This window comes from Calonectris borealis, chromosome Z (genome assembly GCF_964195595.1).
Source record: "Calonectris borealis chromosome Z, bCalBor7.hap1.2, whole genome shotgun sequence".
NCBI classification, from domain to species: domain Eukaryota; kingdom Metazoa; phylum Chordata; class Aves; order Procellariiformes; family Procellariidae; genus Calonectris; species Calonectris borealis.
Window position 1 is genome coordinate 1,088,034 of NC_134352.1, and position 215,764 is coordinate 1,303,797.

Genomic DNA, 215,764 nt, shown 5'->3' on the forward strand with positions numbered 1-215,764 from the left:
TGAGCCATTGTTGCCCCTCTGTTCTACATCAATTTAAGTTCAATAAAATGTTAACTTTGCAGTCCTGAGACTTCAGTCTTTCCTTGTCTGGGGTCAGGGAGGTCCTCCTGCGTCTCCGCAGTGGAGCAGCGCAGCCAGCGCTGCCCTGGGGACTGCTGCTTTACCGTGGGAGCGCGGGCTGAATGCTGCCGGTGCACGGGGCCCGTGGGCGGTCCGTCACCTCGCCGTAACGTCCTGCTGCCAATTCTCGAAGCGTGCAAGAGCGCTGCTGTCAATGTAGATAGGGACATGAGAAAGACGCGCATTGAACGATTGCCAGCGGACAGGAGGCGATTTGTTCCGGCCCGTGTGAGCGCGCGTGCTGCTTCAGGTCGAGCTGAAAGCAAACGTGTGTAGGTATCTTCCCGGCAGGTTGGCCTCTGTTTCTAACTACTCTCCCTCTTTTTGCCTCAAGTTCAATATCCCGCCTCTGTCGCTTCCCTTTCCTATGCTGGCAGGTGACCCATGTTCCTTGCCGTCTGGTGCTGGGGCCAATTTCTAACCTAAAAGAGCAAAACGTTCACGTGCTAAATTGCATTTCTTGTTTTCCAAGTTCTGGACTCCTGTCTGTGCTTCTTTATTACAAAGCAGAGGGCATAGTCCTGGCAAAACACTTCGATACCCAGCAAACGTAAGCGTCCGGGAGACTGTCGCAGGCCGGAGGGATTTCCCCTGCCGACAGGCGCGGCGGCGCGCAGGGAGGGGGGCAGCAGCCCGTGCGGGTCTGGCTCTTGGCTGAATCGCCAGGGCTTTCTCTCCAACCGAAGTGGCTGATCTGTGCTCACTAACGGTTGGTGCAACGTGGTTGCATCACTCTCAACAGTTAATTTTTGATTATGAATATGAAACCGATGGATGGATAAAGGTTTTCACCAGCAGATACCCTTATTCTGGTTCATATTTTGCTATGCCCATAAACTGTTTTAGGATGTGTGATTTCCACATACTTAACAGGCCCATGCATTTCTGGTTGTCATTTCGATCCAGATCCCTAAAAGCCAAATCAAAAACAAAACAACACCTCTCCAAACAAGAAAAAAAACCCCACCACTCTTTTTAAAACCCTGAAAAGTTACCAATCCAGTAAGTCATAGCTGCCTGAAAGGTGGAAAGCTGCTGTACATCCCTGTTAAAAACCAGTTTTTAAGTACTAAGCTATTGGCTTCCATTAGGAAATACATTCTACACCTGAGGGTTAGCCTGCCTTTGCACAGCAGGTCAGTGCCGAGAGCTGTAGCCATCAGTAGGCTCTGCACAGCTGGGATCTAACTCTCCTAGCTCCTGAGCTCCAAGTGCTCCTCTAGCGAGTATATTTCTATACAGTTTTCTATTTCGGCCCCAGTCCTGAAGCAAGCTTACATTTTCCTGAAAGCTATATGCAAAATCTTAAAGTTTGATGTTGAACAGCTATAGAAATAGGCGTACTTTTCATTTAGACAAAGCCTTATGCAGAAGGATTAGCGGCGCAGCAGAAAGCGGAGGGCTGGGAGCAGTGCGAGGGTCGTACCTTGGCCATGCCCGGCTGCCCCGCTCGGTGCTGGTCACGCATCCCGGAGCTGAGGTCCCTGCTCCTGGTTCTTCACTGACTTGATGGCCAGCTGGGTGTTTCCACTGAGATGTCCAGGTGGGCTTGCATCATCTCCTAAGGTGCCAAAGGCAGCTTCCATTAGAACTTCCTTTATAGCCTGGTTGAAAATGCAATGTTAGGAAAATGTGAAATTATTCTCTGGGAATCACACTGCAAGATACAACTGTGATCGACAGCTTAGTGGTTTTTGTAATGATTACACTTTTCAAACTTTCAGACTCTGCTGATGCATGGTAGTAGCTGGGGAACAAAGCAGGAACATCCCTGAAGGCCAGGAGGCAGCTTGAGACCCTTGGGACCAGGGCAGGGCACAGTGTCCCCGGGGGAAGGAGGTGGGGGGGGTTGGCAGCCTGACTGTCCTGGCGTCACCAGGAGGCTGTCACCGCTCCTCTGTCCCCCACCAGCCCACAGCTGGGGTCACCTGCCATGCAAAACAGAATTGAGCATCGAGCTTGCAGGGCTGGTGGTGATGCTGCTCCTAGGAACGGGTTGGTCCCTACCTGCTGCTGCGGGGGCCCGGCAGCCTCGCAGCTGACCATTGCTTTAATAATTCCGTTCGCCCTGCCGGAGAGGTGGGACTGATGATGGTTGTCGCAACAGGCCAGCAAGGAGAAGCACTCTGGAGTTCCTCAAATAACACACTGGTGTGTTACTTGTTCCAGGCTGGTTCTGGAGCCATAGGCAAGTTGCAGGACCCTCCTCGGCTTTGCCCTGGGAGAGCTGTCAGGTCGTGTGTGTTGTGCACACAGCTGGCAGTAAAACAGTGGATTTTGTCAGGTTGATAAACACAGCCTCTGCCAGCTCTGGTTCTGCTCTGACTGCCTCAGCCCACTGCTCGAAAAATAATTGCCACATCACAGAAACAGCTAGATGGTAAGACACCAACAAGATTTTCGGTGTAGGAAAAAGCAGACAGCAGCATGTACGTAAATAAAAAGATACCATGGTCTTTAGAAATTCTCATGTATGAACTTGAGCTTCTCGGTCCTTCACAGAGAATGGGGCTGTCGTGGTCCGGACTCATGCAGCTATTTTTTCATGTTAACAGAGCGTGGCTGGGCATTTAAAAGAACAGATGTAGTTGTTGATTATGCACTTACTGCCTGTAGCCAGCCCCCGAGTCTTCATCCTGAGCAAAGAATAGTAAGAACTTCATGTGTTCATCTTCACTTTTAAGCTCCCAGGTAAGTTTCCAGATCACATGGAAAATCTTTCAGGTTAAGAAACACCCAGCCTTCTCCCCCCCCAGCCACAAAAGTCGAAATCAGGGTTTTCTCCAGCCGAGTCTACCTCCCTGGGCCACAGGGGACTCGGCAGCAGCCAGCACAAGAAGAAGAAGGTTGCAGCGATGTCGTTAGGCTCAGCTGTCGCTTCTAGTTCCACCAGCCGTGGGCAGCAGACCACAGCTCTACTGCTCCCCCTCCCTGTTGAAGGCTCTGTCCCCCTCGGACCGTCCTTGTCCGTGCACAGCTCCAACGTACTGTAAAGAAGAAAAGCACCAAAGCTCACGCACACGTTACGCGCTTCCTCAGCCTGCGCAGAGACGGAGACGTGCAATCCTGCAAGCTGTCCGCCGTGCTGCTCGTACGAAGGGGAGCCTCCTTGGATGAGCACTTCCCCGCCGTAGAAAGCCGCTCATCACGCTCGGTCCAAGCCCCTTGATGCCCTGGGTGCACCCAGTTCAGCAACATTCCAGGTGCTCAGCAGGGATGGGGTGAGACAAACCGACCCTCTGCGCTGCCCTTGGGCAGCTCTGCTTCAACGCGCAGCTGGGAGCAGAGCCGAACTGGGAAAAGGGAAGGGTCTCGGTACTGGAAGATTTTTCTTTCCCTCCATCACTAAGCCTGCACCTCCCCCTCCTTTCTGAGTATGACAGCCATGTGCAAGGCTAAGAACAGCTTCAAGACTTAATGAAATACATGCTTTTAAAATAGCCATTTTACTAGTAATAACATTGAATACTAAACCCACACAGTAGAAAACTCTACAAGGACATCTCTTCACTAGAAAGCCAAAAATACCGACCTGGAGAGGAAGAATGACTGTAAGCCTTTTCAAAATAAAGCTTTGACCAGAACTCAGTCTTCCACCCAAAATAACCCGCTATGCTTGGGTGAAGTGTCGCTGCCTTAGGGGTTTGTCTTCTCTGTCGTGCACCTGAGGCTTCTGGAGCAGACCAGGACGGGCTGGTACGTCTGCCTTCATGCTCCAACACTTTCTGCAGCGTTTTCTAAGAGCAACTGTGGTCTTCTCCTATATGAGGCTGCTAAGGACAGCAACTACTGTGTTGCTTGCTCTCCACTAGCAGAGCTTTCCCTGCTACCACTGGTGTGAAATGGGCACAAACCATCCCCGGATAACCCTTGATGGCTGAGTACCATGTCACAAGCCCAGGGGCTGTTTAGTCTGGAGAAGAGGAGGCTGAGGGGAGACCTCATCGCGCTCTACAACTACCTGAAAGGAGGTTGTAGTGAGGTGGGGGTTGGTCTCTTCTGCCAAGTAACAAGCGATAGGATGAGAGGAAATGGCCTCAAGTTGCGCCAAGGGAGGTTTAGGCTGGACATTAGGAGAAATTTCTGTACTGAAAGAGTGGTCAGGCCTTGGAACAGGCTGCCCAGGGAAGTGGTGGAGTCACCATCCCTGGAGGTATTTAAAAGACGTGGAGATGAGGCGCTTAGGGACATGGTTTAGTGGGCATGATGTGTTGGGTTGGCGGTTGGACTCGATGATCTTAGAGGTCTTTTCCAACCTCAATGATTCTATGATTCTAAACAAGATGCCAGCTGTTATCACTGTGAAGTGCAGCAAACTTAATGCCAATCCACTGCATGATTTCTAACCATCCATCCATTCATCCCTTCCCACTGTAAATCGCTTACAGTTGCACATTTTTGTCACAACATGGTCAGAATTTCACCAGACAAGCTTTTAGGAAAAAGAAGACGAGCAGGTTCTCACAGATTTACAGTAGTGGCAGCGAAGATGAGATAAAACAGTCTTAACAACGTCCTTGGCTGAAATGCCTCTTGCTTCCAGAACCACTGAAAAAGGCTGACAGACAATGAAAAATGCAGAGAGGCTGATGTTCATGAAGTTCCTCCACCCCAGCACGGTGCTAGGAGAACCAGCAGAGTGTGAGAAGGGCAGAACAGGGAACTGGAAACTCGTGACGATTTTGCAGATCAGGAGAGAAAGGACAAAGCAAGTGCTTCAAGAGAAGCAAAAGGAAGGTGGCCCTAGGATGTCTTCCAGTGCTGTAAGAAGCAAATGCAGATAATGCAGACAATTGTGGAGCAATACACACAAAGTTGTCCTTTCTAGCGTCTTTCAAGGCCCATTGACAACCAAAACAATGGTGTGATGTGTGGAAACAATGGTCGTGTTTCAGAGCAGGCTTGCTGTGTGCTTTCCCAGTGAAAGCATCTTCCTAGCTATCTGGCAGAAAAGGACCACAACTGCATCTGGAAGTGCCTTTCCTGACTCAGAAGTTTTGCTGGCATCCCAGATCAGCATCGTGGTACGGCCGGGGTGGCCTGTTGCTCATGTCTCACACTTACGAATGCCATGCCACCGCATCCAGCTAAGGAGCAGGTTACTGCAGGCACCTGCTCTCATTATACGCGACCTGTTCATTTGCTCGTACCTGTAACTTAGCTGAGGCCACAGCCACGCTCCTGTTGGAGTTACGACATTTTTTGAAGTCTGCAAAAACAGAAGGATGAAACCAAGTATCATGCACTCCCAGGTCATCCAACAGCATCCATGCCAGGCGCCAGAGCTGAAGGACCATGGGAATTTTAATGGTATGAAAGTAAGTGAAAGACATCAGCTATTGATAGAGAATCAGCAAATTGTAGAAGTTGACCTCCAAGGCACCAAGATCCTTGGGAAGGCAACACTCCACAAAGCATTCCAGAAGCATCCCTAACTCATTGCACCAGGAGGTCATGCACAGACCATGTGGTGGCTCCAGCCAAAATTGTCATGAGTAGAAGACAGCACAAACAAGAGACATTTGGACGTGGACGTCTGAGAAGGTGGTTATGGGATGCCACTGACCGCAGTCTGTTGGGCACTGCCTGTCTTCTCTCCTCAAAAAACCTGCCCTAGAGGGGAAGGAGGACGACATCATCTCATCCTCCCTTTCTTGTAAATTGTGCACAGAGCATCCAACACACTGGCAGTGACGGGGCACAAGGGTGAAAAATACTCAGGTGAAGGCACAGCAGAGCTGCTACCTGCGTGTTAGGCAGCTGGGATGACAGCAGGGAAGGAGATGGCTCAGAGCAAATCTCAGTGCGGGGCCAGAGACCAAACAGACGTGGAGAACAGACATCTTTTCATCTTTTATCTAAGTCTTTCTAAAAGGGTAGGAGTTGCATTGGAAAGCGCTGTGAGGAAGCAGACTGGTTACTAAACAGGAGATTTCGATCTTCAAAAACTATCAGTCAGCATCTTGTATAATCTATCCGAAAAGATGCATAATCATTCCACGCACTACAGTTTACCTATGAGCAGGACATCAGAAATGCCTTCCAGAAATATGGCCTTTTATCTCCAGCTTCTGCCAATTACTGTTCATAAAAAGGAGTTTTCAGTCACTGCTCACTGTATCAGTTCACATTTTAAATAACCAACTTTTCGTATGAATAACAGAATCTGCACGGCACCTCTGTTCTTCTGATGCTCTGCTCAACCACCTCTTACCTCAGTGACCCATCACCCAAAGCACACTTAAAATATGTATTTCTATTTTGAGTTTTTTAGCTGGTTAGGTGTGTTTCCCCCTTTTTTTAACTTCCATCCTAGTGCCACTGCAAATCCACGAATTATGCTAGCGACATTAAAAAAAAAAGGGAAACGTGGGCTTCTGTTGATCATTCTTTGCTGCTGCCAGCTAGAATTGTGCCTGCTCGTTGATCTCTTTGTGACCACACTAATTAAGAGAATTAGCTGAGGGCTTGAGTTAAAAGCTATTGTTATGATGAAGCACACAGAGCCATGTTCTTACCCGGTGCGTTTTGTTTGACTGACAAGACAGCATACCTCAATTCCTGAGTGTTTCTGCTACTTTGAGATAAAGCACTCGGGAAGGAAAAGCAGACCGAAACCACCAGCCCTTTTTGATCAGAGCTCTGAAACTCCTCAAGGCTTTTTGCCCTGTGGAAATGCATATGGTAAGAATTAAGGTATAGCTGGAACAAGGATGTCTCAACATAAAAATGCATGTTAGCTAAATTAGCCAATAAAAGCTAAAAGCCTGTCATCACGCGGGGCCTGTCGTGGAGGGCGCTGAGAGCTGGCCCCACCTGGGTCTGCTGCAAACACTGGACTTTGCACTGTGGTGGTCTCCTTCTCCAGACACTGATCTTTGTGCTTCTAGACTGAGAGGGTTTCTTTGGGTTTTCTGTTGTTGTTGTTGTTGTTGTTGTTGTTGTTGTTGTTATTGTACTCTCAGAGGGGCTTCAGGTTGCACCTGACACCCAGCATCTGTCACGCTGATAAGGATGTTTTTCTAAGCAAAGGCAAACATATGTCGTTTCTGCCCTCCTCATGAACTTGGCAGTTCAGGGAAGGACTTGAGCAGGTTATATTCACACCTTTTCCAACAGTGGCCGTTGCTGTGATTGCCTCCTGGTCTTGTACACGGCATTGCTGTGAGAAATAACCTCATGAACAACTGCAAGAGTCACAAGTGGTTATACACCATGGAAAGCAAAAGGGATAATGTGCGATGGTAAGAGTCAGGCCCGAGTAGGCAAGTGATTTTACGTAAATTTAATTCCCCTTAAACCCCAACTAATTATGGAAAACCTGAAATTGTTTTTTCTTTCATTAGCATTTCAGTGAAATTGCGGTGAGTGTGCTTCCTAAAAAGCACCTCTCCATACCTCTCAGGGTTTTTTCTTATAGAACTTCTTGATTAATTCCATCAATCCCCGCCACGGTGCTAAGAGCAAAGAGTTATCAATGAAGTTTTAGCCATATTAGCAGGGATCTTGTGTGAGTGCATAACCAAGGGAAGGAAGGGATTGCTCCGAAATGGCAGAAAGTGGAAGCCGTTGATAAGCAAATACTGACCACCGTGGAGGTCAATGGACGCAAAGCAAACACTGAGCGCAGCAGGAGCCGATGCCTCGGCTGGACGCAGGCTGATAATCTCACCTCGCCCTGCATCTTTGCCCCTGCGGGGTGACGTGCGAGCTGCAGCAAACCCCCTTTCCCGTCTCTGCAGGCTGTCCCGGAACGGCTCCAAGTGTCTCAGCTCCACCTGTATCCAAAGCGCATCTCTTTCATACAAACGGATGTCCACCCCCCTGAAAACGCGCCTGCAGCCTCCCCTCTGCTGCACCGTAACCATAACCTGCCTTTTGAAGCACTTGAGTGTTTTTAACACCTTTTTTTTCTTAAAATTTTAACATACTTTAACAACATTTATAGTGGTATCTCCCCTTTCTTCTGCTGTGTTTTGAAGGGGGGAGAAGGGGCCATAACCCACAGACCTTCCAAGCACCTTTGTGCATGATGCCCTTTCCAGATCTCTTTTCTTCCCCTTGTTTCCAAGCTGGTGCTTTCTCTACAAGAGCGATTGATTATTCAGGGATACCCTTCCCTGCTGAAGGCGACTGTTTCAGAAATTATTTTCTTCCTATGGATCACCAGGGACGTTCACAGAACCGCTGTCGTCTGTGCGCTGACTGCAGCAGGACGCACTCATGCCCCACTACATTTCAGAGGGAAAACATGGGGGAAAACCCCTATATAATTTCTTCTAGCCACAGGAAAAATTTTAATCAGAGCTTTCATCCTCCTTAGATGCTCCGATGATAACAGCCACAAGAGACAAATCCGTCGGAAGTCAGATTTCATTAATTCTAGTACCCACAAACCTGACTTTTTTTCAACTCAGATTACCTTGTGTGTCAGAAGTGGCTAATAACATTTTTCCTTCCCTCCCTTCTTGCCTCAGCTGTGGAAGACAAACACTAACAATTAAAAAAAAGTTATGAGGAGGTACTTCTGGTGGCACACCAGCGAGCATCCAGGCATCCCTGTACAGCACGCAGAAGGGTGCAGAGGAGACAACCTCTACCAAGGGGTCTGCCAGTGCAAGGGTCCCTTCTCCCCTGTAACACAACCCCCCTCCGCTCATTGAAGTACCACGGAGTATTCAACTAGATGTCCAGTTCACCTCTTTGCTGGATGAAGCACTTTGAGAAGCACAGAGCAAAAGACAAAAATACCAGAGGAAAAAGGAAATAAGAGCAATGAAATTAGGACGGTCACAAGAAGAGTTCGAGGAAGCTGCACAGCAATAATCCCCCCGCGCCCATAGTGACGGCAGGGTAGCTTGTCTTCCTGAGCCACACTGCCAAAAACTGGCATGCTCCCTGCTACAATCCAGCCTTTTTCCGTGTCAATCAGGGCAGCCTTGCGCAGGCTTGCATGTTTTTCCAGGGGAGGGTGGCAGACTGCCATAACAGTATTTATCATTGTTCTTCATCGGGAATTAGTTGAGCACTGACTATCAAAAGGTTCAATTTTCCCCAGGTATCCCAAAGTTCAGCCTGTTCCTACTCAAAGATCAGCTGGCAAGATTAGTCTTGTAGGAGGTTCAGGCTGCGGCTGAGCCAGGAGCGTTACAAAACCAGCTTTGATCTCCACCGGATCCCCAAAGCACCGAGGTGTGCGAGAACATCTGCAACGCAAAATTTGCCATGTTTTCCAAGTCTTAAAAAACAGCTCAGCACAGCCGAGTCAGCGTCCTCAGCCTTACCCCTGCCGTGTCTGGCACGGTAATAGCATGCACGTGTGCCTGAGAGGTGCTCGGCAGCCTGGACCTTTTTCCTGGGCAATGCTCTGTTCCTCCTGCGGGGACAGGGACTTCTGCACCCACCCTGATTGCTTTGGGCGGAGAGAGCAGGAGTCCACAGCTATTTGGTGGGGCTGGGTCTGTCTTTTTCCCACAGTTGGGGTAAAATTTCTCCAGTTCAAAACGGGGCATTGCAGCCAGAGCATTGGGATCTCAAATGTTATGTAAAAGCTGCTTAACTTTTTACCCATAGAAAGTTTCCTCTAAGATCAACGATGTTTTGAGTCAGTGACCCAGCACCTGCAAAAAAAGGACTGCCAGAGCTTTTCAAAAAGGCATAATAAAAAGAAAATAGGTCAGACTCTCTCGGAGGAGGACAGCATGTTTATTGAGTGGAGGTCAAGCTGCATCTCGCTGTATCTCCCCGCGCTGTGCGTGCTCAGATTTCAAAGCCGAGGGGCTGCCTGCACCCAGAACACACAGGTCTCCAGTTGCCCATTGACATCCAGCCTAACTGCCGCAGGGCTACATAAAAGCTCTTTACATTGAAGGTCCCGCTGTGAGTAAGTGCTGGCACTAGCAGTGCAATAGGGTGTACAGAGAATTAAATTGCTGCTTCCTCAGGAACAGCAAGTGCAACTTTCTTGCACGCAAATCTTGGGCCTTAGAAAATCGTGGGGAAAAAAATTCCAAATGAGACACAAATCACGGTGCACAACACGGGAGCAGATCAGCCCAGCCTGTGGAGGTGGCTGGAGAGGAGGGGGCACAAAAGGACCATTCTCGTGCCACTCGGCAAGGGTGCCTTTCATTAAAAATGGCTTTTCCTTGTCAACAGTTCCTAAACATGAAACTCACACTGACAAATATTTGCACGCCTTGCCCTGCCTCCGCTGCCTCATGACCTACAGCACTTCGCGAGGTGATGCAGCTCCGCCACGGACAAAAAGGAAGAGCTGAATCACCTAATTTATTAATTGCGCTTGGTTCTTCTGATCACAAAGACTCTTCCTGTTTATGCGCAGACACATCAGACAGCTACGCCATCGGTAACTCGAACACTCCGGGCTGCTGCAGCATCGCGTCCCAGCCTCACAGGGGGTGCTTCGGCCCTGACGGCGCAGTGATAACGGGATTCACACAACCACCCTCGCCCGAATGTTGTGCTCCTCCTACACTCACCGTTTGCACAGTGCTTGAGAAAAGATATCAAATGACCCAGGAGCGCTGTAAACTCCCAGGGGCAAGAGCTTTGTCTTGTTTCTTTGTGGATAACAAGCCTCACAGAAGTACAGCGCCATTAAAAACAAAACAATTTTTGCTTCTCAGCAGCCTGGCTTGGCTTGAAATAGGAAGCAAAGTTCGATGAAGAGTACATTGCCTCTCGTGGCATCCAGGGTGCAAACCTCCACAGAGCCACAGCGTTATGTAGTGTAAGAGCAGAACTTCAGAGGTTCTTCTTTCTGAGCCGCCTGCTATACTGTACCTTAAATTAATGCTGCGTTTTGGTCTACCTTCACTCCAATATAAGTTTGCCTTTACAAAATATGTAGCACTCACCCCGTAGCTTCTGCCTGCCTCACACCTCAGCCCCAATCTTGTGTGTCCAGAATCATAGAATCATAGCATCATAGAATTATTAAGGTTGGAAAAGACCTCTAAGATCATTGAGTCCAACTGTCAACCCAACACCACCATGCCCACTACACCATGTCCCTGAGCGCCACATCTACACGTCTTTTAAATACTTAAAGAAGAAATCATATTTTTACCAGGTGTATGTGGCAGAGTATAAATATGTGGGAAAAGTAATTTCAAAGATTCCTGCAGAATTTCCGTGGCAACTTTAGGCAGAAGATTATTCTGGAAATCAGAAATAAACCAAGACTGGAATTTACTGCTTTTACCTCTCGCAAAGAGCAAAGCAGGATCTCTGAGCTATGCCTCATTTTTCCAGCTTCCTAATACCCCGGAACAAAATCACAGTCTGGGGACTGACCCAGCGGGAACCGTGTCGCCTCCTGAGTCGCCGCTCCTCCACGTCCCGAGGCACCCGTGCTCGCCCAGCCGGCTGGCTGCGATGCCGAGCTCGTGCCCGGCAGGTCGCCTCGGCATGGGGGACGGCCCCGTGGCAGCGAGACGCGGAAGCGCAGAGGACTGGGAAAAGCAAGGATTCCGATGGGATGTCTGCGTCGCAGCTCCGGCGGGAGCAGTGGCTCAGCTTCCCAGCCAAAAGGAAATCTGAAATTATTGAAATCGTTTTCCCACTTCTTGCACTGCAGCTTGCTTTCTTCATAGTTGAGGCTTCCCAGCAGGGAGGCGGGGAAGTAAATGTCACACAAGCTGTGGCAATTGCGGCAGTGCCCAGCCCGGGGACGCCGGCGAGCCAGGAAGCTTCACGGGAGAGAGCGTGGGGTTTGGAAAGCCCGTCGGTAAGTGACCGCCGGGTTCCTGCGTACGGCACCTCTTGTGCAATGGCGAGTACCCTGCTGTTCGAGGATAATGACAGATGCAGTTTGACTCCTTGATCTCAGTGAGCATTTGCATAAAAATCTGCTGTTAAAACAAAGTTGAGGCCAACCTGACGCACTCCACACGGGCTGCTGGAGGGGTATCCTCTGTCGGGACAGGTCGTGGAGACATGTCATGATAGATGAGCAAAGAGAAATGTGATTAAATCCCTCCAACCTTCACCACTTACTGTGCCAAACATATTTTCTCCTGCTGATTCCAGCTAAAAGTGAAAGGTAGACACAGCCACTGATCGTACTGCCTAATTAACTCCATGTTAAAGATGTTTATCATTTGATTTTGAGTGACACACTATCTCTCTCTACAGCAATTCCAGCCTTTAAGCAACAGCACAACCTGAATTGTTTCTAATTTCTGTATGTACAAAGTGCTTATCACTTCGGTAAGGCACAACTTTCCTTTTCATTCAAAAATACTTAAAAATATGTAATTTTCTCTGTAACACTAAAATCACTGTAAAATAAAAAATAAATCTCTATAATACTAAAAAAAGAAAAAGCTGAATGAAATCATCAGTGTGAACATCATCTCTCTCTAAGAGATACAGCATGTCTTCTTCTTCCTTTTTGACGATGCTTCATCATTCTAAAATAGCCTCTGAGGACACCTTGTGCCTCAGCTCTGTGGAGGATTATTGTGCCTGGAAGGAAAGAGCGAACCCTCACCAAAAGCCTCCGTGTTGCTCGAATGTCAAAAAGCAGGATCGCATCTGACCTCAGCAGAAAACGCTTCCTAGGTGTGACCTCGGGTGGACACAGCCTCTTCTCCACAGGCGCTGCAACCCTCTGCAGGCATTTGGGAGGATTGCACGTCCACCGTGTGCTGGGGCAAAGAAACCCGGGAGGGACCACGGGGAGCGGGATGCGTTCGAGATGATGCTGGAGTCCCTTGCACTAACAGCACACCGTGGATGGACAGGGGGATGAAAGTGACCTGAAGTCTTCAGTCTTGCTTTCTTTTAGGAAATGCCACCTCTGAAGCCAGTTTGGGGAATTTTTGTGTTTGTTTCCACGGGATCAAACAAGCCGGTGGAGGCAGGGAAGGCTGGGCTCTGACTAATGAGGGCTGTGCAGCAGGAGAGGGTGGAACTCCTCGTTGCACAACGGCAGGTCACCTCTCTGTGGACAGCTTCCTCAAAAACCTGGTTTGCTTCCTTCTCCTCCCCGCTGATAATGTCTCAGGCACGGGTTACTCCTGAAACTCAGAGTAAATGTAAAATTAAAAAAAAAGGAGTCATGCTCTTTATGCAGAGAGCCTGTTGTGAGCCATACAGCAATGATGCAACGGGATTTCTCTGATGCGTCAGGCAGATTTTGCTAGTCTCAGTCATTTTCCTGATGCCCCACTGAGCTCTGCTCTTCCGTCAAGATACACAGCAGTGGAAAAGGGGGGGGAATGACCGAAAGCGGGGGACAAACATACATTCAGCAGAGCTGGGAGCCGAGCGCTGAGTCTGCGCTGATGTGGCACCTGAGGGATGCTGCACCGCAAGATGCTGGGCTCTCCTCCCCCGCCTGCACGGCAGGAGCAAGGGGAGCGACCGTCCCTGGCCGCCCATCACAATGGTCCAGGGGCAGTAACCTCAGGGCACGGCTGCGGATTTCTCACCCTAGGCAGGGAAATGCATTAAAACCCTGCCAAAGCCCCATTTTAATAAAGTTCAAACCATCTGAGGACATACTCAAGTAAATTGGCATCTACATCCACTGAGTTTTCAAGGCTGATATGCAGCCTCCTCATTTCCTTTCAGAAAGAGGAATAGTCACTTCACAGGCAAATCTCCTGTTTTACTTCCCAATGAGGCACCAGAAACACCTGGACGTGTCCCTCTGCATCACCACCTTCTGCTTGGATGCTTTAGCATCCAGGGGGGGGATCCCCTTAAATCACTCTGCTTCAATAATTAAGGACCAGCAAAAAAAAAACAACAAATGCAGTGAGGGAAATGGCTTTTCATATCCAGTTATTTGATGCTGGGTTTTTTTCCCACCCCTTTTTTCAGAAGTTCAGTCAACACGGGCCACAAAACCACGGTGGCATTATGCTGTCAACAGAGCCTGAGGCTGGAAGGTTTGCTAGCACACCCTCAGCACCGACTGGGATTTGTGGATGTACCTGACGAGAGTGGAGCCTGCCTACGGTTTCAACACGGGGCAGAAAAAAAAGCCCAACTGCTTACATACTTCAAAAGCTTTTAAAGCATTTTGCAAATTCCTTGCATATTCTGTAAGCATCTACTCATTGCTGTTCCTGCCCCAGCATCAGTGACAGCAGCATTACCAGGACTCCTGTCCGGGAAATGCACATCCCGCCGCCACCGTGCAGAGCAAACATCCGGCTCCGTCATCTAATGGGAGAGGCTGATCGGCAGCTGCGGGGCTGCTGCTCCTCACCGCTTCTGCGCCTGCCTGCACCCTCTTCTGGAGCGGGCACCGCACGGCACCGCCGCGGGTCCGGACGTGGCCAGTCCCGCGCCGCAGAAGGGGCACGACCGCAGAAAGGAGATCCTTCGGAAACGTCTGGGTGAGCCAGCGCCTGCCAAGAGGCATGCAGGGGGAGACACGATGCCTGGCGTTAGCCAGAAAGCAAGTCCTCAGGAAAACAGGGTCTGTTTTTGACAGGCTAGCAGCAATGGGATGAGACCTGGCAGCAAGCATCATTCAAAGCCCAGACAGGCAGAACTGACACATGCAAGCCTTGTTCTTTCCCATTTGTATCCACTTTTTTTTTAGTTAAAAAGATCAGCATAGATTTTGGAACATATTGACAGGACACTCCAACTTTAGACCAATTTACAAACACTGAAGGTGATCTCGCAAACACTTAAGATCTGCTTTGTGAAGATTTTACAGTCTACTCTACTGGGGTAACGCAAGCAAGAATACATTTGAAAATAAGGATTATTTTTAGCTTTGATCTCCCAGCTCCAGCTACAAACTGATTTGCAAATAGCTTTTCTATGCTCCAAAGCAAAGGAGGAGGGGACCATGTCTCCTTGTTTCTCTTCAAAACGATGCCTCTGTTAACACAGCTGTGCAACACAGCTTCTCATAACAGAAAAAAAAGCAGTCCAGCTCGATCAATTTACAAGAATTCTCAGAAATGTACAGTGCATAGTACTATTAAGTACAGATATGCTCCCCCCAGAAATACACAAATATAAAGATTTATTGGCACAGAAATCAAAAGAAATACTAGTTTGATACATGTGTTGTTTATTTTTCTTACAACACTTTCCTTCCTCTTACTCTGCTCAGTTCAATTTACCTATTACAAATCTTATGGCCCCAATTCTTCTTTTACACCCAAATAGCCTAGCTGACTTCGTGGCTCATGTGTATCAACAGGAGTGAAAGGAAAGACTGTGGATGCAAAAAGCCTGCAAGATAATGCAGCAACAGAGGCTCGCACAGATTCCCAACAGACTGCTGAGCAGCAGCATGGTCACTAGGAAATTGCTTTGACATCGCTGTAGAATTACAAAAGCAAGAGGAAATATACTGAATTCCAGCCCTCCAGCAGTCCAGCACAATAAATGACTCCAAGCACTTCTCAGCTGCAATATTATTCAATTAAACAAATACTCCATCACCCAGGGAACATTATTACACTTAAAGAAACACAAAGACAGGAAATCGACTCCACAAGACAAACGTGGACCAGGAGCAGAGGATGGGAAATCTCTAACAGAAGCCAGGCCAAGGAGGAGATGCCTGACCGAAATGATTCCCAGTGCCCCTGCACTGAAATCCGTGTAGAGGCGCAAAAGGTTAATTTGGGCTCCTGTCTTGAGCAGTGCGGCCGAATAAAAACACTGGCCTTTGCGCAATAAGCAAACATGAACAAGAAAGTTCTTTTGTAAAGAAAACATGAGGATTATTTATTCTGTTGAACAAACATGGAGCAGGCTTCGCCACAAATTTTGAAACTACCCTGCACAAAAAACCCAAAGGTTTAAGTTCACTGGAAGGAAGGCTTGAGATCTGGCGTTAGCACAGTGTCAAGAGGGTAGAATCTGGGGATCTCCAGCCGATTTCTTGTGTCATCTGTAGTAAATTCCCTTAATCTTGCTGCATCTCAGGTTGGGGTTTTCTAAAACAGAAGTAACCAAACCAATGCAAGTGCTATAAAATAAATCTACATAGCACATAAATGAGACCAATGCGCCAGGATTTCATGATCATAACTAATAGACTTAAAATTGGTGAATATATATACTATTATTTCTAGAAACACTTCATCTCTTTAAAAAGACAAATAGAAGTTTTATCCACCCTATACCAGGGTTGGTTGAATTCTTCCAGATAACAATTCTTCAAAGAGACAGGACAAAACCAGTATGTCTTTTGCCTCACATACCAGCCACGTTACTCAGCACTTAATAGCTGCTGCACAGGAGAACAAGAACAGGTTGGGCTTGTGCCCTTTTTGCTTACTTTTTTTTCAGTCTTGTTTGTTTTCACCTAGTCCTCCTGTTCCTACTTCTTATTTGACGTATCCTGCAGGAGACTCAGGGAAGAAATTGAATGGTTTTAATTATCTCAAAGTTAATACAAAAAGGGTCCAAAATAGTGCCACAGCATAAATTATGTCCTCCAAGAAACCAGACTTTGCTTGTGTGGCATCTGCAAAGACCGGCTGAGAAAACCCCGTTTTTCAGGTGGTGTGTCCTGTGCCCGTGTGAAACCTGTTCAAGTCATCCCACAAAATCACTTGACTCGAGGTGTGCCAGAGAGGGAAAATTAAAGCAGAAAAGAGTTTCCAAGGAATTTTTTTGGGGAAAAAGTACAGCACAGAGTGCAAGTTCTTAAGGCCACACACAGTGAATTATGGTGCAAACGTACTGATTAGAAAAAGGCCGACTTGCAGCCAGCTTGGCCAGGTGAGTTCACCACAAGCCGTGAGACCTGGGTAAACCTCGACCCCTGCCTGTGCCTGCTGCCCGCTGCCATGAACCGGGCTCTTTTCCCCCAAGTCTGCCTCCACAAAGACTCCAGGTTTTGCCCCTGTTTTTTAGCAGCCTAAAGAAGGGTAAAGAACCCTAACACTTTTCCGCAGTCTGGACCAAGCTGCTCTGCCCTCACACAAAACACCAACAACCTCAGTAGCTTCACCCTCCCTCTTCTGTAAAACTGTAATTTTGAAAAACGGAGCTTTCTGCTGTCAGTGAGGCTGGTGAGAAAACCAAACACGTATTTTCTGCGTATTGAAGGACACAGGACAGACACTGGTGGTGACATCCTTCCCATCCCCTGCGTCAAGACTGGGTCATTCCCCAACACCAGTGATGCGTGTTTCGGGAAACGCCGGGTTTTCCCCCTGCACCCATCCTGGACTAATCGTCCCTTTACAACCCAGAAATGGGGACCATGCATGGTACTGGCCACTGAAACCATTCGCCCCATGGCAGCAGTGGGGGGCACAGGGCGATGCGCGGGGCAATGCATGGAGCGATGCACAGGTGATGCGTGGTGTGACATGTGGGACGATGAGCGAAGCGATGTGCGGGGCGATGTGCGGGGTGACGCACAGGTTCACGTGCAGGGCGATGCGGGGGGTGAGGCGGCGGGTGAGACGGGGGGCGATGCGCGGGGCAATGCGCGGGGCGATGGGGGGGGGGGGGCGATGCGCGGGGCGATGCGCGGGGCGCTGCTGCCGCCCGGCGGAGGTTGCGCACCACGCAGCAGCGCGGGGGTGGCCGCGGCCACCCCCGCCCCACCCTTCCCCGTCCAGCCCTTCTCGGGGGGAGGGCGCGGGGTGAGGTTTTGTCCCGGGCTCAGGGGGCACAGGCAGAGAACGGGGGCTGCGGTACCAAGGTCCCCGTGTGAGCGGCAGTTACAGAGAACTAAGGTAACGAGATAGGTATATATTAAAAAAAAAAAAAAAAAAGAGTTGACACTTTGCTTTTGATTTGACGTTTCAGTGGAAGCTGGAGGCAGGAGAGGGCGCTGAAATATTCTGCTCAGCGGTTTCCTTCGCGTGCTTCTCATGCAAAAAACCGCTGAGGCTCAAAGTGCCCGACCAGGGCACTCGCCCGGGGAAGAGGCGGCTGCGGGCTCCCAGGGAGGCAGCTTGCATCCAGGCAAGAGTTTTCTGGCTCCCGTCCTCCGTCGCAATTGCGTCCCAGAGGATCCAATTTTCCACGGCTTGTGCCAGCTGATAGCCACATTCACCTCTACCAACAGCCATCCTGACCCGGTAACCGCTAATATTCACTGTGAACAGGTACAAAGAGGGACGCAAGAGGCAAGAGGCTCAATGAATGCTGTAAGAGGCACATGGCATCCCCGAGGTCCCCACATGGTCCCCCCGAGGTGCTTTTCCCTTGGTCACCCCTGCCAGAGTGGCCTGACAGTACCCCCGACCACACGAGGGGCTGGCAGAAGGCTTGCCTAATCCTGGTAGAAACACAGAATTTACTGGTTATTTCCCAAGTCTAGACAATTGTCACACTATATTTCTGGGAAAATAATTTTTTAAAAGTCTGGTTGTTATTATAGGAAGAGGGAGAGCCTGAGAACATGGCTGTGTCCATGCTGTCCATGTGTAAACTGGCAGTAATACCACATTCCCAACTGAAAGGAATGTTCTTATTGACACACGCAACTATTTACTCCTGCCATATCACTGGTATGTCCAAATAGTGTTAGTTTTCCTGCCAACTGCTTATTAAAGGAACTGGGGGGGAGGGAAGGTGCAAAGCACAGAGCCCAGTGTTCTGAATGCTTCACTTGACAAGATTTCTCAGGTGCTTGATACCAACCTACTGCCAATCACGACAACCCACATCACACTCAAAACCCTGGGAAGCACAACCTTTTATTCTGAAATTAAAATGATACAGCATAACAAGAGGAGTTGCACCTTCTCCAAAGCTTATAAACCAGTTCTAATCACTGTGCATCATCCTTAAATAATTCCTACAGAATCTCAGCCTGTCTGTCCCTGTAAGCCCGCTTTTCAACTGGGATCCCAAACGTTCTCTCCCCTATGGCGCAAAGACAACATGAAGGGAAACAATTGCAAAACTGTGGCAATATTACTGTTTTTTCGACACAATGTTCATTGAACCCTAGTCAACTGCTACAAATAGCTTTTGGCTGTGCATGTGGCTGTATCATTGGAATTCAATGAGTTTGGTGGAATTTGCAAAAAAAATTTCCTCTGGGTTACTTCTCCGCTATTTTGCCCAGCTCAGGACGGTGACTCTCCTTTTGTTGGGAAGAAAAGAAAACAAAACAATACTAACAATACTTTACTTTTATCATCAGTTCTGTGCCTCCATTGGGCAGAAAGGGCTTAGAAAGGTAAACTCTCAGTTCAGATTTTTCAAGGTATTGGAGCCTTGCTTTGCTCAGCAGTGCAAGATGGAGCCACTTGGGCCCATTTTCAGCAGAGAACTGAGATCTGGACTGGAGTCACACCAGGTGAGCACTGCAGGACCTAAATTCACAAGGCACCTCATGGACCTTGCAACCTTGCAAGTATTAGATATTCACTGGAAGAGTAACCACGCCTCCCATTTCTGTTGCTATTTCGTGGCTGTCTATGTGGAAATAAGCATGACTGTGCCTCCACTTGTACTGGGCGACTAGCACAGGTTGAGATGGTGTTTAATAAAGAACGGGCAGTGCAACGCATGCATGTTTTCCACAGTCAGCCATTACTCAAAGTTCAAGAAATCCTTGATGTATAGAAAGCATTACCAGTTAGAGTCAGCATCATCTTTAAGGAAGTCCCATGCAGAGCAAAAAGCTTTGCAAGTGCTGGTGAGGAGTTCCAGTGGTGTGGCCCATCCCATCGAAAGCCAGGCAGGCTGCAGCTCACCAGCGGCGAACAAAACCACTCCGTAACCTCCCCTCTGCGCCAGAATCGCCCCATGTCAGCCTGCACCTCAAACCTCCTTTCTGTCATCATTTTGAAAAGGGTTTGTCAGCATACGTGAAGGATTCAAGTTCCTTCATACCTTACGAGTGGTATAAATGTATTTCAAACACACCCCTGAATCACTCAACGGTTCTTCAAGAAATCTCCATTATTTCTTTTTTCTGAGCTTTTCATGCAGTGAGATGTTGGGCTTATCAAGGATGTTTTTTGAAACAGTCCTGCAGGGATGCAATGTTCACCAGGACGGGGAGATGCACATTCAGTCCTCTCTCTTAAATCTACATCCTTCTGACTTTTAGGGGAGTATTTAATCATTGTGTTATAGGCAACGTTTTGGCTGCAGAGGTGGTCCTTCTCTAAGGAATCCAATAATGTTATGCACACTTTTCAAGCTTGTATAGGATCAAAACCTGTACACATATATGCTAAATACTATTAATGTTTTTACATGCATTTTTGCACAGAGTTAGCACTACACTTCTCCTTCCCTTTTTCCTTACATTAATGACGCATTTTAACCCATTCTCATAGCAGTGGTTTTCCCCAAAGGAAGTATACCTTCCCATTTTTACAAGAGGTGTTGTGTACCCAGTAAATATCTAAAAGTAATGTCAGTAGCCCCGGTAGGATTTCACGAAAGGTTAGTTCCTTCATGGCAATAACACCCAGAAAAAGTAACTAATGTAGAATTGGGGTGTCACTGGAAAGGTGAGGGATGAGCCTTGCACAACCCATGGATTATAGACCCTTGAAATGATACAGATGAAGTCTATGCTTGTCACAGAACAAGTAGCTCCGGGACACCAGTCACCACGTAATCAAACAGCCCTGCAAGCTCAGTAGGATTGCTAATCGCCGCAGTACGGGCTGGAGCATTTTAAACCAAAAGCCACGATTTTTTCTCAGTTGCTGTATGCAGCCATCCCATGGCACACGCAGGAGAGTGCACCCTTGCAGACTCACACCACACATTTAGCATCACAACCACAACCTCATGCAGGTGGAACTCCCCTGCACCCTGATTTTCTCCACTGCGTCTGCAGGCTCTAAATGTAAATATCTGGTGAAGAGTGTCCCAAGCCCCTCTCCCTTTGACGTGTCAGGTCTCTTTTCCTTCTTGACTAACAGCCCAGTCATGTTTCTCCACCTCCACCCCTAGCTGATGCTATCTAGAAGTCATCACAGCAGGCAGATGTCTGCAGACTATTTGTTCAGGGTGTTTTTTAACCCTGATGAGGTCTGTCCTGACAGTGACCTGTCTTGTATGACCAGCTATGAGTAAAGCCTTCCCAAGGCTCTCTTCGGAGAGCGAGCTGCCAGCCTGTCATCTGGAAATACTGCAATTTGAATGCATGTGCACACCACATGCCAGGAAGAATGAACTTTTCACCACTGGATTACAATTCTTATTTTCTTGTCTTACGGCACAGCAGCATTTATACATGGATTCAAACAGAGGGTTAGAGCTCTGATTAGCTCTATGCCAAGAGCTGATGCTGCAGACCGTGATGTTTTTCTTATCGAGATTTAGTAGCATCGCTCCTGTTCACTTAGTTTTCACCAGATACTACCAAGTGTCCAGCCAGGATCCATGTCCTTTATTATGATTGAAAGTTAAGCAAACAATACAAGAAGAATAAATTCAGTATTGAACCCAGACAAGAAAAAAACAGCAAATGTAAGTGGTATGTCCGTCATCTCCTGCTCCCACCCTGCTCCTTTTTGCCCCAAAAAAGGGGTTTTGGAGATTACCTGCCAATACGCCTACACCATTTCCAACTGATGAGATCAGAAAAATTCATGGTTTGTCCTGGTAGCTCTTCTACACTCAAAGTTTCCAGGTTGGCCACTACGGTGACTGCAATGACAGCAGCGTTGTCTGAAAGGTGAGGAAATCTCTTGAAGGGCAAAATCCCAAGCTGGGTGGAGGTGGATGTCCAGCAGTGGCCTCTGGAGATGGTCTGAGCATCAGCAGGGGAGGCAGAAGGGGGCTGTGCCCCCAAAGGCAGCAGGAGCGACAGGTATCGCAAAACCTCCGGGTACCCCAGTGGGGCTTTTAGCTTTTGCTGGCTTTCCTTTTAGGATATTTTTAAAAGGTGATAAACACAGAAGCTGACTTTTCTTCTTCAGGAAGAGAAATGCTTGTACCCAAAATTGGACAAATTGCAGGAAATACTACTTCAGTGTTCTTATCACTGTGGGTAGGATTACTTAGTTAACTTCACCCACTGCGCTTTCCCCAAACCAGTCACCTTTTAAATCTGTAAATTTGATGTATGCAGACTTCAAAGGCACACGTAGGTACTGCCTAACCTTTGCTGTAGTTTCAAGTTGGGAAATCAGGTCCTTAAACCAGATCACACCTATTTTGAAGGCTAATGCACACTGGCTAAAACTGACCAGCAGAGAAAATAATCTGGGAAGAACATCTGGTCTCAGAACTCTTCTGTTTTCCTATAAATAAGAGAACAAAAAGTCATACTGAAAGTTGAAAGTGAGGAGAAGTTGCGCTGCCCAGGACTTTCTGTGGCAGGCAGCCAGTGGTGTGCTGGTGCACAAAGAGCCGCCTAAACCCAGCTGCCTAAATTTAACCTTCTGAGGACTGCAAAAGAGTGGATTGGGCTCAAAACGCATATTTTTCTGCGCACAATGGATCAAGTTTCCTTCTACAATGCTGGCACTGCAGAAAACTGAATTCGGGAAGGCCTGTTTGGGGTAGGGACAGAGCTCTTGTGCCTGCCACATGCAACGTTGATTAACTGAAAAGATAGCATGGGCCCTGGTGCTGGTTTTCCCCTTCCAGACTCATGAAAATAAGAAGCTGAATTTCTTTATTCTCCTTCTATATTAAGCCTTGTTATTTTGAATAGCTAAAATGTGAGTGGGTTGCTATTTGGCGAGTGGCCCAAGATACTTGCAAGGATTTCTCACCTGTGCAGACCAGTCCTGGGCTCCCCAGTAGGAGAGAGATGTGGACATACTGGAGTGAGGCCAGCAAAGGGCTTTGCAGATGATGAAGGGATCGGAGCATCTGTTATATGGGGGGAGGCTGAGAGAGCTGGGCCTGCTCCGCCTGGAGAAGAGGATGCTTGGGGGGGTCTTGCCCACCTGCATAAATAACTGATGGAGGAATGAAAACGATGGAGCCAGGGTCTTCCCAGTGGTGCCCACTGCCAGGACCAAAGGCAACAGGCACATACTGAAAGGAGGCTCTGTCTATCCATAAGGAAAACAGTTAGTTTGCTTTGGTTGTGGAGGCTCCATCGCTGGAGACGTTCAAGCTGTGATGGGACATGGCCCTGAGCAACTGGCTCGAGGTGACCCTGCCCTGAGCAGGGGCTTGGGCTGGGTGATGTCCAGAGGTCTCTGTCATCCTGTGCAAGTTAAACACGTGGAAAATGCTAGGGACTCCCAGGCAATACACCAATTTAGTTCATAAGAAAGTGGAGCAAAGCTGAGCAGTATAACAAAAGCTGAACTAAGTATTAGACTGAGTCTGCCCAGCAATGGTGTGATAGTTGCGTACGGTCGTTTACCACCCTGTGATAAAGCAGCTTTATGTTGGTGAGTGGATGGCATGAGGCTGCGCCCGGAGGAGGGATGCTGCGGCACTGGAGACCGCCGTGGTCCCGCTGACCTTCTCCTTGCGGGTGCAACCTCACTGCCACAGCTCGACACCCGAAGCTGGGGCGCGATTTACCCCTGCGGGGCTGGCTACCCGGCTCTACCTTGTACCGCTTTAAATCCCTGAAGGATTGCAGCCTTCAGATTTTTCCCTCTGCCAAGTTTACAAAATTGTACTTAACTGTGCCATACAGCCTGTGTGCTGAATCCTTTTGATTCCACTGCGACGTTCCCTAAATACTTTTGCAGCATGGGTCCGCTAAAGTAACATTTCTGGACTTTTTTCAATCCTGGAGCTGGTTCTTTGCAGACTTTTGGTTCTGAGGTCATGTCTGGCTAAAACACAGCCCCTGTGGGAGCTGCAGCAAGGCTGACAAGCCGTGAGGCGCTTCTGGAAACGGGAGGCGGGGAATCGCACCCACCACGGGGGGCTGGCAGTGGCAGGAGGCACTCGCGAAGCAAGCAATTTTTCTCCGGTTCCGGGAGGACGGATCTCCCTGACCTTGCCCGCAGGTTTCCTGACGTCGGTGCGGTCCCCCTCGGCGGCTTTGCATCCCGCCGCGGGCGAGGCGAGGTGAGGACGGGCACCGCCGGCCCTGCGCGAGGGAGAGGGGCGGCGGTGGGAGCTCGGCCCCGGCCGGTGCCCCAGCCGCGAGCGGCTCCTGCGAACCTCGTACCCCGGCGCCCGGCCGCGGGGCCGCCGGACAGCCGCGGGTCTGCCTGCTCCGTACAGGGGCTTCGTCCGGCGGCGGGGTTGCCTGCGAAAACCGACGGAAAGGAAAAGCGTTGCTGCTTTAAAGCACATGGTCTGGCCAGGAGGTTCCGGCCTCCTGGGGAGGAGTTTTCGGGGAGGAAGGCACTGTGCAGCGGACAAAACCCTCGGACGGAGGCTGCTGCTGCCCCCTCCGCCTGTGAACTCGCTGGCGAGGGCAGCGTTGCCGCTCGGCTGGAGCAGCATGGCTGACACCTTTGTGGAGAGCCAACTCGGGCACGGCAGGGTGACCGTGTTCGTACGGGCAGACTGCCCTTCCTCCCGGAACGCCGTGGAGATTCTCAAGCGGTACAACTTCGTGCCCGGGGGCCTGCGAGTGGTCGATGTCACTGCGCGGGAGGACGTGCAGGACTACTTGCAGCGAAGAACCGGGAGAAGACCCGTAAGTCCTCGCGCTCCTGCTTCGGGCTTTGTGATGCCTTGTCCCAGCTGCCCGCGGCCGGGCCAGCTCTTGCGGCGGCTGCAGCGAGCTCCCCTGCCCCGGTGCTCCCTCTGCCAGATCCCAGGGAGAGGCCGCACCCCTCTCCCGCCGGTAAAAGCGCTCCTTCTTTCGGTGACGCTGCTCCTCCCGCCGCCGCAGCCTCTGCAGGGATCCGTGCCGAGGCGTCAGCCTGCTCCCCGTCGCGGGACCGGCTGGGCGCAGAGCCTCGCCCGCTGCCGGCGGCTCCCGGGAGCTGCGGCACCTCCCGGGACACGTTGTGCCTCCTCCAAACCCTCTGCTCTTGTCACAGCAGAAGCACGGGAGAAGCCTGATGTCGGGGTTCGTGGCGCCGCTGGCTAGGAAGGGCTGCTGGGGAGCGGCACCTCCATGTGTCCAGGCGCCTGATCCGAAGCTCCTTCGGAGACCTTCTGACGCCGCTGCCCGAGGGCGCAAGATCGGGGGGCCGCAAGAACGGGGGGCCGCGAGCTTGCCTGGGGTTGGACCCTGGCTTTCCCTCTCAGCCGAAACAGCACTTCCAATCGCTCCAGTCTGGTTGCAGCTGGCCCTAAAGTAGGTGCTGCGCGTACCCGTTTAGCGGCCGTGTCTTTTAAAGCTTAGTGACATAGTCTGCTCTGTCTCAGGGAGCACGTTTTGTGCTTGAGTTTCAGGAGGGAAATCCCTCAGAAGCGCCGTCACCCGGGGCAGGCAGCCGCCCCTCAGTCTTACTTATGCCCCTGTGCAACGCCCTTCTCCCCCTCCCCAGCCCGCCCGATGATACCGAGGCCCCAGCGCCCCGAGAAGGGAAGCAGAAGGGAAGCGCTGGGGACCCGCTGCCGGTGCCGCCTGGGTTTCGGGGGGATTCTTCTGCGCTGGCTGCACGTCCAGGCACGTGGCTGGACTCAGCCCAGGGAAAACCCAGACCTGTACCTCCACTTTCGGGACAGCGGGACTGCCAGCTGGCCCTGACGGAAAGTCCCCGAGCCTGTCCCGCGCGGGTGACGGCCAAGCACTGGCGCTAGTGCTGCCCAACCTCCTGTAAAGCCCTCGCTCTCGCGTCACGCCTCGTTCCCGGCTTGCGCCTGGTCCTGCCTGCTCAGTTTCGGCCTTTCAAGGCGGCAGAAGGGACCCGATTTCTGGCTGACTCCCTGTCCGAACTCTGAGTTTGGGAAGGGGGCGGCAGTACGTGGGCGCCTCTGGACACCCACCCCCCGAGCAGGCAGCCCAGGAGGGAGGCCGTGCGCGCCCGGAGGGGAGGCAGCCTTGAGCCTCTGCCGGCGCCTCACGGACAGGTCCCCGGCACGGCGCTGGAGCCCAGCCTCGCCCCCCCGTTGCGGCGGGCGGATTGTGCGGGGCACGTGGGCAAGGGCGTTAAGCCCTCGCTCCCTGGGGCTGTCAGGCTGTCCGTCTGCACCTCCTGCAGGACGCTTCGCCTGGCCCCAGCCTGGCCCAGGGGTCGCGGAATCACCGGGCGGTCTGGGTGGGAAGGGGCGTTACGGCCGCCTCGTCCAAGCCCTGCGATGAGCAGGGACATCTTCCGCTGGACCGGGTTGCTCAGAGCCCCGTCCAGCCTGACGCGATGGTCCCATTGACAGCCCGGGCTGCTCCTCGCACGTCGCGCCGGCCCCTGCGAGGCGTCGTGCTCAGCTTCTCGGGGAGAGCGCGCAACGCCCGGGCGTCCGGAGCTCCGGGTGCTGCCGGAGCACGCGGTGCGCCTTTTCCGCAAGGATTCCCAACGAATAATACCCCTCACGTTTCTTCCCACAGCCCCAGCCCTCTGTAGCACTGGACCTTCTAGGAAAGCCTCGTTAACCCAACCGTGCCTTCCCCGGCCCCCTCCCGCCGTGCGAGTTCCGAGCTTTGCCGTACGCTGCCGCGTGCCGGTGGCCGTCCCTGCGGAGCTCAGGCACCCTCGCAGCCCTGCAGCTGAGCACCCGCTGGACCGCAGCAGCCGCGCTGAGCAGTGCTGGGAACGGCAAGCAGGATCCCGAAAGCAGAGGCACTTTCCTGGCAGCGGGGGAATTTGGGAGGGAGCGGGGGAGGGAGGGAGAGGATGGCCAGCTTTGTCAGTGAAGCAGCAAAGCGAAAGCAGAAACGCATTTCCCAGCAGGAGGGGGACTGATAGGATTAGCAGCGAGAGGAAGTGGAAGCCGATGTCCAGGCTGAAGAGGAATGGCGTGAGGTTCGCCAGCGGGAGAAGTCGGTTCCTGGCAGCAGAAGGGAGTTTCCCAGCAGGGGAGGGATGGGGAGAGGGATGGCCGGCATGAGCGAGGACGGAGGGCTGCTGCCGAGGAGAGGCTGACAGACGAAGCCTCGTCGTAGCTGCGCTGGGGCTTGGGGGACTTGCGGCGGTGGGACAGCTTTGCTCACCAAGCTGAGCGTGCAGGATGAAGAGCAAACTCCACTTTTGCCCTTAGCGTTTTAAGCCTGTTCCTGCCCGCGCCTCCTGCCTTGAGTCCCCGAGCTATTACCACCTCCATAATTTCACTTCTGCCTGTCTTGTCATTTCTTTTTACCTTCCCTGGCTTCAGCTGGGGTGCTTTTTCCCAGCTCGGCAATGCTTTTCACTTCCCTCTGCGGAGAGCGGCACATGTGTGCCTTGAGGAAGCCTCAGCTGCTGAGGTTCAGTAACTGCTCCCGGTCTCCAGGAGAGGGGTTTCTTCGCTCCTCCTGTCTGCTTTTTAGGTTTGGCTCTGCCCTGACGGCCGCTCGCCTTGCAGCCAGGCGAGGGGGGCGGGTGAAGGGCCCAGCCTGGGCAGGAAAGCCGCCGGCGGGCAGGGCAGGGAGGCAGGCGGAGGACAACAGGCCAGGAGCAGGGTGCGTGGAGAAGGGCTTGTGCCAGGAGCAGGGCGCGTGGAGAGGGGCTCGTGCCAGGAGCAGGGCGCGTGGAGAGGGGCTCGTGCCAGGAGCAGGGCGCGTGGAGAAGGGCTCGTGCCAGGAGCAGGGCGCGTGGAGAAGGGCTCGTGCCAGGAGCAGGGCGCGTGGAGAAGGGCTCGTGCCAGGAGCAGGGCGCGTGGAGAAGGGCTCGTGCCAGGAGCAGGGCACGTGGAGAAGGGCTCGTGCCAGGAGCAGGGCGTGTGGAGAAGGGCTCGTGCCAGGAGCAGGGCGCGTGGAGAAGGGCTCGTGCCAGGAGCAGGGTGCGTGGAGAAGGGCTCGTGCCAGGAGCAGGGCGCGTGGAAAAGGGCTCGTGCCAGGAGCAGGGCGCGTGGAGAAGGGCTCGTGCCAGGAGCAGGGCACGTGGAGAAGGGCTCGTGCCAGGAGCAGGGTGCGTGGAGAGGGGCTCGTGCCAGGAGCAGGGCACGTGGAGAAGGGCTCGTGCCAGGAGCAGGGCGTGTGGAGAAGGGCTCGTGCCAGGAGCAGGGCACGTGGAGAAGGGCTCGTGCCAGGAGCAGGGCGCGTGGAGAAGGGCTCGTGCCAGGAGCAGGGCGCGTGGAGAAGGGCTCGTGCCGGAAACGTCCGCTTGCTGCACCAGGGGACTTGGGTAGCAGCGTGGCCGTCGCGGCCGGCAACGCAGCCCACGCGGCAGCGTCACGTGCCGGGGAGCGCTCGGGGGCACGGGGGGACTCCTCGGCGCTTGGAGAGCCTGCCCCCGGCGCGCGCGCGGCCCCTACGGCCGCGGGTCTCGGCACGCCGAGCTGCTCGCCCGCTGCTCTGGGATCCCGTGTCTGAGCCTACCCAGCGCTGCCCTGGGGGGTGCCACCCGCTGCAGCCTCTCCGGAATGCAGGGTATTCCCCTTCCCCTTCTTTCTCGCAGCAGACTTGTGGACAGACGGCGGGTGGGGACAAGGAGAGGAGGGTTTTGTAAATCACGGTCTCCGTGGTGTGAAGTCTGCCTCCCAGGCAAATCCTCCCCCGCTCTTTGCCCTCAGCTCTATGACTAATCCGTGGCGTTGTCTTTCCCAGGTCCCTTGCGTCTTCTTTGGGAGACTCTACATTGGAGACTCTTCCGACCTGGAGAACATGTGCTGCAGGCTCCCGGGAATGCTGCGTCAGATCGGTGCCCTGCGGTAGCTGCAGGGTAAGTCCCGGGGAGCGCTCCCCGGCCAACAGCAATGGTTTCTGTAGCGTAGACAAATCTGAGTATTTTTAATGCTGAAGCATGACTGGATGGAGCGGTGTTGCGTGCTCTTACGCAGCAGCAAGGTGTGAATGCATCTCTGGCGTTCCCAGGTGCATCTGGTAGACGCGTTGGGACTTTCCTCCTGCATACTTGAAAGAAATGTCACCAACGTCCCTGACAAGACAGGTTGCAGTTGCCAGCCTTTGCCTAGGATCTAGACAAAATGGCTCAGCTGGCAGAGCTCGCTTTCTTTTTCTTCCCCACGTCAGAAGAAGGGGCCTGTTGCTCTAGAACAAAGTCTCTGAAGTTTCAGCCCGCCTGCCGATAGAAGACGGGCTTGTATTGTATTGTCACTGGCTTTCAAAAACGTCTGGACACTCTGTTGGGGACCCACCGTGCTTTTCTGCCAGTGGGGAGCGTGGTGACCCTCCGCAGGACTTTCTGAGGTGCTTGCACGCAGGCATGGAGAAACGCTGCAGCAGGAACCGGTCCGACACAACAGGCGGAGGCGGAGGACATTTGTGCGGGTCCCGTACGCGCGTGCTGCATCTTTTACACGGGGAAACGGCCTGCAGGAGATGAGCAGAGCCGGGAAGAGCTCTTCAACATTTAGGTAAGGGGGGTAAGGGCCCGGGGTTTGCACGTGCACCTAAAAGGGCTTCCAGGACTCAACGCTGAGGAGAGTTGGAGGAGAACCAGGCATCACAGCTGCCTCGGTCATTAAAGGCCTGTGTTGGGTGCCCATTTCCCTAAGCCCCACCTTCAGCAAAACCCGTGCAATCCGGAGCTTGAAGAAGGGAATTGGCAAATGCATTATGAAAAAAGTGCGTTGGGAAACAATTCAGACCGTTGCCCGACGGCGGGAGGTAGCCCAGACGCTGGACTGCAGACAGATCTCCGTGACGTCGGGTGCGTTAATTCCTGCCAGAGAGGGGAGGAGACCTTGCACCACCCGAACCATGCGACACCCAGAAGTCCCAGTTGCCCATCCCGGGGACGCTCCTTCGCGCGCTTGACGATCATTTCGCGACGTGATGGACTCCAAGAGTTCAATCTGAAATTTCTCCTCGCCTGGTGTTGCAAAGCCACGGGAAGGAGTTTCCCGGTCCCAAAGCAGAGGTCTGCCGCCCTTGGCTGGTGGAAGCAGGGCCAAGAGCGGCAGCCTCGGGCACGTCTTGGCACCGCCACAGCCAGCGTCGCTCCTGCAGAAGAGGCGACGCCGCGTCCTTTCTGGCTGCCCAGACGCGCCCGGCTCTGCAGACGTCGGAGTGAGGTCACGACGGAGCCTGGCCACGCGGTCTGGAACTTTCAGGCAGATTTTGCTGTTGCTGGCAACGAGGAGCAAAGACTCCGTGTAGCCCAGTCAGGAGGTGCCTGCCCCTGGGAGCCTTTGCCCTCCGGCGTGCCGGTATCGGGCTGTGGTCCATAGCTCCAGTAGTCTGCCTGATGCTGGAGAAGGGCTGTACGTGTAGGATACGTAAGGGTTATACACAAGACCAAAGCGATTACAGAACAAAGGAGGAGACTATAGGGATGAGGAGAGGCGGATCGCAGAATCCTTCAGGTCAGAGGAGACCTCCGGAGGTCTCTCGTCCAACCCTTGCTCCCGGCAGGGTCAGCCGTGGGACGAGAGCAGGTTGCCCGGGGCGCTCTCCAGCCAGGTCCTGGCAAACCTTCAAGGACAGGGTCTGCGCAACCTCTCTGGGAACGTTTCACCCTCCAGATGGGCAAGACTTGTGTCGCTGCACATCTTGCCCCCCACGCTCCACCCGGCAGGAGCTCTGCCGATCCAGCCCCTTCTTTGCTGGAGGGTCAGGGTCGGGCAGACCGCTCTCGGAGGAGGAGGCTGGAGGACAGGACAGGGCAGCCTAAACTCCGTGCCTGCGGCAGCGGGCAGAAAGGCGCAGGAGGAACGGAGCAATAACCTAAAGGAGCAGCGCAGCAGCAAGAGGAGATGAAGAGCAGGGCGAGGCAGGCGCTGCCACGGGCCGTCTCTGGTCCTCACCGCACCGAAGGGCAGGTGCAGGGGGTGGAGGCAAGGAGAGAGTCGTGTCTTTCCGGAATCTCAAAGACTTGGCTTTTTGCAGAAAAGGAGGCAGCCAGCCCCGCAGAAAGGAGGCAGATGGAGCGTCCCGCTCCAGCGAGTGGCGTAGGGACACTGGGGCGGTCGTGACGTCTGCCAGCGCTGCGCTTGGCTGGGGCACGAGTGGGCGTGGGCCGGGAGTGGGCTTTTGGGGACATGGCGAAGGCAAAGCCCCCACGCTAAGAGTGACAGCCAAGACACATGTAAACGTGTGGGCTGCGTTGTTCCCAGAGCAAGAAGAGAACACCCTGCTGCTCCTCGGCGGCGTACGGAAAAGGCAGACGCAGGCGGGGGTGCGTTGCTCTCCCTCATCGAACATCCCTTCAACTCCCCTTGTAGCACGGAGAATTCTTTTAAACTTGCATTCCACTCCTCCAGAAGCTAACACGCAGCTACCTGCACCGACGGACGCGGGTGTGCTCGTGGGCGTAGTGCGCGCAACTCAACTCCTGCGTGTGCCACGCAGTAAGGCGCTTGGAACCGAGAGCGCAGCTTGCGCCAGGCAGTCAGGTGCTCGGGAGGCTGAATGCTTGACTTCGCGGAGCCCGAGGTCCGCGTTTCCTGACCGAATCAAAGCGACTGCTTTGGTAAGACGGTTTTCAGCAAAGATGGCTGGACTCGGGCGTATTAGATACGATGCGTGTGTATACGCACAAAAATGTGTGCATATACACGGGCACACGCGTATGTCTGGCTACAAGAGAAGTGTACAGGTACGTATACGCATGTCAAAGCACTTTTTAAAAGGTCTCCAAAGAGGGTTCTGTAACGGTAGTGTATTAATCCAGGAGTGCCTAGCAGCAGCGGTCTCTACCCTTTATGTCTGCTCTTTCTGCTTTCAGGAGAAAGACGACCAGGAGCCATGACCTCCTCACTCTGACGCACACGCTTCTTGGAGCAAATTCCTTGCGACTTCCTTCTGCGGGCTCAAAGGCACCCCTCTGGCGAATGCAGCTTCTTTTGCGTGCACTGACGAGTGCTTCGATGCGTTAACATCTCTTCCTCCCTCCTGCAGCTCTGGAAAGAAGTCCAGAACGCCGTCTGATCCAGCCCAATAAAATACGCTTGCTCTAAGCGGCTGCGTCCAGCGTTGTGGTTCTTCTTCTGCAGACCCATTCCCGCACGCCTCCGAAATGCCTCTTTTCTCTCGACAAGCTTTTTCCTGCCTGTCTCTCCCAAGTGACCTTCGGGACATTCTCCGTCCGGTAAAAATGTCACTACGGTGGTCTGAGCTGGGGGTGTGCGCAGGCTACTGAAGGTCGGTATCCTGCAACGCGGTCTTGCAACAGCCGCTGCAGCCCGCGCACGCGCCCCCTGCCCCGGCCACCCCCCGCCTGCTGGCTGACGCCTCCTGGCAGGGCCACGGCCACGCGTCCGCGCAGCACGTTTTTGGTGGGAGTTTCGCTGCCACTGGGCTGCTGGCGGGGAGCTCCGGGTGCTCCCTTCTGCGCCGTCGCCCGTCCGAGGGACGAGCTGCCTGGGGCGGGCACCGCCCGGGGCCGCGCGGCCGGCGGGGGGGTGCCAGCGGCAGGACGCCCACCGCGAGAGCAGGGGCCAGACTCGGACCTGCCGCAAACAGGGCTGTGTCGGGAAAGGGGTTGACGGGCAGCGCGGCTGCTGCCAAGACAAACTGGGTGAGGAGCTGCTTTCGGCGCTTGGCACTGAAATAACACGACCTCAGAAAAAGGGCGTAAAGACTGTTTCGCCGTGATGAGGGGGCAAAATCCGCCAAGTCAAAACCCTTCTGAAGTCTTCTCACTTTTATTTCTCTCAACCTTCTTTCCCCTCCTTCTTTTTTCTAAACAAAAAAATTAAAAGCTTGTCTGTCTTTTTTTGGTTGTGAAAGTTCAGTTAAAACCCGTGCATACCAGTTGTTGTTTTGTTAAAGCCCAGAACTCGCCTGATTTTTGATGCAGAGTTCAACCTTTAGGATTTGCCCAGCAGACAGAGCCTAAGGGGAAGAACCCAGCCCCGCTTTGGGGCCACCATTAAACTGTAATCAACCTTATCAGTGCGAACTCATTACTTAACTGTAAAATTAAGTAAAGGTTGTTTGCTGAGGTTTCTTGAGGATCTGGAACAAGAGGTGTCCATACGGGTATCCGTATTTGACAATTACATTTAATGCGACTCCTGGTGCATTTGTCACACACCCAAATAAACCTCTTGTTCCACATCCCCGAGAAACCTCAGCAATCAACCTTATCAATGCAAACTCATTACTTAAGTGTAAAACTGGTGACACCCAGAACCATCTCCAAGCCGAACCCTGCGGTTCCCAGGCTGCGAACAAGCACGAGCACTGGAGGAGGTATGCACCAGCAGCGTCGTTTACTGCAAATTCAAACTGTATCACACAAACAAGAAGCATTAAGGCTTTATAGGAGGTAAAATAGCGATACTGCATGAGACTAAGAATTTTAGACCGAACGTCCGTAATTAGCTATTTCTGCTTTCCTGTCACAGTGCAGCTTGCAATACGTATGCAGCTGCATGGATAAGCTCTTTCCGTTCCTTGGGAAAGGGTCGTGTAGCAGGTGCTGTTGGAGGCCAAACCCTCCAGCTCTTCACCGAGACCCTCCAATGCCAGAGTTCTCAATTTATGGCACAGAATTTAGCTTTGGCAAAGGTCCCCCAATACAACTCTCCTCTCAATCATTAAGCAAGAAGGGAAAAAGCATGACTTTTCCAAGCACTGAAAATAGAAAATTGTGGCTGCAGGTTTAACTGTTCTTAAGCAGTTTCTCTCATCATCATCATCGGCAGCAAGAGTTACTGCCCATCCTCTGAAATTCTGTAAAACACACCCTCCAGCAGCGGTTCTGACGTACCTCCAGACGTGCACGGTGTGCCCATGCATGAGAAAATTCCTACAGCAGCGTCACCTGACATTGTTTCTGGATGGTAATATATTTAAACTTTGCTGTTGGATTTTAAACTTTTCATCCAGTGGCAAGTCTAGGTGCATGAAAGGACTGGAAGCAGCGAGTTCCGCTTGAGAACAGCTTCAAAAAAGTCTGTCATGCCATCTAGGAAACTTCTGCATTGAACTTCTGTCGTGGTTTAACCGGGCAGGCAGCCAAACCCCACGCAGCCGCTCGCTCACCCACCCCCCACCCCCACCCCACCCCCCCCCCGCAGTGGGATGGGGAGAGAATCGGAAGGGTAAGAGTGAGAAAAACTCGTGGGTTGAGATAAAGACAGTTTAATGGAACAGAAAAGGAAGGAGCAGATGGGAGGGAAATACAAAATGAGTGATGCACAATGCAGTTGCTCACCACCCGCTGAGCGATAACCCAGTAGCGATCGCTACTTCCTGGAACACACCTACCGTTCATATACTGAGCATGACGTCACATGGTATGGAATACCCCATTGGCTAGCACGGCCAGCTGTCCTGGCTATGCTCCCTCCCAGCCTCTCGTGCATTTGGGCATGGGAGCTGTCCTTGACTAGCAGGGCACTTAGCAACAACTGAAAACATCAGTGTGTTATCAACATTCTTCCCATACTAAATCCAAAACACAGCACTAGGAAGAAATTTAACTCTATCCCAGCCGAAACCAGGACAACTTCTCATATTTAAGGACTGCCCTTTGCCTGGGAGAGGGTGAAGATATGCTCAAAAAACATGAATCTGCTGTGACGGTGTGCTCCCCCTGCCCCCAACCTGACTTTTTCCCATAACCCTGCTCAGGTGATGATAACCACTGGTGGTGACAGTGATGGATGCGTCTGGTCGTGCTGGGTGCATCCAGCTCAGAGTGGATTTGGGGGAGACGGGTAACAACACAACAGGCAACGCATTCACCTAACCACAGTGCTGTCAACGCGTGACTCCAGCCAGATTTGGAAGAAACTAACCGCAGTCGGTTTGTAAATCTGACTGTGAGTCAATCGTCCTACCCCGTACACAGCGGCAGCCCAAGAGCCCGCTGAGCTCTCCTGCATGGCGGGATCTGCCCTGAGCGGGGACCTCCCAGGGTTACTCCTCGAGGTGGAGAGAGTCCTCGCCACAACAGATCCTGGGTAAGGGACGAACAGCACGCTGAGCTTGGAAGTCTTGGCTAAGGGATATAACGGATGGATTGCGCATACGTCATACTTCAGGCATAAACCGTTGACCAGGACGGGATCCAGCCGCACCCAGACTCCTCTAAGGGAAGGAGCTTGGAACGCAAGGGGGTCCTCTCTGAACCCGGTGACTCAGCGGGAGGGTCTCCCTGGCAGTTTTGTCTGACCCTGTCCTCCGTGCAGTAAATAAAGTGTACCTGGCCATGGAATCTCGTTAAACCACTGTCGCGTCTGCCATCAACTTTGTTAAATCGCTGTCTTACATCAATAAGCACACTGCTGCTGCTCTCTTACGAGCGAAGTGCATCTCTCTCTCGCTCCATCCGCGACATCTGCAGAAATCTGCACGAGTCAGCCTAAGTTACCTAGGACGGGCTGAAATGCGAGGTTGCCGTTCTGCCAGGAGGTAAAGGACTTTAAACTTGCCGAGAATGAAGCTTTTACCTTTCCTGTTCATTCGCAAGGGTGGGAGAAAGCCTGTGATTTCCCCTCTTTCGCTCCTGGCAGGTGGTGAGGGCCAGGAGGACCGGCCACCCCAGCCGGCGCCGCCGGGCAGCTCTGCGGCGGGGAGCGGCTGCACGGCTCCTTGCCGAACTGGCGGCGGGGCCGGGCTCATGCTGCCTCACCCCAGCTTTGCCCGGAGAGAGGGGCCGCGGTCTGGGGAGATGCCGAGGGGCCGCGCTGACTCGGTGGCCCCAAAGCGGGGCTGGGTTCTTCCCCTTAGGCTCTGTCTGCTGGGCAAATCCTAAAGGTTGAACTCTGCATCAAAAATCAGGCGAGTTCTGGGCTTTAACAAAACAACAACTGGTATGCACGGGTTTTAACTGAACTTTCACAACCAAAAAAAGACAGACAAGCTTTTAATTTTTTTGTTTAGAAAAAAGAAGGAGGGGAAAGAAGGTTGAGAGAAATAAAAGTGAGAAGACTTCAGAAGGGTTTTGACTTGGCGGATTTTGCCCCCTCATCACGGCGAAACAGTCTTTACGCCCTTTTTCTGAGGTCGTGTTATTTCAGTGCCAAGCGCCGAAAGCAGCTCCTCACCCAGTTTGTCTTGGCAGCAGCCGCGCTGCCCGTCAACCCCTTTCCCGACACAGCCCTGTTTGCGGCAGGTCCGAGTCTGGCCCCTGCTCTCGCGGTGGGCGTCCTGCCGCTGGCACCCCCCCGCCGGCCGCGCGGCCCCGGGCGGTGCCCGCCCCAGGCAGCTCGTCCCTCGGACGGGCGACGGCGCAGAAGGGAGCACCCGGAGCTCCCCGCCAGCAGCCCAGTGGCAGCGAAAGCCCCACCAAAAACGTGCTGCGCGGACGCGTGGCCGTGGCCCTGCCAGGAGGCGTCAGCCAGCAGGCGGGGGGTGGCCGGGGCAGGGGGCGCGTGCGCGGGCTGCAGCGGCTGTTGCAAGACCGCGTTGCAGGATACCGACCTTCAGTAGCCTGCGCACACCCCCAGCTCAGACCACCGTAGTGACATTTTTACCGGACGGAGAATGTCCCGAAGGTCACTTGGGAGAGACAGGCAGGAAAAAGCTTGTCGAGAGAAAAGAGGCATTTCGGAGGCGTGCGGGAATGGGTCTGCAGAAGAAGAACCACAACGCTGGACGCAGCCGCTCAGAGCAAGCGTATTTTATTGGGCTGGATCAGACGGTGTTCTGGACTTCTTTCCAGAGCTGCAGGAGGGAGGAAGAGATGTTAACGCATCGAAGCACTCGTCAGTGCACGCAAAAGAAGCTGCATTCGCCAGAGGGGTGCCTTTGAGCCCGCAGAAGGAAGTCGCAAGGAATTTGCTCCAAGAAGCGTGTGCGTCAGAGTGAGGAGGTCATGGCTCCTGGTCGTCTTTCTCCTGAAAGCAGAAAGAGCAGACATAAAGGGTAGAGACCGCTGCTGCTAGGCACTCCTGGATTAATACACTACCGTTACAGAACCCTCTTTGGAGACCTCTTAAAAAGTGCTTTGACATGCGTATACGTACCTGTACACTTCTCTTGTAGCCAGACATACGCGTGTGCCCGTGTATATGCACACATTTTTGTGCGTATACACACGCATCGTATCTAATACGCCCGAGTCCAGCCATCTTTGCTGAAAACCGTCTTACCAAAGCAGTCGCTTTGATTCGGTCAGGAAACGCGGACCTCGGGCTCCGCGAAGTCAAGCATTCAGCCTCCCGAGCACCTGACTGCCTGGCGCAAGCTGCGCTCTCGGTTCCAAGCGCCTTACTGCGTGGCACACGCAGGAGTTGAGTTGCGCGCACTACGCCCACGAGCACACCCGCGTCCGTCGGTGCAGGTAGCTGCGTGTTAGCTTCTGGAGGAGTGGAATACAAGTTTAAAAGAATTCTCTGTGCTACAAGGGGAGTTGAAGGGATGTTCGATGAGGGAGAGCAACGCACCCCCGCCTGCGTCTGTCTTTTCCGTACGCCGCCGAGGAGCAGCAGGGTGTTCTCTTCTTGCTCTGGGAACAACGCAGCCCACACGTTTACATGTGTCTTGGCTGTCACTCTTAGCGTGGGGGCTTTGCCTTCGCCATGTCCCCAAAAGCCCACTCCCGGCCCACGCCCACTCGTGCCCCAGCCAAGCGCAGCGCTGGCAGACGTCACGACCGCCCGAGTGTCCCTACGCCACACGCTGGAGCGGACGCTCCATCTGCCTCCTTTCTGCGGGGCTGGCTGCCTCCTTTTCTGCAAAAAGCCAAGTCTTTGAGATTCCGGAAAGACACGACTCTCTCCTTGCCTCCACCCCCTGCACCTGCCCTTCGGTGCGGTGAGGACCAGAGACGGCCCGTGGCAGCGCCTGCCTCGCCCTGCTCTTCATCTCCTCTTGCTGCTGCGCTGCTCCTTTAGGTTATTGCTCCGTTCCTCCTGCGCCTTTCTACCCGCTGCCGCAGGCACGGAGTTTAGGCTGCCCTGTCCTGTCCTCCAGCCTCCTCCTCCGAGAGCGGTCTGCCCGACCCTGACCCTCCAGCAAAGAAGGGGCTGGATCGGCAGAGCTCCTGCCGGGTGGAGCGTGGGGGGCAAGATGTGCAGCGACACAAGTCTTGCCCATCTGGAGGGTGAAACGTTCCCAGAGAGGTTGCGCAGACCCTGTCCTTGAAGGTTTGCCAAGACCTGGCTGGAGAGCGCCCCGGGCAACCTGCTCTCGTCCCACGGCTGACCCTGCCGGGAGCAAGGGTTGGACGAGAGACCTCCGGAGGTCTCCTCTGACCTGAAGGATTCTGCGATCCGCCTCTCCTCATCCCTATAGTCTCCTCCTTTGTTCTGTAATCGCTTTGGTCTTGTGTATAACCCTTACGTATCCTACACGTACAGCCCTTCTCCAGCATCAGGCAGACTACTGGAGCTATGGACCACAGCCCGATACCGGCACGCCGGAGGGCAAAGGCTCCCAGGGGCAGGCACCTCCTGACTGGGCTACGCGGAGTCTTTGCTCCTTGTTGCCAGCAACAGCAAAATCTGCCTGAAAGTTCCAGACCGCGTGGCCAGGCTCCGTCGTGACCTCACTCCGACGTCTGCAGAGCCGGGCGCGTCTGGGCAGCCAGAAAGGACGCGGCGTCGCCTCTTCTGCAGGAGCGACGCTGGCTGTGGCGGTGCCAAGACGTGCCCGAGGCTGCCGCTCTTGGCCCTGCTTCCACCAGCCAAGGGCGGCAGACCTCTGCTTTGGGACCGGGAAACTCCTTCCCGTGGCTTTGCAACACCGGGCGAGGAGAAATTTCAGATTGAACTCTTGGAGTCCATCACGTCGCGAAATGATCGTCAAGCGCGCGAAGGAGCATCCCCGGGATGGGCAACTGGGACTTCTGGGTGTCGCATGGTTCGGGTGGTGCAAGGTCTCCTCCCCTCTCTGGCAGGAATTAACGCACCCGACGTCACGGAGATCTGTCTGCAGTCCAGCGTCTGGGCTACCTCCCGCCGTCGGGCAACGGTCTGAATTGTTTCCCAACGCACTTTTTTCATAATGCATTTGCCAATTCCCTTCTTCAAGCTCCGGATTGCACGGGTTTTGCTGAAGGTGGGGCTTAGGGAAATGGGCACCCAACACAGGCCTTTAATGACCGAGGCAGCTGTGATGCCTGGTTCTCCTCCAACTCTCCTCAGCGTTGAGTCCTGGAAGCCCTTTTAGGTGCACGTGCAAACCCCGGGCCCTTACCCACCTTACCTAAATGTTGAAGAGCTCTTCCCGGCTCTGCTCATCTCCTGCAGGCCGTTTCCCCGTGTAAAAGATGCAGCACGCGCGTACGGGACCCGCACAAATGTCCTCCGCCTCCGCCTGTTGTGTCGGACCGGTTCCTGCTGCAGCGTTTCTCCATGCCTGCGTGCAAGCACCTCAGAAAGTCCTGCGGAGGGTCACCACGCTCCCCACTGGCAGAAAAGCACGGTGGGTCCCCAACAGAGTGTCCAGACGTTTTTGAAAGCCAGTGACAATACAATACAAGCCCGTCTTCTATCGGCAGGCGGGCTGAAACTTCAGAGACTTTGTTCTAGAGCAACAGGCCCCTTCTTCTGACGTGGGGAAGAAAAAGAAAGCGAGCTCTGCCAGCTGAGCCATTTTGTCTAGATCCTAGGCAAAGGCTGGCAACTGCCACCTGTCTTGTCAGGGACGTTGGTGACATTTCTTTCAAGTATGCAGGAAGAAAGTCCCAACGCGTCTACCAGATGCACCTGGGAACGCCAGAGATGCATTCACACCTTGCTGCTGCGTAAGAGCACGCAACACCGCTCCATCCAGTCATGCTTCAGCATTAAAAATACTCAGATTTGTCTACGCTACAGAAACCATTGCTGTTGGCCGGGGAGCGCTCCCCGGGACTTACCCTGCAGCTACCGCAGGGCACCGATCTGACGCAGCATTCCCGGGAGCCTGCAGCACATGTTCTCCAGGTCGGAAGAGTCTCCGATGTAGAGTCTCCCAAAGAAGACGCAAGGGACCTGGGAAAGACAACGCCACGGATTAGTCATAGAGCTGAGGGCAAAGAGCGGGGGAGGATTTGCCTGGGAGGCAGACTTCACACCACGGAGACCGTGATTTACAAAACCCTCCTCTCCTTGTCCCCACCCGTCGTCTGTCCGCAAGTCTGCTGCGAGAAAGAAGGGGAAGGGGAATACCCTGCATTCCGGAGAGGCTGCAGCGGGTGGCACCCCCCAGGGCAGCGCTGGGTAGGCTCAGACACGGGATCCCAGAGCAGCGGGCGAGCAGCTCGGCGTGCCGAGACCCGCGGCCGTAGGGGCCGCGCGCGCGCCCGGGGCAGGCTCTCCAAGCGCCGAGGAGTCCCCCCGTGCCCCCGAGCGCTCCCCGGCACGTGACGCTGCCGCGTGGGCTGCGCTGCCGGCCGCGACGGCCACGCTGCTACCCAAGTCCCCTGGTGCAGCAAGCGGACGTTTCCGGCACGAGCCCTTCTCCACGCGCCCTGCTCCTGGCACGAGCCCTTCTCCACGCGCCCTGCTCCTGGCACGAGCCCTTCTCCACGCGCCCTGCTCCTGGCACGAGCCCTTCTCCACGCGCCCTGCTCCTGGCACGAGCCCTTCTCCACGCACCCTGCTCCTGGCACGAGCCCTTCTCCACGCACCCTGCTCCTGGCCTGTTGTCCTCCGCCTGCCTCCCCGCCCTGCCCGCCGGCGGCTTTCCTGCCCAGGCTGGGCCCTTCGCCCGCCCCCCTCGCCTGGCTGCAAGGCGAGCGGCCGTCAGGGCAGAGCCAAACCTAAAAAGCAGACAGGAGGGGCGAAGAAACCCCTCTCCTGGAGACCGGGAGCAGTTACTGAACCTCAGCAGCTGAGGCTTCCTCAAGGCACACATGTGCCGCTCTCCGCAGAGGGAAGTGAAAAGCATTGCCGAGCTGGGAAAAAGCACCCCAGCTGAAGCCAGGGAAGGTAAAAAGAAATGACAAGACAGGCAGAAGTGAAATTATGGAGGTGGTAATAGCTCGGGGACTCAAGGCAGGAGGCGCGGGCAGGAACAGGCTTAAAACGCTAAGGGCAAAAGTGGAGTTTGCTCTTCATCCTGCACGCTCAGCTTGGTGAGCAAAGCTGTCCCACCGCCGCAAGTCCCCCAAGCCCCAGCGCAGCTACGACGAGGCTTCGTCTGTCAGCCTCTCCTCGGCAGCACCCCTCCGTCCTCGCTCATGCCGGCCATCCCTCTCCCCATCCCTCCCCTGCTGGGAAACTCCCTTCTGCTGCCAGGAACCGACTTCTCCCGCTGGCGAACCTCACGCCATTCCTCTTCAGCCTGGACATCGGCTTCCACTTCCTCTCGCTGCTAATCCTATCAGTCCCCCTCCTGCTGGGAAATGCGTTTCTGCTTTCGCTTTGCTGCTTCACTGACAAAGCTGGCCATCCTCTCCCTCCCTCCCCCGCTCCCTCCCAAATTCCCCCGCTGCCAGGAAAGCGCCTCTGCTTTCGGGATGCTGCTTGCCGTTCCCAGCACTGCTCAGCGCGGCTGCTGCGGTCCAGCGGGTGCTCAGCTGCAGGGCTGCGAGGGTGCCTGAGCTCCGCAGGGACGGCCACCGGCACGCGGCAGCGTACGGCAAAGCTCGGAACTCGCACGGCGGGAGGGGGCCGGGGAAGGCACGGTTGGGTTAACGAGGCTTTCCTAGAAGGTCCAGTGCTACAGAGGGCTGGGGCTGTGGGAAGAAACGTGAGGGGTATTAGTCGTTGGGAATCCTTGCGGAAAAGGCGCACCGCGTGCTCCGGCAGCACCCGGAGCTCCGGACGCCTGGGCGTTGCGCGCTCTCCCCGAGAAGCTGAGCACGACGCCTCGCAGGGGCCGGCGCGACGTGCGAGGAGCAGCCCGGGCTGTCAATGGGACCATCGCGTCAGGCTGGACGGGGCTCTGAGCAACCCGGTCCAGCGGAAGATGTCCCTGCTCATCGCAGGGCTTGGACGAGGCGGCCGTAACGCCCCTTCCCACCCAGACCGCCCGGTGATTCCGCGACCCCTGGGCCAGGCTGGGGCCAGGCGAAGCGTCCTGCAGGAGGTGCAGACGGACAGCCTGACAGCCCCAGGGAGCGAGGGCTTAACGCCCTTGCCCACGTGCCCCGCACAATCCGCCCGCCGCAACGGGGGGGCGAGGCTGGGCTCCAGCGCCGTGCCGGGGACCTGTCCGTGAGGCGCCGGCAGAGGCTCAAGGCTGCCTCCCCTCCGGGCGCGCACGGCCTCCCTCCTGGGCTGCCTGCTCGGGGGGTGGGTGTCCAGAGGCGCCCACGTACTGCCGCCCCCTTCCCAAACTCAGAGTTCGGACAGGGAGTCAGCCAGAAATCGGGTCCCTTCTGCCGCCTTGAAAGGCCGAAACTGAGCAGGCAGGACCAGGCGCAAGCCGGGAACGAGGCGTGACGCGAGAGCGAGGGCTTTACAGGAGGTTGGGCAGCACTAGCGCCAGTGCTTGGCCGTCACCCGCGCGGGACAGGCTCGGGGACTTTCCGTCAGGGCCAGCTGGCAGTCCCGCTGTCCCGAAAGTGGAGGTACAGGTCTGGGTTTTCCCTGGGCTGAGTCCAGCCACGTGCCTGGACGTGCAGCCAGCGCAGAAGAATCCCCCCAAAACCCAGGCGGCACCGGCAGCGGGTCCCCAGCGCTTCCCTTCTGCTTCCCTTCTCGGGGCGCTTGGGCCTCGGTATCATCGGGCGGGCTGGGGAGGGGGAGAAGGGCGTTGCACAGGGGCATAACTAAGACTGAGGGGCGGCTGCCTGCCCCGGGTGACGGCGCTTCTGAGGGATTTCCCTCCTGAAACTCAAGCACAAAACGTGCTCCCTGAGACAGAGCAGACTATGTCACTAAGCTTTAAAAGAAACGGCCGCTAAATGGGTACGCGCAGCACCTACTTTAGGGCCAGCTGCAACCAGACTGGAGCGATTGGAAGTGCTGTTTCGGCTGAGAGGGAAAGCCAGGGTCCAACCCCAGGCAAGCTCGCGGCCCCCCGTTCTTGCGGCCCCCCGATCTTGCGCCCTCGGGCAGCGGCGTCGGAAGGTCTCCGAAGGAGCTTCGGATCAGGCGCCTGGACACATGGAGGTGCCGCTCCCCAGCAGCCCTTCCTAGCCAGCGGCGCCACGAACCCCGACATCAGGCTTCTCCCGTGCTTCTGCTGTGACAAGAGCAGAGGGTTTGGAGGAGGCACAACGTGTCCCGGGAGGTGCCGCAGCTCCCGGGAGCCGCCGGCAGCGGGCGAGGCTCTGCGCCCAGCCGGTCCCGCGACGGGGAGCAGGCTGACGCCTCGGCACGGATCCCTGCAGAGGCTGCGGCGGCGGGAGGAGCAGCGTCACCGAAAGAAGGAGCGCTTTTACCGGCGGGAGAGGGGTGCGGCCTCTCCCTGGGATCTGGCAGAGGGAGCACCGGGGCAGGGGAGCTCGCTGCAGCCGCTGCAAGAGCTGGCCCGGCCGCGGGCAGCTGGGACAAGGCATCACAAAGCCCGAAGCAGGAGCGCGAGGACTTACGGGTCTTCTCCCGGTTCTTCGCTGCAAGTAGTCCTGCACGTCCTCCCGCGCAGTGACATCCACCACTCGCAGGCCCCCGGGCACGAAGTTGTACCGCTTGAGAATCTCCACGGCGTTCCGGGAGGAAGGGCAGTCTGCCCGTACGAACACGGTCACCCTGCCGTGCCCGAGTTGGCTCTCCACAAAGGTGTCAGCCATGCTGCTCCAGCCGAGCGGCAACGCTGCCCTCGCCAGCGAGTTCACAGGCGGAGGGGGCAGCAGCAGCCTCCGTCCGAGGGTTTTGTCCGCTGCACAGTGCCTTCCTCCCCGAAAACTCCTCCCCAGGAGGCCGGAACCTCCTGGCCAGACCATGTGCTTTAAAGCAGCAACGCTTTTCCTTTCCGTCGGTTTTCGCAGGCAACCCCGCCGCCGGACGAAGCCCCTGTACGGAGCAGGCAGACCCGCGGCTGTCCGGCGGCCCCGCGGCCGGGCGCCGGGGTACGAGGTTCGCAGGAGCCGCTCGCGGCTGGGGCACCGGCCGGGGCCGAGCTCCCACCGCCGCCCCTCTCCCTCGCGCAGGGCCGGCGGTGCCCGTCCTCACCTCGCCTCGCCCGCGGCGGGATGCAAAGCCGCCGAGGGGGACCGCACCGACGTCAGGAAACCTGCGGGCAAGGTCAGGGAGATCCGTCCTCCCGGAACCGGAGAAAAATTGCTTGCTTCGCGAGTGCCTCCTGCCACTGCCAGCCCCCCGTGGTGGGTGCGATTCCCCGCCTCCCGTTTCCAGAAGCGCCTCACGGCTTGTCAGCCTTGCTGCAGCTCCCACAGGGGCTGTGTTTTAGCCAGACATGACCTCAGAACCAAAAGTCTGCAAAGAACCAGCTCCAGGATTGAAAAAAGTCCAGAAATGTTACTTTAGCGGACCCATGCTGCAAAAGTATTTAGGGAACGTCGCAGTGGAATCAAAAGGATTCAGCACACAGGCTGTATGGCACAGTTAAGTACAATTTTGTAAACTTGGCAGAGGGAAAAATCTGAAGGCTGCAATCCTTCAGGGATTTAAAGCGGTACAAGGTAGAGCCGGGTAGCCAGCCCGGCAGGGGTAAATCGCGCCCCAGCTTCGGGTGTCGAGCTGTGGCAGTGAGGTTGCACCCGCAAGGAGAAGGTCAGCGGGACCACGGCGGTCTCCAGGGCCGCAGCATCCCTCCTCCGGGCGCAGCCTCATGCCATCCACTCACCAACATAAAGCTGCTTTATCACAGGGTGGTAAACGACCGTTCTGTGCCAGCTTGCCAGGGCACAAACACTGACAGGCACGTTCCGCCGGGAGCACGCTTCCCACAGCAGCAGTTGCGGGTAGTTGACCTTTCTTACTCAGGACTCAAACGCAGCATCACCTCGAGGTTCAGGGAGAGCGATGCAGCACGAGGCAGCGGCGCTCTCGTGACTTCCCGCAGCCGAAACCTTCAGAATCAGCCCTGCGTTTTGCACAGCTACACCCTGTGAGACCAACTGGTCATATTTTCTGGCTGCGTGGATTCTTTCTCAGGCAGAGCAGATAAATCCTGAATATTATGACTATTATATATATAATAGCGTTTGCAGACGCTATTGAGGGTTTTCTTGACCTAAAAGTCGTTCATCTGTCATGCCACTAACTTATAACTACATAGTAACATTAATGACAAAATAAACCCAACGGTTACATATGGGTGTTCATCTGAGGAGAGACACTTTTTGGTAGGTGAATTCTTACCGAGGAACTAAGCCCTTCCGTATCAGTCTTGTTGAACGTGTAATTCCGCTTTGCCAGCTGCCTTTAATTCTGGTGGGTAGTCTGAGCCTAGAAAGACAAAGAAAAGACACTGGAAAAAATTACTTAGTGTTTCCCCAATGTCCACAGCAGACCATCTCAGACGTACCTGGGAACTGCAGCTGAGAGAAGAAGATGGAACAGCAAATTGCTGGAGCTGAATCTTTTTTTTGCTTATAAGAATTGGTTTTATATTTCAATCTGGTTTTATAGTAAATGGTTCTTTTCAAATTCCATGCTAGAGTTGTAGGGATTTTTTTTTTCCCCTGGTGATATTTTGCAGAGGTTAGAGGGTATTTCCCTTCCTATTTTCGGATTAAAAAAAAAAAAAGACTTTTTGACTCAGCTGGCTGCTGCAGGCTCACAGTTCTGAGGTTAGTTTTATGTAAGAATGATAAATCATTTTTACCTTTTCATCTGGAGATCCTAAAGTTCTTTAAAGATGAGATATGCTTATCTACATCTCGCATATAAGGAGTCTGAAATATAGAGCATTACACTGCTTTTTCAAGATGACTAAAGAAAACATTGAAGAAAAGAATGAGTAGGAAAGTAATATGTATTGAAATTAAATGTGAAAAATGGACATTTCCTATCATTACAGTAGAAGTTAAAAATGTTAAGCATAAATTAACTGGATAGATAGGCAGGTGAACTCCCTCCTTGCCTTCCCCCCCTTCCCAGGTGCCTCTGTACAACAGGTATGAGGCTCTGGAAGGCCAGTCAATGGCTGATGCGGATGACGGTCCATCTACACCAGAGGTGATGCCAAGGTCAGAAAAGCCTACCCCCCGTATCAAGACCACTTCCATGAAGAAGAAAAGGCGGGTTACAGTCGTAGGCGACTCCCTTCTGAGGGGAACAGAGGGTCCAATATGCCAGGCAGACCCTCCTCTTAGGGACGTCTGCTGCCTCCCTGGGGCCCGGGTTAAGGACATCACTAGGAAACCTCCTAGCCTGGTACAGCCCTTGGGCTGTTGCCCATTACCGCTCTTCTGCGTGGGTGGCGATGAAGCCACAACGCATAGTCCAAGGGCAATCAAAAGAGACTTCAGGGCCTTGGGAGGGTTGGTGAGGGAATCTGGAGCACAGGTTATTTTTTCCCCTATCCTTCCAGTTGCGGGCAGCGACATTGGAAGAAACAGACGCACCCAATCTATTAATACATGGCTCCGTGGCTGGTGTCACCACCACAAATTCGGGTTTTTCGGCAATGGGATGGCCTACACAGCACCAGGCCTGCTGGCATCAGATGAGATTCACCTTTCTCAAAGGGGGAAGAGGGTCTTTGCTCACTGTCGTGGTTTAACCCCAGCCAGCAAAAATAAACGCCACGCAGCCGCTCGATCACACCCCCCGGTGGGATGGGGGAGAGAATCGGGAGGGCACAAGTAGGAAAGCTCCCGGGTTGAGATAAAAACAGTTTAATAATTGAAATAAAACTAAGTAGAACAGTAATAATAACAATGAGAACAACAACAATAACAGAATACACAAAGCAGGCAATGCACAACGCAACCGCTCACCGACCGCCGACCGCGTGTCACGAACGGGGGGGCGAGCCCCCCCACACCCCCGGTTTTTATAGTGAGCATGACGTCACATGGTATAGAATACCCCATTGGCCAGCTGGGTCCACCACCCCGGCTGTGCTCCCCACTCCCGGTGCAAGCACCACCCAGCAACAGCCAAAGCATCAATGGGCCATCAAGGCTCCTTTCACACCGACCCCAAAACACAGCACACCCCCCAGGCTACTGGGAAGAAAGTTAACCCTGCCCCAGCCGGAACCAGGACACTCACGAGCTAGCGGGGTCATTGACAGAGCTTTAAACTCGGCTTGAAGGTGGAGGGGGATGATGTCAGGCTTGCCCGTGACAAGCTGTGGGATGATGCCAAGGTCAGAGGGACGGGGTGCTAGCTCTGAGACTTGGTGGGTACACTGCAGTGCGCTTGAAGTCTTACAGAGATGAGCCAGGGGCTCCTGAGGTAGTAGGAGCCAGCAGGGAAACACCGGGGAAATACCTCAAAGGAATTAAGGGGTTTCCTCTAAGAAGGTGACACGGCTGACAGCCCAGCTGAAGTGCCTCTACACCAATGCACGCAGCATGGGCAACAAACAGGAGGAGTTGGAAGCCACCGTGCTGCTAAAAAGCTACGACCTAGTTGCCATTACCGAAACTTGGTGGGATGAATACCATGACCGGAGTGCGGCTATCGATGGCTACAGGCTGTTCAGAAGGGACAGGCGAGGAAGGAGGGGCAGAGGGGTTGCCCTCTAGGTCAAGAAACGGATAGAGTGTGAAGAGCTGTCTCTGAAGAATAGCCGTGAGCAGGCTGAAAGCTTATGGCTAAGAATTAGAGACCAAGGCCACAAAGACAATCTTGTGGTTGGTGTTTACTGCAGGCTGCCCAGTCAAGGGAAGCCTCTTGACGAACCCTTCTTACTCCAGGAGGCATCATGCTCGCAGGCTCTCTTCTTGCTGGGAGACTTCAACCACCCCAACATCTGCTGGGAAAGTAGCACGGCGAGCTGTAGGCAATCCAGGAGACTCCTGGAGCACATGGAGGAGAACTTCTTAAGCCAGGTATAAACAGCCCTACCAGAGGGGATGTGATACTGGGCCTGATTGTCACCAATGCAAGCGAGCTAATCGGTGACGTCAAGATTGGAGGCAGCCTGGGCTGCAGTGATCATGCACTGGTGGAGTTCACAGTCCTGAGGGATATGGGTCAGGCGAAGAGTCAAGTCAGGACCCTGAATTTTAGGAAAGCAAACTGCCAGCTGTTCAAGGAGTTAGGCAATAGGACCCCCTGGGAAACTGCCCTCAGGGACAAGGGAGCAGAACAGAGCTGGCAGATCTTTAAGGATGCTTTCCGTAGAGCGCAAGAGCTCTCGATTCCCCGGTGTAAGAAATCAGGAAAGGAAGCCAAAAGACGGGCATGGAGGAGTCGAGACCTGCTGGTCAAACTACAGGGCAAGAAGGAAATGCACGGGCAGTGGAAGCAGGGATAGGTATCCTGGGAAGAGTGTAGGGATGCTGCCTGGATGTGTAGGGATGGGGTCAAGGAAGGCCAAAGTGCAGCTGGAGCTGAACTTGGCAAGGGATGCAAAGAATAATAACAAGGGCTTCAATAGGCATGTCAGCCAGAAAAAGGTCAAAGAAAGTGTACCCCACCACCGATGAACACAACTGGCAAACTGGTAACAACGGATGAGGAGAAGCTGAGGTACTCAACAACTTTTTTGCCTCATTCTTCACTGGCAACCTCTCTTCCCACACCTCTCAAGTGAATGGACCTCAAGGCAGGGACTGGGGGAGCAAAGTCCCTCCCACTGTAAGAGAAGATCAGGTTCGTGACCACCTGAGGAACCTGAACGTACATAAGTCTATGGGACCTGACGAGATGCATCCCAGAGTCCTGAGGGAATTGGCTGATGTAGTTGCCAAGCCACTCTCCATGATATTTGAAAAGTCATGGCAGTCAGGTGAAGTCCCTGGTGACTGGAAAAAGGGAAACATTGCACCCATTTTTAAAAAGGGTAGCAAGGAGGACCCTGGAAACTACTAACCTGTCAGCCTCACCTCTCACCTCTGTGCCTGGGAAGATCATGGAACAGATCCTCCTGGAAGCTATGCTAAGGCACATGGAGGACAGGGAGGTGATTCAAGACAGGCAGCATGGCTTCACCAAGGGCAAGTCCTGCCTGACCAACCTAATGGCCTTCTATGATGAAGTGACTACATCAGTGGACAAGGGAAGAGCCATGGATGTCATCTATCTGGACCTCTGTAAGGCCTTTGACACGGTTCCCCAAAACATCCTTCTCTCTAAATTGGAGAGAGATGAATTTGATGGATGGACTATTCAGTGGGATGAGGAATTGGTTGGATGGTTGCACCCAGAGGGTAGTGGTCAACAGCTCCATGTCCAGATAGAGATCAGCCACAAGGGGCATCTCTCAGGGGTCTGTATTGGTACCAGTGCTGTTTAGCGTCTTCATCAATGACATAGACAGGGGGATCGAGTGCACCCCCACCAAGTTTGCAGATGACACCAAGCTGAGTGGTGCAGTCGACACGCCTGAGGGACAGGATGCCATCCAGAGGGACCTGGACAAGCTGGAGAAGTGGGCCCGTGTGAACCTCATGAGGTTCAACCAGGCCAAGTGCAAGGTCCTGCCCCTGGGTCGGGGCAACCCCCGGTATCAGCACAGGCTGGGGGATGAAGGGATGGAGAGCAGCCCTGCCGAGAAGGACTCGGGGGTACTGGTGGATGAAAAGCTGGACCTGAGCCGGCAATGTGCGCTGGCAGCCCAGAAGGCCAACCGTGTCCTGGGCTGCATCACCAGCAGCGTGGCCAGCAGGTCGAGGGAGGGGATTCTGCCCCTCTGCTCTGCTCCAGTGAGACCCCCCTGCAGTGCTGCGTCCAGCTCGGGGGGCCTCAGCACAGGACAGACATGGACCTGTTGGAGCGGGGCCAGAGGAGGCCACCAAAATGATCAAGGGGGTGGAACAGCTCTGCTATGAGGACAGGCTGAGAGAGCTGGGGTTGTTCAGCCTGGAGAAGAGAAGGCTCCGGGGAGACCTCACTGCAGCCTTTCAGTGCTTAAAGGGGCTTATGAGAAAGATGGGGGCAGACTTTTTAGCAGGGCCTGTTGCGACAGGACAAGGGGGAATGGTTTTAAACTAAAAGAGGGGAGATTCAGACTAGATATAAGGAACTTTTTTACGCCAAGGGTGGTGAGACACGGGCACAGGTTGCCCAAAGAGGTGGTCGATGCCCCATCCCTGGGAACGTTCCAGGTCAGGTAGGACGGGGCTCTGAGCAACCTGATCGAGTTGAAGATGTTCCTGCCCACGGCAGGGGGGTTGGACTAGATGGTTTTAAAGGTCCCTTCCAACCCAAACTATTCTATGATTCTATGATTCTAATAAGCTACAAAAAATATTTCTGGCATAACGCTCAAATCTTCTAATGCACATGGGTAAATAATCAGATGAGACTAACTAGAGAAAATGTTTTATTTTGTAACAAAATTTTACATACTCAATCTAAAAACGTGTACATTTAGTCAGGGTATATTAAAATAAAAACATACAGGAGTTTCAGCACATGCTTAATAAAATAGCTTTTCTTCCTTCTAACAGTTTTTTCCTAATCAAATACACCAAGATCTAGAAGACAGCAAAGGTTTTTTAACTATCAATCATGTGGAAAATGTTATTAGTGCAGAAAGCTTGCTTTGTTAGTCTCTATAAAACGTAGTGCTAGCATGGGACAAGCATATATATATACCTGTACAGCAAGAATTATACAGTGCAATCCATTGTTCAAAAAATTGTCTTCTAAAAGTGGGTTTTGACAGTTAGGTCTACTGAAGGACTCGGGAGTCTAAACTCCACTTAAACTTAACTCTGAAACTGTAATCCCAAACCCTTTAAGACCTGGCCGAATTTGCCACCGGCCTCCTTCTTTGACCCAATGTTGCCGATGCACTGGGAGTTCGGGAGATGCTGGGACCAGTGGAAGCCTTCCTCCTCAGGCATTTTACTTTTTTCAAAACCACTCGCTTAAATAACTTTTTTTTCAGCTGGTTCCTGATTTTTACTTTATATCAGAGTAAAAAGGTTTTTTTTTTTTTTATACCATAGCAATTTTTACTTTCTACCGTACAAAGTTATTCATAAATACCAAACTCAGTACTGCCCTAATTCCTGACTATCCATGATGGATATGGTCCTAAAGCCTCCACTAAAAAATATTACCAACAGCAACTCACCAAGCGTCATGATCTACTTTCAGTCACATTTCAGAATGCTAAAGTATCAGTTTTAAAAATAGCTTTAAGATAAATACATTTCTACAGAAAATCATCATATAGAATAAAAATAAGTATTTATAATACGAATTCTTTTAAGAATTTAAATTTATCAGATGGTCTATGTCTGCAAAGACAGCACATCTGCACCTGATACAGGCGGCATTATGGGGATACTCAGTAAAACGGAAAGCTGTTTTAACGTCTGAATAGTAGTATGCATTAATCTGTGAATAAATAATAAATATTTTTACTGGCTTCTCTGTATAAAACCTGTGGTTACCACTGACTAGAACACATAATAGCAAAATATTTCTCTTGGTTGGGTATAAAATGTTTGTATTTCCATTAAGCCTATTTTTAAATGCCTATAAAACATTTTCAGAAAGTTAAAAATAATATTTTGTTATTTGTTATCTATACTTAAATTATTGGCAGCAGACTAAGTTTTAGCAAAAAACCTGTGAAAGCTTTCAAACTATTAAAAATTCAGGACTACATGCAACGCAGACAAACATTCACACAACTCTTGTATCAGTTTTGTACAAGAAGTCAGTATGAGGCATATAACCCATACTTTGGATAATTTAGCTGGCTGCTGGCAGAAGCACGTGCTGTGACCGAGGGTGTTACCAGGTGTCCAGGCAAGCTGTAGTTCAGCTGCAGGGTCATTTTTGTTCATGACTTTATGCTTCAGAAAACTCTAAGTTTTATTCAGTTAACTTAGGCTTAAAATTTTTGATTTCTACTGTAATGATAGGAAATGACCATTTTTCACATTTAATTTCAATACATATTACTTTCCTACTCATTCTTTTCTTCAATGTTTTCTTTAGTCATCTTGAAAAAGCAGTGTAATGCTCTATATTTCAGACTCCTTATATGCGAGATGTAGATAAGCATATCTCATCTTTAAAGAACTTTAGGATCTCCAGATGAAAAGGTAAAAATAAAAATGATTTATCATTCTTACATAAAACTAACCTCAGAACTGTGAGCCTGCAGCAGCCAGCTGAGTCAAAAGCTCTTTTCTTTTTTTTAATCCGAAAATAGGAAAGGAAATACCCTCTAACCTCTGCAAAATATCCTCTAGCATGGAATTTGAAAAGAACCATTTACTATAAAACCAGATTGAAATATAAAACCAATTCTTATAAGCAAAAAAAAGATTCAGCTCCAGCAATTTGCTGTTCCATCTTCTTCTCTCAGCTGCAGTTCCCAGGTACGTCTGAGATGGTCTGCTGTGGACATTGGGGAAACACTAAGTAATTTTTTCCAGTGTCTTTTCTTTGTCTTTCTAGGCTCAGACTACCCACCAGAATTAAAGGCAGCTGGCAAAGCGGAATTACACGTTCAACAAGACTGATACGGAAGGGCTTAGTTCCTCGGTAAGAATTCACCTACCAAAAAGTGTCTCTCCTCAGATGAACACCCATATGTAACCGTTGGGTTTATTTTGTCATTAATGTTACTACGTAGTTATAAGTTAGTGGCATGACAGATGAACGACTTTTAGGTCAAGAAAACCCTCAATAGCGTCTGCAAACGCTATTATATATATAATAGTCATAATATTCAGGATTTATCTGCTCTGCCTGAGAAAGAATCCACGCGGCCAGAAAATATGACCAGTTGGTCTCACAGGGTGTAGCGTATGGGCACGTGATGATCACTGAGTTTAACCTGAGCCCCACGGGGAGGGTCGAGCTCAAAGCCCCGTCACAGCGGCCGCCCTGCCTCACAGGACCGGCGGACCCAGGGCGGCCACCTCCCTCCACAACCAGCACATCAGACACTTCTGTGCCAGCTACCAGGGACACCTAGGATTAAAGACCCACTTGTCCCAGAAAGGTCACGAGTGCCAGTGAGTTTTGTCCCACAAAACCTACGAGCGGCTGTCGACCCCCTTCCCTTTCCTGCCAGTCCCTACCAGGACCGTACGGATATGCTCTGAGCGGACTTAGCTCTTCCTGACTTCTTCCTTGGGGGGAAAAACACAGTATGACCACACTTACAAAGGTGTTCTACAGATTACTAGAACAGACTTTCTGCTGCTATTTCCTGGGAAGAAAAATTATTTCATTTTTCAGATTTTTGGGAGGCACTAGAGAATATAGTGATGCATAGACATTCCTCTGGAATTAAAATACCCACTCAAAGGACTGTAAGAGTCTCTGTAAAAGGAACTGCAGACTTGACTCAAAGCAGAAACTGAATAGTGACTAAAATGCGTATTAAGCCTACCCTTTATTTTGCAAACCAACAGATACTGCAGTGAATTTTTGCCTTCTGAAACATTTAAAGAACTTATGAGTTGGCTTCTCGGCTTCCCTGCACTGCTACTGTGCTCCTATTGTACGCAGATTTACAAAAAAATCTGTTTTCGAGAGATGTTGTTTTAGCAGCCAAAACTAACCATGAAAACCAATAAAATAACCAATAAAGAAATTAGAAGGCGGAACAGACGACAGTCATGACACTGTCCCGTATCCTGTACTATGTGTAATCCCCATGGGTGTGAAATCCTGGTGCTTGAAAGGAATCTTCACGATACATTTCTCAATGCCTTAAGGACAAAAGCAGAGTGGTTTATTATCAAAGCAAGGAACATTAGCAAGTGCACTACAGCACAGCATACAGCGTTCCAGGGGAGAGCAGTGTCTTTGCTCTTGAAATGATGTTCATACTCCGTGTAATTCCCGGTCTGAGGTTTCCCAGTCGAGATGCACTTTGCATATGTTCAGTCTTCTCTACATTACCGTGCAATGGCATTTCTGAGAGTGGACATAGTTCCTGTAATCAGCAAGCTGCTTCAGGTACAAATTGGAAGGCCATCTGTGCACCTCTACAAAATTGCGCTCCTCCACTAAACAAAGCGATAAAGGAATTAAATGTAATATCCAAACATACAGCACAAGTGCTGCAAAAAGTCTTTTAAGGTAGGCTAAAAAACATTAAGGATACAGATACAACTAGAAAAGTAAAGATGAATGCTGTCCATTTTGCCTAGATCTTACTGTACTGCAGATGTAAAAGTTACCGCATGACATTAAGTTGGCAATAAATAAGTTACTTAATAAAATAAACACAATTCTCATTAAAGAGAGCAGAGAGTTTATCCTAAAGGTGAATGTTCTTTCTCCTCAGAAGATAACCAGATGTGGTAGTCAGCTGCGAGGGTTTTTCTCTGCTGCAACACTATAAAGGTATTTCAAACCCTATGCCAATAGCTTGTCTCAAGATCACTACAAAAAGCAAGGTAAGGAGAGCAATTAAGAATTCAGCAAGATTTTTATCTTTTGTCACTGACAAAATTTTTATTTTTGTCACTGACGAAATCATGTAACAGTGTTTTTATCCATATTATTTAGATGAGTGCCCTTGGCCTTTGCAGAAATACGCATTTTCATGTACCCCAGATTTTCCCGAGCCAGCCTGCAGCAGTGGCTGCCCGGTCCTCGTAGGGGCTCAGACCAAGCCGGACAGAGACCAAGGCGCAGCAGGGAGACCTGCAGCTTGGGGAGACTGCGGTCAGGGAACTTGCAGTACGAGCGGGCAGCAGCAGCAGGCAGCGCGGTCCCGCTTGCCTTGTGCAAAACGCAGGGCTGCTTCTGAAGGTTTCGGCTGCGGGAAGTCACGAGAGCGCCGCTGCCTCGTGCTGCATCGCTCTCCCCGAACCTCGAGGTGATGCTGCGTTTGAGTCCTGAGTAAGAAAGGTCAACTACCCGCAACTGCTGCTGTGGGAAGCATGCTCCCGGCGGAACGTGCCTGTCAGTGTTTGTGCCCTGGCAAGCTGGCACAGAACGGTTTCACCCATCCACCTATATTTACTTATGTGCTTTTATTTCTTTTCTCCGGCTTGCTCACTGCAAGTTCGATGCAGCAGAGCATGTCGACCCCTCAGTTAACCACGTGGAAGGGACTCAAAGGAAGGAGAAAAGCAAAGGGCAGGCTGCCGGGTGTGCGGACACCAAATGTCAAAGGATACCCGCCCGCTGGCGTGGTACCCTTTTCCTTCAAGTCAATCCCCAGGTGCTTTCCAAAACTGCCAGCCTGGTATCAGCCACCCGCCAGAGGCTTCAGAAGTCTCACCCCACAGCCCACAGCGTTAGTACTGCTCTGCATCAGCCCGGGATGCTCCACGAGTGGTGGAAGCACGAAGGAAACTTCAGGTGATGGCACAGCAGACATTTGGCACGGTGGTATTGTACAGTTCCTCGGGCACTGTCAGAGCACGTGCTGACAAGTGCTGGTAAGTGATGCTTACTTAAGCATCATGATGCTTACAGAAGCATCACTGCATAAGTTTCATGACAGGCTCATACGCAGCCTGATATCCATCAGGATAACTGCAACACGGAGACAGAAGCGCTATTATTATTACTCTCCACAGCAGAAAAAAAAACATTTAATAAGCCATATTGATAAATTGATATCCCACTGGGGAACTGGAAAATGGGCAGGTAGATGTGCCTAGATTGAGCCCTGCGTTGGTCCTAAGCCATCGGGACTCTGTGCTCTCCTGCCTCACCAAGGGGAACCCAGAGGCAGCTCCCACCTTCACCAAATGGAGAGAACAACTCGATTCCTGCAGCTTCAGGAGAACCTCAGGGTGGTTGAGACCGAAGCCCTCTCACGAGGAAGATACCACAGAGTGTTGTCGAACACACACTGACACCTGAACCAGCAGGAAGGGAAGCAAAGCAAGTCCACTCTGGACCAAACCCACTGGTGGGTGACCCGCCAGAACGGGTGCCCTGCTCTTTCACGTTTAATCCAGATCAGGCTATACAAAATGGATGTTTCAGAAGATGTACAGATGGGCCGCTGGAAGACGAATTCCAGGTCCAAACAAAGTAGGGAGGACCTAGCCCTCCTTTCTTTGCTCATAACGATTACAAAGTCATCCATCAGCACACATACATATATGAGCTTTGCAAATGAGGAAGGAGGACCTTTAATGTATTTTGGACCAAACAGAGTTTTGGCCCACTGACAAGAAAAATCCCCTTCTGGAATACACTGGCCCCATACCAACGGTCTGAATACAAACCACAGGTCAAAGCGATGCACCCATCAAGATCACCTTCATCAGGGTGACAAAAAATCCCACAGGCAATGAACAAAACTTTCTAGAGTTACATGTCAGGAAACAAATTTCATGGGATCTGCTGGAGCATACTGTAAGATTCCTATTTTCTTCAAAGAAAACCCCAACCCTTAAAGAGCAGGTATTAGAAGTGACTCATTAGCTTGATTCAAATGTACAAACTAAACAAAATTATATACATAAGGTGAAGAGGTTGACACACAATGACCAAGCTGCCCTGGTTGACTCAGTTATGGGTGAGAAGCTGGCCATCAGCACAGGAACCAAAAGACAAGGGGATGTGGTTGCTGGCTACGCTGCTCTTCACGCATCGCATGAAGTGGTAGTGAACCATCCAGTAGGGTGGGGAACCATCCAGCTCAAACAGAGTCTGGACTGGACTAGACTGTAGAGCCTAAAGGAGTCCTAATTGTCTTCTCATGCAGAAGTAGTACTGTCCAGTAACCTCGCTTCTGATCTAAGCAGAACTGGAAAACATTTCTTGTTTTAAAAGTAATTGATAAATTACCTGAAAGATCTTGAAATTCAGGCTTTTGACTGAAGATGAGGTAGTTAGTGGCAATAAAATGAAGAAGCCACGTTGAAAGGCAATCAGAATTGTGAAACTGCGAGAAGAAAGCAAACACAAACAACACTTAATGCTATCATGTCTAAAACACAACCACGCCTCGCATGACAAAATATTTCAGATTTCCACTGTCAACATAGCCGTTTACTAAATAAAGTTTTGACTATCGGAGGTAGAAAAGGAAAAGTCATTGACAGAAATACGTAAACTGATGGAGACCCAAGAAAGAATGACAAAACTCCCTCCCCCAGGTGTGACCTAATCCCTGGTGCTCCTTCGGTCATCAGTCTTGGAAATTTTTGTCTTCTGCACAGAAGCAGAGCTTCAGAAAAAAGGTAAGGAGCGTGGCATGTCGGTTTTGTTGTCTCCTCTTTCTCCACAAAATCCTGTTCATGTAAGACAATACCCTGCCTGAGACTTGTGAACAGGTCGGTTTTTATTTCCCTCTTTTGTTTCCCAAATCTGTCTTTACTGTCTCTCTTTCTCTCTTTTTTTCAGCTCTAATCTTTTCTTTTTATGCTTTTTATGTATTTCACTCAATATTCTATCAGATTAGATGTCTTTTGCATGTACTAGAATTTTCTTTTTGACTAAAGGAGGAAGTAGTGCAGCTTCACTTGCCTAAAACATACCTTTTCTGGCAGAAGTTGCAATTAAGCTGAATTACTCCAATGTATTCTTGATGAAGGAAATTGCACAAATTATGGTATGACTGCACATTCTGCAATAAAAGGCTGAAGAAGGCCTTATTTTGGCCAACCTTGTGCCACCAGATATCCCTAACCAACAGACTGTATATCAACGTTCGTCCTTGGGAACGGAAATTATTAACCTTAACAGTTATGTTTTAAAAAACAAACAAAACCCCACTAATTAGAGTCAACATGTATATTCTTATTTGATATATACAATACATACCTTAGCTTTTTTGAGCAAGCTGACAATACTGAGGCTTGTGGACGCCAGTTCCCTGCTAGGCATGCTCTGAAGCTGCGTGATAATGTAAAGCTCACAGATATGCTGGAGTCTCATTACTTGGTACATCTCTGCACAGATCAAGAGAGACATAGCTTGGAGAATACTGGCTGAAAAACAAGAAAACAGAGGTTACAGGTGTTTTACTTTTTCAACAGGATGATCAAAGCCACTTTTCATAGTCATCTTTTAAACACCTAACAATGAACACAAAATCAAACCACTGCTGATCACCTGCTTTTATTTTTCATTATTATCATTATAAGTTTGCTATATCACTCTCTTTTTCCAGATGAACTATGTAATTAACAGGAAAAGAGTAGTTAGTACTTTTTAGAAGGCATGTGTAATAAATTATAGTCAATATCTTATATCTTGAAGATGCTGAGTCAAGTGCTGCTGGTCTATTTAAAGTAAGTGATGATTAATAAGAGGATTTAGCTTTCTAACTTCTCTTTCAAAAAAGAACCTCTATGATAAATGTACAAGAAAATATAGTGAAAAGGACAAAGAGAAAATGGAGCAACCATATGTTTTAAAAAATATGATAACGTGGTTGCATATTTAAACTGATGGACAAAGAAATGTTAGACTGAAAAGAGAAACATATGGAAAACCTAAGAATAAGGAAGAATTATATGAAAAAAAAACAAAAGCAAAAATACATATCATATCATCATTCATTCATTCCATTAAAGGAAAAATATCTGTATTTAAATCATATTTCATATTTAGTGTGTAGACTTTCTTCTCCTTAAAAAAGACAAAGGTTAAGACACAAAGAATTCTTTAGCTCAATTTTTCTTGCCAAATACTCCAGCTGACATTTTTTTTTTCTGGTTTTACATACAAGTAAGGTACCCATGTGTATAAATAAGGTACTCTTGCAATTTATCCTTGTTTACATTAAAATTAACAAAATATATGTTAAACAAAATGACAATTTTTAAATAAAACCCTGAATTAAGATTAGAAAGCAGTATTATTTTGATGTAGAAAGGAAATTCCAAATATTGTAATGGACCAGAAATTAAATTTCAGTTTTTTGAGTCTTGCTGTATAAGCACAAAACAGTGATACTTGTTCTGTCTCCAATTGATTTTACTTGAATAAGATTGATTTATTTTTTTATTGCACAATACAAACAAGTTCTCTTTCTTGAGACATTATTCATGAAAATACTGGCATTTTTCAATGAAATAAATGCTGCTACATTGCTTTTTATCAATGCCCCACTGTGGAAAAATGAGTAACAGATATAGATGTATTTTTAAATTTTCTTACCTGGGCAGCAGGAGTCGGTATAAAGATACTCTAGAAAGGAGAGGAAAGTGTCTTTGGAAACCCCATACACTGGAACCAGAATACTATTTGCTTCTAGATAATTACCATTAAACATAGCTGCCATTACCTCACAGCGAGCTACCAGAACTGCTCTGTGGGCTGGTACAGTTGCACCTGCAGGATGCAAGACAAAACACATGATTATTTTAAATACACTGTAATATCTTGATTATAAAGCTCATACTTTCTTAGAAGGCCTTCATTTCACTGAACATGATTTAAAACAATTCTAGAGTCTCTAAAATTAACAGTATCCAACTGATAAGTAATGACAAACTCACTTTATACCAGTCAAGATGTTTAAATCTGCCTAGTAGCCCCCAGCAAACAAAAAGAAATACCAAATTTATTATGACAATCTGCTCCCAGCACCAGGTGCTCCAAATAAACTTTTATCAGTCAAAACCAGGCTTTCAACTAGTGTAAAATCTGACACCATCGGAGTTTACACTAACTGAACCTCTGGCCCATTGCATAAATATGCGGTGCTGTGAATTACTACGCAAATGGGTAATTTATGTTCATCAGTAGTCCCATTGGTAATGAATGTGTGTTCCAGAAGTCAAACTTTCATATAACCACACCAAGCAGAGAAAGCAAATTACCACAGATTAAATTCCATTAAATCCATTACGTAAGTATGATCTAACCAGATTAAGTATTTTGCCTAAGTGAATTTCCGGAGGGTTGTCTTACAAAAATCATGCTGATACATTTTTCCAGAAATTTCTCCATTTTGTAATATTTGCAAGTGAATCATTTACTTTACTACAGCATTTGTAAGACCTAGTAAGGTTAACAGCCCAGCGCAGTAGAGGTTTTACAGGCTCTTAATGAAAATGGTGACAGCCTGAGCCGCCGTCCCTGACACTCAGACCTCTCCAGCGTCCAGCTGAACTCGACAGTCCTGTCGAGAAAGTGCCAAACAAGTGCCAGACAGGACAGCAACCAAGACAGAATGAGAACTTACAGTCAGATATAAATGTTTTAATCAAAATTATAATAAACAGATCAACTGACATGCAAGATAAATATTATGTAAATGTAAATACTTACATAGAAGTTACGGTCTTAATTTCCCCCTTAACCACTACCCTGCCACCTGCCTAATTCCTTGAAGACATCTGTCACTTTTTCATTTTTTTTCTATTTCTATTCACCTGTGCGTCTATTCCAAATCGTCTAAGCTGCATACAAAATTTATATATTTCTATATAGAGAGAACATATGTCAATGGTATTACATATTTACAGACATAACATGAGCAATACATGATGCAGACGTGATGTAAGATACGCATGCAGTTTTCTATGCGCATGCAATTGGGTATTCACCTACTAATTAGGAGGTTCAGTCACGTTATGAGTCTTTACGCAGACACAATGGGCTCCCATTTTCAATGGCTCCCAAGTACTTTTGTAAGCTAGAAAGCTCAAAGCAACCCCCAATATTCAAGGAATCAGTTGAAGGCTTAAAAATATATTTGCCTGATCAAGACTAAAGCCTTCAGTTTCTCTTAGTAATTATTTCATTTTAATACAATTATTGTGGCTGATGAATTAGAGGAAAAAAGCTTGGAAGATTATTATCAAGCATTAGGAAAAACAGTTCACATTTTAGTAGTGAATAAGCACAATTTATTTTGAATACTTGTCAATCCATTCGGCAGTAATTTTTTTTCTGTAAAATATGTAGTGATGGTATGGTTTCATCAACTTCCCACAAAGCCTCTCTCAGGAGTGGGACACTGAGATGAATTGTTCATGTCATTAAACTCAGCATCAGTATTTTGTTCTCGTTTTCAAAGATCTTCTTGTTTTTTCTGCATATTAAACAGAACATCTAGAAAGAATCTTCTTGTCCTCCTGTGCTTATGTTTGAGGGATTAATGCTTCATATTTGGCTCTGAGGTTTAAAGCTGAAAATAATTAAACAATTGTCTAATCCTAAAAGACCATTTCTGCACAAGGGGTGGGCGTGGACAAATCGAGAAAATAATTAGCACTTAAAAACCATCTCATTCTTACTCTCTCAAAAGCATGCAACATTCTTTTTCCCCCTGTATCTTTATTTTTAAGGGTGAATGCATTTAATTTCCAGAAAAAATCAACCACGACACTGCAGCATATTGGTGCACCCATTCTTTGCAGACAACAAGGGAACAAAGATGGTTTCACCGGCGCGGCTCCTGCCCGTGCCTTTGCCGAGGAGCACTTGGCATCTTTGTGAGCAGACCTATGTAACACCACCAACAACCTTTGTAACTTCAGGCTGCTACAGACAAGTCAGCATGGAGAGCCAGCCTCTGCTCCTCCACATCTTTTTAATCCTGGCCACAAAGGGGACTAAATAACTACATCATCTCTACAGACTTTTTTTTTTTAAAAAACCCAGTAAGTTAGATGTTTCTTTTCACGCCTGCAGGGTTAAGCAACAGGCAGGTCTAACCTAGGCGCCCGCAAGGCTGAAGGTTGCTTTCATAAGGAGTCACCTATCATACAGAAGTTGCAGAGACCTGTGACAGAAACATGAAGCTCAGTACGGGATCATCTAGAAGGGCAGTAAAACCCCGCGAGTGTTGATGGCACCTAGATTAGGAGGTCATCAAAACCCCCGCACATCTGCGTGCATTTCTAGGTATGCCCACGTTGGGGGAAGAAGGGCAGTGAACAAAGCCTAAGGAGGCACAGGAGTGGGACATAAGTCCCTGTCAGCTTCTGGAGGGTAGAGAAAGGGACGTCCACAGACAGCCCCAGCCTGAGACGGACGGAAGGTGGTCACGAGTCAATAACCAGCATCTCTGGTCTTTCCACTGAGGGCAACGAGTGTAGACGTGGCCACTGGAGTCCACGCCTCTCCGAGGTCTGATGCTGGGCAGAGCCCTTGGATACATCCCGGTGCTTGTGCAGGTGGGAACGTGAGCGAGAGAAATAACTTTTAAAATAAAATCACCATCCCCTGTGATGCAATCCCTGGTTTAGTCTTGCTACCTCGGTGCTATGCCGTTGCAGGACCCTCTCCTGCAGCACACCCTTCATTTCGCTAAGCTTCCGAGGGGTGAGTGTTAGTCAGAGAGGCACAAAGTCCACCATGGCAGGCAGAGGGCATTCGTAGAGGCTCAGCCCTGATAAACCACGTTCAGAGTGGGCACTGCTGTAAAGCATCCATAGGGACAAGCGCTAGTCCTAAGCAAAAACTGCTTTCCACAGTGATAGCAAAGCGTATACATTTTCTTAGTTTTGATGCAACAGAATATACAGTCACCTCCATTTCCCACTCTCCTGCAGAGAGGATAAATGCTGGAGGCGCAGCGGTGCCCACGTCGACAGGAGCAGAGGTACCGTACCTTGTATTTTGAAGATGACGTCAGCTAGGACAGGTGTATTAAAGAACAGCCTGAGAGAAGTATTATACAGCCGTTTTATCTGGTGAGATCTGCAGTCCTTTACAGTGCTTAGCTGCAAAATAAATTATTAATAGAACACTGTCATGTATAGTTGGCAACAGAATAAAAGATTACAAGACGTCATTTATATGGGGAAACCAAACAACAGCTTTTGCTTTCTACTTTATGTTCTTTCGCTAATGCTACTCAGCCGCGCCTCTAGCAGCGCAACCCTCTGCAACCATCTTTATCATTTATTTTCCTATTTCCCACAGTGCAGCAGCTCCAAGACGTCTCTGTCTCCTACACTCACACCCCAGCTCTCCCCTGGGTACTCTCTGACCTGTCGCAAAACTCCCCCGTCCAGCACTTCTGGGCAGGTTTGACTGCATCGCGAATTTTATGGACTCCAAACTTATTTATACCTATTTATATGCCCTATTCGGACCCAAGGCAGCAGAAACACAAGGTCTGAGGGCTCTGGGGGGAGCGCTGGTGGGACACACATCCACCCTCCGGCGCGATGCCGCGTACGGATGCGAGGCAGCCAAAGTTGTGTGTTTCTTGATATTGCCCTGATATTGCCTCCACAGCGGCGGAGGGAGCTCACAGGCTGAAGCACAGACTTCTCTTACAATAATCTGGGCATGCTAGCGTCAAGACCCTCCAGTTAGTTTTTCAGTTTTGTTTCTCTTACTTGAAAAATGGAATCTAAAGCTACCAAAAGGAACAACATCAAAATCATACCGCTAGTTTGTGATAAGTGAAATTCAGACGAGGTTGAATTTATGGTTAAAATTTTACCTAATTTCTATAATTAATAAAGAAAATCACAGTTCATGTCTAGTCCTGATGTCTTTGAAGAAAAATTTTTAAACATGAAATAAAAGTATCCCAAAGGCATAACAGAACCCCAGAAGAAACTACAACTCAGGCTCATTATCTTAAAAGTTTTCAGGACTACCTAAGTCCAACCCTATGAATGTTTTAGCTGTGGAAGCCTACAGCTGAGCGATCAGAAGCTTAAAACAGCTAAGAAACTTTTTGATCTTTATATTATGTTATCTCAAGACACTCCGAGATGATTTCCCATTTAAATTGACAGAAATACTTTGTGCAAGTTCTATAGTGTCAAGGAATGTATAAGCTCTATCAGCAAATGGCTGTTAAAACTAATTCTATATTGGAACTTTTTATTAACGTAATAATGTGACATAAATTACATTGTATATGACGTCATCTGCTGAATTAAATATATTGAGCTATAGATAGATTTCCACATCACAACACTTACAAGAGAAACCAAGTCTCCTGATCTACTGCAGAAACATAACTTTTGGCACATACTCAGAAAGCAAAGCTTTCCTGGGCAGCGTCTATTACATGAGAATTAGGAACACATAATCATATTGTTAGACAATGCGCAAAGCTGTGAATATGAGTAATCCTTTTAGGATACCTACTTGTGTGCTTTTTACCGATTACAGTAATTCTGCACATTATATCAGCATCTCTGTGTTTCTATTTTGTACATGCCTGTGAACAACCCACTGATAAAGTAATAAAAGCTGTGTAAGCCAAAGTGAGTTTAAAACAAGGGCTGACAAGGAAACCTCGTCTACAAAACGATTTCCCAAGAACTTAAGTAACTAATACTAACAGTTACCCCAAGAGAGTTAGATGTACCTTCCCTGGAGTTTTCAGGATACATTTAACTTTCTCAAGCACGTGTTCAGTTTTTTCTGGATCCTTCAACTTCTTTTTTATATCCTCTTCTAATCGTTCCCACTGGAAAGCACCTGTCACAAGACCAGGTAAAGCTGGATTATAAATCAACAAGGCACAGGCCTTAGCAGGTAGAGAAAAGATGACAACAATGCCAAACAGATCATTCAGAAACTGTATTTTTTGCACATAAATCAGCCAGATCTGCTTAGGAAGGGCAAGATGCAATTCTTGCACAATAAAACTTCCATGGTACTTTTACAAGAATGCAATCAAGTACAGGCAGATCAGGACATCTCTCTTGCTTTCCAGATAAATTTCTGGATTCCTCCCAGTTCAATCACTATATACTGCAGATGGACATTCAGGAAAAAATCCTGAATGTTTCAAGATTTATGGAAGCTCTTTAGCTTCTGCTCATATTGCTGGTTGCATGGCTTTGCAGGTGTCTGAACCAGAAAAGCTTCATGCACAGCTAAAAACAGCACAAAGTTTGCAATGGAATTTCTTTTTTTCTTGTTTTCAGAGTCAAAACCATGATATTCTCTTAGGTCTATCAACAGCTTTCTCGGAGAAAACAGAAGTGTTGACCGGCGTTAAAACAAACACAGTTTATCCCTATACACTTTGCTGGAGTAAGTCTCAAAGACACCATGGGGCTTTTTGGCAACTTTCAGCTCTGATCCCCAGGGCCACGCAGCAAGGAAGAGTCAGGGACAGGTAAAGCTCGGGGTAAAGCACAAGTCAGCACAGCCCTGAAGGCACTGCGCTGCAGAAAAGGCTGAAGGAGCACATACAGCACACCGCACCTTTGGCTCTGTCAGCTCCTACGCATACCGTATGGATGGTTAAGTGTCTATAACCTCATGAGCATAATGTCACGGTCCTGAAAGGCTGAAAACGATGACGCTGCCTCATGACCTGATCTATTCTCAGCCCGTGCCTTAAGCGCCTTTGAAAAACCTCATGATCTCTCGAAGGTGCTGAACAGTGCAATGACTTTTGGCCGCGCCCGGCAGGTTGGGAGCTGTGACTTACAGCAGAGCTTCCCCTACAACTGTACAAAGTTTCCAACCTCTTTGGTTGACATCCGCAGAAATGAAATTAATACACAGAAGGCAGCAGACGCACTTATCTTTCACCTGCTGGAATTCCAGGTTTAATCTGCTATTCATGTCCCCAGTAAATAAAAAAATCAGTCCATTCACACTGAAAAACTTCTGCATCTGTTCTTTGTTTGACACTGGTTTGGAAAGAACTGAAAGGGATGTTTTCAATGTACAAACTCTAACTGAAAGCTGAAAGAGTCTCCCTTGTGTCTTCACAAGCCAGTGTTCATGTCTCAGCTTAGTAGCAGGCAGAAATCCTTTTCATATGTCAGGCAGGTATCAGTCTACAGAGATGGACTAAGCTTCTTTCTGCAGCTTTAACAATATAATTATTTGGGGCTTTTTTTAATTACAGTTTATTACAATTAAAATCAGAATGCATCATTAAACAGTCTGCTAATTCTTTCGACAAATATAAAATAGATATTCTTATATACTGACATCTTGCAAAATATTTTATAAAGAATAAACAGGTACCAGGTACTTCCAGAAAAAAAAATTCTCTTTCACCTGAGGATTCCTAAGCAACACTTAAAAAGATAGAAAAATATCAGTGCCATTTTAACAGAGAGCTGGGATTAGGTGAGGTCACTGCCTGTACTGAATCGGTAGCAAAACGCATGCAACGTACCAGAGACCCCTGCACTCCAACCAGTTTCCAGGGCTTTCTCTTCAGCAGCACCGTGCCCAGAAGAGAAATCACTTGAGTTTTCTTAAGGAAAACTGCACTCTGTCAATGCCTTTAGAACATGCAGCCATTTTAAGTATTCTAAAAACCCGAAATCTGAAACTGTCTCAAGCTCTAGATTTTTTTGGCAAAGCTTTTAATATTACTGATATTAGCTTACAGACTTTGTTCAGTAAGATACTGCACTTAATTTACGTTCATTGGATCTGGAACGATAACTGATTTGATTTTTATTAAATCTAGGTGAAGGGCTTCTTTCATACAGACATTGTTCGTAACAATCACAAGGGATAAAACAGATGTAGCCGCCCGGCAGAACATCACCTCCCGACAGCAAAGGCATGTTCCTTGGGCTGATGCACGCGCTCCTTCATGGGACATCAGCTGCACGAGAAACGAGTCCCCGTTCCCGGGGGTACCTGAGTAGATGAAGTGGAGGATGTCCGGCAGACAGGAGCAGAAGAGGGAGTCCTTCACCACCACCCTCGCCGGTGGGACGCAGGGCGGGACGCCGCGGGGGGCGGGGGGCGAGGCGGCCCCCGCCTCCACCGCGAAGAGGCTCTGCGCCGTCCGCACGATGGAGGCGTCGCGGATGTCGGCGGGGCTCTTCACCTCGAAAAGCAGCATGAAGAGGTGGCTGACGGAGCAGAGGATGATCTTGTGAGCCTCCACCACCGTGCTGAGGTCCTCGGGGTAAAAGGCCACGTCCGCGCACTGGCAGCAGCAGAGCAGGTTGTGCAGGTCGGCGTCGTAGTGCGAGGCTTCGCCCTTTAAGATCGGCATTTTTTCTGCGAAAGATAACGAGTCGGGCTGTAGAGTTGAAGGACATGTTAACTACAGCGCAACGCTATTCCCAGAGATCTGATCAAATGAAGGACAATTTTCGAAAGAAGTATTCGATAAGAAAATTTCTTATATGCCATTTGAATATGTTTAGTAAAATACTCTAAAAATGGAAATACTTAGTATAGTAAAATAAGAAATATAAGAAGTACTTAGTTTAGTAAAAAGTGTCCATCCTTTTACAAAATCTCTTCAGGCACTTACGTTTAAAGGAAACCTTGCCTGTGAGTAAACCCAAAGGATCTGAGTAAATTTCTAGTACGTGTGAGAAGAGACAACTACGTATTTAGAGGTAATACTTGTCAGCGATTATTTCACTGAATAAATGCATCAGATGCTGAGAAATCACATGCAGGAAACCATGTGCAGGGGCATACACCTCCCTTGTTCTATTTGCAGCAAATAAAAATATTACTTGATGATATTGTAGAATAATAAAGCATGATGTAATGACTTTCTTTTATAATTTGTTTGTAAAGCTTTTATGTAAAGCTTTTATTAACTCGTGTTTGCATTTCACCAAGTGCACCAGAAAACCACTCCTATTATTTTTGTCTACAAAGTCCATTGCAATGTTACATATTGCTATAAATTCTCCCCAAATTAATTAAACCATCACTAAAAGATGATACAACTAGAGCAATATAACCAGAATAGCTGATGATAGATAGCACAGCTCCCAGTAACGATTACAAAATGCTAATTGCGCAAAGAACATGACACACGTAACGAACGATACTAGAGACCAGACATCAGCGGGCACCTGGCTGTTCAAGCTGGGGTGGCTGAACTCGATGGCACTTCTGCGCCTTTTTCCTTTTCTTCATTTTTTCAGATGACTTCTGATTCAAACTTTGGATCATAAAATATTCCAGCTAAAACACAAAATGTACTTTTTAAAAATCCTAGTTATTTAAGAACAACCTAGACCTCGAACTAAGGAGAAGGAGCGGTGCCGTATGCAGGACGGAGGCCTCTGCCACTGTGAACAGACATCCAGGTCATGAGCCCCAACGCTCCTTTGCCAGCAGAAGGTATACCAAATGTAGCTGGGATTACCACAATTTGAAAGGCTATTTATTCAAATGCTGGTGGTTAATTCTCTTGTATTTGATCTTCCCAGAAATGACAGGCACAAAGATATTCAATTTACCAACCTCCATAGATGCTAATTACAGAATTACAGAGAAGAATAAGACTTGGTGGATAACAATCAGGCCAAGTGATGGAAATAACAAAACCATATACGCGCTCTTCAGCTTGCGGGTAACCACCACCAGCACGCAACGCTGCCGTGTCCTCTGAAAAAGTCACATTACAGGGTGACCTTTGTGGGCAAGGTTTGTTTCACTGGGACAGACTACAAGCGTCATCACTGCAATAAAATTGTGCCTGAGGGAAAATGATCCCTTTTGCAGGAACAAAGAGGCACAAAGGGTGGTTCCATTCGAGTTAATGCACGTCTTAAAAGCTTTTATCACCCAAGGTGGTACTGTAACATATAGTGCCTTCCAAAAACTAGAAAAGTACTCTGACTGCACCAGTTGTTGAGTGGATTCCTCATTTTTAATTGGGAATGAATGGGTCCAATAAAAATTGGCTAACTGTTGTCCTAGATATTCCAAGTTACTATCGAATCCCATGGAAACGCACTGTACTTATACACCAGGGACAACAACAGTACAAACCGTGTGAAACTACCTTGCCGAAAGAACTACATTTTTTTGCTCAAGTCCAAGTGCCACTGGGAAAGTAACCGAAAGGTTCAAAAAAGGGCTGAGCTTAAAACACCTCTTAAAACTGAAAATGAAATGTCAGTGTGAAATAATTTTGTGGAGAAGACAAATAAATCTGAAAGACTGTATTTAGAAACTGCTCAGTGGGCTTTCCTGTCTTCAGGCGAGCGGAAGAAGAACAAGCTCATTAGAGGTGGGACATTTTAACAAGTCTCTGAGCTTCTGCCTCATTCAGCTTCACTGCATCTGACCCCAGCTCAGCTCAGGACTGCAAACTGCGTCACGACTGCGAACTGAGCGACCACAAGAATATGCTAAAAAATCAGGCAATTCGACAATCTTACCTGTCTCATTGTACAAGTACAGCAGCCGTAAGAGTTTGAGCAATTAGAATAAAAAATATCAGGATATTATGGAATAATGCAGGTTGGAAGGGACCTATGGAGGTCACCCACTTAGGGCTTCTGCTCAAAGCAGGACTCGTCTTCAAAGTGGGATGGGGTTGTTGAGTGCCTTGTCCAGCTGGGTTTCATTATCCCATCCCAGCAAGATAAAAGGACAGGAATAGGAGGGTAAAAATTATTGCAGTGGGTAGTATTTCCTAAACCTTCCTAGAAGGTAGTTAAAACCAGAAAAAGCTCAGTACTGCCACTTCAGCTAACGTCATAGAATCATAGAATGGTTTGGGTTGGAAGGGACCTTCAAACCTCATCTAGTCCAATCCCCCTGCCGTGGGCAGGAACATCTTCAACTCGATCAGGTTGCTCAGAGCCCCGTCCAACCTGACCTGGAATGTTCCCAGGGATGGGGCATCGACCACCTCTCTGGGCAACCTGTGCCCGTGTCTCACCACCCTCGGCGTAAAATATTTCTTCCTTCTATCTAGTCTGAATCTAGCACCAGTGGGAGCTCGCCCTCGGTGGGAGGGCTCGTGGTCTGCCTCTGCTCGCTCTCCGAAGCCCCGACATCGGCCGTGCACCTCCCACGTGTGCCACCCTGCTCTCAAGCCAGGGCTTCCTCACTCACCACTCCTCCGAAGCACTTCTGTATGTAGAAGTCATTCAGAGTGTGCAGTTCGAGGTAAGTAGCTCCCAGCTCCTTGGCCAGCTGCACTCCCTCGGAGGTGGTGACACAGCTCCTCCTGTCCGAAGTGCACAGGGGGCAGGTGCAAGGCACTCCTGGGGTAAAAAGTCACGCAGAAAAAGCCATTTTTGTCAAACAATCCAGAATACTTACCTTCCTAAATAATTGCAAAGATGTATTATTTAGAAAAGAACAAAAAGGGAAATGGAAACATAGTCATTTTATAGTGAGAAATCTGTAATTACTGCCAAAAAATGAACTTCTTATTAACCAGTTCAAAATATTAGCTGCTATACAAAGCTCAGCTTACATTAGCATTAGCATTATTTTACATTCAGTTTTGTCAAGGCACAGTCAAGCAGGACTTCCAGAAGTCAGGTTTGGCTTGGAGCCTCGGTATCCTTATATGCACAGGTGTTGTACTAGCCTGCAGGTGTTACCATTCATTAGTATCACCCTTAAACTTGTTTAATTGCAGGAAGCACGCACAGTAACGGAAGGGAAAAATTTCCACTGCAGTCCCAGCTGTTACGGGCATGTACGTACTGCGGAATATGATTTCATTACCCGTATTTTACATAATTTTTTTAAGCCAAAATAGGTATTTTGGAAGGTTATGCTGGTGAACTGACAAAAATCTGTTAGCCACCCTGGCTCAACTTCACTTCATGCCGGTAAGAACTTGCCGGCCATGGATATGCTTTCAAATGTGCCGAGCATGCTCTACATTAATTTCCTCTGCTCAGACCTATGGATAACATGTAATAACACAGCTTTTTAAAATTTCTTTTGGCAGTACCACTTGCTACTACAGAGGATTAAGATCTTAGTAATTTGTATGCACAAACTGCTGTGTTCACACATACCTCCTAGAAACAAAAGGGCTCTGTGTCGGCACAGCAGCCTGCTCCGGCAGGTCCCGAAGCGAAACTGCGACTGGAGAGCATGACTTCTCCCACGGTCACAGTATTTAGGGAGGAGACAGAAAAAAAAAAGTGGAAAAGAAAAATGCCAGTAGTGGAGTCACTCAGATTAGTGGTCTCGTGTGCTTAAATAAAAAGTGCACGAAAAGGTGTCGGGGAAGACAAACATTACTTCAGCGAGACCTTGCCTTTAGAATGGTGGATTTATTACCCCTGAACAAATCACAGCATAAAAATATTTGATCATTATCAGTGAATTACTGAAGGGAAGAAAATAAAGATTTAATTGTAATAGAGTTCTTTAACAGTCCTTTTTCAATCACTGAGCAAAAATGATATATAAGCGGACCATGGCAAAACTGAGCATTACATCCACAGAAGACACAGTTCATATAGCTTAGTATTTCTTTGTACGTTAAAAAATAAATGTCTACGTCTACATCCATCACGCCTCTTACTCGTAGGAGGAAGGATACTCAGAAACACTTGTTTTAGTCAAACTCATAAAGTAAAAGACAGCTCACAGGCTCAAATTTTGCATTCATTGCTTTAGGAAAAAAAAAATTAAAAATCTGGTCCCACAACTAAAAAGACCATATGAAATCAACAAAAGCACAATGCAAAACATTTGGAATACAGAATAAAGTTTGTATGTTTGTTCTATCGGTATCTGTGGTATTCTTTCAGAACTTTATTTCCCTGATGTGAACAAACAGAAGGTACCAATGTCTACCCAAACCATGAACGTGTTCTCACCAGCATTGCCCCCGTCAGCTGCAGGACACTTTGTAAGTCCACGTGGTCCTTCCACAGCCAAGCAACTTTGATTTTCATATTGATTAGACAGCAACAACAACAACTTTGTGCTGAATATTCAGTCTAAAATCGATTTGCATCGTTCTCACAGCAGACTACTGATCAGCCTGGACAGGGCATTGTGCGAACACGTAAGCTATGCCATAGCTATACCATAGCCGTACCATAGCTGCTCTGCCGTGACAGGTCAGCTCTGTTGATGTGGCAGCACGTGGCACATTGTGCTACCCAAAGGGCTGGTATGTCCGTGCATCTGACAACATCCGAGAGAATTTCGAGGCTTTTCCCACCCCCTCTCCAGTGGTTGCAAGCTGATGGACTTAGTTTTAATCTCATACTCTAGAGATATTTTATACCTGAGACATGACCAGAGAGAACTCATAACCATAGGGTTCATCTCATACGCTCAAATGCACGCTGCTTAATCCAAAGCACTAGATTTAACCCCCGTGTGTGATGGCTCCACAAGAAGAGTCGTTGCAGAGGTCAAAGCAGGACAGGATGCCTTTCATCGCCAGGGTTAATTAAGCATAATGTTCTTGCTAATACAGCAGTCTACAGAACCATAATACATGCACATATTACTGTCATCCTGACAGATTAGTTGTTTCTGTTAACAACTTGGAAAAACAATCAGCTTCTACTGAAATTACAGCATCTCCAACTTCCAAGTGAGATTTTAACTATTACTACAGGAGACTGGGTACATACCGTTTTTTCTTGCACCAATAGCAGAAATTATTACTGGAACTGAACAGTGGTTTAATGCTTTTTTTATCATTGGGACATAACTGTCCCTTAGTTCTTGAAATGAAGTCTTGTCATTGACAGAGTATTTAATCACAATAATATCAGCTCCTCCAATGAGACTGCGAGAGGTGTACCAGTCACTGTCAAATATACCCTAAACAGAAAAAACACTGATCAAGAATTTCCTGTCTATAAAGGAAAAGGGGAACTATTCAACAGTCTTAATGCAAAACCTTACAAAAGTATTTTTAACTGATAACTTAATCTCTTATTTGAAGACGTGAAACAAAGAGCAGAATTCATGCTTTGTAATTTCCTTGTTTGGAGAACAAGTTGTTCATTATAATAAACAATAAATCTCTTTTATGCATTCAGGAATTCTTCAGGAAGAAGAAAAAATAGGGTTTATCTAGGAATACACTTTGCACGAAGAAACTTTACTGGTTTAATTACTTAACTTTTAAATGTTTTATTACAGAAATAAAAGCAGCTTTAGTGGTAGAGGTTTGCAGCAATTCATACAAAACCATTACTTAGTACAATGTTTTAGGGAAAGGATTACACAGACTAGGCTATGTGCCTATGAACCTTTAAATACAAGTTTCATCAGTTAAGTGTGATTTTTATCTGCTTCACACGAGCTTCCATGTAGCTTTAACAAGTGTTAATGTCTTCGGGATAAGGACTTTAATCACATAACTAAACTTTGTTTTTTGACTTCACATTCAGTTTGTCATCGTTCTGTGCGTTGAGTGTAAGACTTACACTGTAAAATTATTTTGTATCCTGTTAATTTACAACTGTGCTGTAGCCACGTGTAATATACAGTTATTACTTGTATATTTGTCATGAGAACTATAATTTCACAATTTCTTCTTTACCTAAAGGTAGCTCATAAATACCAATGAAAGCCATGGCTTTGCACATATGCTCAATTGAAAATTCTTGACAGAAATCTGGAACTGGTCCAGAGAACTGAAAATCAACTCAAAAAACTAAAATGCTATGACCTCTTGGAACAGAGAGACCTTATTGCGGCCCTTCAGTACTTTAAGGGGGCTTGTAAGACAGATGGAGAGAGACTTTTTACCAGGGTCTGTAGTGAAAGGACAAGGGACAACGGTTCTAAACTGAAAGAGGGTAGGGTTAGATTGGATATAAGGAAGACTTTTTTTTTTTTTAATGGGAGTGGTGAGACATTGGAACAGGTTGCCCAGAGAAGTTGTGGATGCCCCATCCCTGGAAGTGTTCAAGGTCAAGCTGGACGGAGCTTTGAGCAACCTGATCTAATGAAAGATGTCCCTGCCCATGGCAGCGTGTTGGACTAGGCGGTCTTTGAAGGTCCTTTCCAACCCAAACCATTCTGTGATTCTAAACAGTCCTGTATAACACGAGCCAAAGCTAGAAGAACTTGGGATCTTGGAAAAGAATGGAAAAAAGCAATGATGAAATAAAGAAGATGTGGAAGAGAGGAGTAAGTAAGCACAGAATTGACAAAAAGGACCCAAAGTTTGGGTTGGGGACCGTCAATGTGATTTTTGAAGAACAGGTCACAGCATTACAGATGGCAACCAGAGAAATATACGAAAGATTATTAATATCAACAGGTGGTTTGCATTGTCAATATAATTATTTTTGATCACTTCAGAAAAGTCATTGTTTCAAATCTGTGGTGAAGCAGCTGCAATGCTCTGAAGTACAAGAGGTATCAAGAACTTGACAGACATGTATCAGTGGGCAAATTATTGCCTAGACTGTCAGTGCACGTCGTACCCAATTTAGGTCTTGTCTTTACACAGAAATAAGCCAGGAAATAAACTTAAAGTATAATAGGTATTCCCATTAATTTCTTTAATAGATGTTCTTGTTCTGCAATAAGAAAACCACAGAAAATTAACAAATTATCAAGAATAGCTATTCAATGATTCACTATGTTCACAAGAGCTTTAAGAGCACTGCTCTTGGTATTTGTTTTTTCAGTCAACTCAGTTAGAGACTATTATAATCCCAGGCTAAGGAACAACTCCCCCAGCATGTAACAGAATCATTTAAGCTGTGCTAAGAATATAAAGTTAACACATAAACACAAGTTTAGCACCTGTAGCAGTACGATGACCAGCTACAGCCCTTTGAAACAGCCAGCTAGATGGGCATTTGCAGAACCTGACCACATAGGCAAAAATTGAGAATTTTCAAGGGACAGCTTTAGTATGTTTTAGCTGATGAAGATCTCAACACCGAATTTTTAGTAGGGTTGTACACATTTAACACGACAAAGGCTTAAGAGAAAAAATACAATGCAAACCAAAAAATAATACAGAGTATTTAGTTGTTCTATGCTGGCAGACAGAAAGCATGCCTGTTCCTTTGCAATTTCCTTCTAGTTGCCCGCCTTCAAGCTCAGCCCTGGTTTGCACACGCCCGGTGCAAATGACCCCGAGCCATGAGCTCGGTGATAACCAGCAGTGTCACCACTGAGGTCTAAAGCACAGGTGCACACATACGCAAGAATTCTGCCACCAGTTTAAGTATTAATAATAAAAAATATTTATGGAAACTTCTTACAGAATGAAATATATATTTTTTACATGTTGTGATATGTTTGTATGTGGTTTGTAGCTCCCTCCATTTTACAACGGAGCTAAATGCCTAATGCATTATGACACAATTTCATGTTACAAAACAGAAAGATTTTGGGAAGATTTTGGTGAATGTGAACACAGCCATGCTCAAGGAAAGAACCAACTCTGACCCTCACCTTTAGCTTCAGCGTAAACCTAGTCCTGACCTACAGCAGAGGACACGGCTCCTAGATACCAAAGCGCACCAAGCTGTGGCTCCATCCCGACACCAGCCCCACCAGCAGCAGAGGACAGGACACCAGGGATCTGACACGCTCCAGACACACGCACCCTGCTCTGGCCCCAGCCCTCATCCTGGCTCTCCAAGGAGAGCACTGTCCAGTAAAACATCAGCCTGGTAGACCCTCCATGCCCTAACCCCGACCAGTGGCAGCTCTAATGCTCTTCTCGTTGATGGGAATCTCCACAGAGTACGTTGAAGTAGACTTGCCTTTGTCTGCATGTGCATATGCTCATGCATATAACACAACAGCAGCTTAAGAGGTCAGTATCATATAGCAAAAAAACAGACAGGTTTTTTTTCTAATGAAAATAATACTAATAAGAAAAGTAGTTGTATTTTGGAAAACAAAATAACAACAAAAAGAAAATATGGCCATTACCTTGCATGATTCCCCTACCCTCTTTGTACTTAGCCCAGCTTGTCAAATTTCAGTCTCTGCAGGTATGGGGAAACCTTGCAAAATCCTTACTGAAAACAGCCAGACAAGTGTGCAAATACGGCTCTTTGTTTAACTACGAGGGGAAAGAAATCCTATGGAGACGTGGTGCAGGCTCTAACAGCTTCCCAGGTGCGAGTGGCTGCAGGTTGCAGCAGGTTGTGGAGGTCTGTGCCCTGTGCCACCACTGTGTGCTTCTGCTAGTCCTATCAAGAAGGTTTTTACCAAAGTTTATGAAGTTCTGGCGGGGATGGACCCCACTTTCCCACGGCAAGAGCCAGCCAGGGGTACATCAAGAAATGAAAAACGCAGAATGCGCCAACCAACGTCTCACGACACCCAATTTCTGTTACTGTTCTGCAGCTTCCCTATGCCCTCACATACTTGATTTAACACCCCCAAAAGCCCATTCTCGAAGATGGATGTTATGCTTAAAAACACAGAAGAGAAAGACCTGTTCCCAGAGATCTTGTTGCAGTTATTTTCGTATCACATCAGCGTAGCATAGCCTGCTCTGTGCTGGGAAAATGCTCCAGAACGTCTCTGACAACGAAGGGTTATTTGCCCAAGGCATTGCTGAGACAGAGCATCCGGAGCCTTAGCTAGGTTAAGCGAGTTAAATTGATTATCACTTTCAGGGAACCTTTCATGCAAAAATGGCAGAGGGAATTTCTTCAGATGATGAACAACAGTTCAGACTCAGGAATAACCTTAATTGCAGGCTCCAACTATGAAATTTGTGTAGCAGCTATTCCTCATCATGCTTCCTGTGCTTGGCACAGTACATTTCCCAAGACAGCCATTGACAAAAGGAAAAAGTAACTGCATAGCTAAGGTTATTATAATATGACCTTATTAAATCTAATTATACTCCTGTCGCTATTCCTCTCAGGACTTATTAGAAAAAAGCTTCATTCTTTCCTTGCATGTCTCCATTATGCACATCTCATAATATATTCTTGCCATTAGTAAATCATACTTCTCAAGCATTAACGTTGAAAATTAAGCCTTCAGTGGCAATGAAGTCGCGGTTTTCCTACACAATCACATGACCCCTCCAGAGGACAATACTTGCTTTGTTAAAAATAATTTATGAATGCCTTTATAGAATGGCAGTGAAATCCACTGTGCCCATGCAATGCCCTCACTCTTCCTAGAAGCTGCTCGTAAATGTCCCGATGTCCACCCAGCCCAGCCCTTGATTTGGGGCAGCGGCAATAGCAGAAGCTCTTTGGGGGGACAAGGGAGCCTGCCCACCTAGGACCGAAACACTCTCGTATCCGCATAATATGGCTCCAAACAAAGGTGCAAAGAACAAGAGAGTTAACCTAGGCAGGGGACACTCACAGTGAGGTTTTTATACCGCCATTTCTTTTCCAGCACCATCATTAAATGAATCAAAATAAGAATTATAGCTCCTATGTTATGCTTCATTCCGAAGCTGAGGAAGATTCACTTGACAGCAGATATTAGGAATTCTGCCTGCACTTTTTCTGCAGTTTTTACTTGTACATATGCAGAAGCATAACAAAATTCAGTACAAAGTGGCTGAAGTTGCAAACTACATGCAAGCCAATAAAATGGCAACTCAGTCCCCAAGACTGTCAAATCTGATATAGTGCCAAATAAAGCAACTTTTTCCAAAGCAAATCTTAAAATTTATCTTGCAAATTGCTCCTTGTAAGTTACGATCTCCCATACTGAGGTTTACTCCCCAAGAAATTAGAAAAACTGGGACATGCTAGTTCAACATACTTCATGAGAGCAAAACTTGAGCATGCATTAGCAACTGATAAGCTATTAAAATCACAATATTCGGCATGGATGTTAGCACGCATATACATTTTCCCTAGTTCTTTATATCTCCTCTCATCCTGGGTCTGCATTTTTTATCAAAATGTTTTCCAGCCATGTGAATCACAAGGATGTCGGCCCACTTGTGTATCTGTCCCCTGCACGTGGGAGATACCAGCATCCAGCTTTGTAAATGTAGTGCGGGACACAGCAGGCCATAGTGATATACCCAGCGACTGACACATGGAAATCAACGTGGTTTTGGAAACATTTTGCCCCCAGATTTTAAAAAGTCCGCTCCACCACTATCTCTACAACCCCATGTCACAACATGCTGCCTGTCCTGGATTCAGCTGGGATACAGTTAATTTTCCTTCTGGCAGCTGGTGTGGTGCTGTGTCTTGGGTTTGGTGTGAGAGGAATGTTGATGGCACGCTGATGCTTTAGTTGTTGCTAAGTAGTGCTTACATTGGTCAAGGACTTTTCGGCTTCCCATGCTCTGCTGGGTGCACATGAGAAGCTGGGAGGGAGCATAGCCAGGACAGCTGACCCAACTGGCCAATGGGGTATTCCATACCATATGACGTCATGTTCAGTATATAAACTAGGAGGCGTTGTCCGGGAGGGGGAATTGTGGCTTGGGGATGGGCTGGGCATTGGTCGGCAGGTGGTGAGCAGTTGCATTGTGCATCGCCTGCTTTGTATGTTCTATGATTGTTGTTGTTGTTGTTATTACTACCGCTCTACTTTGTTTTATCCCAATTATTAAACTGTTTTTATCTCAACCAACGAGTTTTCCCACTTTTGCTCTCCCGATTCTCTCCCCCATCCTACCAGAGGGGAGGGGATGAGTGAGCGGCTGCGTGGGGTTTAGTTGCTGGCTGGGGTTAAACCATGACAGTCGTTTTTGGTGCCCAACATGGGGCTCGAAGGATTTGAGATACCAACAGATTAACTAGAGCATATTAAAGAATTTATGTTTGTTAACAGTTGTCAGTCTCAATATTGATTCATCTGCTCTCGATATTAGTTTAACTGATCTGCACCATGCTCTTGTTTTTGCTGTAGATGTTAAAGATTGGTGTTGGTTTTTGCAGTCTGCTGTGCTCCGCAGGGATTAGCGATGTTTTGCCTGGGGGATTTGTTATGAAAACACTGGCCTTGAGCATTATTTGGTATTTGGGTTTTGCACTGAAGCAAAACCAGGACACTGCCACTATTTTGCGTGTTGGCAAACACAAATTTATCCTTGTAATTTTGTAAGTCAAGCAGTATCAAAGAATATAGTACCCGCACAGGCGGTTGAAGTATTTATGGAGCCACTGTGTGAAAACAGCAGTCCCACAGCAGGTTGGAAGCACCGTTCTCCCATGTCTGTCTGCAATACTTGATGGACATTGCCTTGGGTAATCGTACCCAAGAAGCCTTGCTTCCTCTCCAGTTTGGCAGCCACCTTCAGTAACCATCAGCTTATAAAGTACCACGCTCTCACGGCAGCGCTGCTGCTGTGTCACCAACCGCGGTGAGCCCAGCAGGATGATGCCACCGCCGCAGCGTTCCCTGCATGGTCCAGACCTTTCATGTTTCTCCAACCCGTCAGTGCACGAGCACTTCAGCAGCTGCTGGAAAAACTTGCTGCAGCCCTTTCAAAGAGACATATAGTACATAGTACGATGCCCAATATCATCGGGAAGAGTTCAGCCGAAGACACTTGGGTTGTTGACGCCTCCTGCAGACTCAAGAGAGTTGAGCAGGGTCCTGGGCTGACAAGACACGTGCAGCAGCAGATGGAAACAGGAGCAAACACACCCTTACCACAACCTATCTCACAAAAGAACCCGCCCACGCACTGGGGAGCTCTACTGGGTAAACTTGCATCCGTGCTGCTTTTCCAGACGGATGGCTGTAGAGGACAAAGAGCAGTTTGCCGCCCTTGAGTTTGGAGAATCACAGCTATCAGCGTACTCAGTTGCCAAGTCTATGTCTAGGACTGGCTTGCCTTAATCAAATGGATTTAATCAAGATCAGATAAATCTCAGGTAAGAGGCAACTCCGCCTTTATATTATACTCAGATGATAGAGATGGAAATAATGCAAGGCCCACCATACCACCGCCTCTATGTTTCAGTGACGTGCAACAAGAATCCTCTTCCATGAAGAACATGATGTATTAACAGCAACCGTACTTGAGGCAATGTCCGTCAACGTTTCGAACTGCCATGTACCATTTCCCGAGGCTACCACAGGAACAGTCCTCAAAGGACCACCGTGACGTAGCAAACCTCAAGCATCCAGGCTATGGAAAACAGTCCTGTTCTGCCCAACCCTAGCAAGGAGACAGCTTCGCCCAAACAACCAACCTCCTGCAGAGCCCAGTCCAGCTATCTGAGGTGCCTTCTACTAAGCAAAAAAAGGCAATTGTTCTCATCATTCCCACTAATAAATCTCCTGCCTCCTTTGCCTGAGAAAGGCCTCAGAAACATAATGCTGCAGACAATAGCAAGCTCATTTTTCAAGGGCAAAAATAGTTAAGGTCTCCAGAACTGAAGAACCTTGTTTTGTAGAAGAGCAAATGCAAATAAAACAAAAACACATGAACTGCATCTCCAACCTAGGTCCTTTCTTCTGCCCTTCTCCAGCTATCCCTGCCTGCCTTCGCCCCTCCCTTACCAACCCGCAATACTCTGAAACACCCTCTGAAGTCCTACAGCCTTAATTTATGTTCAGGAGCTTTTACTCATTGCTACGCTCAAATGACTGCAGCAAACTGCACGTGCAGGTCACATGCAGCTTCAAAGACTAAAAACAGGATCCACCAGTCCATCTGAACCAGCGTCTGTTTAAGTGCAGCTGACAAAAAAGCATGAGAAATGGAGAACAGAAGGATAGCTAAACTGGATCATTTGGTTTTAAGATTACAAACTTCTGATCATGTATTTCTGGAACTATCACGATTCCTGCAGATTGCAAAAAAAAGTTTCCCTTACAGGACTGCAAAAATCAATCTAAGGACAGAATTATGGAGCTGAAACAGATTATTGTTTTAATTTCTAAAAGCTGCTAAGCTTAATTTTTTTTAAGACTAAGTGGTCATTAAATATGTTTTAATTCAGATTATCAGTATGATTTCTTACATAGTCATTGATCTGCTCATACTCATAACTAAGTTATCTCACTTACTAACAAAAGTGCTGACAACCTGCAACAGTGCCAAAATCCTTTTTATTTACCTTCAAATAAAACAAATTATGTTAAAATGTGATTATTCATTATAACAGAAGTAAAACGATTCTGTATACTGTATTTTGCAAGACATCAGATCTTATAATCTGTAATTTTTCAAAGCTGGAAAGCTGATTACCTTATCATTTTTACATTAAAAAAATAGGTTTATTGTTGATAAATATTTGGAGAGAGTGCTTATGATGCAGTGTAGCAAAAAAGGGATTCTTGTTTCCCTCGGGATTATCTTCAATAAAGTTTTCACTCAACAGCACAACTGAAAATATCACCTTCCTACAGAGGAGGTGGGCAGCGGCTCGTCAATGAGAAACTTCGAGACTTTGCAGCATTTGCCTGTTTACACTTTACATGCTTTTACTATTTGCAGTAATTAAAATACGAATAAAATCCCACAATAGTGACAACAACTTAAAATTAGGATGTATTTTCATTTGATTAAAACAACTTACAGTGTTAAGTGCAGTTAAACAGATTGGGACCGATCTCTTACCCAGACAGGACAGTCGTGTACCACCAGTCTGACATTTCCAAACACGCAGGCTTGATACTCGGTAAAAACTGGGTTTCCAGCGTGACTGGCAGACAAGCTGCTGTCGACCTGGGAAATGAGAGCACTTCTCCCGAGATAGCTCCAGATCAGGCTCGGCTGCTGACCGTCCTCAGAAAACCCATCTCTCTCATTCCCAAAGGCTACAATATTCACTGACCTAAAAAAAAAAAAAAAAAAAAGACAAAGCTGTGTTAACAAAGATGAAGGGCAGGGGTAAGAGGAAAGAAAAAAATCCCCTTAATCAAAACTAACATATTAATCCTTCCGAATCCTCTTCCCTCCCTGGATTTTAACACCCCCCGTAATCAACAGCAAAACACATACATGATCTCAAATCCAACAGCAGGATGAGAGCAAAGTGGAAAAGAAACCTGGAAACGCAGCTTGCATTACAAATCCCCAGCTGGGCTTTTTATTTGCGGGTGTCCACGTTCAGCCTGGCTGCTGCGACCTGCGGGGCTCCTGCCGCATTCCCTCGCCTGCGGCCAGGCTGGCTAACTGGGTGCCGGCTGCTCTGGGCGATGGACCGCAGCCGCACGCCGGAGCTGCAGCAGCGGCAGCAGCAGCAACAGCTGCAGCAGCAGCAGCAGCACCACCACCACCACCACCAAGCACCAGTAGCAGCAGCAGCACCAGCAGCACCAGTAGCAGCAGCACCAGCAGCACCAGTAGCAGCAGCAGCAGCAGCAGCAGCAGCAGCACCAGTAGCAGCAGCACCAGCAGCAGCAGCACCAGCACCAGTAGCAGCAGCAGCAGCACCAGTAGCAGCACCAGTAGCAGCAGCACCAGCAGCAGCGGCAGCCGCAGCAGCAGCAGCAGCCCCGGCACCGGTGGCTGCGTTACTCCGCGGCTGTCGGTGAACTCAAGGCGTGCGGCGGGCGGCCGGCCGCTCGGTCACGGCCATCGCATCCTGACGTCAGGAGCGCAGCACGCGCGCTGGGCAGAGCGAGCTGACGTTGCTGCAGAGCCAACACGGTGCCGCCGGGTCAGCAGAGGCGGGCGAAGGCGCTTGAGCAGGGCAGCGCCCGACCCTGCGTGGGGGCGGTTGCCGCCCCGCAGCAGAAGGACAACAGCAGGACGCCAGGTCGCTGCCACGCCGCCACGCACCGGAGGAGAGACCAGCACCGAGGGGCTGCCACAGCTGAAGGAGAGCCGTGGACCAAATCCTCTGTTACAGTATTTTTTTTAATGTAAATAGTATCTATTTTTTCAGTATTAGGCTGATAATTTCTTAAGTGCCATGTAGATTTTCTAGCGTTCGTGTGCTGTTTAAAGCACAGTTTTAAAAAAGGACGATCTCTAATTATAATAAACACAAATCTCTGGAACCAAATCCATTCTAAAATGGCATGTTATCTGTCAGATACCACCATAGGCATGAGAGTAAAAAAACAGAGTAAAAATATTTTAGGCACATTTAATGATAAACAAACACCCTTTATTATGTGAACACATGCTGCTGTTAATCCCACGGGCAAGAACTTGTTCAACACAGGTCTTGATACGATTATCCACAGAATAATTAACAGACCTTTGCCTGCAACAGTCCATATTCTGAGAAAGGTACTATTCCACTATGGGCAGATGTGGGAGACGACAACCAATGTCACTGCCAAAGTTTTATACCAAGTTTGTATTGATTGGCCAGGCCGTTTTTAAAAATCATAAGCATTACTAGCTGTTGTATGCTAAGGAGTCAAGTATTACTTTTTACATTTTTATTATAAATTCTGCAGGGCCTACGGAAAAGAAAACAGCAAACATAAACCAAACCAAAACAAACCATAAAACAAATTTTCCAAACCAATGGAAAATTTACCAACATTTTTGTTTCCCCATGTTTTATCACATTCCAGTTTCTTCCAACTTTTCAATCTCACTTTGCTTACAAAACTAAAAGACAAATGACATATGGAGGTCTTGGTCTTGTTCCCCCCCCCCCCCCCCGAGAAAAAGTTTGAATGCGTGTTCCTTAGGTGAGTTAAAAAAATGTAGGCAATCAAAGGAAGCCACTGTTTTTTCCCCCAGATGATTCTCAAGACTGTGATGTATCGTCTTCCACATCTAAATCCTCCAGTGTCCAAACACTGGATATATGAAGTTCATGTTGTGAGAGCCAACATACTCAGAGACATCACACTCTTTCAACTGTGTCTATTAATGTGCTTTTTAAAGGGCACTGAATATCCCCTAGAATCCTTACATTTGAACTTGTAGCGGTCAAGATGTTGAAAATGAGGAAAGCTTTAAGAGAAAAGTTTTTTATAACACTAGTGAACAAAACCTAACATAGCTAAATAATACATACATACATACACAGTTTTACACACATGCAAAAATATATATACACACACATATATATACATACATACACATACATATATATATTTACATACATATATATTACATACATTTACATATATATACACATACATACACATGCAGGCGTGCACACACATAGAGAGCTGTAACACCAGCTAAGACTGGGCTGGTAAATAAGGCAGCCCTAGTGAGAAGTGACCCAATTTACCCAGACTCCAATTAGCATAGCTTAGTCGTTGCTGCAGACCTAGCCCTGCTTCAGGGTGCGAAGGGCTGGGGTACCAAGAGACATGGAGGGTCGCAGAAAACACTTGTTTTCCTCTCACTCCTTCCTTGAACCACCTGGGAAACTAATTAGGACGGCAAGAAGCATTAATTCTGGCAAATTATGCAGATGGGGGATGTGGGATTCATCTTACCTGATGAACAGCACTTAAAGCTTACAGCACTAAAATACTGTGCTGTTTTAGTAACACTTCAGCAATCAGAAGGTTTAAAACAACATTTAAAAAGCAAGCATTACAATCGGATGAAAATGCTGCCTGTTCTTCTGTGAAAGTAGGTCCATAACCCCATTTTTGTCTGCATTGCTGAGGGACTGCGTAATACATTTCAAACAAACAAACAAAAAACAGTGAAGGCAATGAGTTCACTTTTGCAGGGTAATAAGCATCACGGACGGAGAAGTTGCTTGGCACCGCTACCTCAGATGCGTTCTGCGAGTTACGTGGGGACTGCAAGGGAAAGCCATAAAAGATTGTTTAACTGAGAGAAGAGGATTATAGAGGATTGCTTGACTGTTCCCTGTTAGGCAATCTGGATGTTGAATATCCTATGATCAGCAAACGTTTCAGCCAGCAGGCATTTGCCATTGCTGCTGACATACAAAGACAAAATTGCAGAAAAGGGAGTCTTTGGCAGGGTTCAGAGAACAATGGCATATTTGGTCTTGTGCATTTTACACTGGAACATTATTATTTTGTTTCAAATTGTTTCTGTTGAAGCTTTCCAGCAAGTATCTCAGATAAAGCAATGAAAACAAATACGCAGTCTTTGCTGACAAAAGAGTAATGATACTTTCCACGGGAAGGAGGTAACTGCAGCCAGGTCAAGCAGCAGGATTTTTTCCGCGTGGAAGCTGTAGCCTCACTTGCACTGATTCACATATGACTAACTGGCCCATATTTTCAGGACAGATCTAAGGCACTTGGATTCAAAGTTGTTGCCAAGCCCGCTTGTGAGCTGAGCCTGCACGCTGCACAGAGCTGCTCCTGATGTAACGAGCAGCTTTAGGTGCACGAGACACTACGTTGTTCTAGGAGAGGTTAAGTTCCAGGTTTTCTTTAAAGATCGAAGGTGACTCCAGATAACAGTAACGTGTTTTGGTGAATAGAGGTGTTTCCTCCTAATGTTGCAAAATATAACCTGACTTTATTGGTGCTCATCCACACTACAGAGATTGCTGCTGCAAGATCTGCCAGCCGGGACCTCCTGCACGGGCAAAGCATGGGCAAACAAAAGGAGTTTTTCTCTTGTGGTAGCCATCTGCCACATTCGAACCAACAAAAGCCGCCTGGGGGTGGGAAAGCAAGGAATGAATGGTGGGACAGAGCTAAGGACCACTAATACTTTTCAGTACAGCTATGCCAGAAAAATGGTGTAGGGTTGATCGAGCTTGGAAACACTTTTTTTTTCCCTCCCATGTGAATACTCGAGCCAATTTCAGAGATGGCACAGGCGCTCCTGGCCAGAGGTTACTGTCCCTCCAGCACAACAGATTTCACTGCTGACTGCTTTCCAGAGGTCACTGGTGAAGACATCAAGGAAAACCAGCACAAATCCCCAGGATTTTGTACCGAGTTGTGGAATCGCCATCCTTGGAGACATTCAAGGTTTCACTGGAAAAGTGCTTGCGCCATCTGAGCTCCTTAGGCATGCTTGGGGTGGAGGCTGGGGGAGGTGACCTCCAGAGGTCCCTTCTGAGCTGAACTACTCCCTGACTCCACAAATCCCCTCCCTCCCGGAGAGCAGCTGCTAAGCCCTGTCCTTCGCTTCCTCTTCTCACACCAGCTTTCAACCCAAAAAGCAACCTCCCGTCCAATCTTGTGGCAACTTACTTCCTTTACGAAGTTTAATAAGCTTTACAAAAAGCTTCTCAAAAGCTTTTTGAAAATGCAAGAGGATTATTATGCCCACACGACCCCCTTTATCGGCATACTTACCGCCCTTCCTCCAAATGCCGGTGGTGCAGGACTTCACCGGAGCCTCTCAACACCTTCCCAACAGACTGCGTTCACCTACGTGCCCCTTGATCTCATTCTCTGTCACGGACTGTGTCATCTCACCAGGAATGGCAGCCGGCCCCGTCGCTTCGGTGTTCCCCAGGCCCCGCTGAAGCAGTTTTTGAACATGCTGGCGGCCTCCGACGGCACCTCCAGTGACAGACAGACCCCAGACCCAGTTCTGTGGTTTCTTATCTGAGTTTCCGAGGAACGCTCTGGTAAATGTTGTCCATTCCTGGATACTTATTGACATCTACTTCGTCTGTTTTTTTTTCTAGTATTACTGTATCAGATCAAGTAACGTAATATCAGCCCAATACTGAATCAGAAATATGAAGGGGGTGGAAAATGATCTGATGGGAGGAGAAGGAGAAAGAAAAATTACACTTTTTCAATATAAACCAGATCCCGTTCGTAGCAGAACAGAGCTGTGAAAGCAACTACTGAGCTGTGGAAAGCTGCGAACACAGGAGGGTGAGCTGTGGATTACCAGAAGCCAGCCCTGCTGCTGCAGAAGTCCCGTGGAAGGACTGCCCGCCAGCGTGCTGCCTTCCCAAATCATGAGGAGGGGACCCATCCGCTGCCTACAGAGATGAAGGGCTGAAACAACACTACGTGCTGCAGAAGACACCCCGCTCACAGTGGGAAGAATCCCAGCTGTAGATGTACAGCTGCACCATGTAGTTCTCATGGCATTGTTTAACGAGTTATTAATTGCATTAGCACGCAAGTTAAAGGATTTAAAAGTATTTTATATGTTATTTCTGCTGTTTTAGAAACAGAAGCCATCGCCCCGAGGTGGGCACAGACCACCACGTCATGCAGAGGAGCACCATCCCCAGCCTGCCCTGGTTCTCCTGGCCGAGGCTTGTTGGCTTGGCCGGGTGCTGAGGCTGGGCTGCGGGGAGAGGGGCAGGGAGCAAGCACCAAGGGAGTGGGGAAGGGGCAGGTGCTCCCCAACGAAGAGGTGGGGAAGTTCTCTTCTGGGATGGCCCGGCCAGGGCTACGGATCAAACCGCTCCACAGGTCTCTGCTGCGGGGGTGGCCCCTTCCACAAGGTGCTTGGAGAGGCATGGGACCGCCTCGGCAGAAGATGCTGCCAAGTTTGGGGGCAGGGAAGGGATGGCCTATGATCAGCATGTTTTGAAAGTTCTGGGCTATTTTAATCCACTTTATGATCCCCTGGATAAGTGCTTAAGACCGAGTGACCCAGCAAGTGAATTCTACAGGGAGAAGTGCCTCAAAACTACTTAACATGTTCCTGCAGAAGCTCTGCCCTTTGCCCCCCCCAGTTTTGGTCAGTAATGTATAAAGTTTCTAGTTTTTCTTACTAAAAACATATTATAGGGTGCAGATAACATTCATTACATCAGGTAAATGAAAATGATCCAATAATGTCAGCTAAACATGTGAGTTAATGTACATTTTAAGAAGAGAAAATTAAAGAACAAAGATCATACCTAGATATACAAATATCTACCATATACGATATGCATAACAAAAATATCCATCTATCAAAGTTGTAAGTTCTCAATGAGTCACAAATAGAACTTCACCAGGAGTAAGCTTCCTGTTTAAGGTTACCTTCTAACTCTTTTTATACAACTGCACTTCTCCAGAATTAAAAGACAGAGCACATTGTTAATTAGCTTTCCTTATACAGACGTTAAAGATTTTCCAAGAGGTCATTGGATGGCCATGTCATATTTGAAAAATTGTTTTCGTTTCCAAAAATCCAAAGATCCAGTTCAGATCTAGGCTTTAAATTGGCTGTTTGTTTGTTTGTTTATCTTATTTCTGCTTTCTTATTTTCCCTTCCGTTATGGTTTCACAGCCATTTAATACTCCTTGTAGTTCTCACTAGTTCTCAGCCTCCTTTGCTGTCCATATACCTCTAACTACAGAAGCGTGTATCAAGGCAGCAAGAGAAAGGATGATCTGTGTGTGGAAACTGAATGTTTTCCATGGATTTGAATGTTGTCCTTACTGCCTTCACTATAATAGAAAATCACTTAATTTTAATCTCATAGCCTCTTGCATTCTTCTGCACTCTTATATTACTTTTTCCAAAACTGGAGCACACTTTCCAGAAGTATTTGGTTGCTCAGGAGCCTTTGCTGGGTGATAAACTATACATGTGATGTGAGAAATGGCACGTGATAAAAGGACATAAATGAAAATATCTTTATAAACAGATTTTTTTTAAGAGCAGAAGCCAGTAAATTACTATTTTCTTGCCTCAGATCCTGGGTATATAATGCATAGTCACAAAAGGGTTCCTGGTTTGGCTGTTGGAGTGTTATTGTGATCTCGCTACTGAACAGCCTATTTTTACAAAACTAATGGTAATTTACAATCGTCAAGTCTTTTCCACCATCATTCCACTATAGTCAAAGTTTTCTACTAAGGGCTGACAGACGGACAGGTATGGACAACATGACTCTCTAAGCGTTGTTTCCTCTGGAAATCAGGCTGGCAATCGCTCCCTCCGAGGAGGAAGGAGATGGAAATTTACAGCACTGTGTCGTTTTTTTATTTTCACAATAGCTTCTTGGATTTTTTTTTTGTTGTTGTTTCAGGGTTTTGGGGTTTTTTAATTTGAAGTCCACATCTGCTGTAAATGCCTCACCTCTGAAATCACTAAGGAGGACCAGGACATACTTGGTAAGTTTTCAAGTAAATAGGTTTCAATAAAAAGCTGGCATTTCTGAATGCCAGCTCTCCAAACTGAAACGGAAACCTTGACTTAGTTCATAAATCAGTATTGTACTTTTAGCTTTACTTTCTCTAAGTTGAGGTAACTAAAAGTAACCACAAATTACCTTGAACTTGTTGTTGGTCTAGAGTTTGCACAGATATAAACTGACTGATTAGCACTAGATGTTTTGTGGTAACTAGGTTCAGTGTTTATTGCTTTATTAATAGTATTGTAGTTGCAAGAAAAATGAGGCCAAAAGGCCAGACTGGTCAGCATGAGAGATGGTTTGCTCAGAAACAATCAAAATAGATTAGCATTAAGGGCCTAAAACTTTCATATTGCAAAAAAAAGACCAAGAAGAGGAATTTTCCTGTATTATAAAAATATACTATTCTTGATACTGCAGAAAAACTAAAAAATTGCCCAACAATTTGAAAAAGGAGCTGGCAAGCAATTGCAAAGACGGTTGAGCTGGATGAAAAGAGCACACATACATCTGGTTTGTTTTCCACTTAGTGTCTACGAAAGTCTAGCAAACATTGCAATCAGTAACTTGCCTAAGCTTCCTTTTTTACTTCTTGTATTTTCTTTTTCTTGCCAGGTGTGCTGCTTTTTGATGGCAGTAGATGCATTATAAATTTCCATCCACTTCTCTTCGGTTAAACTCATAGTAAAACATCATGCTTTGTTAATATAAAAGAATGTGATTTTTTTGAATTTCATAAACCTTTTTTCCTCCTTTCTTAATGTTAACTTTATTGAATCGTAAGACAGAACAAAATTGGTATTGTTTTCAAAAATCATGTTCATAGCCTGCTAACAATGACATTTCACTTCCCAGTTTAAAACTGAAGACATAAGCAGCATATGACAAATACTATAAATTTTAGTGTGGCAAAGGCCCTGTTTTTGCCTTACTTTCACCTCAGAGGCACTGGATAAGTCTCCAAACAATTAAGTTGCTCTGACATTCTTACAAGATAAGTATAAGCAGTGAATACTTCTAAAAGATAACATTTCAGGCACACATTTGACATGTTGTTTTCTTCTCTGAAAACATTTACGAAAAAAATCAGGCTTTTTCTGCAAGAAAAGATTTGGCAGTTCTTGGGTTAGGTTTTTTTTTTCCTTGTATTTGAATCATCAGTAATCTTCAGTTTTCTACAGTGAAGAGTCTTAAATTACTTTGTGATTTTCAGTTACGTATTTGGCAGCAGCTTAAGCCATAGTCTTGAGTGTAGATTCGTATCTCCAGAAATCTGGCCAGGGTTGCCTAACAATGCTTTTTCGCCTAACAAAAATAGGAAAGTAGGGCATGATGTTCGAAAAAGACCAAGCAGAGCAAAACATTTGGGAGCAAGGTAAAACAAAGTGGAAAACAAGCTATAAAGAACAAAATCAATTGTGTTTTGTCTTTAATAGCAACAGTGGTTTTCTATAAGCTTCTAGGTTTATAGACTTTCCCACGTATTTTACAAACAGTAATTTACTCAACATCCCTACAGACAGTTTTATTTTCTTTTTTGGTTTACTTTTGAAAAAATGTGTTCTGCTGGGACAGAATATTCTGGTTTTACACTTAGTTTCCCCCTCTGAAAGCCAATGCTCACTGTTTGCAATGATTTATGCAGCTTGTACTTATTAACAAAAGTCTTTTCAAGTGAGTTTAAAACAAAATAATATACAGCATTATGTCTAAACCAAAAATAACTCATGCTTTAAGTCTAGGAGTGGAGTTACTTAATGGCTGGACTTACCTCTTATTTCCTATTCACTACATGAAAACAGGAAAATATAAAAGAAAAAATATAAATGGAACTTATTTGAAAAGCTTCAGTCTTTTGGTCTATTCTCTATCAGTCAAAACATTTGTACTAATTTAAAATTGAGCTGTCAGCAAAGTAATGAGTTAGTATATAGAAATATTTTATGTGATACATTTCTACAGATTGCTAAATGGGATTTAATTAACTGAGTTTTAATCTTATTTTGATACATCCATGGTTTAATGCATACTTCTCTGCTAGAGAACCTGTTGTTTTAGAATCCAGTCTTATTTATTTAATTCCTGACCAAGAGAACCTTCAATAGCCAGTCCGTAAGAGCAACAAATCTGATAATATCATCCACAAAATTTTTGAACTCTCTAAAAAATAATTAGTTCAAGCCAGATATATACTACAGAAACCTCAGACGCAGTGAGAGCAGGCTCTTCAAAAATCTTATCCACCTTCTTGCGACCCCTGGAGCATATATGGTAAATGCCTATCCAGTAGATACATCACAGTATAAACATCTCCTCAGAAGCTCCAGAATTTCTAAACTAAAAAGGAATTAACTTTTTACAAGTGAGTGATCAAGACATACGCTCATGGTGAGAAATGAACATTTTATGATTTTGAAGTTTTGAATTCTCCTGACAGTATTCTGCATCCATCTGAAATTGTGGCTCACTTTTAATATATATTATACAAGACGCAGTTTGTTAACCTGAATTTGCAGTTTCATACTTGACCACTGAAGACGGGGATAGCTCAGCAACAGAAAAAACAACTTTCTGAAGGAGTTAATGAAGAAAACTTAAAAGAAAATGGATAGTGCAATATTTTGCCTGTGATTACATAGCGTTTTTTGCAAGGATGAAGAATAGCTCTTCATTGTTAGCTTCATGAAAACCGCTTCCCTCGTTTGGGATGGTAAATCTTCTGGCCTCATTATTGCAGGTGATGGCCATGCACAAGTAAACTTTGAGCACCGCTGGGGAGATGGAGGTCCAGTCCTCCGTTTTATAAATGGGTTTATAGAAACAGTACCAGGCTCCCAGCTCTCCCACTGCAAGTGGAAGGTGCCTTAGGTTAGCTCCATGCCAATGAATCTCAGAAATTTTATCAACGTCACCTAATTCTCTTGGTGTTCCAAACCCTCCCAAGATGCGGTGCAAGGGGAGGGGGGAGCAGACCTCAGCCCTTGCTGCTGCAGGTGAACGGCAGGACGTGTTTTAAAACTGGGGGTTGTGCCCTGCTGCCGCCTTACGGTCTGTACGGAAATTTTGAAATGGAATTTTATGAAGGAAGGATTTTACTGAAGAAGTATCAGAACGCCAACCCCTATTCCCTAGCAAACATTGAGAGTGTTGCTATGGTTATATATAGAATGTATACATTAACTCAACAAGCTAGGGACTTAAATCCAAAGACTTCTCATTTATATCGATCTCTAACCTGGTATCAGGCAGACTTCGAAGGCTAATGAAGAATGCCTCTCATTCCTAACTCCCAATCTTTCGATTCTTCGTCCTCTGTCTCATTTCAGTTGCCATGTACGCTCTGATGGTAAGACCACAGTTTTTGTTATCAATAAAAGAGATTCTCCCCCCTAGCCTGAAGAATCTGGACTCATTATTTAACAGTTTGAGGAAAAGACTTATACATGTGTGGTCCCATTGCGTAACCTGGACTTTCGGAACTGGATGTATAGATAAGGCACCTAAATAAACAACACGTATCTGATGTTGAACAAGTACCTGCCGATAATGATGATGTCAGCTAAAAGTCTGCCTGAAGTAAGGGATGTAAGATCACAAATGTAAGTCATCTCATTACAAGTTGTCCTGGTTCCAGCTGGGACAGGGTTAACTTTCTTCCCAGCAGCCTGGGGGGTGTGCTGTGTTTTGGGTTCGGTGTGAAAGGAGCGTTGATGGCCCATTGATGCTTTGGCTGTTGCTGGGTGATGCTTGCACCGGGAGGGGGGAGCACAGCCGGGGTGGTGGACCCAGCTGGCCAATGGGGTATTCTATACCATGTGACGTCATGCTCAGTATAAAAACCAGGGGTGTGGGGGGGCTCGCCCCCCCGTTCGTGACACGCGGTCGGCGGTCGGTGAGCGGTTGCGTTGTGCATTGCCTGCTTTGTGTATTCTGTTACTGTTGTTGTTCTCACTGTTATTATTACTGTTCTACTTAGTTTTATTTCAATTATTAAACTGTTTTTATCTCAACCCGGGAGCTTTCCTACTTGTGCCCTCCCAATTCTCTCCCCCATCCCACCGGGGGGGGGTGATCGAGCGGCTGCGTGGCGTTTATTTTTGCTGGCTGGGGTTAAACCACGACACAAGTACTAAGGATGCTCAAAATTAATAAGGTATTGTATTAATCTAGTATACTGAAAGGAAATAACAAAGTGTAAAAATACCACACCTAGCTCTTTTATCCTCAGTATTTGCTTTTAACAAGCTTAAAGAAAATCTCTGAACTATACTGCATGATAGTTACTGAAATACAAATTCTCAGACCTTCAAACAGGTTCTGCATTGTTTGTTTTTAGCGAATGGATTTGATTGCCATTTATTAGCTCTGAAACATCTTGCATTGTCCAGAGGTGAACCTATGCCCGATTTCTTTCTTGACACCATCTGCCAGAAAATAGACCATAATTATCATTTCATCTAGAAAGACTTTATAAAGTCCTACAGCTAATCTTGGTGGCTTTGGACCAGTAGTATCAGATGGAAATTGGAACTGGAAATCACGAGTCAGACAGCTGGTTAGGATGTAATGCAACCAGCTAGAGGAACGACAGGATTGTCCGAGGCGTCCTGAATATACCTTGAATGACACTCCGTATGTTTTAGAAGGAGGGCCTCTTACATCATACCACAAATGATAGCAAAACTCTTTTTTTAAACTAATGTCTGATTATTAAGCATAATGGCAAAAATGAGCATTAAGAATACAGTAATTAACATTATTATTGCAAAATGCAAGTGGAAAAGTTAATTATAAGAAAGGGGAACAGCAGAGCAATGTTAAAATGCTATCTGGCTTTTAAATAGATCTTGTGCTGTTATTTCTTGTTCATTTGTTTTCAATACTAATTTAGGCCTTACCAGATTTTCTCCAAACTTTCTCGTTCTACTAGAATCAACTAATGTACATTTGCCTGTTCTTATTGTCCTTTTTTTTTTCTTTTGGCCACACCACCCTGTACACCCACAGTTGTATATTTTCAAGTAAGTTTTTTAAAATAAAAGCTTAATTACTTGAGCACATTAAAGACACCTTGCTGACGGAATTCAATTTCTTTAGAGGCTATATGCTCCACAGTCGTTAACTGTACACTAGTTGTTCATCCTACGCCTTGATTAAGGTCTGCTGGGTTTCCAGCCAGGAGACAGCAGCTCCGGGCGCCCCGGGCAGGCGGGCTCTCCAGCAAAGCCGCGCTGCGCCTGCGACCCCCGACGTGGTCTCTCTCCCTTGCCCCCAGACCTCCAGCTGGAGTTCCATCCCTCGCTACAAGAAGGACATGGAGGTGCTGGAGCGTGTCCAGAGGAGGGCAACGAAGCTGGTGAAGGGCCTGGAGCACAAGTCTGATGGGGAGCGGCTGAGGGAACTGGGGGTGTTTAGCCTGGAGAAGAGGAGGCTGAGGGGAGACCTCATCGCGCTCTACAACTCCCTGAAAGGAGGTTGTAGCGAGGTGGGGGTCGGTCTCTTCTCCCAAGTAACAGCGACAGGACGAGAGGAAATGGCCTGAAGTTGCGCCAGGGGAGGTTTAGACTGGACATTAGGAGAAATTTCTTTACTGAAAGAGTGGTCAGGCCTTGGAACAGGCTGCCCAGGGAAGGGGTGGAGTCACCACCCCTGGAGGTGTTTAAAAGACGTGTAGATGTAGTGCTTAGGGACATGGTTTAGAGGGCATGGGGGGGTTGGGTTGGTGGTTGGACTCGATGATCTTAGAGGTCTTTTCCAACCTTAATGATTCTGTGATTCTACCCCTGTGGCACTTGCACCAGAGGAGCGCGGGGATGGCGTGATGCTGAACTCAGGTCCCAAGAAACCGCGACTGGTCCCAACAGGGCTTGGGAGATGCTCAGAGGTCAGAAGACACCTGGGACATCACTCAGTGCTGTAGCTCCCATTTAGCAACCTGGGTCTCCATGAACATTTATCTTCCACCCTCTCCTGTTTTCTGTAGTGTTTTAATTCTCTTGTTACATTCCAGATTAAGAGGAAACGAGGATGTAGAGTCTCAAATCCATTACCAAGTTTGGGATAGCAACTATGACCGTGATAGCATTAAAATGTTCTTGTCTCAAAACTTCGCAGTATGCTGTCACTTACAGCTTGAGTGAATGAGTTCATTACAGATGTGAAAAATTTCTAGTTACTCTTAAAGAATTTTTTGCTTGCTAGAATTCTTAAATAAATTTAGGCAAGTCACTTGAAACAAATTTTAATGGCCAAAGACTAACCTTACATTTCTCATTTTCCTGACACTTTATGCTATGATTCATTTAAGTACAGAGTGCTTACCTGAAATCACTGAAGAAAGCTGTTGTTTCACATAAAAGAGCTGTATGTTATCATGTACTCAGAAAAAAATCCCACAGGTTTTCAGTATCTCATTTCAGAGATATGGGACTAGACCCAAAGTTAACAAGCACTGTTTATGTTAATTTTTGCTCACTTGCCAGGAGTAATGGGGATCATTATCCTTTGATCTTGCTAGAAAATTGTGGTAAGTTTTTCAGTGAAAACTTGCATATTACAGTGGTACAGTTTGAGACATACATACACAGAGCAATTAAGGTAAAACAAAGCTCAACAGTCAGAGAATATTTAACACATAAGTAAAGAAGCGAACTAGTGGACATCAGGTCTTTCATCCTGCAAAATAGTATATGAGCCTGTGTCTTTATTCACCTAATGAATTTTGCTAAACTTGCCTTTGCATCAGTGAGCACTAATTAGGCAGCAGCAAGAGAGTCCCGTATCTTGGTATGTGAACTTTCTGTAAAAATCTCCTAGTCTTTTTATCACTCCAGAAGTTTTGCCCCTAACTTCAAGGCTGTCATGGTTTTGCATTTGGAAAAAGGTGGTGTGAGACACGACTCCTCTACTGCATCACGCCAGGAGAGGATGAACTGTGCATGTTAATGTGTTGGGATTCTAACACAGCGCCGGCTGTGCTTCACAGCCAAATGAAGGCAACATTTCAAAACATATTGCTAAGTCATGCCCTCATAAAAAAGCACTGATTTTCAGCTGCTACAATACCCCTAAATTATAAGGCTTGTATTTGTCTCTGGAACCTGGATTATTGAACTCTGAAAAGGATGAACATCTGAATGAATAAGTGGTCTCGCAGCTACCTCATTTGCCATTCACCATGTGCTATAGCTTAGCAGCTAGAGCTCTATTGCAGAGAAGGTTTGTGTAATATGCATATATATACATAACCATGTATCTTAGCTCCTCTTAATCCAAATTAAAAGAAACCTGTGACTAGGTACCATTCCCAGGTACCATGCAGCGTTGTGCCAAGACCCCACCCCAGCAGAGTAAGCATCAGGCATGCCCCACGTTCAGCAGGACAGGACACAGCGACCGTCAGTTCTCAGACGTCTACGCTGTGAAGTGCCGCTGGGTGTGCTGGGTTCGGCTGGGGTAGAGTTAATTTTCTCCACAGTAGCTAGTATGGGGCTACGTTTTGGATTTGTGCTGGAAACAGTGTTGATAACCCAGGGATGTTTTCGTTCCTGCTGAGCAGTGCGTACACAGCGCCAAGGCCTTTTCTGCTCCTCACCCCACCAGCGAGAGGCTGGGGGGGCACAAGGAGCTGGGAGGGGACACGGCTGGGACAGCTGACCCCAACTGACCAATGGGGTATCCCAGACCATATGGCGTCATGCTCAGCACATAAAGGTGGGGGAAGGTTGCTGGGGGGGCTGCTGCTCGGGGTCTGGCTGGGCATCGGTCAGTTAGTGGCGAGCAATTGTTTTCATTTGCATCACTTGCTTTTCTTGGGTCTTTTTTCTCTCCCTTTGTTATTTTCCTTTTCATTACAATTTATTATTATTATCATCATCATCATAATTGTCATTATTTTTATTTTATTTCAATTATTATACTGTTTTTATCTCAACCCATGAGTTTTCTGACTTTTACCCTTCCAATTCTCTCCCCCATCCCACTGTGGGGGGACTGAGCAAGTGGCTGTGTGGGGCTTAGTTACTGGCTGGGGTTAAACCCTGACACGGGGTTAAAAAAGATCTTGCAAAGAGTGAGGGCTGCTTGTTTTGGAAACTCAGTTCCTCCCCTTTGAAATAAGCACCTGAAGCTTGCTGGCTGTCGGGCACTTTGCCCTCCATTGTTCCATTTCCCTGGCTGCAAGGAAGCTTGGAGATGGGTGATATGTGAAAGACCTTGACAGCGATTTCGTTAGTGTTATTCATTCTTTTCTAATCTTTGCTCCTGAGGTATAGAGACGACGTTGCAGAAGCCTAAACACCAGGAGTTTGTCAGGGTCCCACGGTGAAGTTGCACTTTTTATTTCACCTGGAACAACTCTGGCCAAACGAACTGATATTCTCACTGTCACTCCTCCCACCCGCAGCTCCTTTATAAAGGGTCTTGGAGGGTCCTGCGGGAAGCCCGTCCTCCTCTGTAGTCGACCTGGTGACCGATGCCCAGCTGCCCCGCGGCAGGTCCACAGGCAGCACCGCCGCAGGACCCCGCCTCCACGCAGCCGTCAACGGCTGAGCGAAGTCATCCGCGAACGGGCACAGACCATCCAGGTGCATTTCCAGATTTTGCTGGCAACCCCCGAAGCATTGCAGCTATAGCCGGCACCATTTCTCACGGGTGTATGGATGTCGTTGGTAGGAACGAACCTGTCCGTGCAGGGAGACACTGTCCCCTCGGGTCCTGACCGCGGCTCGGGGGTGAGCTCTGCAGAGCCAGGGAGGGCTCGGGAGCTTTCTGGCAAGCAGCCTTGTACATGTAAGCAGGGGCTAAATATGTCATTGCTTAAGTAATGGAAAAGCTAGTCGTCACTGTTAAAGAGCATAACTGCTGCCCTTTGCAAGGGGCAGCAACTACAAGCTGTGTTGATTATGAAATCTCAGGAAGGGGATTTAGAACAGCTCTGGGTTTGTCTCTTTTGAAGTTAAAAAGACAAGACATCAGGTTTATTATGTTTGGCCCAAAGGAACTTCTGGATTCCTTCTTGTTTCCATCTTGCAATGGAGAGATATGGGGCGAGTGTTTGGGTAAATGCCAAAAACATGTTTTGTATTATTTTTGTTTCATTTTCATACTTACACTTTTTTTTCTAGAGAAATACTCATCTATACCAAAACTAAGTAACATTTCAAATGTTAATTTCTGCTTCAGTTTCACAGCTATGAAGAACGGATAATATTATTCACCAAGGAACTGACTGATAACATTTGAAAATGCAGGCTATATGAGGCAATATTATTCACTTACTGTATTTTACTGCTATGAATGTTTTTGGAAAGGATTCTTCCATTCTGCACAGCAAAGAAAAAATTTGTAAAAGATGTCCATAGAAATGAACAGATAATTACCATTAAAGCTTGTGTTGTCCAAATTATGGAAGCAAAGCCCATTGGGGTAAGAGATCAACACAGAAGTAGCACACATTTTTAAAGGCCAGTATGATTTCTCCACATAGTTATATATATATAAAACTGATATATATATATAGTTATCAGTTATTAAAAAAGCAATGGAAAAAATAACCAGGAGTACAACATTACATAAAATCATACAATCATAGAACAGTTTGGGTTGGAAGGGACCTTTAATGTCACCTAGTCCACCCCCCCCTGCAGTGGGCAGGGACACCTTCAACTCGATCAGGTTGCTCAGAGCCCCGTCCGACCTGACCTGGAATGTTCCCAGGGATGGGGCATCGACCACCTCTCTGGGCAACCTGGGCCAGGGTTTCACCACCCCCATTGTAAAACATTTCTTCCTTCTACCTAGTCTAAATCTCCCCTCTTTTAGTTTAAAACCATTAAAACCAGTACCCCCGAGTCCTTCTCGGCAGGGCTGCTCTCCATCCCTTCATCCCCCAGCCTGTGCTGATACCGGGGGTTGCCCCGACCCAGGGGCAGGACCCTGCACTTGCCCTGGCACATGAATTTAGTTAACATCAAGCCTCCTTTCTGCTTAGCATATGCTAGAGTAGCCAAACTGATAATGACAATTCACGTGAACACCTGCATCTCCAAACTGATGTCAAGCTTCAGGTTTTCTTTCGGTGGTGAGCCTCATGAAAAATACCATGAGCACTGCAAGGTGACACAGCCTCCCGGGCACTGCTATTCATCCTGAACAGCAATTGCTTTTCAAATTCAGATGATGGTGCTGGTTCCTTGGGTGCTGAGCCAGTATGGTGCCAGGAACACTGCAAGTCCATATAACCCCTATAGGGGAAGGCCACCACTGCTGCTCTTCTGTGCTTTCCTGGGCCAAACTGCAGCTACAGAAGTATGTAATTTTCCTTGGAGCTATCTGTGCCAAATAAGCATGCAATTTTTTCAGGATAAAAAGGATAATACTTTTTACTTGAAGGAGGATATAGCTATCTGTCTTGGATGTTAATTGAAATCAAGGCAGGACATTTGCAAGCAGAGGTAATATCTCCTATTAAACAACTCATATATAAACATAAATAAATCAGAAAAGCCTTCAGGCACTACAGCCCTACTTCAGTGTGCCTAAAAGCTTTAGTCCTTTTTCCAGTTACAGTGGCTGGCTTAATAAAAAGATACTACCCTTATCTGTAATATCTGTGTTGTCTGGGTCCTAAGTTAATCACAGCCCCAGCAAAATACCAAGAGCACATGGAAAGCCACAAAGGAAATAATTTAATTTGTCCATCAACTCATAATCTGAGGAATTAAATTAATTATAACTCTTTTTTTTAAATGAGATAACATACATTTTACCGTAAGTTTCATATAGGATAATTATTTCTGGAGTAGTCTTTCCTTCACAAGCCTTGGATTCCTAACTACTACAGTTTGCAACAACAAAGCATACTTCTCAAACACCTCTTTTAGCAAAACAATCCTGCTGTTCAAGCACCACAGTGCTTGTCAGGGCTCTCTCTTCGTCTCACAGAAGAGTCATTAATGGGCTAATCAGGATATCTGCATCAATTTCTCAGTTTGTGTACCTAGAAGCAAAGCTGGCATTTTCACTTTTAGCCTAGTTCAGTAATTTATAGATGTCAGATGTTGAGAACTGTGCTTACTCTTCATTCAAGTAAAAAATTCCACTTAAAATCAGTAGGTTTGCATGAATAAATTCCACAAAAAAAACGTTTGCTGGACAGAGTTCAAGGAACTGACCCAACCCAGCACACCCCCTTAAGCCTCACCTCCTCCCGCACCCCCGCCCCTCAGCACGGTGCCGGGCTAGCCGCTTGCGGAGGTGGCTGGACTTGCTGGCCCGGCAGAAAACCACTGGCCCCGGCTGCCTCAGATGCGGCGGGGGGGACCCGCGGCGGGACCGGCTCTCCCACCGCAGGGCAGCGAGGGGCAGTCTCCCCGCACACGGCCAGGGGCTGAAGGACCCCTCCAGCGGTATTATTTCCATTCCCCACCCCTGCGTCCCCCAGCAACTTCGGAAGCAGCTGCCAAGCCAGGCGGGCAGAGGGACGGGGCGCTGGGGAATGGGCGAGCGCTGGCTCCCGCAGCCCGTCTTTGTACGATCAGCAGGGAAGAACGTGAATTACTTCTCCTGATCATATCGGAAAGAGCAGGTGCAAACCTCAGACCTGATTTCATTCCAAAATTAAGCATGAAATTAGGAACCGTACAGTGCTATTGAAACGGGCTTCAACTGTGAAAGGTTGGTTTTAAAATTGTTTTCCTACAGACTAGACATTTTTCCCTGCCTGGTGTGATCTCCTGTCCTGCAAAGACTGCTTTTTATGGGGTACATTCATGAGCTTCCCAATCCTGACTTTATAACACGTTTTACATTGAAGCTGTCCTTTTTTTCACGTGCAGCACAAAGTGAAGTCAAAGGGACATTGCAGAACAAGGCACTACATGCAGAAGGAAAACATACAGCATCCAGCCTTACAGTTAATATTGTCTAATTAAGGCTTATGTTGCACCTACACCAGGTCAAGGCTCAAGCTGCAGTTCAAACTACTACAGCCATAGTTTTCACTTGTCTTTCTTGAAAAGATGCCTCCATGATAGGATAAATATAACTTGTTTATTCTGTTCAAGCTGCTTGTGAAAGCAGCTTACAGAGCCTGAATGTCTCACAGAGTCATCATGAAAATTTTCAAGCCAAAGCACAAAATATATTTCTCTGTTCTTTGCCTGGCTGATTAATGATGGGAAAACAGATGGTGTTTGCTCATTTGTCAAATTAAACTAAACCCCCAAAACTATCACCAACAAAACACTCCTCCTGATGATTTGGAGGGTGGATCTTAACATTGCTCTCATTAACACATCTCTCCAGGAAGCTCTAATTATCCAGCCGGTGACTTTTTGGTCTCTTGCCCGCAACTACTCATTCCTTCTGTCTCTTCACGGCCCCTTAAATGCCATCTCAGCCCCACTGCCTTAACTTAACCACTCCTCGTCTCCCTCCTTACCCTGCTATTAGTCTCTAATTGCAAACAGCCACATCCCAGCCGTCCTCCACCCCCACCAGCAGTTCCCTGGATGGCTCCTGGTCCCCCACCCTGCTTCAGCCCCCTTGCCCCCCAAAGTGCCTTTTGCTGCCTTTGCCAGTCTTTCCCACTGGAGTGTCCTTCCCCCATGCGAACCCACCCGTCCTAACACTCCTCACTCCTCACCCAGCTCCGGCGCCTGCCGTCCCCGCTCCCCCATCACATCCAAGACCCCCTGTGTTCCCCCTCCATCCCAACGTGCCAATCTCCTGACGGGCTGCTTTTCAGGATAACCCCCGCATCTTCCATGTCTTCACACGAAATGCCATATAACTAGAGACCTAGAAAGCCCTGGCAGGACAGAAGAGTCAGAAATGTCCAACTCTGGAACATTAAATGGTTACAGTATTTTCAGATCAGGTGCATATTCTAGCACTTCAAATCTCAGACAAATAAAACAGAATAGTGCAATATATTTTTTTACAGCTAGCAACTTTAACATGCCATAAGTTTTGTTCTTCGCTGTCAAAAAATCAAAACCCAAGAAAAAAAGGAAAGGGAAAATCTATGAGGCAGCCAACTCTCCCTTCTTCGTTTACAGCCACAAGAGTTCTGTGATCAACAAGAAAATCGAGAGGAAAGCAAACTAACTGACAAACTTTAGACATTAAATTAATGCGATCTCCCTGAGAATAAGAACATGTTTAAAGTAAAAGCAAGAACAACTTAAAAGCTTGCAGATAGTTACTATGCTTGAGAAGTACTGAAGAAAAGAGACTTATCTAAGCCTGATTTCATATGATTAACAGTAAACATATGATTAAACACTTTGCTGGATTTAAGCCAGAAAATTCAATTCTGCAAAAGCCTGAGCACTCTTCCACTAATATTAACATGTTCATGAAACTTTCAAGTAAAACTTCCTATTGCTAACATTCTACTAAATGTCATACAGGCAACAGCATATTACTCATAATTGGTACGTTCTTATACTGAACTCCATTAATTTAAATTGACAATTTCTGTTAATGCAGTACTTTAAAAAAAAGGCAATAAAAATACTATCCAAGCAATCACATGAGTGGCTGCAGGTATATCTGAATACTTCTCTTTCCTACGATCCAGGAAGGACAAGACATCAATGCTTAAGTTTGATCGCAGGTGCAGGTAGTTGGGTGAGGAGGGAGGGGGGAGCAACTCTCCATCCCCCTCTGCGCCACCCGAAGGGACGTGAGCTCCAGGCCCCTTGGAGTATCAGCTGTGTCACCTCCCCAGCTGCCTTGCCTTCCTGCCATATACCCTGTGGCTGCAAGCGGAGTGAGAAAGAGAAGGTTATACGTTGCTTTACCAACCAACCAACAAACCAACCAAAAAAACCCACAGAACTGGTCAGTAAATAACAGCATGTTCTAGCAGATGATCAAGATGTGACTCATCCGACAGAAGGCAGGCTTTTGCATCTGATCTCGTTGGCACTGGCTGGACAGAGGTCAGCGAGAGGAGGAGGAGAAGAGCATTTCTGTGCTGTAGTTCTTCTAAAATACAAAACTGAAACAGCTCAGCTCAACAGCACCTTGAAAGTACCACTTCTCCCTATCAACCACAAAAACAAGGTAAGGAGGCATGATCAGAGGTGGACATCTAAATTTAAATGCGGTGAAATAAATTGATTGTGTGCTTTGCTTTTTTCATTGTTATCACTCGAGCAGAGATGTTTTCCTCTGATACTTCCCTATGCCTCACTACTTTTAAATACATTTATGTGAACAATGGTGTTGACACAGACCTACTTATCCTTGCTTATATTAAAAGCAAGACAACCCACTGCATGCACGAGAGAAACTTACAGACCAGGCCACTTCAAACTGAACCCGGTTACGACCGAACGTTGCAAACAGCCAACAAATCACCCAAAATGCACCCCAAATTGCTGCAGCCATGCAGTTGCAGCCATGCAAGAGGATGCCAAGCATTCGCACAGTACCTCTGTACTGCGGACCCGCGGGCTGGGCAGGAGAACCCTCCGTGTCGCAGAGCCCAGCCCGCCCCGCAGGCAGCACAGCGGGGAGGGAGACTTTCTCAGAGGGGTTATCGGGGCAAAGCTGGTACTATGCAGTGAACGCACAAAGACAAACCCAACTTTTGGCTCTAAACTGAAAGCACATTTTTTCAAAGGAATGTATTAAAATGTATTTACAATAAATAAAAACAAACAAACAAGAGCCACTACATTATGGATCGGGGTTTTATACCCAACAGGATCAGGAAGAACAAGCTATACATGACAAATGCTTGTCCCATTATTTGATGAACTACTAAAAGGAGTTCAATGAGAAGGAAAATAAATACTTCTATGCAATCACGGTAGTAATATACACAAATAGGCATAAAGAAGGTCACTAAAATATGCTCAAGTTTTGTAGTTCTCTTTGTGGCACTTAATAAACATCCAGAGATTGCTCACATATCTAAAAAGTTAAAAACTTCCATGTCATTTATACCGAAGGCATTATAAGTATAAACAGTTAAGTATATAAACATAACCTTTACACCTAACTATTTACCTTAAACTACGTAATGTGTTTTATAAGTAGTAATATACTACATACCCTCCTAAAAATTAAAACAGTTCTAGCAAAATGAGGTTTCTAAAATATCAAATATTATGAAGCACTCTGCTGTAAGTAAGTCTTTTTGAAATACAAGTGCAAAAAAAACCATAGGCACAAGATCAGTCACATTCCTGACAATGCAGAGCTTCTTATCTTACTAAATTCTACATTTCAATGCTTTAACATAACATCATTAACACTAGAATTTAATCTGGAGACAATCTTTATGGCCACAGTACATTTTTATTTCACGACAATGGTTCTTCGTTGGTGCATTCACCAGGATTCTGCTTTCTGGCCACAACTTACTCTGCTGCTGGTGAGTTGCTTTGTTTTTCCATAGCTAAATCACCCCTATTTTTGTACTTATCAGCAAAATAATCGGAGTCAAAGCTTACAGACAAATCTGGAGGACTCACATAAACGTTTCCATTGTCAATTGTGACTTTATGAATCCTTTGTTTGACTCCTTTTGATTGCCACTGTGGTGTTGGTGATGGCTCCAAAGGGTTTATTCCTTCATATAATCCTTCTCCTGTTTCCAAAGTAATTTTATACTTGTGCCAAGGACAAATAATACATGCTTGACCATTGATATCCTGCAAAGAAGAAGAAGAAAAAATAGCAACTCATTGGCTTCTGATTCTTCTCCTGGAAGAATCTCTAGGCCAAAAGACATGCCTGCTGATTTGGCTGTATAGCTGTAAGCTATTTTACATATATATCCATTTCTTTCTATATTATGTGCGGATAAAAGTATTCAAAAAAATGCGTTAGAGATTTTAAATGACTCTATGCCCCTACAGTATTTTTATTTTGCTTACATACCTCTATTTCTCCAAGACATAAAGGGCCTCCTTCATCTGAAACATGGTAGAAGAGAGTATTAATTTATGCAGCAGATTTTATGCTTAATTGTTGCAACATTGAGATCATATGTGCAAATATCTTACGGTAGCAGCGAGAGTCCATAGCATGAAATTTCCCTTCATGGTAGAAAACAACAACTTCTCTGCCATTGACTTTGGCTGTTAATCTTTGGGACCTCTTTATGTCGTCTTCTTTGCCAATTAATATAAGACCATCTGGCTCCGTTTCAACTGTTCCTGTGCTTGAGCTGCACAAATCCACATCCTTAAAACACAAAAAAATTAAAAAAGCCACCTTATGAAACAGTTTTTGTTTGAATTTCCACATGCAGAATGGGTGTCTCGGTCCCGGAGAAAACCCCCACCCATTTAACACGTGAAGTGAAAGGAGCAGAAGTTTTAGTAAAAGACTATCAACACGCACACGAAGCAAAGCACATGGCTTTGGTGATAATGTTTGGCCAACGTGTTCACTAACAGAACGAGGGACTACGAAAACCAGCTGTTGCAAACCTGATACCTGAGGCTAAGGCAAGATAAATTCTAAATCACTATTCATTTACTCTGCACTTCAATCACCATATCCCTGGGAAAGCAACATGCAAAAAAATACAAGGATGCTACATGTAAAATACTATACTCTTTAGCTATGCAATGGGTAAACAGCAGCATTTACATGTTAATCCAATACTCTTTAAATAATATGCTGGCTAGAAACACAAACTGATGTAAGTTGATAAAAAAATGAAAATATCATCTACAAAAGGGAAAAAAATTCTTTATTCAGAAGCTGTATTCAACCTGGGCTTTTTAGCAAATGTGTCTGCCTTTCCCTTCTTCCTCTTACATATTTTAAACATCCAATAGCCTCTCCCTCTTGCAGCAGAGGACATAAGTAGTTTTATCACAAAACCTGCCTTCCTATTACATTTGCCACTGTGTTCCAGTTCCCTCCGAATACCCAGTGCAACCATACAGCCCTCGCTTCCTCTAAAAAGTCAGGCTAAAAACCAGTCTTTGTACGTGCCAAGGCCAAAGGGCAGCTGCGGGCGGGGGCATCCCGCTGCAGAGGGGTGCAGGGCCACGAAGAGCAGCGCGGCAGCAAGCCACACCATACCTTAGGTCCACGCCAGATCGCAACGGAGATGAGAAAGCAGATGAAGAAATGGAGGCTCAGAATAATGAGGTCCAGCATTGCCTCTCTTCGCTCTGCCTGTCGCAACTGTCCTGCCTTGTTCACATACGTAACGGCGTGTGTCGCAGCCCCTCTTTACGTGCAGCGGGGCCGGCCCCTATAGCACCAGAGGCGGGATGTATGGAGGCTCAGCACGGCAGGAGCCAGCTCTGCCAGGACTGATAAGGAGCGGGGACGCGCTGGGGCTGGCCTGATAACAGAAGAAGAGACCTCAGGGTTCCTCCTGCCGCCTTCCTCCCCGTCAGCCCGTGCCAACACCGCCTCCTCCAAGCGGGACGTGCCGAACCAAAACCCTGCGCGGAGTCACGCGTTACGTTACGTGTTTATTCAGGATCACCAACTGCGTGTTTCCTAACAAACCGTTACACGGGGAAGACTGGTGTAAATAATAGTGTGGCGCTTTCAAGGCCAGTTGTTGTCTGATTTGCACACGATCAACCATAAGGACCGACTCTCTGCTTTCCAGTTTACAGGAACGTCCACCCAGTCTTACCTGGAAGGTGAAACTGTCAGACTCACAGGACCATCCAATAAGGCATTCACGCCTATTTTCTTTAGAAAAGAAGCATAGTGTTTAGCAAACTAACCACAAGAACTGGAGTAGGAAATTCCCAATTTTTTGCTATCACCTTTTGGCCAACTCTGTGTATAAACTTCCCAAATCGGCCAAAATCTTAAAATGCCTGTAGTTAGAAACACTCTTATAAAGACACCTCTAAAAAATTGTATATCTATATACATACACATACAGAGATACAGACGCACACACACACACACACACACATATATATATGTATGTGCAGACCAGTATTAAGATAACACTTGGCACCAAGTTCATTTAATGATGACATTTCTACAGTCAGCCTGGGTTTTGTATGCATAAATTATCCAGGCACCCCAGCCTGAAACCTGGCTTCGCCTGTCAGCACGTTGTGGACCCTACATGGCCCAGCTGGCATAGGCAATCAATAGCCAACAGTTTCATTTTACCATCAAGACTTCCACGCTTATCTACAACTAACTGCAGATTAAGAACTGCCTTGGCACGTCTGGTCCGCCAGAAGAAAGCCCTCGAGGCAACGTATAGTTGTTAATACGCTAATGGGTTTGTTAAACGTATGGTGGCAAAAGACTTTGTTCCCTTAGAAAATGAGCACAGCTAAGGACTCCTCATCATGAAAGACCTGTAACTAGACCCTCTTACTGCAGGCCTACTGTTGGCCACTTTCTCATCCGTGAAGTGGACATGTACCTGCAAAGTACGAAGAGAAAATGAGAGATTTCAAGCTAGAGCAGTCCAGGAGGCACTGAAAGCCCCAAAGGAGGCAGCAGTTTCTTGCCCAGAGGAGTTCCCTGAATTTGGGACAGGACCCAGCATAAGGGAAGGGCAACAGACCTCCAAGGGGGTTTTCACCGAACATGACCTTCTCCTCTTCCACCTCACCCCCAGCTTCCTGCCACCTGGACAGTGCGAATGAAGACCTGCTTTCTCCTCCCTTTTTTTAAACAGCACAGCCACAGGCGTTAAGCCTGGATCAGGGGATAGCTGAGCTGGTGAGAGTCACCTGCCTATCAAAAGCATGTTAAAATGGCAATTTGTCTGCCTGCCCTCTCACAGTGCCTTGGGAAAGGCACTCTCCATCTCACTCTACCTAAGGTGAAATAATTACCCGTTTTGCTTGCTCCTGTTTTTTCCAGGCTGATGACTGTATTAAAACCACCCATTAAAACTAGACACGGAGTACAATGGCCCACACAACCCCCCCGGGTGCCACGACAGAATCCTGAGCTACTAGCCAGCTACCAGAGCAGCACCTACCAACGGAAGTAAAAACATTGCAATCAAAAAGAAAAAGGTTATTCACATGCGTACACGCTTTAGGTTGATTTTCTACTAGATTTTTCCTAATGTTTTCTTAAGAGTTTGGCTGCTTTGACGTTTTCTGAGTCACTGCGCACTGTGCTGGATAGAGGCGTCCCTGCACTCAAGTGCCGACTGGTGGGAACGACAGTCCAAGAGGTTTGGGAGCAGCGAAAGGATTCATTTTCCAGCTAGAAATACAGCTGGGTTTATCAGTCGCAGTAATTCATTGCCCTACCTTGCTCCAACTCCTTTTCCTCCTTTGGGGAAAGGGAAAACACCCCCCGCTGTGCGGGACGCGGGCCCGCCGTGCCCGGGAGACACGAGTGTCGGGGCAGGCAGCCGTCAGGGGCTGCCCCGGGTCCCAACAGCTCCCGTGTGGGGACCAGAACGAGGGGCGACGCGACCCCCAGCTCCGCCCGCTCGTCGGCCGCTGGCCCCGGCTCTCCTCTGGGGGATGCTCCGATGTGGCCGGGCAGCAGCGGGGCCGCTCGGAGGGGGACCACTCCGCCGGGGCCGTCCTGCCAGGATCGAGCAGGAGGGGATCACCGAGCCGTCGGGGGAAGATGCCCGCCGGCGCCGGCCGCGTTGGAGATGAGGACGGCCGAGGCAAGATGCCCGCCGCTGCTGGGCTGTATGGGGGTTAAGAAAAGTCAGGGGAAGATGCTCGCAGGTGCCCGGGGAGCGGACCGCCGGGGGAGGATGCTCGCCAATGCCGGGCGGTGTAGAGGGTGAAGATGCCCGCCGGCCCCGGGGCGGTGTAGGGGATGAGGACCGCCGGGGGAAGATGCCCGCCGGTCCCGGGCGGTGTAGGGGATGAGGACCGCCGGGGGAAGATGCCCGCCGGTCCCGGGCGGTGTAGGGGATGAGGACCGCCGGGGGAAGATGCCCGCCGGCCCCGGAGCGGTGTAGGGGATGAGGACCGCCGGGGGAAGATGCCCGCCGGCCCCGGAGCGGTGTAGGGGATGAGGACCGCCGGGGGAAGATGCCCGCCGGTCCCGGGCGGTGTAGGGGATGAGGACCGCCGGGGGAAGATGCCCGCCGGTCCCGGGCGGTGTAGGGGATGAGGACCGCCGGGGGAAGATGCCCGCCGGTCCCGGGCGGTGTAGGGGATGAGGACCGCCGGGGGAAGATGCCCGCCGGTCCCGGGCGGTGTAGGGGATGAGGACCGCCGGGGGAAGATGCCCGCCGGTCCCGGGCGGTGTAGGGGATGAGGACCGCCGGGGGAAGATGCCCGCCGGCGCCGGGGGCGGGGGGCGTGCGATCCGCTGTGCGCGCAGCCCACCCCCCGGTGCCGGATGACGGCGAGCCCCTATATATGCCTCCGGGGAGCGCCGCGCCGCCGCCGCCGGCGAAGCTGAGGGGCCCGAGCCGGGACGGCCGCGATGGCGGAGGACCCCTTCCCCGCCGGCCTCAACCTCTCCGCCCCCGGCGCCCCCCCGCCCCTGCCCGGCCCGCGGGCCGCCTGGGCGGGCGCCGTCCTGCTGCTGGCGCTGGTGGGCAACGGGCTGGTGCTGCGGCGGGTGTGCGGCGGGCGGCCGCGCCGGCGGCGGGACCTGCTGGTGGGGCACCTGGCGCTGGCCGACCTGGCGGGCTGCGGGCTGGCGCTGCTGCCGCGGCTGGCGGCCGAGCTCCGCGGCGCCGGCGGGGCCCCGGGCGCCGCCGCCTGCCGCCTGCTGCCGCTGCTGCAGCGCTGCGGGCCGCTGGCCTCGGCCCACGGGCTGGTGCTGCTGGCGCTGGAGCGGCGCCGCCCGGCGCTGCCCGCCCGCGGCCTGGCCGCCCTGGGCTGGCTGCTGGCGCCGCTGCTCGCCCTGCCCCAGGCCTTCGCCTTCCGCCCGGCCCCGCGCCCCGGCGGGCCCCGCTGCCGCAGCGTCTTCGAGGAGCTGCCGCGCTGGCACGGCCTGGCCTTCGCCGCCTACGGGGCGGCCACCGGCTTCCTGGCGCCCGCCGGGCTCCTCTGCTGGGCCTGCGCCCGCAGCCTGCCCGCCCTCGGGGCCGCCCGACGGCGGCGGGCGGCGGGCGGCGGGCGGCGCCGCGGGGCGCTGCCCGGCGCGGGGGGCGGCGGGGGCGGCCTGCCCCGCGGGCGGGCGCGGGCGCTGCGGCTGCCGCTGGTGCTGGCGGCTCTCTTCGCGCTCTGCCGCCTGCCGTGCTGCGCGCTGGAGCTCGGCCTGGCCTCGGCGCCCGGCGGGCGGCGGGAGGCGCTGGCGGCGCTGGGCATCGTGGCGGCGGCCAGCAGCGCGCTCAACCCCTACGCCTGCCTGCTCCTGCACAGCCGCCGGCCCGGGGGGCGCCGCCCCCGCCGGGGCCTCTGCGGGACCGGGGCCGGGACGGCGCCCGCCGCCGCCGCCTGCTGCTGCCCCGGCTTCGACGGCCGGGGGCGACGCGGGGCCACGCTCCGCCGCCCGCTCCGCCGCCGCGCCGGCACCCCGGGCAGCCCCGGCGCCCCCGGCTCCGCCGGCACCCCCGACAGCCCCGGCGCCCCCGACTCCGCCGGCACCCCGGGCAGCCCCGGCGCCCCCGGCAGCTCCGGCGCCCGCGGCAGCCCCGTCCCCGGCGCCCCGCCGCCCGCGGCAGCAGCCCCCGGCCCGGCCCCACCGGCGGCGCGGTGTTAGCGCGGTGTTTGCGCCGTGTTCGCTCGCGCGGGGGCCGGGGCACGCGCGGGTGGGCGCCGCGGCGGAGACTCGTCTCGGAAAAGCTCTGCTCCCGAGGAGGGGCCGGGACTGTGCGTGGGGAAGCGCTCGGGCTGCCGCCCCGCCGTGCCCGTCGTCTTTTACCTCAGCCTTGGCTGAGCTTGGGGGATATATTGGTTGTTTTTTACTTCTTTTGGATGTGTTTTCGTGTTTATGGAAGAGGGCAAAATCAGCAGGATGGCTGTTGCTATGCAAGGTGCCCGCACGTTGTTCCCATTCAGAGCCTGACTGACTTGTCATCCTTACAAAGCCTCATGAGTATTTTGGTCGTACTTTGTGGATTTCGTGATACCTCATACAGAAATAAAACCGGTCAGTCCAAGAACTTACTCTTTTTTTGTTGTTGCCATTGTTGTTTAAATCCACTAGAAATTCAGGCGGGCTAGTGTAATTCTTGCACTAGTTAACTAATTAGCTGTACAGACTGAGCAGGGGGCTGTAACAGGCATGCTGCAACGGGATGTGCGTGTGTAAAACGTGGCAAAAGTCTTCTAAAACGTTGTATTTATTCCTGCCTAGCATGTTTTAAGGCAGAGCAATGAAGGAATACTGCACTGAGACCGTATCTTTCTCATTTAGCTCCAGTTTTATTCGTAAGATTGCCATTACACCCGCTTCACCAGCTGAATGTTTTGTGTCATGCTGACACTACAAATTAAGCCGAACCTACGTTTTTCTGAGCTACGAGAGCTTTATTTCTGTAGGACGGGGCACGAATGATGTGCAATGTTTATAGCTGGTAGCATATGCATATCAATGCCCTCAATGTGCTCATGATAGCTGACATGTATGAAAATGACTGACAAACCAGAGCAGGTAACAGCGAGAGCTCTGTACCTGCAGGCGGGAGCTGTGTTCAATCCTGTCACCAGACCTGCGAGGGACCTCACTGGTACCTGACGGGCCAGGAGGTACACCTGCGTCCCCACAGCTGGCTGCCGCAGCGGATTCCCAGGCCGACTGATGCCCTTGGAGTCCAAGACGCTGAACACGAACTGAAATACGCTTGTGCTGTGGACACGTGAAGCTGTTTCTCTGCCAAAGCCCCTGGCTGTAGTTTCTGTGCAGGTACTACCAGCGTGGCCGTCTGTGTAGGTTTCAGCAGCTGCTTAGCGTTTTTAATGGCAATGTCTGTTTCTGTAGGAAGCTGTCCAGTGGGGCTTTTTAGTTCGTGCAGTCTGCAGCGGCATGCGTGCCTTTAGGCTCTCACTAACGCTACTCATGCGGGGAATGAGGAAGGACGATTCAGGGCAAGGGTCCTACTTGTCCAGGGTCTCACTGGCTCTTCAGCAGGGCTTTTTCTTGCTTATTCTGGGTGAAAAATCAGCACTGGTTCAGTGACGCAAGACTTGAGGCTCATTATGTCTGTGCTCTCTATCTGTCCCTCACCAGCCTAGCCAGTAATCTCTTCTCTACCCCTCACTTTTTTCTATGGGTATCACGTCTTGCATCAAAACTGTCTTGTGGTGGGTGCTCCTGTACTGGAGTTACTTGTAAAGGTACCAGATGCTGTCGGGCAGGGAGCTGTAGCATCTCAATCTCAGGTAGCTTCCTCCGAGGAAGTGAGACTTAAGGTAACGTTTCTTAGAAGACAACATCACTCTAAAAACAGTGACCTCGTGATGTTTTAACAGAACCTCATTACAATAATTCGTGTCTACATGCTGCTGATAAAGGGTTATTATAAAGGTGGGTGAAGTTGAAACTGTGCTGTGTAAATGGGACCAAGCTTTGTTCAGTAAGAAACAAGGAGTGGTGAAGCCTAAATCCCCACCCAGCACGCAGAAGGGGGCTGTAAAGAGCATCCTAGGGCATTTGTTCCGGCTCCCTGATCTACTGCAGGATCACACATACCTCGGCCATTCTTGGCAAATATTTTCAACTTATTTTTAATAAATTCCAGTGACAGAGTTTAGATAGCTTGCCAGGCTGTTTTAATGTTTAACCACTTACAGTTCTTTCCCTTTTTTCTCCAAATAGCTCATCAGAACAGCCCCCCCTGAAAAACAAAGACATTTCTTTTTCTGCTCTCAGTGGCAGCATTTGCCGAGCTCTTACATGAGCCTTATTCATAGCTGAGGACTTGTCAAGGCTTCTCTCATGACTGAAACAAACCTAATATGATTCACAAGTCACTTACATTATTTTCCTCCAAATCCTCTCGTCTGTTTATGTCCTTCTAAAAACACAAAAGCAACAAAGTGGAGACAATACCCTCAGGATTCACTAGTGTTAAGAAGAATAAAATGATTGCCTCTTCTGTCTTGCATACAACACTCCTTTAAATCACCCTAGAATGTCACTTGTTTCTTTCGTCACCACATCGTGTTGTTGATTCATACTCTGCTTCTGATTCTCTAAAACTTCCAGGCGTGTGGGGCTTTTTCTTCTGCAAAACTGCAGCCTAGACACTTCATTGTTCACCATTTTAGTATTTTTCCCTTCCCCTTTTATTTTGACCTTTAACTAATCCATGATGAATTTTACCCAATTGATTTCAGATCATTTTTCCAAGTAATCAAGAGTACTTTGAATTTTAGCCTATCCTCAGACATGCTGGTAACTCTCCCAGAGTGCATTTTCTCGTGTTTACTAAGAAAAATATGCCTACTCCTGCATTCAAATTACTAAAAAAGTACCAAACAGTATGACATCAGATTCTTGCAGACTTTATTTGATTAGCCTTCTCACTTTTTAATTTTTGGTATCTACTACTTTGATTTTAGCCAGTTGTGAACTTAACTTACAGTGATTTTATCTAGACTCTATTTCCGTAGCTTGCTTAAAATAAGATCAGAGAGGCCATTCCCCAAGTGCATTCAAAGCCTGGATTTCCCCACTGATTTTTTCCTTGCCGACTAGGCTAGTTATCCTGACCAAGGCAGCAGATGGTTATTTTCATGTGATTTGTTGGCAAATTCACAGTGGCAGTCTTGCCTCTCCAGTGACCACTAGGACCTTGTATTTACAAAAATAATTCCCATTTTTGTTCATCAAGACAGTGATACCTCTCCTGCCTTTGTGAACACTTGAAGATGAAAGAAAGGTTCAGAAGCTGATCAGGCCAATGCCCTTGGTAGTCTCGGGTAAATCCCATGAGGCTGCGTTGACCTGACTACTTCTAATACGCTTGACCCTGCTGGCATTCCAGCCTTCCTTCTCTCTTTCACTCCCCAACATCTTCAATGTTAATACCGCATAACTCATTCAGCGCAATCGAAAACCAGATTTGTTTCCTTTGTTAGCTGGCCAACCTTGCATGTTGCAAACTTCATTTGATTTGTGTTACAATAAGACAGAGTAACTGAATATGACCACATTGTTAAATATATCTGTTTTGGTATTAAATTAGCTCAATTCTGTACCAACACAGTAGATTGTTTATGGCAACCTGAGGCAGGAAGGCATTAGGAGGCTGTTGCCTTCTTTCTAACTCTTCAGAACACGGGTTGACTCACACACAAATAATAAATAACTTGCAAAAGTCTAAGTTTTGCTTTTAACAAACAAGTCAATGTTTTCTTTTTAAATGAGCATTTTAAGAAGACAGACACAAAAAGAAGTACTAGACTAGACATACTGACTTCAGATCTGATCACAGTCTGCTACCGGTTGGCTCGCACGCCCCATCATCGCCTTGCGAGGGAGCACCCCTACCTGCTGACATCCTACCTCCGCTTTGCGAGCTGGCACATTCCTGGGGTTTCCTGCCCCTGTGCACTGGGCTTCTTGGGAGAGTCAGCAATACAAGAAGTTGTTGCAAGGAATTACGGTAAGAAGTTTGTTTTTCCAATTTGTTTCTTCATTTCACGAAGTATCACAAACTGCACCTTTCTAAGCCTAACAGTTATGAGCAAGTACGTCTTAAAAGCGCGTCTTTAAAGAAAGCACTGTCCACAGAACTGACAAAATACAATTTTCTCTAGTAATTTCTTTAAACATTCAGTCATTAAAAAAAGCACACACACAAAACACATCCAGTTCACCATACTTTTATTTTGCTATATTCTGTACAATGTACTGCATTCTGTCCAGACCTTTGGAAAGTGATCAATTTATTTATTCTTTTCCCTGCTAAATGAGCCTTCATATGGATATATTAATTTTCTCTTCTTATGCAGCCATTTTACATTACACTGCTAAGACGTGGTTTTTGTTGAAATTATTTCATCACTACCTGAACTCACTTTAGCAAGAATTATGACATGTGCCACAGTGTTTATTTTAAATATTAATTTGTTCCTTGCCCACCAAAAAAAAAAAAAAAAGGAAAAAATGCTATTGTAGCAGTAAAGTAGTATAAGGTTAGCCTTAATGTCCTATGAACACAAAAATATAAAACAGCTACAATATTCATAAATATGTACCTAATTCTGGTGTTGTAAGTAGTTTACGAAATGCATGTAGAGTGCTTAGCCATCAGAAAAGACATGTATTTTTCATGTTCATTTTTACTAGCTTACTGCCACTGCTGAGTATTTCATTACAGATTCCAGAAAACGTTAGGTATGAAGTATAATGTCATCCTGAATTGTTACTATAGCAGCAACAACTGTGATCAAGAATAAGCAAAGTGCTGCTACAATTACATTTTTCCTTAAGCAGAAGAGTTACTAGCTAAATCTTACCTTCTTCCAAAACAGCTTTGTTTTTTTATCATATCCCTGGAAAAATGTAAAATAGTAGTTCTATGTTACCTTTTTCTGCAAGCTTCAATTGCATTTCCTCTGTGTACATTGCAGGTTCCAGTTCTCTACTCACTGATGCACATTAAAACATTTACCTGCAGAATCTAACTGCGTAATGGAGATTTATTTCAGCAGTTTTCATCTTACACTATGCAAATCAGACTATCACTTTTCAGAGAACTGCTCTACTCACAGGTTTGGTCAGAGGGGTTTGTTTTGTTTTTTTTTTAATTTCCAACAGTGACCAGAGACCAGATTCCTCTTCACTTGCACACATGTTCAATTAGTAGCCTATGCATATTTTAAAATTTTAAACAGCAAGGAGTGGTAAGTGCCAGATCCAAAAGCAAGAGATTAAAAGGCAAATCTTGAAAAGATGGAGAGTCAACCAGGTATAAACCAGGAATGCTGACATAGTAAGTACTTGAATAAACTGCATCTACGTTCAGACCAATGCTGGTTGTTAACTTTTTGATTATATTTTAACCATTATAGCTTCTCTAAAGTGGATGAATGTGTATTCATTGTGGACTTAAAATCCGTCTCGATGGAAAGTTGGGTCCAGCACATTCCACTTTAACTGGTATCCCACTACACTAAATTTTATAATCGTTGCTTTAGTCTGTCCTTAGAAATGGAAATTCCTGTCGAGTTCTAATGCTTAATACGCTGCATTTTTGCAACCAGCTAAATATTCCATACATGCAATTAGTACTTAATGTACTATCCTTCCTATATATACTTAAGTGTGGCAGAATTATAACATGTAAAAATCTAGATTTGTTGTGCTGGCTAGTTATATAAAATGCTTTTGGCTTTCTAACACAAAGCGGTAATTGTTCGGGCATCTTTGCTTTCAATAGCTTATATAAGACAATAATTCTAACATTTGAAATAGCATAATATTACAAATGCAGAATGTTTTCATATCCTCAGTCATATTAAATCTAGGTTGTTTTTATTTACTTACTTTGACTAAGCCACTTGTCAATTGCATTCTCGTATTTTTTTGGTTCCTTTAACCAGTCTTGATGCCACCTAAGGTTGGCAATAACATTTGAGTAATTCTGACCCAAACTTTGTTTCCAACTGATAAACTGTCTTTTGTTATACTCCTGAACAGAAGAAGAAACCTTTGGATAGTTTACTATAGAGCGGAGTATTTTGTCCAAGGAATGTACAATTACTGGGAATTTTATGGCAACGTTTGTTAGCTCATCTGGGTCGGCAGTAAGGTCTGGAACAAACAAAAAGTCAGTTAATAGCCAATTTGCATTTAAGTAAATTAATGAGTCGGTCAGGACACAAGAGTTGTAACATACCAAACAGCTGTGGAAGTACCGAATGGCCATCTGAGTACGCGATGTATTTCCATTTGCTAGTTCGAAGCATGTACGTGGAAGAATTCACGTTGCATCCATGGAACTCGCTCAACACCCAGGAGGGCCGAGGCCCTCTGGGTGACACTTCGTTTTCAGCCTTTCCATGTAGCAGTGGTATAAGAGAATATCCACTGAGGTTCTGTGGGACAGGAATTCTTGCTATATCTAAGCAAAGATACACAAAGACAAAACGCAGTCACCGTGATTAAGAAAGCCTAACGTACTGCTACAGGAGTCTGAACATAAATTCTATTTTAGTAATAAAACGTGCATTCCTAATTATTCTCCTTGAAGAACACAGGAACCCCAAAACACACAAACAATGAAAAAACCTTAAGGAATTTTCCAAGGTCAGCTACCCATCATCTTGATCAGAAGCAGTATCAGCTATGTCTAGGTCAATCTTTAACAAATGCTTGTTAAAGCCAATCACGATAGCCTCCAGTGATGGGTGGTGCTTTTTTATTTTTTTTAATCATGTTTTTGACTCTAAAAGCTCTGTACCCAACATGGTCTAACCATTCATTTCTTTGACAATAATGGTGCTAAGCTCCTATCTAGCATACTTCATCAGTGAATTACAAAACACTTTACAAAAGGTGGCCGTTATGGTTATCACCTATAACGGGTGGGGAAACTGAGGAACAGGGCCACTTGCTTCTCTGGTAGGGATGGAGATAAAGATGGTATCTGAGGTGGTATCAATACAGTACACATATGGAAAACACTGGATGACTCTATAGCCTACTAGATGACTCCTAGAAGATGCTGTAACTTGAACAAACTCCTCAGTATCAACTTACATCACAAGTGTCTTTAGCTCCCAAAGTTCAGGTCATTATTAAAAGGCTACAAAGATCTCTCAGAGACATTCTGAAAAACACAGTTGAGAATCCCAAGGATGTCACCTAAACTTCCTGGTCCTGGTCCTAAAACCAGGGTATGACAGTACTGCTATTTTTAATGACCCTACTGAACATAGCATATAGTCATTCAAAATTCAACACTTTCCATTTCACAGAGCACTGTGGTAGTATTTTATCTTTTGTTCTATGCCGAGTGGTGATATTCAGAGCATGCAGATTGCCCTTAGGTGAATTTTTCCTTCATCAGCATGTATCTTCCTTTTTCTCCTCTGTTTCTACAGCATATATAACTGTCATTAATCTGTAGTTCTTCCTCTAGTAAAGAAAAAGGCCAGCATTTGACTAAGCACCGGGAAGACCTGTAACATGTAAACCCAGTAGCTTCCAGTGTGTGGGCTAAAGACTTGAACAGATACATACCACATTAGAACAAATGAAAAAGGGATATAGGCCTTACTCTTCTGTCATCCTAAACCAGCAATGCTATTAACTGCAGTAACTGCATTCTCCACATGCAAAGAATGCTCCAAGCTGGCACCTTCAGCAGCTCCTGCTTTTCCAACAGAGATCCAAAGGTACTTCCATCCAGACCAACAAAGCCAGTGCTGTCTGGAGGAAAGCTTATCCTGTTAAAAAACGGAAGAGCTGTTGCACTCCTGACTGAATTATCCATATCACACAGATTCTGCTGGAATCAAAACATCTGCACCACACTCGCTATAGGGTACACCTAATCTCAAAGTCAGTAAAGGAGGAAGTATTGAGCAAAGCATTTGGATGGCGTCTTAAGAGAGATTATTGTCCTGAGACAAGGCAAAGCAAAGGGATTACATTTATCATGAAAAAAACCTTGAAATCTGTTTCCTCACTAATCAGCAGTACCATGCAGCCTGAAGAGATAATAGATGACAGAGATGATTCTTCATGTTTTCACATTCATCTTGACGTATGTGCCTTTTTTGACATTCAGATTACAGGAAAGGGGAACTGCCAGAACAGAAGGAAAGGACTTAAAAATACAAAGTTCTGGGAAGAAAAAAAGGGAGGAAAAGAACAAGGAGGAAGGATGTTAAACCGCCTGACCAATTATGTTACTTGGGGAAAAGGCACAAAGAAGAAAAAAGGAGATTTTTAACTCTTTACATGTGATACCACAACTTACACAGGAACCATATCTCATACAGATTACTTATATAAAGATTTGATATCAGAATTTGCAAGAGAAAGCTACTCAGATTATATCCTATTTTCAACTGGATAACTGGTTCAAAAGATTTGAGAAGAGACAGGCAGGTAAGTATCTTTTGTTTGTTTTTAGAAAGTCAACTTAAAACAATATAGAAAAGGATTTTTCACTGGCTTTTACTGATAGAAGTACAGTTTCATCTACTGCCCCGTGTTCTCTCAGGCGACTGCAGCGTACACGTGAGACTTCTTAAAGAATGCCCTTTGCAGACTGCCTTGAAAAGAACATTTTTCTGATCAGTAGCCTAAAAGATCCCAGATAAAGCCCCGAACGGCAACTTCACCTAATGTTTGGTTCCAATGACATTCATCTCTTGCATGCTTTATCACAGGTTAACTGTTGAAAAATTCACTCTTAAAAGCAATTTCCATCTCTAAGTAATTTGATGTCAGTCCTTTTTATTTGATTCTCTGCCCCATAATGAGTATTTCCATACCGAAGAAGGTAAGAATGGATATCCATTATCATATCTTGCTATGCTTGCCCAGATCAATTGTACATTTCCTACACAAAGTCTTTATTACGTTTCTTCCACGTGACCCTTCATAAAGGACATTCCTTTGGCAGCTTCCTTCCAATGAAGCTGCCATCCTTTCAGGTTTAATCTGATCTCTGGATGCACTTACACTGTAATCTCTACAGTAAACTGTTAAGTATGAAGGCTAGCAAGGATTATTGATATCTAATCCCATCTGATTGTTTTTATCACCTTTTTTTTTAATAACAAATTATCCTATATATAATCATTCACTGTAATTGTGTTGATGACAGTAACAGTAATAAGGAACTTCATCAGCTCCTTTATTTAATTTTTAGATCCATTTTTTGCATTTTGTATTAAGTTCGTATGCATGCTCCACAGATAAGTTGCTATCTCCTGTTGTGTTACTACATTGCCTCACAAAGTGGAGATGTAATTCTGACTATAATAAAAATGCATAATAATAATAGTAATTGGGAAAAAAAATGCATTTGAAATTACTTAACTCACCAAGCATAGTAGGATATACATCCACAAGAGAGACCACATTTGGTACTTGCTGCTGTTCTTTTATGCCAGGCCCCATAACTAAAAGAGGAACATGGGAACTTCCTTCATACATGCTCATTTTATAGAACTGCTGGTGGTCCATAGCAAGTTCTCCATGATCTGCAGTGAATATAACGATTGTTTTTTTAAGAAGCCCAGTATCTCTCAGAGCTGAAATAATCTCACCTGCAACAAGAAAAAGATACTGAAAAGGATACCTTCAAAATATTCCTTCCAACTCCTGTACCTGCAAAGCAGCGTGCAAACCCCGAAGAATCCTAGATGGAGGGTTGAAACTCCTCTCTCTGCCACAGAAGGCAGAGCCCAAAGCATTCAGCCCAGAATAACATATAGTTGTCAATGAGTTGCAGGGGTCTGGCTCCCAGTGAAGTGTGGAGGGCACTGGACAACAACCACAAAAATATCAAAAGGAAAGGATGCACCACAGGACAAGCTGCATTTTTGCTATCATCACTTTTGTTTAATTTCTAGCGTAACTAATAGTTATTTCAGCAGCAGTAAAATAGGTCAGCAGAAGCCCTGGCACTACGTTTAGGGTGAGGGACTCTTGACAGTATCCACCTTACACATTATCAGTGGAAGTCCCTCCTTCCTGTGCCTGTATCCCCACAGGAGCCCCTTGTACATACATGTGTTCAACGAAGACAGGGCCAAGATCAATGAAGCGAATTTGCTGGTAACGAAGCAAAGCACTTACACATCTTTAATGTTAAAACACTAAGATGATTCTTGCTTAAACAGACTAGTTTAAAAACTTAAAATTGTTACCAAATTAAACTCCAGTGCAGATACTTTGCAATACCTTAATTCCCTAGAACTGTCAGGCTCCTTTGATGTTTTTTCTTTCAAAAATGTGGAAGAGTAATTCTGTGTCTTTTAAATTACTTTACCATTCTAACCATTGCCAAAAAGATGAGCTTATTTATTCATGAATTTCATCTTAGAATGCAAGGAAATTCTTGCTCCTTCATGGTCACTTTTCAAATTAAGAAATAAAATACTGTAAATGAAGACCAATTTGCATTATGATTTTTATGTATGTAGACCTTACTGCAAACTAGGAAGAATTCTGAATGCCTAATTTTTTTTTTTCTTTTTCTTAACTTTCAATAATATGCTGCTAAGGGAGACTTCAAAGGTAACCTTACTGTTTAGTCTGTGCGTAATAGCTGTTACCTGGTCTATCCATTTGAAATCAAGCTCCAAGGAAATTGCTTATGCCCTGAAATTTATCTTTCCTTCCAGCTTTGCTTTGCCGGTCTGTCCCCTTCAAAATTGTTTCCATTATTTTGGTTAGCACTTAATCAAAGAGAATTTAGTTCCTCTTGTACATGGATCAAGCAACATTTTGCTGCAGTTACTGGGCTTTCACAGGGTCTCTGACTGGTGGTTGTGATTACTTTTCAGAGTGCTCTGAATTCACCTTGCAATAGCCTTAAAAGCTATCCAGTTATGTATCATATAGACTGATTAAGCAACATCCATGTGACTTACTCCCAGATATGAATTGTGTTTGGTTGTTTTTTCTGGAAGACCAGCCCTAGCAGCATTTTGTTAAAAGAATCAGAACAAGAAAACCCATTGTATAATGAAACATTACCTACCCAGCATGGCATCTGTCTCCGCACACATAGCATAATAAAATGCTCTAATATTTCTCACTTCTTGCTTTGTAAACTCTCCTGTGCAATTCTTGGTATAAGATGAGTAATAGTCTACTGGATGCATCTCTGAAAGAGAAGACCACTTGGGTATCTTAATAGCTTCATAATTTACCTAAAAATAAGAGGAAATTAACATTACTTTAGCAACTGAATTAAACATTTTTTTAAAAAACAGATTTAATTTAAAACCTTTTAGCATAAATTCACAGTTCTCAATTTGTGGTCCAGGAAACACAAGCTGCTTATCTTGTCACATGGTGCTGCTACCTCCTCCATACTTCCCCCCTGCTTCCACAGGTATCAAGTCATTTTAAAACAGAGCTATGAAAATCAGCTAGAAACTAAGGCTAGAAGCCAGAAATATTCTCTTTACCAGCTGATATCTTTTTTTAAGAGAGATGCTGCAGAACAATCTTCTAGAACTGTATTCTAGAGTAAATATAGAAGTATTGGCATAGTGTCTCATCAACTACAGGATAACTATAAACCGTATGTGTCAAAAAGATCAGTGTTATGTGAGCCTACAGAACAACACAGAAATTTACTTAGTCTGGTAAGGTCTCCAGGATAGTAGATGACAAGTCTTGACATCTTGACAAAAAAAATTCACTACATTAGTCCAATTTTCTAATACTTTTCTATTTGTTTCTACAGATTTCAATCCATTTAGTTATAAAGAAGTATAAGATCAGTTTGAAACTAAAAAGCAGGAGCCAATCAATTACAAATAATGTTGGATTTGTATATTCAAACTGGCACGCTCACAGATATTGCGTGCTGCAGCACTAGCTTTAGAGCCTTGAAGTTCAACATACACATTTAGCCTAGGCAGTCACACTTGTAAGCATTCCCACTAAGTGCGTGCTGCATTTAACACTTAATTACTTCTGTATTGTAGACTTTACCAGAAGCAGAAATTACCACAAAGCAGAGAAGATGTAATCTCAGTATGGAAAACTTAAGTTTATTAAATAAAACCACACCTGTTGCTCTCATTTACCTCTGAAAATGTTCTCTAACAAACAGAGCTGAGGCCTTGATTATGCCACAGCAACTCCAGTGCCTGTGCAGCACATTCCCAGGGCTGCAGCCGCAGCTCCACTCCTGGGCTCGCCCCAAACATGGGCAGCACTGGTTCCTGATAAAATAACTGAGACACTGTCCAAGGGCCTCCATGCAGCCCAAAAGCAATCAGATCAAAGTTGTTCCTAGACGCATTACATCCCTATTTATTTGTGTAGCAATTTAAGTTTCAATCCCTGCTGAACCCAATTTGGTTTTGCCCCAAGGTGTGGCATGGATAACTAAGAGCTGTCTGGGGAGCTACTGGCATAGTGTCTGCCTCTCGAGCACATCTTTGACCACCAGTGCTGTTACAGCCATGTGTTCCAATACCCACAAAGTTCCACCTCCTACAGCAGTCAATATTGTCTCTTGAGTTATCTTGCAGATGTATTAAGTCATCTAAACAGTTGGTAAGACAGCAAGAGTTCAAGTGCCCATACGGATAAAACCCAGCTTTGTAACAGTCAAACAGACATACCAAAACCTAAGTTTCCTTAAGCCCTATAGAAAATAGGCTGCAAGAAGAAATAATAGAAGATAAAATAATAGCAGACAACTACTTCAGTCATCTTCCTGATGGTCCTTGGCTGAAGGTCCTTGGCTACATGAAGTCACATTTTAGGTTCCTCAAATGGTATTTATTAGTTGCTTAAGATACAATGCGAGCAAGAAGTATCCCTCTCCATCCACGATTCAGTCAGAAGACTGAACCCTTTTCTACATGGCTACAACCTAGTGTTAAGGATTCGCAAAGTCATAATCCCTTTGTCTGTCTGTCGTAATTGATAGCTAGGAAAGAAGCCACATGCCCTGAACTGCCAGCTCATGCAAAACACAGGGAACCATCTGCTTAGCAATACAGGGTTTCATAAACATACCGTGTTCATACTCCATTTTGTATTAGCTCCCCAGTAAACATATAATTTAATTTAAGTTCTTCATCTATGCACTCAAACTTCTTAATGAGATTTTGATCTCTGTCATTGTCAAAGACTGCTTCTTCCATGGCCAAAACACAGATATATTCCAGAAGAATCAGCCAATGGTCAGTAAATGGTAATACGTCGTTCACATGAGTATGCGTATATAGTGGTGGAAAGGACCTCAGCAAACTATGGAGTTTAAGTACTCTAACTGGATTACGGACGACAAAAATTTGTCAGAGATGTTATAAGTCTGTCCGTGACTTGAAAAAACGTATCCCCACTTCCCAAGACATGTCTAGCCTAGCAATTAGCACCTAGAAAGTTTTCCTTAATATCCAAGCTAGATCTTGCTTTTTGCAAATTAAAGCTTTTTCCCCATGCTCTTCCTCCCTCCATAAACATCTCACCATTCCTAGAAGAACGCACAACCCTCAATATTACAAAGAAATTCACATCTCTCAGCCTTCATTTGTATATCCTTTTTTCTAAGTCTCTGTATTTTTGTTGCACCTAGAAAAAGAGATTTTGCAGTTCCCCAGTAGAAAAGGCCAAATGAGTTATAGAAGTTGCATATGTTTTTTTCTGAAGTAAGCATAAAGTCTTTTCAAACCTAATTCTCAGTTCTTCAGCTGCAGAGAATCTTTATGCCTTTATGCAGTGAAAGCTGTTGTAACCCATTTATATTTTTATGACAGGTAACGGCACCTAGAAACTACAGAAGACAGAGAAAAAAAATTTACTTCTTCTTTGGAATGGAGTGCTATCTGTTAGCTTTCCACATACAGACATAATGGGACTTATATGTACTCTAAAAACATTGAAAAGGTACAGTAGCATGGAAAGAAGCTAACAGAAAAGAGAGACTTCTGCTGTGTCTTACTACTTCATGTTCTAGGTTCATCTGGTAGGAAAAGTCACTCTCTCACTATAAAACTCAAACAACGATTACATATAGCATCATTTGTAACAAGCACAATACAGAATGTTATAAACAATGACCTTCAGACCATTACTGAAAAAAAATTACAGCTACGTATAGCAACGATTTCATTCTCCGTTTAATGTATTTCTAGCCATTGAACTCCAAATATCTTTATTGATTCAGTAACTACTAACAAACCTTTTCCTACAAGAGAAATTCTTCACTTCTATTTGCTTAACCTTAAATCAGAAATCTAACATCTTATCCAAGTACTTTCTTACTGTGTACTGAAATATCAGAACTGGGCCCAACTTAAAAAATCATGTGATGAATAAAATACTGTTCATAATAAGTACAGTTATAAATAAATTTATATTTAAATCTCATCTTCACGTACCTTTTCAAGCCAATAGGGAGATGTTAAAAACGTAGAGGATCCAAAATTTTCTCCCGCATAGGGTGATGGATATGGGTGTGGTAAATTTAGTCCCAAGTAAAGAACAAACGGCTGAGTAAGGTTAACAGCTTCTTCCTTTATCCAATTTACTGCTTTATCAGTATTCTGCCAATCTGCTTCCATCACTCTCACATGTTTCCTATCACCAGTAAGATTTACCATGGGTCTCCCTTCTTGCCGGAGCAGGAAGTCAACATCCCTAGTCCAGGCTTCCACACGGTTACTGAAAATATATACACAAGACACATACTCATTGGAAAATGTTTTCTTCACTTTTCCTCTAAGACAAGAGAGTTAAGAATTGCTGAAGAACTTCCCCTACACTTGTAGCTGCAATCTATTTGTAATTTCTACATAAAGAAGAATTCTTATTCAATTGATCAATAGCTATCGTGCATCTGTTTTATACTGAAAGCTTTAGCCATTTTTTTCTGCTTCTGAATCTTCTTTCTTATTTATTTATTTATGACAACTTCATGTCAGAATGGTTCTTCTCACATCTACAAAATAATATTTAGAAATAGCATCTCCATCTTGTTGACCCTGCTCCCCATTCTGGCATGGATTCACATACTATTTATCTGGTAAAGTGGGCCTTAGATTTTTGTTATTTGAAAAAGTCCTGTGGGAAATAACTTGTGTGGAGAGGCTGCCTTTAGAAGCAACGTTCTGGTTTTGGATTGTACTAGTACAACATTTTTAAACTCTATCACTTACGACAAAAATCTGTAAGTGATTTATCTTGTACAATTGCTTTTGATATAGTTGATAAATGCTATCTAGAAAAGGGAGTAACAGAGGAGAAGGGTGTAGAGAAAGCAAGAAGGGGGAAAAAAAGGCAACACTTTAATGACAAAATATTTTTGGAACAGATTTTCTAATATCATGACAGTTGTTGCTTCCCTAAAACACTGAGAAATCTGAGCTGCAGATGTCCGTGTTTCTTTGCCAGAGTGAATGACACCACAACTGCCACAAACATGGGAGGAAACAGCCCATTTAAGACCTTGACTAATCTTCATTTTGTTCATGGCAATTTCAATATAACTGAAGAAATTATAAAAGAAAATATGAAACTGCTCAAGGTTTGATCATATACTTTCACCAAAACACAGCATTATTATTGTTTAAAGAGCATCTAACCAGTTTTGTCTCCATAGGAATTTTACTAGTGGACTTCTAACCTCCAGAAAAACTATTCAGAATTATCTGTAACAACAATTTTTTTTATTGTTTTAACTCCTTGTTTAGGCTCACGCTTTCAAGGTAAACAAATTACTTGGAACAAATTAAGGTAGCTAGATGGCCTATCAAGAAAGCACGTTTTATAAACATTAAAATGAAATGATGGTAAAGGGGTGGGTGGGGGTGTCAAATTCATCTAATGTCATAATAGTGACTTACACAGAAAAAAATATTATGTAGGCCATAAGCCAGTCTGACTATCCAATCAGATTGAGGTTAGGATCAAATTAAAAAAAACAAAAACAAACCCCTCAAAACTAAAAGAAAATAGTAACAAAATCCCACTTCAACTTCAGACCCTTTCCACATTCTGGAGCAACGAAGGAGATGTTTTGACACATCTAAGAGGAAAACTAATCCTCAGGCAGAAGAGGATAGAAAATGATAGGCCACAGTAAGAATCTTCAAAAAGCCAGGTGGAGAGTTGAAAAAGGGGGCAATACTAGATTCAAATCTCATTAATTCACAGCTATGAATAATTATCTTATGAGTAAGTCACACTCAAATGGATGCTTAGTATATTTCACTATGTATTTGTATTTTTAAGATACCTAAACTTCCATTACTTACAGAAATGATTTGTTTTAGTAATGCACTATTTGCAATAAGTTAAGACAAAGCAGAATGAATTTATGTCACACAACTTAAATGTTGCAGCAGAAAAGTTAACAATTCTTTTTTTATTAGATAAGCATGGGATCAGGGAGCAGTGGTGGTCTTGCTGTTTAAAGAAACAACATATGTGCTTAAGAAAAGTTTCTAAAGAGATAATACTGCCTGCTGAATCTTGCGCTAGCTGAACTGTTCTATATCCCTTCGCTAGACTCCTTTTTAACAAGAAATTAAAACAGCAGGACATTTTAATTCTTCCACAATTAACAGGAACTGTTGTTATAACTCTTCTACACAATTTATAGATTACTTAATTGGCTACTTAGGGTTTTTAAATGTCTACACAGATGCCATGCTAGGAACGAGATGTACATTTTTCTCTGACTGAGGAATTGTATATGCAGTTTTCATTTTTTGAATTAAAGACTGTGTAAACTGCCATTTTCAAATTCCTCTTGTGCAGGCATAGAAAAGCTGACTAACCATGTGTTTATTCTCAACCCCTACCCATACTTACTCAAATAACAGTGAGGGCTTGATCCTGTTAAGTACAGATCTCAAACTCTCACTGAAGGGAAAGTTAGAAAAAAATGTATCAAAAATTTGCACCAGGTGAAAATGTAGGATAAAGGCCTAGGACAAAAGATAACTAAAAACTGCAACACCATAGACTTTACAGTATTTTTCTGTTATCTTTGAAGTGCCTAAGGATTCAGCCTCATGGAACCAAGAGCTATGCAAACATGATGTGATTATATGGTTACATCATAATTTCTGTTTGTGAGAGTCGAACCCTATCACTAAAGTAGATGAGTCTATATATGGCAGAATGAGAAAAATCAGAGTACATGATTGTAACTCCACTGATACTGGTGCTGCTACAATTTTGCAAAACCCTGAATTGTGTTAGTTTATTTCTCATCTGTGGAGACTTGTAACAAAAATATTTAGAATGGTATCAACAGAACCATTCAAATGTGAGAGCCCCAGAGAAAATAAGGATGAGAGCAAGGTTAAAGCAATGGCATGCATCGATAGCCATGAACATGAATGACATCAGCAAAACAGGTCAGTACTGAAAAAAGGGCTGTGTGCGAAGATCACCGCACAGGTGACTTGTCAGCAGCATCCTGATAGCAGGATGGCAACCAGGTCATTATGCACTGTCTGCCATTCCTCTTCCTGTAATTCCAACAGAAAAACAGAATACAATAAGATAGCCACAATAAGGAAACAAAAAGGCTATTTGCCCAATGTTCCTGAAGACTGAAGTAAGCAAGATTCCAAGGCAAAGTATCACACCATGGCAACTTTTCACACCTAAAGAGTGTAAAATAGCTACACAAAATGCCATTTCATCATTGCCAATCAAGAGAAAAATAGGCAAGACCTCATCAGATGACATCCCTTGCCCGAACACATGCCAGCAATCCTGTTCAGACTATTTGAATATGTATCCTAGTATTTATGAGTATGTTTGTGGGTTTGAGATTGTGAGTTGGCAGAGTTTACCAGCTTAGAAAGTTAAGCAACATAACCCCACATTAAGGTTTTCTTTGCACTAACTCCTATACAACAAAATTTATTTGAGAACTAAGGACTATCTGTTTGTTCAGCTTTGCACTCCCCATGTGAAGGCCTTTGTACTGAAGCCAGAATTCACTTACGGTCTTCAGCTCAGGCAAATGAAAGCAAGACTTCCGGAATCCAGACATTTATATGCAACCAACCTTTTTTTTCAGTGTCACCTTTGTGTTCCAGTTATCATATGAACAGCCAGGAACTTCTGGAATTACTTAGAGCTGCTCTTCTTTAAACCTGGAGTGACTTTAGATTAGAGATAAAGAGATTTCAATGTTATAAAACATTTCTTCTATCTCAGTGAGGGGCAGGGTGAGGATATACTATATACTATTTAGACAACACAGAATTTTCTCTGCACAAAAGTGATTGAGAAGAAGAGTGTAAGGGTCTGTATAATACTGCAGATAATTTCCATTTTTCAGGTTATTTTTAATTTACTAAAAATCTGTTCTAGAAATGCTTAAGAATGATGCACCCACAGAATCATTTCTGTCTTGCTTCATTACATAGAACAAAATCTGACCCTTTATTTTCTCACAGAATGGTCAGTTACTGGCACTTTACAGTATGCAGTTAAGACTACACTGTTTTGAAAAGCATGAACGCCTGAGGCAGTCACAACAAACCATCTCTACACTACAATAATATAAACATCTGTAAGCATTCATCCTAATGTTCAGTTGTTTCTTGCCAGAGAGGAAATTTTCCCAACAGTCATATAAGCAAGCACAAAGAATCAGAATAATACTACAGCAGGTGACCTTTTAGGACAAGTAATTGTTTCTTACTGGAAAAAAACATAAAAGTTTTAAGAATAATGCAGAATAATGCAGTCTTCAGGAAAAAAAATTCAAAGCAAAAGACGAGAGGTTGAACACCCATCTGCCATAGTTAGATGCTAAGTTACTAAGAACAGCTGCAGACAGAAACAAGAGAGGAGCATCAGTAGTACACAAATACGTACACTGTCTGGTAAAGTAAGTAAACATGAAGTTTTTGCTGTAAGTCTATATCTGAATAATCTTTTACTTCCAGTGTAGAACTGGTATGTGGAGAAAGGGATAAAAGCTTTCTTTTCTTTTTTGACAGTCTTAAACTGGAGAGGAAATTATTACTTTGGCCAGATTCTGAAGTGAATACTATTTATAAAGTATTTTGTAGATAAAAAGCACTGTGTACGTGCAACATATTAACTACTAATGTGACCTTTCAACTTCCGATTGCTCATTTTAGTGAAGGAAGTGAGGAAATTTAAATAATTCTAACCCATTTAATATCAAAGAAGAAGCTACTGTCTACTATTATTTCAACAACGGACATCAATATTAATCAGGGACATAGTGCATCTTCATAAAAACTACACAGAAGGAAGACGCCATATTTTGTCCCAACCGTCCAGACACATTATGCTTATTGTTTTTTGAACATAATGCAGTCAGTCTCTAAACATTTAAATATTTTTCATAAATTGCTGTCATTCTAGTCACACTTTTTTTGAAAGAGAGCTTTACAGCATAGGAAGTACAGCACAAGTCTGTGAAAACATATGGCCCTCAAAAAAAACCCAACCCCTCATGTTTTGTGATGGTAGATTTAATACTAAAGTGTTATCAAGTATGTTTCTTTGTTCTGCTTTTCCTAACTGCTAGTACAATCAAGCCAAGAAGTCTCAAGGCAAGGCAAAAACAGTTTATGAATTTCACTTAGGGAGCAATACGAATGATCAAAAATAACCTTCATTCATGTTGGGCAAAACCACAGCCTTGATATTCACCTTCCAGCTACAGGTAAAAGCCAAAAAAGCATCTGCATGGGATATGCTTGCTTCTGCATAAAGTTGCAGGACAGACCCCTCCTAGGTTCCTAACATAATTTATTTTAAATTAAAGCTACTACCATTTCAATCAGAGACAGAAACCACTTGCCAGATCATTAAATGATTTATTGACTCCTGTCCATTTCATAGCAGGAGAATCTATCCGATTACCTTACTGAATGATGTCCAGAAGTATAGTCTAATTTCCCATACTTCTGTGTGTGGTAGCCATGCCTTTCCATGAGATCCATCCACGTTACATAATCTGGATCTAGACCTTTGAAGTTATTCCAAGATTCTGTTAAATGAGTGAAAAGACCACTCCACATAGCTGGGAAAAAAAAAAAGAGATACAGTTTTAGACAAGTAAGTGGTACCTCCTATTTAAATGTAAATTGAGTATACTTGAGAAGGGATCAATCTTCTCATTATTTTAGAGGTAAAATATCCACATTGTGATCCAATAGAGCAGGGAATTCAAAGCATTACTCTTCCAAATCTTATTTTCATCATCAATACGAATAACAACATTTATTAAAATAATCCCCAGAATTGCAGAAGGTGGTCCCATCTTTCCAGGCACCATGCAATCATTAAATCAAGGTTTTCTGTAGATCAGGCAATATTCTTATTGATTGCAGAAAGAAAATGCCATGGTAATACAGATCCTGATGAAACAGTCATGTATTTACATGTGTTCCAGAGTATTATCTCCCCTTACTTCAATTAGATTTTAATGTGAATTTAAAGTTAAGTATGTTTGTGGAGGGAATTAGAGTATATTATTTCTATTAATACTATATTGTCCTCCGTTTTATCCTTTTTAGGTAATCTACTTCATTACCCGCTATAGAAGCAAAGCGAGATTATTAAAGAAGAGGCCAAGAAGAAATAAAACCAAGTGAAGAGTTGCAAAGGAACTACAAGGAAAGTTTTCATTAGTGAATTCCTGTGTTTCTTTGCAGCTTGTGGAGAATCATTCACTCTCCCCAATGCTAATTTAGAGTCAAAGGGAGTCCTAAACCGAAACTAAGCTTTCTATAAGCAATGGAAATATCCTGTAAGCACAGTGTGTCAACCCCAACCCCATACCATGGCAATACTCCTACTTTCCCCACCCCAAAGTCCTCCTTCCCACCACCTCTTCTACTGTCATCGCTGACACCTCCACGATATATATACCCTCAGTTCCTTGCAGGTCTCCAAGCTACTGGCTAAACAAGAGATGTCCCGCTGGTTCAGAGGTACACTTGGGATGACTGACCAGTGGTCATGATGAGGTTGATGGACCACCTAAAATGCTAAACAGAATTGATGAACTGTTGAATTCATCATGCAGCCTCTTCCTCACTGGGAGCAGTAGCTGCTATTTTCACAAAACTTCTTAAAACTAAATAATCTAACACAAGGTTATTGTTCTCACCAACAAAGACTGGCTGAAAAACTCAAAAATCAAGAAAAAGAAAACTAGACTGAAGGCATGTTCATGTAATCTCACTCACTTAAAATGTGACCTTGAGAAACAGAAAAGGGGACTAGGTTATCAATAAATGGAATACTAAACATTAACACTAAATTTGACAGCTTGTGCCTGCTGCAGTCAGGACAGGTTGCTTCTTCCAATGTATACCTGAGAGAAAAGGGAATCTCCCTTTCAGCTATAAATGAAATTTCATTTACATCACCTCTGGAGGGTCTTTGCAACAATTGAAAGGGCTAGAAATATTTTAAGATGTAACCTTTGATTCAACAATATAGCTTTCTTCTAACTTCCCAGCAAATTCTGCAAGTGTGAAATTGAACACACGACAATGATTGCAGCAAGTAAAGAAAAATACTGAAGTATTCAATTAAGGCTACTGAAGGATACATTATGTATTTAACAGAGTGATTGGAATAAATGTCATTGGAAGGCAGTGCTAACAGCCATCTATTTATCCAGCAGTTATTACTTAATACTTTTTCCTGAAAACAGGAAAGAGATTTATTAACTTTGTATCAGGAAGGGAGAGTAGTTCTGAATGCAGCTTCAGCACTGCAGCAGACAAACTGATGATCTCTCTACAAATCTTTAAGATTTTTAAAAAACACTGTAGCTTCTGTGGAGTTTGCAGAAAGACTTGGGAGCTCATACATAGCTGGAAGAAGGAGAACAAAAAAAAAAAAAAAAGAAAGGAAGAAGCATGAGAAACAGAAAAGAGAAAGAGAAACCGATCAAACATGAGAATACTGTATAAATTCAGACAGAAACTAAAAAATTGGGTGTTACTGAAAAACAAAACAAATCCCGCAAAATTAAATCCTTTGAAATTTCCCACCATTACCACATATTTAAATTGACATGTACAAGTATTTATCTGATGTTTTGCTTGGTCCTACCTGCACGGGAAGGGCAACAAATTGGAGAATTGGTATAGGCATTGAGAAAGACAGTGCCATATCTTTTCATAAAATTTATGAAAGGCAAATCCACAGTCTGATTTCCTGGATAAAATGTCAAGCGTCCATCCTGGAATCAAACAGAGAAAAATATTATATATATTAACCCAAACTGTTGGCTGCATTAATTCATAGATTTGTTACCTTGAACTTGTATTACTCAAATGTTGTTACCAATTCTACTCAGGTATGGAAAATAAATATTGAGAACCTTTAATTAGATCAATATAAAATGGATTACTTATGAAAAAGATAACTGGGCTTCTTCATAGTAAAATTACTTCCTTTCTATCGCTATACATATTCTTAGCTCCACTTTTTGCAGGAGTAGGGTCCTACCATGACGCATTCGATGGGGATAGGTATAGTGAAAGGTGAAAAGGAGTCAGTCTGAATCCTGATGCAGATGTGTGCACTGCTACATGTGAAACCAGAAGTAATCCCTCATCTGAATCCCGATGCAGATGTGTGCACTGCTACATGTGAAACCAGAAGTAATCCCTCATCCTTTTCCTCTTTTTAAAGGTTTATCCACACCACATCTCTGTGAACTTATTTTAAACTATGGACCGGAAAAGTGATCAGCAAGCTGAAGGACGGCTATTCTCCCACGCCAATGCTGTCTGCAATGGTTCCCTTTTAACACTTCACTGATCCTTCATTTTACCTATTTCTTTAGCTAGAGTTTTGAACCAGTAACTTTAAAAAGACCCAAAATTTTCAATCGGTACTTTTACTGTACCAATTATGATGATGTGAAACCAGTTTCATGTAGACTGCCCTGTTTCAGGTCACTGTCTTTTCCTGCCACTTGTATGTCCTTCCCTGGTTCAGTAAGATGTCTCAACTCAGCCCGAGCCTTACTGGTTGGCTCTTTGATGAAGAGACTGCTGACAGTGAATCTGCACAGTTTTGATAGATCTCCCAGTCAGAGACATTACTCAGATGTAGGCATCCAAGTAACTCTCCTCTAGATTTGCATGGGTAGCCTAGCAGTTGTGTTTTGCACAGCATTTAGTTTGCAAGAGCACGTAAGCAGGCAGACAAGAAGGCCAGGAGAGTGCACGAAGCTCCAGTTACAAATCCACCAGCTACTAGCTCGTTTGTTCCAAAGACAATGTACAAATCGCCACATCAGCCTCTGCATAATAAATGCCAGCATACAAATTCTTACCTCTAAACCATATATGGGCAAATGGACCATTTACTTTAAATTATTTTTATTAAGTGAGAACAGTTCCTATATGAGAAACCACAGCAAAACAGCTGGTATGTGAGTGCTTGTAACCCTGCAGTAACTTCTCTGTATCCACATGCAGCCTACCAGCATCAGCAGCCCACAAAATGCTTTCCACGCCATACACTGAGCAAACGTTGTTTAGCACAAGGGGTTATCGGTGTCTGCTGAAGCTAACAGTCATCATTACATGACATTAAGTACAAAATTGCACTGTGGCTTTTACTATAATTTTTTTGTCAGGTGAGAAATCTTTAAAATTATTATTTAGTGAGATATTATCTCTTCAACAGAAAATATTCAACTGAATGACCACTTTGCTCCTGCTGAATCATAACCAAAAATCAGCAGATATGACCAACAGTGAATCATGGGAGTTACATTCTCTTAATACTGAATAGGTAGTTTTATTCAACTAATAAAAACTCCATGACTGCTTCAGATGGAGACCTTTGATCATCTACTTCAAAACGTAAAGAACATGTACAGTCTCAAGGGATGCAGGACCAAGGCCTTACCTTCTGTGAAATTTCACCTTTAAATAATGGTACATTTGAAACAGGTACAAACACTTCTCAGGCATCTGAGTCACAGTGAACTCCAAAAGATAACAGAAAATGCTATTATCTTAGAACAAAACAGGTAGATGGATGCACGGGTTCTGAGAACTGCTAGCCTCTACAGTTTTTAATTAAGAAAAAGCTTTTTGTTTTTTGAATGACTGTATTTGTTTTGAAAATAACTGTTTGCCACAAACATTGTATTTAACATAATATTCTCCTACATGAAACATTAGGCAAGCTTACATGGAAAGAACAATAGTTTCTTTCTGTCTTCAGCATTTAAGAATACAGATCAGACAATGTAAGACTCCGTATCAGTTCTGTACTATGCTGTTTCTGCACATTAGCAGATGTGAATTTCTGAATTTTCACTTCAGTTTTATTAGCTTAATTTTCTGGAATGATTTGTGAAAGGACAAAAAAAAACCACCACCAAAGGTAAGTGAGAGCAAACCTGAAGAATTTACAGTTTGTGTTACTACTGCTTCCATCACCCACAATTCCCCAGCGGTAGGCACTAATCATCCAAGTGAAAATTTACAAGGAGTGCTGCACATAATCAGAGTTTGCAACATTTCAGAAAGAACACACAAAACAGACTTAAGCACAGCATAACTCCACAGTAGGAAATAATTCTTACACATAACTGAAATATTTTAAGATTAGAATTATTCTGACATTGTGTAAAATATTTTAACCTTACAGTGTGAGCACTTCATTACCTCACTAGCTACCCAGCCATTGCTCATATACTAAGTCCACAGTCAGAGACTAAGGTAATTTTCTTCACTCTTTAGAGTTCAACACAAGGACTGCATGCAGAAGAAAACAATTCCCTCCATTTGTATTCTGGCAGAAAATGCTATTGGATAACATGGCATTGTAGAGAGAATCACTTCATTTGGCACCAGGAGAGCGAACTGTGGCATTCCAGCACCACATTGCAGTGGACGACTACACAGTAAGCCACGCCACTGGAGATCAGAATATAATAAAAGACTGATCACCTAATTTTGTACACTACTACAAATAGCAACTAGAACAATCATTCAGTAAGACAAACTGGAAATAAAGATGTAATCTGCAATACAAACTTGAAAGGAACTTCGGGCTGAAAGTGCTCTTTAGAAAGTACACAACTGATGCATCATCCTGTCAACAACATGCTCACAAGTTTCTCCAACAAAGGTATTGTTTGTTTGAATAGCTAGAGATAACAGTTCATTCTTTCCATACCGGACAGACAGGCAACACGTTCATTCAGTGAAAGAAGTAAGCTTCTTTAACAGGCTGAGAAGGTGAAAGCTCTACAGCTATTTCTTTGAATCCACCCTCCAAGAACTGTGCAGGACTTGCAGGTTTTGAAATACCTGAGGCAATACAATTATTCTGAGTAACACAAGCAAGCACATTTCATCCAGGAACTTGAGGGGTGAGCTGCATTACAAGCAAAGCCTGTCATCACTCAGTTAACCTCAAGTAGCAGTTTAGGAGCTGAATTGCCTACTAGCACATTCCACCAGCAAGCCCTGTGAGAAGCACAGCACTTGATGTGACACAACCGCAGAACTGTGGCTGTTCAAGCAAGAGGTCACTGTTCTGGGGGCCAAGCACAGTTCACCATCACTGAGAAGAAAATTTTTGTCGCACTTGACAAAACAGGTGTGAGTTTTTCGTAGGCAGCATCACCCACGACAAAGGCAGGCATTTTCCAAATGAAAGCCCATACCTTTTGACAACCTGCAGGACTTAAGCTTTTTTTTCCCAGAAAAACTGTTAGTTTCAACAGTACCCAACTCTCCGTGACCCTTATGAGCAATGTAATCAAAATGGTTGATCTATTTCTGCCTTCAAATTCATCTCATAAAAAACTTACGCAACACAACAATTCTTTTAACACATTCTTCTTCGTATGCTCTACGCAAATACTATTCTCTTCAGAAACAGCACCTTGTCCTTAATTGTTTTTGTAAAGAACATCACACACATCTGGGATTTTGTCTTTCATCTTTGTAAGGGTTACCTCACTAATCCCCATAAGATAGTCATGAAAATCTTCCTGTTTACAGGACGACATACAAAAGCCTCACTAAGATTTGTCTGCAGCTTCTGCTAGCATCTGAAGACAAACTGGCCACTGACAAACTCCCAGAACCTAAACTATTACAAATTTGGCATTTTATTGGTAAATAATAGTTTTAGTAAAAGTAAATAATAGTTTTAGTAAAAAAAATTCTCATCTACAAAGCCCACACATTACTTTGGAATGTTGAGAGAGATGATATTCTCAAAATAAAATAAAAATAAACAGAGATTACAGCCAGAGGAAGGAAAGTAAATAAGGGGCTATTGCTTTATCTTTGAAATCACAGCAAATATTTTTTTTAAGAAAGAGTTTGAAGAAGGATAATACATGTTTACCAAATACTTAGGAAGAATTCATCCCAGGAATGACAGGCAGCAGGCAAGAAGTCAAGTGCTCTTACCTGTGCAGTCAAGGATGGCATTCGGAGATGAGTGGGCGCCAAGTGTTGATTTCTCAACAGTGAATGAGAAGTGATGACACGTGATAGTCCTTAGACATAATACCAGGGAGCTTATGTTTGATTTAATGGAAAGGAGAGCTCAGATGAGGCAGAGAAACTAAGGCTTTCCCTTTCCTCAAAGTAAAACCTTAGTAGAAGCATTTCCAGCACGCTGAGTGGGCAGACAGAAGCATGGCAAGAAAAGGGTGAAAAATGTGCTGTCTTTAGCTGTAAGCAAGGAAATATACTTAGTATTTGTGAAAAGAAAAATCTTTTCTACCTGTCTGGGTGTTAAAGCAAATGTATCAATAAATCACTGTAATAAAGCCACTAGAAATTTATAAAAACATACCTACTGGTTCCTTTATCCTTTTAGCTGCAGATACTCATCTGACAAGTTTATTGTAATATTTGTTATACCTAATAAAAGTCTGAGTAAGTCAATATATGATGCCCAACAGCTTAACTCAGTCATTTAATCTGTGATTGCAGAAATTCTCCATTTCATCTGTTGTGCAGACCTCACGTTCTTAGATTTTACAATGGCAAGAATAACAGGGTTTAGTGACCTTCCTTTCCTTTTTGGTTTTCAAGACAAAAGAAAAGCATTCATTTTACACACCAGGTCTGTTCCATTAATTGCTGTCCTGCCCCACAGTGCTGCTGATATACCCCATCTACCATAAGTTGTGGTGACAAGCTGTAAGTGCCACAACTGACTGTGGGAACCACCTAAGCAGAAGCTTCTGATTATTGTAATGTACCTGATGGGAACATGTAGCACACTCCTGGGAAGAATGACAAGTTTGGTTTAAATAACAGGAGTTACCTAGTGTCTCAGCGACACGGGAGGCCTGCCCTCACCGTCCCAACAAGCCCTCCACCCCCGTGGAGGTGGTGGAGAATAAAAACCTGCCCTATTTTCGCAGGCCTGTGGTTGTAGCCCGGGCAAAGCCACGGAAAGCCCTCGCTGCCACATCCTGGAGGTCCCAGTCAGGCGAAACGCCACCGCGAGGCAGCCCCCGCCGCTCTCCCGCCCCCCCTCAGCCGTGCAGCGGCCCGGCCCCGCGCCCCCGGCTGCCATCCCGCCTCGTACACTCACCAAGGAGTCGCAAGCCACCAGCACCACGCTGGGCCGGGGCTGGCCCTCGGGGGCGGCGGGCCGCGGCCTCGCCCTCGCCCAGGGCGCGGCGGCCATGAGGAGCAGCGCCAGCCCGGCCCGCCCCAGCGGCCCGCCGCCCCGCATCGCCCCGGCGCTGTGACCCCCCTCTCCCGGAGAGGGGGGAAGCGGCACCCCCGAAAGCCGATCCGGCCGCCAGCAAAGCCGCCCGGCCGGGCCCCGCCGCAGCAGAGGACTCGCAGCTGCGGAGCCGCCCGCTGCCCTCAGCACCGCAGACTGCAACTCCCAGCGTGCCTCGGGGCGGCGGGAGGCGGGAACTACATCTCCCACCCCAAGCAAAATGGCGGCTGAGCGGGGAGAGTCGCTACGCTGACGTGTGCGGGGAGTGCGCATGCGCGCGGGCGGCGGCGGCGGCGGGTGGCGGTGCGGTGGAGGGGCTGGCGGGTGGAGGTGAGGCGGCGGGCCCGGCGGCGGGTGGCAGCCCTGGCCTCCGTATCTTCTCCCGCCGCGAAGGCTGGCGGCCCGGCCTGCGGCGGGGCGAGCGGCCGCGCTCGGAGGGCCTGCCGGCGCGGAGCCGCTTCCCCACGCGGGCCGCGGGCCCCGGGCCCCGTCGGCGGCCCGGCCTGGGCGCCCCTCGCTCCGGCGCAGGGCTGCGGAGCCGACCTCCTCCGGGGAGCCCGGTTGGGCTGACGTGGTGTCTCTTTTCTCTGCAGGTGAAAATGGAGCTCAGGCTCGGGAAGGTCAGCGGGGGCGTGTGTTTGTGATGGTCGAGGAGTCTGTGCCCTGTTAGGAAGCAAATATATCTCCAGGAGCTGTTGAGCAATGTAAGTTTGACAGATTAATTTATTTTTTTTTAGGCTCCGAGGGAATATTTGAAATCCGCCCTCCTCATTTGTCCTTTCGTTACTAATTTCTCTGAAGACCCTTCGTCCACTCTTTATCTTTCGCTCTTCAGCTGCTAGAAGTTTTTTTTTTCTTTAGCTTGTGACTTTTTCAGTCTCTTTCAGTGCCTGCACCAGCAGTGTTGTTTCTCAGCCTCATCCCATTAGGCAGTTTTGACTGTGGTGTTTCTAAAGTTGATTTGAGGCAAAATGTTTACCACACACATCAGAATAGGGCATGATTATGTCAGACTTCAAAAGCGTGAATGCCTCTTTGATGTGTCCTTAAATGCTTATTCTTTTTCGCTACACAGCAGTAGTCGGAAGCAGGGCCTGCCTAAGCGGGTGTGAAGGGAGGGCGTTGTGGCCCACCTTGAACATAAGTGACAGGCTGGCCATGGTACTGCTGTCAATAGCACGCAAGAAAACCTCTGGTCTTTGGGAACCCTTGAGCACTCGTCCAGTGCAATATGCCTCTTAAGCACAGCTCACTGCTTAGTAATTCCACTTTTAAAAGAAACTATGTGCAGGGTGTCTTTCTAGGAGTCTAACTATGGTGACTGTCATGTAACACCTCTCCTCCTATTTAAATTTCGTTCTGGGGTAGCTGCTTTGTATCGTTTAACTGTTTGGAATATTGAGTTAATCCTGCGTTGGAGCTAAGCATAAGTAACTAATTTAACCATTAATATTTAACCGTTATAGTATTAACCATATTATTTGTTTCAGCAATTTTTAGTGCTGTATGCATTTTGGCATATTGCACTATATTTCTGTGTTTAAAATGCTCTCTGTGCAATTACAGTAGGATATAAACAATGTTTTGAGGTCAGTATATCTTTTTATAAGAACTGACTGTATGTCCTTTTTACTCAGCAGCCACAATGTCAAATAAGGAGGTGAAGGCAGCATTAAAGAGTGCTAGGGATGCAATACGAAATAAAGAATATAAGGAAGCCTTGAAACATTGCAAGGTAATTAATTTTTTACTTGGAAGTTAATATTTTTTTGCATGTTTTGTTTGCTGCTCCCATGCCTCTACAGCTGTATAGTAATGCAGAATGTGGAGTATCTTATTGACGTAATAGCTGAGATTGATTTTCAGATTTAACTTCATTGGTGTTCGTGTTAGTTGCCCCCAGGTAAACCTGTATTCCCCTTCCCTTTTGCATATGCTTATGTGTGGCAATAAGAATACTAAGTCTAGAACGATAGTGATAAAATCGATTTCTAATCCAGACCTCGCCAGGAGTGCTTTAATTGCTGAGCTAGAGATATGGTTACTGGCAGAACAGTTCAGATATAAAGTATTCTCTGGCATAAAAAGCTGAAGTTATTAATCTTAGCCTTTTCCTAAATAGGAGTTAACTTCTAATATTACCATACAGAATAATTCACCAATGATAAACTCATGGATCTATAAAATGCATTTCATTCATCAGTTTCACTTAAAATTGTGTATTTCTAGGCAGTCTTGAAGCAAGAAAAAAATAACTACAATGCTTGGGTATTTATTGGCCTGGCAGCTGCTGAGTTAGAGCAGCCTGATCAGGCCAAAGGAGCATATAAGAAGGCTATTGAACTTGAACCAAACCAGTTACTGGCATGGCAGGTACGTGACTGTCCAGATTCGCTTTTTCTTTCTCTGAAAAGTGTCACTATGGAGTTAAATATGGGAGCAAAGCAGAGTTGAGACTTGCATCATGTTTTCTTGAGGCCCTTATTTTTACTGAAGCTTCGGAGTAGCTGAGGTTCGTATTATTTGTGTGTCCAAAGTAAAGCGTTGGGTGGTTGCCTGTGTATAACACAGGGAACTTTAGTTCCAGTATATTTAAGTTTGTACTTGTGTAGGCTAGAGAGCAGTGAAACATGCAAGGGAGAACAGGAATTGAAACAGATACAGTAAATTTGTCCAATTTCCATGCTTGTAGCTCAAGAAACATTTGACAATGCTGCTGTCATAGGAGAGGAAATGTTTTATTTAGTAGTTTATTTTTCCAGCTTCCAGCATCAAGTGGATTGTTACTGAATTTTTTTTGTTACTTGAAAACAATAGTATACATTTAAAATACCTATGTGCTGGGTGGTGTGTGCAACACAATCTATAACAATATATAGTTAAAACATACAGTTGTGTTATTTGGAGACCTGTGAAGCATAAGGTTGCATATTAGGTCTGTCCCTCAGATACCAACAATCGATGTTTTTCTAAGCTAGTAAGGTTATGAGTATTTTCATATATAAATAGCTTTTTAAAGTATCACTGTGCCTGATTTCAAATTACATTGTTATTTCCTCAGTTTTGCAATCAGATTCTGACTTTCTGTTATTATACAAGACAGTATGATACTTGGATATAGATTTTTTTATCATATCACGTAATGTGCAGACAAGATTATGTAATATATACAGGTTTCAAGTAGTTGTTGGTATTGGTTAAGTGTCGTGGTTTAACCCCAGCTGGCAGCTCAGCCCCACCCAGCCGCTCGCTCACTGCCCCTCGTGGAATGGGGGAGAGAATCAGAAGAGTAAAAGTGAGAAAACTCGTGGGTTGAGATAAAGACACTTTAACAGGGAAAGCAAAAGCTGCGCACGCAAGCAAAGCAAAACAAGGGATTCATTCACCACTTCCCATTGGCAGGCAGGTGTTCAGCCATCCCCAGGAAAGCAGGGCTCCATCACGCCTAATGGTGACTTGGGAAGACAAACGCCATCACTCCGAACGTCCCCCCCTTCCTTCTTCTTCCCCCAGCTTTATGTGCTGAGCATGGCGCCATACGGTCTGGGATACCCCTTTGGTCAGTTGGGGTCAGCTGTCCCAGCCGTGTCCCCTCCCAGCTCCTTGTGCCCCCCCAGCCTCTCGCTGGTGGGGTGGGGTGAGGAGCAGAAAAGGCCTTGACGCTGTGTACGCACTGCTCAGCAGGAATGAAACATCCCTGGGTTATCAACACTGTTTCCAGCACAAATCCAAAACGTAGCCCCATACCATGAAGAAAATTAACTCTATTCCAGCCAAAACCAGCACATTAAGAAAGTGAGAAAACCTTTTAATTTAGAAAAGTAGATTCATAAGGCTGTACAGAAGTACCAACATAGATTCTGCTCAGAGATTAATACATTACTAAACACTTGACCCCACTGAAGGCAATGAAATAATTTTTGTAGGCAGTACTTGCAGTATTCTCCTAACACATCACTGTTGACATCAAATGTTACTTATTTTTTATCTTTTTTTTTTTAAAGGGATTAGCAAATTTATATGAGAAATCCAACCAAACAGATGTCAAAGGAGACTTAGCAGATGTGTACCAAAAGCTCTTGGAACTCTATGAAAGGTAAAGAATATTGAATACCATAATTCAGTCTAACATTTCCGGTTCAGTGAATGCCATTGCTCATACATAGGGTAGTCTGCAAGTTTATTTTTTTTAAACCCTTGTCACATCAGTGGGGTTAAGCACTTGTTACTAAGGTTTTCTGTACCTGTATAAGGATTCTTGATCCTGTCCCTTTTGATAGGGCAAAAACTCTTGGAGTAATTGTACTTGAGGTTAGTAGTTTAGAGAATTCTAACGTTACCCTGTGTCCTCTGTCTAAACTCACTGCCTTGAAGCATTTGGCTTTGATAGTTCATTGTCTGCATTAATAAGTAAGCTTATTTTTCTCTGCTTCTAAGATCACAGAATATATGTCATCTGATTCATATAGGTGCAGTTCTAAACAAATCTAAGTCTCAGCTGTCACTGTAGGTGACTGGAGTGTTTGATTTGTTCCTTAATTTGAAAGTTGTTCAAAAAGAAAAGCACAATCCCTTAAAGTAATTTTTTTTAACTCAGTTACAGCAGCAATGAGTAAAACTTTTAGGGCAATCTGTAGTATTTATTCTAAATATTTGTTTGGCAGCTGAACCTACTAAAAAATTATTTGTCAGAATTAGAAAAATGTTACACTATTTTATGGAAAACTTAACTTGTTTGTGTGGGATTTTCTTCGTCCTTTGTAGTGGTGACAAGCAGAAATGGTGTGATGTATGTAACAAGCTTGTGGAACTATATCATCAAGAAAAGAAATATTTAGAGGTGGGTTGACTACTTTACTTTCCGTCTTCTGATCAAATGGGAATCTCTTGTTAGAGCTAGCTACTTTTCATCAAGGAATCCCCAATTTTTTGGGCCACAGACCACTTAAATTCTCGTTGTGGACCACTACCAGGAGGAACTGATTTTAACTATATTCCTGTCTTTTCCACTGTGTAAGACTTGGATGCCATCCGTTAAACTGACAAAACTTGACAAACAGTATTAGTATACAGGCTGAAAGGGTGCAACTTCATTTTTTTGCTTTATTTGTAGGAGTCAAGCATGATCCCAAACGCACATTTATATGCAGTATGTGCGAGTCAGGTGTCCTTTGCCTAGCTTGGCCCGTTATAGGTATCTGATTAGCCTTTCACTGGTGTGGTGATCCTGGACTGTCCCTGATATTTCATGCCAGAGGGTAAGGTGGAATTTGTATGCAGCCCGAACACGATTGCCTGTGGCTTACGTACCGCATTCCATATGTAATGATAAGGACATGCAAAGCTGCTCCAGGGCAACCGCAAGCTTCAGCCCTCCCAAAGTCTGTGTCAGCATGACCATTGCAGAAATAGTCATGGCTCTGGTCAGCTCACCACGAGGTGGAGCTGTTAAATGCCTTAATGGTTCAACAGTAACATTGCCTATAGTCTCTGTAGTAATGTTAGAGGATACATATTTTTGCTGTTATGTGTTCTCTTTAAAAAGGTTGCTTTCTTACAAGGTGGTGCATGGTCTTACTCCATGTCATCTTCTCTCCTTTCCTCCAACAATGGAAGATGAAAAATTTTACATATCACTTAGCATCAGGCTCAAGACTATTAATTAGTTCCAAAGCCTCTTTGTATACCAGTTTCTGAAACTAAATTCAATGTTAATAGTTTAGCATATGAAGGCAGACTTGCTCTGTGTGCAACAGGAAACCACAAATGAGGCTTCAGGGTCCTATTTTCTCTTTTCCATTTCTGTTGATTTTTCCACACTGGAATTTCAACATGTACTGCTGCTGTTCTTCTGTTTCTGTTCGTAGTGCTGTAGATCCAACAAGGCTTCCATTTTTTCTTCAGAGTTTATCGGAGGACTGTTTAGGTCTATTTTTACTGTTGATTTCCTCCAGGAGCCAGAGTCAGAATTCATACTCTTGATGTTACCTCCCTTATTTACTGTACCTTGGAAGGTGGAGAGGTCCCACACAATGCTTTGGGACTTGTTATTGCTTTGATCAGAAAGTAGGTAAATCTGGATCATTACTTCAAACGTTACTCTGTTGTCTACCTTAGTGTGGTAGAGTTGACCGTAGTTGGAAAGCTTGTCTCAGACCTCCGGTTCTTTAAGGAGTGACAGCACGGCTCATTTGTTTCCTCTTGACAGGTGGCTGAAACATGGCAGAAACTGATACAAAGGAAACAGGAGGAAGGTGCAGAAAAGGCAGAGCTGCATCAACTTTGGAAGAAGATGATCCAGTTACTGAAAGACAGTGCACAAAACCAGGATAATAAGACTGAGCAGTCGGTAATGTTTCTCACTCCTACTCTTCTAGATACATATATGCGCAGTGCAGCTAGACTTCAAATGAAGCCTTAAAAACCATACAAATCTTGTGACTGCTTGTCTCATTAATGTGCAGTAGTACTAAACTTCTCAGGAAAAGGTGGGTGATTTTACCTTCTGACAGAAACTGAGGGTGCAGCAGCCTGTGATGGGCCTTAGGTGGAATAAGGCACCTAAATCCAAGTAGTCGTCCTGGAACTCCTTCATTAACTGCCTCCTAAGTTCTGCAGGAGTCCAAGTTTGCACTGTAACACAGTGATGCATTGTTCTACCTCTGCATGTTATGAGAAGTATCACTCATAAGCATTGTTCAAAAGCTTTGACAGTCTAGAATGTAGATGTTCTTCAAAACAGGAAACTCCCTCCCGCTTTCTCCCCAGGGTGAAAGGTAGCTTTGCACTGTTTCTCCTTTTCTTTGTACATGGTGCTTATCCTAGATAGCAATGTTTGGCTTCAAATTTTCCTTTCTCCTGTAGAAGCTCTCACTTCTTAGGAGAATGTCAAAGGTAATTGGAGCAAGCGGAATGATCATGAATTATACTGATCCTGTGTTCTCTATGGCCAAAGTTAATTTTGTTTTATCTGATTTATCTGTTCTTGCAAGATGAACCTCATTCAACAGGAAGGGTGGAAATTTCCCATCACCAGTCTGCTTGATAGCAGTGCTCCAGAAGGCTGGAAAATACAAATTGAAATAATTTGAGACAGGAGAAAATTGAATCTGGATCTCTACTTCTTGAGAAGGCAAATGCTCTAACTTATGAGCTATGATAGAAAAGAGGTGGTGCAGGCAGCCGGGCTTTCTTTTTTGGGGACAAGGAGTTTAAAAAGGAAGAATATTGCATAAATATCAGGAATGGGTTTCACATGCAGATCTACAGTTTACTTCACTGCGTTTCTGAGTAAAGTATCTGAACCTGGAAGGCTGTGGCATTGAAGGCAGCATCCTGTTCAGTATTTTACTTGTGACAAACTGTGGGCAACGTTTTGTTTAGCATGCTTTATTGGTAGCCTGCACTCTGTGGTGCCTGTGTTCTCCCATGGATAAGTCTAGTCTAGATTTCTAGACTAGAGCAGGGGGGAGGGCTGACAGCTAACTGTAAAGGATAGTAACCTAGGTTTGTGGTACCAAGTCCTTCTTTGGACTGGGATTAGGTATGAAGAAGAATCTCTGTTCTTACAAATTTTGCCTTCCTTGTACCCCTCTTACGTGATGAAACAGTACATAGCTGCTTCCTCTTGTATTAGACAGTTAACATGGTTTGGATCCTGTTTGAGTACTACTTCATGGTAAGGAACTTGCTCTGTGACTTGCTCTGTTCACAGTACTAGTGTGAACTTAATGAGTAGGATCCAGATAATAACATATAACTGTCCACTTAGCTATGGAAGGGCTGGAAGGCATGTCCTATGAGGAGCAGCTAAGGACTTTGGGCTTGTCTAGTTTGGAGAAAAGGAGGCTGAGGAGCGACCTCAGTGGTCTCTGCATCTTCCTGAGGAGGGGACGTGGAGAGGGAGGTGCTGAGCTCTTCTCCCTGGGATCCAGGGACAGGAGCATGGGAATGGTTCACAGCTGCATCATGGGAGGGTCAGACTTGACATTAGGAAGCATTTCTTTACCGAGAGGATGGTCAAACCCTGGAACAGGCCTCCCAGAGAGGTGGTCGATGCCCCAAGCTGTCGGTGTTCAAGAGGCATTTGGTCAATGCCCTTAATAACATGCTTTAACTTTTGGTCAACCCTGAAGTGGTCAGGCAGGTGGACTAGATGATTGTTGTAGGTCTCTTCCAACTGAACTATTCAGTGAAGATAACATTTTCCTAGAGTCTGTGTTGCACACTCCTAATTATTTCTTATTTCAGCTTTTGACTGCGTTTGAACATGCCATGAACTCTGCTGACACTGTACCTGGTGAAGACCACCAAAATCTTTACAAGGACTTTATTCAGTGCTTGTCAAAAGTAAGATTATGTTAATCTATCTTCATCAGTGAATAGATGTATTATTCCACCTCTGATAATTCACACAAATAACTACTTATTTTTTTCTTTTCAAGTGTCCTCATGAAACAGCTAGGTTGGAGAAGGCCTGTAATGATATGATGGCTTTGTATCCTACTGTGAGTTATCCTTTAGAAGTACTTTGCTTGCACTTTATTCAATTAGGTGAGTAGGATGGGTTTAGACATTTTTGGGGCTTAAAAGATCTCTTTTATAGTTAGTTTTGTGGCAATCTTTTTACAAGTTTTTACCCTTCATGACCCAATACAAGTGCACTATTTACTTTTATGTTATAGTTCTGCCTGTCTGGAAATGGAAAATGTTTGGTCCTATGCTTTGCTATTTCCTAGTTCTGTAACTGAGTGGTGACTGTAAATTGGCAAAAAACTTCTGTGAGTTAAGTCCAACTCTGGCAACATAAAAAGTCCCAAAGAACAAATGCCTTACAAAACTCGAAAGCAGCTTCTCCAGATAAATGAAGATTAGCTTCTTAAGCTTAGAAGAGGGAGTGGAGAACATTAACCAGTGGTCTAAGACTGAGATGGGCTCCACTTAGGTTATTCTTGATACAGAAGATCTCTCTTGGTGAAAAAAACAAACAAATATTTGTGAAACTTTCTTCAAAAGAATGCCTGGTGAATAGGGAGTAAACAGATCTGTTTAGATATTTGTTCTAAGTGGAAAAGGAGAATCTCTGAGGGGAACAAACCAAATGCTGTGTGTTCAATAGTGCAGGGATCTGAAAACATACAACTGCTATTTTCAGTGGTTCACATTGCAGTAGTGTTGGACACTTTCTCAGCATTTTCAAAGATAACTACTAAATTTTGGTTTTTCATTTTATTGTTCAAGGCATCAGAAGTTGATTTTACTTCTTTTTAAAACAAGGAAAGAAGATCAGGAAAAAAAACCCTCTGGTTTTTATAAAGAGAAATAACTTTCAGCTTAGGTAGAAGAATGCCTTTTCCAGTTTTGAAGGTAGGCTTCGTGGAGTGCCATAGCAACATAAAACAAGAGAGAATTTTTCACTTTGATTTGAAAGGATGAAGACAAATGAGGCCCAGACTCTCATTTCCACATGAGAATGCTTTACAGTTCGGAGAAACATGCAGAAACTAATTTCCAAAGGAAAAGGAGCATCTGGTTGGCGCAGTTCTTATATGCCAGTGCTGTCACCATCCCACAGCCATCTTGGGGTGAGGAAGATGGTGTTTAGGTTTTAGTAAGGCTGTTTGTGTATATCTGAGTCATTCCAACCATGTCATAGTCTTTCACGCCCCAATCTTGCGGGCTTTTAACTTGGATGCGTTATTAGTCACCTTTACCAAATGCAAATCAAAGGCAACCTTTATGTCAAACGAGTCCATAATTTTTTAAAGAAAACAATACTTCAAAGGCTGTTGCCGCAAGTCACAACAGTTGCTTTAAGCAAGGACTGCCAAGTCTACAATCACAGCTAAACATAGGTGTAAAACGTTAGTGGCATCAGTTAAAATTAAGCCAAGACATTAAATTACGTGGTTTCACAGCAAGACTGTTCCAGCAAACTCATCACAGCAAATTTGTAGGTACACAAGGCCTGCTTTGGAAGGAAATGATTGTGAATTATTTGAGGCAGATTTTGACATGTGGGCATTCAGCTGGGCTTACATGAAAGGCATATGAAGGAATTAGTTTTTATTAATAAAGGAAGTATACCTGCAGTAATTTAACATGAGTGGTTAAAAATTCAAGTTTCAAACTGACAGTTTATTTTGTTTGGTGGTACTGGGTGTTTAGATTCCTGCTTGGTTTTTGGGTTTGGTTTGGGGGTGGAGGGTGATAAGTATGTAGTACCTTTGGAAAAAAATTTAGTTAATAAATTCATTACTTTGAGGATAAGGGTCATATTTATGTAAATAAGGTATGCTGTTGTATATTTTTTTTTAAATCTAAAACTCTATAAAATATTTCTTTTTCTGAAACTAGGTACTTTGTCGGAAGAGGCCCTGCACTGTTTTTCTAGGCTTTTGGAGATGGATGCAAGTAGTGGTCCAGGCATCATTGGATTTGGTATAAAATGCCTGCAAGAAAAGAAATACAAGGAGGCTGTTAAGAGTCTTACTGAAGGTAAATGTGTAATATGAGCTATACGTGCTCTATAACTTGAACACCAGCTAGTTTATGCTGGATATTTTGGGAATGTTATACTTGTGTAGTACTTTGCCAGTTCTAAGACCAGCTAGATTTTAAAAGAATACTCAACACTTTCTCTGACTGGGGATTGAATTTTTTTTAAATATACCTTTAAATATAACATCTCTGAAGTCTATCCTTGCTGTTATAGTCAGCTCTGTAGTATTTTAGTGTGATCAACTTTAAACTTCTATTTAATCTGACTGTTATTGGGGAAATACCTAGATGAAGTAGTAAATACAGCAATAGCAATTAATGAAGGAATGTGGAATTTATAAGGTAAAATATAATGCAGCTCCTCTAATCTAATCACCGCATTTCTATACCTGAACAAAAATGACTTCCATTTAAAGTTATATCATTTTAAGACCACTTTAACACTTACATTAGGTAAACACTTATACTGGGTATCTAAAGAGAAATATCGGAGGATTTTTTTTTTTGCAGTAGCCAGAATTGCTGAAGAGTTGACTTTTACTAGTCTGTGATTATCTTGCTTGTATTGAAATGGCAAAGTTCTTCAAAAATTATTCATAAATATATTAGTGGAAAATTAAGACTCTCCACTCTCACTGTGCTGGGCACGGATAATAAAAAATTTCTTATTGAGAAAGCTGGGTAAATAAACATTTGGGATCTAAGCAATCAGGAGTCAGTCAGGCTATGCTGTGCTATCCTGCATCCTTTCACCCAGAAAGATTGTTTAGAAAAAGACTGTTTCTGAAATTGGATTTCGGAATATTTTACAATATTCTACAGTAGCTTGCCCACAATGAAATAACATGTCTTGCCTAAAATCTGAAATAAAAATTTCAGGTTCTTAAGAGGAAAAAGTCTTCCATGGAATGCAAATTCGTCTGGCTTAAATGGCCATTGGATGTTTTGACAAAACACACATTCTGGTTTTGACAAAAGATACATCTCCCAGATAGTTTTATTTATTTATTTTTACTTTTACGTGAAATGCTCTGCCTGTGAAGGGGAGAATGCAAAGGGCAAGGCTCTTGGTATCAGCAGAAATGTATAAAGCTTGGAAATCATGTCTTTCCCAGTAAGCCAAGTGTTTGCATTTTAGGCATTGAAGCTTCAAGGCATTATTTAGTAGCAATCTCTCTTTCTCTCTCTCTCTCCCCCCCCCCCGCCCCCAAATTCAGTTTTATTGCTGAAGCTTTTAAGGCAAGTTTATCAGGAAGTTTCAGTGAAACACTCTTGCTGTCTTGAAGTTCTATAGGCCTTTTCTGGCTTCTAGGAAAAACTTTATAAAGCAATCTACAGGCTGCTGCTGTAAATGTCTGATCAAAGTAAAGGACTCTTTTCGAAACAAAAGTGCACCTCAAGCCAGTGTTGTGTATTTCCTCACTTTTTCCCCTTTTTCTTTAATGTTACATGCAAAATTAAGCCTAATAAAAGCTTACATGCTTCTTAGTCTTTGCCTTACTGCATGGAGGCCTGTATGCATAAAACAGTTTAAATAAGACTCAAAGAATAAATTAACTGCAAGTCTTATTATCTGATTCATAACATGTTTTTGATGCTATTATATGGCAATACAGCATCTGCCAGCTACAGTGTCTTTGCAGCCCTAAGCAACTTTTTTTAGTGCCTTTTTTAACTCTTCTCTTATTAGGTTTGCAGAAGACTAGCCAATGTCCAGCAGCATGGCATTATTTGGCAGAGGCACAGATGAAGATTCACAAACACAGGGACGCTGTCCTGTCCTGCAATCAAGGTAACTGCCTGTTAATTGAAAGAGCAACTGAAGGGGTATGCCACTTTATGTACTCCAGCCAATGTTGTGTTTGCATGGTAGGTCTGAGTTAGCAGCAAAGTCCTTTGCTTTTTGCAGTCTCATGGCTTGTGCTGGTGTCCCCTGCTTCTCTGGGTTTGTGACAGCTGAAAAGCACCTTGTGCTGCTTAGTCTCAGGAAAAGAGAAAATAATTAGCTAATCAGATCCAGAAAGCTGTCAGATGGTTAATATTTAGAAGGTTTGCACGTTCTGATGTTTTTCTTCAGCTGGTGGTTGACCAGCTACACCAAACAGCAGATAATTACCTGAAACCACAAGCGTAGGTATCACAAATTTTTAGTCTGGTAGACTTCATATTTAGACTTAAAAGATAAAATTTTAATCAAGTTAGTGTAAAATGCAGAAATGTTGCGTAGTACAACTGACTGCATCTTAAGAAACCTCACTGAGTGTAAATCTTCATCTGTGCTAGCTGGGAATGAGGGCAGTTATTACGATCTAGTGATGCATATCTAATCTGAACAGAGCCATTATCTGATGATTATAAATGAAGGGGCAGCCAAAGTAGACTCTTTTCCTGACAGGGACAAATGCAATGAAAAACTTCTCAAGAAACACTTGGAGAGGTAAAAGTATGCAGACCTGGCTAAACAGTCATGGGCAATTATTAAAAGCAAGGGGAAGTACTTGCCAGCAAGGGAGATTCAAGAGGCCTATAAATTTGGGTGGAGGAAATATGAAAATAGAACAAAATAGGTAAAAAGAAATTCATTGCAGAAAGCATGAAAATGAGGTGATTCTTTTCCCATCTGTGTTCAGTGTGGAAGAGCTCAGGGTGACTTCTACACCATGACACTTCTTTTCAGGGGATTCATCAAACAACTTGTCTGTGATGATAGCATTAACAGAAAAATTAGCATTAAGAAACTATGAGATATCGACCTAGGAATTGACCAAGGAACATAAAGATGAAATTGCTGAAGTACTAAGGGTTTTATGTAATTGCTTGCTTAAACTGTCTTCGCACCCAAATGCTTGGAGTAGATAGCGTGACCCTAACTTTTTAAAAAGGGTTCTAGGAAAGATCAGAGAAACCACCAAGTCTGATATTTTTAGTGGTTGAATTAGTTAAAACTGAAGAACAGAGTTAGGGAATTTATGTAGAAAAATTATTCTGGGGGATAGACAGCATGGCTTTTGTAAAGTAAAGTCGCTTTTTTAGAACTCCTTGAAGGAGTTTACGAGCACATAGATAAGGGAGGTGTGATGTAGTCTTCTCTGATTTCCAGGTGGTAGTTGATAACATATCTTACAAGACTGCTAAGGAAACTAGGCAGCCTTGGGTTAAGAAGTAGAGTTGTAGCATCGAGTGTTTTTTGTCAGTTTTAAATAAGTGAAAACCTAGAGCACAGTATAGCAATAATGTTAGTTTTCAGGCTGGAAGGAGGTGTCCCTGACATTTTCACCAATACCTGTGTTGTTCATCCTCTTTTCTAGTCCTTTATGAATGTTGAGTAATAAGGTTATAAAGTTTGCTGCTATTCAAAGCAGACTGCAAAACTCTGAAAAGAGATTACCAGGGTGAATAACTAGGTGTTAAAATAATGAATAAAATTCCATAGTCTCAAATGCAAAGTCATGAGTTGTGGGAAGAAATGCTCCCACAAAGCTATCCTACAGTCTTGTTGAGGTAGAGAGAAGAATGGTCCTCATTTTGTATGAAAAAATAGGACTGTTTCTTTCCCTTTCTATGCTTTACATGCAAGTCAAATATTAGGAATAACAGAGAAGGGAATGGTTAATGAAACAGAGCACCAACAAGCAGTTGCTTTAAGGACTTTGCATGGTGAAAGTGTGTGCAGTTCTGGTACCCATCCACCCCTTCTCAAAAAGAAAATAATAGTACAAATTAATAGACTAGTACTAAGGTTGATCAAATGTATGGAAAATGCAGCATATGAGAACAAATAAATAGCCTGTAAAGTCCTTTTCCAGCCTGGAGCAGAGATTATTTTGAAATCTGTGAAGTTGCAAGTGATATGGAAGATAAGTAACGATCAAGTGTTTTGTTTACCTATGCGAGGTCTAGTTAGTACCAAATGAAACTAAAAGCTAGTAAGCTTAGAATAAACAAAATACATTTTGTTTCTCAGTGCAAGGTGTAAGCTAAGCTATTGTGCCTTGCTAAAAGATGCTGTTGATGCAGAAAGTTTCCTTGAGACCAAAGAATGTGTGGAAAATGGGAGAGAATTGTGGGGAAGCATTGCTTTATGTTTGGGCTGTATTACTGGCTGTCTCAAGTCAGACAAAAGTTCATCATATGTGAAAATAAATACAGTTAATTAAATTATTCAGAAAATTCTTACCTTTGGAGAACGCTGAAGCTCAGCAGAAATGCCATCATTCTTTGAGGTGAGATTATACTATGTATTGGAGAAGTAATCAATACTGTGTAGAAAGGTACAAAGTTACCTTTGAACAGGCGCAGAGTTAAATCCCTGGTTTCACTAATATTTTTTTCTTTACACACTGAAGTGTAAAAGAACTTGTTTATTGAAAAGTCATTGTTTCCTCAGAACATAGATTGGAAAAGCATTCCATTTATAAGGCCAGCAGCTAGAAAGTAATCAGTCTCTCCACAGGTCCTCCACAGAGAGGACTTCTCTAAAATTGATTTAACTTTTAAACTTGAATGGATAGAAATCTTACAGAACAATTTCTTCAACATGGGGGAGAGCAGTCAAAAAAATTGTTCTATTAAGCAGTGGTCTATTAGACTGAAAAATTGTAATTAAAGATTTTTAAAATATTGGGAACAGTGCTGCTCTTTGTAGTTCATTTTTCTATTTTTACTTTATGAAACTTATCAACAGCTCTTGAGACTCTTGGAACTCCTGAGGGTCCTAGTCTTCGGTGGAAGAACCTTATCCTTCAGTTGAAAGCAGAGGCTTTGATTAAAATAGCTGATGCTGATGCTGCAGAAGAAGCCATTAAAGCACTTGAGCAGGTATTTTCATTGACTAAAATGTATGTATTTTTTTAATTTTAAAAAGTGCTCTCATCTTTCTGTACTAAAAACTCAAGCTGTGTATTTCTCCCCTTGCCTCCTTTTTACATTCTGTGTGGTTTAGACAACTCCTACCAATTATGGTGTAATCCAAACACTCCTTCCTTCTCTGTTTTTTAGACTTTGCTACAACTCTTTCACTCGCAATTCTAATTTTAGAAGTTGTCACTTTTGACCTTGTCTGGTCTTGCTCAATGCTGCCAGGTTCTTGCTATTCTGTGGCTGTTGTTCATCTTAATTTGAATTTCTGTTATAATCCTACTCCCTATGTCCTTCATTCACTTGTCATTAGTCATAAACAAGAGCATATTACTTGAAGATCGAATGGTTAAGCTTTAAGCAGAAGTTGCTTTCTCTCTTTTTTGCCTCGCAGTTTCATGTGCACTTCTTCTTCGCTGTTTAGACTTCTATAGCTTTGTCCTTGCTCTCTACAACCTTCTACCTGTTCTCCATCTCAATTATTGTCTAAGGCTTCTCAAGAGTATTCTACCTAAATGTTTTCTTGACTTTATCTTCATGCAGTCTGCCTGCTTTTGACACCTTTGATTTCTTAATCTGGGAAGAGAATAATTTGGTTGTGTCTATTACTTGGTTTTCTAGATTGTGGATGCAAGCAGTGATCCAGTGGTTTTAGCTATCAGAGGTCAGGCTTATCTAAACAAAGGTTTAATGGATCAAGCTTCAAAGGTTAGTGCTGTATTGTCATTCCTGTAAGCTAAGTAGAATTCTTGGTTTCATAGCAGAAATAACAAGGGAAGAATGACATCCTTTTGCAGATTTCACAAGAGCTTCTGTTGTCCCACCCTGAATTGGCTGAGTCCCATGCTCTAGAGGGTTTCATCCACTATTCCCAAAAGAACTATGAACAGGCAGAAAGAAGGTAGATTTATTTTTTTCTTTCCTCTAACAGGGAAATGGTGGGGGGGCGGAAATAGAATATAGTGTTTTGCAGCTTTTGAGAATTTGCCTGATGTGACCTCTGTTCCTTTTATTTAGTTTTCTAAATGCTATTGAAAGAAAGGCCGAAACTGCAGAGTATCATCAGTACCTGGGGCTCACATACTGGTTCATGAGTGATGAAACAAAAAAAGACAAAGGAAAAACACTCACTCAGTTCTTGAAGGTAAAGACTGCTTTAACTATTCATGTAGAATTAGTGTTTTCCTATATCAGAAACCAAATATGGAAAATACACTGACTGGAATGACAGACTTGAATATTCTGCTTGTTACCATTTACAAGCCTCCAAAGCCTGTAAACCTTCAGCTGTGCAGAAAGGCTTTGTAGGGGGCTATGCAGTTACCTGGACTCTCCCTGCTTTTGTTTTCTTCTTTTCACCTAATTCTTGAGGCCTTTGATTTAGCCAAACGTAGTGGTGATTCTCTCAATCGTCTGTCCTTGAGGGCTGTAAAGTCAAGGCCTCTAGATGACCAGCATAGATCTTTGAAGACGTTTTGAAATGGGGAGGGCAAAATTCAAATTGGAAAAAAAGTGAGGAAGGAAAAGAGATAAGAATGGTGTTAGAGTTTCAGTGTCTGTCCAAGGAAGTGAGTCTGCAAAACCCCATAATTTATATACTTTTCCTGATCTTTGGGTTTTTGGTGGTTGTGGCTTTTTCTCTGAACATAGGTAAGAATGTGAATCCAAAAGATTTACTCTGACATCTTTATGGGGAACATGGAAGTAAACAAAATAAGACTTTACACATTGTAAACTCACCATATAACTTTGTGATAGGTGTTGACAACTCAAATCACTGCCTAGTGTTTGCACTTCAATAACAGCAGAGTATACTGGAGAATGTAGTTGAAGTGAACGATACTTTTGGTTCTAAACCATTTTATGTGAGGGGGTTTTTTTATTATTGTCAAAGCTGTTTTCTGCTGCTTGGGGCCTGTGGGTTTCTTAACACTCGGCAGATTTGTTTATACTTATCTAAAAAGGAACTTAAACTTTAGAAAAGGCTGGAGTTAATTGTGATATAATATGGTAGGAGTATGAGCAAAATGACTAAAACCGAGTAGAATATGAAAATGATGGGATGTAGTAAGGAATTGTTTTTTCCTAGCACAAGGAGCTTGTTAGTACTTCATGTACAAAATGCTTTGTGTCATGAGGTTCGTAGCAGATTCTGCTAATATTTAAAGCTCAAGTAATCTCTGAAATCTTAAAATAAAGTTTGACTACTCAGATGAATCACAGAAGGAGCTTAAATAAGTTGATGAGCAGAGACTGAACAAGTAGTTATCATTGGACCTGTCCATCAGTATAGTCCTTCAAAATGCTGTCTCATTGTGTTCATATTTCCTTATAGGCTGCAAAATTGGACAGCTACTTGGGAAGTGTCTTTCGTTATCTAGGTAACTACTACAGAGACATTGCTGGAGACAAAAGTAGAGCTCGTGGTTGCTATAAAAAGGCTTTTGAACTGGATGGAACGGACGAAGAGTCTGGAACAGCAGCTGTAGACTTAAGCGTGGAACTTGGAGACGTGGTATTGTACATTCAGGGGTTTGGATTACTGCTGTTTTGTTTTTCTGTTAATCCTGCTCTTTGAGGAATCACTTCAGGTTTCCTCTGTATTTGAGAATAAGATCTGAAAACAGATGTTCTGCCATTGCTTAGCAGTTTTCATAGTTGGACCTGCTTCAATTTTATGCTCCAATTCCAAATTAAATCTGTCTGGGGAGAAGGGTAGGGGAACCAAACATAGCATTTTATGTAGTCATCACATGTGTGATTTAGATGAAGGATTTTTTCGGTAGGGAACATGAAGAGAAAGTTAGCTTTCTTTTGCATTGGAACATCTGGGAAGTCAGTCTAAGTATCTGACTTGCTGCAAATACTTTTATCCTGCTCTAGTTTAAAAAAAAAATAGTCTCTACAAAACTGCAGGAAGCTACTGTCTATTTGCAAAGACAGGTACATAAGAAATAATCACCTCTTTAGATGTGATAATTTCCTCCTCTAATCTGCCACTCAGCCTGCCAGCTTTAAAAAGGCCCTGTAACATCTCTTCATTACAGTAATTAACAAATTAGACAGTTTAATGGTTTTCTGGATTAGGAGTATTCTTCTTTAAGAAGAACTTTGTTCTTTACGCGTATATGTTTGCTAACCTGGCATTTTTGGTGCTTTGTTAGGACACTGCTCTGTCAATCCTGAATGAGGTAACTGAGAAAGCGAGTACTGGTACAGCAAAATGGGCCTGGCTTCATCGTGGACTTTACTACCTGAGAACTGGTCAGCCGTCACAAGCAGTGGCTGAGTAAGAGAAGCTAGTGGTTGGTTTAAGCCATTTTCTATAAATCCCAATAAAATAGTCTTTGGTCTTAGCAAGTTTTGAAAATAAGTTAGCTGATTATAGGATGGCTTGTACTAAACAATGGGAAGTGGGTCTGAGCAAGCTGTGTCTATCTTCAGTTCCAGAATTAGCACAATGTAGTCTTTTCAGCATAGCAGTGTTCTGTACTAACAAGCCTGGTGACAGGCTTGTCACAGACAAGCATGGTATAGCACTGAATAATGAGCCAAGATTAGGTACAATGTCTGAACTTGTATAATGTGCTCTGAAGATGAAAACACTACTATGCTGTGTTTAAAAGTTCTGTATAATTGTGCGTTTGTGTCCTGAGAATATATAATACAAGGAAATAATTTGTTTATGTTATCTTATATCACCTTTTATTTAAATAAATTCATATCTTGATATCTTCAGTTTACAGGCAGCTCTCAGGGCTGATCCAAAGGATTCCAACTGCTGGGAATCTCTAGGGGAGGCTTACTTGAGCAGAGGTAGCTATTCAACAGCTCTAAAATCCTTCAGGAAAGCAAGTGAGCTGAACCCAGGGCTCGTGTACAGCATTTACAGAGCTGCAGCAGTTGAGCAGATTCTAGGCAAATATGAAAATGCTATAGCTACCTATCAGCAAATCTTAAAGGAGACAGAAGACTATGTGCCTGCACTGAAAGGTAATATCTCTGAATTTGAAAGTGTTAACTCTTTCTCCCTCTACACACTATAGTGCTTCAGTCTTGTGGAGCGGTTCTTGGTGCATTGAGGTTTTCCTGCGTGGAAGGATAGGGTTGGATTTTGGGTATGTAGAGCACTGAGATCCCCTGCATGAAAGCTAGTGTGTAGTAGCCTGCAAATATCTGAAGAGCACTTAAATTATGATGCATGGGAGTGATTATTTCTCTTTCAAGTAAGTATGAAAGGTAATTATTCCAGTGTAGCTACCAGGCCAAATGGGTAGGAGAATTAAAGATAGATAGAGGAAGCCAGCTAACAGTGCTGCAGTTTCACCTGAGCAGTCAAACACTGGCTCAATAGGCAATGGAGTCAGGCTGCTGTTTCAAAGAGGTGGGCTATATTAATTTCCTGCTGTTCTGACCATGCGTTCCTCACTTTTTGTGTTAGCTCTGGTGATTCAGACCCCTCTGAGCTTCTTCAAGTGATGAAAAATGAAAGTAAAGTATCCCGAGAGGTCTCACAAGTGTTAGAGGTGGCGATAGGGAGGGGTCTTCAATATATAGCTGGGAGCAGAGAGAAATGGGGGAATTGGAACCCCTTTCTGGTGATAGAACTGTGAATCTCAAGATACATAGTGTTGGGAGCGTGTAACATTTTGATAGCCGATGGATAACTGTTCAGTTCACATTCTCCCCGCCACTTAGTCTTCAGTCATTCTCACCCCATACATCCATCTGAAATAGATGCTGTTTGTTGCTTGGTACTAGTGTGAATTTTTAAGTTATAGAGTGGTCTTTTGTTGTGTGTAAGGCTTTTTGATTTTTGGGTGAATGTAAGCTGATTCTTGTAAGACTAAGTCAGAAGTGTTGAGTTACTATTGCAACAGTACGTTTTTCATCTGAAAGGGTGACAGAGTGGTTGTCCCTCTACCTCCTCCTGTATAATTTTGTCGCTTGGAGTCTGCCAGACTCAAGTGTCATGGCAAAAGCTCCATGATGGAGTTGGAGAGTATTGCGAATAGGCAGTTTTACTAGTTGTCAGGCAAGAAGGCAACAGCTGACTGCAGCAGCAGTTTGCAAAGGTGTTGTATAGAAGTGTGCATGTGTATATGGCTTTTTTAGTGTCTGTAGGTGACAATTGACAGCATTACCTGGAATAAAATGCTTAGAGAGGACATAAGCACACAGTATCAAGATTTCCCCCCTCCTTGGTTGCCTCTATACTTACTCTTTTCTTAAATCTCCTAAGTCTTCTCTCATAATCCGCCTCATCCTAATCTCTTGATTTGTTAGCTCCAGTTCCTACTTTGAGTGCCGAAACAGTCTTCACCTTCTTAGAGACTGTTTAATGTTTAGTCTGGTTTGCTATCGTTTGTGAGCCTTCTTAAAACTCTCTGAAACATACATCACTGTACTTTTGCCACTGTTCTGATCAGTTTAGACAGTTTCTGAATTGAGTTGTTGGAAGCATAGTCTCCTAGTAGATGAGAGAAAACTAAACTGATTTTACTTGAATACATCTTTTTGATGTATTTTATTTTTGTGTTATTAAATGGTGTGGTTATTCTGCCTCTGCTTCAGCATATCTTTTAATGTATAACTTTGAGGAGTAAAATCAGTTTTGTTTTTACATTACAGAGCTTCTTGACATTTGAGAAGCTCATGATCTTGGGACTTTTGTGTGGTCAAGACAAATACCTAGTGGGGGCAAGATAAAGATGCTTACAAAACATGACTACTGTGATTAGTAGTTTGGTATAGGTACAGTGTATGATAGCATGAGGAAGGTAGCTTCAGAACTGTGAAAGTAATACTGAGGATGAATGGTTCTCATAGCCCGTGACTTACTGCCAGACAGAATTACTGCTGGTGCCAGCAAGAGTATAAACCAAGCAGTTATCTTATTGGTTCCAAAATCCTAGAAATTGTGGCATTAGATCCTTTTTAACAGTTGGATTTATTTCCATATGAAATAAATTCCATTTATATTCCATATGAAATAAATTCTTACATAACTAGGATTAAACAATGTTGATTTCAAGTCTTCTTCAAAGAAGACTTCCCCTTTTGCCTACTTTGACATTCTTTCTTCTTTTTGTGTTTTGGCAATGATTTTTGACTGGTGTGAACTGAAAGTTGGTGTATTTGTCAAAGACTTACCAATGCAGAGCAGATTTCTCATCAGGACTTTAGTTAATATTTGAGGACAAACCCAAAGATTAAATGCTATGGATTTTATAATTAATTAGGTTTATTTTAATATTCAAATTATTCTACAGTTCACACTTGGCAGGATAGGTTAAAAGCAAAGTCTCTGTTGTGAGCACCGTAGGTCTTTTGAGTTTGGCATAGCATGTGCAGGGTATAAATCTTTATATCGAGCAGAACACTGAGCAGGCTTCCACCCTTCCACCCCACCTCCTTTATCAAGTGTATCATAAAAGCATCTCTTTTCATACAGAATATTTTCTCTTACTTTCAGGACTTGGTGAGTGCTATCTCATGCTGGCAAGATCAGCCCTTGATAACTATCTTGATAGGAAGGCTGTGGATTACATAGAGCAGGCTCTTGAATTTTTTACAAGGTTAGTACTAAATATTCAGTTATTTAATCTCCACTGGGATTGTGGGTTGACAGGCAGAAGAATAAGAGTTTATTGTTTGAGGATTTTCTGTTAAAATAAATCAAATGGACCAGGCTTCTAATCGAGAAGTAAGAATGTGCTTATTGAAAATGGTTTGAATAATGCATTCTGGACTTCGGCTGCTTAAATGGATGGTAATTATAGAGTTTTGTTTTTTCTGTTTAAAGATAGAGAGTCATTTGATTATAACACAAGTGAAATGACACACAGTTCTCTCCAGCTGTCTTCCTGTATATATGGGGCTGGGAGGAGGGGATTCCTACCAAAAATGGTGGATGAGAGGAAATTGTTCTCTCCCTCCCTCAATTCTTTTGTTTTGCATTTCATACCAAATGCTTTAGCGTCCTAAATTAAACCTTGTGATAGCTGCTCTTACAGGGGAAGGTCCATCAGGTTTCTGCAGATGAGTCATGTTTTGTAATGTAACATGATAGTGCTCTGAAATGCAAGAGTGGGTGTAGTCAGCTGACATGTTGATAGATAATGGATAATTTTCAGAACTGACTCTTAGTCCCAACAAAGTTGGGATACATTGGTATTTTGTAGTTTCTCTTTTTTTGTTATATTTGTCCTTTTAGACCTATAGCGTGAATAGGAAGAAAACGGAATTAAAAAAATCTAACAGCTCATTATTAATTACATTTGAGTTTGTGCCACTCTTCAAAGTGGTGAACTTTCTTTCAGAAAAGGATATGGAACTGTCTGAATGGGTGTTGTGCGGTTTTCTATATCATTAATTACAGGGCAACAAAGCACCGTCCTGATGTGTCTTGCCTCTGGAAACTGCTCGGAGATACCTGTACTAGCGTGCATGTTATTTCACCAACCAAAGTAAATGTTCAAGTTCTTGGATCCCTTCTGGGTAAAAATGCAGGCAAACAGACGCTGAAGAAAAGTGAGCTGCTCGGACTGGGAGGAAGGTAATAATTTTTATTATCAAGAGCTTCTATGCAGCTAGAGACTCTATAGAGTTTAAAGTATTCTAGACTATTTCATTTCTAGAAAATGAAAGACATGCTGATCTGTCAACACCTGCATATTGATCGAAGTTTAATGAGGTGGTAAATAGGGTCTCATGCCTCTTCCAAATTACACTGCTCATTTCAGAATATGTTTGCTGGATTGCCATAGAGGCTGTCAGCACTTCGTCTAGCACCTGCTCTTCTCCTTGATTCTGTCTCCAGAGCATGGCTACGTCCTGCCTGTCATTCAACAAACTGTGCCTCTTTAAATTGAGTGGTTGCAGTAGTTGCTAACTAATTCTCCCAGGACTACTAAAGTCCAAGATCATACTTTAAGCTTTCTGTCTGTACTACTTTCTTATAAAAATGTCATCAATTCTTGCCCTAGGTATAGGGTCTAGAGTACCTTGGAAGAGGGAATTCCTTGTTTCTGGCCCTGGAAGCTCATGATGGTAGAAAATATTTGTAGTATTTCTGTAGCCTCTTCTGTGGCTCCCTCTGAGCTTTGTGCAGTTGGATATGTAAGGCAGGAAATGCAGCTGCTTAGTAAATCTCAACCAAAATACGTAAAGTCACATATTTCCTAGGGGAAGTCTGATTAACTGTAAAAATGACTGATGTTTGTTTTAAGTAAAAGCATGCCTGTTGCAACTCACACAGCTTTGATTTAATGCACATCTATGGCGTCACAAGTGGTGGGCACTCCAGACTGCCTTTAGACCAGGATAGATTCTGTGAAGATAATTGTCTGAGTGAAAATCGGTTAGTTGTTGTTTGCTTTCCATTCTTGTCTGGTTTTGTTTGTATTTATGCATGTTTGCTTGGCTTAGGTTTTTAAGCACTCTTTTGAATGTTTTTTCATCTTTCTGCTCTTCATGTAGAGAGGCTTGGAACAATGCTTCTGTGATTCATGTTTCTGTAGGTGTTACGGCAGAGCTTTAAAATTGATGCCTTTGCCTAGCATATGGTGTGATCTTGGAATAAATTATTACCGACAAGCGGAGCACCTCACAGCAGTGGGCACTGACATGAATGGGATCAGTGAACTGCTAGAGAAGTCTTTACAGGTATTGCCTGTTTTTCCTGTTACATTCTTTAAAATTTGAATTGGTGTTGGTGCTTGTCTGCATACTCCCTCTGCCCTCAATAAAACCTATATTTCTGGATAAGTAAGTGCATAAAGTCTTAATTTTTGCTCTTCTAGTGATATAATCCACATTTGGTTTTCTTCCAGTGTCTCAAAAAAGCTGTGAGGCTTGACAGCAAAAATCATCTTTATTGGAATGCACTTGGTGTAGTTGCTTCCTGTAGTGGTAAGTCTTCAGCGAAACCCCTAGCTCCATAATATCCTAAATTAGAAGGCAACTTGACTAATGGTGTTTATGAAATTCAGTTAGATCTAGCTCTCCTTTTTTCTTTTTTTCCCCCCCAGCTATTGGGAATTATGCTCTTGCTCAACATTCGTTCATCAAATCTGTTCAAGCTGAGCAAATCGTAAGTGCTGTAGGCAGCTGCCATCTGTTTCAAGTGGGCATTTAAAACTTTTTTCCCCTGATGCAGTGTTATTTTTGAATATAGTAATAAAACATTGGTTTTAACTTTATTTGTTCTGTCTAGAATGTTGTTGCCTGGACGAACTTGGGGGTTTTGTATCTGGCAACTGGAAACATTGAGGTAACTCTCTTTCCCATCCTCAAATATAGTTTCCCTTTCCATATTTTTTTTTTAAGGGAGTGTATGGGGGCGGGAGTGTGGACAAACAGTGAAGAACATCCATCAGATTCAAGAAACATACTTCCTTTGAATTAAATAAAATTTGCACCTGTACCTTGCTTGAGGCACACAAATGAATTAAATACTTGTTCTGGAGGGAATAAGTGAACAATTTCTCAGTTGGTAAGGTAGCTTTCTAAGCAACTGGATGGAATGAAAAGTACTTGGAAGGACTGAGTAGTTGTTAATGAAACCAATGCACACGAGGTTTGACCAAGAACTCTCTTAATTGTAAGTCACAAACTGAACTTGGGGTTTGAGCTTACCATAGGTAGCTACTTTCTGCTCATCAGCATGTCATATGATTTTCTGTAATTCTCTGTAACCTTCAGTTTCTCTGAAGAAAAATTAGAGTACATCTTAAGTGAAGTCCAGGGTTCTCATGCAGCTAAAACTACATCCTGTCCTATTTGCTGATCAGAATTACAGAAATTTTGTTTAATTGGAAATGTGATGGTCAGAATTATTTTTAATCAAAATAAATTGATACTGCAGACTGCGTACTGCTAAGACTACTAATGCTAAGACTTTGTTCACCTTATGCCACATTGAGGGAGGAACTCTAAACTTACGCAATCCATAGGGAAAAGACAATTTGTGGATGGTAATCAGTTTTACCATTTTGAAAATGTGTTTGTTCAACTGTTTGCGTGAAGGAAAAGCAAATTTCCAAAACTGGATCCTCCAAGAGTCAGATTTTAAAATAATAATTGTTCTAAGAGGTAACTAGCTGCTGAACTGTTTTTGGAAGGGAGGGGAACTTTGATTTTATAAAGTTTTTGGGTTTTTTGGGTTTTTTGTTGTTTGTTTTTTTTTAAATAAGACTAAAGTGGTTTATTTCTCTGGGCAATGCATTGCTCTCTATGGCACAGTAGATGTTTTTCGTAGTGACCTAATTTTGTCCATGAAATCTCTTCCAATACTACTGCACGTCAATGCCTGTGTGTACTCGAAAGCGCTCTGTCGCCATGCCAGACAGTACAATAGCACTGTTGTGTTTACTTCTACAGCAAGCTCATGAAGCCTTCAAGGTAGCCCAGTCTCTGGAGCCTTCTTACTTACTGTGTTGGATTGGGCAGGTAAGATGACAAAAAATAATGATATTGTGCACCAAAACCAGTTGTTAGTCGAAGAGAGGACTTGGACTCCATTCTAATAATTGGCACTTAAGCATGTTCCTGAAAACTGAATGTTTTAAGGAAAGGGAACTGCTTCTTCACCTGACGGTGGATGGGACCCTTTGTTTCTATGGTGGTAATACAACGGACGCTACATTCATCAGATATCTTTATATAATGTTTTTCTGGCTGATGTTGTGAGTTCTGTAAGAAACTAGCTATTAAAAAAACAATCAGTGTTTGTGCTCTGAGGCTTTTTATTGAGCATTGTCAACAAAGCACCATCTTCATAAGGTGCTAGTTATTTCAGCTTCAGCTGTACCTCTAGCTCATTATATGGTGCTGCTTAACTATCTTCTCCCCCCTCGTCACGCCCACAGCGCCACTGTTAGAAAGAGCAAGTTTCTAATGTACCTGGGACAAAAGCAGTTCTTACTTCTTGGGAGGTCCCTTCCTCCCCCTACCACTGAGGGTTGGATATGCTCCCACTGGTATCTAGGCCATCCGTGGATAGCAGAAATACTTGTGACTCATACTTTTATGATCGCTCTAGGTGCATTTCATAATCCCATGCTGCTGACCTGCTAATATCTAATTGAAACTGGATTCTAGGGAAGAGCTAGCAGCACCACGTGTCGAAATTCAGCTCCTGTACTTGTTATAAGTACATAGTCTTTGTCCTGAAGAATGTGAAGTAGCAGCAGAAGACTTCGTTTCAAGTGCTGATACAGTGGAAACTGCTTGTGCTCCCTTTAATTGTGTTCATTTTTGTTTCTTGGAGAGTATGAGGAAAAGAAAGTGTCTTCGTGTTAAATGCTTAAGATGTGCCTGATGTAACGTGTGCTGAGTTTATTGTCAATGTCATAATTTTTAAAGTACCTGACCACAGCAACTCTTGCTTCTCTGTAGGCTCTTATTGCAGAGACAGTAGGTAGCTATGATACTATGGATCTCTTCAGGCACACCACTGAACTCAGTATGCATGTAAGTATAACAGTTTTATTGTCTTGAAGTTTCGGCATATCTAATCTCACTACTGAGGTGATGTAATTTTTAAAAAGATAGGCATGTCTTGAGTGATGAAACAGTTATGGTCATGTTCTAGATGAGATTGTCTGACTTCCGTGTTGTTGTTCTGGCCTGTGCTGGCACTGAATAGCAGCCGGTTATTTTATTAAATGCTTCAGTCCCAACGGTCCAAGAAATCAGCTCCCTAAGTTGTGAAGAAACATTCTTGATGTTCCACAGAGTTGGACAGAGATCAAAGGCATAAATTGTAACTATTCCAGGAGAGAGCAAGGATGTTGCCAGTACCCTGAGTTCTAAGAAAGTGGAGGACTTTACGTTCTCTTAGAGCATTTTTCATCTGTCATCCCTCCAGTGGTGCACCAGGTGATATGTTAATGTAAGCATTCTCTTTGCCCAAAGGACAAGTTAAAACTGTGTGTGGAGTAGTTCAGTTTGGTGTTTTCTTCTCCTGCTTAACATTGATGCAGATTTTTAGCCAAGACTCTGCCTTAAACCACAGAATTGATATTGTAATCTTTAATTATTTCACTGTTGCTTGAGCAGGTTTAATGACTCCTATTTTGGGGTTTTTTGTTTGTTTCTTGAGACTGAGGGAGCAAAAGGCTATTCCCACTGGGTGTGTTCAACGCTGCAGGATAAAAGCAACAGAAACACGGAGCTATATCTGTACAACATTGTTCAAATGAATGCTATTCCAGCAGCCCAGGTGGTCTTGAGCAAATATACAGGTAGGTAATTTAAATGCCTCACTAACCTGTCAAACCTAAGAGGTACATTCAGAATGAAGGTATACACCTGTACTAGAGTGTATCTGGCTGGGTTGGGGAGAGGCTTTTGAACTGTCGAGTAAGTAATCAAAACAGGGTAAGTGGGCCACTGATTTTTATTACCACACAAAGATGAAATAGGTGAGTTCTGTCTTCCTCATTCCAGCAGGTTTTGTTTCAAAGACCGGTCAAAATAAGGACCAGAACCTTGTCACGCTTGTCATCAGGTGTTTGCTATCAGACTTCCCTGGGGGGTGTCTGCATGCATAGGTGCAGATAGATGCTAGCTCCGCTGCCCCTGTGCCGTGACGTTTGGCAGGAGCCTGCTCATGGGTGCTGTGTAACTCCATGACCTCCAGCATACGATTGTGTTAACCTTCAGTAGGAGGCGGACTGTGTTCTCGGGCATGGTTCCCAGCCAGCGTGGCCTCCCTGTTGGGGTAGGCTTGTGTATATCTAGCCCGGAAGGTAGAGAGAGCAAATGTGGATTTTCTTTAATCTGCATCTATTTCTGTAAATAAATCCTCTGAGTAATCTGTCGCTGATTTTTGAGAGCTACAAAATAAGGTGCAAACACTTAAAATGAGATAAATGTGAGACTGACTGTGAAATCCCTGTTCTTAAACGGATTGCAGGAGGGGCCTACGGGATCCTTCCTAGTCTGGGAAAAGAGGTTAGAAGTCTGAGGTGAGATGACAGCTGACAAATCTGTGCCTTAGCTACTAATAAGCATTTCGAAGTTGTAGTATTAAAAATAAACCACAAGATTCTACTAGTATTTTACTGGAGTCAATACAAGCTGAATAGTTTCCTAATTCATTACGAAAAAACCCAAACCACTGAAAAACTTAAAATATATTGAGTGCATTAATGCGTGTCATAAGATTTTAAACATTTTTGAGCTAACCTGATGCCATGTTGTGGGTCTTAGTATCTCTTCTTTATTTGCCTGCAGGCTGTCAAAATGATTCCAGTGAGCAACTGACAGAAGCACTTGGCAAAGTGTTTTGTATATATGCATACACTGTAGCATCAATGTAGCAATGTTTTTGTAATGCTTTTTCATAGCTCTTTCTGATCAGGTACTCCTATATTGTCAATTCTGATTTTCTAGAAAGAAATCCAGACGATGCGTCTGCTTTCACAATGCTTGGTTATTTGAATGAGTATCTCCATCTAAAAAGACAAGCAGTAGATGCCTATGAGAGGTAAACTATACACCCTGAAAAGTTTACTGATAGAAAAAGAGGTCAAGGAGCTTCTGTGCACCAGCTGAAAAACTTAAGGGTTTTTCTGTTCCTTTAGTAAACCTTACTTTCTCAATTCAACAGTACATTTCAACTAGGTGTAATATAAGGGGAGGTGTGAGGATGTTCTTATATCAAATTTGGAAATGCAGAACACAGAACTGGAGAAGTAAAGGCATTCCAAGGCTTGAGTGTCTTACCAGGACATTTAGCTAATTCGCTGTGTGGGATTTAAGTGAAATTTTGGTTAGCTTGGCTTTGGTTTTGGTCTCCACCCCATTCTAATTCATGGAGGTGGCTGGGCTTTGTTTTGTTTTTTTCTTCTCTCTTCTTTTCAAACGGTAGGGGGAGGTGGTGAAGGAACCATGTTTGGTGAACATGTTTGCTGATGCATTAAAACTGTAAAATAAGCTCTGTTTGTGCTTAATTAGCATAGAAAAGCTTCTGCATAAAACACTTGTCCATTCTGCTCTGAGAACTATTGTCAAAATAGGCATGTTATAGCCAGATGGTAATTATTCTTAATTGCGGTTATTTTCAGGGCAGCTTCATTGCTGAAAAACTCTGAGGATACTGAGAAATATAATACAGCAATGCAAAACTATGGCAGGTCACTGTGGTAAGTGTTTGTTGACACATTTTACCAGCCCCTAACTTCAGCTTTGGATGTAGTGAATGCAGTGAGTGAGGCTGAGAAGTGAAAGGTCGTTACTAAAAATAATCCGTTAAACATCATTCTTAATTGTGGACAAGTTTGGCTGAACTCCAGGAATGTGTAGTGTATTTAAAAAAAAAAAAATTCAAACTGCAAGGAATTGCTGTATGTCTTCATAGTTTATAATATGTCAGTGATTCCCTTATCCTTAGCTTAAGGGCCTTAACATAGTCTACACAATGTAGCTGTTGTATGGTCTCCAGAATAAATTGGGGTTTTTACGATCTCCGCACTGGAGATATGTAGTAGGCTTAGTCTGAATAAAATAGCTGCTTCAGGGTTTATTCAAAATCCCCTCTACCTGCCCTTTGCATCTGTATTGACTTGTACAACTTGAGGCATGTGGGGTTGGGGTGTTGTGTACACGTATGTGATATTTCTGCTGATGACCCTCTCTGCTGCAATCCTACTCACAATCCTAAGTTCCCTTCATGATTCCCTTCTGGGTCTGAGGAAATGCAGGACACAAGTCTTAACAGATCAAGACTTTCAAACTTATCTTTGATATGAGATAGCTCAAGCTCTGCTAATTAGATTTTTGTCAGCTCTTTAGGGAAACTTCATATATTCTTAAGTTTCTGTACATGACACTGGAACTTCTAGGCTGTGATAACGTGATAATTCATTCTTTAACTTCAGGGACGATTTTAGAAGCAACTCTACAGTTTCCCGTAGTCTCAGATCCAAGCTGTATGCATGGTGATTTCTGTGTGCCACTTACACGAGCAAAGCTCCAGTAATTAATGACTAGTTCTAATAAACACAGTCCTGTATAACTTCTTCCATAGTGGTGTTAGAACAAGAATGCTGTATCTCTGTCTGTACGTGCACTTGCCTGTCTGTGTGCATGCATACTTTGATTTGCTTTTTTCATGTTTCTCCTTTGCTATTTTCTCCCACTCCATTGTGTTGACCATTAAGTGACATCCTTACATATAGCTGTCGTGCAGATGGGGAGAAGTTTTTCCTATCAATTATTTTTCATGCAACAGATAGTTGGAGAGGATAACTGCTGTAACAGGAGGAGAGTGGGGAATATTGCACATTCTTGTCCTAATCTTGCTCTTTTCCAGATGTCTGCTTACAACTGATGTGGAAAAGAGGAAACTGGTCTGCAAGGACAGCTTGTCTGAATCACAGCAGCTGTTGCTACATCCTTCATACCAGTGACCGTTTTTGTTTTTACAGTGCCCTTGGTCAGTGTGATAAGGCCATTGAGGTTTACACCTCCACACCCCTAACTGAGTTTGATGGCATTGTGGGGATAGCGTTAGCCTACTTCAAGAAAGGACTCTTACAAGAAAGTATCAAAGGTAAGCGTCTGCCTAATTCAGAGCATTATGGGACACTTCTCTTGAGATGAATCTTACCAAAATCTGTTTGTCTGACCAACCTAGCTGTAGTTATTTATTTAACTCTTTGAGTCCTAATGCATAAGTACAAATTCCACAACTATTTTAATCATTAGGCTGTTCAGCAGGGTGCTAGAACTATTAAAATGTACAAAGGGAAGCTGCATTTCTTCAAGTATTTAATTCTTGTCCATTAAGCTGTTGTGCTCTTAGCTTCCCTTGTTTGCAAATGAAATGGCTTTCCTGGAAAATCAGTTCTGGGTAGGGGATTAATGTGTTGTTCAAAGCACTTAAGCTTTAGTGCTAAATCGAAGTGCTGTATTGTCGTGTTCTGTACTGCTAAGATGTGAGACTTCACAAAAAGGTATACTGAATTGTCATTGTAGAAGTGTAAGCACGCGCAAAGGAGCAGCCAGCTCAGCATTTTAAATAACTCTTAGTTTTTAATTGGAGTGATGTGCACCCATCTGAAGTGCTGTTCCATAAATAAACTAGCACGGGAGTATTTAAACTGTGTTCTTTCGGGCATTTTCTGGATATTCCAATATTGCTTTTCCGTTCTGTTTCCGCTTGCCACATGTTAAACAACTCCCAGGCTCTACACAGCCCTGTAAATCTGGCGTTTCCGCATTTACAGTTACTTCCAAAATCTTAGGCAACTTTTTTGGCTTCTGCCTGTGATTTGAGGTGTGAAAATATAGTGAACTTGAAACCAAAGTGCCCCTGTGTGTGTGTGTTCTAATATTGTGCCTTTCTGGAGGCTTTATAAATGTATTTTTTTCTCCTACTTCAATTCTGTGTCTTGCATTTTTACCAGCCTATGAAAAAGCCTTGTCTGTTGCTGAGTCTGAACAAGATAAAGCACATATCCTGACTGCCTTGGCAATAATAGAGTATAAACAGAACAAAGTGGATGCTGCAAAGACACTGCTGTTTAAATGGTGAGTGGAGGGAATAATAATCAGTATATGATGTTTTATTGTACTGCTACTGCTGAATCCTCAAATTTACTTTTTGGGGGATCTCAGGTGGATATTTTCTTTTTGTGCTGCAGAGTAAAAGTGGGAGTGGATGCAGTGTTCTTTTAAACTTATTCATGTGATATATCTGTTTTGTTTTATGGCCTGTGTCATCTTCCATATTCTTAAAGCAGTATGGAGTGGAAGGGTTAGTGGGCTGAGCAGTTTGGATGTCTAATATCCTTCAGTGGTAGTTTTAATAGGCTTATCTTTTAAGATTGTATTAATCTGTAGTTGTCGTAAGCACTAGGCAGTATTTTTAGCTGTAAGAAATCTAGACGACTAATGAAAACAATTTCAGTTTAAGTAGTCAGAAATGTCCAGAACAGATGTGTTCCAGGTGTCATAGGCAAGGACGATCTTGTAGTTTCCCCATGAAAAAGAACAGATCTGTATCAGTTGTTCACTTAAGCCATGGATATCTTCTTTTTTCAGAGCTGTGGAGGCTAAAAGCCCATGCATCATTGTTAGTCTTCTGGTAGCTATGTATTAAGAGCTAACATCTCAGCCTCTCAGGATCAACTCTGTCAATAGAGAGCTCCAGTAGTAACTGTACAGTCTCTGTCTTGCCAGCAGACTCCTGAAGTTACTGAAATAGTGAAGGTCCATGACCTAGTAGATTCTAAATCCTGAGTAACTGATCATTAACTAGCTAGGGACCTGATATTTCCTACATCCTATTAATCACTGCAGACTTCTATTTTTGTCATAAACATCAGCGAGAATTTTCTACATGACATTAATTGTTTGTGTTTAAAGAAAAAGAAAAAGTAGTAAATGGTTTTGGAAAGTAACACTAGAGTGAGTACGTCTAGACCTGAATTGGAAGCACAGTGCTGCAAAGGTATATGGTCAGTTCTAGTAATACGAAAAGAAATGGTGCGTTCTTTGTCCAATAGACAGATGTCTTTATTGACTGGAATTCATGCTAGATGACTTAAAAGGCCTGGTAGGACTTTGAACAAGAACCTGCCTTTCTTCTTTTCTCATGGCCAGCTTGGCACAGAGATGTTTAGCAATGAGTATGTCTTTATAGCTAATATGATAGAATCCCATTTTTTACTTGTCGAGGGCAGCACCTTTGCACCAGATAACGTAATGCTGGCTATTCAAGTTTATGTTTAACAGTTCTTAGAAATTTTTCTTGCTAGGGACTGAAAACAAAACATAGAACTGGCAGTTTACATTCTTGTCTTTTTTTGGAGGCAAAAATAATCATTAGAAGCTTGATTAGGAGCCTGTAGTCACCTGATAAGTGAAAGTAAGCAGCACTTCATTCTGTAGCTATGTTTAGGACATGGCAGTGGAGTAACTCCAAATTACTATTGCCATGCACTGTTTTATTATTTGCCTCCATGCAGTTTGTATTGCAATTTATTGCGTTCCCTTTATTGTAAGAACACTTTCAACTAGTACATCAGTTAAGGTCTTTGATTTTGGCTGGTTGTACTGAGCTCACTGTTTATTTTCACCAGAGTTGAAGATCAGGGGATTAACTTAAGAGTTCTCTACCTATACTAGAAAAATTTGCTGAAAAAAATCAGTAACTGTATCTGGTAGGTCTCCAATAAAGCTTGGAATACTCTTGATAGGAGGTTAAACTGTCTCCCATAATGAAATGAATGGAACAGTGCAACTGGTAGCGGTACTAAAACTACTAGATGGTGGAAAGCGTGCTCAAACTACCTGACGTTGGAACAAATCTTGATGTAAACAAGGCATAATTTCTCAGAACATCTCTGTTCTCAGAAAGAGCAGTTCTATGCAGCAGGCTCATTTCTGGCTTTTTCCTTCCTGGATTTCTGTTGCAAAGCTGTAAATAGGCACACTACAACTTAGGTTTGGTACTTATTAGGAGTACAAACATCTTCAAGAAAAGAAAATAGTTGTCAGTGTTACATGTTGTCTCTTACCATTCATTTGATGGCTTTTGCTGAAGGACAATTAATGTGTCAGAGTCTTGCCAAGTAGTTATACATTATAAGCTTGAGTGCTGAAATGGCACATAACCACCGCTGTTTTCCATATTCTGAGATCTGAAGGATACTGACCTAGCTTGATCCATGATCCCACAATGAGAGGCTGTTAATTCTGTATATCATACATGATACATAGGAGCAAGAGGACTCAGAAGAAATAAGTACTGTAATGTTAACAGTAAGTTTAATTTATGCTCCAAAATAGCATCTCCCACCCTCCCTCTAATTCAACAGCTCATTAAAGGAACCTAGTACGGAAAGTCTGAAGGCTTTGTGCACACTAGGACTGGTGAAGCAGGATGCTACACTTGCAACAGCAGCCCTAAAAGAATTACTGAAGCATGAAAAAGGGGACGATGGGATTTATGAGAGGTGCCTTATTGCATCTGCTGTTTATGCATTGCAAGGTAGAAATGTGGTGGTCCAGAGAGAAGTCTCCAAAGCAATACATAGGTATGTATTTTGTCTTTCTTTAGATTGTCTTGTAAATGTGTTGCTTTGGTTACACTGAATAGTAAGCAAACCTCTGTTCACTTGCAGCATTCTTCTAAAAAAAAAAAATTGTTTTTCAGACGTGAAGTCCTCACTTAAGGTTGTAGCATCAGTTGACAGAAGCTCGCTTTCTGATTTATGGGATCAAATGGCAGAAGTTTCATGGCTTATTTGGGGTTTTCTTGTTTTGTTTTGGTGGCTTCTTTGGTAGCTGTATCAGTTCACTGTGCTATAAAAGCATTTTTCATCATATGTAGCAGAACCTTCAACCTAGAAAAGTCTCTAGGGTTTTTTAATATTTAACAGCCTATGAAGCTGTTCATTCCGTTAGCTAAATGTCTGTGTTTAAATGTGTTTTGATTAGTCTTAGGAATATAGAAAGGGGGAATTTTAATCAATGCCTTTAAGCAAGCCACACCTTATAGTCTTTCCAAGTGTTTTCAGAAACTATTCTTTATGCAAATTGTTTTTCTCTAACTGCAATTGAAATTCCTCGTTCTTCAGACTGTGAGGACAAGACATGTAGTCCTAGAGTTTATATTCTTCCCGTGAATATTGATATGCATATTGTACATTTTATTTCTTTAGCCAGCAATATAACTTCAGTATTGTGTTGTTTGTGTTAAATTACTACCCATGTCTATTTTCAACCACACTGGGTTGTTTTCTTAATAGAAAAAGATCCATTTGGGGTTTATAGCAACTGCCTACCAAGTCATGGAAGACCAGGTTCATATCTAAACCAGAAAGTCTAATATCCTTGTTCTTTTCGTAGTAACCCAGATAATCCTGCACTCTGGTCTCTTCTGTCTCGACTAGTTCCACTGTATGCATCACAAAAGGCAAAAGTAAGTGCATTGCTGTAATACAAGTGTGCAGTTTACATCATGAGTAGTCTGTGTTGTTTTTTAACTAAAAAAAACCCCCACCTTTCAGTACATGGACATTCACTAGGTAATAGGAAAACTTAAGGCTTACATACACAAGCACATACAGAGCAATGCAAAGGTACATACTGAAGTTACATATCCAATTGTTTGCATCTTTCATGGGGTGACAATTCTTTATCTTCTTGAAATAAAGTTACAGGAAAAATCTACTAGAGTTATTATATATACACTATGTATAATTTTTTTGTTTAGTTTTATACATATGTATGTGTGTATGTAAATATATATTAGGATTTACATACGTTGAATTTGGTTAATCTAGTCAATTTCACTTTTTGCATTAGCCAGTATTTCCTTGCTCCTCTTCTCCAAATAAATACTCTTTGTCTTAATTTATGTCAATTATGTAAACAGAAATAGCACCTGAAAACAAACCCCTTTCTATATGGGCCTGAAATTAGAAACACAACGTATGAATAAGCTCTAATCGTGAATGTCTCTTCCTGGCTCTATATAAAGAGATCGTGCTGTAGGCAAGCAAAACATCACATTGTGCGAACTTTGTATTTCTGATTAACAAAGATAATAAGATCTTGGCATTACATTTTGTGTAAAATCTCTTAATTAATCAGTCATATAATCAAATCAATTATCTTTTTTTTAATCTTGCAGGGGGGAGCTGTGGCAGGAAGCGTTGCACATGTACTTGATGTAAACCATGGAAAGGTCTGGCTTTCTTAAAATGCAGACTTTATAATTCCATAACAAATCCTAAAGTTAATTCCATCTGATCACTTGTATTATAGTGTTAAATCACTTTTATGTTCTGTTTTATAGGAGGTCCTGCTGAATATTGCAGTTAATCAATTGGCAGCAGGATGTCACATGTTAGAAGATGAGAAAAACAATCCTCTGAAAAATATTCAGAAGGCAATCCACCTCTGTCCAGGTTGCTCTTGTTCTTAAACACAGTAGTGATTTTTTTTACCCATCAGAAACAAAATTATTGTGCTAACAAACAAATCTACTTTTCTTGGGTTGTTTTGTTGTTTTGGATTGTCCATGTATGTTTTGGGGAGAATGCTTAGAGTTGGAATTTTAACTGTCATTCCAAGTTTAGATATGGGGAATTAAACTAGACAACGAAAAAAATCACTGAGTTTTAAGGCTTGTTCTGAAAACATGGGCAATTTGTTAATCCCTCAGCAGGAGAAGAGATAAGTATTATTTTGTATATTAGACACAAAAGAAAAACACATGTTCCCTCAGAGTCAGTATGCTACACCAAGCAGAAGAGATTTATTCATCTAGCTGGAGAATTTGTATTGGAAATGTTCCGTTACAATATGCTGGTTATGAACTGTAGGCAACTGTTCACCTATTACTAAATGGTGATCTTCATTAAATGTATGAAGTGCAAATCTAGTGGGGTTTTCAAGAGCTAATTTGCACTTGATAGTGAAATACCAGAACTTGTTTTATCTGCAGTAATTTTGCTCTGATGCATTAGTGTGGCTGCAAGTTAAAAATTTCAGGTACTTTCCTACAAGGTACCCAAGTACCTCTAGGTACCCAAGACTATGACTGCTACTCGAAAGCAATATACTTTACGTTTTACTTTGGTAGATCTTCAAGCTTTGTTTCGTTTTGCTGGTAAAATTCATTATCTTTGGGATGAAAATTTACATGGGTGGAATCTTTAACTGAGCTCTGTCCAGTTCGGGACAGAGATCCCTCTTCCAGTCATAGTTGCTCTTCACGGGGCTAGGTGAGAGTAAGGCTGACCCTGGAATTCGCTGACACTGGAAGTAGGCACCTGTCACCGTAACTTGCGTGCTAGTGGTCAGACAAGACTGAGCCTGTATGACTGAAAGCTGTGGATGGCATCTTGGGATTTTTGCTGCCAGTTACGCGGCACTAGGTGATAGTCAAGTTTAATCTGTATAGTCAGAAGAAAACTGGCAGCTGCAGGTTATCATACCAGTGGCTATATGAAAAATATATTAGTTGGCTTTAAAAACAGCGTCTTTGTCTTACAATTTGAAGAATCTTAGTAGTTAGAGGCAAATACTTATCAGCTGCCTTGAGCTGAGCTGATGTAAGGGTCTGATTGAATTACTTGCCTTGTTCTTGCTACCTCTTATTTACAGTGTGTGGTTCCATTGATGGCTGTTTTTATGCTTAATCTGGTAAAGACCATTCCAACTGAACTACCAGCATATTTAGAATGGGCACGAGTTGCCTTTAACCATTCTTTTCTAGATAATCCTGCTGCTTGGGCAGTGCTGATGGCAGCCTGTCATGCTGAAAACACCATTGTCTGTCTAAACAACACTCAGCCGAAGCGAACGGGTCTAGAGATGACACTTGTATCTACAGTTTCGGCCAAAAGTAAGCCGTACAAGTTTCGTAGTTTAAAAAAATAAAATAAAATTGAAATGCTCGAAGCTTGCAAGATTCTTCTAAATTTCAGAAACTTGCACATAAGCTGAGAATTGCTCAGTAGTGGTTTGTGCTGTAACTGTATTTTATCGCATAAAAATGCTAAATCCTAATGCAGAGCTGGGTTAATTACTTAATTGCAGCTTGCTTTCCCCTCCAAACCTCAAATGCTTTTTTAAAATAGTACTTCTGAACTCTAATGCCTAAATGGATGGATGGATGTATTGCAGCACAGGAACACTGCTTACAAGGAAAGGCTGAAGTACTCTTGAGTTCTGTAACTTTTCCAGTAGAGGGATAACCTCAGTCTCAGTCTTGCTCAACGTCTGTAGTGTTTTGAAAACTGGAATTAAAATTCCATGTTTGATTGATTGTTCTCAAACCATTAACTCAAATAGTGTATTCTTTTTTCCCCTCTTCTTGCTTTTACTTTTACCATCTCTTAATGTTCCTGCTAATGAAGGAAGCCATGTCAGGTTAATACTCCTAAAAGTTCTCCCTTACCAGATCGAGAGCATGTGACATGGTATGGCACTACAGCATATACAGTAATCTGGTTAAGTGTTTTATCTGTTTTTGCAGCTGGAGAAAATAACCTTCCACATAATTATATCCGGACTCTTGAAGACTGGTGCCTATGTCAAGCTATTACCAGTCTAGAGGAGTCTGGTAAACTCTCAGAAGCTGAAGCTCTTTGTACCAAGGTATGATGGAATCATACTGGCAGATTGGAGTAGAATTGTATAGAAATCATGATTTGTGTGCATTTTACAAAAAGGTAATCTTTGCATTAGCAACTGTCAGTTCTGTCAGAGCTCCAAGATGCAATAGTTGTTGGCGTTTTGTTCCTTCCCAAGATATTCACTCTGCTTGTAGCACCAAAACATGTTAATAGTTGAAACATGCAGTGTATGACATGACAAAGCTAAGTTTGCCCTTCCTGCCTTTATTCATTAACCTATTATTAAGTAAAACATTACAGAAATTCAAGGCAAGAAGTCTAGGTAGGACACTTGCCTAGGGGGGACTTAAATGTCTCTTGCTGTGTTGTGTTGGTACTCCATTTCAGAGCCACAAGTGGATGCTACAAGTTTAATTATTAAAAAGAAAAGTCTTGAGGCAACACAGTTGGGGAAGAGGACTGGGGTGTTAAGAAGCCTCAAGTGTGTGCATCTGTGTGTGCTTCATGTGTTCATGAACAGAAGACTTGGCAAAAGACAAGCAAAAAAACAATGGGACTCAGCAGCGTACATCCCTGGCTTTCATTAAGGAAAATGGCTAATCCCATGCAAATGTGCTCCTTGCTTACGGCATTTCTGTGTTAATGGAGAAGGGAGTTTAAAAACAAACAAACAAACAAAAAAACAACAACAAAAAGAAAAAAGATTCTGTGAACATGCTGGTTGTCTAGGGGGAAGTACTTTCTTTGTTTGCTTGGTGAGAAGGTGTTTTCCTTTTCTGGCCAGCATGTCTACTGACCTGTCTTAAAGTAACAAGGATCAGAGACTTCTAGACATACAAGGTGGTATCTGGGCATGAGGGAAGGTTATAGTGGATTTTGTTTGGGTTTTGTTAGCTAAATAGCTTGGGGAGAGGACAGTCAGTGCCCGCACTTTGTGAAGAAACAAGAGTAACGCTCTCTGGTACCACAAACTCTCATTGACAGTTTTGGATCCCAGGATTCTCAGAGAGCGGTGTAACTGGGAACGATGAGTCAGGCACTGCAGTCGTTCAATCTGAAACAGGCAACGTGATTCCACGCTTTTTAGTGGGGGAAAATTGCAGCAAATACTAGCAGCTTCTATTGTGTTTCAGAAAGTCTCTGCACGTCCATGCATTCTTTGCAAAGCAGCAGCTTGTTCAGGACTCGCAGACAACCTATTTTGTTTTTAAAAAAATGGGTGAAAAGTACAAGTGTTGTTTCTTAGAACAGATCTGGTTTGAGTTACCGTTCTTGGAAGTATTGGGATTTGAACAGGTAAAATAGCACGTAATGTGACTTGCAGAGCTTCACATGCTTCACCTGAGAAGGATAAAGCAACAGATAGCTTTAGTTTAGAAAAAACTAAAGTTAGTTAGTTTAGTTTAGTTTTAGAAAAACAGATAGTTTTCTGTCTTTGCTTTTTTGCACGAGTTTGTTCTGAAAAATACTCTGTAGGTATCTGCTGTTATTGAACCGGAAATGTTTAGTAAAGTGCTTCTGTTCCAGTGAGAATAAAGCACCTTAGCTGGGAGAACTGAAATTGCATGGAACATACTGAAGGTCACTTTTAGCGACAGGGCAGGTTTTTGCCTTCATTAGCCCAACACTTGTAATGATTGTGAAGCCACAGGAGAACTAGAGGTCTACCATTTACCTACCTATCTTTCGGAAACCTCTAAGGGTAGGACAGGTACAAAATTTAGGATAGACTTCAAATGTATTTTGAGGACAGCAAAAATGTTTTCTATTTTCATAGAAATTTGTGTCAATTCCTGGAACCCTCCTTTGTGCAGAGTAGGAGGAAAACGCTATGTCACAAGCGTCCTGAGATGGCTTTCAATGCTGTTTTCTGTAAAGACGTAAATGGAAAAATCAAAGTGTCTTCTGATATTTGGAAATGATAATTCTGATACCATGTTGAGCCTTATTTTGGTTTTAGGGTTTAAAAAGCTGCCCTGAGCACCCAGCTCTGTTTTTGCTTTTGAGACAAGTTCAGTGTAGGCAGCTGCTGCAGTCTCACAAAGAACTTCCAGACACCATCCTGGAGGAGCTTCGCAAGACAGTCATGACCAGTTCGACTTCAGTTGCAGCCTGGCAAGTAAGCGTGTATTCTTTCCCTGACTACGGTGTGCCGCTTTCAAGAGAGTGTGCACTATAAGTGGGTGAGAGTTTGTTTACTGTTTGCTTTTATTTGTCCGCCGGCAGCCAGAGACAGAAAAACCAGCTTGTATTCAGTTCTTTATAAAGTTGTAACTTCTTTAATAGTTGAAATAATGAGGACTGTTTGTAAGAGCAAGCAGACATGGAGGGAAGAGAATTACAAACTTGAGATAAACCCCTGGCACCTGTGTCTTTAAGGACCTGTGACTTGGCATGTGGGCAGAAACCAGTGAAATATTTCATAACCCATAAGAATAGTTGGAAGTAAATGGTTTCCCAATGTAGTAATATACAATTTCTTATTCAAAGGAAAACCTGAATAAATCTCTTCGTCTGTAGTCTCCTGGTGTCAGGTGGCACCATTCTTTTGAGTAAGTTGAGTCTGTGGGGAAGAGAAATCACTCCCAGGAACAGTGCTCACTCACTCCCTTCCATGGCATCACAAGAGATCATTTTTAGTTAATATGCAGATGCTATAACTTGCTTCCTATGCTGCTTCTGTGAGACAATCTGAGAAGTCTGTCTCACACATGCCAAGAGATCTTTCTGGTGATGCAGCATATTTATTTATTTATTTCCTAACCATTGCTGTTAGTTACAGTTACTATCTTCCTTTACCAATGTTAGCAGCATTGTTTAGAAAAATTCCCTGAACTTTTAGAGTCCTTTATGTAGTTGCAGGATTTATGGTGCTCCCTCTGCCTGTTGAACAAATAAAACCTGTTTGTGGTAAGATTCACTAAAGTTGATTTCAGTCTTAGAAGATCAGTGCAAGGCTGCTGTAGAGATCATTATCTCACTTGTTATAAGGCTGCAGATCCTCTTCCCTTCTGGAACATATGAGTATCATTTGTGGAAAGGTGCTTTTCTTGATGCATTTTTCTTTGGCTTGTGAGACTTCATCTTTCTGAACTGCAGAACTCATTCAGATTGGATTTGCAAAATATGGGGGCATGCAAGATTATGATTGTATCCTCTATTTTAGTAATATATTTTGAAAATGGAATTAGGGCTTATATACTATTCTTCAAGCATCCCTTGCTTAGCCAAGTGTCATCTTGCTTACAAGCAGGGAGAAGAAGTGAACTGAAAGTGTGTGTGGTTTGGAGGGAGGGAAGGGTTGTTTTGTTTTGTTTTTTTAATCCAGGCTACAGATGAATACTTCTGAGGAAGATCTTTTCAGTCTTCAATTAAAGAAGATATTTCTCAGGGCTTGGGCAGCATTCTGAAAAAGCCTGGCTGCCACATCTGTTCCTAATGGATAGATCTATGCTTTTATGTTTTCTGGCTCTAGACTTCCTAAGAGTTTGATAAATGTTTTGTCTTACTCGGAAGTATCCATCATGACGCCTTACAGTTTTACTAAGTTAGAGGGGCCATTAACTTTGTTCTTTGCTTAAGTTTTTGGCTTTTGCCTAAATGATTGTTTTGCAGGATTTAGGAGTGCTGCTCCACTATTGTTCTGATGGCTGTTCTACTTTTTGTGCTGTGGCTTACGAGGAAAACAGAGAAAAGCTGGTCTGGCAGAGCTGCTGTTGTGCCTTTGCATGAGGGTTCTCTTCTCCTTCACATCTTGAGTGCTAGATATCTTCAGCTGCAAAGAACTCTGCAGCCAAGGAAAGCTTTTTTTTTCTGCACATGAATGGATGTTTTACTTTACCAAGCAGTCCTGCAGCTTGATGTCAAGGATGCACAATCTCACTAGTGCTAATAAATACTTTTTTGTGTGTTTCTTCTTAATGATAAGTAACTTCTATGCATCAGAAAGGGTTAAGAATTTTGCCCCTTCTAACATCACGCAGTCTTTACCTAGCAAAAGTCTAAGGACCTTTGTTTAAAAGCCAGGGAATGGTTTTTTAAGAAGAAGTTGCCTTGTTTGCTTGGTGATCCAGCAAAGAATATTTCTAAATGTGGCTTATGCATCTTGGTGCATATCATGTATATGTCAGGGATTTGCAAACTTGTGGCTGCGTCTGCTTCAAGAAATGTGACATAACTACAAAATTAAAGAGGGAGGAGTTAGAATCCTTTTCCTTCTTTTCATGAGCAAACCCAGGACATCAGCAGGCAGCAGGAGTGTGAAACTCTGCACAGATCCCAGTGTCTACTTCCTTAGCCCCATCTAGCTCCTCCAGCATGACCCTGCTGGGTCAGAAACTGTGTAGCCCAACTCATCATCTGAGCTCAGGCTCACATTGTAATGTCTTTCATGTTCCTGGCATTACTTAGATGGGCTGGAGTTTCCTTGTTTCCAGAGGAAAAATGATCTTTTGATCTCTACAGAATTTTTCGAGGCAAATGAGGCACCACAGAATGCTCTTCTAGTCTGAAGGATGGCTTTCACAAAGCCAGTCGTGTTATTTGTTCGCCTGTGAGCAATCTCCAGGTTAAGACAGCTGTCAGGCAGTTCCCCATGGGTTCATGGGGACTCCGAAACCAGTTACTGTAGCGAGCTGTACTGCCAGCTCTGCAGCAGACTACATTTTCCTGCAAGGCGGTGCGCAGTTTGTTGTTGGAATGAAGGCTGGGTGAGTGGTGATGTTTTAGCTAATAGTATGCTGTGGTACTCTCATAAATTGAACTAAATGATATTACCTAATGGATGTGTGTTTTGGTGGCTCCATAACTGATTTTGTTGGATGTTTATTTTCAGTGGCTGGCAAAAGTGTATCAGTCTCAAAGAATGATGGTTGGAGCAGAGATGTGTTACAGAAAGAGTCTGCAGTTGGCATCACAGCAGGGCAGCTGGAACGGGAAGTTATCCAGTCTGCTCGGGCTAGCTATGCTCGCACTGGAAATCTGCATGGTAGGATAATCAAAATTACATAACTGCATGATTTAACAGGAGTTCATGGGATGTAGGGCTTCTGCAGTCTTTGAATGAAGCCCCTGTTTAAATGACTTTGCATTTTATAAATGAAAGCTAGAGAATAAAATGAGACTGCAAGGGGCAGTGGACTGTTTTTAGAATGTCTCTTTGTAAGAGAGGTTGCTTTGAAATAATCGCATAGAACCACTGTGTACATAAAGAGGCTAACATATTGAATAAGGCTTATTTCTCTAATAACAGATCATCCAAATTGACATACCCTTCAAGTCTCTATCCTCTTGTTCAGACAACTGCTTTAATAAATGTTTTTCCTGCACTGGTGCCTGGAGACTTCAGTGAAGTTTCAACTTTATGCTGTATGGTCATTTCTAGATACAGTGCCTTGCCTTGAAGTATAAAAACAATCTAAGTGAAGTGTCTCTTGTGGTATAAAGAAAATTATTCTATTCCTTGCACCGCGGGGCCAGGTGAACATAACTCAAATTCTTGGCAAGTGTTTATTCTCTTTAAGCATTGTCACTCTAGAAACTTGAAGTGCACTACCAGACTTCTTTAAAGCCTGGTGTGAAAGGTAGATACTGCTGTAATCTTGGCTAATGATTTTTCATGTATTTTAACAGATGATCGAGCTAACAGCCATAATCAAAATCAGGCAAAGGAACCCCATATGTCCTGAGTGCTGGTATAAGAAAAGGCAGTCAGTTTTACCGAGGATAAAGCTACAAAACTGTTGCTTCTGGTGGGAAAAGAGAATCCCCCTCAGTGTAGACAAGTTTCTTTCTCACAAGCCATATGCTTCACAGGCAGAATTTGTCAAGTGACAGGATTTTTCCTCCCATGATTCTTCTGTCCGTTTTCTAGTGGTCTGCTCCCTGTTTCCTATAGCTCCTAAATGCCTCCACAGGCCACAAGGTACCCTCTAACTTAATTACACTACTTCTTCAAATGTTGGCCTGAATTGCCTGAGAATATACAAGACTTTGTTTAAAAATGTAATTAGTATGAATTTTATTATCTCAGCTCTACTTTTTGCATGAGCAGAGCAGCTGATCAGTGGATTTCCGTTTGGCCTCTCTAATCTGCACTGGCTTAATGAAATGTGCAAAAGCCTGGTGAAAACCTTGCTCAGATCCAAGAAAGCTCTGTGTTTGAAAATTGCTTGTCTCCCAATTATCTGTCCAAATGAAAATTTGGGCGCCCCTTCAAGTACAATAATTTGAATGCTATCCGAACAGAATGGGGATAATAAGATTTTTCTTAAGCCAAAAGATACAGGGATTTGCTGAATAGTTGCTCTATCAGGTAATTACCATCTTGGGGTTGGTTTTTACTTCTGGTAAAATACGATGTCACTTCTGGGGATAAATTCTACATTCTAGAATATTCTTGTACATGGGATGAAGATTTACAAACTGAAAAGCAAACAAGGGTTTGTGGTTAAAACAAGCATTACTAAAACATGTATGGAAAAAATGAAAAGTTTCTTTGCATAAACAAGCAAGTGGAATGCTGACAAGACAGGTTCTAGAATATTTAACATGACTTTTTCAGGCTCTTCTAACCACTGCTTGGTTTTTTTGTTCCTTGTTTTGTTTTGTTTTGTTCTGTTTTTTAAGAAATCTCTCTCTAACCTGCTAAATACTTTATATAACTCATAACAGCTTGAATTAAACCTGCTCTCTAGAGACCTGCAAACAAAAACTGATTTACACTATACTTTACAATAAAGCCCTTTCTTTTTTTTTTTCCTTTCCTTTTTTTTTTTTTTTCTTTTATCATAGGCAAATGTCTCAAATGAGCACTGGCCATCCTTGGTTCAGGAGGCAACAACTGAAGCTTTGAAACTTTCTTCTTGCCCCCTGGCAGCTCTCCTACAAGCACTGCTGCAGTATAATCGCAAAATGGGAGCAAGGTATGCGTGATCTGTTAAGTTTAAATGGAACACACTGTCTAAAAGTACCAGCGGTCATTATCCCCCGATCTAACTCCAAGAACTAAAAGAAAATTGAAAACAGGAATTAATTCTTAAAGTAGTATGGCAGTTAAAAGGGAGAGAGGGGGAAGGGGTTAGTAGTGTGGGGGGCAGGAAGCAGCAAAATCTTCCTCCTTTTCTCAAAAAAACTGTAGATGACCAAGCTGTAAGACATCTTTTATTTTAATAGCATGTTACCTAAATAAATTAATCAGGAAGACTATACGTTTCTCAAAGACCTTGTTAAATAGCATAGTGGAAACAGTTTTCACTACGCTATCTACTGCTAGGATTCATTTTGATCCTAAATTGGGCTCACAGTCAAAGTTTGTGTTCATTCCTGAACAACCAGGTGCTCATTGTGGCTTTTTGAGGAAGGGGAGGAAGATCTGGGGGAGAGGGCTTGGAAGCCTCCTACTTTGTGAGTTTGGTTATTAAGTCTAGTTTGTCTTTTACGGTATTTTTGCTTAAGCTGTGGAAAATTGGAATGTTCTTGATGGTTTTGTTCAATAATTTCACCTGGTTTTATAGATAATTCTAACAAACTGGCTTACTTTCTCTGTGGGCTTTTAAGAAGGTGACAGGCAGCCTAATGTGATTGTGATGGTTGTCAATTACAACTAAATTGGACTGAAGACTTATTTAATCAATTAAAATCACTCTTACTACAATTTCAGATATTAACTTATCTGAACAGGAGGGTATATCACAAGATCTAATTGATTTGCCTAGGTGTTTCAAAATCCTGAAACAAGAAATTAATCTTAACTACAAATAGCAAACAAAAAACTGATGTAACCTCCTGTTACAGCCTGTTAAATCACAATGTACTGGAAAATCACATTGCTTATAAAGGGCAGAATTCTTGAAACAAGAGCCAAAGTTGATGGAGCACCAGTGAATGAATATGACATCCTTAAACTTAATTGCCAGTTTTTACCAGATTTCTAATGACATGATAAATTTGAAAATGTCTTGGTTAGGTATAAGTGGGCGGAGTTGGAAGGTAGTATCAGCCGAATAGAATTTTAGACTTTGTGTAGTACTCTATTCCAATTTCCTTCTCTTCTGCAATTTCACATCTTGCCTCTGTGTTTGCAGAAACCACAGTACCTTTTGTGAGTGCCTGGATTAAATATTATATTACGTACTATTGGGATTATTAAGATTTATTGTAGCACCTGCTTCTCTCGGGTGCGCTGTCTTCCAAAAGATTTATTACATAGCTCTTAGACAGGAGAATACCTGCTGTACTTTTTCAGGAGATCACGTACTGAAATCGGAGGTTGTGCTGAGTTCACAGACAGCATGATGTTTATCATGTTATTGTACCAGTCATAAAATCTGCTGTGCCAATCTAATTTGGGTTACTTACTAGTTAAAGCACTAACTTGAGTGTAATATATAATAACAGTATAATAATAACAACGGTGGCAGTATTCCTTAGCATTCTAGATGCAACTACATAGGCAACAAAGCAATGTTCAACCCTGCTCCCTCACTTCCTTTGGTGTTACAGAAATAAGGACCTTCCCTTACTACTGCCAATCATTGTTGCTTGCTCTGGGATATACTGGTGTGTTACATGCAACCTAGTCAGTGGCATTTGATTTGGTTTGGTTTTGGTTATGCTTCTAGGGAGACTCGTCGAATGTTGGAAAGAGTGGTATATCAACCGGGGAATCCAGAAACCATAGCGTCAGTGGCACGCTGGTACCTCCTGCAACATCTGTATGCCAAAGATGATTATGAATTAATAGATGTAAGACAGTCCATTTTACATAGAAATTTTGTCTATTTACGTTGAATATTGTGTTTGCAACTTGGAAGTGGGGTAGAGGGAGGCTGGGGAGGTGCTGGCTCGCTGGCTGTAGAGGTTGCAATGTTTAAGGATTCTGTACTGACAAAACATACCTCAATTTTCAAAACTGTGTGCAGTTTGTTTGAAAGACTTTCATTCCTCCGTGCAATACTAATGAAAAACAAACAGTGAAATCTCTAATCCAAACTGGCAAGAATTCTACTAGTGACTCCTCAGTAGACATGAGGACCATTTTATCAGAATTTTACCAGAACATATTAATGCACTAAAAATGTTAATTTCCTCTAGCCTGGCTGGAACAGTGTGGTATCCTTGACCCAAAAGGTCTGAACAGTAGAGTGCTGTACTTCCTGTACTTAAGACTTTTATTATATCTGTAATGGTACATTATTTTCAGCACATAGTAAATGGTACATTAGTTTCTGTTCATAGTACTTCACAAATGGATTTTGTCAAACTCAAAACTCCACACAGTTCTTTCATGTCATGCAAAGGGGAGTGGTTCATTTTGGCTTGTAATTGGAATCACTTTGCTACTTAAACTCTGAATACACTCTCCTAATAATCTCCTCGCTGCACAATGAGCTCTTCTAACCAGATTAACAACTGTTCCCTGGTGAAACGTTGAATCCGTAACGAAGAACATTTGGAGGTACAACACATCAAGCAGACTCAGCGTTGACAAAAATCCATACACAGACACACAGGCTCATAAAAAAGCTAGAATTAATGAGTTCGGATGATCCTGATAAGATCTCATTGCACTTGCTTCTACAAAGTCATCTGTACTCTCTACCAATGAGTATAATAAAAATAATGGCTAGAATAAAGATTTGCTTGATTCTACTTAATGGTTTTCCTTTTTAATATGTATAATGTGATTGGATTACAAGAGAAGTGCCAGAAGCTTATGAACATCTGTGAACATTAGGCTGTCAGGGGAGCTTTTTTAACTAGGAGAAAAGATGGAAATAGGAGGTGTGGAAAGTAAATCAAGGCAAGGTAAATTTAGATGGGGGAGGCAAAAGAATACCTCGGCAGTTTTGTTTAAGTAGCTACAGAGAATGCTTTGTTTGGCAAATTTAGATTTCTACAGATGTACTAGCAGGAGGCAAGTGTGCGTCGGCAGAGAGAAGGGTCTTATCTAGCTCTGCTTGTTTCATTGCCAGCAGGTAACTTACTTGTCGAACTTGGTCTCAGCCTCAAGTGACAAGTGATGCTGTTGCAGTGCATTGCAAGTGACTACAGGTCTAGCAAGTCACTAGAGGGTGGGGTTTTTAGGTGCCTGATGTTTTAAGGAAGCTGATGTGTAATGTTGAATGTTTCCTGTCTGGGCTTATGGGTTACTTAATCTTTTAGGGAAAGTGCTTAGCAGAAATGAAAATGCATTTGAGATTGCCAGTGAAATACTAACAATAAAATTATTACATTCTCAGTTTTTCATCGTTTGTTTTTCTCTGCAGGTGCTTATAGAAAATGCCAAAGCTAATGGAGATGTTAGAGCTCTGGAACTAAATGAGAAATTATCAGGAAGTGCCTAGTATGGACTGTCTCAAGTGAAAAATCTTTCATTCATGCAACTTAATCGGTCCATTTTCCAGGAGCGTATGTGGTTTGGGCTTTTTTATTTGTTTGTGTCTGGTTTTGTTTTTTTTGTTGCATCAATTACAACTCTGTCTTTAGTTTTACTTTTTCTTGAGCAAAAGTAGGTTGTTTTCTTGTTGACATGGGTTCCACCATAGAAATACACTTTATTTGAAAGGAAAACCCTGAATTTTGTTTTTGTTTTCTTCTTCACTGAAACTTCAGCACTATTCACAATGGAGAGTACTTGTCTGTATTTCCCCCTTGGCCACACACAGAAGTACAATATTAACTGCATTGGCAGTGATGCAAGCTTTTCTTGGCACAGAATCTTACTGGCTAAGTAGCAGCAAACTTTTATTCTTGCCCAGATACTGTAAAACATTCAGAGAATTAAAATGCCTATATTTCTTTAATATACTTTCTTTTGCAGTTGAGAGCCAAATCCACTTGGAACTTCATGTGTGGTGTCAGTTTATACTTTAAAAAAAATTTTTTTTTTTTAAGCTAATCCTAATTACAGCAGTGTATCTTCTTGACTGCAGGCTTCAGTAAACATTCCCATCAAGAAAAGCTTGTGATCGTCAGGGACAGGGTCATATTTATAAATGTGTATAACAAGCTCTATTTATGTCTTGGTAATTCTGCCGCTGACTGCTTAATTGGATGAATCATGACAGTGGTTCTTAAGACGTGATGTTATTTTGCCTTTATGTACATGAAAATAAAAAAAATAAAGCAATAATTCTAATCTGTTAGTGTTACCATTATGGATTTTCAAGCTGTTGACGAGAGTCACGATAGCTGCCCATTCCTGGTTTTAAAGTTTCTTAAAATTACTCTCTATTCACCAGAGCCTTACGACGGCTCATACGATCCCATATTACAGAGCAGAAAGGGCACTTCCAAGGCCTGCAGTGGGACTGCATTGAACGTACACTTGGTTTCAGAACCAGTTTTATTGGGCTTAGAGAAAGCAGGATGCCGAGCTGGGGGGTGGGATGTGCATCTCTGCCACCAGCCATGCGCAGTGATCTCTGGAAAGAGGCAAGAGCCACGAGCGCGCCACTGTCATTTTGAAGAGGAAAACTAAGCTCAGTAGGCTGGGGTTTCTACTCTGTGGAGGTGAGTAGAAACCTTTCTGAATGGCAAGAATCCCTCCTTGTCTCCCACACTTTTGCTCTCCCACCCATCTCAATGCAAAATACCTTCCTTAAAAAGATTTTTTTCTGGTAAATTTAGATCAATTGTGGTTCCCTTCACAGCCTGTTGTCACACAGTCTTGAACTCTCAGTAACTGCAAATATTAATTGCAAAAGCCAGACTCGTGACTCTCAAGACGAGCTGTAACTTTTTTTAGCTTGCTGCTATTAAAAGCGCCTGTAGTTTGTATCCTTGCGTATGGTCTTGATGTTTGTGCCTCCTACTCTGGTGGTGGGAGAGCCTGACGACAGCACAGTAAGCGGCTGCCTGCCCTTGTTAATGCATTAGGCAGAAATGCTTCTACGTGAGCGCTAGCCTATACTTTGTTCAGCACTAAACCTTGAATACTTCCTAACACCTCGGAGAACAGACAAATAACAACAGGCTGGAGAAACCAGCTATGAAACCGTCAGCTGTGAATATTCTGTGTTAGAATACAGTGGTTTTTCTCTTCAGAAGACCCTGAAGTTACTTTTACTGTGATCAGTGATTAACTCCTTGAACAAGATAATTATACATGCCCTGTAGGGAAGAAAAAAACATATCTCTACCACCTACTCAGTGAAAAGCAGTTCCCTGAGCAGGGAACATGAGTTTAAATTTAAGCTTCTGCAAAATCCAACAGTATGAGGTAAAAATCTTGCTCTCCTCATTTTTTAACAATGTATAGCCTCTACAAAGTCAGCCCTTGTAGGAGGTCTGCTGTAACACTGAAGAAACTTGTAAATTCATGCAGGTTGAGACAGCCCTATATTTTATACTATTGTAGAGCTCAGCTTTAGAATGCAAAATACTGTACAAAGGCACATAAGCATTGTTGAGCTGGGGAACAGAGAGTTGTTTATGCATTTCATTGCCTGGGAAGTCATGTGTTCGGCTGCTATTACTGTAAAGGGGAAAAAGTAAACATTCCCCAACTGTCATTTGTTTTATTATGCTGGCTTATGCTAAAGGCAGAATGGAATGAAATCTAATGAATTTCAAGGTAGAACTTTCTGCTACTTCAGATACAAAAGATTTTATGTGCTTCTTACATATCCTGTTATACAAACATGAGACAATGGCTTGCTTCTGAGAAATGTATTTATTTATTTGGGTCATACCTGTTCATCTCATTCTCTGTATTTCCCAAGAATTGCTGGATTGGATTTCTACTCAACTTTTGAGCTTCTCTCAAAATGGTATCACAAAGTACAGTGAGTAATTACATTAATTTAGTCTTGCCTAACCTTAGAGTTTAACAAAAATACAGATGTATACTTCTCTTGCCCTCATACTTTTGTTTCATACCTTTTACATTTTAAAGAAAAATTTTTTAAATTCATAGATATAAAACCCTTGAGAACTGTTTTAATGCTGCACAAATGCAGCTTTGTGAGGAAAAGTACATCCCTAATCCTGCAGCCCAGTTGAATATGGTCCTGGATGTCTAGAATTTAGCTTTTGTTCTCTCCAGTTAATTTGCTTTCCATTGACTTAACTGAACAGCTGACAGTTAAATAACTTTTAAATTTAGTGTTCTCAGGGTCATTTTGAGTTTGGTCACAGTGTGGATTGATAAATACTGAGATAACCCCTTTATGCAGAGAAGTCACTCAAACAATGGCAACGTTCCGAATATATATTCATGTGTAATCTGAATTTATAATTAGGCCCTCAAACCTTTCTACTATAATCATACAAATCAGTGCTGAGATAAAGCAACGTTCAGTTGTGCCGTGCTGCCACGTGAAAGGATGGATGGACGGATAGGAATAGGAAATGTGCAGCAATACCTCTGTCCTTTTCTCTGTTTCAGGGTTAGACTGTGAAGGTTGTCTTGGCTTTTTGCTTTTTTTTTTTTTTTTGACACCATGCACTTTTAGAAACACATTTGTTAATAACCTTGTATTTCACCTTTTTGTGTTGCTCACTGGGAAGAGCATGCTGCAGCATCCGGGGCACTCGGTGGGGAGGCAAATACACCGAGCCATACTAACTGCTGCTTCACCGGCAGCCAAGTGCATGGACAAAAAATTGCAAGAGTGCCTGGGAGGAGCTAGAGAAAGACAGTTTGGGAGCTGCCCTCAACCCCAGACGTCTTGCTATGACTGCTCTAACGGACTTTAAGTCTACAGCGAAGGCAGAGCCCCTGTAATGGATGGAAGATACAGTGAGACCAAATTCGGGTTCAGAGTAGCTCAGAAACTGCTGCAGGTTGTTGGGGTTTCGGTGTTGCTGCTTGTAGGAGATGTGGCAAACACAGGCCTGCCCTAAAGCAGGCGTGAGGCTGGGAGTCTTTCCCATGGAGTTTGGCTCTAAAGAGCCTGGCCACAAACAAAATGCAGAAACGTCGTCTGCGACTTTGGTGGCCGTTCTTTGTCTTTTACAAGATGTGATCGATTTCTAGGACTTTTTACTCACTGGGGGAAGTTTAAACGTAGCACGCTTTCTGCCTGCGGGAGCAATGTGATGAATTGCTGGAGTGGCATTCCCTACTGACTGCATCAGTTCGGTTTCAGCCGTCACGCTGTGCAGGCCTGGCTTCCCACGCAGCCACCTGAAATCCATGGCTTTGAGAAACCTGCTGTTCTGTGGAGCAAAAAGCACAACAGACTCGAGATATGGATTACTGGAGGAGGATTAGCTGAGACCTTTCGAATTTTCTTCCCTGGGCAATGGACGGTATTGGGCTTTCTGGTAACAAATGCACTGTAGAAATTCAAGTTTCTATTGCAATTGCATTGTGACCTCCTTTTTTGGCCTCCCTGCTAAAGAACTCGTATTAGCTTCTGTTGGGAAATTATACTGATACGTTTCTTTTGCCCTACTCTCAGAGTTTTTCTTCTTATTTCCAGATTGTTTTTCTTGGTTTTTGAAGCAAAGCAAAACCCACAATGTCGGTTAGATTTTCAAGCGTTCTACTGCAAATCACCACTAACTTTTATTCAGTCAAACAGAGAAGATGAGAAATAAATCTTCTTAATAATGCATCTGCTAATAATTAACTTGCATTTTGTCACCTGTACCCAATTTATGAGCTACTTTTAATGATCCAGTAACTTATTGTAACGGGTCCAAATCATGCGTCAGTAGATACTCTGATACCAGTTTTCATAATGCTATTACTACATACACCTTGTGTGCAGCTGGAGGAATTTACTAGACCTGATTTCAGTAGTTACACTGATCTAAAACACATGTAGCTTATGGCAGGACTGGGCTAGCCATGCTTGATGACTGAGTACTTGCTTTCTTAAAGTGCTTTAAATACCATGAATACTTTTGTATGAAATCTGCCAGTAAAATTTTAAGTCAATCCTTAAAGTTTACCGTTTCTTATACAGTGAAGTACTCTGTTGTACAATTGGTGTGAAGATGACTGTTGGTGTTACAGAGTTGTTATTTTTGTGGCTGCACAGTATCATAAGTAGCAGTAATATCCTACAGGGACAGGGAAAACAAAATCAGATGTGTCTAAAGTCTACTTCTTTCTTTAACTCAATGCTGCTTCTCACTGGAGAGAGCACCTGGAAGAGTGGATGAGGCTCGCTCATGGTGTTCAGTCTTCTGGGAGGTCACTTTCATTGCATCTTTTTCACATCTTTCTGAATTTTCTTTTTTTCAAGTTTCAGCCTTGTGTTCTGTATTTGTTTGAGCAGCTCCAGAGACTCGTGAATGGATTGAAATCCTGGTAGAAGAATAGGAGCAATTCATTAAATAATGGTTGCTTTCAATACATTAAAAGATTCTTCTTTTTCTTTGCAAAGGTTTCTTTGCAAAGATCATCTCAGATTCATAAAGTAGTTCATGCTCTGTGAGTTACTTTAATGCGACTGTCCCCATAAGCACGTTTAATACAGGGCACATTAAATCCAATCTATTTCATAATTTTATTGAATACCATGGACATGCATTGGCAGCTTGGGTTGCAAGCTCCTTGCTGTTGGAACCGTATCTTCTAATACATTGGACAATAGAAACATGATTACGCATAGCCGTAAACAGCAATTGACATCAGATTTGTGGTGTGGAGTAAAGAAAATACTATGTCTGTTTTTAAAACCAAGGGTATTGTTAGCTTTAAAGTATATTGTTCTTTCATTGAGCATTGGGTTTTTGTTTGGTTTGGTTTTTTTAAGTCCGCAGTCCTTATTTTGCATCAAAGACTCTCTGTTCCCATCGACGCTGACACTGTTGCTCTGCAGTCTGCCCAGCATATAGCAAGGTTGGTGCCACGGATCTCCCAGAGTTGTAGCAACTGTAAATTAGAGTTACGCTTCGTTTGATGGACACTGCTCTGTTGTGTGCTTCTGGGAGAATGGGGGCTCAGCTTCACTGGCTAAGTGTTTGTGCATGTGTATATGTGTATATAAAAAGAGATGGAAGTGTGCAGGCACTTTTTTCCAAAAACGGAGCTACAGAGCACCTGATGCACCTTTTTTGAATCACTGTACAGTCAAATATTGTCACTAAAGACTGGAAAAGTAGAATTGTGAGCTGCTGTTACCTAGCTGTTTCCAGATTGCGGTAACTTTCAAATTACAACATGGTAGTTCTTCACGTTTGTCCAGCGTGTCACATAGGAGTTAAGTTATTAGCAAGCAAGCAGCCTAACAGTGGATTAAATTAATTATCTTCCTCCTTTTTTTTTTCTTAAGTGCTTATTGTAACATGGCAGCTGATGACATGTTTTTGGTTTTGGAGCGGTTGTTTAATACGGATTAATTTTGTCACTGCTGCGGTCTAGATAGTGTTCAATCAAATCACTGCATAGTGCTCAGAATTTTATTCCAGACATGTCTCTGATTTCCAAGATGCCGATCTGTGCTGAAGCACAAACAGCTGCTGAGACAGGCTATAGGCTGCCTCTGTGCCCTTCGTGCTGCTCTGCACCTCTTCAGTGGCCTCTTTTCCCCCTTTTTGGGGGTCAGCCCCTACCAGAGGACTGCCATGGGAAAGAGCAATCCTTGGACTTGAGTTTGAACACAAGGATGGCCAAAGTTTGGTATAAGCAGATCTCTTCTGTCGTTAATTTCCCTCCTTTCAGCACCAGAATCTTTTACTCTGAAATTTCTTAGCCACAGCTTTCTTTGAGATGCTGTCTTGTGCTCGCTCAGATGGTCTTGGAGACAGGCAAGCCTTCCCGCGCCAAGCTGCACAAGGATTTTAGCTAATTTAGAGCTTGGTTTGCTACAGCTTGGAGCAGGACTTGTAGGTAGGTTGCAGATAATGAAGGAATTGGAGCTGAAATAAAGAGGTGGGGTCCTCAATCACAGGCAGCTTTGAAGATGAGAACCAGATGCTTGAATTTCAAGTGAGAACATGTAAGATGTGAAGCCCTTGTGGAATGATTTTCAGCCATCTGTTCCCTTGGAGAGAGAGCTGAGTGATTGTTTTTGATAGCCTGATGTGTCCACTGTGTTACCTTTATCAGCTGCAAGTTGGGGGTATTACAACAGATGAGGTTTGAGTGACACAGGATAGATTACAGCGGGTAAAATCTGCCTTCTGAAGGCCACGTGCTTAGTGCCAGGTGAAAGCCTTTCTAATTGCTGCTGAAGGTTGAACAGCTAGAGTCATCTCAGATTGATAAAGTAGTTCATGCTCTGTCAGTTACATGGATGTGACTGTCCCCATAAGCAGCAGCTGCCATGTGTTCAGCACTGTTATCTAACTGCTTCCCTATGCACTTGCCTAATGTGTGGTCTGTGTCGGGTGGCTGTTACTCATCCAGATGCCTCTTTCTCCAGCTACTGTTGGTTGAGAATGGGGAGTAAAGGATGAAAGTTACATAAAACCATCAAATACGATCTCAGAAGCACGATCTGTGCAAAAGGGAATGACTTGTACCTCCCAACGAAGGTTAGTGACCTTGCTAACAGAAGAAATAGGTATCTAAAAAAATCTGGAAAACAGGTTGTGAAATTGCCTTTTAAATGATCTTACCCTGAGACTCGTAGGAAGAGAAGACAACCTGTGTGCAAATGTCGTGCTGGCTGTCGCAAAGACAAGCGGGCTAACCCATACACCTCCGTACACGGGGTTTGGGAGAGAGAAATAGTCACTTTAGTGTCTCTCTGTCTTTACTGGGAAGTATTTTCTGGAGCAGCAAGTTACTGCAGAAATTTATTTTAAAAATAAATTGCATGAAAGCCCATCCTCACCTGATCTGTATTCATTTTGGATTTCCTCAAGCTCCTTCCAGATCTGTCTTTCAAATCTGGTGATTCTTGCATGCAGGTTTTTTTCATCTCTCTTCATCTGGTTCAATTGCTTTTCATATTTCTGTGGTTTATCCATTTGTTGTAGCTTTAGTGACAGAAGTAGGAGCTTTTCGTCTACTCTTTTTTCTATTCTTTCCTTTAAATACATAACATAGGTAAGACATTTTAAATACACCCACACTAACCTGCCTCCTGCCAACATGCATTCAGTCTCGCTTCCCAATCCCATGCATGACAGCACTGAATAAATGCAGGTGAGGTCTGCTACCCCGGAGGATGTGTAAATCCTCTCTTCCCCAACCAACCAAATAAACTGGGAAAGAGGGGCTGGGCAAGGACAAAGGTGCTTTTTAAATTATTATTTTATTTATTTATTCATTTTAAATCCAGTGATTTAAATCCACACTTTGCAACAACAGACTGGGAGCTCAAACAACCCATTTCAGGTTGCTTTCACGTGCCCTTCCCGACCTAAGGGGTGCAACGCTGCGCTTGTGAACCCAGCTCAGCAGCCGGCGTGAGTTAGGAGGCTGAGCCCCGTAAGAGCTGCCTCGCTGAGGGACGGCAAGCAGCCCTCGCCCTCCTTTGAGCTCAGCACAGCTCTCGGAGGCCATTCCCCCACTTCAGAGGGGGGCTCAAACCTGAGCTGCGCAGCTGCCCACCCCTTCCTTGGACTTCAAGTTGCACCGAGTCCTCTGGTCGACTCCAAATCTGGTCAATGTGATCAAAATCCTCTGACCTTCTTCAGCCCTCGCAGCCCAGGGGAGTCCTGCGGGCCCGAGGCGGTGGCTCTGCCTCCCGAGGAGGGTGTTTGCAAACCCAGCAGAGCTGTCTGAACCTACGCAGAGTTTAGCGCAGCGGTGGGAAGACGCTCTGAGTGTACAAACATTGCCGTGAAGTGCCGTGGCTGGCAGAGCGAGTAAGCTCCGGGAGTAGCCGAGCTGCTGCCCCGCGCTCCCAGAACGGCTCCATCGCCAGCACGTAGCCTGCCAGATCCACCGGCCCTGCGGCCCGAGCACCCCGGCCACACGCGGGGTCGCGCGTCCCCTCAGCCTGACGGACGGACCTGAGGAGTTCTGCTGCTGGAGGCAGCTGCCCGCACTGAGCAGGGGCAGGAGCCCTCCTGGCACAGGCTGAAGCTCATCTCCAACTGCTTTGTCTCCAGCGTTGGTGGCGAGGTTGCCTTCGGCTCCCAGGGACGGGGAGATGGCGCCCGGAGGACCACCAGCTGCCCCAGGCGCTGTGCGTGCCCGCCTGCACGTGTACGCACACGTAAAGAAACAGATGCGCTCCTTATCCAACCTAACTGAGAGTGGCTTTGAAAGCTTTAACTGCTGTTACGCTGTATTTTTTGGCACAGCAGTCTCCCTTAGGGAATAGTAGCCACATATATTGGTGTGTTTTCTGCAAAATAATCACAAAAACTATTAGCAGAGGAAGGGGATTCAAGCAGTAGCTTTGAGATAGCGCTGATGCACCAGAAATGTTTTTACTATCATCCTGGCTACACTAAGTGTTGGTTGATTGAGTATGAGAGATCATCAGGCAGGATAAATGGAGATTGAAGTTCAAGAGTGTTTTGGTTCCAGGCAACTTCTGAATCTGGTCTTCGATCAGCAGTCTTCATCCTGGCACTAAGCCATGGCGATCGTGCATCGGTCGCTTTTGAACTCTGAAGCAGAATGAACTGCACACAGCAAAGGAGGAGAAGCTTAAAAGCTGTGAAGAAATGAATTAAAAGGGATTGGTCCTGTGCCAAGCACTAACTGCTGCTGTGGAACCGAAACGCGCTGCGTTTCAATGTACCGACCGCAGGATGGTGAGGGTTTGTCTGTATTTAAAACCGGGCAGAATTTGCACAGACGATCCCTTCCTTCTCTGAGCTTGTCTGTGAATGAAACTGGCTGGTGCCCGGGGGAGGCACCGATGCTCACCTTGGGACAGGAAAACCCTTGTCGGGTACATCAGGGTTACACAGATGTGAAGCGGTGCCGTAATCAGGGAAGATTTTATTTCCCGGGATGCCCAGGGCATTGTCGGATCTCCATCCTCGGAAACAAAAATCACTTGGATGAGGCTCGAGCCCTGAATTTGCTGTTGGCCCTGTTTGAGCGAGGGGTTGAACCTTACGACTTCCAAAATAAATTAACCTATGATTACATGATTTCCGTAACTCATCATTTTGCCGGCCGTGTCCTGAGGCACCTGCTTTTGTGTTAGATCTCGGTTTTTGTGTGCGGGATCTGGTACCAGCTGGGATCAGGGCGATGGAGCGGTGCTTCTCGCTCCCCGTCCTGGGAGGGCTGGCGGCCGCCCCAGTGCCCCCGGCTGCCGCCCCGGGAGGTCTTACCAGCCTCTCCTTCACCGAGGTCAGCAGCTGATGCCCGTGCTGGGCTCCATCTTCTCCAGACCGCGTCAGCTGCGCTTCTGTCCACTTCCGATGAGTCTGCATCTGATCCCTGAAGTCACTTAGAATACTTGTCAACCTAAAATTATGATTATTTCTTTAGTAACAAGACTAAGGTTTAGTCAGTGTTATGGGGGAGTCTTGAGTCACTTGCGTGAATTGTTTAAATTACTCTAAATCTCTTCAATTATCTTCCTAAGAAGCCCTAAGGGCAATTATTTTATTAATCCTTACCTTAAAGGTTGTACCTACATGCCAAAATATGATTTCTGTAGTGTGGTCTGGTTTAGGAAATTATCTGAGGGCTGAAAAATGTTAATTTCCCATTTGAATTAACTGTATTCGAAGTGGATGAAGAAACTACACTATCCCATTAAACATCAGCTGCATTGCTGGGCATCGGGGAGAGCAGCGAAATCACTTGTGGTCTGAAAATGGATATGAATGAAAATTCATAAGGATGAAAAAAGTTTGTAACTAGAAGATTACAAACAGAAAGAGAATGCAGAGTTGCTGCCAGGCAGCAGTCAGATAGAAGTGTGAAAGCCCACCCAAAGGGAACAGAGCAGGCAGCACCCGGAGCAGACAGGGAACCGCAGGCAAGAGTGGCGAACGAACACTGCTCGGATCAAATCTGCAAAATGTCAAGTTTAAGGGAACTGTATGGTTTAGACTTTGCTTTTCTTATGCTGCAACAGGTAATTTGCGACATGAACCATGACCAGACGTGACCTTAGGTCCAAGTTGTAGTCATATATATATAAATTTTCATGCTTATGCATATGACCTGACTGTAGGAGTGTCACGAAGAATTTTAATGTAATTGTATTAATTTCTAACACATGCTTGCATGCAAACAATGATTGCTTGAAATTCGTTTGGGCCTCAGTTAGGATACAAACCAACAGGTAAGGAGCAGGATTTTATAACTAGACAATGCTTACGGCACTTCTAATATGTAATATCACTTTTCAAAAGGGTGTTTGAGTTGAAGTGTTTTTCGTACCGAGTGATTGATAACAGCTCTGTGTCAGTCTAATGAAGTGATAATTACCATCAGCAGTCACTGTAATGTGGTAAAAAGAATTAATGATAGCAAAATCTCTCTCAGTAATATGTTATTGCAGTTTGCTATAGACCGTGTCTTTTCAAGATCTTCTACAAAAGCAGCCTATTAGGTCAGTTTATCACTATGACTCATTTTAGTAGTTCTAAGATTTGATTTTTCAAGAATAAAAGGTTGTAGTATTGAGTTTGTTGTTTTTAGTCCTGCCATGCACATGTGTACATGCGCAGAGAGTTTGCTTCCTGGAGTACTAATCTTTGTGAAAATAAAGTGATATTGTGAGAAAATAAAATTATATTGTGATATTATGGGGATGATATAGACCAGTATCCAACCCGAGCACAGGAAGGGGAGGTATAACGAGCTTTTCTCAGACCTAACAGTGAGCCTCCTGACTGGAACAACAGGAATCGCCATCCAAGCCCTCTTCTGGAAAGGTCAGGTGGGGGTGGACACAGCGCTCTGTCGAAGACACCGCTGCCTGCCCTAAGGTCATTGTTCGTGGTGCAGGATCTTCACCCCTGAGGATCAGTGAAGGGGCCGGTCCTTACAAGAGTTACAGTTCTGTTCGACCGCCACAGCAGGCGGTTACAGGACTGGAAGCTCCTCAGATCTTTTATGTGGTTATTTTCCCATCTATATATCTATATGTATATATATAATCAGGAGATTTTCATCCATGAGGCATAGAACAAAGGTCTCGTGCCATTGTTTGTGTTAAGATTACTGAACAAATTGGGGACTATCGTTTTAGGATGAATTAACCATGAATGACAGAATTGCTGGTCAACTTTCTTCAAAGGTTCAAAACCAAACTCGGTGTCATTGGCAGCTGGCGTTTGACTTTGCTCCGACTTCTCCGAAGTTGGAAAAGGGGGAAGAAGGAAATAATTAAACCTAAAAATGAATAGTTTTCAGTAACAATATCAGTTTGTACTTTTACAATACAACTGCCAGTCTGCAGTCGAAGATGACTGGGTCCCAGGCAGCTGCAGTCAACCGAAGAGGTAACTCCGGGCTTTGAAGCTGATGTAAACATGCCAAGTTTTATGGGGAAGCTCCAGTCTGTTCCAGAAGTTAAATTTTATGTCAGCGCTATAAAAAGAATACATAAATCTGGTAGACTTTTAAAGGAGCAATATAAAAGGAGAGAGACATTCCCCAGAGGGTGTGCTATTTTAATTAAATTTTGTATTAACTGGAATAAAATCTCAACGTTCAGTAAATAAGTATTTTGGATTTTGTGTTAAATACACAATGCCAACACATCTCAGTGTCTTGAAAGACACCTCTTTGCAAGCTTCCTATACCTGATGACAATTTCAGTAAGGTCTCATTAACTTTTGAGAAACTCAGCATTTACTTCAATTCAGTTTTCCAATTTCTTTCTTTTCTGGCATTGTTCCATTTTTCCTTCCCTCTTATTTTGGTTTCATTTCTTGTCCGTTTCACATGGTTTGATCTCCACCATTCACGGCTCTGTGTCCCCCTGTTCTTCCTTCCCTTTTCCTGATTTTAATATATTGCCCACTTTAGCGGTTATTTCCCCATCCACCCCTATTCCTTTTCCTGTTCTCTCCATGAGAACTTTCATCTGTTTAAAGTTCTACCCTGTTTTTACCTCTGAGTACAATTCAGGTAAAATCTTAATTAAAATAAATCTTTATTCAAATACATCACCATTGTAAGGAGGGGAACTACTGCCTTTGAAATATCATTATTACAGGTTTATTATAATTAGATTTTAAACTATTTGTGCTGGCTCTGCTATTCAATGCTGGGCTGTTTTGCATTGTTCTGAATATGGATGCCAGATACTTCTGTTCATTGCATCCTTCCACGGAGCTTCCTCCTCTCTAAAACTCAAGATTAAAATGGCACCCTAAAAGTACTTCTGCTGCTAGAATAGCAAAAATATACTGCATAAGTAAGAAACATAAATCACAAACCCGGGGGCACATGAGGCTGTGCAGCTGCTTTAGCCTTGTGCCCACCTTTCTTCATCAGCAGCACCCCTGCCCCGGGCGGCTGTCTGAGAAATGGGCAGACGGTGCCAGTGCGTAAAGAAAAAGCCTTGTTCTGCACATTAGGCAAGTCACAAATTAGCCCCAATTATAATGGTAAATAGCATCTTTGTATTTGGTGCCTTTCTTCTAAGTATGGGAAGTTAATTGGTTTCATACCTTTCTTCTTACAGGGTGGCATTTAGCATCTCATTTTAACAATTAGCCTGCAAGACAATATACTTTCAGTATGTATTTTCATTATTTTATGGCATAGATCTTCATTAACCTTCTCTTAGTGTTTTGAATGGATGTTAATTAACGGGTTTGTTTTGCTGTTTCGTGGCAACCTGTTCATCACACTAAAGCATTCAGGGTGAATTATCATAATGAAAAACCCTCCATCACCTACTTGAAATCCAGAAGCTGCAGTTCGTGTTGTTGATCTCCCTGGACTGCCTTTAAGTTCGAGCTTTGATCAGAGTTGGAAGTCTCTATCTTGCCCAATAGCTGCATTACCTAATGAGAATTCAACAGAGAACGCCCTTATGAGCCAGACTATGAGCACTTACGTTTAAACATTCATTATGATTGCAAGCATGGAAAAAACCAGCTGACATCCAGGTACAGCTACACAAAAACTTTCCACACAACTAATTTCATTCAGTAAAGACTGAAGACTTGAGGTCAGAGTCACCAAGGCTGTAAGACCTGCTGAAGTCACAGTCTTCGTGGATGCAGGCTTCGCTATTACATGCACAGGTAAACAATGCTTTTTTTATTTGAACCAGGCAGGGGCACCGCTCAAATCTCCCCAAGAGCGGCGGGAACCAAGGGGTAGATCCTTGAAAGTGCGTGCGTGTTGCAAAGTGTTGTTTGCCCAACGCCCAAGGAGAGCGGAGAGGGGAGGCCCACCCGCAACGGCGGGCGCTCCGGAGGCTGCAGCACCAAGGTGGTGCCCGGGGGACCCCGCCCAACGCACCCGGGCTGGGCGCGCGTCCCCGGCCCCGCGCAGCCCCGCGCTCTCTAGGCCGTGGGATGTCGCAGGTACCTGATGCTCTCCCACACTTCTTCGGCGGGAGGTGCCCCCTTTCACAGGATCGTTCATTGCTGGCGAGGGAAGAGAGACTGCTGCAGCAACCTGACCCGCGGGCTGAGGGCCCTCAGCTGGGGTGCAGAGGACAGGATGGATTCACGAGGTGAAGCCAAGCACCCCACACCCTCTGGGGACGGAGACGCCGGAGCTCCCCTTCGGCAGCCGTGGCCTGACTGTGCCGGGCACGATGGGCAGGAAAAGCTGGAAACGCCTCGTCTGAGAGTTGTTATTTCAGCTCTCGGAGGGTCTGGCAAGCCAGGGCCCTGAGCTGCTGGTCCATCGTCTACAAAAGTCTGTCTTTGCACATCACAATTAGTGTGAAAGTGCGATGCCAAGGGCTTCCGACGCATCAGAGATGCGACGCGGTGGAGCGGCTTGGGAACACTGTGGATGCTCCAGCAGCTGCATCCACTATTTCAAGAGAAGCTGGATGTCCCTGTGCCTCCGAAAGATGGAGTGCGAGTGACTCAGGAGACTAGTAGCCACCAGAAACCCATTTCTCGCATGACCTCACCCTCCAGGAGTTTTCCCTGGGTTACATCACCTGCTACTGCAAATAGACACTTGATCCTGAAGGGCAGTCCGATGCGAGGGATGAGGGATTCAGCCTGCCTACCCACGGTTAATAAATTAAAGGGAATGTGAAACCCCAGCAGTTTTCGTCAGAGATTTTACACCAAATGAGCTCAGAAAATCCCTGGCCAGGAGATGCCACGCCTGTTTGGTAGCCATGGCACGTCAATGTCAAAAAGGTGCCACTGAAGACTCATTACACTGACTTGGTACCTCCTTCCTTTACAGCAACAGATGACTCCTTTTCAGAAATCCTTTCCTTTCTTCTTTCCTACAACCACGTGAGAATAATTTTTTCCTTTTTCAGCTGAGGAAGTTTCTTCTGCATGCTGCTCAATGTCTACCCAGACTTATTTTTACGTGATTTTGGGTACTGTTTCGTGTGACTGTGACACACACACCTGCTCCATTCCCTGTTTCCAGGTAAAGAAGAACATTTTTCATAGGTATTCAAGGAGGTAGATGTCCAGTGTCTTTTAACAGAATTCCAGGTAAGATACCTTTGTTTAAGTTCTGTCATGAGTAATTTTTCCTTGGAGAAGAGGACCTTGGGTAGGCAAGGTACACAGTGACTGGCACTGTGCCTTGTGCAGCAGAAGATGCAGCCAAAACACAGTAATGAGATTATATTCGATACCAGAGTGCATGAGAATCTGCTCAGTCCTTGTGGGTACAGGCACTGTCTAGTTTGGAGCAGGAGCATGGAGCCATCATGCTGCAGGTTTAGAAAGCTGAATTTTCCAGTACAGCTGGATTCTTGTAAAATATTACGGCTAATGGTGCTGATCCTGTTAGAGGCTCCAAAACTGCTACTGAGCATAGTGAACCTCTTGCAAGGAAAGGCCAGCTATAAGGAACAATAGGCAGGAACAGTTGTTATCGACTGTTGGCTTACCCACTCCATGGAGAGAAAAAACACTCTCACACAAAACACCATTTTCAAAACTTTTTCAGTGTTATGGTTTCAAAAGCCTTTGAAATATTGCCAAAATTAATACGGAATTAGATATTAGATGCTTCCCTGCCATCACCTTAAAACTAAAGAAAAACCAGCGGATTTAGATGGCCTTTTTAAGCTCCAAAATGCCTGCAACTGGAATTTCCAGATGCATTTGAATATAAATCATGCTGAGAAACAGTAATGGGTCATTTACAGCCAGAGGACCCCCAAATGCTAGAATTATTTTGTCATCTGTTGTTACCTTACATCTATTATAAATGCCACTACCGGGTGGAGATTGCTGACAAGTGGTGTCCCTCAGGGGTCTGTATTGGTACCAGTGCTGTTTAGCGTCTTCATCAATGACATAGACAGGGGGATCGAGTGCACCCCCACCAAGTTTGCAGATGACACCAAGCTGAGTGGTGCAGTCGACACGCCTGAGGGACAGGATGCCATCCAGAGGGACCTGGACAAGCTGGAGAAGTGGGCCCATGTGAACCTCATGAGGTTCAACCAGGCCAAGTGCAAGGTCCTGCCCCTGGCTCGGAGCAACCCCCGGTATCAGCACAGGCTGGGGGATGAAGGGATGGAGAGCAGCCCTGCCGAGAAGGACTCGGGGGTACTGGCAGACGAAAAGCTGGACACGAGCCGGCAATGTGCGCTGGCAGCCCAGAAGGCAACCGTGTCCTGGGCTGCATCACCAGCAGCGTGGCCAGCAGGGCGAGGGAGGGGATTCTGCCCCTCTGCTCTGCTCCAGTGAGACCCCCCTGCAGTGCTGCGTCCAGCTCGGGGGGCCTCAGCACAGGACAGACATGGACCTGTTGGAGCGGGGCCAGAGGAGGCCACCAAAATGATCGGGGGGGGGAACAGCTCTGCTATGAGGACAGGCTGAGAGAGCTGGGGTTGTTCAGCCTGGAGAAGAGAAGGCTCCGGGGAGACCTCACTGCAGCCTTTCAGTGCTTAAAGGGGCTTATGAGAAAGATGGGGACAGACTTTTTAGTGGGGCCTGTTGCGACAGGACAAGGGGGAATGGTTTTAAACTAAAAGAGGGGAGATTTAGACTAGGTAGAAGGAAGAAATGTTTTACAATGGGGGTGGTGAGACACGGGCACAGGTTGCCCAGAGAGGTGGTCGATGCCCCATCCCTGGGAACATTCCAGGTCAGGTTGGACGGGGCTCTGAGCAACCTCATCTAGTGAGAGATGTCCCTGCCCACAGGAGGGGGGTTGGACTAGATGACATTAAAGTCAAACCATTCTGTGATTCTATGATTCCACAGTATCACGGAAAACTTATTTTTTTATTAAAAATCCTGACATATTGTATAAATATCGTATCAGTCTTTAATACTGCTCAGCAATTAGGAAAAGAAGCTGTATCTATATGTGCATGATCACCACTCACCAGGTATTTCACTGTAGGCTTCTCTACTCACCTTCTTCTCAAAATCACCAACAGTATTTCTGAGGGCAGAGTGAAGACCATAAATCTCTTTATTAGTCTTCTGGGCCTCACGCCTGATAATACTGATGTCTCCCGACAGCTTTGCAATGCTTGCCTCGCACCTGCAGTCAAACCAGAGACGAGAGACAGGGGGATGCTGGAGGGTGACTGAAGGCAGATGTTGGTCTCCAGGCGCTGCCGCTGGATCAAATTCAGCCCCCGGGACCACCCCAGCGAGTAGCAAAGAGGCAGAGACACCCCGCTGCAGCAACCCTGATCCCCACCCGGCTTTCAGACATTCCCGCCCACTAAAAGAGCTGCTGGAGTGACGGCGAGGGAGCGGGAGGCAGCTGGAGGCGATGCCCTCGGCTGCAGCAGCGATGCCCATGGGCTCCTCGTACCACAAACCCCCTCGTGGTGCCCGAGCTGCAGGAGCCGTCCACAGTCCACCCTGCCGAGTCCCTCCTGATTTCCCACTCTCCAATCTCCGTAAATCAAATTAAATCTGATGTGCAAATCGAGAGGCTAATCCGCACTCCAAGCACCCCCAGCTTTTGGGTGCCTACCCGGAGAGACGGGGCGCTGCGGCCACAACCACCCCAGCCGGCAGCCTCCGCCGGCTGGACGCACGTGTTGGGGAAGATCACTTTCAGAGCAACAAAAAATGGGTGTTTTGTAAGCAGCATTTGTTGCTCACTATTTAAACTCTTTCAGTTGCATTCACCAAACTATCTCGTCACATTTAAAATGGACAAATGGATGATGTGAGAGTGGCGGCATTAATTGAGCAGCCCAGGGATTGAATAGCATTCAACCAGCTATCCTTTCCAGGTAGAATGAATGACTGTTTCAGCCCCTGTCTGTGTATGCATAGTATATATGTATATATATGCAGAAATATATATCTAAAATATATATTTTTTTTAACATAAGCAAGAAGACTTTCTTTAGTGTATATGAAATTATACATATAACATTATACATATACTTGACATGAGCAAGGAGACATAGGCTTCCTCTTCTGCACCCCTCCTGCACGCTGGCCCCCCAGGAGTAATCACCTGCCCCAGCGCAGGTAGTACTTAAAACAAGAGTGTGGAAAAAAATACCTTAAGGCCACAAAGTCGTGCGCAATTTAATATAAATAATGGAATAGAAGTTGAGAGAGGAAAACAGCTAAGTTTTAAAATGCCAGAGAAATTATCCTCCAAAGCACCACCACCAAATAAAGCTGGTGCTGTTGACAGATAAAGGATCTAAAGAGAAATTTTGACAGTTTAAATAGACCAGCTTTTTGTCATCTGATGATGCCTAGATATTGTGATACACCTACAGAGCGTGTAGATCAAGGAAATAAAAAAAAGTTACTGCAGATAATAGAGGCTTTGTACAAAGGCCAGAACTTTGATCAAAAGAAACCGTTGATTTGGGAAACAGCTACAAAATAGCTGAGAGGGCGAACACGGATCTGGAGAGGGAGGGGGCTGTTCCAGAGCTTCTCCGGCTGCAAACCCAGAAGAGAAGCCAGGAGCCGGGGGAGGGGGGGGACCACGGACCCGGGGTGGAAGGTCCGCGGGGGCCGGGGGCTCCTCGCGCCTGCAGGGCTGGGTGGAGATGTTGAGGCAGACGTGCACAAACGAAACGAGGCTGCAGGTGAGATCCAAGGCTGTGACCGACTGGACAACCGAGCTTTCCAACAGAGATCAGAGGATCGGGGTTACCGCTCCCTTAGGGAAATCCCACCCCAAGGCAACAATTGCAAAGCTTTGCAAGAAGTGCACGGGGTGAGAAAGAAGAGGATTAATGGATCTGTAGCACTAAGAAGACGTAACTTCAGTTACAAGAGAAAGAAACCTGAATATTCTATACAGGAAATACTTAAAAAATACAGGATTTGACGATAGGATCCAAAAAGCCCAAGAACTAGGCTTGCAGTGGGGGATTAATGCAACTACGTCTGCATTACTGTGCAGCCCAACGGGTCAGAGCTGTGCCTGGGGACCCGCAGACACGGCGAGCTTTGCAAAGACCCTCAGCACTGCCGATGTGCCTTGAATCTCTGGGCCTGCTCAGATCTCACTTTCCCTACACATAACATCATTATGTGCAAAGTAGTTAACTGCATTGTTGCCATTTGGCAGATTGAGTCCTGAAGAGAATGGGGATACTTGGGACTTGCTTAAATCTTGCTCTAATTTGATATTTAACGTAGAAGACGTTCAGCAGCTTACAGTGAGATCGTGGTTTTCCAGTCATAGAAAACAGGGGCTGGAGAGTGTGCAAGCAGCAACGCAGGTGGACTGGGAATGGTACAGAAAGCGTATTCCTATGAGATTTGCATCTAAATTAAAAATAGAAAGAAATAAAAGCCTCTGATGGTTATATCAATGCATTTAATTAGAGACAGGAATATAGCTGCCTGCTATATGTTCAAGGAGCTTTATCCTCCAACGTCAGGGAAGGAACAGTATATATTGGACTGCTGCACTTAGTGAAGTATTGCATTATCTGAATACATACCAGATACATACCAGGGCTTTTGGCTGTCTGGTGCTGTGTTGGACTTTTTCTCTGAGCAACAAAAAATCTCATGAGAAAAATAAGTAAAATGTAACCATTTGAGTAAAGTGCATGTTTACTCATTTGTGCGTTCAGTTATTCTTTTGTTGGTGAGGCTGAAGAGAATGAATTAATATTTATCAGAAGTGTGGCTTTTAGTTGATTACCTAATTCTTATTACTGCAATACATATTTCCATGCCCAAAGGAATTCTTACTAAGAGTTAGAATACAAGTAAAATATATAGTAAATTCAATGGGAATGCCACTATAGCTGAGATGCTGAAGGCTGTTTTTTCTGAAGATCACTGCTATTTGGCACATAAATGTTTACATGGTGTAGAAGTGTAGTCAGAAGGTCCCAGAATTAATGGACAACCATCTCAGTAGTTGGCAAGAGATCTGCATCTATTTTTCAGGGAAAGAGAGTAAAAGAATAGACACAATTTGAATTAGAAGAGGTAATCCACATTAATCCTTTACACATGGCAGAATACAGGAGGATGAATCATCTGCTGTGAGAAAGAGCAGCAGTTCCATTTAAGGTTCATTTCATCCCAGATAGTCTTGGATTAAGGTTAGGTTACAAATCAAGAGGAAAACCATCGTTGCAAGTTTGCATTTGGAAGATTTCTATTAAGTCAATAAATGCAAATTATATGAACACGTGCACTTGTCTCCAGCCACTCTGGGCTCTCTTTCATATACATAGAAATTTTAAAACCTGAAACTCAAGGTCAAAGAAATACGAAAAATCAAAATATTAATCATCACTGCAATGGCAGTCCTCTGTCTGTCAGTTCTGGCTCACTCCTCAACCATGACGCTGGGGGCAGGTACGCCGTTAAGGCTTGGCATTTCCAGAGGTGAACTTCAGCAGCAAGAAAAACAATAAAGTGCTGATGATTCATGAATCACATAAAACTTTACCATGCTTTAGCTTAATGGCAATCATTCGCATAAAACCGCATTATAATATTGCTGTGGAAATGCTGCTACAATGCCAGCTGTGGCTCTGCAATACCAGTATGTTTGGACGAAGCTAGAAAACCTGCCGTCTTCTTTTCTCTCTCCTTAAAAATACATGGGGTCTAAGGACTTAGTCTCCAGCATCATAAGACGCTGACTTTGGTGCCCTCATGATAGTTTTTTATGTGCAATTGCGTATGTGTGTTTTGGGGTCCTTCCTTCCACCCATGGGAAATGCCAAGCAGCATACCCGAAAAAAGGGCAAGGAAAGAAGACCTCTTGTTTCTTCTGGCCGTTTTTTTTTCTTTATGCAAGAAGAAGTGGACTGGTCATTTTTTTGCCCACAATTACCCTGTTTTCCTCTTTTCCCCAAGTGCTTTTGTTTTCCTTTGCTGCAAGCAAATGCTCCAGCACAGAAGAAGGGAGCAAGTCCTGGTGCAGCTGATGAAGGGAAGCATCACACCTAGGAAAACACTGGGAACAGAGGAGCTAGACAGTTCACCCATTGAATGTTATGGCTTTGCTAAAAGCCTATCGTCTAGAGAGTCTGCTGACCCAAATTGTAAAACACCAGGAGGCTCCTGCAGGATCACCTCCTACTTTGTTCCAATGCTAATCAGCCCCAAGGTTAAAAAACCCATCTTTTTCCTGCCAACTTTGAATGTGTTGGCTTCAGCTTCTCGTTTTGGATTTTGGGTCTCTCTGCAGTAGTCTGGAGTCCTTCAGTACCCTATGATTTTTTTGCTTTCTCTCCTAGTAGTTATACATGGAAATGAAGACATCTCTGGATTTATTTTTTTCTATAAACTATACATAGATGTATACTTCTCTTAGCCAGAAATTTTCCTCATCCCACCATCACATTCCTGGCTCTCCTTTACACCATATCAAGTTTTTAATTTCAGAAAGGGGACTCTGGGTTCGGTACAGTATTCTTGTATGAATCTCTGTGCCATACATAGAGCTAAAATAACGTCCCTATTTACTGGTCCTCTGCTTCTCTTGTCTAAGGCCATACTCCTGGCATTTCTGATGCCGCATCATTGTAAGAGCTCATGGTAAGTTATTTACCTGCCGTATTCCCCAAGCTTTTCAGGGGGCACTCAGTAGTGGAACAGTCTCTCATTGGGTTTATGAAATACATTTTTTCTCAATCAGCCCACACTGCCAATATTCCTGGTTATTCTCAACTACCACCTTATCCTCCTTTGATCAATTTTTGTGTTATCCACAAATGTCAATAGCAGTTTTTTATATGAAAACATATGACTGGCCTCTGGGGAAAAAAAAAAACATCAGAAACATGCCAGTTCAGGGAGATTTCTTCCTTAATTATTACTTTTTCCAATATATCAGTTCAGATAGTTCTTAATCCATGTGCTCTCTTGATACTACATAATGGAGTTGCACTTTGTCTTTCTTTTAATCATAATATTTTGTGTTACTAAAAGTGCCCCACAGAAATCCACCTACGTTACGTACATGCAATTACTTGAACCAATGAAAACTTACAATCTCACCAAAAGAAGAAATCAAGTTTGCTCAGTAAGACCTACTTTCCAAGAGAGGAAGTAAAGATTTTATTGAAACAGTAGGAGAGTTAAGTAGAAGGAAATAACCACTTCAGATGAAGTCTTGCCAGACTGGAGAAGAAAAAATTCTGTAAAATGTTAAGTGTGTGATGAAGAATGGGATGAAGACAGGAAAATATAGTTATTTTTCCTTGGCTTGATAATTTTTCTAACACGGAGAGTGCGAAGCACAGATCTGGCACTAAAATGGAGATTTAAAATGAGTGCAAAGTACATTCATGCCCACTCTGAATCTGCTCTGCACAAATCTACTAGCAGAGACGAAAATGAGGGCCATTATGCATTCCTTACCTTGCCACTCTTCCACGCAGGTCTCCAAGACCCTGGATGTATTTATGGTCCAGTCTTTGAACAGCATAATTAGTTTCTACTGCAGCACCATCCCTGGTTCTTATTTGCCTCTCCAAAACCTGTAAATTCAAGACCATTAATGCACTTTTGGTTTTCTGCTTTGGTTTTTTTTTCATTTCAAAATAGGGTTCAAAGCACCATTTATGGCAGCAGGTCTAAAAACTTGTTTTTCTTTCTTGGAGAAAATAACAATGTATTTTCCTTTCAAAAATCTGTGTAAATAATATTTTCCTTTTTCCCTTAAAATATGTGCTTTCCGTTGAAAAGCCTAGCACACAAAAATTAGGAAATGCAAAAATTGGGAAATTAATTTTATTGTCTCCCTCAAACACCCACAGTAGAGTGCAGCCCATAATAAATAACAGACAGTTTTTTTAAGTCGGGCTCCTTTCAACAAGAGGACACCAGGTATTTCTAGGAGGGAGGCAGTAGCTAAGCTGAGCGTTTTGCAGCAGCCTGAGGGCATTGCAGCGGGGCTTTGCAGGGCAAGGCAGAGCAGAGATGGGCACAGGATCTCTGCCCCGAGCCCACGCTGCCCACGCTGCAAATGCGCGAATGTGCGAATGCTTATGTCCAAGCTCATGCATCGTGCTTGGCACGTGTAAAAACATCTCCTTAACACGCGCAGTCCTGCACAGGGCAGGTTTTGCCTCCAGTGAAGGCATGGACCTGCTGTTAACGTGCATTACAGATACACCCACCCGGCCCTGAACATGGATGCTGGTCAGTATAAGCAGCTCTGTAAAGTCTTGTTTTACCCTTATTGTTCAGTATGTGGCCTGATTTCTGATTTATTGCACAGTATTAAAAGTCTGATCTGAAGATGGAAGGAGTAACCACCCTCCAGGCTCTTCTGAAGTGGCTCATCCTGATGGTATCTGAATGTGTCACAAGCATTAATTTTAGGAAGCCCTTGTGCAGTTACTGTGACCTTTTACAGATACGGAGCAGAGGGGGGGAATGATTTCTAAAATCTGCCGATTTTACTTCTCAGTTGAAAGGAGAGGCCTGGGGCTAATATGTCAGTGTAATTCAGTGCTACACAGCACTTCACCTGGTCAAAGCACAGCTTTTCCCCTTTTTTATGCCAGTATCCTATTTGTGCAAAAATAGAGTGGCTTTTATTGGCTTTTTATTTGAAATGTTCCCCACTGAGTGAACTTAAAAGACAAAAATACAGGAAAGGACAAATATCAAGGAAAATTTCAACTGCAAATGCTTAAAGTTTGGCAAAGTTGTTGCAGATGGGTTTGCCCGTCCCGTGGGTCACGGAGACTCGGTCCCACTGCCGGGGCCGCGGGAGGGCAGAGGGACAGTCCGGCTGGCTTTCAGCAGGGTTGTGCCGGTGCCCCGAGCTCGTGTGTCTGGACACAGCGCCAGACCCTCTTCCCCTGCGGCCGTGCCCCCGCAGACGTTTCCCAGTCGGCTGCAAGCAGGGAAGGTGCAGTGGCACAGGCAAATACCCCCAGCACCGAGTCCCCGTACGGCATCACTGTCCCACTTCTCCAGCAAAAGGGGACAGTGTCTGTCAAACGTGGGGCACAGGTGAGCTGCAATAGTTCTGGAGTAAAATTTAATTCAAATCTGTCATTTATGCAGTTATTCCTGAATAATCCTGGCTCCCCTGCACACAGAGTATGGATAACTGAAATACGGAGCTGGGACCAGGGATTCCTATTTTTGTTCTAACGTTCTCAAAGGGTTGAATGTACTGCACAGCTCAAGTGTATTTTTGGCAATGCAAGCCTGATGCCACAAGTCCGCAAAGACAGCGGCACAGAATGGGGCCACTGCTCCCTCGCTGGCAAATGCAGCACGAGACGCTCATTTGTTAGGATGGAAAGCGGCAGCCTCCTGTTTATCACGGGAAATCGATATTCTCCTTCTCCAGCTAGTTCCCCGGAGTCCTGGCAGCGCTCCCGTGGCAGAGCTCACCACCCCTGGGCAAGAGAGAGGCAGTGCACAACGCTGTGCTCGTGACTGATGGTCACCCCTCAGCCCACGTGCAACCCCTCAACTGGGACACGGCTACCTTTCGGTTCTTACCAGAGGTGACGCCAGGCTCGTCTCTCCTCTGCCCCTAGGTTTTTAGTATCGATGCTTTTCTCTTGCAATTTGCAACCCTCTCTTGGGATCGTGAAGCACATCTTTGTCAAGGGTCTGGTCATTTTCCACCTGGCACTAATTGCTTTGGCGTCCCTGATGCAGCAGCAGCCAGGGCATTTTCTGGCTCTGGCAGAGGGGCGCGTTTACTCGGGCTCAGCTGTATTCCTGGTGGCAACAGCATGCCAGCCTCTTCCCCAATGCAGGCTTTTTTGAAGGATATTCTTCCTGCTTTGGAGAAGATCTGGAGCATGAGTGAGTCACATTTCCTGGCGGATCCTTTTCCTTGAGAAATCGGCATTGCTCAATCACGCTCATTTGCTGCGTGCCAGGAGCAATTCTCCAAACCTCCACTAATTCTGTAGTGGCTTTGATTGATTGACATGTCTCACTGCGTTTTCTGGGCTGTCAGCGCTCTACCCTTATCGAGTCCTCACAACCAAAACACACAAAGCAAACACCACCTGAGATCAGGACCTAGAGAAGAGTAATTTACAACCAAGGGAAAAGATTAGATTTAGATGCTGATAGCATCTTAGGCATTTTTCTAGCAAAACAGTCTGTACATACTTGATCTGGATGGGGCTAGAGGAATTGGATGATCTAAAACAGGTAAACGGTTTTATAGCATTGCTTATCACCGTAGTATCAAAATCTTGAAAATAAAATCAGTATGAAATGAACACAGACCCTAGTTTTAATTCAGATTAATTTCAGGTGAGCCATGATGGCATACGCCTTAAGATAAATGTACAGAAGATCAAATATTTCTCCAAGTACATGAAGAACAAAATGTATTGTGAATTTAGTGGCATTTTTAAGACATTTAACACTTCAAAGGACAACACAAATCTCTGGAGAAGTCTATTTCATTATATGTTTGTATTTTATACCTTTGTCCAAAAAGAAAAGCCAAACAGTGTTGGTAAATTTCACATATAAATTTGACAAATAACAGCCAATAATCAAAAGTCTTTAGCCAGAATAAGGGCATCCCAAGCATTTCCAGCACAGAACCATCAGTCAGTTTAAATAAAATGTGAACCTGAACCTCCATTCCAGCCTGCAGTGAGCTTGGTGAAGAGTTTCAGCAATAATTGATTATGTTTGCATGCGGAAGTTTTGTAAAGTAGTATAACATCTGCATCAGGAAAACTAAGAAGTAAACCCAAACTTGACTCTTGGTGTTGTGTGTTAGATGAAAATACAGCTTATTCCTTATTTCCCTTAAACACAATCTCCCTCACTCCAACAAAACTGAAAGCAAATAGAATCTGAGCCTTTGAATTAAAACAACCCCAAAACTCATTAATCTGCTTTTTATTTCATTTTACTTTCCTTTTTTTACTTTACTTTCCTTAGTTCCCTCCCTTCTGTTTTCACAAGTAACTGCAAATGCCACTATACGAGAAAAACCCTAATTTAAGTGGTCCTGTTGAGTACTTTTCTGCCCCTGAAGGCAATATTAGTGCTGAGTGGACCGTGGTCTAGAGCTGCACCACTGAAGCAGGGAAAAGCTCCTCGGCATCTATTACCTCAATGTCCTGGCTGAGCTTTTTAACGATGCTCGTAATGGTCTGGATGTGGTTTTCCAGCAGCTGCTGGGCAGCGGTCGCCCCGTGCTGATAACCTTTGCTTCCCTGGAGGTAGGAGACGATGTCGTCTTTGATTCGGAAAGCCTGATGGAGGAGGAGAGCCGTGGTCCTCTCCTGGCTGGATAACCGCTCTTCCAGCAGGCGAGCCCTGTCTCCGGGGCAGGGAGGAAGGGAAGGGTCTCTCCTGTGAACACCAAAAACCCCGGTGTCACGCCAGCCGTGGCAAGCAAGCCAAGGGATGCGAGTGTTGGTGGTCTCCTGCCCAAAGTGGGACCAGTCTCAGCCCCGGTTGTACAGGTTGTCTGTTGTACCTTTGATGCTCCCGTGCATTGCTTATGCATCCCTGCAATGCCACTAGTAATAACAACCTCTCAACCCAGGGGTAACATTTGGTATTGGCCCCATTAATGGCCTTGGAAATGTAAATAGCATTTTTGCAGCTATTAGGCAAAACCCGTACATCTTAAAGACCTGGACTTATTTTTCAGAGGCTTCAAGGTACATCTGTAATATATCGTTATTGCATCCTCATTTTAGCCTCTTCCTATTTCATTTTAAATAAAGGCAAAACCAAACACACCCAGTGACCACCTTTGGAGACACCCCGGTGGATACGGCGATGCTCGTGCAGAGCATCCCCAAGAACACGCCCTGGCGGAGACCGGCCAGAAGGAGAGCTCCTGCCAAGTACAGCAACGCTTGTGTTTGGTTTTGCGTTGTATTATTTACACCTACCCACTGGAAAGAAGTCTGAAATCCTACTGTTTTTTCTTACAGCTACCCCCTCCCCATCCACCTGCTGAAACCCCGGGGAATGAGCCAGGGGCTCAAATACACTCACTGAAACTGCATATGAATATAGAAGAGAGGAAGGATGCTGCAAGGATCTGAACCTGGCAGGTACAGAATGAAGCTCAATTTAGATAGGCACAACCTGGAGTCTGAGGGAAACTATTTACCATTTATTTTTTTGTAAAAAGCCAGAGAGAGATTTTATTACTGCAGAAATTTGAGCTTGCATGTTATCCAGAAAATGAAGTTTGTTTTATGTCTTGGTTTAACCTGAACGGTATATTTTTTATGCTCTCAATGCTGTATGAAGTACCCTTTCATCACGCAGTTTAGCTAAACTCTGTAGCTTAATGACGAAGAAAAATACCCAGTTAGTCATTTGGGCAAGAAGTCATACACATTTTCTCTTGATCTTTGCTTTTAGACTGCTATAAATAAAAGTTCTGATGTAAAAATAATTTTTAAAAAAGAAAAGAGAAGAGAAGAAAGTTCAGCTACCCTACTCGATCAATACACAAAATGCAAAGATGACAGTTTAATGTCTGAAGTGCGCCTGAGGATACTCTGCAACAAATTCTACAGCCATATGGGCTGCAATGACGTTCTGCAGCTGGCTTATGCCTGTGTGTACTAGGAGCTGCTTTACATTTGTCTGCACAGTTAAGGTTTTAAAATAAACACAGCCTTTGACAGATCTGGACACTTAATTTCAATCTCTTCATGGTAAAAACTCTAAATATCAAAATGACCAGCTGACTCTCTTCTACTTGTGACAGCAGAATTCGCTGGTTGAAAATGAAGTGTGTCCATAATCTATTCTTTCCCCTTCGGTTTACAAAAGCATCTTGTTTTTTAGAAAGCATCTTTTTAAAAAAAAAAGAAAAATAAACTATTTTAGAGGAGAATGGTTGTATGAGAATATAAGTTCAGTGAAGCCCACTGATGTACAGCTTACCTTTCAGAGTCAATCTCAAGACTTAGGCTTGAGGTCTGCTTATGGCAGCTTGACAAGTTAGAAAACCCCACCTGACTTGTCCATGACCGTGACTGTAGTACACGTGGAATAGGACACCTTAACCCGATGCACTCTTAGGTAAGTCTGAAACAAGACTTACCGCACGGAATTTTTTTGTGCACGCAGCCAGCCCCGTGCACCACGGCTCCGCTGGTGTACGGGAGCGCAAGAGCAACGGCTCGGCTTGAGCCTGAGCCCTCAGCAGGCGTTGCAAAGGACTTAAATGTATGATCTCTGAAGCCTTATTCCCCTTAGCCTCTCTGCCTTTTCACCTGCCTTGCAGACAGTTTCCTCCTGAGGAGTCCCAGGGAATTCCCCTTGGACCCTCCACGGGTAGCCGAGCTGGTCCAGTGCCTCCCGTGACCAGAAGGGACGGGTGTTGCCCTCCCGTCCCTCTCTCCTGCTCTCCCCTTGCTCCTTTTCCCCGCTCCCAGTCACTCGGTCCCGTTTTTGCATCCAGGTCAGCACCGGGAGGGGAGAGCTGAGGAGGCAGTGAAGGAAAAAAAAAATCCACAAAAACTGGAAACCAGCGGTGACTCATCAGGCTAATGAGAAGTTTTGCTGTCATGATTACTGTCTCAGCCCCTCCTGAAGGGCTGGAGCCTGCAGGGCGCCTGTCACAGCCAGCACCCAAACGCGGGGGACCTCTGAGCCTTTTCATGTCACTGGTCTGGAAGCCCCCGCCGGCCGGGCAGACCCCAAGCAAGTTGTCAGCGGTCTGGAGAGCATCGCTAAATGAGAACGTCTGGGAGCACGGGAGATGGCTACCTCGCGTCATCTTCTATAATTATCTTCCTCCTCGTTACGAAGCTGGGACTATTGTCACCCTCTACCCTCTGTCACCTCTGTCAGTTTGAAGGCTCGTACGCATAATCAGGGTGATAAAACACCCTTGATCCTCTGGTGGCACCAGGAGATTTACCAAAGGTTTAGATCCATCATTTATGGAAGTTAACTTCTGCTACAAACCTCATGGGCCTTCTAATTTAATGACAATTTTAGGTTTGACTTTTTTTTGGCTTTAGTAGAACTAACTTGGATTTAGGAGGTCCAGGCAACTTTGATTTATTAATGACCTCCTCCAAAAAAGCTGAGTGTGTGCAATAAGCTAACCTGAAATCTACTGCTCTAAACACATCAATTATTATTATCAGTCATAATTAAACGCTGAGTGGAGAAGCCAAGAAGGTTTTCAGATTCCAAGGACTTCATACCTTAGAAGCACTTTTCACCAGTTCCTCCTCCCATGTCAGGATGCTTTCTGCAGGCAGAGCCATCTCCTGTGGCTCAGGGCCAACACAGACGAGATGCTCCGTTCTCCGTCTGAAGTGCTAAAGCATACACGCTAATGGCCTTAAGTATCCAGGTATTACCAGCAGAGACACTGCTAGGAAGTGAAAGCAGCTGATTGACTGAGAGCTCCCTGGTCCTGGACAAGCTGCAGTAGCTGCTCCTGAGAGAGCCAGGAGGAGCTGGCTGTGTCAGAAGACATCCCAAACCCCGAGCTCAGGTGCTGATGGGTGTTCAAGAGAAAGCATGTCAAGCAATGGAAAGAAGAAAACGAAGTGGGGAAGCAGGATCAGCGGGACCAGATCTCCAGTCTGGGTCTGAAGACTGAGGCTAGCCCAGATGAGGGCAGCTGGA

The 215,764-nt window shown here is 44.6% G+C and overlaps 8 protein-coding genes and 1 long non-coding RNA gene across 23 annotated transcripts; 4 read left to right on the forward strand and 5 right to left on the reverse strand.

Annotated features, from left to right (window-relative positions):
* The first annotated feature begins 24,347 nt into the window (after nucleotides 1-24,347).
* LOC142075555 (glutaredoxin-1-like) lies at nucleotides 24,348-31,890 on the forward strand. Its single transcript, XM_075136994.1, has 3 exons — nucleotides 24,348-24,637; nucleotides 28,577-28,691; nucleotides 31,659-31,890. Exons 1-2 carry the CDS (start codon nucleotides 24,440-24,442, stop codon nucleotides 28,682-28,684), a joined length of 306 nt encoding a protein of 101 aa, XP_074993095.1. The 5' UTR covers nucleotides 24,348-24,439; the 3' UTR covers nucleotides 28,685-28,691; nucleotides 31,659-31,890.
* Nucleotides 31,891-36,493: 4,603 nt separating this feature from the next.
* On the reverse strand, nucleotides 36,494-43,545 carry LOC142075618 (glutaredoxin-1-like). The gene is made up of 3 exons (XM_075137179.1): nucleotides 43,296-43,545; nucleotides 39,690-39,804; nucleotides 36,494-36,723 (listed from the first exon to the last, which is right to left on the reverse strand). Exons 1-2 carry the CDS (start codon nucleotides 43,491-43,493, stop codon nucleotides 39,697-39,699), a joined length of 306 nt encoding a protein of 101 aa, XP_074993280.1. The 5' UTR covers nucleotides 43,494-43,545; the 3' UTR covers nucleotides 36,494-36,723; nucleotides 39,690-39,696.
* Nucleotides 43,546-50,141: 6,596 nt separating this feature from the next.
* Nucleotides 50,142-103,706, reverse strand: RHOBTB3 (Rho related BTB domain containing 3). Its single transcript, XM_075137287.1, has 12 exons — nucleotides 103,631-103,706; nucleotides 80,792-81,008; nucleotides 71,925-72,117; nucleotides 69,418-69,569; nucleotides 67,419-67,530; nucleotides 66,232-66,600; nucleotides 63,977-64,089; nucleotides 62,252-62,363; nucleotides 58,846-59,019; nucleotides 57,505-57,671; nucleotides 56,527-56,623; nucleotides 50,142-53,774 (listed from the first exon to the last, which is right to left on the reverse strand). Exons 1-12 carry the CDS (start codon nucleotides 103,642-103,644, stop codon nucleotides 53,659-53,661), a joined length of 1,836 nt encoding a protein of 611 aa, XP_074993388.1. The 5' UTR covers nucleotides 103,645-103,706; the 3' UTR covers nucleotides 50,142-53,658.
* RFESD (Rieske Fe-S domain containing) lies at nucleotides 80,964-105,507 on the reverse strand. 5 transcript variants are annotated; one of them, XM_075137292.1, is made up of 5 exons: nucleotides 105,198-105,507; nucleotides 104,165-104,345; nucleotides 104,040-104,074; nucleotides 103,631-103,810; nucleotides 80,964-81,008 (listed from the first exon to the last, which is right to left on the reverse strand). In XM_075137292.1, the coding sequence occupies exons 1-5, from the start codon at nucleotides 105,273-105,275 to the stop codon at nucleotides 80,979-80,981; spliced, it is 504 nt and encodes a 167-aa protein (XP_074993393.1). In that variant the 5' UTR covers nucleotides 105,276-105,507; the 3' UTR covers nucleotides 80,964-80,978. The 5 variants fall into 5 exon arrangements, with proteins under 5 accessions (XP_074993393.1, XP_074993394.1, XP_074993389.1 ...); XM_075137293.1 differs by lacking the exon at nucleotides 80,964-81,008 and adding an exon at nucleotides 89,412-89,444; XM_075137288.1 differs by lacking the exon at nucleotides 80,964-81,008 and adding an exon at nucleotides 98,127-98,471.
* A 3,014-nt stretch (nucleotides 105,508-108,521) lies between these two features.
* Nucleotides 108,522-109,163, forward strand: GPR150 (G protein-coupled receptor 150; the record flags this gene model as incomplete). The annotated part of the gene is made up of 1 exon (XM_075136892.1): nucleotides 108,522-109,163. A coding segment is annotated over exon 1 (642 nt), but the record flags the coding sequence as incomplete, so codon positions are not given.
* Nucleotides 109,164-109,592: 429 nt separating this feature from the next.
* On the forward strand, nucleotides 109,593-133,839 carry LOC142076007 (uncharacterized). Of its 2 annotated transcripts, none has more exons than XR_012671075.1 (4): nucleotides 109,593-110,142; nucleotides 110,670-110,894; nucleotides 113,361-118,055; nucleotides 132,315-133,839. It is a non-coding gene; the product is annotated as an uncharacterized LOC142076007 (long non-coding RNA). The 2 variants fall into 2 exon arrangements; XR_012671074.1 differs by lacking the exon at nucleotides 132,315-133,839 and adding an exon at nucleotides 123,410-123,830.
* ARSK (arylsulfatase family member K) lies at nucleotides 113,803-137,478 on the reverse strand. Of its 2 annotated transcripts, none has more exons than XM_075138288.1 (8): nucleotides 137,217-137,478; nucleotides 131,730-131,859; nucleotides 129,522-129,681; nucleotides 124,034-124,316; nucleotides 120,664-120,835; nucleotides 119,000-119,224; nucleotides 115,837-116,061; nucleotides 113,803-115,751 (listed from the first exon to the last, which is right to left on the reverse strand). In XM_075138288.1, exons 1-8 carry the CDS (start codon nucleotides 137,358-137,360, stop codon nucleotides 115,477-115,479), a joined length of 1,614 nt encoding a protein of 537 aa, XP_074994389.1. In that variant the 5' UTR covers nucleotides 137,361-137,478; the 3' UTR covers nucleotides 113,803-115,476. The 2 variants fall into 2 exon arrangements, with proteins under 2 accessions (XP_074994389.1, XP_074994390.1); XM_075138289.1 differs by lacking the exon at nucleotides 137,217-137,478 and adding an exon at nucleotides 136,076-136,388.
* Nucleotides 137,479-137,597: 119 nt separating this feature from the next.
* Nucleotides 137,598-186,956, forward strand: SKIC3 (SKI3 subunit of superkiller complex). 9 transcript variants are annotated; one of them, XM_075138279.1, is made up of 42 exons: nucleotides 137,602-137,657; nucleotides 137,948-138,058; nucleotides 138,992-139,089; nucleotides 139,584-139,727; nucleotides 141,359-141,450; nucleotides 142,119-142,194; nucleotides 143,563-143,703; nucleotides 145,605-145,703; nucleotides 145,799-145,907; nucleotides 147,711-147,851; nucleotides 149,545-149,646; nucleotides 152,539-152,672; nucleotides 153,333-153,419; nucleotides 153,509-153,612; nucleotides 153,729-153,855; nucleotides 155,047-155,226; nucleotides 155,876-156,000; nucleotides 156,451-156,704; nucleotides 159,187-159,289; nucleotides 160,093-160,269; nucleotides 161,234-161,378; nucleotides 161,546-161,624; nucleotides 161,744-161,805; nucleotides 161,929-161,985; nucleotides 163,095-163,163; nucleotides 164,112-164,186; nucleotides 164,818-164,959; nucleotides 166,113-166,206; nucleotides 166,787-166,864; nucleotides 168,149-168,273; nucleotides 169,130-169,253; nucleotides 171,545-171,763; nucleotides 172,578-172,650; nucleotides 173,365-173,418; nucleotides 173,530-173,641; nucleotides 174,955-175,083; nucleotides 175,717-175,838; nucleotides 177,777-177,935; nucleotides 180,651-180,803; nucleotides 182,609-182,739; nucleotides 184,438-184,561; nucleotides 186,085-186,956. In XM_075138279.1, exons 3-42 carry the CDS (start codon nucleotides 139,000-139,002, stop codon nucleotides 186,160-186,162), a joined length of 4,689 nt encoding a protein of 1,562 aa, XP_074994380.1. In that variant the 5' UTR covers nucleotides 137,602-137,657; nucleotides 137,948-138,058; nucleotides 138,992-138,999; the 3' UTR covers nucleotides 186,163-186,956. The 9 variants fall into 9 exon arrangements, 8 of the variants coding, with proteins under 8 accessions (XP_074994385.1, XP_074994380.1, XP_074994383.1 ...); XM_075138282.1 differs by having other exon boundaries at nucleotides 138,995-139,089; XM_075138283.1 differs by having other exon boundaries at nucleotides 137,626-137,684; nucleotides 138,995-139,089.
* A 4,015-nt stretch (nucleotides 186,957-190,971) lies between these two features.
* On the reverse strand, nucleotides 190,972-215,397 carry FAM81B (family with sequence similarity 81 member B). The gene is made up of 9 exons (XM_075136893.1): nucleotides 215,335-215,397; nucleotides 214,061-214,152; nucleotides 212,254-212,497; nucleotides 208,556-208,674; nucleotides 203,138-203,267; nucleotides 199,503-199,609; nucleotides 195,965-196,100; nucleotides 193,555-193,750; nucleotides 190,972-191,078 (listed from the first exon to the last, which is right to left on the reverse strand). Exons 1-9 carry the CDS (start codon nucleotides 215,395-215,397, stop codon nucleotides 190,972-190,974), a joined length of 1,194 nt encoding a protein of 397 aa, XP_074992994.1.
* Nucleotides 215,398-215,764: the final 367 nt, after the last annotated feature.

Coding starts and splice junctions, on each gene's coding strand:
- LOC142075555 (XM_075136994.1), top strand. CDS start 24,440: ATGGCTGACACCTTTGTGGAGAGCCAACTCGGGCACGGCAGGGTGACC. Junction 24,638..28,576: donor GAAGAACCGGGAGAAGACCC/GTAAGTCCTCGC, acceptor TGTCTTTCCCAG/GTCCCTTGCGTCTTCTTTGG.
- LOC142075618 (XM_075137179.1), bottom strand. CDS start 43,493: ATGGCTGACACCTTTGTGGAGAGCCAACTCGGGCACGGCAGGGTGACC. Junction 39,805..43,295: donor GAAGAACCGGGAGAAGACCC/GTAAGTCCTCGC, acceptor TGTCTTTCCCAG/GTCCCTTGCGTCTTCTTTGG.
- RHOBTB3 (XM_075137287.1), bottom strand. Junction 64,090..66,231: donor CCTCCACTTCATCTACTCAG/GTACCCCCGGGA, acceptor GTCTTGTGACAG/GTGCTTTCCAGTGGGAACGA. Junction 56,624..57,504: donor GCTTGCTCAAAAAAGCTAAG/GTATGTATTGTA, acceptor TTCTTCTCGCAG/TTTCACAATTCTGATTGCCT.
- RFESD (XM_075137288.1), bottom strand. CDS start 105,275: ATGCTGGACCTCATTATTCTGAGCCTCCATTTCTTCATCTGCTTTCTC. Junction 104,346..105,197: donor CGATCTGGCGTGGACCTAAG/GTATGGTGTGGC, acceptor TTGTGTTTTAAG/GATGTGGATTTGTGCAGCTC. Junction 104,075..104,164: donor TATGGACTCTCGCTGCTACC/GTAAGATATTTG, acceptor ACCATGTTTCAG/ATGAAGGAGGCCCTTTATGT.
- ARSK (XM_075138288.1), bottom strand. CDS start 137,360: ATGCGGGGCGGCGGGCCGCTGGGGCGGGCCGGGCTGGCGCTGCTCCTC. Junction 119,225..120,663: donor GGAGACAGATGCCATGCTGG/GTAGGTAATGTT, acceptor TTCTTGTTGCAG/GTGAGATTATTTCAGCTCTG. Junction 116,062..118,999: donor TGTATATCCTACTATGCTTG/GTGAGTTAAGTA, acceptor ATCTTTGCTTAG/ATATAGCAAGAATTCCTGTC.
- SKIC3 (XM_075138279.1), top strand. CDS start 139,000: ATGTCAAATAAGGAGGTGAAGGCAGCATTAAAGAGTGCTAGGGATGCA. Junction 160,270..161,233: donor CTGCTCGGACTGGGAGGAAG/GTAATAATTTTT, acceptor ATGTTTCTGTAG/GTGTTACGGCAGAGCTTTAA. Junction 161,806..161,928: donor CTGTTCAAGCTGAGCAAATC/GTAAGTGCTGTA, acceptor TGTTCTGTCTAG/AATGTTGTTGCCTGGACGAA.
- FAM81B (XM_075136893.1), bottom strand. CDS start 215,397: ATGGCTCTGCCTGCAGAAAGCATCCTGACATGGGAGGAGGAACTGGTG. Junction 208,675..212,253: donor AGCTCAGCCAGGACATTGAG/GTAATAGATGCC, acceptor TTGAATTTACAG/GTTTTGGAGAGGCAAATAAG. Junction 199,610..203,137: donor TTGGTGATTTTGAGAAGAAG/GTGAGTAGAGAA, acceptor AATTCTCATTAG/GTAATGCAGCTATTGGGCAA.